The 288,358-nt window shown below is 42.7% G+C and overlaps 5 protein-coding genes across 16 annotated transcripts in view; 3 read left to right on the top strand and 2 right to left on the bottom strand.

Annotated features, from left to right (window-relative positions):
* Positions 1-2,574: 2,574 nt before the first annotated feature.
* RTN1 (reticulon 1) lies at positions 2,575-113,896 on the bottom strand. 2 transcript variants are annotated; one of them, XM_085061088.1, is made up of 9 exons: positions 113,365-113,896; positions 50,762-51,499; positions 46,890-47,672; positions 7,202-7,409; positions 6,177-6,315; positions 5,209-5,278; positions 4,777-4,823; positions 4,628-4,686; positions 2,575-3,403 (listed from the first exon to the last, which is right to left on the bottom strand). In XM_085061088.1, the coding sequence occupies exons 1-9, from the start codon at positions 113,540-113,542 to the stop codon at positions 3,361-3,363; spliced, it is 2,265 nt and encodes a 754-aa protein (XP_084917214.1). In that variant the 5' UTR covers positions 113,543-113,896; the 3' UTR covers positions 2,575-3,360. The 2 variants fall into 2 exon arrangements, with proteins under 2 accessions (XP_084917214.1, XP_084917215.1); XM_085061089.1 differs by lacking the exons at positions 46,890-47,672; positions 50,762-51,499; positions 113,365-113,896 and adding an exon at positions 19,472-19,696.
* Positions 113,897-189,546: 75,650 nt separating this feature from the next.
* Positions 189,547-206,013, top strand: PCNX4 (pecanex 4). Of its 10 annotated transcripts, none has more exons than XM_085061091.1 (13): positions 189,572-189,679; positions 192,105-192,157; positions 192,388-192,508; positions 192,795-193,521; positions 195,147-195,326; positions 195,414-195,928; positions 196,741-196,841; positions 196,989-197,111; positions 197,341-197,704; positions 200,228-200,331; positions 200,780-201,816; positions 202,309-202,495; positions 202,833-206,013. In XM_085061091.1, the coding sequence occupies exons 4-13, from the start codon at positions 192,833-192,835 to the stop codon at positions 203,082-203,084; spliced, it is 3,552 nt and encodes a 1,183-aa protein (XP_084917217.1). In that variant the 5' UTR covers positions 189,572-189,679; positions 192,105-192,157; positions 192,388-192,508; positions 192,795-192,832; the 3' UTR covers positions 203,085-206,013. The 10 variants fall into 10 exon arrangements, with proteins under 10 accessions (XP_084917219.1, XP_084917224.1, XP_084917217.1 ...); XM_085061096.1 differs by having other exon boundaries at positions 192,388-192,475; XM_085061090.1 differs by having other exon boundaries at positions 192,105-192,153.
* DHRS7 (dehydrogenase/reductase 7) lies at positions 205,920-222,934 on the bottom strand. Its single transcript, XM_085061101.1, has 7 exons — positions 222,769-222,934; positions 218,359-218,511; positions 212,671-212,777; positions 212,128-212,367; positions 208,014-208,136; positions 206,500-206,715; positions 205,920-206,125 (listed from the first exon to the last, which is right to left on the bottom strand). Exons 1-7 carry the CDS (start codon positions 222,902-222,904, stop codon positions 206,090-206,092), a joined length of 1,011 nt encoding a protein of 336 aa, XP_084917227.1. The 5' UTR covers positions 222,905-222,934; the 3' UTR covers positions 205,920-206,089.
* A 17,697-nt stretch (positions 222,935-240,631) lies between these two features.
* PPM1A (protein phosphatase, Mg2+/Mn2+ dependent 1A) lies at positions 240,632-275,725 on the top strand. 2 transcript variants are annotated; one of them, XM_085061102.1, is made up of 6 exons: positions 240,632-241,078; positions 255,113-255,964; positions 257,683-257,800; positions 262,815-262,923; positions 265,501-265,558; positions 267,805-275,725. In XM_085061102.1, the coding sequence occupies exons 2-6, from the start codon at positions 255,131-255,133 to the stop codon at positions 267,850-267,852; spliced, it is 1,167 nt and encodes a 388-aa protein (XP_084917228.1). In that variant the 5' UTR covers positions 240,632-241,078; positions 255,113-255,130; the 3' UTR covers positions 267,853-275,725. The 2 variants fall into 2 exon arrangements, with proteins under 2 accessions (XP_084917228.1, XP_084917229.1); XM_085061103.1 differs by having other exon boundaries at positions 240,634-241,078; positions 267,877-275,725.
* A 9,352-nt stretch (positions 275,726-285,077) lies between these two features.
* Positions 285,078-288,358, top strand: part of LOC146435837 (inositol 1,4,5-trisphosphate receptor-interacting protein-like 1) — a 3,400-nt gene continuing 119 nt past the window's right edge. Inside the window, exons 1-2 of the mRNA XM_085061104.1 lie at positions 285,078-285,587; positions 285,896-288,358. The exon at positions 285,896-288,358 is cut by the window's right edge and continues 119 nt beyond it. Coding sequence (XP_084917230.1) covers positions 285,486-285,587; positions 285,896-287,452 — 1,659 coding nt within the window. The 5' untranslated portion in view covers positions 285,078-285,485 and the 3' untranslated portion in view covers positions 287,453-288,358. The remainder of the gene's footprint in view (positions 285,588-285,895) is intronic.

Consider the following 288,358-nt stretch of genomic DNA (forward strand, 5'->3'; position numbering starts at 1 on the left):
TGAAAGGCAGCACCACGTTGAGCTGATCAAAAGTTGTATTTACATTACCCAGCCAGTTCCCAGCCATGGAAAGGCCTGCTCCGTACCTGTCCCTGCATCCAAACAAACCTGTGACATTCACCTCTCAGCTTCCTCTCCAGAAAGGGAACATCAGCATCACAAACTATCCAGAGATGAGGATGAGAGGCACAGCCTGGAACAGGTATTTGGTCCAGGTTCCCCAGGCAAGGGAATTTTGAAGAGAAATGAAGGATTTAACACCTTCCCCTGCATTTTACCCAGGCAGAGTGAGCTCCTTCCCAGGTTACACCTGCCAAGAAACCCCCACAAGTTTGCTTTTACTATTCAAGCTTTTCTATTGCTGCTTTTTACTTTGACTGCAAATGAAGATCAGAAACAAAAGGGCTTTGCATCCTTGTGTACCTCAGAGTAGAGCTCATGAATGTCATTCTGCTGTCTTCAGCCATCTACTGTAATCACACTAAAATATTTTCACATGTAGAGCTCAGTGTTGGTCATTTCCCCCCACACTTGTTTGAAAACCAAAAAAAATGGATGTCCAACCCCTCCCCATGGTGCTGCTCCATGAATGAGACTTAGCAGGGACACTGAGGGTGTTAAAATCCTTCACTCCCTGTACACGCAGGGACTCTGTTATTTCAAGTTTTTAGCAGGACTGGGAATTAGCAGAGTTTGGCTTTCTCCAAGCTTCCACATTCAAAGGTATCATGGGAAGCTCTGCTGTGATCCCAGGAAGGGGATGGTGGCTGTGGGCAGCATCAGCAATCCAAACCCTGCCTCAAACCCTCTGCTTCTCCCACATCCCAGCATGGTCTTCCCAGTTGGTCTCACCCACCAGGCTAACCCACCCCAGCTGCCCAGCAGCACCTGCAGGCTGTTACTCCCAAATGTATGGAAAATCAGGGTGGCTCTGAGGCAGCTGGGGAGCTGGCTTGGCAAGGTGGGATGGGAGGAAAGATAAAAGAACGTGGGTTTGTGAGGTGCTCAGATTGGAGGGATGTGGGGCTTGAGAGAAGGTGGTGCTGGAGGAGACAAGAATGGGAATCTTGGTCTCTGTTGATTTAGGCTCTTGAGAATATTTGGACTCTTCCAGAAGGTTTTATTCTGCTTTATTTCCAAATACACAGGAGATGTAGCCTTTAAATGGTGATTTTGCAGCATTGCAAAAGGCCAGTCTTGGATATTAGTGCACTGGGGGTGTGAGGGAAGAACACATTTATGGGATCAGAGGGATGGGACATTAAATGGGCTCATTTTCAAAATTAACATGTTGGGCCCACACAATCATCTTGTAAGTAATAAGAATTCTGAAGGTCAATCTTTATCCTCAAGGATGTTTTGCGTGGTCTGTACTCTCTTCCTCAGAGACACAGAGAACTCCAAGGCAGTTAAAGCTGGGAGTTCATGTTGAATTTTAACTCCTGGTTGCAAACTGTAGATGCTAAAACAAACATACTCCATTGGATCAAAAGCAATATATATTCCTTTGAGATATACAGTTTTTCATTGAGGAAAAATGTTCCTGTCTAGCTGTGGGTGACATTTAAAACGCAGCCTAGTATTTTTAAATGTGAAAAAGAAGAATATTTAGATATAAAGCTTAAATGAAAGTAAGGGTATTTGAGACTTGTCACGAGAACTAACTATCCCACAGCCATATCAATATTTCTACCAACTCCTCATGTGCATTTGGTTTGTACATTTACACACACAGAGAACGTCAGCCTGACCTAGGACAGGTGTCACCATGGCCATGGGGAACTGAGATAAAGGTGAATTAATGAATGAGTCTAAGGAAAGACTTCAAATTGAAAAACTTGGGATAAGTGTTTAAAGATCTAGTTCTTTGTATAAAAATAAATTCTGCATAAAACCTTTGTGATTGAAAAAACATAAATTTGGCTGAAAATATTTTGATGTTTATGTTTTCATACAAAAAAGAAATCCACAGGTTTGTTCCACAAATGGGCAAATCAAGCCCTTAACCAATTGCTTGTTTTGAAGCACTTTGGATAATGTTCAACAGCTGTTTCTCTCCTCTGATGGCTCTCAAGCACCAATGCCAACTTTTAAAAACCTTCACCTATGAACCAGAGTAAATGTTTGTTTCAGCCCCCAGCCTCTAGATTTGGCATGAATCCTGTTTAAAGCAGATTTCAGAGAACAGCTTCGGGTAAGAGAGTTCCTTGGTGATAAGGAAGCTGAAAAGCCCTTCTTGCTGTGCTGATGTCTCCATGCTGTGCTGCTCATGGTTCACACAGTGTGCAAATGGAGCAAGAGACATTTGTTCATGTGCCTGATATTTGCTACACCACCAGCAAAAATAAACAAACTGTGCGCAGAGGTCCTTCTTTCATTCAAAGAAAGATCATCGAGATATAAAAATATTAGATGAGTTACATACTCTTAGTTGGATACTACTAGTTGGACCTGCACTATTATGTAAGGGCAAAGTGTGTGCAGATGTCCAAGGGAGAGAGAAAATGCTCCTTTTAGAACAGTGTGTGTCCAGTCCCCAAATGTCAAGACAATCCCAGTGGTGACAAGAAGGAGAACTTTTTACATTTAGTAACATTTATTTCTGCATTCGGTATCAAGTACATAAGTGCAAATATTCAGAGTCCATAATTAAGTCCATTAGGAACTACAGAGAATGTAATACAAATCGTAATAAATTGAACATGCTGGAACTTTCCAGTTACCATACATGTAAATCAGCCTGTCAATCCTTTACGACAAAAGTACTGGGTTTTGTTTTCTTTTTTTGGTTTTTTTTTCCTTTTGAGTTATACAAAACTGATTACCATAAGTACCGATTACTGTTTATTTTATTTGTGCTGGAAAACACTAAAACATCAGTCTACAATTCTATATAGTTAATAAAGATGAATCCAACCAGCAACCCAGTGACGTAGAAGCAATTTTAACTATTGCATCAAGTGCGCTAAGCAGGAAAGCCCCTAGCCACATGTAACATTAAAAGTTATAGAAGCAATGCCAATAGAAGAAGGAAAAACACTAAAAAAAAAAAAAATTAAATAAAGAGGTCAATATTATTTAGGCTCTCACCATCATGCACTTTATAAGCAACACAAAAAACCACATCTAGTACACTTTTCTCTTTACTATACTTTAGTGCTTGACACAAGTGATTGCAAATATTCTAAGTGCAGAAGCAGCAGGGGAAAAGCACTGCTTCTGAGTTTTATGTTTCTAAGATTATGGTGTTGAGAAAAAAAAAGAATGATAAATTTGCAGTAAAGTGTAAGAACAGAGCTGTTTTCACTCCAGATTTCCCCATTATGCACTACTGTAGTCGATGAGTTCTTGATGTCTGCTTTACTCTGCCTTTCTCTTAGCACCTGGGATTTTAGCTTGAATCCTAAAAAAGAAAGAAGAAAAAGAAAAAGGATTACATAGTGAGGCAGTTATTCCACTGCAGTGGTTCACCACTTGGACTCTTATCCAGGGATAATCTCTAATCCACATTCAATGTGTTGTCTCAACAGGTGAATTAAAATGCCATAAAAACCAGAAGTGATGCCCTTCTAGGTGTTCTTACAGGCCTGGTTTTTGGTGGTGCATGTAATCTTGGGATATGCTCAGTGATATTCTCCCCCCAGCATTATTTCTCCATGGTCCATTTTCTATAGATAGCCAGGCACGAAGTCTAAAAAATGAATTTGCAATTCAAAATTTCACCCAGGTCTTCTGCCTGTTCCATGGGGGTTTGAAACACTAAAATCCGTGGTGCTTCCAGGTATTTTCTTTCTGTAACAGGGTGGTGTTCTAATTCCCACTTTGTTTATTAAGGCTATTCACTCTCCCAATGCAAAAAACTAGGCTTGGAGTGGTCAGTGGGGAAGAGAATTAACTCATTCTCTCCTGTTTGCTCTGGTCAGTGAAAGTATGGACATCAGTCTATGACTGGGTTCTCTGCCCATGGCTCCCCCTGATGCCTAAAACAGGCTATCTGAAACAGAGGCCAAGATAAATTAGGAGTATAAAAGCATAAAAATTTATTCGAGGTACACTTGGGCAAGCCAAGTCCCCCTCGAGGGACTACATCCAAAGTGGTGTGAACGACCTCTTCACCTTTTATAAATTCTGTCTTATTGGCATATTGGTCCCTAATTCTCCAATCACACCTTCAGGTGATGATATTGATCACCCCAGGCACTTTCCACCTTTCAGCACTGTTTACATATTTTCGGACCCTAGGGTAATGAATATGTCCTTGAATCTCTATGCAGAGAGCTTTGTTTTGGTTAAATGTGTTGGGAACAGAGGTTTTCAGCATTCTGTAAGAGCACAGAACTACACCAAGTAACAGATACATGAAGAGGAAAAAAAACCCCTGAAATTATTAAGGTATCACCCCGAATGGCAGGAGAGGGGAGAGAAGGATGTAGTGCCTTAGGCTGCCTTTATTTGGAAGGGCTGTGTTTCTCCAGGGATCTGCCCTTCCTCAGCCTTTCCCATTCCAGGATCTGTGTGGACACCACTGACAGGGCTCAGTGTCCCCAGGACCTGCCAGGTCCCAGCCACCCCCAGGGCACCACAACCCTACAGCAGGATTGTGATTGCAGTCAGATGTTGAACTCACTTTGCCACGACCGTGTTTATGTGGGTCCTCACCAGCCCCAAGTATTGATCAATCTGTGCCTGCAAAGAGCCAGAGGAGACAAAATCAATGAGGCAACAACCAGGCAGAGCCCCCCAGACACCCCAAATGCACCCTGCAGACAGACCTACCTGGTACTTGTCATATACAACGGGGAGAGTAAACATAGACACCACAGCTGAGGAGAAAAAGAGCACAGAGTTATGCTCCTGCAGATCAGATTCCTCCAGAGGAGAGACCTACTTCAGTGGCAAACACGTATGGTGCCACTTGGTCAGCTGATCCACCAGGGAGATTTGTATTAAAAATGCACTTTGCTCGAGCATCCCAAATATGGAATTCCCCACTGCTCTGGGACTGGGAGCTGCAAAACCGTAAACTGCAAAGTAGCTCTGTCAGGAGGGACAATGTAACAGAATTATGAATATTTACTGGGAAGGGAAATAAATGTTGGTGGTTTAAATGAGGGGAAGGCATGCCAGGGATAGGCTGTTTTGTCTAAGCCGAAATCGAGAGGGTGTTCAAGTTAAAAATAGGCTTTTAAAAGAAATGTTGGTTTTTACCCATTATCAGAAGAGTCAGGCCATTGAAGAGGGCTCCCACATAAGTCAGCAGCCACATTAGTACTGCAAACTAAATTAAAGACAGATCATTACATCACCTCCAATGTCAGCATAAGAAGAAATTCATTTGCTTAACGAGCAAACATAACAGCATATTCGCCTTTTTTAATGTGGAAGGGAGTGGTTAAGCAAGGCACATTAGGAAGTAGGTAGATTTTCTAGGTGTATAAATCCCATTCTCCATTCTGCTTCTTGCCCTCTTAGCTGAGGTTTCACGTCTATTTAGGGCTTAAATTGCATCCATGTAGGACTCTGCATTGAGAATGGCACAGACAGCCCTCTGCATCCAATTTTTACGATGGCAGGAGTTATCCCAAACACCTTAACCACAGCCCCAAAGTGATAATCCCAGGGACTGATAACGCTTGAGGCTGAGAGATGGGTACATTTCCCTAAAAATCTTTACTGATTTAGGAGCCTAACCTATGCCTGCTCCCTTCATGATCTTCCCTTTGTTCTAAAGGACACCTGCTTTGGTGTAAGGCTAAATATCAATAGTTATTTCAGCAGTGAGTAAAAAAAGACCTTCCTCCATAGGAGGAAATGCCACCAATAGAGGAAATCCAGATTAACACAGGGGATCATTGTTTCATAGCAAAGCAAGAGAAAGCAATAATGCAGAGGTGCTTCTAGAAATGAGGTGGAGCTAAGCTGGTTCTGCAAATTTATACCTCCTTTTTTTTTTTTTTTAATTTATATGTATTATGTATCAATACATTCAAATGCAGAGTGCCAAACCTCTAAAGTGCTGGAAACAAGCAGTTTTTAAATCAAAAAGCAGAGCAACTTTCATATTTGGAGCTACACAAAACTAGGTTTCGTGACAACCCTGTCAACATGGGAAGCAGCTCTTTGAAATGTAGATTGATCCTCTAGAGAGGGGTTAAAAATATTTAAAGCAATCCTACTTTTAAAGAATCCACGAGGTCCTGAACGAGAAAGAGTCTCCTCAGCTCTTTGACTGTGCTGTTGACGTATAGCTGGAGACAATCTGTGTATTTCTGGATCTGGTCCTGTGAAAGATTCATCTCCATCTCCAAGTAGGCTCTGCCAGAAACACAGGTCCCATTACAAATCCAGGAAGTTTGGGAAGTTTCCCCTGTTGTTCATGGCTGTACCCATCCACCCCATCATCTCCTCCTTCCCAGACTTCATTTCTTTGTGCTGGAGCAATGTGTTCCCCTCCCTGCAGGCACAGGGACAGCAGCACACCCTCTACACCTTGCAAAATCCACCTCCCTGAGCTGGGGGGATTGCTGAGCTGGGGCTGTTTGCTTCCAGCCTCACCCTCTCCCCATGCAGAGCCTGGTCTTGATGGATTTCTCTTTGCCTCAACCCAAGGGGGACACAAATCCTACCTGGGGTGTTTCCCCACAAATTTCTGTGCTATTCTCCGAGCTATCCCCATGTCATGAGTGGTGTCTCAGAACTGACCCAAGTGAAGCAGAAGGAGCAGCACCCCAGCAAGACTCTTCTTCATTGTGAATGTGTGTGTGTGTTTGTAAACCACACCAATTCCATGGCCTGTTTCACCAACTGGCTGGAACAGTAGAGAAGAAAGGATCAGCGCTCTCTTTGAACAAACCCCCCAGACCCTGTGGAGGGTGGGAAGTGCTTCAGCACTGGCATCATCATTTAGATATTGGGTTGCTGGAGAAAAAATATACGTAGTTTCCTTCTATACCCAATAGATTGTGCCCAGAAACAACACTTTTTTGCTTGCAGGGATGCTGTATTATCACCAGCTCTAATGAAACCCTTTTTCTCTGTTTGCTTAAAATTCCCTGCATCCTTTTGAGAAAAAAATCCCATCTCTCTCCGGTATCTAAGCCAACACAGCCCTACAATTTTTGAGACGCTGCGGAACAGAAAACATTATTATTTCCCGCTTTATGAGCAAGAAGAGAATTTCATCCAGCACAAAAGCACTCACTTGAAGGGGTGGCCCTCGTCCGTCTTCTGCACAGCCTGTAGGACCGATTTGTAGATTCTGAAGCTGATGGTGGCCGAGAGACCTGCCAGGGCCAGGTAGGCGACGACGCTGACGACGCTGAACTGGGTCAGGGAGAAGAGCAGCAACAGGAGGCTGCCGAACACGATCCCTGTCTGCTTGATGTCACGCCAGTACAACAGGTCGATAGCTGCGGGGAGAAGACCAACACATTAAAGGAGGGAGGTGGGAGGGCATCAAGGGTGGCCATTGTGGCCAAAGTGACCCTCAGAGTCCTTGCAGGAGGGCAAGAGGAGCAAGGATGCTCCTGATCGCAGCAGCATCAACAGGAGCTCCTCAGCAGGAGCAGTGAAGGGACTTGAGCGACGTGCTGAGGAAATGACAACCCATGACCTACTTGGAATCCTTGTTTTCCTGGTGCCTGTGCCTGGGTTAGATAAGATGGATGAATATCTCCAACCGCAGCACGGTGGGTGGGTCTCTTGCAGCAGCAAGGCAAGAGCAAGCTGGGGTTTGTGTTGTTGCTAGGGCTGTATGGAAGATTTCAACCTAACTTGCATTTACTCAATCTGAAAATTCAATTTTCAGATTTCAATTTTCCACAAGTTCAACTGCCAAATGCTTGAACAAAGCGTTTTCCAGTTTTGGTTAGTGATAAATGAATGAGAAAGTTTGCAGCTAGCCACAATAAACCCCTTTCCCATTCAAAGTTTTGACAATTTAATTTTGTTATTTCATAAGTTTTGGGGAAGCAAAAGACTCCTGGTTTTACCGCTGCTTAATAGTTCCATGAATAGGAAACCATTTTTCAGAAAAGGCCTTTGAATACAGAATAAATCTCTCTTGCTACTCAAATCCAACTGTCTTAGAAATATTACAAAGGAAAAAAAAAAGCTTTCTGCTTGTTATATAACTTCCCCAGTCCATGGGAGGTGCTGATTAGAACAAAACAAGTGCATATATTTTAAATAGTGGATTTTTGCATTTGTAAAGCAGTTAATTTTTACAGTGTTTTCCACCCACTTTGTATAGTTTATTTCACTGTATCTAGCAAAAAATTTTAGCATTCAAAACAGCAACTAAAAAAGCAAAATTTTATGTAAGGATTGTTGAACATCCAGTCCACAGAGGTGAATTTAATCTGTTTACACCAACAACCTGTTTCTGAGAGGACTCTTCATCCAGCCAGAGAACGTGCTCATGACAATCTAAACAAAACAGCTTTAATTTCACACACTGCACAAGTCCTCAAGAACAGCTTGAACACACCACCAGCCAAACAGATTTGAGAGATGCCACTTGTCAAATCATTCTGAACAAAGAGTAAATTCAGGAAAACTGCAATCTGTCAGAAAAAAAAAAAAAAACCACTGATACTAAAAGAAACAAAATTAATCCAGCCTCCTAGTCCTTATCATCTAATCTCCAAAAATTGTGAGTCACCACGGCATGTTTGCCTTGAGTCAATGAGTTATATTACTCATTACTATTACACATATTAGCCTGGCTTTACAGTGATGGGATTGAATGCAAAAATTGCTGTTGTATTACTGAGCTCTCTTCTCTCCATGCACCATTCACATCCAATTATATCCTCCATCAATATACACTATATAACAACCTTTTACTATTTTTAAGTGCCAGCGTTCAGCACCAGACTGTGACCATGAGCACACAGGACTGGATCCCATGGGCTGCATGGAAGCTGCAGGAAAAGGGACCTTGGTGCCTCTTTTGGGATCCTGGGTGCTGACCCCACAAAATAGGCACCAGTCTTTCACAGATCAATGCTCCATGCTCCTGCAGGAGCCCTGGGCCATGGAGTTGGGAATGCTCCAAACTGCATTGCCAGAGCACCTGTGTGAGTAGGTTCAGCAGCAGACACAGCTGTATTGCAGGATTCAGCTGGAGCTCCACAATTTGCTCGCAGTGCTGAGGTGTTGAAGCATTTGCCATCCTTACAAAATGGCATCCAGAACGCAGATGTGAGTTTGGCCGTTTTTCATATTTATTTTCAGTAAAGGTGCCACAAAATCCTGAATCACAACAACTGGGTGCTGTCACCAGCGAGCATTTGGACAGGAGGTGTTGTATTTTTGGTGAGGGTGGTGAGGCACAGGCACAGGGTGCCCATGGAAGCTGTGGCTGCCCCATCCCTGAAAATGTTCAAGACCTGGCTGGATGGGGCTTGGAACAAGTGGAACTTGTCCCTGCCCATGGCAGGAGGGGTAGAACGAGATGATCTTTAAGGTTCCTTCCAACCCACACCATTTTATGATTCCAGGATTATTCTCAACCCAATATTTTTTGTGCTCAAAAATTCCTCTGTCAGAGGACAGTACTGGAAACGTATGCAAATCTGACTTTGAGACACTTAAATTTTCTATCACACAAAAGCTCCACATTATGAAATTAAATAAGCACAGGTGAGCTGGTGTACATGGCACATCATCTGCTGAAGACAGAAAAAGGACACGTACCAGGGGAAAACACTCCCTGAGACACAGGCACTAGAGAGGCAAACAAATGAGAGCTGAGCCAAAAAATACAAACCCGACTCCAACAGAGCTCCCTGAGTCAATCCCAATTAATTATAAGATCCAAAACGAGCAACTAAGCCTTTTTCTTTCAATGCTCTTCCAACTCATACTCCTGCAGACTGGCAGTGGGCTGCATTCTTATGCAGAGAGATGCCAAAGTGCATTTTCTCATTCCCCTCAAGAAGGAAGATGCTGAGTTACTTCAGGTGGACTTGACCAGGTATGTGTGTATCCTGAAAGTTGCCTGTTCCTGCCATGGAATGAGTGGGATATTTACTAAGCTGTATCAGGTGAGGAAAGGATCAGAGCGAGATGGACAGAGGCCAAGTGACACAGTTCTGGGGACATGTGCAGGCGTAAGGGAGGAGATGAAACAGCATCTGGCCTCTTTCTCCAGCCAAAGGAGAAAGAGGGAGAGAGGGATCCTGTGTCTTTTAGACCTGAGGCAAATATTCCCATGTGCATGGGAAAAAATATGTGCCAACTGCTAGTTGGAAAACCTCATCATAGAAAAGGGAGGTATGAGTTGAATGACTTTTATGTGGCTGTCCCAGTGCCCAGGTCCAGCCTGGGAACACATTCCCCCCATGCACAGCCTGCCAGGTCTGTCAGGATTTTCAAGGGCAGGAAGCACATCTGCCTTCTCCCCATCTCCCTGAAGGGACAGAGAGCTGCAGCTCTGCTGTCCTGTCCAGCTGCTCGGGTGGGATTTGCTGCTCCTGCAGCCATTCCTCCTCCTCTGCCTTAAAGAGAAGGAGGTGAGCCAAACCTTTGTAAAAGAAGACACAGGAGGGAGGTGAACCTCACAGCTTCTTGGGCAGGGAAGGGGGAGAAGGAGAATCCAGAACTAGAAATCAGTGGAGACTTGGGGAGACTTTTGCTGACAGGCCTCAGGGATTTGAGCTGTGTCAGTTCCCCTGGAATTTAGATGCTGCTAAAAACACCTGAGCTACACCAGTCAGAGTTTTCTCCTCCAGTTGCAGCTTCAGTCACTTCAAAAGCTTTTTACATTATTGGCATGGCATGGCATGGCATGGCATGGCATGGCATGGCATGGCATTGCATGGCATAGAATAGAATAGAATAGAATAGAATAGAATAGAATAAAAAACTATTTCATTTGGAGGCACCTACAACCATCACCCACTCTAACAGCCTGGCCAACTCAGGGCTGACCAAAAGCTGAAGCATGTTGTTGAGGGTTATTTCCCACATGCCTCTGAAACACTGACAGGTTTGGGGCATTGACCATCTCTCCAGAAGCTTGTTCCAGAGTTTGACCATCCTCTTGGTAAAGAAATGCTTCCTTGCTGAGACAGTAGTCAAACACATTTTTGTCCTATATTTCCTCACCTAAACAAATCTCCCTTAAAAGCAGGGAGAGATGCACTGGGTGCAGAATGCCCAGCTGGGATCCTTTGCATGGCTTTCTCAGAGTGCCATTTTCTCCTGTAACCATTTACACCAGAGCCAAAGTACCAGACACTGATGTGTCACATCAGTGTGTGGTGCTGTAAATAGAGACCAAGCAGCCTTGCTCCTTGACCATCAGGTGAATCCAGACTTGCATCAACCCTCTCCATACCCTTTTTTAAAAATTCTAAACAGGAATGAAAATAAAATATTATATTGTCCACCACATTTATATGTCTGCTTTGAGTTTCATCTCATCCTATGTTCATGTAAAACTGATTAAGGTACCAAAAATCTCCTCCCAAACACTCTGAGCCCAAGGATTTAATGCCTTTTAACAGGTCACTAAGTATAACTGGTGGCCTGAGCCTTTGCTGAAGGGCAGCTGCCCGTTCCTGCCTGCACCCCTTCCTTGGCATACTGAAGAGACAACCAGCCAGGCTCAGAGCAGCCTCTCCAGCACATGGGGATGCAGTGGGAATGAGGATGACAGGGCCAGGAGCCGAGCTGGAACTGCAGCTTTCACACACACACTCCCCTGCAGAGCCACGCGCCAGCCCCACGCTCGGCCAGGCTGAGACAGCTTCCAGCCCAGCTCTAAGGTGGCTACAGCATCCCCCAGATAAATTAAAGGACAGAGGATCCCTCACAGCATGAATTAACCACATAATAATGAAGTACTTTGGTCAATCAGAAGGGAAAGAATAAAAGGTCCTAGTGTGGTGCAGGGTCCTGCAAGAGCTGGGTGTTTTTCAGGGAGGGTGTGTGTGTGCACGGTGCTGCCCAGACCCCACCACAATGGCACAATTCTGAGCAATGCACGCTGAATATTCATGAAGCAGGAGGCTGGTGCCACGTGAGGCTGTCGATGTGTGATGTGCATGCAATTGGACAGGGGCTCAGTCTGTTTGGCTAAGCAAGAGCCACTTCCGAGAGCCAAAACGCCAACTTCAAACCACCCAGTTTGCAGCAAAAGGGGTTTGGGCACTGAAATCAGCCTTGGCTTCACTTGAGGGTTGGGCTCCTGTTTTGAAAATCACTACTGTAAAATCCTGACCGTGCCCATTAACATGCAGAAGCTGTTCAGCTGTAGTTTTCCATGATCTCCCTTTAGTCTCCTGGACGGAGGGAAGCAACATCACTCACTTTGCACTCTTTATAGCACAACTCACCAGAGGTCTGAGTCATTTGTGGAGGTATAAAAGGACTCCGGGTTTTGCTAGAACTGCCTCAGATTCAAAACTATTTGCATTTATTAAGGAAGACTTACCAGCCATCTTTAAGACAGCAGCACTGCAGGTCACTGCCACTGCCTTTGAAGAATTATTCTGGAGAAGCGTGTCTGATGAGCTGTTTTCCTGCAAGTATCGCCTGCTTGTGCTTTTTAAACCACAGCAGAACTTGCAGAATGTTACTCAAGTAGACTTCTAGTTAGAAGATTTTCCAAAGATGCCAAAACAATGCTATAAAGCCATACTGTATGGCAGGAACTCATCTAACTAAACTAATGGGATTCTGCATTCAGGGTTAACTCCCAGACTAGCAATGCACAAAGGTGAACTCTATGGTACAGGTAACCACCTGTGAATATGAGCAGCTGGGAAATACCCATGTTTGGGGGGCAAGCTAAAATTAACCTCACAAATGTAAGGAACAGCAGCAGCAGGCACTGCTTGTGCCAGCAAGGAATGGCTCCCCAGTGCCTGAAAGCTCTCACAGCTCTCACCATGGCTTGCAGCAGAAAATGTTTCTGCTCCTTGGTATTTGGCATCAAAAAAGCCAGAAGACAGATGTAGGGGCTGGAAAGGGCAGTGCCAAGGTGGACTAATCAATAATGCTCCAGGATCAATTCTTCTTAGGACCTGGAAACATGAGGCTGGGCTTTGGTGGTCTATGTGGTCCCCATAAGCCCTGGGGTGTGGGGCTGCTGCTGCCCCAGACTGCTGAGCAGAGATCCCAGAGGGAGAACAGAGGATCCAAACCAACTTGTAGCTAAAATGTCCTCCTGCATGGTTACTTCCAAAAATACTTTTGTAGGAAAAATGGGAATCTTTCCATTCCATGTCTCAAAGAAAGCATTTTAGGATGAAAATTAATGATCGAGCGAGCAGAGACTGGACAATTCAAATCTTCCATGGCTTCTCCTCTGAAAATATCTGCTCTCTCTTTTCTGGCTTTTCCTCTACTGCAACAACTGTGTGAAAAATAATCATGTATCAAGCAGCATTTCCATGGAAGTTAGTACAAAAAGTGTGAGCAAAGCCTTGGTACCCAGCCTTCAAAGGAGGTCCATGGGCTTTGATGATTACATAACAGGTTGTATGCTCTTTAGCACACTACTAACACCCTTGGAAGTGATCAAGCTGCCCTCCCCACCGTGCAGGTACCACCAGGCCTCCTTAGGAGGCAAAATCAATTCCTTGTACAGCTTCACTCCCTATCTAGTGATAGTTTTTAAGAGAAGTGAGAAAAACCCCTCTGTACACAGCCTTTGCTTCTGTACACAATGTATAACAACAAGTTCATAAATATAAATTACTTCATAAGGCATTTCTCAGACCTTCTGTGAATGAAAAGATCAGGAAACATAATTTAATCAGAACAATTTTGTTTATAGCATTGTCACAAAAATATTTGAAAGCAGCCAATATGACAATGCTGTAGGTTTTGGAGTAGAAATAAATACTGCTCACACTCAAAGCAAGCTCAGTTTGAAGCTTTAACCACAGGCTGCAAGATCCTCTTCTCTCCTGTGAAGGATCCAGTGTTTGCTCCCCTCCCCACAACAGATTTGATTCTAATGTAATACAGATGGATACCTAGTTTAATGAGCAGTCTGGTGCCTTCAGGAGACTGCTGTGATGAACAGCAGAGCCAAAAGAGAGAGTATCTGTGCTGTTTCATGAGCCATATCTCCTGATCCTTCATCTCCTGCCCTGAGGAATCTCTCCATACCTCTACCTCTTGCACACACTCTGACCATTAACTTCCTGTCCTCAGTTCAGCTTTGTATCTTTATCATCCACCTGTTTCAAGACTTGAAAGTTCAGACCTCCTTGGTCCCCAAAGTCTGATGAGAGGAGACCTGTAGCAAGAATAGGATCAGGGAAAAGGAAAACCTTGATACATGTTCTCCACATTCTATCCTACAACATCTGCAAGATCAAGATGTGAGCAAAAATGTATTGATTAATTGCCTCATGTGAGGCACCAGAGTAAGCTTGGACAGATGGAAGAGGATTGGCAGTAGAAAATCAGTTCTACAACCACACCACACACGAGTCTGCTGTAGCATTTTTTATTGTTAGTTATTATGTGATTGTGGCTGCTATTAATGACTATGTTGTTGTTATTTCCATTTTCACGTGAGAGATGCTTTAAGACCAGGATTGAGCACGGCAGCAGGAGAAACACACAACTCCTGCTCATCAAACTGTAGCACTGCCTGCCTTGGCCACTTTCTGTGGAGGATGTTCTGCCTCTCACCTTAGGTGGGCAGAAACCAAGGAGTCCAAGCAAAATCCCTGAATGCTGTCTCTGAGTGCACATAGTGCTATGGAAATATCAAGATTTTCCCAAGATGCTCCTGGACCAAAGGAATAGACCTGGACTTTCTCTTAGGCTCTCTCCAAACATTCAGATTTTCCAAATGAGTGGTTTATACTTACTTATTATTATAAGGACTTAATATCATAATTATATCATAAATATAATTATTTATAATTAAATATTATGTGGAGAAAGTTGCCCTTCTGATATCAAAAAAGCGCCACCAGAACTCATTTCACAGAAGATCGAATGAAAACAAAAGCAGCCCTGCAATACTTCCATCAGCTGTTGCCCCATCATTACCCTCTTCATGGAGTGTAAATGAATCCTCAGGGAATACCTTAAAATACTCTTACTTTGGGGGAATTTTCACCTTGTTCTGCTAATAAAATAATGTTGTCCATCAGTTCTTAAAAGACATGGCTCTGAGGAACCTGTTCTGGTGGAAGGTGTCCCTGGCCATGGAATTAGGGTTGGAACTGGATGATCTTTAAGGTCCCTTCCATTCCATACCATTCTGTGATCCTATGCTGGCACAGCAGGTGTGCAGATCATATTGTCTCACTGATTCTTTTTTGCCATCGGCAGGAATGTGCTGGAAGAAGAACTGATACAATTTCTGCATCAGTGCCGAAAAAAAACCCCAAAAAACCCCCTAATTTGAAAGTGGTAAAAATTCTTGACAATTTTCCTTCAAACTTCACAGGAAATAATCTGTGAAATTAGGAAATAAATACCCCATAAGTTAGTCCAGTTTTATGAAACTGTTAGTCTAGTTTTATGAAACTATTAGCTAAATTGGCTCACCATGGCAGGTGATGACTTGGTTCCAAGATTTTAGCTCTACCAAGATCCAACATAAGAACCAAATACTGGCACAGATCTTTCTCAAGTGGATCCCAGCTGAGAGATCAGCCCACAGTATTTCTGGAAAAGTACTGAAGGCACCAACAGGCTGAAGTTACAGTCTCATTATAAAGCTGTAATTAGACAGACTTCACAACTGTCAATAAGATTATAGACTAAGAGCAAGCAACCATATTATTGCCATCGAAATTCTTTATCAATCTTAAAGTGAGGAACATCACCATGAACAGTTGGTGCAGCTTCCCATCACCCTCTGGAACCCTGTGGATTTATCAATCAATTAAAGAAGCTGGTTCTCTGAAAACAGCTGCCAAAGAAATGATAATCAATAACTGCAGTCCCAGCAGAGTTATGTCAACGAGATGGATCTGATGAAGTCTGCAGTCCCTTTCCACATTCATTTGTAATTATAATGTGGGTAATATTCAGGATAATTTCTATGAACAGTTCATGGGCCTGCATCTCTGGATCTTTGCATTCTTCTTTTTTAATAAGTCTTGCAGAAGGTTGAAGCTGCAGGAGCAAGTAAGTCACTTACGGTCACCCAAGAGCTGGCAGGGAGAAGGAAGAGTGGCAAAGGGAATATCCATTACGACCAGTGTCCTGACATCAAAGAACTCCACCAAGATGGGGTGCAAACTTGGGCATTGATCTCCTGATTTCTTCTCTCTGGTGACCAGAGACAGGACCTGAGGAACAGCTGGAGCTGTGTCAGGGGAGGTTTAGGATGGATATTAGGAAAAGGCTCTTCACCCAGAGGGTGGTTGAGCACTGGAACAGGCTCTCCACGGCAGTGGTCACAGCACCAAAACCTGACAGAGTTCAAGTAGTGTTTGGACAAAGCTCTCAGGCACAGGGTGGGGTCGTTGGGGTGTCCTGTGCAGGACCAAGAATTCGACTTTGATAACTACAAAGGATCCCTTCCAACTCAGGATAACCTATGGTTCTATGATTCTATGTCCTTCCTAATCCAGAGAAACCTCTCCAGCAGGGTGTGAAGCTGTGTCCCTGGGGAAGGCAAAGGCACCTGCCACACCACCTGAGGCTGCAGGCTGCCCTCGCCCAGCCGCTCCCGGCGGGAAGCTGTGCTCTCTGTCACACTCGTGTCACACGTGGCTGGCACTGGCTATAGGCTGCTCCTCCAAGGCCCACAGCCACCAGCACTCCCAGGGGAGGACATTCCTCCTCACACTCATGCATTATGCATGGCTCCATCCCAGCCTGCTTCAAATGCATCACCTTCCAGTGCGGAGATGACTTGGGCGTGGAAGTGGCTGCAATTCCCCAAAGCCACCCATGGCGCTATTCTGAATGAAGCAGAACACCCAGCAGGGGTGAATTACTGTCCTGCTCACCCAAGGGCTGGATCACCATCTACCTTTGCTGTAATCCAGCTGTACCTGCAGCATGGGCAGGTAAAACACAACATTTCTAAATGTGTGCAGCAGCAGCAGTTGATTCACTGCAAGGGAAATAACAATACCTTGATTGAGTGGGGCAAAGTCAAAGCTTCACCAAGTGCCTCTGCAGCTTCTCACAATCCCCACCCAATCTGACACCAGTTATAAGTACTATATGATCAGTTCAATGATACAGCTATTTGCAGGCTTGGCTGTTTAATAATCAAAACTTTTGTTAACCTCACTGTTGTGTCTCCATAATTTCAGTAAAAATATGCTCTGTATTTACTGAGGTTTCTCTCTGCATCTGTCACACTCACAGACACATTCCAGACTTTTCAGGGAGGAACCATAATTCCATTGACAATGAAGCTGGCAAAATTACACAACTCCAGATTTGCACAAAACTGGTATTCCAGGTTGAGACAGAGACAACATGAATAATAGATATTAAAAGAATCAATGTATCATCTTTAGCCTTCATTCTTCTGAATTTTAAATTTCCTCTATTTTATCAGGGACTGATCAAAGAATTTTGATGACAGAAATAATATTCTATGGCTATTTAATGTTTTCTGCAGGATCATTTAGGAATCATAAAGCACCACCCAAGGAAAAGAAAAAATATGCAAATGCTGTGGAAGTGAGGCAAGTGATTTATTTTAGCTGCGTTGATTTTTTTCAGACCTGGGTGTTTTTTTCAAATCAGCATGGGACATAATGTGTCATTAAATTTTCATCAAATCTACCTCACTTTCAAAAAGGAAAGCATTGAAGGAGAGAAACCCCACTATCATTATTAATTATTAATTAAACAATAGCATCATGCCCTTAGTTATTCCTTTTTAATTTATGAAAAAATATAATTTTTTTCTGATAAATAAGGAAAATACTCAGTTTGCCTCTAAATACAGGTGGTTCACCAATCTGACTCAGCAAACCAATTTTTTTATAAGAATCAGCAAAATATCGAGCATTTTTTAAGGAAAAAAAAAACCAAAAAAACAAACCCAAACCCCACCCTAGGAGAAAGTTTTCTGGAAAGCTCAGATGGAAAGACCCTGAAGTTTGGTTGTGACTCTTCCATATAAGCTTAATGAATCCCACAAAGGTTTGGAAAATCCTTGCCCTTCATTCGGTGTGGGAAGCCAGAGCTGCTGGAGCCTGGCATTTAACAGGTGCATGTTTACTTTCCAGCTACTCATCCTCCTTAAAAAACCCTCAGCTCCTACATACAATTAGACGCTGAATTAAGACGGCAAAAATATCAAGCTCCCTAGAGACAAGCGTCTGAAAGGTCTCCCCACGCCCGCCCCTCCCCAAAAATCACTTTAGGAAGGTTTTCCAGCTTCTGTTGCATCGAGCTGCGTTTATGAAACTCTGTCTGCAAGCATCCTGGAGCCTTTCATGAGATGATGCTATGGAGTAATCTCTCTCCCAGGACCCCGTTGTGAGCATCAACATCACGAACTGACTGCTCCGAGTAAACATGCACCTTAAAATGAAAAAATACATCCCAACAAAGCCTGCCCGAAGCAGCCCCAGCCTGCCCGGCAGGATCAGCCGCTCGCTTTTCTCCCTCTAATCTGCCCACCGAGCAGCGTCACAGAGACTGTCTTTTATCAAAACAAAGGCTGGATGCTGGCTGGGAAGTGTGAAGCCGACTAAAAATGGCTGAAAAGCTGCCCAAGGCACCCGGGAAGGTGGCCAGCCCCACCCAGCGCAGACACCGACCCGCTCAAAACACGCCGAAAATCAGCCCGAAAGGGAGATGCCATTGTTCCTTTCACCTACGCGACAGCGAGGCGACATCACCGCAACATTTTACCCCCGCAGCGAGTGCTCGGGAGCATAATGAAAAGATTAATTAAAAAAAAAAAAAAAAAGAAAAAAAGAAAAAAGCAATCCTAGAGCAAAGTAGGAAGCGGGGGGCCATCCCGGCGCTGTCGCCCTCCTTGCCGGAGCTGCGTTTTCTTTGTGTGACACAAGGCTAAGGCTGGCTCTGGGTGTGTCCGTGGGCAGGAGGCACCCAGGAGCCCAACGCCACCACCTCCGACCCCCGGCGGGCACCAAAGCACCGCCACCCGGCCTCCCTAAAGCCCGAAAGGGAGGAAATCATGCCGGCGATATCCCGACGGAGAGAGGCAAAGATGAGGGATGACGCCGCTAACACAAGGGCGGATGCTTTGGGGATGAGCTGGAAGGTGGGAAGGGAGGACCTGTATCCTGGATGCTTTCAGGGTGAGACACCTGGGCATGGGAGGAACGCATTCCAAAAACAGAAATAAGGGCTTTTTTTTTTTTTTTTTTTTTTATCATCTTCCTTTCTTAAATTACCCCCCAAAGAAAAGCTCGGCGGGGAGGGAGAGAAAACAGCATGCAAAGGCCCACAGGTGAACAATGCAAAAAAATGGATGGATCCTGCCTTCGCCTCCTCTGCCATGCAGTCCTCCTAGCATGCAACACCAGAATAGATAGAATACCCTGACATTTCCAGTTGCTCCACAGACAGTCCATCTTGGTGGAATCGGCACTGGCTTGCATCTCGGAGAGCTGCGGGCTTGGCGGTCCTGCTGGTCGGAGGCACTGCGTTAGCAGTCAGGCATTCCCGAGCATGGGTGGGTTGCTGGGGATCGCTGCCGTCTCCCCGCTCGGCTCCGGACTGATGCTGTAAGCAGCACAGGCGGAGGGGGAGGGCATATTGTACGCGCTGCGGTCTCCACTGCAGCAAATCAGCAGTGTGATGTGGTTGCCCTAGGGAGCAGGCTCCTTTGAAAAGGGGGATGCGGTCCCTTTTCAAATCAAAAGCTTGCGCTCGGGCGGCTTAGCCTCCTAAGCCGGGGAAATGGTTAAGGCAACCTGATGGCAAAGAAATAAAAACAAATTGGGTGTGGGTAGCGGCGGCGGGGGGGTTGCTATGTGTCTGTACGGTTGTGAATGTTCGTGTTCCAGAAATTTCTTGACAGTGATGGAATCTGGTGTTTTCTTCTCTCTCTTTTTTTTTTTTTTTTTTTTTTTTTTCTGAAGGCCAAATTTCACACAACCCCTCCAGGTTTTGATGCCTCTGCCTAGCTGGGTGGGGTCAGCAGCAGGCAGCAAACAAATAAACAAGGTCAGTATCAGACCCCAACAGAGCATCCCCTATTTTGCTAGTTTTTTCCCCAAACCCTGCAGGCACAGGGTGACCCGTGTGGCCCCCCATGCCAAGCCCTGCCACGCCAGGATGCTGAGAACTCCCATTTGGAGTGTGCTGGGAACGAGTGCTGCCTCCTCTCGCTGCCCAAAATGCTGCATAAAGCAGGATCAAAGGTGTCTGAGTGCAGGAATACAGGACAATTTGTGAAAGGCCCTCTAACAGCTGAATTTTAACGTGGGCTCAACACTCCTCCTCTAGCAGCACATGGCCTCTGCCTCAGTTTCCCCACCAATAAACTACTATGAATAGCCTTGCAGAGACATCATAACCATGCAGTGGTCATACCTGGCAAACACTGGGAAAGAAAATCCTTTGCCACTCAACCTGTTTGCATTTTCAGATTTTGGGGTTTTTTTTAGTAATATTAAGAAATTCCAAAAAAAGTCACCCCATTTCACTGAGATACAGTATATCAGATTGTGTCCAGTCATTTTTGGCAGAATGACCCCAGCTAGGGACCTCTCAGCTCTGAGGCTGGATTTAAACCTTTGGATCATGACAGTTGATGAAATAATTTTACTTTCGCTGTGTTTTACTGAATTTTGCTCTTTTATGTGGAAACAGACACCAGCACAGACACAGTGGGTCATGTAGCCATCAGGATGGCGAATAGAGTTTGAACCTCTCTGCTCTATTGGCTGCAAAAACAAATGGTCTTTAATGCCTGAGTTAACAGATATCTTCTCCAACTGGCAGTAGTAAGTCACTTATCCTTCCCTCAGGTAACTCATCTTAGAGAAAAAAGCCAAAATTTAAGGATATTCACCATAGTATTATGTTACTCTTTGCCTAGGAAACTCTGCTGGGATTACAGAGGCCAACAGCTATTGTTCATATTTCTAAACCACCTTTGAAATCCCCAAAAACACTTGCTTAGGCTTGAACCCAGCATCTTCATTTCCCTAACAGAGAAATCATTAACTAATTGGTGCAGAACTGGCTTCAGCTGCCATTGCATATAGTAAGATTAAACCATTTACAGTGTTACAAATCTGGATTTTGTGTTCTTTCTGGTTTTGTTTAAAAAAAAAAAAGGAAGAAACAGGTTGGCAAGGGATGATTTCTAAGCAGGCACTGATTGGTTTATACCCTTTGCAAGAGCAGAAAATACCCCTGTTGATACAATTTGCCCTGCAAACTCTTTGCAGCTTTGCAATGGGTTTCCACCACTAAGCCATAATATGAGGTGTTTACAAGCAGTGTATATAAAGCAGAGCCATAATTCACATGAAACTCCTAAATCCTTGAGTCCCTGAAACAAAGCCATGGACACCCCAAACATAGTGCATAGGGGAAATTCATGGCTACTGGGAATGTACCACCAGCAACACAGGAGTGAGAAGGCAAAACATCTTTGGTTGGTCTCACAGTAACCCACGTTTCCCATCAAGTATAAAGGGCAAGTTCCCTTTGGACAGAAGAGTGGTCCATGTACATTTAACATCCCACCAATTTCTCCTTGCCTTCATTGCTGGTAGGAATTTTTCTTGCCTCAGACTTCATGTCTCCATTTCCTCTTCCAGGCTACCAAAACGACCCACACCATCAGGCTTCCTGTTTAAATTCTTACTTCCCTTTGGAAAAGCGTCTCTTCAGATGTGGCCCATGTGATTGGACTCTCCCACACTTCTTCCAGAAATATTTTAATCCACAGGCACCAGAACCCATCATTTTACCAGCAGTAACAAGAACACTGCATTAGTGTCAGAAACAGAACTGAACTGGAGCAGTGAGATGAACACACTTAGAAAATGCACATGGGCTAAGCAGAGCTTCCAGTGTTCACTCACTTGTCCCAGGACCTGAGGCAGGTGGGGGACAGAGGCAGCTCTGTGTGTGACTATAGAGATAGGCACAAAATGATTAGCAAAATCCCAATCAGCGCTGGGTGGATCCAGGACTAAGATGGCCATTGATAAAAAATTCATTTCCACAATGAGAATTTAAATTATGCATTCAGTAAGTAGTGAGCCAGAATTAGGACTAAGCATTTGGCCATTATTACTGAGGTTAAGAACTGCTTCTTTGCCATAGAACTAAACCAAGACACCAACTCAGCCTCTACTGAGCAGGCTGGAAGGCTCAAATAAACATTGCACTGCCTGAATATTAAAAAGGTGAGACATGCACAGAGACCTTTTCATCAGCAGCAGGAAAGTTCAGTGTTGGAGGAGAACATTCCTGTGATTATGAATAGAAGCATGATGAAAAGTAGTAAGTGGAATTTGCATCCCTTCAGAGCACTGTCCATTGGAAGCCTCCTTCTGCTGTGGATGTTATTGAAATTATTACAGACCTTAAGATGTGTTAGTGAGGTCACACGAAGCTCAGTGGTGATGGCACAGCCATGACCCAAGTGGGCTCATCAATATTTGCCTGTTAAGTAGCTCTGCTGGAGATTATGATCTGTGTATGTAGGATGTGTGGTGTAAGAACTCAGTAAAATAAAGTTACCCATGGGATCATTGCAGGAAACCACTGGCCAGGTGAACATGTGAATAGGGTACTGCTGTCTGCCTTGTTTCTTTCCATCCCTCCAACTCCAACAGAGATCACAGAATCATAGAATGATTTGGTCTGGAAGGGACCTTAAAGGTCATCTAGTTCCAAACCCCTTGTCCATGATCATGGATGCCATCCACTAGACAAGATTTCTCAAGTCCCATCCAATCTTGAACAATTCCAGGGATGGGGCAGCCACAACAGGGATGGCTGGATGAGGTGCAGCCTGTAGCTCTGCAGAGCAGAGGGACACCCTGCCACAGTGTGTGGCCACCAGGGTTGTGCTCCTTACAGGGACACAGGAAATCCTGCAGCAGCACTGCTGCTCCAGCCCCACCTTGCTTCCCTCCTAAGTTCCTCCTGCTTCCATGGTCACCCAACCCACCTGTGCACCACTGATGAGCTGTGATGAGGTCAGAGCTACCAACATTTAAGGCTTTTTTGGTAAATACACTTAAATGGACTCAACAGTCCATAAGAGCTCAGAAGCACCCATGTTCTACCACAGGAACTAAACTTCAGGGCTGTCCCTTAACAATCCCACTGGAGGGCAGGGGTGGAAGCCAGCACTGGTTTCAAACACTATTTAATGGTTAAAAATCCAAAGACAGAGCCAAAACCATTGCTAGTTCTGCTAGGAGTGCAGTGACTTTGAAGGCACTTTGGACTGATTGCATTTTCCTGCATCACTCCACGTCAAGGCTCCGTGGGACACATTGAGGGCAGTGCCAGATCTGCAGCGTGGTGCTGAAAGATCCTGACACTTAGCACTTTAGGAGAACAATAGCATTAAGGGAGATCATTGGGGTTTCTTTCTAAGCTAATTTGTTCTTAGCATTAGCAACAAAAATAGAGAAGATGCTATTTTAAAAGTCGCATTAATATGTCTCGAAGCTCTGAAGAGCATCGGGGAATTTTTACCTGAGTACTCCAAGCAAGGGCAGCCAGCAATTACATTTTCGTGAGGAGGCTGTCAATAGCAGAAGGATGGGCCAAACCCTGGCTCTGCTCTCATCCTTTTCACTGTCTTGTGCTCATTCTTGCACATTTTCTGGTCTGCAGAGTCGCCCAGAGGAGGCTCAAATGGCAAGGCCACGAGCTGGGAGGTGCTGATGGCTATTTCAGGTCCATCACTTCTCACAGTACAGGAAGCACATAGACAGCTCTGTCCTTGCTGTCTTTTGCCCCAGGTCTTTGCTACTTTCTTTTAGAAGATGTAATGCAGTGCTGAAATTACCTTCTTTCTCACGTCTTCAGACCACAAAAGGAATCAATAAGCTGGTAAAAAAAGACAATATGGTCTTAAACTGGCACAATTAAAGTCTGAAGCTGAATAATGGCAACAAAAGAAACCCCATGTCCTGGCATGTCACATAATGTTCCAGCCTTCCTGCAATTTCTTTTTAAGTCTTGAAATGCTTGGATTTATAAGTGTTTTTTAAATCATCAGTCAAAATATTTGGGTTGTTCACAAGGACAAGAAGTGTGATTTTGAGATGTGCTAAGCTTCTGCTCTGCTGCCTCTGTTTCACTTTCTGCTCAACAAAACTGTTTTTCATACCCATCTTTGCTTAAAGAATGAGATTATAGATCTACATCTACATATAGATATATATGGATATATCTAATCATAGAACTGTAAATTGGAAGGGACCTTAAAGCTCATCCACTTCCAACCCCCTGCCATGGGCAGGGACACCTTCCACTATCCCAGGGTGCTCCAAGCCCCATCCAGCCTGGCCTTGGACACTTCAGGGATGGAGCAACCACAGCTTTCTGGGCAACCTGTGCCAGTGCCTCATCACCCTCACAGGGAAGATTTTCTTCCTAACATCCCATCTAACCCAAATCTGCCTTCTGTCAGATGAAGCCATTCCCCCTTCTCCTATCACTCCATGCCCTTGTCCAAAGTCCCTCTCCAGGTCTCTTGCCAGACCCCTTTAGGCACTGGAAGGTGCTTTGAGCTCTCCCCAGAGCCTTCTCTTCTCCAGGTTCAAGAGTCCCAGCTGTGTAAGAGGTGTGTGTCATAACCATATACAGCTGTAAAATAACCATCTATAACTGTATAATAAGGCCTTATTACCACAAGATTTTTCAGCAACAAGCCAGTGACACAAGACTAATGAGTGGGTGAAAGATCCAGGTGAGACAAGCTTTGTGCTTGCTTCCTTCCCTGGGAATGAGGGGCCTTTCCTTGAATCCCAGTAAATGAGCCCTTTGGGGGGAGCTCCTTAGATTTGATGTTTTATTGTTAAGAAACAGTTTTGGGTTTTGAGCCTCTGATGTGCCTCAGTGAACATGGCACAGACCTTCTTCAGCAGCCATCCCAGAGATGGCCAGGACTCCTGTGGTGCCATTTGAGCTCCCTGATTACTGCAGGCAGCAGCACAACCAACACATAAGAATCAGTTTTGATTTACTCCTGGTTCTTCAGAGGTGGATAATTTTTCTCTTGGTTCTTTAATGTTATTTTTGAACTGTGAGGTTCATAGAAATAAAGGCTCTATTCCTGCCATTGACCTAGAAAAGTCTTTTGATTCTTTCCAGTGGGACTACTTTTTTTCAATTGCTGGGAACCTTAAAATCATGAGTTTCTCTCCTCTGGGGGAGGCAGTTGCTACATCTTCATTCCTCCTTTAAGATTTGATCAGTAAAGCTGAGGAGACCCTAAAACTCTGACCTCCTGCACTCCCCCATTACAAAGGGAAGTGCTTGCAGCTTATTCCCATTTTCAAGCCTTCTGCTTTTAAGCCTGTGCTGTGAAATTCTTCGGTCTTAGAGCATTGCTGGTGCTGCAGCTGGCATTATTAATTCCATTTCATTAACTGATCTTCTTAATGTACTGGAAGACAAAGGAGAAGACAGTCCTGAGACCACAGAGTGGCTGAGCCTCGGGAGATCTCTGCTCAGTCCTCACATCTGCCTCCCGTTGTGACCTTGGGAATCATCTCTCTGAGGTCTCTGGGTCTGCTTGGTCTATTTAAATTTGGGGCATCGTCTGCTTTTCGAGCTTTGTTTCTGCAGCACCCAGCACAACATCTGCAGCCTGAACAAAGGAGCCTCGCTCGTTTTTGCAACACAACTTGCAAGGCTGGTGCTGCTGGCTGCCATTCTTGGACCAGGGGAGACCAAGCAGGATTGTAAAGATGAATTTGGATTGCACTGCTCTTGGAAATGGTGAAATCCTGCCTGGTGCTCTGTGAGGGGGACAGAGGACTCTCCTCTTTGGCCAAACGTGCTCTGAAGAGATGGCAGTGATGCATTTTTAGCAAATTCTTGAAGCAAAGTCTGGTGTGCAGTGCCTGAGCTGGGGAAATGAGGCCTGAGCTGTGCCATGTGGCAGTGCCACAAGCCACCAGGGACCTGTCCCTGCCTGGGCAAGGTCCTGTGCTCGAAGCCAAGGGGGTGACTCAGCCACACAGCCGCACTGGACAGGTCCTGCCCTGCCCTTTGTTCCTCTGCACATCCAGGTCCTGAGCTCAGGCAGCTCTGGTGCACCCAGGAGAGATGTTCCCACAGAAATGCCCAAGGCTTTGCTTCCAGCTTGCAGGGCTACCCTTTGCTCCTGCTCTGCTGGGATCAGACCCAAATTTTGAAGCTCCAGGTGCTGATTCAGAGGCTGGGATGCTCTGTCCAAGTGCAAAATGCAACTACAAATTTTGCAAATGTGACTGCAGATTAAACCAACAGCCTGCAGGCAGAGGATCAGGAGACTGAAGCTGCATTTGCAGCAGTGCCACAAGCCCTTAATTCAGGTTGGGATGCTCTTAAACAGCCAGTGGTGCTTGAGAAGGAGCTGAATTTGCAGCATTTCTGCTGGCTCCACTGCTCCTGGGCTGGCACTCCTGCTGGCAGCCCAAAGGAGGCCAGGGGAGAGGGTGCAGAATGCCTTAATGTAGATCAAGCCCTTTTCCCTGCTCCAGATGCTCCAAAAATTTTTTTTTCTTTGGGGAAGGGTGCTACCTAGAAGGGTCTGAGCTCCTCACCATGCTGGAGAGCTGCTTCAAGTATCTCACCACGGGCGTCTTTGCATCCCCCATCCCACCCCACAGGAGGATAAAATGCATTAGTGGTGGTGTGTGGATTCTGTGGCCATGCACTGGCTCAGCCAGCACACAATTGTCATGGCAACCCCAGCTTTCCCTGGAAAACAGCAACAGATCACAGCCACACTGCTGGATTCCACAGCCACACCGCCTGCTCCATGGGTGAGACACACCTGGGTACCAAGATGCTCTCTGCAAAGGCACAGCTCTGATTATACTCAGCCTGGGAAGTCTGCTGTTCAAATGGGAAAATCCTGGCTTATGTTGCAGATAAATGGAGGACAGGCTGGACAGGGGGAGGTTAAGAAGCAGCTGCTCCTGTCCTGGGCAAACACAGATCCCAGTGCTTGCAAAAGAGATGGAGGAGACAGAGTGTGGCTGCTTATTGCAGCAATGCCAACGATGCTGCATGGCTCTAAGTGGGGGAAAAGAACCCAAAATGAGCGATGAAGGACATAAAATAGTGGTGTGTAAGGCAGGAGAGCCAGTGCAAGTGTGTGAGAAGTGAAAAGCAAGGAGAAAACAGGGCAGGGCTCTGTTCAGAGTCTGTGTGGGCACTGGCTGGAGAAATGCTTTGGATGGCGAAGCAGCACTCTGAGTTTTAAATGTTATTATGGGCCTCTAGGGCAATTAGAAGAATTAGATCAGGAAATCATGTGCCAGAAGTGCTGGCTGAACAGTGCTCAGAGTTGTGCTTGCTGGGGAAACAAACAGGGGAAATGGTTTTGTGTGGCGTTTTAGGACATGGATTGAAAGTAAAGCGACATAGAAAAGCAGTGATGGTTTGAGTATTGTGAGGAGCTGGCCCTGCCCCAGCACATCCCCTCACATGGGGGAGAGGGAAGAGGAAAGGACAGATCATATGTGTATATCTTATGGAAGATACCATAAGCAAGGCCATGAAAGCTTCCAGCATCCAATCAGCAGAATGTGCCATGAAAATCCACACCCTGGAGCCAAGCTCATTAGGAACTTAAGATCAGTCATCCCTAAAACTAGTTATCTTGGGCAAACAGATGCAAAAAGAGGAAAACAAGAAGAAAAATAATAGCTGTTATCCCAGAGCACTGCACATGAGCAATGTGAGGTGGAAGGATAGCATACTACATTTTCTGCATGAATAGTGAATTCCCTTGCAACAGGTTTGGCTGCTGCAGAAATGGGGGATTTCCATAAAGAACAGTAAAATAGGTCTGGGCAAGCATCGCAGAAACTCTGCTGGGATTTCAGAACTGCTTTCCTACAGTGTTTTCCTCCTTGCAAACATTTAAGTAAGTTGGGCTTTGATGAAACTCCCTGACTGAGACAAGTACCACCAAGTACCTCTTTGTATTACATCAGTTAGTTCATTCCTAATAAATCCACCCAGGGATCCAAAGCACAATATCCCTGTGTCCCATCTGAGGTTCTTGAATTTCAAATGCCAGGTACTTAAAATTAATGTCTTGCAGATGAATCAGAGATAAACCATAATGGCATGACATTAATTTCAAATTATTATAAATCCAAGAAAGCCACAATCTTTTTCGTTTGCAAACCAGCAAAACCCAAACCCCAAAGTCACTTGCCCAATTTTGTTTTGGATGAACCTCCTCTTTCACAGGTGCAGTAGATGTGGTCAGTTCTTGCTGAATGGTGGGCAGGGCTCTGAGTCCTGCTGGTCCTCAGCACCTGTGGGGCTGGGCTTTGGAAACCTCTGAGTACCCCCAGCTTCAAGATTAGGATGATTAGTACTGGGGGCCAGGACAGAAGGACTTACTTCATTTTGGAAGCCGCAGCAGCTCTTACCTTTTCCAAAACAATTTCTTTTTAACTGTGCTTTTTATTTTCCTCGTTCTTTTCCCAGACTGCCTGACATTTAAAGTGATCAAAGCTCCCCATGAACCACAGCTTCTAAATTTCAGATAAATATAGCCACGCTGCTCTGCATTTATTTGTTTTGCTCAGGTTGCAAATCTGCAATAGAGAGACCTACTTATTTTGGAGCAGGGGGGCTGCTGGTTTGTCACTGCATGTCCAGCAGCCAGGAGGGAGCAGAGCCCTCTGTGCAGGATGTGGCTCCACACTGCTCCCCCCACAGGGTCCCATCCTGCTCTGGCAGCTCAGAGCAGCATCCCCTGTGTTGCCTGGAGGAGCCAGAGCAGCCCTGGAGCAGGCAGAAGGCACATGTGATGCAGGGAGACCGCATGAAGGGGAGGGTGGAGATGGCCACAGTGACATGTCCAGCCCACGCTGACACACAGGGGGACAACCCTGTGCCCTTTGAGACACGGGGAGGCTCTGTGGGCTCTGGGGTATGGATGGAATCACATGCAAGGGCAGCAAGGTCCTGCCCTCACCCACCCTCCCACACCTACTCAGCCCAGTGCAATTTATTTTGGCCTCCCTATTAGCTGGGATGTAAACGTGGCAATTAATTTGTACATCTGAAGTGTCAGAACCCTTTGGCACATTTCCCTGAAGCTAAATAATTAATGAAGGGCTCTGATTACTGTGAATCCTGTGGAATCACCAGACAGCATGAAGTGACATTTACCTCTTGATGCCTGAGACAGAGCTTTGTTAAGAGGCCAAGGATGGATGGAGCTTCCATCCTTTTGTGCAGCTGAAAGGGTGAGGCTTGGGGTTTTTTCTGGAAAAAAGGTTTCTGCTCTGCTTTGTGCTTAGCTGTCAAAGACAAGAGCAGCCTTCAAAATATGAATGTTTTGCAAGTGATGGAAGATAAAATACACTTCTTTTCCATGCAGGAAAGACATCCTGAAAAGGTAGCACCCAGCAACTCGTTTCCCTCAGAGCCTCATTAGTGTCACCACACCTAAGAGGGTTTTTTCCCCTTTTACTGACAAACAGGAGTCAACGAGAAGATACCAGGTGTGCATCTGCCAGGGGTGAAGCTCAGACCCTGCAAACTAAGCCACCACAGCCAGACCTGGCCCCCAAAGCAGGATCAGGCTCCCACAGCAGTGGGTTTCCAGCTTGGCACTGGGTGGCAGAGCAGGCTGGTGTCCCAGCAGGGTGAGAGCCCTTCTAATAAGAAGCTGCTGCACGGGAGGTGTAGGAAGAGCTGGTGGCTGTCACTTTAGGTCCATTTTCTCCTATAATTTCTTCCTTTCTGTGTCAATTCCCCACACAAAACACACCAGTCACCCAAATAGCTGTACTGAGCTATGACATCAGGTCTGTGTGAGGTGCTGCCCTTTCCCCAGCCCTCCCTCATTTTGCCATCAAACTGCAAAAAATCTGTTTTTTACCATGACCCAGGGGGGAAGTGTCTGCCCAGAGAACACAAGGAGCTATTACATGTGCAAATTGGGTATCTTTGGGATTCTGAAGTGCAAAGGAAGGTACAATCTTCACCCCTCCAGTGAGGAGATGGAAGTAAAGCAAAGGGTTTACATAAAAGCCGAACACTTCTGATCCCAAATGCCACATCCAGAGTGACTCCAGCTTCAAAACCCACTGTTCCAGCCCTGTGTCATGCATTTCACCTCTGAGCAGCATGTTCACATGCTCAGGGATGATACTTCCAAACCTCTGTATCAACACCAGTCTGACACCTCAGAAAGTTGTCTTTCCCTGAAGGGATTTCCTCCTCACACGGAGTTTTGTAAAAACAGGAGGTAAAGGACTCCTTGCAAGGAAAAGCAAATAGTTTGGAAATCATGTACTTCAAGCCTGTGCCTGGTTCTGCCTCATCCAACATGTGTTTCCATGGAAGCAGAGGAGGGAATGGGCAGCCTGTGGCTGCAAGTCACAGCAATCTCGCTGCCTGCTCCCGAGAATGAAAAGACAAATGGATCATTAAATATAAAAAACCCAGAATTTTTAAACATCCCTTTTGATAGTAGATAGCTGGTATTAAGTGCTGCAACATTCTCTTTAGGGACAGGGGTTCAAGTGCATCACAGCTGAATGAAACCAAACTTGGGCTCATTCTCAGAGGAAACAGTGCACCAAATAAAATGATTTTTGTTCTTTTGTTGGTCACACTTGTGTTGTGATTGTGTGAGCACAGAGAATGGCAGCAGAGCACAAAAAGGCAGTTATAGAAATGGATTAAAAACATGTTTTCAGCACCATTTGGAGGAGTGTGAGAGACCAAACCAAAGGATGATTTAGGAAATTTAGGATTGTTTAGGGAAAGGAAAAGTTTATCTGTTGATCCAAAACTGGTTCTGATCTCAGAAGTGAGTCTCCTCAAGTCAGCCTATCAGTCAGTCAGTTACTTATCTTATCAACCTGTCTTTTGAGCACAAACTCATTTCTGACTATAACCATGAAGTTTTCCTGGCCTTAAACGAGCATCTTGAGGCATCAGCACATCCAAACAAAACACACAGCTCCTAACAGTTTGCAAGCCAGTCGCAAATACATCTTTCCTGCTGAGCCAGGCAGATTTCACTGGGAGTAATTACCATCTATCCCCAGGTAAGAACTGCCTCTTAGCCAAAATGTGGCCCTGGGTGACTTAAACATAGCTGCTCTCAAGTGACTAAGCTGGATCTACCTGGTGGCCTCATGCCAGCTCCCAGCAAGGTACCAGGGCTGATCTGTGTGCAGCCATTACGTGATCAAATGCAAAATGTCCTTCCTGCGTTTACCCCACTCAGCAAAACATATATCTCTTTTATAGCAGATAAACATCTCTTTTTCCTTGTTCCAAAAGGCTGCAGAATCTCTCACCAGTAGGTTTGGGGTTTTTTTCTTCCTTGGCTATCTGGCAAGAAAAATTAGGCACACTTACAAAAACTGCCAATTAGAAAACAGAGTTGCAGACTCCAGTGAGTTAAAAATCCTGAGTTTTTTAATGTTTGGGAGATTTCCTCCCCATAGCTCTGTGTGTAATGGATTTGGAGCTGTTCTCTATAGCTGCCTGAATGCTGAATTTCTGAATACTGTGGTCAATACTGTATTGAATAACGATAGCCATGGTCTAATGATGGCTCTGTGTGCATCTAGGACTTAAGTTCAGTAGATTGTTTTCAGGCAGAGAACAGCAAAATTGAAAGAATGGGTCAAATCTACTTGAGTTTCTTAGAAACTACACCCAAACAGAGAAATAAGAGAGATGAAAATAAATCTGGTGAGGAAAATGAAGAGATTGAGCTTGTACCAGGACTGACCCTATTTCCAGGTCTGCAAAGGTCCCAGACTACTCAATAGCAGCAAATCCCAGTGAGCAGACAGCAGTACCACTCAAGGTATCCTTCTTGCCTTTTGCAGCCTGTGAACACATTGCCCAAAGGGGTGCACTGGGCTGGTTTTCATCTCTGGCTAGTGCTTAATATTCTTGACCTCACCAGTGGAAATTGCCTGGTGATACTAGCTGGAGCCATGAACTGTGATAACCTGGGATTTTTTTCCTTTTTTTTCAAAAATATGGGTGTCAAATCATAATAATGACTTGAGCATTATTATGATCTGCTCAAACTAGAATAGTGATTAGTGGGCTGTTTCTACCTATGCTATTGATGAGTGAGCCATTGAGTGTCCACTGAGCACAAAAGTCTGAAGGTGAAAGGCTCCTGTATCTTATTCCCAACTCTAAACCCACAAGGACACGCCTGTGAGTGTTCAAATCTGAGTTGAATGGGGCTTTGAGCAACCTGGTCTAGTGGAAGATGTCCCTAGCCATGGCAGGGGTTGGAACTGGAAGATCTTTAAGGTCCCTTCCTAATCTAATTATTCTGTAGTTCTAGGATTCTATGACAAGGCTCTGCAAACTTTAAAAACGTGTAACTTAGCAAGGGAAGGATGGTGCAACTAATCTCTCAGACCAAGTAGGAAGGAACTGGAAGGTGAGTAGAAAACTGGTGCAGATGAGCCTGCACTGGGAGGATATCAGAAAAGCATTTGCTTCTAGACAGCCTGAGATATTGATCTGCAGTCACACAGCAGCACACGCTGGACAGGAAGCATCATCAGAAACTGGCCGAGGAAAAGGGAGGAAGATGTCAATAAAATCAAGCTGTGTGTCAAAGGGAGGAGGAGGCCAGCAGGGCAGCCTGGGCTGGAGCCATGGGTGTTTACCTCATGCTGTGTATCAGTGACCTTGAGGGTGATGCCATTATCTAATGATGCCAAATTCTAGGAGGCACAGAACAAATTAATTACAAATGGGAGATTAGGCTTACGGTCTGATAAGCAGCTCACGGAGTTCAATGGAGAGAAGTTTTAATGAGATTAAGTGACAAAGCCATCACTTAGAAGGAAGCATTAAACAGACTACAGACAAGGAGAAAGAACTGGGGGCGAAGGCAGAGAACTATTAAAACCATCTGTGTTATTAAAAGAGGAGTAAACAAGGCCTGTGCCTCTCAGGGAGAAATGGGGATGAGAGTAAGGCGTGCTGGCACCGCTGGTGGGAACTGTTCCCATGAATGTATTGTGTGAAGCAGCTGAGTCAGACTCAGGGGGATATCGATGGGAAACCCAGCACAAACCTGGGATTGACACCAGCAAAGCACTGTCTGCCTTGCTTTGTGTCCTAGGTTGCAGTATAGATGTATTTAGTATTCTATTACCACCAGCTGTGGGGCATTAGCTGTTATCTCCTGCTGTGACTCACCCCTGATAACAGTCAATGAGCCATCAAGGACCCACCATGTGACTAATGGAATTATCTCATCCTATTGTGAGATGCTCCACCCAGGAGGGAGGAGCCAAGCATTCCCACCTGGATATAACCTGGCCTTGGAACTGCCCAAGGCAGCCCTGTCTGCTGGGTTCCCAGAGGACAAGAGACACTGGACCTTCAGCTGGAGAGCAGACCTTCCACAGGATCACTGCTTCAACTGAACTACTTCACTTGGACTGCTACCACCACCCTAACAGGGTGTCAGGTTGTATCTGACTCTGTCAGTACTTTTCCTTGTATTATTGCACTTATTTTTAATTTTCCTATTAAATTTTAATCCTGACTTGTGATCTCCCACTGGGTGTTTTCAAACTAATACAGTATGAATAACTGCAAGCAAGAGCCTGGAGAGGTCTGGGATGAACAGGGATATGGCAAAGGTATGGAGCTGGCTTGGTGGAGAAGAGCTCTGCTTTGGTCCAAGAGCAAATAGAGTAGGACACTGGATGGTAGCAATCAAGGAAAGAAACTGGCCAGCAATTAATATGTCAGGCTCTTAAATAATAATAGCTACTGCTAATGATGAATAATTAAAGCAGACCACTCGGTCCTCAGGCCCTTGTGTGGTTCCGTTCCTCTACTGCACAGCAGAAGCATCATTTATAGTAAGTGGCAGGAGGAATCTTGTGATCACAGGGACTGCTCTGCTCCATCTCCTACCAAACCTGCTGCATCCTTCTCTGTGAACTGTATTTAAAGCAGAGTTCAAGTAAAATGGGAATGGGAGCTTCAAATCAAACTGACCAGAGATCTGGGGTGTGGATATTTCAAATGATGTCCCATTTTTATTTTACCTACAAGCAATAAGTTCCTGGAAAGGAAGAGAGACACATCTCTTCTTTCAAGAGCAGTGGGCAGACTTCTGGATAGCTGTGTTATAAAGCAAATGTTAGGCACATTTCCTCATCTTTCCCCTCTGTGATGGCTTTGGGTACATGGGACTGACTGGTATTGTCAGGCATGAGTTTGCCAATTCTCACCTTTCAAATGCATTGAGTAGGGAAAAGGTTTGGGAACAAAGCAGAGCAGACCCCTCGTTTGTCTCCCCTTTTCCTCACCTTTCACCCACCACTTCACCCAAATGGTAACACCATTGAGAGGGGACTGAAAAAAGGAGCAGGCCCCAGCAAAGCAGGGCTGACCTTCAGACAACACAAAATGGTGGTATTTTCTGCATTTAATAATCCTCCTCACACTGAAATTCATCCTGCAAGCTCTCCAAGGAAAGGACCTTACTGCTTGCTCTTGTCTTGGCTAACAAAAGATCCTGATCTTGACTGGGTCTCCAGGCACTGCATCTAAAATAAGATCTAAAAACAATAATCAGCCCAAAGCTTTCTTTTTCCTGAGAAATCAGGGAGCAATTTGTGCATGTTAAGAAACACATCCAGCACTGCAGCCTTTCAAAGTCATCTGCTATTCCCTTGATTTCTCTTGCAATGCAGATTATCCAAATGCAGATCCCTGGGTGCTCTCTGATACAGAACTCCAGTAAATATTTACATCCTCTCTCTTCCTATTTTGGGTCAAAATATGCTGAAAGGATGCACAGGGGATGCCTCAGCATTTTAGACTCTTCACTTTGGTCAGCAAAACTGAGATCCTGTGGGGGTGACAGCTGAAAGTGTGTTGCAATCTCACCTTTCTAGAAAGATTCAAACCCCTGCACTTAAATCTGATTTTTAAAAACTGCGCAAAACCCAGTGTGTGGCAGAATCTTCTTCAGTGACTTGATTTTTCAAATCTGTTTCCCTTCAGGGGAGATTACCTGAGATGAGCTAAAAGAGCTGAACTCTCACACCTGTCTGGACCTGAATGTGAGATCCCAAGGAAACCCAAACAGGGTGGGTTGTGTGCTGTTCTGGTGGTCCTGGGTGATGGGGAGCACGACCTTGGGGTTCACTATGGCACAACCCAGCAGGGACATCTTCAGAGACAAACCCCAGCATCACAACCATGGTGTTTGCTGGAGGTGGATGGGATGGTCTTACCCTTGGATCCTGCAGATGGCAGAGGGACTTGCTCTCCTGAGAGCAGAAAGGAGCACAAGACTCTGAAGGAGCCCAAAGAAACCAAGAATATGGTATTTGGATGCAGCTGCTGAGCACAGCTGGACATGCTGATGTTGAGTTTGCAAAAGCCCAGGCAGTTCCTGCTGCACAACTGTGCCCTTGCTTTCTCTGCTAAACCTCCACTTAGCAGCACTGGGAACTCTCCTGAGCAGGCAGGAGATGGCTCAGGCAGAGAATTATGCAGACAGGTATGATATCTATGCCTGATCCAAATCCACAAATAGAATCTGCAGCTCTGAACTCCAGCCTTGCCCACAGGGCAAAAGCAAAGCTCTCATCTGAATAAATCCTGAAAATCTCATCTGCCAGCATCTCCAAACCAGTGCAATAACAACAGGAACTGAAGCCAAGTGCTCTGAATATTTCCTCCCAGAATACCCAGGAGAGCAGAGCTATATGTAACAGAGACATTTACACAGTGGTTGAGGCAACATTTCTTCTCTTAGCAGACAGAGAGGGGCCAGGAAATGATTCTACTCCCCAGACAGGCTTCAAACCACAGCACGGGCAGGTCTGTGAGGCCTTGATTATTACATTGATCTTTTCAATCCCCTTCCATGGAGCATCAAACATGAGTTAAGTGACCACTGCTCATCCAGGCACTCCTCTTAGCTACTGCTGTGGGTTGTAGTGCAGTGCAGCACTGATATAACTTGATTTAACAAGGGGGCAGGAACAGAAGAAAGCCAGACTTCTTTCAAAGGGATAACAGATGGCATGTTCCCCCAGACAGATGTATCTGACAAAAGTCAATATTTTGGTCTTTGTGGCTCTACATGCTCAATGTGTTGCCCCATCAATGCCTCTGACCCCAAGCAGCAGCCTGCTGACCATTCCCTCCTCTCTGCAATGCTTCCCCTCATTGAGGGAAGGGCTCACATCCCAAACTAAGTTCATCTTGGCCCACAAACACCACCAAAGTCACCTTTGCATGCACAGCCAAAACATCCACTCTCTCCTTTACAAAAGGCTCACACCTGACAGCTGCTGGCACTTTGGGGTTGGGATCACTGCCCCGATTCTCTGTGAGCTCTGGGACACCAGGACATTTGGCTAACACATCCTTCACCATTTTTCCTCCAGCACTCTCATTTATTTCCTTTTGCAATGTCAGTTTGCCCAGCCAGCTCAATGAATAATTCAGCAACATTAAGCACGTGCCAAAGCTGTTCCAGCACTTAGTAGGATCAGTTCTTTGGTCTATTTCTCCATTTAAACTTCATTCCAACATAATCTCCCCTTCACTGCTGCTGGAGGAGCAAGATCTACAAGTAAAAAGCATGCTGTTATATGGAAATATAACTATATATATGGAAATTCCCTCTTTGATAGGAATGGTGTGCTGCTAATCATTCTGCTGGATTGCTTGCTGCTCCTGCTCACTGCCTCTTTGAATGATGGAAAAACCTCCTTTTTTTTTTGTTTTTTTACAGACATCTATTGGATGCAAAGTTCAATAACCACGGAATAAGCATGATCTCACAAACCAGAATTCAGGAAAAAACCTGAGGTCATTTCCCAGTTTTGTTGTGTGTTCCTGGTGTTACTGCAGCGAAAGCAATTCATCACACCCACCAAATCAATTCCTCATACAATAAATTAGCCAATCTCAGTCCTTTTTCAGCAGCTTTTCCAGACAAAGGGGTGTGCACGTGTAGTGGAGTCAGTGTGTGATATCCAGCTGCAATAATTGTCTGTGCACATGAAGGGTAAGGTGAGTGCTCATTTCAGAAAGCACAATTGCTACTACGGCTTTTATTAAATCCCACTCATTTTATGACTCCCTGGTTGAAGCAATAAGCCTTTCACTTTCAGCTGAGGGTACAGTAGCTCTGTTTTTCCAGCAGCAGCAGCAAAGCTCCATTGCAGGAATCCCAGACAAGCAGGGAAGAGCCTGTTCTCTCACTTTGGGAAGTAGCTTCCAATTCTTTGGAACAACCCTTGCACTTAACCTAAGCAAGTAAGCATAGCTGCTCGTGTTTCAGTATTTCCATGCTTCATTAGCCCAACAAAGTAACCTTCAGAGATCCTGACTGTTAATCTCTGCTGGCTTTTCTGTAGGCTCCCCTACCTTGTTGGTTGCTCAGATACAGACCTTGTTTTGTTGATGCTATCAGCATCTCATGAGGATGTTTGCAAGGACCACCCCACACTGCTCTGTAAGGAACTGCCTCTATTCCTAAAAGAGAGCAGAAAAACCTCTGCCCACAGCACTCTCTGAGTGAGCAGAGATCCTGGGCTGCTTTTATGTGAGTTGCTCAGAAAACAGTATTTTTTTCTGGGATTGTCAGAGGCTGGATTTTGATCTTACCCCACTGTGGATTCTGAATAACACCAAGCAAGGCAGAGAGCTTGTATCAGCCAGGCCATGGTGGTACCAGACCCTGGAAATCTGAATTTGTTTTATCCCTTGATTTTCACAATCTCATTGCACCTTCTAGTCAAAAGATAAGAAGCTATTAAAAAAATTTACATTTTGCTCATTTGTACGAAGTATGCTGCTCTTATCCAGAGGGATGATGAAGCAACACCAAAAGCTGTTTCCCTGGCAAATTATTCTTTAGGATCCAGTTTGAAAAGGGACAGTCTTCACTGAGATTCCTACTTTACCTGGCAATCTGGATAGCCTAATGACCAATCCTAAAGGCAAGCTCAATTTGCTGCCTTGGAAGCCTTATGTCTCTCTCTTTCTAAGACATGGCCTTTTTGCAAAAGTAATACTGATTATCTGTGTCCTTTTAGTGCCTCTCAAGTTACCCCAGCTCAGGGGACTCCAGAGATCACCTCTCACTGTGGTTTGCACACTCATGAACTGATTTGTGAATCATTTTGATATGAACTGGGAGAAATCTTGTACATATTTTCCAGTGATGTTGGAGAGTCACAGGAAAGCATCAGAGGACTGGCAGCACCCAGATGGACTTAATCAGTTCCTGTGTTGGAGGAGAGTCTGCAGACTCAGTTTGCTTTCAGTGATGTGAAGCAAACTCCAACACCAGCTGAAACCTTTGGAAGAGCTCACCAATTCCACAGAAAATCTCGTGGCACCAGCTGGGAAAGCCTTTCTCTGAGCAAGTGATATCAAAGGGCTTTCAGAGCACAGACTCAAACAGTGAGTCAAGTAGAAGCTGCAAGGAAGATAAACCCTGAAAACAAAGATTCTGGCTCCAAAGCAACCCGACTGGCAGGGCTTTTTCCCCACAAAAAATTCACTGCTGTGCAAGGGAGCTGCAAATCCGCCATGTTTTGCATCTTCTGAGCCCTGAACATGCAGGAAACAATCACTCAACCCTCTGGAGTGGAGAAACACCTACTTCAGAAGCACGAGGAGCCCTGTGTGCCAAATGTTTATAAAAGAGGCTCAGCTGGAGCCTCCCAGGCTCAGAGCACTTGTGAAATTGGTCATCACCACCAAGAAGACAAGCCTTCACCTTCATTGCTACAGCTGATTTAAGCAACCTTGACACCCCCAAATATCCCCACCACAGGCAGGCTTGCATCTGCAGACCTGTGGTGGGGGCAGAAGGTTATTGGCATCCAAACCAACCTGCCTGCCCTTGGCATTAAGGTTTTTTTCCCCCCATACTCATTTGTATTCCTCACACACAAATGAAACCCAGCAGATCTAGAACACCAGAATGACCTCTCACTGCTACAGTTCCCATGAAAACACTGAGCTGCTCTCAGAGCCAGAGGGGAAAGAGGATATTTGTGATACCTCTCTGGAAAAATATAGCAGAATAAATTGCCCAGGTTTGGTAAAGGTCAAGAGAGTTAGAAAAAAATATACTGCAGAGGAATAAAACAAAGGAAAGTGGTAACCAAGGTGAGATTAAGAGCTAAAGTGACAAGAACACGAGACTCTTCCTTCAGGGGGGAATTCAAGCCCTCTGGATTTTTGGATCATTGCATGTCCCTTAATTTCTATATTGTTCTGAACTGACATGAACTCAGCAGGTCTCCAAGGAAAACAAAAAAATAAATCTCCTTTCCAGTCAATATAGTTATTATGTCCCAATCAGCAGTGCACTCTTGGAAGCTAAGGAAAAACACCAGTAAAATCCATACCCACCTCCAGGTTTTGTTCCCAATGGAAATCTATCACACGCCCACCCTTTGCTACAGTCAAATACATTAATTTTAACCTCATGGTATCTAGCAGACACAAATAGCAATACCCAGGGAAGTCCTTATTCTGCTGAACATCTGAAGAATTAGACCCAACAGGTTCAGGAATTTGTATTCCACCTCTCATTGAGACCTAGAGGTGTATTTTCTATCACCGGAGCTTAATCTTAAATTTAAATCTGACCTGAAATGAGTCCAAACTCTTCAAATGAATTAATCAATGAAACTGGTGAAAAAACGCAATTCCCAGCTCACAGAGCATTGCAGAGGTTCAGAAGCAGCATTTCTAGATCAGAAAACAAAACTTTCCAGAAGTTCCCTGCAAAACACTAAATTTATGAGAAAAGTACATTATTAAGCAAAATATTCTGTGCTAATAAAATAAAAATGTTTTTATTTTCAGCTCATCTAATGTGTATTCTAGTATATAAACTTTCCTATGCACCTTCTGAGCTAAAACCTTGAATTGTTGTGTCTGCCCCATCCCTGGCAGTGTTCCAGGCCAGCTTGGATGGAGTTTGGAGAAACCTGGGATAGTGGAAGGTGTCCCTGCCCATGGAAAGGGGTTGGAATGAGATGATCTTTAAGATCCTTTCCAACCCAAACCATTCTGTGATTCTATGAAAGATCTTTTAACACAATTTACAAAAAACCCTTGCAGATTTTATAAATTTCCCCTTCATCATTTATGACTTGGGGTTTGGTGTTTTTTCATGTTTCTGTATGCCCAGAGTAAACATCCTCTCTCACTATATGTTGTGTCAGCCACAGAAAAGCAATCATTGCTACCTCATAGGTGTTGGATGTTTCTCTGTCCATAACAAACCTCTGAGATCTGCTGGAATATCCAGGCAAAGCATCCCTACATCAAGGCATCTGCAAAACCTGGCCACCATCAGATTGTCAGCATCACAGCCTTATCTGAAAGCTGAGTCACTGATCCCTGACACCAGGAGACACTGAAAAGGACACCGTGTCAAGGTTTTAGCTTTTAAAATGTGATTAAACTCTGAGTGATTCTGCACTTGGGGTGTGCCTGAGTGAACACAAAATTCCCTCCTTAACAGAGCAGTTTTCTCCTGGCAGCCTTTCCCAGGAGCAGAACTGAGCCAACTTTGGATGCTCAGCTTGGTGGGGCATTGACGTGGATATGGATATGGATATTGATATGGATATGGATATGGGCAGAGCAAGCTGTGGGCTCACAGAGAAAGTTCTTTGCACAAAACACATCTTTCTTCTCCATTGCTCTGTCAGCAGGTTCCTATTTGTACACAGACACCTCCCAGCTCTCTGTGCTTGGCCTGGACTTTGCTATTCCTTGATACTTAAACATTTGACACAACCATCAGGTGCCTCCATGTAGTTAAACAAGGAGTTTTCTGGGCTCTGTTTGTTTGTTTTCTCACTGGTCACTGTGTAAGCTTGATGTGGCAGAAAGGTTTTATAAACACCACCTTGTGCCATATCTGTCAGAAAGGCACACTTCTGCCTGGGTGCTGCAACTGATGACAGCTCTGCTGACGCTGTCCCTTGCTCTGAAAGGGAAGATTTATAAAAACGGAAGGATAAAGCCTGTAATTTTTTATAGCTCAGTACTTAACACTCACAGGCAGTGGAGTAGACAGCAGTCCCAGGAGAAGACATGTGATCCTCCCACATTAGAGCTATGCCCAATTTTAAAAGCCCCTCTGAGCATCCAGTCGCTGTGTTTAAGATGCTCTGACACACATGCATTAAAAGTTTGACCTGATGCAATACATGGGGAGTAATTTTCACCCACAGAGACAAAAATCAGGGGAGGAAAGAGATGCTAGAGGTGAAGCTGGCCAAATCCTCAGGCTGTGGCTGTGAAATGAAGGGATGAGAGCTACTGGGACATTTCTGAAGGTTATCTCAAGGTCATGCTCTGGGGTGTGTACATGGTGCTCGCTGTGAGAGGGATTATGGCAGTAATCACCACTGATCCCAGCCACTGCCCGAGCAAACCATTATCTAGGGAGAAAATCCTCCATTCTTTGCTTTGTTCTGATCCTTTCCAGGCTTCAGACATCTCCTCTAAGTGACCACTCTTCACTTAGGGGACCTTGCTGTGCTCCCACCAAAGCAGGACTCCCGGAAGAACTCCAGAGTCAGCATCTGACTGTGTTTCACTCTCCTTGTCCCCCCTGCAAAGGGGACAGGTGACACTGTAACCACTCCTGAGGCCAGAAGGGGCCAAACTCACTCCCTCCTTCCTGAAAAAAAAAGAATGAAGGAGAAATCCTGCACAGCACAACCCACTGGGGTGCACGCTGCTCATTCCCACCAACACCACCTGCACATCTCCAGCTGAGCTCTGGCTGAGTTATCACAGCCTGACGGGTGTAACCAGCTCTCCTGTGGCAGCTGAACTGCACGAAATGGCCAGAAATTAGCTGGGGAACAGCCTGGGGCAAAGGCAGAAACTGGAGTTGTGAAGTTCCCTCTCCTCCTCCACGGGCAGAGGGAGTCAGTGCTGGGATGGGGAAACTCCTTCAGTCACAGTGGCTGGAGATGATGTCTGGGGCCCAATGGTGGGAAAGAGCAGAGGGAACAAGACAGGTCAGAAAGCTCAAAAACATGACCACAGAATAAAAGAAATAAATAAATTTGAAAAAAAAAAAAAGAAAAAAAAAGAAGAATCTAGAATTGCTTAGCCTGAAGTAAAGAAGGATGGAAGAGGTTCACCAGGCTGCTCCAAGGTTTCATGGCAAGGCCAGGGCTAGATTCACATGTTTACTTCTCTGGACAGGTTTTATCCCACTCCTCCTACAGCATCACAAGGTGCAGATACTCCACCCCCAGGTAGGACATCCCTCTCACCTACACCTTTTCCAAGCTGGGGCTTTCCAAAGGATGTAAAGCTACCGGAGCCCCATAAAAAGCAAACTGAAGCTCAGGAAACAGATGGGCCAGAGTGTGGAGGCACTTACAGCAGATGGCACTAAAATATTAAACTAACATTACCGTATGCTTAAGCCTTGGCCTGGCTTGCTGCTGATTGCAGAGCCAGCCTGGTGAGAGCATGCAGATGAGAAACCAGCCTCAGACTGCTGAAGCACCCAACCAAACATCCCCTTCCCACGGAAAAATGCCTCACTAGCAACTCCTCCAACAGCAGGGATGTGCTAACTCAATGCAGACGATGTTTAGCTGAACAAAAAAGCATTCACAACAACTGCAGGTCTTTCCCAGATCTCTGCTGGAAAACCATCTCCTCAAGAAACTGTGTAAAATCAGTTTGTCTGGGACACCAAACAAGGGAAAAGCCCACACTGCTCAGTGCTTGTCCACTGTGGGGTAGCTCTGGACACCATGGGACAGCAGGAGAGGCACCAGGAAGGAGGGAAAACACCTCTTTCAACCCAGGGCATTCTCCACTGTCACCCCAAAATCAGAGGTGATCCTGACTGCAGCTTGTGACACTGCCTGGGAGACACCAGGACACTGCACAGAGATGGGTGGCCCTGAACCTCAGTGTCCCTCGTGGGTGCTCAGAGCCACAGCAGCCACCAAGGGTGTGTGGTAAGGACACGCATTTGTAGGGGGCTGACCAGAGTACTGCTGTGAAAGCCTTTCAGAAGGCATCAAAATCAAGATGCTTCATGGCAGGTTGGCACAGGACTGTGCAGCAGAATAATGCACTTGAAATGATTAATTTCATTTGACTGTGTTTCCAGCAGGATCCTGCCTGGGGTCTGGGTCCCTCCAGTTGTGTCATCTAACCTGTGAGTGACAGCCAACCCCACAGCCTCAGGCCTGGGCTTTCCTTTTCCTAAGTGAAATTTTACCATTAAAAAAAAAAAAGAAAATTAAAATAAACATTACTACGAATGTCCACATCTCTTTCATTTTTATATCCTGAGCTCAGACATCTGATCTAAAGGTAACAAGCTGCTGCATATTACATTAAATGGATCAAGCAGATGGAATTTCCTAATAGTGCCACTGAAAGAGGGGCTGAGGAGAGACATGATGCTCCAGCACAAGGGAGATCTCCTCCCTAGACAGGTCCTCGGGCTGTGGGACACCAGCACAAGGTAAGCCAGGCCACCCTGGCAGAGAGTGGCCAGAGGGCACCACAAGAGAAAACAGGAAAGGACTCAGCCAAAGAGCTCCTTCTCATCTTGCCTTGATCCAGGCTTCTTTTGGGCTTCTTGCAAAATGCCCCAGGCCAAAGGACTCATGTTTCCAGGACAGCAGGTCTTTTCTGAAATTTTCTGTATGCTCAAGTCACGTGCAAGTCCAGCATACAGTACTACTACTACTACTACTACTAATAATAATAATAAATAATAATTAAAAATAATTTTAAAAAAAGAAACCGAGCTGGCAGCTTTCCTTCCTGCAGTGCCAGGACCAGATATGCTCCAAGCCCTGCTGTGTAAGGGCTGTGCCCACCCCTGGGAGGAGATGCCAGGAGTGGAGTGAGGGCAGCAACAGCCAAACAACAGATGCTTGGCTGCAGCTCTGCCTTCCCCTCTGTGCTCTGCAGGACGAGGAGGAGGAGGAGTTGGCAGCACTAACACAGGTAGCAACAGCACCACTGCAACCAAAGCTAAGCCTGGGGTGCACCAAGCAAAGCAATCATTCCGACCACGAGGAAAAGCAGGAGAGGCTGCTTGGTGATTAACAGCGGGGGAATAGCTCCACTCCACCAAATCCTGACAGCTCCAGTGAGATGGAGGTAGGAAGTCACAGCCCGTTTTTGTTATTGCCACTGGATGGCAATAGACGTTAAGCAGAGAGACACTGCAAACCACACGTGCACTTGCTGTGCTCCACCCTGTGATCCAGGGGGATGGCTGTGGGTTCAGCACGCCCAGCAGACACACCAGAGGGCCAGGAGCCACAGGCTGCCAGCAACACGAGCAGCAAGGCTGTTCCTGGGGTCAGTGGAATGCTGGGCTTTCCCTTTGCACAGCATTTCCATGTCTCTCCCGAGCTCAAAATCAAATTTCATCTTGCCAGCTCAGAGCAAACTCTTCAGAAGAGCCATGTGAAGTATATTTAATGCCATGGATAGAGGTGAAAAAACATTTGGTGGGGTTACAGAATGACGCTGTGAAACAGTTAAGGCTTACATGTGAAACTGATGGGTGACTTTTTAAATTACGTATACCTGGCTGTGAGCTGGCCAAGGACCACAGAGATATCTACAGCTGGGTGCCAAAAACCCAGCCAGGTGTGTTGAACAGCTTCATTTGATCTTGTGTAACAAGTAAGTAATAGGAAACAATCAAAGCTTTTCTGATTTCTGTCTTTAGCCAAGTATAGCCACATCTTGTTTGCATTCTCTTAACGATAGGTAACAATAACTAAGATAATTCTCCTAATTAATGAATGATGACTGTTCCTGCTTTGGGTGACATCATTCTGCTGCGCCTTTGTTGTGTGTCATTGACACTTCTCCCCCTGTTCTCGTCACTTTGGCTGAGTGGAGCCCATGCCAAACGCCTGCCAGGTGCCTCTGAGTTGGCACATGGTACAAATGTGATGCTGTGATGTAGAGCTCTGCCAAGTCCTCAAGCTGATGCCATGAAAACATTCCCTGTCCCAGTGGATGTGCTCTGCCACTTCATTTCCCTGCCAGCCAACATAGCTTGAGAGGACCCATGGGGATGCTCTGGTTCCACCAAGGTTGGTAACAAATCCCTCAGTTCACCTCTGATAACTGATAAAGTGCTGACTTTCATGTGGATTTCTTGTTGGTTTCATGTGATTTTCTTGTTGGTTTCATGGGGATTCTTTCAGTGAGGGACAAGCTCTCCTTTCCCAGGACAGAAGGAGAGTCCCATACACCACCTTTAACATAAAAATGTAAATATTGGCCAGACATAGCAACTCACTCAGCAAATACCTGTGACTGGAAGGCAGTGTAAACTGAACCCTACCATATTCCAAACTTTCTTGAGTTCACCTCCCCATATCTAGAAATCAGCTTTTAAAAAAGATACACAACTTTTAGCAGCAACACTCTCAAGAGGCTCTATGTTTTTGTTTTCCTTGCCTTAGGCACCAGGGTGCCTTAAGGGTAAAAAGCACATACTGAAATAGTCCTCTTTGCAACACTAAGAAGTAATCAACTGACTTGTGAGGAAAAGTTCCTGCCTCTACTGCCCTAGGAGAATAAAGATAGGAAACATGGACACACAGACAAAACCTGCTCATGCATACAGGGATTTTCTCTGACCACCATCTGAGAACAAATCTATGTTAGCATCACTTTAGACAACGACAGAAATTAAGATAGTCGTGAAAGTTAGGCCAAAAAAAAATCTGACTATGACTGAAGGGTATTAAAAATTATAGCAGACCCTGAAATCTCAAAATTGCAGGAGAGACCACTAGCTGAACATGTGATAGAGCCTGGCTACTTTCCCAAATCCAAGACCAAATTGTTATTGCTCTGACCAGTACAACATACAATACACTGTGGTTGCAGAGACCCAGTGCTGGACACTGGATGAGCTGTGTTTAATCAGCCTTACAGCTTCTGTGGTTTGGGCAGGAGTTTGTCTAGTCCTAAAATATGGGAATTTGGGAAGTGGGAAAGAAAGGGTTTGATCCCAGACTATTTGTGAGGGAGATGAGATGCACAGCATGACATTGGGAGCTCTGAGAGTCTGGCAGGAAAACACACTTACAAGCAATAATCACATGTTTCTTATTCAGACTATTCATGTCATTAGTTCATTACCACTAAGAATCACCATTAACATATTTTGTCAGTGCTGCAGACCTTGCAGATTTGAGCTGTTTCCTGACTAGACTTGCATGCTTGGCTTTACAGCCACACTCAGACTTCACAGAAACACACAGACCAAACCCAACTCTGCTCCTCCTCCAAACCTTTCCTTTTTTTTTTTTTTTGCTTCAGAAATGCACCCTGAAAATCTTTATCCTCACACTTCTGAAAGGTGCAGGACCACATCTCTGATTGTACCCCTTCCCTGGGGCAAGGCAAGTAGTATTTAAAAGGAAAGATGATAATTTGCTCCTCTTTGTCCTCAAGACAAAGAAAATACAGGTACCGGAGGTCCTTCACCATCCTGTATCTATATGCTTAAGCCTAAAAATTATTGTTGCTGGCACCTTCTATTTTTTCCCAAGAGGTTGGCAGGTCAGTGATGATACTTTGTTCATTGTCACAGGCATGGCCAGCTTCCCCCTGAGGACATCCTGTGCCAGCAGCTCACCCTGCTCCGTACTACAGACACCTCCCTGCAAGGAACAGGCAATTCTCCCTCCTCCCCTTCTCAACAGCACTGCGCAAACCAACACAACATCTGCATTTACCTTTCTGCTTATTTAAAAACGGCAGTAGGAACGAAGCCAATGGACTTTTTTTGCCAAAGTCCTTGGAAGACACTTTGCTTTGGTTAACAACAGTTTCTTCAATGGGTTTCTTCAGGGTTACTCTTTCCTTCAGCTCCTCGGTGCTGACGGCAGAGGTCGGGGGCTCAGCGCCTATTTTTGGTGCAGCAAAGGAGCTTTTCAGGTAGGACGAGGACTCCGCCAGGTTCTCCCTGTTCATCCTGCTCTCTGTCATTTTACTGGCCTCGTAGTCTGAGGCGTCAGTGCGCGAGTTGTTCTCTTCCTTGATAATGTCCATGACCTTGGGCTTCATCAGAGGGGAGTCCTGCTCCCTCTTGGGGCTCTCCTCGGAGGCCGACGAGGCATCGCAGGACTCGATGATGAGCTCGCTGTCGAGCTCTGCCTCCCGCTCCTCCCGCAGGATGCTGTACTGGATGGAGGGGGAGGCTGGCGACGGAGGAGGACCCCCGATGTGGCTGAAGGTCATGTAGTTGGAGTGCAGCACCTCCTCGGCGGCCAGCGGGTCCTCAGAGACCAGCTCGATCTCGGAATCGCCCGACTCGGCGCTGCTGGCTTCGTGATCCGCGTGTGCGGAGCTGGGAGCGCGGCCGGGCTTGGCTCGCTGCTCCTTCTTGTCCGCCGGAGCGGCTGGAGAGCTCTGCGCCTCCGAGGGCTCGAAGGAAAAGCTCTTTGCTTCCTTGATGGCACTGATGAGCTCGTCCTCCGACAGGCTGCCCTTGCCCTGCGACTCGGAGCCGGACGGTTCTGCCACACGGGAAGGAAAAAATAGAACAGAAACCAATTAAGAATCTTGCTTTCTGGATGCTTAGGGAACAAACACGGTAGATTTCACACCAGCATGTATCCCTCCAGCAGCACAGCACATCTCCCTATCTGGGATGACCAACAGCACTAACAGCTTGTCCTTATAGAGCAGTTCCCATGCTTGTACTCTTTATTAAAGTATCACTAGCATCATTTACTTCTGAGGTACAAGGCAATGCTGGTCACTGCTCGACCAGTGGCTCAACAATGTGGTTTTTGCCAGGAAAATCATCAGTCAAGGGGAACACAGGCTCAGGGCACACATGACAGCATCAAACTGTCATCAGGAGATAGAGGTCTGTCCTGGGGATAAATACACACACAGGGCTGGTGGGTTTCTGACACTGCTGATCCAAACAACCTGTGGGTAGTCACCTGTAGTTTTGCCAAACTGTAACTTTCAGGTGTGGAAAGTTTCAGATCAGAAACATTTCTCAATTGTGGGTTGGTTTGATTTTTTTTTGTTGGTTTGTTTTTTTGTTTGGGTTGGTGTTTTGGGGTTTTTTTGTTTGTTTTTTGTTTTCTTTTGTTGACTAGTTGGGTTTTTTGTTAATTTGGGGTTTGGGTTTTTTTCAGGGTGTGGATGGTGGACAACACTTTCAGGCACATGGTGGGATTGTTGGTGTGTCCTGTGCAGGGCAAAGAGTTGGACTTCATGATCCTTGAGGTTCCCTTCCAACTCAGAATATTCTATGATAACTACTATTCCTGGATATTTTCTGATTTAATTTCTCATGTAACCCAGCCAGCTTCTTCCTGATCATATGCCCTCCTCAAGATGATTCAGGGGGAGGTTTTAACCTGTGCCATCACATCCTGTTGGGAGATGAGCAAGAAAAACAAGCTCCCCACACCCCTCCAAGCAATTCTGGTTTCTGCACGTGCCAATACACATCATCAGTGATACTGAGTGAGTATTGTTGGAATGTCTGCAGCTACTCTGACAAAGCAGCTCCTGTAACACATCCCCCTTGCACAAGAACGTCCTTCTGCACCCCAGATTGTGGCCGCAGACAGGATTAAGGTGCTGGCACTGTTACAATGCACTCCTGTCTGGATGCTGGGAAGTTTCTGCTGCGTTGGGAGCTTGTGCATCCTTCTCCTGTGGCTGCAGGAAGCTGAGTGAGCCACACTGCTCTCCTACAGCACCACATGTGAGCATTTTCTCCCTGAGCCATGGCAGAATTTGTCAAAAATCCAAACAGGCATGTGACTTCCAGTCCTCGTAGCGCAGCAACGCGCTGTCCCTGGGCTTCACCCTGCTCCTCCCTGTGCTGGCAGTTTGTAACTCTCAGCCCTGCCTTTCACCTTGGGAATAAAACCCCTTTGTGGCCAGCAGCAGGGTGTCACATTTACCGCTGGCACTGGGAAGTGGATAAATCCCTGTGGCCTTTCAGCGCCAGAGCAGCACAGAGACAAACCACATCTTCCTTCCCCAGAAAGAGGAGGGACAGTAATTAAAAGCAAAACGTTTTCAAAAGTCTTGATCCAAGCAGGGGGTGACTAGGGGTCTTGCCAGAATGCTTGAGGGGCACCTAGGAGCTGTGACTTTACTGGGTCACTGGGTGGGAACAGCAAGGACAGGTTTTAAATTTCTTCTTTGCTTATGAACAGTCTGGGCATGGAACATCCCTGGCTGTGGGAAAGGGGGAAAATCCAGAGGAAACACCCCTTGGGAGCCAGCCTCTAGAAGAAGATGCCTTCTTTTTTCCTTTATATGATGGATAAGCAGTTTTGATGGGATACAGGCACTGAGTGTCCCCAAGGCAGCCTTGAACAGTTACCAGGACTGAATAAGTAACAATGCCTGTAGTCCTTAGTTACCTTGTAGTGCAAAAAGTGTAGATGGATAAACAGTGGCATTTCTCAGGAGTAGTGTGTGATTTCACTCAGTCCAAAAAACGAATTAAAATGTGGCTGAAAAGTCTATTCATTATCTAAAGTTTCTGGCTGAAGCAGGCAGAATAAACTCGCAGCTGTGGTGGACTCTATCTCCTTCTCTGTGTGGAAGTGTACAAATGTCCCCTCACTTTTCTGTAGGAACCAAATATTTCTCTAAGGGTAGATATTATTGTGCCAGACTGGCATTTTAAGGAAATTCTAGTTGTTTTGGGTATTTTAATGCTTCTAAATGACACTAAAGCAATGGAAGTTTCAGCTTGGGGATGTTCTTCATCAAATGTTCATTGTTGAAGGGTTTTGATCCAGGACATTGAAATTTAATTTTCAGACTAAAAATTCTGTTTCTAGTCATAGAGCTTTATTCACAGTGTTTTATTTCTAAAGCACTATGCTACTTTCATATTTTAGCAGTGTATAGTAGGCAAAACAAGGAATGGATATTATGCACTACTGCAATAATCAGACAGTAAGAAAATGTGTAAACACAGGATTTTGGTGTCCTCCAATAGAAATCAGGAGTCTTTTAAAGAGACTAGCCCTTTGTCCCTCCAGTCCCCTTTGTAAATTTGGTGACAGCATCTTCCTCCTCAGCACTTTATAAAAGCAACACCTTCACACAGAGACAGCACCAATTTTTAACAATTTAACCTTATTTTCTGCAGGGGCAAAGAGGTGTTAAGTCAGCCATTACAATTTTAATAATATGAACCCAGCCACTTGCATTGCCCTGATCCCACACACCTTATTTCCCTTGAGGAATCCAGACAGCCAGGGTGACCAAGAGACCTCCAAACCACCAGGATCCATCTCACAGCATGGCCTAGATAACATATCCTCTAGTGATGCCCACAGGCACACTCCTTCCCCTCGAGGAGAGATCCCTCAGAGATCCTGGATCCCTTTCCATACAGCAAGGGCAGCCCATCCTGAGCAGTGTGTTGTGATGGGGAACACACTTTGCACCCCCCTTCACTTTGGCTACACAAACACCTCCAGCCATGGAGACTTGTCAACTCACACCCAGTTACACTCATCCCAAAAATCCCCAGTAATTCTCCAACCTGCAGGGCTACCATTGCAACCACTTTGTGAACAGCAAAACCCCCAATGCCCTGCACCATCATTACCTGTGCCAGAGGAGGGTGGTGTGACAGAGCCTGGGCTGTCATCCTCTGGCTCTGACACTGTCACGGTTGGCACCACCTCATGGCTCAGCTTCAGGCCGGTGTCCTGCTGGGTTGGGCTTGGCTCTTTGCTAGCAGCTTCCTTGGGGCTTTCTGTCTCGGTGAGAGTGATCTTGACAGGGGCTGTAGTTGCAGAGGGACTGTGCTGACCTCCAGATTTTCTGTCTTCCAGCAGGTCTTGCTCCTTGGCTGCCTTCGTGCTCTCCGAAGGTGTCCGTGGAGGTTCAGCAGCATTGCTGGACCCTGCAGGAGTTCCCCGGTACTTGTCACTAAGGCCTGGGCTCTCATCTTCTGAGTCAGAGTCGTGTTTTTCTTGGTACTTTATTTCTTCTGATCTACTTATGTCCATGTATTTGTAACCTTCTACTTTCATGGGATCTGCTAAGGTTTTGTCGACTTCAGTAGACTCTGCAGGAGTCATCTCTATTCCCGAGTCTGAGCTAAACAAGCCACGGGACTCAAACCCAGTCACATCTTGAACAGGATGCCCCAGAGTGTTAAACCCCTCCGTGCTGCCTGAACAGGGAATGGGGGTGTTTTCCTGCTGATAGATGCCTGTGAAATAGGTGGAGTCCCTCGGGGTGGTGTAGTGGACATCGGAGATCAGGGAGGTGTAGAAGGAGTTGTCCCCTCCGTTGGCAGTGGAGCCATAGTCAAAGAGATGTGATGAGCCTGTGACACCTGGAGCAAACACACAAAAACGAGGCACAGTGAGACACAAATGCCTGCATGCATCAAGCTTTCTGCAGAGCCACACTCACTCCTCGCTCCCTGCTGGTTTTAGATTTGGTTTGTGAACCAGACTTGACTTTGCTTGAAGGCTCTTGGGGACTGTCTCTTTCTATAGCTGTGGGCAATATAGGGGCACATCTGTCACACAAGGCTTCCAGCTGCTGTTTTATCTTAAAATAGCTATAAGGATCCTGATAGTAAGTAAACATTCCTGGCCAATGCTTGCCCAGCCTGTGAATAAAAAGTTCTTGTGACTGCAACCTCATAACCTCCCTCACAATCCACCCCAGGGGTTCAGCATCCATTTCTCTTAAAACAAATCTAATATTCAATACAAAACCAATATTTTTATTTAAAATACATAGAATAGGAGGAGTTTCATACAAAGGAAACTTTTCATTAAGAAAAAGATTCTGCTGGACAGAAATTGAGATGGGAAGATGACAGGCAGATTGAGATTACATTTTCTCTTAAGAGTAGCGACTCTAAACATGTGAAACACCAAGGCAGACACTAAACATCCCCATTTAGTGATTTCTACAGGTTCCTAAAGCTGTATCCCATGTGCATCATCTACAAATCATGCTGGCATGAAGGTGGTTAAACCCATGCATCATTTTCATACTCTGCCTCTAATTCCCTCTGCCACGCTTACAGTTCCTGGGAATGACGCTAATTAAATTAGAAACAGCGACCACTCTCTCTCTCTGCAGCATTAATACAAAGCACAGCGAAATCCCCCACGGGGGAGGTGGGAGAGATGGATTTTTGTAGGGGCCGAGGGAATGGGATGAGGAGGAACAAAGCCAGTGTTGGTAGGAGCTGCCTATGGGAGGGCGTAGCCTGTTAACCCCTCGTGTGCTGAAGCATCACAGGAGCTGGCTGGCTTTCTCTGACGTCTGCTCATCACCTGTGATGGATGTGGGGCTCCCGACCTGCTCCACACGTGCCTGGGCTACCACACAGTGCAGACTTCACTGTAATATTAGAGAGATATTCCTGCAGCTGCAAAGCCAGAAGCTGGGAAATATCAGTATGAAAACTCCTGGGCTATTTGCATTTGAGTATTTCCTTTCTCCTTGCACACGCAGAAAATGATAACATCTCTAAATACCACCACAACTGCTTTTCCCCACAGCCCTCCATGAATCAGGCAGGTGCAGCTCACTCAGTGAGCCCTGAAGCAGTATTTTCCCCCCTGCAGTACTTCAGTGTTGTAGCTGAAGGCTTTATTTCACTGCACAGCCTCACTGGGTTTGACACACACACCCCAAGCCCTGCACAAAGGCAGAGTGATCATTTTCCTCGTCGTATTTCTGCCTTGTTCAGTGTTACGATGTCTTGCAAACAAGTTTTTTTCCCTGGATTGCTTCTAGAGTGGGAACAGCATTTCCCTCCTATTACAAGGGGAAACCTGGTAGCATAGGGGAAAAGCAACCCCAAAGTGCCACATCTTGCTTTTCATCCTACCTGTGCCACCTGCTCCTGTGTCTCCATGCTGCCTGGCTTTGGGTGCTGCTGCTCCCCACCAGCTCTCCCTGCTAATCTGCTCCTGCACACACCATGCTGGCAGCAGCTCCATCCCCACAGCCAGGGATTTGTAGCAGCTTTTGCCACAGGAGAGCACAGAGCAAGGGATGCTGCAGCCAGCAAGTGGAAAATCATCCTTTCCAAGTAATTCCCAGCATTCAGCTGGGTGTTCTCACTGCTGTGTGGCACTGCACAGAACTTTTCACGGAAAGATTTATCATCCAGGCAATATCTTGCCTCTGAGTGATGAGGGTCACTGAGGAGATTTTCCCTACACATGTGAACTTTGCTTCCCCCTCTCTATCTGTGTAACTTTACATTTACCTGCCCTAAATTTCACCTTCTATTTTCCTGTCAGCTCACTCAGGGCTGCAAGATGCTTTTGTAACTTGCTGCAGGCAGCTCCCATCCTCACTGCTCCCAATAACTCAGTCCCAACAGCAGAGCTACATGAGAATGAAGCCTAAGTGGAAAACCACAGCGAAACCAAAGCAGAATAAGGGATAAACTGGGCTGCCCAGCACCCAGGTTCTACCTGAGGTCATCCAGTGCCTTGCAAGGACAGCTCATCCCCAGAACACATTTCTAAATGAGCAGTAAGCAAAAAGGGAAAGGTTTTATTCCTTGCAAGTGCACTTCTTGCTGAACTCGCCTTTTTGAAAATTATCCATAAACAGGCTTGGATTTTCACAAATGTGTTGGTTAGCTGGAATTATCTGATGTATTGTTTACGCCAACATATTTGAGGTTGTGAATTGCTGACTACAGACTATTTATGCCTGTTGCTGCCAGTATCTGCTGTTTGTAATTTACTATTTGTGCTGGGTGAGTGGCTGTCTAAATCACGGGGTTTCAGGGCTGCTCTTTCATTAAATGCTTCCTCAGTGCCTCCTGGACCTGATCCAAAGCCCACTGAATTCACTAGAAAAGTCCCACTGATTCTGAGTGGCTGTGGACCAGCTCAAGATGGCTGTGGAACACTTTCTGCTCACAAGGAATACACTGTCACAACACCATCAGCGGGCAAAAATCCACTTCTACAAACATCCCACTATTGCTAGGAGAGAGGGAGCACAAGCAGAGTCAAAAAGGAGATGGAAGCCGCCGCCAAACCAATATTCACAGATGCTGTTCACAGCTTTCATTTGTGCTTTGTCCACAGTACATGGGAGCCAGATGCACAGGCATTTGCAGCTCTTAGCAATGCTGATCAATAGAGCAGTGAGAGGGTTTCTAATGCATTTGTGTCAGGTGCTTCATAGCAGGAGTTACAGCGAGCCAGGACAGCTCACAGGAGAGCCACACTGATAAAGAGAAGCTGGGAAAATACCATCCTGTTCTTTAGGTTATTCCTCAGCAGAAAGAAAATCTCACCCTGAAATAGCCATCGACACAAACATCACACATTCAAACAGCACAAACCTGGTACTGCAGCAGATGTTAACACAAGAGCTGATTTAAAATGGAATCACCGTCAATCATAAACCTTTTTCTTTTTCCTGCAGCAGTTTTGCAAATAACAACAAAACCAGAAAATGCATTTCCCACTGGAGTTCAGGAGGAGAGGGAGTTGCAGGGTATATGAGCACATTTGAGCAGGGGGAGAATTCACATTAGCAGGACATATGGGGATCCCAACTCTCAAGGCAACAGCAGAGTCAAAAGCACTGAAGACAGCTGAAATTGCCTAATTAATAGGATTTAATGTAACTCCCTGTTTCCACTGGGAATGATTTAAAGCCATTGCTAAAACTGCCTCTCATTTGGGAAGCGTGAATCTATCAGCTATTAAGCTGAGTATTAAGGACATGGAAACTGATAATAGCTGAGCAGATTTTTGCTGAAGAATAGTGCATTCAGAGCCTGGTGATTAAGCAATGCCCTCTCTGACTTTAGGTTTATTTGGTTCAATATCCGTGGGAAGGAGAAGCCTTGAATAGCACTGGTAACAGATGACAGTACCAGGTCTGAATTTACCCTTGTTACAAAGGTTGGGGTTTTTTTAGTCTGGATTTCACTCGAAACTGCCCAAAATCTTGCCTGCCAATTCAGGTGAAGGAAAGCTATTCAGCTCCTGAGAGCTGCAGTTGTGCTCTAGTAACACGAGCCCTCGGGAAATAATTTCACTTCCTGCGACCAGCTAAGAAGTAATGGGTCTGATTAAATCACTCCAGCACAGCTGAGATGCTCAGCAAGTTACATGTGTTTTCATCAACTGCAAAGGGAAAAAAAATATTGGAAAATGACTGTTTTGTTCCCTCAGAATAAGTGAATGATCCAGAAATCCTCGGCTAAGGAACTGGATTTAGAGCTATTTAGCAATTGACACAGGAAATAATTTAGAAATCATCGGTTCCATGCAGAGTAGCTCTTAATTTAAGAAAGGCAGCTGAAGACCAATTTGGATCAAGGCAAGCTGCACTACTCCAGCACACTGGAGAGGGAACAAAAAGTTATCTGAGGATCACAGACAAGAAAAAGAGCTGATTTAAATAAAACTTCTTCTTTTTCTTTTTTTCCCCAGCTAGAGTATTCTTGGCCTTATTAAAATTGATCACTTCAGAATAGTGTGCTCAGCTTTCAATAAAACAACCTTATTTCATATTAACCTGTCAAGCTTCACATGCAGCTCTGGTGATCTTCACTGGCACAGATAGATTGACATTTGAGGGACCTGGTCTAGTGGAAGGAGTCCCTGACCATGGCAGGGGGGTTGGAACAAGATGATCTTTAAGGTCCTTTTCGACTCAAACCATTCTATGATTCCATGACATGAAATTTCAGTTTCCCAGAACAGCTGGCGACCCTGCAATGCAAGGCTCTGTATTTATTGCGTGTCAGTGATTTGGACAAAATTATTAATTTTTCAGAAGAAGAGAGGGGAGAACTAATCTTTAATTAGATGATGCAGTTTTTACAGCCTGGAGCTGTGCAGAGGAAAGAAAATCTCTTTGGTTGCAACTGGAGGAATCAAGGTTTCAGCGACCTTTTCAGACAAAAGCAGAATAGTGGGAGCAAGCTGCTTCCAGCAAATTCCTGTAAGTCTTTTAAATAGTTGGCTCTGACATTTTGCTTTGGATATTGAGCTTCAGGAGTCACTGCTGCCTGCCCCAGGGCTGTGAGCTCCCAGAAGCTCCCCAGCTCTCTCCCATGGCAACAAGATCCAGCTGTCCCTTTTGGACAGTCACTGACCAGTGGGAATTCATCAATTAGAGATAATAACAAGGGGAGTATTCCTCTGACTGGCCTCAAATGATGCTAGAGGGTTTCTCAGGCCACAAGGCACTCCCAGTACCTCAGCCCTTCAGGTGTCACCCAGAGATTTCAGATAACAGAGGCCAAAGTGAAGCAACAAGCATTTTCCAGAACAGCAGCTCTGCTCTGATCCAAGACTCCTGAAGGCACCTCAGAGCTCAGGGATGTGCAGCAACTCACTTTCAGCACTGAGAATAAAGCCTGGATCTTAAAATTATATCCTGTATTCTCTTAAATGCTCAAGGAGGTAATGTGGCACTTTGCCAAGCTTTTTATTGTATAATTACTCTTCCCCTTGAAAGGCTGATTTCACAGCAAGTCTATGGGAGCCACCATGGCATTCCACAGCACCTGGCAGTGGTGCAGAAGAGACCCTTTTTCCAGATGTTGCCATCACCTAAACATCTGTATCTGGAGATCAAACCCCAGCTGGGAGCTCTCTCTGTTTCCCAGTCCCACATCAGCAGTTTACTTTCCAGCCTCTCTTTCATTATTATCACTCAGCCATGACCATTAGGAAAATGTATCTTCCTGCTTCCAAATGCACAACAAAAGCAGTTATTAAGCAGTCCTGCCTTTTCTATACCAAATTTACAATCTTGTCATCAGCCACTAGTAAAAAGCCTTTGCCTGACCTTGAGTTCTTTTTATTCCTGACTTACACTTAAAAAAGGAGGGGGGGGAAAAAAAAGAGAAATAATTTTTCCTATTTTTTGACCCTGATACATGATGTCTCAGGGGCAAAAAATCCCCAACTCAATTACCTTCCTTTTTAAGACTCAAAATGCCTTACTGCATTTTCATCTGTATCCATACAAGTCTTTATTCAGATGTTCAGTGTTACATCACTTTTCCACACCTCTTTACAACATCCAGACAGACCAGCAGCCCCAAGTCTGTCTCCAAATTCAAAGCACACTGTTTTCTTGGATCCAGACCAAGCTGCTTTCTCCTCTCTGCTTGATTTCAAGTTCAACCCAAACCTCAGGAATGCTCCAGATTTCCAAATGTCCTTGACTAGTACCTCCCTGGCAATGACAAGGGCAGCTTGCAAAGGGGCAGAGGTATCTCTCAACCCCAACCCAAATCACAAGATGCTTTGAAATATTCTGGCCACCCTCAGGGATATTTGAGTGTACCCCTTGGGAGTCATGCTCTCAGTTCTGCAAGACCCTTCTGCGTGAATTTTCTAACCCAAAACACTTCAACATTCGCTCAAAACTCAAAAGTACTTCAGCACTTGTGTGTCATCTCAAGTAGTGCTTTAAACCCAAATGGCTGAGCACTCTCATGCCAAGCAGAGGCATCACTGTGCAGTGGATAACCCCAGTGGATCAGCTCCCAGTGTCCCCTGGATTAGCCTTTCTCAATGGCCAGAAACAGCTGTCAGCCCCGAGCTATCCCACCTCCAGATGCTCTGGGTGAGACAGAGAGCAGCAAGCTGCCTGCAGGAGAACTGCAGCCGGGCTGCATCCCTGGAAACCGAGCCAGCTATTCCCAGCTGCCAGGAGATGGTGCTCTTTGTTTTAGCTCAGGGTTTCCGAATCCACTTTACAGGTTAGCAACTTCTTTTCCTCCAGAACTCTCATAATCCTGTCTGAAACAAAGATTTATCTCCAGAAATCACATTGGCAGACATGAATGGCCACACCCCGAGAGTCGTTTGGGGATTCATTTGCAGAAGAGATGTTATGAGAAAACCAGGTTTATCGGGAGGATACATCTCTACTATTAATAGATCCTATTCTATTATTCCTTCCCTCTGGTTCTCTGAATATTTTGGGGAAACACAGAGCAGCAAGAAGGCTGCTCCCTGCTGTCCCCAGCAGCTGACAGTCTGTGCCTCAGCTCCTGGGGACAGGAGTGAGTCAGTGCCTCAGCTGTGCAGGTTATTCATCCTTCCCCTCGAGATCCCACAGCAACCAGAGGGAACATTGCCATGGCAGGTGCTGTCTCCTGCACAGGTAGGAGGGCAAAAGGACAGGGAGGAAAAAACAGGCTTAATGCTATTGATATTCTGATTCCTCCATTGATTTCATTGGAGTGGCTTCTTATTCATCCCCCCCCAGAGGTGGAGGTGAGTCCTAAATTCAAACAAGTTAATGATAAGCTTTGGTGCATGTAAAACCTCTCCTCCAGGTCATTTTGGAGATGATATGAGTTACTACAGCCTTCCAGCTGGAGTTTCATCACTTTTCCACAGCTTTAGCTGTCTATTGTAAACAGGCCTTGCAGCTTCCAGATCCAGGAACACCCAGTTTCATTCCTCCACGTGTTAAATATGTGGGGGAATGGGGGTCAGCTGGGATCCCAGCTCCCAAAAAGCTTGGCTGCTGAGGATGAGCAACTTTTATCAACTCCTTACCTCTTCATAAGCACAGAGGCTGAAAGGGACAAACCCCTTTCAGGATCCAGCCCTTAGAGGTCCTAACACTTTTGGGAGTCTCGGTTTGCCTGGCTGAGAAACTCCCCTCAGCAGCTGGTGGCAAGTCACCATCACATTATGGCTCTCCCCAAGGCCCTGCCAGGGGGATTTTCCTGTTGCCCCAGCCAGCTTTGGGTTTCTTTCAACAACTGGGCAGACATGGATCAGGTCCTGGCTCTGCTGTGGGGTGCTACAGCCCCATTTGTGGGAGGGATGTGTAGGAAACACTGCTGAGATTTCAGTAAGATTAAGACAGGTCCACTCCATCCCAGCAGTACATTAACAGCACTTTTATTTTTTTTTTTTTTGGTTACAGATTCTGCACCACAGCAGCTATTTTCTCCATATCAATGCCTCTCCAAAAAGACATCAGGGTCCACCTTTTTGCTGCTGCTGAGCAGCCACTGTGGTGACATGGTGCACCAAGCCAAGCAGAGGAGCAGAGCTTGGTTTGGTGATGTTGAATATCCTCATTTCCCATGGACATCCGTGGAGCTCTCAGCATCTAGCAGGGCATGCTAAGCAGGTGCCCAAAGCCAACCATCAGTGTGCAAAGTGAGCCCATCGTGAATGATTCAGCACTTCCCACCCCCATGTGCCCTCGGGGCTTTCTGCTTCAATAAATGGTCTCAGAGAGCTCCCATTTGACCTGGCAGTAAAACCCTGCTATAAGGTCTGTGATAGCCCTTCACAGTGCTCTGAACAGCATGAAAAATACAGAGCATTTTAAAAGGAGGCCTGAGAAAGCACGAGAATGGTTTGAAACGTGCAAATGTTGCAAATGCTGCTGGATGTGCAGCATTATTAAAAAAAAAGAAAAAGAAATATAAAGATTTCATTTAGTGAGCTAACAAAAATCTGGTTCAGGTAAAAAAAGGTTTTCACTCCAGTTTTCACTCCATGACTGGCTGATAGCTTTCAATGACACCGAGATACTACCTAAAATACCATCAAATGCAATTTCCTAGGCATAATTAAAGTCCACTTATAAGATTAATTCTTTCTTATTTCACTGTAGTCACATTTTCCCTGGAATGATAAAACTTCACTAAGTCCCACGACAAAAATACTCCAAGCACTAAGTGAATTAGCATCTAAATCATGTTTTTCCATTACCTGAAATGGAGCCCAACTCCCTTTGGAGCAATAGACTCCAAAGTATCTCACAAAATCTGGATGTGTTTGGCTAAGTCTTATTAATCTTTTAACTTCTAAAATACCTAAATCCCATTTCCAACATGACTCAGGAACTTCAGCCACTCACTGTTTTTACCCCTAGAGCAGACCAGGTTGTCCTCCAATCTCCCCTGCAGAACCACCTTCTCTCCTGTCCAGATTCCATCCCTGGAATGCTCTCTCTCTGGCACCTTCAGCCCATCCAGCTCCACCTTTACTGGGTCCCAGTTCCTTATAAATTCAACTTTTCATGGTACACCAAGTCAATCCTCAGCCACAGATTCCAACTCAGCCTGGAAAAGGGAGAAATGCCAGCACCAGCTGCTTTTAATATTGAGATAAACCTGGGACAGAAATCACTGCCCTACAGCTTCAAGCTTTTCCACAGGCAGGGAAAATCCAGCATTGGAGAAGAGCTTTTACTGAAATACAAGTTTTTAGTGAGAATCTGATACACATCTGGAGGGACTGCTGAGTTGTCACTATATCACTCATACCTGACCACACCACCTCATGGAAATCCATGGTTAAAAAATGAGAGAAAAGGCAAAAAGGGTTGTCTTGCACTTGGGCTTGGCTCCCCATCCCCCAGGGCTGAAGCCACTCCAGCAGCATGAATCTTGCAGGGAGACAGAGCGACAATTGCAATGAAGTTGAGCTGAAATCACTGAGGGCTCTCGAGAGGAAAATTAATTTTGTGACAATGCATAACACCTACGGTGATGTGTCAGGCACAGTAATTCAGGGAGAAAACCAGCTGTCAGGCACTGCAGGCTGGGGTAAATCAGGAGTGACTCCACCAAAGGCACAAGAGTTACACCTGCATAAAACTGTCACCAGGCAAGGAAGTACGAGGCCCTGGGAGCCAACAAATAGAGTCTGAAGACAAGGCATTACTGGCCATAAATCAGGATGAAATCTAAAGCCCAGGGGACAGCAGGGAAATCTAGGTCAGAGAGGACATGGCAGTGCCAGGCTGACGCAGGCAGACACAGAGCTCAGAAATCTCTATCAAAACTCTCTTTCCACCCAAGGTTTTCCCACCTCAACATGATCTGCTCCAGAAAGGCCAGAGGACCAGGTGTGCTGACTCCTGGTGTCTATCTTTACTGGCAGCAACAGAAATGTTAGGACAAAAGACCCTGTGGGGCACTGAGTAGGATCCAGAATATACAATATCAGAAAATACTTATAGAAAAAAAGATGAATGGATAGGTTCTGCAGAGGCAGGGGAGGCAGCAGACTCTGATCCAAGCACTAATGGGGTTTCCTTGCACATTAAGTGATTCCTCTCTATTTCTAGAAGGTGGTGCCACCGAGGATGCATCTGAAAGTCAATCAAAAAGTTTTCAGAAGTATATTAAAAGTTGAACCTCTCAAAGTAGTGCAGAATTTGGGGCAGAGCTGCTGCAGTCATAAATCAGCATCAACCTGCTGGCTCCAGCTCCTGCTTGAGGAAGATTGGGCCATGTGTGCTATAACTAATGCTATAAATGTCCTTGCCTTCAAGGTCTCTCCTTGTCCAAGGTGTCTCTTCTCCTGTGACAGATGAGTTCACTCCAAGCAGAGATAGGAAGATCCTCCCCAGACATCTCACCTCCCCAGAGGATGTTTTTCAGATTTATCCCACCCTTCACTCTCTGTTAGTGAAGAATCAATACAACCACAAGCCCTTCCCTCCCTTTACTGTGAACACATGACACCAAAACTATTCACCCACCCAGGAGAGCAGCCAGAAAGTTTGAAGTCTGCAAACTAAGGCATAACTAAGATTTCAAGGAACACAGGTTAGTTTGACTGCCACCCTCCCTGAGAGCCCAGGAGATTCTCCTGCTCCTTCCTTCCTTCCTTGTGGCGGAACCCAGCTCCCCACAGCCAAATCACAGCCTTCTGCAGAGCTAAAGACAGCAGAGCCTGCACTCCTGAAAGCTCCTGAGGTTGTGGCAGAGCAACCTTGATCGAAACCAAGCATTTGCTGGAGCTGCCGTGTGTTATTAAAGCAGGAGGAGGGCAGCAGCTCTGCAGCAGCGCCAGGACCAACCTCCCTGTCAGGAGCTTCTCAGCAGCACAGCTGGGGTTTGGCTCCACCAGGGACAAGCTGGGGATAATTACACAGGTCCTGATGCCTCGTGCAGCTTTCCCAGAGTCTCTGCTGCATGAGAAGGGTCAGGAAGCCTGTGGAAGCTGCAGGGAAAGGCAGGAGCAGAGAGCTCTCCTGTTGCTCTGCCTGTCCTTCCAGCCGTGTGCCGACAGTGCTGCTGCCTCACCCCCGCCTGCTGCAGGATTTCTAGGAAAAGCTGCAATGAAAACTTGGATTTCCAATCACAGTAATGTCTGTTTCCCTCCAAAGGATGTCCCTTCCCCCCCGTGGAACATCCAAGACTCCCAACCTGCTGCCACCTTGGCCTTAGAGGAGGCAGAAGGCACTTAAGGAATTTCCTATTCAGCCCAGGAAGGTTTCAGATCCTGAAAAACTGAAAGTTTTTAAGAGTAGTTACAGAAGCAACTCTCAAATGCAATCAGTAGAGGTGTTCTTGCTTGAGGATAAATACATCACCTCCAGAGCAGCTCTCCTGCTTCAGGCTCAAGCTACTTTTGGATAACACCTACATGACAGCCAGAATGGCAGCTGTGATGACCAACAAGAACCTTTCCATTCCAGCAGATATTTCAGGTACGGCAATTCAGCTGAGGAGAGAGAGAGCAGCTTCTAGAACAAGTTCTGGACAGGACATCTCTGCAGAGATTGCTGATTCACCCACAGGTTTGTGCCACAATGATAAAAATGTCCAGAGAGAATCTGAAAATATGGCAAGGAGTTTTTCTGTGCTGTTTTCAAAGAGATAGGAGATCCAGAAAACTACAGAGCAAGTGAAGCAGTTTGTCTTCTGCCCTTTTTTAGAGTCTGCCACTGTCAGTGAGCCAGAGGGCATTTGGAAGAACATCACTAATAGCTAAGCTTAAAAATTAATATCATAGAATGGGTTGGATTGGAAGAAACCTTATAAATCATCTAGTTCCACTCCCCTGCCAAGGGCAGGGACACCTTCTGCTATCCCAGGTTGCTCCAACCCCATCCAGCTTGGCCTGGAGCACTGCCAGGGATGGGGCAGCCACAGCTTCTGTGGGCAACCTGTGCCAGGGCCTCAGCACCCTCACAGGGAAGAATTTCTCCCTAATGTCCAATCTAACTTCAGCCTCTGTCAGTTAGAAGTCATTTCCTCCAGGTCTTGTCAGTCCATGCCCTTGTAAACAGCCTCTCTCCAGCTCTCTTTAGCCCCTTTAGTTACTAAAGAGCTTCTATGAGGTCACCCCAAAGCCTGCCCCAGGCTGAACATCACCAGCCTCTCAGCCTGTCTCCACAGCAGAGCAGCTCCAGCCCTTGGAGCACCTCAGTGGCCTCCTCTGGACTCACTCCAACAACTCAGTGTCCTTCCTGTGCTGAGGACTCCACAGCTGGATGCAGCTTTCCAGGTGGGATCTCACCAGAGCAGAGGGGCACAATCCCCTCCCTCAGCCTTGTGCCCATGCTGGTTTTGATGCAGCCCAGGACACAGCTGACCTTCTGTGCTGCCAGCACATATTGCTCAGTCCTGCCCAGCCTCTGGCTTGTGCTTTAAAAAAAAATATAAAAAAATTAAACCTAATAGCCTTCTTGGCTATAATATGGGCTTTAGGAAGGAAAGGAAAAATAATGAGTGTGGGAAACTTCCTTTTCTCTTGGAATTCTGACTTTCGGTTCTCTCTGGCAGTCAATGCATAACGAACATAGAGGAAATCAGTCAGATGGGTAAAGTGATAACAGGAGGATTAAGACATACTGATACTGGTAATCATTTATTGCATTAAAAACCTGAGCCAGGGTGGTGTAAATGTATTAGTGGCTGACTGTGCTCAGGGATGCAGGGTGCTCCCCTTGGGCAGAGGCTGGAAATGAGGGGATATGTGCAGTGCTGCAGACTGAGCTGACTGAACACCCAGCAGGGCACTAGAGGAGGTCAGAGCCAGCCCATGGACAGAAATAAAATAAATCAGAACTGATGGATTAACCCCTGCCATGTAAAACAGAAAGTCCCTGATAGGGATGGATGGGACAGGGAGAAGAACCTCCTGTTATTTGTCTGTGCCTTGTCCTTTAGCACAGAAAAACCAGGAGCTGGGTGTTTCTGTGGTTTGTTTTCCCTGTTTAGGATAAGAACAGAAAACTGTAGAGAAGTTACAGAAGATGCTGATGGCTCAGGCACTGGAGTGCAGGACACTTGGGACCAGATTGGAGGAGGGAATAACAGAGATAAATTTATATTGTACAGTAGGGGGAAGGGAGGGGGAGAACAGGATGGCAGTCTATAAATACTCTCAAGGTATAAGTGAAATAAGTGAAGGGAGGGAATTAGTCAGAGTCTTAGAGGATGGGAGAAAAAGTGGCTCAAAGTTAAGATATAAAATTAGGCTGCAGGTCAAGGTGCATTTCTTTATAGAGAGGAGAGGAACAGGGAGCACAGGGATGCCCATATTCCATCTCCCCATTACAGCACATCTGGATGAGGGAATGAATTCCAGTTCTGCCCTTTGTCAGGGTTCCAGATGTCTTTTTCTGGCACCACCATCAACAGCCCAATTTCGCCTCTTGTAAATTAGCTCTGCAGATGAAAACTGGGCAAATAAGAGACTCTTCAGTTTGGCAAGAGAGAAAATTAAGGGGAAGTAATTCTGCTTGGAACTGAGCTGTAACAGATTTTTTTTTCTCTCTTTTAATGATTTTTTTAACGTGAAACAAAAACAAACCAATAAAAATCATTCTAGGTCAAATCAATTTAATTTGACCTGAAGCTAAATGTCAGATCTGGTTTACAGCAAACTTCTGATACCAAAAGGGAGCTGCTGTGCATCAGGGTCCCTCATGGCAACATGTGCAATGTGGTGCATAAGGGGCACTCTGGAGGGTGTCCTTAATTTTCACTATCCCACCCCAGCTGCGCCTAACAGGCTCCAGCTCCTGCCAGAGAAGCATCTTTTATCTTCTACCCTAACTTCTCCCCAAGTCCAATCACTCCAGCACAGCACCCACATGACCAAAATCCTAAATCGTGCTCAGACCCATCTTAGCTCCCAGCATTTTGGATTTAAGCCCACGAAATTATTCACCACATCATATAGTTGCTATAGCAACACCCTATTGAGTATTAATATAAATTGCAGTTCCAAAATCCCATCTTGTTGTGCAGCAGGGGTGAGAGCCATCTTTGTCTGAATGGCTTTCCATTTCCCACTGCTCCCAACAGCAGCTGATCCAAGCAGTGGATTGTCCATGTCCTGTCTTTCCTCAGTGCTATCAGTTGTGGCACTGAGCTGGGGAGGGCAAAAAGCAATGAGAGCCCCAATTCCAATGGGCCAAACTTGTCCAAAGCTGCCTCTTTACAGCAAAGTTTCCAGAAGTGAATAAAATATGCATTAATTTAAATGCAAGCAATGAGTATTTTTGGTAGCCCAAGCAAAAGTGTTAAAACTGAGACCTTTTCCCCTTCTTGTTCACAAAAATTTAGAGTATGACCTTTCAGAAGTTTAATATTTTGGTAGGCCTTTCTGAACACTTCCTTTTCACTAAAAGGAGCAATCAACACTTCTTTTTCCTGATGGTGAATGTTAGAACAGTGCACATTCCTTAGCAAATGATGAAATTAAGTTAGTACAGAGCTGAGGATGGACAGAGAGAACAGGATGGAAGAAGAACCAGGCTACTCATGCCCTACAACACAAGTAACTACATTCAGCCATTAAATTCCTCTTCCAAGAGGAAAACTGGCTTTGGGTGGTTAAATACAACTAATTTATTAGGCAATGGCTTTCCACAATAAATCAGGAATTTTTAAAAGTTTTAAACAGCGTTGGATGCTTTCTTATCCAAATACCACATGGCTCAGGTACTTTTCCTACAGCCCATGAGCCCAGCAGATGCTCACATTAGCCATGGGGTTGTAACACAAAAAAAAAAAAGCTGCTGAGACCCACACAGCTCCCAGGCTGACCCGAAATTTCCCAAAGACAACAACCAACATTCTTCTCCTTTAAAACCTGGGGACAGGAGAGATGAGGGAAGTTGAGGATGGGAGACTGCATGAAGAGCATTTCCAGCTGGCTATTTATAGCCTCTCTGGCTCAAATCCACTTACCCTGAAGCCATTTAACACTGTTTCGTAGTGTGAAAGGGTCTTCATGTGGATAAACATTCAGGTCTGTCACTGTTAGACACTCACAGCATATGGGCAGACTCTCCATTTCTAATGTTTTCATCCATTTAAATACATCAGCTACAGGCTTGAGGATTTTGTCTCTGATTCTGACTAGGATGACAAGTGTAAACAGCCATTTCAGTGAGATATTTCTGTCTGCACATCCAGGATGCAATGAAACACCTCCCTTGGCTGCCATCCCTGCTCCTGAGCCAAAGGCTGTGCTGGCAGCCCAGGTCAGGATTGTCTTTGGGGAGCAAGAGTCCCCAGAGAGAAAAGGATGAGGAGATGGGGAGAACAGGGAGCACTGGCTAAGAACAGAGAGAGGTATTGGGAAAGAAGGAAAAGATGAGGTGTGGAGGAGCAGGATGGAAAGCAAAGGTGGGGAAGGAGACTGATGGGGAGGGAGAGAAAAAAGAAGAGCAAGTAAGAATTAAATGGAAAAAAATTATGCAGAAGAATTAAAACAAAGCCGTGGGAACAAAGGACCAAAGCAGCAGAGAAGAAATCAGTGACTAGAGTATGAAATGGGTGAGAAGAAATAGAAGAAATTTTAGAAGCTCTGTGATAGACACACATACCTGTCCATTTGTAGACTCTGGAGGTTACTACATTTGTTCTTCCCTCATTCATATTTATCCAACATACAGTTCTGGGACGCTATTTTTAACCACGTACAAAAAACACACAAGGAGCTTTTCTCACTTCCATTTTGGAGGAAGGGCCAGGCACTTCCCAGGCACAAAGCAGATCTCTTTTTAGAATAAATTCAGAAAGACTATCAGAGCAAACCCAACGCCTATGAATAAATAAGTCTGTTCCTGCGGAGGAGGCTGTGGCAAGGAGCTATTCTCAGATGAGCACACAGCCCCGAAGAGGAGGATGTTTGGGAGTGAATGAGGAGGTGGTGGCCTCCCTGCATGGAATTTTACCTTCCTCCTCAGGCATTTTACCTGTCTTCCTGCAGGGAAGGAGCTTTTCCAGTCTGGAGCAGCAAAGAGCATGAGGAACAGCATGTGCAGAAAGGCAGAGGAATGTGGTGAACACAGGAGCTGCTGAGCAGCTCCTGCTGCCTGCACCAAGGCAGCAGCTTCTTGCACCACGGCCATACCACCTCTGGGTGACAGCCTGAAACAGGTTCAGCAGCACCAGCCTGATGCTGTTTTTGCTCCACATCAGGTGTGGGGCCCTTGGCTGGAGCAGACGTGCTGCTGGAGGGAGCAGGGAGGCAGGAGGGATGCTCTGTGCATCCTCATCAGCAGGGCTGGGTATTGCTGCAGTGGGAAACACTGGGCAGGGAGGGGATTAGCTTTAGGCAGAAATGTGCTGATTTAAGGCTGAACCTTCCCTCAGTGTCATCTATGTGCTTGGGTCAGTCAAATCAGCTGCTGTGTCCTTTCCCTGCACATTACAGCTGCTCTGTCCCCTCACTGTAAGCATCAGCTGGGGATGATTTAACCATTTACAGGAGGAAGAACCCAGAGTTTTGTATAAACCACCCATCCCTTCTTGGGTAGGACACCAAGGAAGGCAGGATTGAGTCTGAGGAAGCATCACCTCCTGTTCCTTCCCCTCAGGACTGCTGGAGGCTGACACAACTCATCCCTTCATGACTCCACATGAAGTGAGAGCACATGGAGATGTCAAAAAGCCATTTCTACCCACCTTTCCCCCCAGGACCCTTTCCCCCAGCCCCATGCCATTTAACCACAAGGTACATTTCACCTGCTTTGAAAAACATCTGTCCCTCTCCCCAAGAGGTGGCTGGGGACACCCTGAGCAGAGATGCAAGAGCTAAACACTGTTTGACAGCACTTGTGCAACAATCTTCCAGCTATACTTTTTTCTTATTTTATGCCCCTTCTCTTTGGCTGCTATATTTGACTATTTAAATTGTGCAGCCTTATGCACCTGGAAGTTTGTGCAACAGGACATTGGTGAATTTTTTAAGATGGCACTAGAGGCATCACTTTTGTGAGAGGTAAAAACAAAAGACTTTGGTCCATCTGCAATTTGACTTTACTCAGCTGCCTCTTAGAGCAGCTGGGCTGACAGAGATGCATCCTCCTGAGAGTCCAGACACTAAAAATATCAGTAATATGCATCAGAGGCTGAGTGCCTGCACAGTTTTTCCTCATTAAATTGATGTGCAATTTGAAGACACAGATCCTTGCTTAAAAATTGGTATGTTTCCCCATTCTGGTCCATTCCCAAAGTCTCTGGGATTGGAGCTCCAGAAGGCCTGGCTGCAGCAGAGAGGGTTTAATTAGCTTAGTAGGTTGGGCTGTGTCCTGTGGTCAGAGGAAAAAGACAGAGGTGGCAGGAAGGTAAAGCTGGGTGGAAATACAGCAGCAGTGCTGAACTCCTGGCAGGGCTGTGGCTCAGCAGCAGAGGCTGTGGAGATGCAGAAAGGCTGCTTGGTGGTTGGAAGCACATTTTCCTGGTGAATTCCATTGCTAATGCTCGTGCAGAAGGTGGAGAATGCACAAGTGTCCAGATGAGAATCAGTCTCTCCTGTGATCCTCCCATGCAAAGCCATGCAGGAACAAAACCCCAGGAGGGTTGGAGATATGGGGGAGATTGCAGAGCTCCAAACAGCCTGCCTTGATGGCACACTTAAAGAGATGGATATCTCAGATCTGAGGCTGGCTGCCAGCCTTGGAAATGGCTGAAAGCCCCTTTTGCTCATCAGCACTTCAGCCCTCAAATAAACCTATTTCCTATCAGACCTTGGCAGGAGATGCTGCTGGGAGGGAATGGCAGCCTGTTCAAAGGGGCTAAGGGAAGCAGGGAAATGCCCCCAGATGTGCAAGGCAAGAGCTCACACACAAAAGGTGACACACTCCAAGTTCTGCCCTTTCCATCCCCACAATGTCTGGAGTCTCCATGACTTTATTCTGGACTCAAATTTTTGGGGTCTTCAGCTGAGACAAGGCCATCCTGTTCATCTCCAGCCTTTAAACCTCACACCTTTAAACCAAGGAGTCAGATTTCAGAACCAAGCTGCTCACTCACACAGGCCCCTGCTGCTTTCCAACACACTTTAAGGACATTTGATGGGCAAAGGAACCAGTTTTCCACAAAATTCAGGGCTAAAAGTAGGGAATATTGGCATTACTAGGCCAAGCCATCCCCTTGCCCAATAACAACATTGTCACAGGGCCCTTTTCAGGACATCAACCTCTGTCTTAAAAAGCAAATTGACTTTTGATTCCTTACACTCATTAGAAAGTTGTTATATGACCTGTCTGATGTTTAGGAGTCTCCTGAATTTCCAGCCCAAATTTATTCATCACCAACCTACGTCCATTAGTTATTCTGTCAGCATCAGCTCCTGCCCCTTGAAAATATTTATAGGAAGCAATCACTCCCTTGGAGCTCTCATTTTGCTAGACTGAACAAATTGCTGTCACTAGACTCCTAAGGAAAGCTCTCCAGCCTTGGACACTAAATCTCCTGGAGACTCTAGGATGCCTGGTGCTACACTCTAGAAAGTTTCTTTCATTTTTTATCCTAAATTCTCCTTTAATGCTGTGTACTTTAAGCCACTCTTTAATGATGTTTCTACACACGGAAATGTGTTTTAGTGCAGTGCAGGCAGCTCACACCATTATTTCAGTTGGCTGGAGCAGCACGAAAATCCACTGACAGCAGTAGGGTAGTTTCTGAAGCATTATTCTTTCTGGTTCAACCATCATAATTTGTGCTCTGGCAGCATGAGACGAAGAGAAGCACTGATAAGGATCAGAAATGGTGCTGAAATTGGAAGCACAAAGCATTATCAGAGTCAAGAAAGCAATTATCAGAATTTCCCTGGCAAGCACAGCCACACAATAAATACCACAGCAGAGAATCAAAACCTAACCACCCCAAAACACATCCATATTAAGGCACATCCATGTGTGCAAAAACCTACATGCATATCCCCTTCTTCCCCTAGCATAGGGATTAACTCTGAGTCTCTGAAATTTTTGGAATCACATTTCAGGATGACCATTACACTCAGTGCCTTTTCCAGTCCCTGCATCACTGTGCTGGGAGTGGGAAGCTCTGTGCAAGTCAGCAGGCTCACACTGAATGTTAGCCAGAGTGTCCTGGCCCATCTGTTGGAGATTAAGACCACAAAGGAGCAGAGCATTAATAAATGATCTGCAATTCCTGCCCTCCTCCACTTTAAGACATAGGGGAAAAAAAAAATATTCTCAACACCCAAATGCACTTTTCAGCAACAAATAATGATTGGGCTGAACATTAAGCACAGAAGAAAAAAGTTTAATGCAGAACCTGAGCACCATCCTATCTCACGGGGCTTTTGTTTCAGCATGAAGAATTATGTATAGCTGAGTCTTTTTATTAGATTAATTCAATTCTTCGGCTGCTTAGACTGCTCCTGTATACCCTTTCTAAATTAAGTTTGGTTTTCTATACCTGCAGCTACGGTTATCCTGCGCATTTTGCTGTGTATTCCACTGTGAAAACCGTGATTAAGTTCATTTGTCATAAAACAAACATGATGCCATGAATGATAAATAAGCAGAGCATGCTGCAGAGACTGGCAATGCAGCTCTGCTCCCTCTGTGCCTGGGGAGAGGGGAGGATTTCTGTGCTGCTCATGTCTGAGATTAGAAAGCTCCCTAATGAAGAAATCTGCCTAACAAGTGATGTCATTCCTGGCAAAGCCACGAGCTAATTTGCAGGGAAGGGCCCAGCGACCCCAGCATCACCTCCCCAGGCGTGTGGAGGAGAAGTTTTCAGTGCTGGCTCTCAAGAAAGCAGGACAAGGAGGGAAGGCAGCAGCTGGGAGCTGCCTGCCTTGCCCTGCCCCTCACACATCCATCAGCTTCATACCCACCCACACCTCCTCAGGGTTTGGGGGGACATTGACCCCAAGGGGACACAGCCTCCTGTCACCCTCACTGCACTCCTGGAGATGCCATCCATGGCTGTGAACTCCCACACCCCTGGCTCCATTTTATCCTCCTTGCAGAGCACAAAGGGGGTCAGTGCAACATTCACAGCCATATTTTGTTAAATACATCTCAGGATAAATGAACATGTTAGGCAGTATTTCACCAGCACCCACAACAAGTCATTCACCCCAGCTCTGAGCCAGCAGCAGCTGCCTGGGGAGCACAGAACCATGACCAGGAAGTTGTAGGCTGTGTTTCTCACCATCCCTCACATCCCAAAATTCAGGAGGTGCCAAAGCAGCCTGGCCCACATCCAGGAGAGTCACTTCAGCACCCTGATGAGCTCCAGGGCACAGGAGATGTGAAATCAGACCCTCAGCTCTTCTGGGCACCACAAGCTCCCTGTCCCACTACCCTCATCTTCTGGGTGCTATTTTATCACCATCCCTGGATTTCAGCACTTCATGGAATTGAAGCTCATTTTCCCTGCCATGATTATTTAACTTGGGACAGGTTAAATGGTAAGCTCAGATTCCAGGAAGCTTTCAGTGTTTTGTGGCAGGAAGATGAGGTGGATGTGTGCTGCAGTTCTCAGCCTGTGCTGCCCTGCTCTTGTTTCCAATCTTTGTGCTGGAGTTTCCCCCTCTGTTGATTTGATTTGCACCAACTTGCTTCCTTCTGCAGAGCCCACAGCTTCTTACTCAGACCTCTTAATTACATGTTTAACACAAAACACAGGAATAGGCAGAACACAAGCCCATGTTTTGCTCAGTCACAGCAAATACAAAAAGCTGCAACTCACGAACTATAAAGACATCTTCACTGTCTATAATTCAATCCTACTCAGGCTCTTCCTTCTCTAGCTCCCAGCCCACCCAGAGAATTTTCTTGCTCTTAAGTTCTCTCTTCCTCTACTATTTCTTCACCTAGCAAATCTCAACAAAAACTTTATTTTTGCCATTTTCACTGCCCTCTTGCTCCAGAGGTCCCCAGGCTTATTGCCATGTTTTCCACTAACCTCATGCTCCAAGGCATCCATGGGTCCTTGTGTTGGAAACCACCAACTTGTTGGAGCTGACAAATCCAGAACAGAGCCCTAACAAGTCCTGAACAAAAGGCCTGCAGAGGCAGCCAGGCAAACACTGACCTGCTCAATGCAGTAGCTGCAAAACAGCCAAACACAGCAACACAGCCACTGGGATGTGAACCCAGGGGAGTTGCCTTCAGAACAGAGGCAGCTCTCCTTTCTTCACAGGATAATGGGCAAGACTGAGATAGGAATCACCTGCAAAAATTCAGAGCAGATTTGTGACCTCTCCCTGTGGATCTTCAGAGCACTCACTCCATTCAGCTGTAGGCTAATCCTTTTTCATTTACCTTATTTACAAGTACCACCACCATTTGCTTAATTCCCCAGTCCCTTCTGTCTTCTGTGTTCCAGAGTGGATTCAATTTCAGCTTTCCCCATTCCCAAAAATATTTTTGGCCAATTCTCCTCCTAACTCAGTCTAAAAAGCTTCAGTTAGTGGTGGTTCAATACCTTCCCATTAATGCAGCATTTTCTCTTCCATGCTTAATGAAGGCAAGATGCAAATATATCCTGCTTCCCTCTCCAGGAGCCTCATCTCCTTTTTCTAGAGCCCATCAAACATGTACTTTCTCACCTTTCTGACACGTTGATCAACAAGGTTGTCCCCTCTTCCCTTAATTGCTCTCATTACATGCTGTCTGCTGTGCTGTGAGCAGCTGAAAGTAAAAAGCTACTCACAGTTATTACCTCAATCCATACAGTCCTCCAAAGCAGCCCACAAGTCCCCATGGCCTCTGCTCACAGTGCAGACAGGTTTGGGATAGATTTGTGCAAAATTACCTGACCAGCAAGTCTCTAACATGGAAAAGCAAATGCCATAGTCTTGGTCGAGTCTCAGCACAATATTTAGCTGATAATGGAGGATTCCCCATTTAATCAAACTGTTCTCCACATCCAGCTGCATGATTACAGCAAACTGAATCCAGGTCTGCTACAAAGTGTATTTTTACCTGTAGTGTTTTAGGAATGATATCCCAGTTTTCCTGCTCTTCATTTATCTGACACCTAACTGAAAACTCAGTAAAGCCAGACTGAATTATTTCTACTTACATAAAGCTTTCAGTCAGGTCACCTCCATCCCCTATAGGAACAAACCAGGGGAGGAATTAATAAGTTTCTACAGAACTTAGCCCAGAACTGGTAAAAAGACACATTCTAGCTACAAGACCCTTTGGGATGATCTGAACAGCACATGGGCAGACAGGAAGACTGTGCCAAGTGCTGGGAATTTTCCTACAGACATTATTAAACAAGGAGAGGAACTGCTCCTTGAGAGCAGAGGCTCACTGCTTTTTAAATTCACTCTCAGGAAGACCTGCACTGAATTGATGCTGCATCTCTAAGTGCAGAGTGGGAGATCCCCAGTCAGCCAGTAATGGGGTTTGTCAGAACAATTAAATTGGAAAATTCATTTTTAGGTTTCACCAAGTGACTGGCAACACTAGCAAGAAAGTTAAAAAAGAAATAAACCAAACAACCTGCTGCTCAGTGAGGGAGCTACAGACAGCAAAGCTTCCCATCAGGCTGCTCACAAGCAGCTCAGGCACTGCACAGAAGAGAGAGTGGAATTTCACAGCTCTGCAAGGCAGTGCTGCAGGTTTGTATCCCATTTTCCTGAGCCATGGAGCACTGCAGGCATGGCAGAGCAGGGACAATCTCCAACCTGCTTCCTTGCCAGTGCTGCAGTCACTGGGCAGAACATCCCTGCTGGAGAGAGTGACCCTGCACAGGGCCAGGAGAGCAGCCACCCTGCCCATTTCACAGGTGAGAAATCACGAGACTGAAAATCTAAATAACATGCCCAAAACCACAGTGGGAGATGAAGGAAGTGATTGGCCACCTCAGGTCACTGCTCACCCCAAAAATGGGTCTCTGCCATGTGTTCTCTCACTTGGCAGGTGATTCCCTACAGCCACAGCAAGCACCTCTGGGGGCTCACACAGCCCTGCTGCAGCACCATGGTTAGAACAGACACAAAGTGTTCAAAAAAGCACATTTTCAAATCTAAAAACCTCTTTTAGGGCATTACTCTTGCATTCAGACAGAGCAGCAGCAATGGAGAGGCATTTATTGAGCTCGGTCCAAGACTGATCATAATAGTTTTTTGGTCCCAAAAGGAAAGCTGCACCATCAGAGCATAAAAGGGGAGGTAAATGGGTTCATGCAGACATCCAAGGCAGCAAGCTCCTCATTGTAGCACAGACTTTCTAACCCACTAACCTGACATGTGTTGGCAGAATAACATCTTAGAGAGTCCTTTTCATCAACAGATCTAAGAAAACTTTCTAAATGCTGGTTTGTAGGTGCCTGGAGATTAGGGGAAGCACAGTGAGAGGCATTTCTGAGGAGAGCTTTGGAGCCCCAGGTTTGATCAGTGCCACCCTACAACGGGAAAACTGACTCAAAGGCTGCCAGGATTCACTGGAGCCATTATTGCAGACTTCAAGGGGCTTTGAAGCAGAACACCAGGGATTACTGTAACTTTTACTACAATTGCTTTTCCAACAATAAAACCACACGATGACAAAACGTTCTGCCTCCTACATCCTCGTATATCCAAGAGCTTAAAATGATCTGTCATTGTCTGTTCCTAGAGGCACATCCACGGTGCTGCTGTGTGTCATGTGTCCAGCTGTAAGTGATGCTAAGGAGACTAAAGAGACTCTGCAATGCCAATTTACAAAATGCTTTTCCTGAGGTTCAGGGCTTCTCGGTGCTTTGCACAGCATCTTCAAGCTTTAAAACGATGCCATCTGTCATGATGTTGTATTTCTTGAGCTAACACCAAGAAGGATGGGATAGTTGAAAGCACCATCAGTCCAACTCAGGCATCACATCTCAATATCTGTGCAGCAACAGACCTCACAAAGTCACTTGGGTGAATCATGATGTCTGCAATGTGTTTTGAGGGGTTTTTGTTTGGTTTGAAGGTAGCCTTGCTAAAATGTCACACATTTGTGTAAAATAGATTCTTGCCAGAGAAGAAAAAGTACACTCTTCAGATGCAGCAGGGTCTCTTTCTACATTTTCCTTTTAATTGCATTAGCAGGACAATGACAAAGATCTTCATTTTCAGGATGCCATAAAAGCAAGCAGGTTGTAAGAAGCAAAATAATTTTAGAGCAGAGGAACAGATATTAGGAAAAAAATTCTTGACTGTGGGGATGATGTGGAACAGGTTGCTCAGAGAAGCTGGGGGTGCCTCATACCTGAAAGTGTTCCAGACGAGGTTAGATGAAGCAGAAGTGGAAGGTGTCCCTGCCCATGGCAGGGGGGAAGAACTAGAAGTTTTTAATATCCCTTCTAAGCCTTCTATCCTTTTAATATCCCTTCAAACCCTTCTATCAATACACATTAATGCTGAAATTATTGCTGTTTTTCAAAGAAGAGTTGAGCCAAAAGTGCCTTTAAATTAGTGAGTGCCACCTGCCCACAAAACTGGCAAAGATGGAACCACATCTAGTCAGCACAAATACAACACAGAATACCTGCTGATTTACTAGGATGGGTCCACACCCTGCAAAAGTTCAATTTTTATGCCAGTTGAGAAACAGCAGTGTCCAATATGGGAGAATCTAACACCAAAAAAAAGGACATGGGTAAGCAAGCAGCAGTCTGTAACCAGTCAATCAGACCATGCACTTGGAAGCACAGAGGCACAGGCTCCACTGCCTGCTCCAAAAATCACCTTATACATCTTTAATAGCTTATAAATAAACCAGCACAAGAACAGGGACTGAAATTGGGTCCTTTGCCTTGGAGGCCTGCCTGAAGCACTGGTACTTTCCATCTCCAGCTGGCTGCATGGAGGCTCCTGCACTCACCCTGCTGGGGTGCAGGTTGTGTCCATCCCTCCTGGAAACAAGGATAAATCACTAATGTCCTAGGAGAGGGCAGATTCACACCCCATCCCTTTTCCTCAACCCAAACCAGCTGCTTTAGCCACTGTTTGGGCTTCCCAATGGTCTGGGTGGCAAAAATTAGACCTGCAGGTGGTGAGTTCAGCACCTCCAGACTCATCACTGTTTGCAATGGAAGTGACCCCCCAAAAAAGAGGTGCTTGAGGAAAGCAGGGATGGGACCAACAGCTCTGTTCCAAAATGGCTTTGCTCCCCATCACACTTACTACCATCTCACTTGTCCAACTTTAAGGACAGGGCAATGATTTAAGTGCTTTTACTAGCCCAGTGCCAAGAATAAATTAATGATGGATATTAATAATATACAGCATTCTTAATGAAGCTGAGGCCATTTTCTGGTGCATAAAACAGTAAGCTAAAAATGACTAATTTTAAAATCAATACAAAATTCACTCCCGGGTACTACTGCATAAACCGTAACTTTTATGCTGTGTCTTAAATATTAGATGGAAGTGGCTGGAAAACTCTGACTGAGAAAGTTCTGCTCCTCTTCAAGCTCAGAGAAGAGCTGCAGGTTTACAAGTGGTTTTGGACCTCCCTGGAGAAGAAAAACTGGAGAATCACTGAATTCAGTGCAAGATTCTTCAGAGCACAGAATGTTACCTGGTGCTGCATGAACCAACCATCCAGGTCTGTGAAGCAAAGAGCTGTTTTATCAAAAAAGAAGCTTTTTTTAATCAAAAAAGAAAGCTACCCTAATCCATAGAGCAGTTTCTGCCAGGTTTACCAAGCAGCTCCTCACCTATGAGTTAAAGGTTAGCATTTATATACCTTTGTCCCTCTTTCACCTAGGCTTTACTGCTTAAAGGGGGTTTTAGCAAAAAACCCACTGAATAAAACAGACACATGGGAAACAATAAAGCAGTCAGGGTGATAATGATCCAGTGTTTGAGCTGGGTAGTTGTGGACCAAGAGACATCACAAATATAAGCATAAGATGTACAACATTAAGAAAGGCACCTCTAAGTATTCCTGCTCCCAAATAATTTGAATTTCAGCTGTGTAGAAACATCCTTATGCTTTTCTGACAAGTAGTGGTTTCTCTCTGGCTGTTTTAATTTTGGAGGAAATTGCTGTAGCACCCAAATACTTTAATGTGGACAGACCAACAAAAAAAATACATTCCCATAACAAAATTTCTACTGTCCTCCCTAAACCCAAACAAGTCAGAGCATAACTAACACAAAGGAAAAATGCATGCTTCTTAATTTAATACAAATAGTAGAAACAGAATAATTTGCTTTCTGAGTATGTCTTTATCCTCCCTCGTCTGTAAATAGATCTTACTCCATCAAGATAAGTCAGAAAGCCAGTTTTTAAAATACTAAAGCCAGGGGAAATGAGCACTATCAGTAAGAGCATAATATCCTGGGTTATAAACATATTTAGCATCTCAGAGTTATAGCCTCCTAGAAATATCCAGTGTTTCCTCTTACAACATGAAACCACTGCTCCTTCTAGCCATATCCCCAGCTGGTAGCAGGCAATAGAGCAGAGTCTTAAAATAGATATGGATGTAGGACACACTCTATTTCCCAAGGCAAACTACAGGCGAAATACCATGACCACTATAAAAAAAAGAAGGAAAAAGCCCACACAGTAAACTCACAGGCAAGAAACAGGTTGGCTGAGGCAGTGAAAATTTAGTGAGGGATTGTTCAGCTTCTGCACTGACCAACAGCATAACACCAGTCCAAGGACACCCTCACACACCTTCCCAGAGCACAGAGGTGAGGAAACACCACACCAACCCCAAGGAAAATCTCTCCCAATAAATTAGCTCTGGGCTCTTTGCAAGCACAGAGGCTGCTGAGGGAGGCACTCCCATTTGGGTGCTAATTAGCTAAAGCGGAGCTAATTAGGGAACGCTGGTGTTCAAGACAAAGTGGAGACCAGAGGACTGTAGGAGAGGAAATTCTGGCATTTGTGAGGCTGGATGAGCTCTGCTGAACAGCTCTGTCCTCTCTCTGTGTGTTCACAGCACTTGCATTAACCCACTGGAGCGGCTGTGCTGATGCAAGCCCAGAGGTGGAAGAGGACAGGACATGGGATCGAGGAATTCCCTGTGGCTATGGCTGCAGCAGCTCCAGCTCACACAGCTGCACAGACAAACACCAGCCCAGGCAGCCAGCAGAACTCTGGCTCTCCCCACACAGCTCTGGAGGTGTGGGCAGCTCTGCAAAGAGGCTGAGAAGCCAAGCTGGAGGTGTCCCAGTGCTGCAGAGGGGGAGCAAGGAGCCATGCCCAAGAAAAGGCATCTCTGCTTGCAGCACACAAACCCCAGCTTTGGTTCTTGCTGCTTGTAAAACAGCACAGGAAAACATTCATGGTAAAATCTTTTACCAACACAAAGCCTCTCCTGCACTAAAACAAGGCATCTGAAGCTTTTTGTGCTCAAACCAGCTTTGTCTGAGCTCCCTTTATTACATTATTCTGTGCAACAGCTACAAGCAATACATTTTCCAGGGTGGCCTCACTGTCACACACACCTTGCTGGGCACAGAGAGCCACCGTGCCGAGAGCTGTGCCCCCTGCACCATGGATACAGCACTGTCACACCAAACAACCCAGAGAAAAGTTGGATGTCCAGAAAAACAATCAAGCACAGCGTGTTTCATTCCAGTGAAAAAAAAATCATATGCATGATGCACCATGCCCTGTGAGGCAAGAAAAAAAGACCAAGAAATTGTATATGCAAGTTAGTGAAATCCAGGGGTGTTTTTTTTTTTCCTAAAGCAACACATGGGAGCCCCCAGCAGAAATACCCTGCAAACCCCACAGGTGGGACAAACATTTTACAAGCCCTTCTGCACATCTTACCCTGAGATGGTTTTATTCAAGTATCACACTGCCAGCCTGCATTAATGCCAGAATGTTAATATCTAGGGAAGCCAATCTGACTAAATACCATGCTGCTCTAATGAGCAATTTTTCTGTATTCACCAGCAGCAGGGCTCTGTTGTCGAATGTGGTTCTCCATAATTAGCACCCACTCGTCGCACTGCTGGGAGCTGCTGTCTGAAGGCAGAAATAAGAAGGGAAGCCCAGAAAGTTGGAAGCACTCCTTCAGTGGGATCTTTATTAGGGACAAAGATGTTTTACAGCCCTTTTTAGCACAGAGAAAGTAGAGGGGTGGAGGAAGAAGAATGGTGTCTTCCAAAGGATGAGGAGAATCTCAACAAAGCAAACACAGGGCTGAAAAAATCCACAGCTATGCTTTAAAAGCTGTGTCTGTAGATACCTCTAACAGGGCACCTCCTCTGTTTTCAGCTCCCAGGAAAGTTTCCCCTCTGAGCCAAGCAATCCCAGTGACTTTTCCTCTCCTTGTCATAAGGTTTTGGTGGGAGACAGTAGTAAATAAAGGAGTCTCTACATTGCATGATTCACCTGCAGATCTGGAAGCAGTCAAAGGTTTTACAAAGCTCGTTAGGAGCCAGCAGCTCTGAAAGGCTCTGGCTGACCCAGCAGGTTGTTCCATGGCTCAGAAGATGGTGTTAACAACCTGGATGGTTTTGATCTTGGGCACTGAATGAAGCAGATTTCACACTTTTCAGCTCCAGGCAATTTTAGAGCCATGCTGGGGGTTACAGAAGAGTTTTGTCTGAGAGACAAAGTGAGGGAAGAGCAGCTTGAGAAAGAGAATTACCTGAATCACCTTTGGCTGGGTGGAAGAGGCTCTGCATAACCTGTTGGCACTAACACTTTTGTGCTCTCTGCTGTGTGTCAGCTTCCCACACCTTCCCTACCTGTGGTCACTGAATAAAGGTACATAAAATGAAAGCCAAAATATTTTGTCATGGATTTTTCCAATTTATAATTTATTTAGGCTTTTAGAACAGCAGCTACAAAAAAATAGGGCACATTTGTGGACCAGTAAGCAAATATTGAAGCATTTTAGAGATATTTTCCCTCAAATCCCTGCCTAATTAATTGCTAAAAAGCTCAGGCTGAGGGAAATTATTATGTAACCACATGTGGTAATCCTCAATACCACTTAGAAAGGGAAGGGGGGAGTAAAGGATCTAAGATGCTTTTTTAGTTTCCAGATTTTAGCTTTGAAACACCTGTGCTCTGTAACTCTTAGGGGGAAATGGTGAGATTTGTAGTCAGCCATTTCAGGCCTTAAAGAAGCTGCTTCTCCTGCTGAGTGCAGAGGCAGAATGGCTTTGGAGGGCTTGGATCAGCCCAGAGCCCAGTCCCTGCTGTGGGGCATGGAGTTCACCCTCCAAATGCAGCACGAGTGGGAATGCTGATGCTAATTTCAGATTTCAAATGCACTGGCTAAAACTTCCATGTATTAAGACATAAAGGTGTTAGTCCATATTAAAAATCTCACTAAGGTACATTGCCCAGTCAGGGGGAGGTTGTGGAGCAGAAAGGCTTTGCAAAGTGAGGGTCTTGTCACCCCTGTAAAATCCTTGCTCACTTCTGTTACTTTGGCTAACTAGAAAAGCATTCTGGGAATGACTCTGCTAAACCAGAGGTCAAAAACAGGTTACATAATTGTAAAACAATTATTAGAAGCAATCAGTGCTCACACCTTGGGGCTGTGGTTGGTTACATCTGATGTTCCTATCCTGGTCTGTGGTGGTTGGTTAAGCACATTTGTTGTGCCTCACAAGTATGTAAACTCATAACAAACTAACAGTCTAAAAACCCTGGATTTTTACAATAAAGTGTCTTCTCCATATCATCGTGGAGATGATGTGTTTAACACCACAGGGGGGTATGGAGCAGAGAGCCACTCGAGGCAGGTGAACTCACTCTGCTGTGGCTCAGCAAGCAATGAAGTGGATCATTGTATCTGCTAAAGTATTTGGCTGTCAGCAGCTCCATTCACAAATGAGGCACTGAAAACCTCATCTCCCCATTTTTTTAGTGGTTTCAGCATTTGTCCTGTAATAAATCTCACCCAAACCCATGCTGCCTCAACAGCATTCCCCATCTGCAAACCAGCAGTCCAGTGGCAGATCAGTTGTGAATCTCCTGCTCAGTCTCAGGTGCATATTTTGGTAAGTTGTGAGCTTGTGGAAGCCATGTGTACCAGCTGAAACAGCAGGTCATGCTAAATCAAATCCCTTTGGAGCCCCTGATCTTCCACATGTGTGAGACCAGCTGAGTCACTGCCTGTGCAGGCAGGAAAACACTGGCCTCTGGTAGTGACAATAAGCATTTTACAAATGAAATCTCACTGCATTAAAGGTCAAACTAACTCCCCTTGATATAGTCCTCGTACTGGGCATTGTAGTCATCCTGGTTTCCTCTTACAGGAACTCCTCTGCTGCAGATTGAGGTTATAAAGTAGACAACAAGGTGAAAGAGCATCAAAAATCAAATTACTTTCTATTTCCCCTTCTCCACGCACCTCTGAAAAAAAGACAGCACAATGCCAAGCTCCAGTAGATTATTTCCCTCCTACATGAAGTTACAGAGAGAGGAAGAGAGGAGATGGAGGGTCCAACTGAGGCAGGGGGCATGTTTGTGGCATGGCCAACCCCATGGCTAGTGCTGAGCTGTGTGGGGCCAGGGCTGAGAGAAGCAGCACAGGAGGGGTCAGAGATCCCCTCTGACACTGCTGGGATCAGGGTGTGTCATGGAATGTTTCCATCCACAGGGCAGGTTGTCAAAAAGCCTTTTTCCATTCCATGGCTGATCACCCTGAAGGCTCCACAGAGCTTTCTCTGGAGGTTGCCTGTGGTTGTATGCAGCAGAAAATCTGGCAATAATGACATATTTTTTTGTCTCTCTCTCTCTCTCCCTCCCTCTCTGCAGAGGTCTCCTGTATGAAAACCATGTACTTGAGTGCAACCATCCCTTGGCTTGATCTTCTCCTTACTCATGTTTCTCATTTAGCTGACATTATGGTGCTACAACCATAAACATGTATTTATAACCCTCTTCAAGTATACATCAGACTACACATAATGCCACCACTCTGCTGGCTTCTTTTTATAATGCTGCTGTTTTTACTGTTTTGCTAGACCTTCCACTATTCTGTGATAACTTCAGTCCTCCATGATGACACACCAGTGGGGTTAGGGAAATACAGTTCCCACACAGCTTGCCTAGAAGGATTAAGAAAAGCCTACTAATTGCTAAAACCCCCTCTCCTTCCCTTTATTGTAGCAAAACAGGGAAAAGATAGGCAGCTTGTGACTCTGCTCCCAAAAGCCATCTGATCCTGATTAGTGTCCTGATTTGGGAAATCATGTGGAAAAAAAATAAAAAAGAAAAGGTTTCTACCCAGGGATGCAAACAGAATTGTTCACTTATAACAATCATCCTCTGCCTTAGCTGAGCTCAAGGAGATAGTCCTTTATCCTGGTCAGCAGGAACTTTGTGCCCTGGAGATGCAAATCCTCACTCTGAATGTCCACGATGCTGGAGACTGCTGCTGGCAAACAGGAGGAGACATGAGGGAGCACTTGTGCCTGGGAGCTGTCTGTTTTTTCTCCCAGTATTAGCTGGTCCATTAGAAGTTGTTATCTCTCCTTCCCAGCTCTGTGTCCCCAGGCCATGACGGCTGCAGAGTTGCTCTGACTCTGGCAAAGGCTCTGACAGCCAAGTCTGAGGTGTTAGAACAACACAAAGATTGGGCTGAAGGGGAGGGAGAATAAACACATTGAACCAACCCATGCACCCTTTTCCAGATCTCACTGAACTTGGTGATATCCTAATCATTGCTCTAGCTGGAAACTCCACCAGACCAGTGTGACTGGGACTCATTCCTAATTTCTTCACCAACAACAGGAGTTTGACCCCTTCTCCCATCCAGATTGTTCCTTCCTTTGCAAACAAAATAAGCTGAATGTCTTCTCCCAGGTTTGTTGTTGTTTGGGGTTTTTTTTCACTTCGGCTACTGAACAAATAAAATGCTTCTCTTACTCATCTCCCAACAGCCAGCAAATACATTCCGTGTGCAATCAAAGAGCACACAGCTGATGGAGGCAGAGTTGGCTGCATGGGAAAAGTGCTCCCAGCACAGACCTACCCATGAGGACCTGATGGAATCAGGAGAATGAAACTGAAGCTTGTTTTTTGGAAGATAAATATCTTTCACTCCCAATCAGTGTCCTCACCTCAAAATGCAATTTCTGCTATGAGGATCGGGGTTTCTATGCAAAAGCAAAGAACATCCAAAGCATGCAGCAAGGGGCTGAGAAATCTAAAGATAAATGCAGAGAGGAAGACATCTGGATTCTCTGAGCAGTGTTTACTGCAAAGCAATAGTGGCGCTTGCAAATGCAAATGTGTGTGTGAATCCCAAAAAGCAACAGACTGCAGGAGCAACACGAGCGCGTGGGATGCGACACAGCATCAGCTAGAGCTGCCTGGGTGGGATTTTTCTAAGGGCAGGGAAAGAAAAAGAGAGTTTGTAATGCCAAGGGAATTTAGCACACTAAACCTTGTCACTATAGGGATTGATTTCTGGCTTGGGGGTTTAAAAGGATGAAAGAAACCTATCACCCAACTAATTCATTTATCTCCCTACCTGAACTCAGTGGCTGTCATTGCCATCAAGTGTGGCGAATGTCCTTTGATCACTGTGTCGAGGGGTCAATGAAACCTCTGATAATCTAGATTTAACAGACAATTACAATCAGATACCCTTTGAAAAAGCCAGCCTGGAGAGTCTTTTCCTGTCTCTTAAGAAGCACCATGGGAATTTCTTCAAAGGCTGTGTTGTGCTTGCTAAAAGCAGAGGTGGAGCAGTAGCAACTGCTGGTGCTGATCTGTATGAAGAGATACAACTGCTCCCCACTCATGCTCAGTCACTGTGCATTGCAGGTGGGTTTATTGTCTCCCACAGTGTCTCCACATGGCACTGTTCTTAGAATAAATAAGCGCAGAGTGCTCAAAATAGGTTCAAAACAGGTTCAAGCCTGACTTTCAAGCCATACTTCCCAAAGAGAAATGCTCTTAAAAATGTCATCTGCCTCTCTGGTGCACATCTGAATGGATTGGTACCTCAGGTCTGTAAAAACCTGGGCTCTTGCACACAAGCACACAATCCAATACTGTAGGGCACCTACTGTTACTATCAATTATTTGAATTTCAATAAATTGAAATAGGAGCCACAGTAGTGATTAATATTCCTATAGGCTGAAAGCTGAGAAAATATGGTAGTCTTGCCCCAAATGGCTACAGCCTAAAAAGGCAGAGGCAGAAAGTGAAGGAGAAATGGGGAACAGACAGAAGTCATGTTAGTGGAACTGGGACCATTTACTATTTTGGTTCTGTGCACCTCTGAGGGAGAATCTCTCTTATTACATATCCGTAGAGTACCAATCTCAATAGTGCCTTGACCTTGATTGATGTTAGAAGATGGATGTGATAATAAGACAGACATTTTCTGAGTGTGCTCACCTGAAATCCATGGTTTTCTGAGGGCTGGAATTAAGACTCAAGCACTGTATTGCTGAAAACATGTTGGCAAGAAATCTGCTTAGGAGGGAACTGTATCACCAGTGCCAGACAAAAAGGCTGGATTGCTTTTAACCAAACACTGAACAGCCACATCTTTCACAGATGTCCTCCCACTGCTTTCAATAAAATCTGTAAAAGGCTTGAACTTTAAAAAAGCTAGGAATTCCATCTGAGTTCCCAAATGGCATATCTGGGGTTTTAATCTGGATCTCCTTTACTACCATGTTGTTAGTTACAAATAAATTATCCATAAACCTGGGCCCTTTTATTGTCCCTTGGTTCTGCTTTCTATAAATACGTTCATTATTTGCATGTTGTCACTGAACACCTAATACTCTCCCATGGAGCTATGGAAAATTGTTATATTGGAATATATACACTACTCATTAGCTGCTGTGGAACTAAACAATTAACTCGCATTATGTTGTCTCCTTCAGCTGATTATGAGAATAACCATCAGCAGATTATGAATAACAAATATCCACATTATCAAGGAACAGATCTGTAGCAATGAAGAGGAGCATTGCTGGATGAGCCACCTAGCACTTGATCAGAACTTGAGCAAACACTTGTGACTGCTGCTTTATCCCACTGTCATAACCACTTCATTCTTAAACAAAAAAGTTGTCAAAGAAGATTAAAAGAAGCGCTGTGAAATCATTTCCAGCTTTGAGCCACAGAGCAGAAGAGGACTTGATAAAGAGAAGCCTCCATGTGTTTTCACACTCGAGGATGGTACAGAAGAGAGACAGGGGGTCAGGCAGCCTGCACACAACACAGGGCTGTAAACTCTCCTGCTGTGTCTGGTTTGGAGAGAGGTGTGTGCCTTTGGGCACCCTACTTAATTTCCCCATCTGTTTACTCAGCTGGCCTTGATACTTCCACACCCCCTATGGAAAGAGGCAGGATGTGTGAATTAGAATCCATTGAAAGTGTTGAAGAGCCACACAAAACAAGGGGAGTCACTTATTTCAAATATACCAAGAGCTAGGAAGAAATGAAAAGGTTTCTTCTATTTCCCATCCCTTTCAAATATGGACATGCACAGAAACACACTCTGACTTCCTAGGTAATTACTCACTGAGTGAGTTTGACCTTGCCATAGCACTGTAAGATGAAATCTTTAAGCATGACTTCTGCAGGATGTCAGATTAAATGATGCCATTTTTAATTCTGATTTAAATCAAAGGAAGACCATTTCCTTCCACCAGTAACCCTCCATCCATGAAATGCAACTGATCTTTAGCTTTGCTTTCTTTTTTTTTTCTCTCTCTTCACTTTAAACTGTTCCAGTGAATGGAGAAGGCCACGTGCTCCTCCTCCTGCTCTTCCATCTCCACTCTGCTGTATCCCAAGTGCCCACGCTCATGCACCACAATTCCCAGTGTATTTTTAGCCCATATGGATACTTGAACTCTCCAGGAAGGTAAGTACAATTTCAAGTTGTGCAACCTCCCGAGCCAAGGAGCAATGCACTAATGCATTAGGGAGCCAGCACAGCATATTGCTTATTGCCTTTTCAATAATAGATGAATTCAAATCTATCCACTTGGTTTTTAAGAAGGAACATTTTCACTTTGAAATATTACTTTATCATAACATCAGCAGCCATTAAGACTGCAAACCTCAGTGTGTCATTGTCTGTCTGTAGCACAGCTCAGGGTGTCTGATCTTCAGCAGATTATTCCCACTTAAAATGCCAGTCCAAGCCCAGGTAAACTGTGTCCCTGTGGACATCACTTTTGCATCTTTCTGCTCTGTGGGCCCTGGTTGACAGAGAGGTGGCAGTGAAAGAGCAGTGACATAAGTGTCCCAAGAAGGACTCCTGAAAGTGCTCTGGTGAACAGCAGGGTGCTGAGGGCTTGTGTGACTCACAGAGCTCCTGCCAGCAGAACCACAAGCTAAAGATCCATCACAAGTCTCAGGCATCAAATGGCTATTTTTGATTTTCACCTTGAACTTAACTTGTAGAGACGTCAGAGATGTTTATGGTTTACAGAATTTGCCTGTGTTCCTGTGACCCTGCAGGAGGGACAAGTCACTGTCACACTTCATGCCAAGGGCAGAATTCTGATGCCACATTGCAGGAAGATGGACTAGAAGGCACAGTACTAATTCCAATATACATGTGCACAGTGCATCTAGCAAAGGAGATAGCAGCTCTGTGCAGGGCAGTCAGGCGTGTTTTGATAATAAAAGAAAGGAAAATTCCATCCAGGTATCCTATTGAAACTCCCTTTGCAGGTTGAATCTTGTCACATATCCCACTTCAGATTTACAGATAGTCCCAGAGCTGTCCCTTCCTCCCAAAACTCCATCCATTAAAAAAAAAAAAGAAAAATTATAAAAAGTTGGTCTAACTTTATTGGGAAGTAAATCCTGACCCAGCCCTTGAAAATTGTGCTGGGGTACATCCATATGAAAAACAATTCACAAAACAGCCCTGAACTAATTAAGCACGAGCAGTGCAGTGATATTTTGCACATGAGAAGAAGAGTCTTGGGCTGTTTCCATAGCAGGACACTACATTTTGGTCTGTTTAAGAGCTCTCTTACTGTTTGAATGAAATATGTTACTCATCTCATGCGTGCAGGCAGCACCAGCCACATTGTATTGCTCTTCAGGCTCCTAACACTGCACACCATGAGCAATGGCATGAGAGAAATTATGTCTTTTTGGTTTTCCTGTTTGCTTTGGCGTTCCAGCCTGTGCCAGTGGAGGCTCTGGATGGACAGCAGGTGTTTATCTGAATATGCACCATAGACACATCTGGTATTTCTGGATACCCAGGGGCAGAGCTGTTGCTGTAACCTGCTGGGATGCCAGACCTGTACAAGTGTGTCAAATCCCCTGATTCTCTTTGCAAAACATTTCCAGGTGGTAAAGGAGGTTCAGCTCAATATATAGAAGAGCTCTGCCCTCTGTGCAAGCCCTGCTCCAGCAGCCTCGATCCCCTGGGATCTTGCCCTAATTCTGCCCTAATTACTGAAAGCTGAGCAGTGCCTGGGGTCAGGCAGAGAGAAGAGGCTGGGGGGAACCAGCTGGGTTGCTCTGCCCTACATGGCAAAGGGCTCCTGGGAATAAGGAACTCTGGTTTCTATTCCTGGCTCTAGAAAGCAGTGTAGCCTCTGGGTGATGAGCAGCCAGCTCCTGGTGGGGATGGGCAGATGTCCCCTGCTCACTTCACAGGCCAGCTCCCTTGACATTTCATTCAGTGGTTTTTAAACCAGGTACTCTGCTGGAAGAACAACTCAAGCCAGGCTTTTATCCTTCTTTCTCAGGCACAAATCTTACACTTAAAATAATGAGTTAATCTTTAAAAGAGCTACAGTAGGAGGCTTTAAAATGACTCAATGCTGTATTTTGAAAAGAACTCGTGGATCGCCTGTGTCTCAGAGCTATTTATACGCTACCTGCCAGGGAAATTCACAGATGAACGAACTAGCAAGAAACATGCTATTCAAGAGAGACATTCTTAGGATCTGGAGTCAAAAAAACACACATAATTGCATAAGGGTTCTGGTTCAGAGGGCTCTAGTTGCTGGAGAGAAACTCTCCGACATCATTTCTCCATGTGCTGCTAAGCAGGGGCTCTTCCCTCTGACAGGGAAGTCACTACCAAACAGGTTTGGAGTCCAACACATTCCAACAAATTGTTACTGCAGCAACATTATCTGTGCTATAGCTGTCATGTGAAACCAGCCTGCAAAAAATGGGAAAATGCCTATGCACAAGCCTCGTTCATGGCCTGTAGTTCCATGGGTGAACAGTAATAAATACAAGTGAAAATCCAGCATGGTTCCTTGCCTTCCCCTTAAGAAGCCACCATTAAATGTGATGTTTAGAGGGCTATGGTCTCTGTGTGTCACTTTGCTCCCCAGCAAATAACCCCAAGAGTTTCTCCAGGGGTGAGAGCTGGATTTAAATATTCTTGATGCAGCCTGCAAGATGCCAGAGAGGGAAATCTCTGGAGAGGGGGAGAGGCAGCCCTGAGATGCCCAGCTCCAGGATTAGGATGCAGACAGATATCTCCTGTTAGGCAGCAGTACTTACTGGTTTTAACAGCACCAGAATGGCTGCAGGGCATGTCTCCACATCCCTCTTTGGGGTGATCCTGACAGCCTCAGCCTGGGCTCCTAATGAGCAGTTCAGTCCCTGCCCAGTGAGTGCAGGCAGGGCTCTCCCACGTGCACATTTGGCAAGGGGCAAGGATGGATTTCCTGCTGCTGGAGCAGCCTGGGACTGAGTGCTGGGGTGTAACTGGGGTGTCAGTCTGGCACAGCAGAGGAGAAGTGCCAGGGGCACATTGGCAATCTGGGGACATCCCTTTGAGAAGGGTCTCCCCACACCTTCCACTACATTGCAAGGAAGCCCTTGGAGATTTCTTCCTCCTCCTTGTCTTCCTCATCATTCTCCCCACAGGGCTGCAGTGGCCTTGGCTCCCAGGGGACACCCCAGTCCTGCAGCAGATCATGGCTTGGAGGCAAGGTTTTGTCCTGCTAGCCACACTTTCCTCTTTCCTCAGGTATTTTCCAGGCTTTAGGGAAGGCCTGGCACTTTTCACCACAGATCCCTCCTTCCTTGGTGCTCAAACAAACTCACTGCACACTTCCAGCAAACACTCATCTCTTTGCCCCTAGAGGTTTTATCAGGTCTCAGCATTGCTAACCTGTATGTTCCCAAAACTGCACTTACTCATGTGTGAGCTCTCTGCATCCTAATTCATATGCACAAGGCTGTGGAAATGATGCTTCACAACCTCTCTTTAGGCAGCCACTGAACTCTCTGGAGAGCCCATGGTGGCTGGGACAGCTGAGGGGTCACTCAGCCATCTAACAGGGAGTAAAACCCACACCATTTACCAGACCAGCTGCATAAATATTGCACGAGCTGAAGATGCAGAGGCCATCCCTGTGTATCAAAGAGGGATAAAGCTGCTGGGCTGATGTCTCCTGATGGGTAAAGGGAGGCTTCACTTGCCTGCATCACTGCCCATGGAGGATGCTTTCCTGACAGCAGAAAGTCCCTGTGTGGTGCAGTCCAAAAAACCTTTATTCTCAATCCTGCCACTGCCCACTCACCAGCTCTGACCAGTTCAGCAATTCCCCTGTCCCCTCAGACCTGTGCTACAGTGCTGGTGGGTCAGATTTGACCCCCTGAGCCTTCTCTTCCCATCCCACAGGAGAGCAGTTGAGGGTGTTTGCTGCTAGGAAGGTGAATAAAGTGCCTGGCACACTCAGCTGCTGAGAAAAGCTGCCAGTTAGGAATATCAGACATCTCTGGGAACCCCCAGCCCACACAGAGTCAGCAGTCAGGACCTGCCTGCTCACAGACACAGGGTGTGGTGAGGATGAAGGAGGGCAGCAGCACTGGAGACACAAAGCCCAACCCTGCTGGGCAGCCCCTGAGCTGCAGTGGAACTCCCACCTCAACAAGAGTGATGCTCCAAAGGCACCATGAAGGCAAAACCACAACAAAAGCATGTGATGTACTTCCACTGTTCTCTTTTTTATTACATCTGTTCAGCTCCTTGCAGGTTGCAGAGGATCTGGCAGAACTGCTGCTGGAAAAGGCACGTTTCCTATTGAAAAGAGTGTAAAAAACACCACCTCCCTGTGTTTTGTGATCAGCTGTTCTGATTATGTGTTTCAGGGAGCCTTTGTTTGACATAACTCCATGCATTCCTGGCAAACCCCACCATGGGCACATCTTAAAGGCAGCAGGATTACAACCCCACAGGGACAAATCCCCTCTTATTTACACCTCTTTACACTGAACGTCAGGAAATGAGCCCAAAAGACAATGAAAAACAGTTTCTCTAAAACTGACTCCTTTTCAAAAGGTATTTAAAATTTTCCTTTAGAAGTTTCCATTAACCTTAACAGGAGCAGTGCACAGGGAATAAATGTCAGTGGCCAACACTGCAGGTTCATCCATGCTGGCAAATACCAATGTCTGTGCTCTGAGAGAAATCCGTTCTCCCAGAGAGCTGCAGCCCTGGACTGTGTGAGTTCTTCTTGCAAGATTTTCACTATCAACACCAGTCTGAGTGTAACCAGGGGACAACCTGATCTCAGGCTCATCAGCATTTTTGTCCTTTTAAAGGTGAACTGCAAAGCAAAGGCTCCAAATCCAGAGGACTGGGAAAATAGCAGCATCCCAGCAGGGTTTCCTTGTCTGCCTTAAGATACATGGCTATTTATAAAGAGACACAAGCAGAAGACTGAGGGGTTTCTGTAGGCTTCTTGTTCATAGGACTTGTCCTCCAGACTCTTCTCCTGCTCCATTGCCCTTCTCTGGACACACAAATGGAGATAAGAACCTAACACAGAAAATAAAAGAAACTATTCCAGGCTGGACTTTGAGTTTTTCTTGGGTCAAAGCCTTTTGTTTTTCACTCCAAGCATGAAAATGTTGCTATCTGATGACATGGAAATTGTTTCAGAAAGACTGACCCCCTTCCTGACAGAGGTTTCTAACCCCTCTCCTTCTCCCTGTCCTGCACTGTGTCTCTGTTGCTTTGAACAGCCCTAGATCAAAGAATTTAAATTTTTTAGTAGCAACAACTACCTGGAGATTTCGGCTTCTGGTTGCAAACAACATGAAAAATGTTCTGGAAAATGTCAAAACAAAGTTATAGCGAATACACCACGTTCTTCAAACACCTCCAGGAGCTTTCCCTATTATGGACAGGGAAAACATTCCCTTGCTGTATTTACAGGGATGTTTTTTGATGCCTGCAAAGATTACCAGGTCAGTGACCCTGTGCATGTCACAAAGCACTGCTGTGTACCATCCTGGGACTCTCCCTGGTTTCACCTAAGAGCAGGGACAGGGGAGAAGGTCAGGAAAAATGACCCTTCTCCAGGACTTTGGGTCTGCTTGTGGGAATTTCACCCTGCTGGGGTTTCACCCTCAATTTCAGCATCCCAGCGTGAGCCCCACTTGCACAGCTCAGCATCTTCTGCAGGATGCCCCTTTCCACAGTTTATTTCCAAACACACAAACAGCAGCTAATTCCTCTTTTGAACAGATCAAAGAAAGCAGCAGAAATATTCCTGAAATTAGTCATAGCCCTCGAGGGCCATTTACTTTTCCTAGTTTATCCTGAAGATGCATTTAACTGTTTCTTGAGCCCCAGCTGTCTGCCTGGCTGGGCCAGAGAGGCCACACCAACCGTGTCCACAGCTGCAGAGCAAATCCTCACATCCCACCCAGCAGCACATGGATTCAGCTGGAGACACTCCCACAAGGGAAACACCATCGTAGAGAATGATCTGGAGGGGTTTTTATCATTCAGCAGAGACAGCAGTAAATATTATGCATGCAACAATGTCCCTGAGCTCCTGCATGGGAGTTTTAGCAGATTATAAAAAATCAGCAGCCAAAAATCAAGCCTGTGGATGGTGGTTACCTTCCCATGCCTGGCACACGTGTTCTCCCCACCACCTGCCCAGAGCACTGGCTGGTCCAGATTTATTTAGCACATCTCCCTGTCCACTCTCAATTGGCCCCATCTGCTTTCCAGGAGGAGCTCTCCTCTGCACAACCCTGCCTGTCAGAGCAGATAAGGCTGCTCTTTGTGCTTTTCCCCACGAGACAGATGGGAAGGAGGGAAGCAGGAGGCATCTCAGACGTGCTGTCGTGGTGTCAGCAGGGCCTGGCTGGTGGAGAGGGAGCCTGTCTGACACCAGGGCTGTGCCAGCCAGCAGGAACCACAGGGACAACAGCGACCACAGGGACCAAAAGGGACAAAAAGGGACCGACAGGGACCCTGTGACTCGGCTCCTTTGTGGGGAGTTACAAAGGGATGCCCAGCTGGTGCTCAGGAGAGAAAGGGAGGCAAAACAGAGCTGGATGAGGTTACATTCCCCAGCAGGAGCAGAGCTGCTTGGTTGCTTGCAAGTAGGATGAGCTTGGATACTCAGGATGACCTGCAAACATCACATCTCCTTGGAAATGGCCTGGATACCACAGATTAACTCCTGCTGTAACAGAGTGCAGTGCCAAGGGCTTCGTTTTCCTACTCACAACATAAACAAAGGACGTCCTGGCTTTAGGGCAGCATTTAAAAGAGGTGGTGTACACTCCCCACAGTGCACCCAGCTAGTTTTATAGTGGGGGAAATGCATTCCTGCTCCCAGCAAGCAAGGAGCTCAGCTAGAGCAGTTGATGCCTTCAGATTTTATCCACGCTGGAGTAATCCCAGTTTGGTAACGAAGGGATATAGCTGACAAATTTCTCAATTTGCAGATTAGAGAAAGGTCAACCCCCAGCTTAATCGGCTGCTGCAAGGGGTCAGGAGGCAGAGTAACTTGTAAACAGTGTGAAATTAATGGAAGTATTTAGCATATTCTCTACGCAGTTTTCCATTCCTGCAGTCCAAAGAAAACAGAAAGTGGGGTCCAAGAGCCCTCCAAGCAACTGCCAAATATGTTCTTGGAAAAATGAAGATAGGAATGTGGCAGGGAAACTTCAACAGGGTGCAAACTGTGAAGGATTAGCTTCACCCTTCCCAAGGATAGTCCTGGGGCAGAGAGAAGGGATTTGGACGAGGCCTTTGAAAATCCATGGCTCACCTGAACCCTAAGAACCAGAGAAGAGACCTCAGGAGAGCTCTGCTGGCTTGCAGTGACCAAGGGTCTGGGTTTGTCACCTCACATGTCACCCTTGGCACTGACAGCAAGGCACAGCCCATGCAGGGGTGGTATAGATGTTGTGGATGTCAACTGGAGGAATTACAGCAGAGTTTTTTTTAAGAAACAACAGAGAGGCAGAATTCTGCAAAAAGGCAGTAAATATCTGTGATAAATATTTCTTCTTTATTTAGGCCTCCTTTCAAAACACATGTAGGGCTTAACAACAGGCTTCGTATTTTTTCAAGATTCAAATACATGTTTTCATCCACTCCACCCAATTAAGGGTTGCTGGAGTTTCTGCCATTAGAAAATACTCTGTTTTGTGCAGATAAATGGCACAGCAGATTATATTTGGGGCAGACTGTATTTGAGTACTTAGTAATGAAGGCTCAGCAGCACAGTTTGACTTCTGGAAAACTACACTTAGGAAATAAATGGTGTTCAGCAGGGCTGCACACCTCACAGCTTCCACAAACCACCAGCAAAGCACAGCAGAGGTTTCACTGACACCTTCACCCCTCTGTCCTACAAACCTCTGTGTGCCATTCCCATCCTCCACTCGACCTACAATCTCCATGCAATCCTCCATAACTGGACCTCCTGCTGGGTGTCCTCTGGTTTCCCAAGCCTTCTGCAGACCACTGAACACCACAAGCTGGGTCTGACTGCTCTCAAACCCATTCACCTTTTACAGCCTGGATGGGGGCAAATGTCCACCTTGTCCTTGGGCACATCTGCTCTTCCCAAGAGCACACTCCATCCCCAGAGCAGCACTCATACCACAGCATTCAGCAGAGGGGATTCCTCCTGAAAAGTCAAGGCCTGAGGAATGCAAAGTGAGTATCACCTTCAGGTCCAGCATGCCCTCAATTGCCAGCAGCTGAAATAGATAATGGCACTTCTCCTTTCCTGCCTTGCCCAAGGGTTGTAACAACCTCAGAGTGAGCAGGAGAGCAGGAGAAGTGCACATTGCCCGTGGAAATTAAGCCAGAAATTAAACAAGCCAACCCACAGCAGGAGAAATGTGGCCAGAAACTCCTGCTCTGCTCTCTTTGCCTTGGTCCCACCACTGAGCAACTGGAGCAGCAGATTCATGGCCAAACACCTTTTCCCATGAAGAAATCAAGACTTCAAGTGTTAATCAGGTTTTCCACCCGTGAGCTGATAGCCCAGCACATGAGCAAACATCAGGACTTTTATCACTACTTTGCCTTTATTCTGTTATCATCACCCCTCTGCACAAAACGCTGCTGGCAAAGAGTGCCAGCTCCAAGGGGAAACCATTGCTCATCTCTGGGGATGGGGAAAAGAGGGAGAAAGACAGGAAAGGAGATGTGCACAGAAGAGGTGGCTGTCCCCATTCCAGTTGCCCAGTCAAATCACCTCACAGAAAACTCATCCCTACACCTTCACCTTTCTCTTTAGCTTCAGCCCAGCTTTTCACTTCTATAAAACATTAAAAAAAACACTCCACTGCCAGCTTTTCCTCCTTGAAACCAGCAGCAGCTTCATCAGTTCAAATATCTGCTTTACACTGTTAAAAAAAATAGGGTTTGTTATGTAAGTAAGGGACACAGGAATTCCCTGCTGCACTACCAGAATTGAAGATGGGTGAAATTTGGGGACTTGATAGGTCATTGGGTAAAAACTTGATGGATCCCAACATTTGGAAGTTTCTGACAAATTCAGCCAATAGTTTTGGCTAAGAAAAAAATACTTTGTTGCACATTTGTTGTGGCAGACTGTACTGCAATTTATGTGCAGTGTCTTTTGCCAAGCTGACTTTTCATGAAAGTAATAAGTAGTTTCCAAAGCAAAGTGAAGGGAAATGGCAGGGAGAAAATTGAACACCTGGGATTTAATAAAAACAACTTTTTATTTGGTTTGTTTGTTTGTTTGTTTTCCTGAGGAAAGTGAAAATTCCTAGTCTCAGGCAGAATTACATGTATTTTTATATCATTAATTCAGTCTGTAAACCAGAAAGTGAAGAGACTTACACAGCAGAGAAACAAGACCTGCAGCTGCCTTTCAGAAGCAACCCAAGGCCTTTTGTGGTGCAGAAGCTCCTCAAAGTCCCAGCAACCAACTTTTAAAATAGCCTGAATTACCTTTAGATTTATAATGGGAAAACAGGTGGAAGTGGTCAGGAATAGTAGACAGAAGAACAGCAGAGAGAAAGGTGACATAACAGAGTCTTAAAAGGCAGAATCACAGGAAAATTCAGGCTGGAGGGGATTTCTGAAGAGCTCCAGCCCAACTCCTGCTCAAAGCAGAGGCATTTCAAAGCTAGCTCATTTAGCTTGATTTTCCTTCTATCCACCCTTGGTGGAACAGAGGGAATAAGCTCTTCTCTTGAACCCCTGGCTGAGACCACACTGCTCATTCCAGCTCAACTTGCTGACCACCAGAACCTCTGCACATCATTCTGGCAAAACAATGGCACCATGTGTTTGCAACATACCCCAGTATGTTTGCGGGAATAAATGCATTATTCAGATTATGCTAGCACAGTCCTAATGAATTTTAAATTACTGAAATCCAATTAAAGCCTAAGAAAGACCCAAAAAATTCTAATGCTATTCACTGCCTGAGTAGGAAGTGAATTGCTTTCAGATCCCTGTAATGTAGAGTTTTGAGTTTCTTTCAGTGATCCATGTGGCACCAAGGATCCTCAAGAAATCCCCAGGTGGAATACGGCAAAAGTACTCTAAATTCCTCAGAAATCATGTTTTTGCCACATGGGATAATGATGCTAACTATAGCTCCACTCAAATCCCAGCATTTGAATTTCAGGCTGTATGGAAGTTCATCTCAGTATTGCACACAATTAAATGAAAAAATACCCACAGTTCAACACCACTTTAACATCATGTTTTATAAGTTTGAGACCATTGATCTGTGAAGGAAAACACAAACATTTTGTAGAAAACATACTAATTGCTTATTGCAGCTACTCAAGGTTACATAAAACGCATATGTTTCCTTCTAACTGGGGAAAACAATGTTACCTCAAAGCCATATAACAAAAGACTAGGGATCTTAAAAAAATGGATTTTGTCCTTGGCTTTTCATGGTGGTTGACAGGGGAAAGTGTATGTTTGCAGCTGAAAATATCTCTGAGGTTACCAAATCTCTCAAGCAAGAACTTGCACCACCAGCAACAAGCAGAAATTAAGAAAAATTATACTAGTCAATGCCACTCCACTACCAGCTCAACAAGATTTTGCTGTGGTGGGAACATAAGCTAAAATCTTCTAATCATGAAGTGCCCAGACTTTCCCTCTCTAAATAAAATCCTTTCTTTAACAGGGGTGTAGAATTCCCAGACCAGCAACTGGTAGAAGATTTAGGCATTGCCAGCACTTCAAAATCTCAGGCCATTTAGGTTGAGTCAGCAAAGCAGAGAATATCAAGATTATTTTAAGCATGCACAGAGTTCTATTTGAGACCTTATTTTCCTTCTTACATACAGACAGAGATCTGTAAATATTGAAAAACATGAAAATTGGGTCTTCACATTTTAGGAGAAAAATACTGGTCCGATCAGAAGGGAAACAACCATCTGGCACCACTCCTTCCAGATGTTTTCCTAACCATTCTCCATTTTTCTTCCCAAATGTGTGTTTTCTGCATATTCAAAGAACTGCCATGATCCCTTCTTGTTTATCCATGTCCAGCTTCAGATTTCCAAGCCTGTTATTTCTTTTCCCTTTTTTCTTAATCTGTCATTCCTTTGGTCAGTGAGTGGAATCTATTCAACAAACAGTGTTGTGTTTTGGAAAAAATTTGCTTTTTATTACATTTGTGGCTCAAGGGGTTGTGGCTGGCTTGGCAGCTGTGTCTGAAAGGACAGTTTGTTAATAATTTAAACCAACACATAGAACAAGGAATTTTGGAAATAACCATGCCACCAAGATGAATTTACAACATTCACTTGAACTGGGAAATAATCATCGGTGTTTGGAATGGTAGAATCATTGCTGGAACAGAAAATGAGTGTATTTTACCTGTGGAATCACATTCCAAACAGATAATCTCATTTTTGTACCATATTAAAAAAAAACTTTAACAGGTATCATGGGCTGGTGCAGCTGTGCTGACCTTTACAGTGCAGAAAATGAAGATTATTTTTCAATCCAGGCAGTTCATTGACTCTGCCTTACATCAGCATCAGCCTTTGCTACTAGGTAGAGGGAAGATCACATATGTCATGTTTTATACTCATGAAACAAAGCTTTCAATCCAATGAAAAGGCACTTCAGAGAAGGCTCTTCTAAAGTCTGGTGTAGCTGTATGCTTCAGTAGGATCTTCAGGAAAGGTGAAGGTTTTTTTTTCCCCAAACTTAATAAAGAAACTTTTACAAGAAAATTGTTGCACAAGCAGTGTACCACAAATGGTAAAACTACCCATCTCCTCTGGCTGGAACTTGATGACCTTTGAAATCCCTTCCAACCCAAGCCTTTCTATGATCCTGTGGGGATCTTTTGAGGACCTTGTGATTCCCTGGGTGCAGGATGAGACCCAGAGATGGCAGAGGATGTGGCACTGGAGCAGCTATATTGGAGCTGCAACAGCCACTCTTGTCCTGAGGTGAGAATTGCAGCCATCCTCACACCCAGCAGAAATCTAAACATATAAGAAACGCAAAAAAACTCCCCAAGATTCCAACTTACAGCAGAGCTAAGAAAGCAAATGGATCAGCCCTTCCTGGAGAGGATTCTGACTTCACCTAAGAAAATTCCCACAGCTGGACACATGCTGCTGCCACCCAAGTGTATCTCACAAGTGAATCTTAATGTTATTTTTTAAATTTTGTTACAGAGGGGATGATATGGAAGTGATGAAGTCACCATCCATGGAGGGATTGAAAAGAAATGTGGATGTGGCACTTGGGGACAAGGGTTAAAGGTGGCCTTGGCAGTGCTGGGGGACAGTTGGACTCAATGATCTTAAAGGTCTTTTCCAACCTGTATGATTCCATGTTTGCATGACTCTATTGTTCTATTACACATTTTATATTAGCTAAATCCATGTATCATTTTTTGTTGACACTTGAGAAATTATTTTTTTCTGGCAAAGAAATATTTCCAAGGCCAATGACAAACGTCCTGCATCAGCATCAAGAGAAAATGAGCCCTGAAATTGGCACCATCAAGTGTGTCTAAGAGATGTGTTTGCTCATGCCTCCAATCAAGGATCCTCGTTAAATAATCATGTGACTCATACAAGAAGTTACAATTAAGCAGCACAGCTCACACTTCTAATATTCATGAGCAGTCCATGGAGCCCAAGTATAAAGGGAATCATTTCCAAATTTGGCTCACGAAGTTGGTCTGAGGAAATGCTGTTTTCTCACCAATATTAGCACAGTTGGGAAGAGGTGCTACATTTCTCCAAACAATGTTCACTGATTATTTCCTTGCCCTTTGAGAAGCATGGAAAATTTTACTTTAAAGTATTGACTGGAAAAAATAATCTCTATAAAACTGAACTTTTTTTCTTCTTTTTGTTGAATTAAGACTGTTTCAAAACAAACCAAAAACATCAAAACAACTGTCAGATATTTAATATTTCAACTCTTTTTCCTCCTTCCTTGGATGCAGGCACTATGATATTAGTATCCAACTATCTCTGCACACTATATCATCTATCATTTCTCTCCACCAAGACTGCATTTATTAAAAATCCTTGTTATTATTTTATGCCCAAGTTTGCTGTTTGTCCAACTTAAGCCCCTGAATGCTGTGTTGAGGTTTGTCTGCAGGAATCAATTCACCCACTCCCCCTAAGGAAAGCAGGGCTTTCCCTGCAAAATATACATCAAGGCTTTTTTTTTATTTTAAAAAATTAATAATTGCCATCAAAAGACACTGAAACACAAAAATGCTTAGCAACAGCAAAACAGCACAAGATTTGCAGCCTGTGGTGGCTTGGGTTTGGCTTTGACCCTCAGCACTCCAGTATGGGAGTTTTCCCATCATGTTTAGGGAGCTGCCTGTCCCTGCTGAGGTGCTCTGTCCCTGCATAACCTCCTCCTGTTTATTCAGAATGTTTTCACAGGTGGCCAAGATCGTTCTGCTTTTCCATGGCATTCCTTGCACTTTCCCAGTGCTAGCTGTAGGATCTGGGAGAGCTCAGGCAGCAGCCAAGGCTTTGGGGAGGGAAGGCAGCACAGCACTGCTCCAGGTACCTCTCACGTGGTGAAAGGTTCCACAGATCTGCGTCTGCCTTGAAGAATGAGGATTTCGTGCCCTTTCAAATGACTAAAAGAAATAATTGAGAATCACAAATGCATTCAAAAGCCCTTTCTAGAAGCAATTATGCTAATAGCTCCAACTGAACAAAGGGTGGAGGGAGATGGTTTTGCAGGCAAAGTCTACCTCCAGAGCTCGTGAGCACAGGGGATGTGGACCAAAAGGCACCTGCTGAGGTTGTAAGCTCAACCCCCTACCACTGCAAGCATCAAATTACCTAATTCCCTTCATGAACTGATGAGAAATCCATCACTTGAGAAATTAAACTTCTTGAGAGTAGTTGGGATTTCTTTTTCTTGCTGTTAGTTCTCTCCTCCATGCTGATTGCCTCTCCTCCCTGGACTGACACTCCTGTGTAATTTACACAATTCTATCCTTCTGCCTACACTGACTTTTAGTTCATCTCATTCCTCCTGGCAGTTTCTCCAGGCTCCAGGAGCAAACATCCCTTTCCCTCTCAACTTTATGCTGGACAAGGTTAGAAACCACCTCCTCTAATTCATCTTCTCAGAAACTGGCTTCAGCCTGGCACAGCAGAGCAGTTGTAACCAGAAATCTGAGTGAGAAACTCTGCAGATTCTTTGCTCAACATGGTTCTTTGCTCACATCTGGCTTTTCATTCCTAAAATGTACAGTAGCCTGTGTCATCTGGTGCTAGGAGCAGGCAGGAGCAGAAGACTCTGGTAAGCTTTGGATTTTACCTGCTCTGGCACTTGCTGCCATCCAGATGAATGGGTCTGAAATTGGTTGAAAACTTTTGGAGCAGAGCATTTTTTTCCCTGAAAATCTGGCTAGAGCAAGCAGCCCAGCAAATCTGAGGGTGCAGTTGTCATTGCAGCTCCAAGTTCAGGGTCAGGAAAGGGAACCTAAAGGCTTCACTTCCCACTCCTGGGGAGCTGCATTGCTTTCCTGCTCACACAGCATGAGAAGGGGAGGACTTTTTGAAAAGAAGAGTCTTGTGTAGAGACTAAGAGGAAAAAGTCTGACTTACTGTCTTCACTGACTTTCCTTCCTTTGCTTGGCATCAATAGGCAAGTCACATCTTAAGTGAGTAAAGAAGGAGCACTCTATAATGATGTTGACCTGTTGGAATGAGTCCAGCAGAGAGCTGCTGAGTGGATCACAGGTCTGGAATGCATCTTCTATAAAGACAGGCTGAAAGAGTTGGGGCTGCTCAGACTGGAGAAAAGAAGGCTCCAGGGAGACTCCAGAGCCCCTTCCAGTGTCTAAAGGGGCTCAAAGAGAGCTGGAGAGGGATTTTGGACAACGACATGCAGTGATAGGACAAGGGGGAGTGGCCTTAAGCTGAAGGAGGGTAGGTTTAGGTTAAATATTATGAAGAAATTCTTGGCTGTGAGGCTGCTGAGGCCCTGGCACAGGTTGCCCAGAGAAGCCCAGATGGCTGCCCCATCCCTGGAAGTGTCCAAGGCCAGGCTGGATGTGGCTTGAAGCAACCTGGGATTGTGGAAGGTGTCTTTGCGCATGGCAGGGGTGGAACTGGGTGACCTTTAAGACCCCTTCCAACCCAAACCATTCCATGATTTATGATTCTCTGATTATTATTTAAATCCAAGGACTCTGGGCAGCTGCTGGCTTGGGGAACACATCATGCCTTCTTCACCACACTGGTGGCAAAGTTATCTGCCAAAAAGAGAGAATAACCTGCTGGGTGTTAGAGCTCGGCAGCAATTAGATGGGCTGAACCAGGAGGCAATTTCATTTCCAGTGACAAAGAACCAGGGTCACAACCCTGCTGACTGCATTAAATAGGGGCTCACAAACCCTACTTGCTGGTGCAGTAGCTCTCAGTTTTAATGGGTATTTTCAAGCTAACAGGAAAGTGTGTTTATGTCATTATTCTTCAGACAGCAATGTCAAGGAATAAGTCATAAACTCAGAGTTGAAATTAAGCACACTGATTGCAGTGGTTTGTGTTATTCCTGACATTACCTGGAAGCCGAGCTACTGCGAAAGAAATTCTGTCCTGTGGGAAAATTTCATATTATTTTCAATTTTCTTTTCATCTCAAATCAAGGGGAAACAGAAAACCATTCTATGGAAGAGAAAGCTCCACAGGAAAAATGTCTGGAAATGTTAAAACACTTTGCTGCAGCAAATCTACCAATGTCAGTAGAGCTGGCAAATAACACATGGTATTCCCTCTATTTTGTTGAGCTGAAAGGATGAATGCCTTTGTAAAACATAACTAAGGACACTTAATATTAATTTTAAAGCGATAACATGCAGAAAAAAATTCACTATCTCCAGGAACCTAAGTAAAAATAACAGCTCTACGTTTTTTCAGACTTTTTGGAGTCTCAGCCTGGGAGGTCCTGTAAACTGAGTCACTGATGATGAAGCCAAAACCCCTTTGGAGAAGCCTGGCACTGCCTGAGCCTCATCAGTCCCAGATCTAGTTCAAATACAGCTTCTGGGGGCAGTTTGTGAGACCCTTCATTCCCCTGTGGATTAGATGTTCCATCAGGAAAATTGTAATAAAGGTATTGTAAGCCTCCCCAAAAGGCAACCTGAGGAACAACAGCTTTGTCCTGCATTCTTTGCTTTTCACCATCTCTTGGAAAGCAAAGGAAGATGTTGGCAGAGAGCTGGCCAAGGAAAAGCAAATAGCAACACACAGACATTATCCAGCAAGACTCCAAGCACAAGTCATGCCAAACTCCTAGTTCAGTAAATGCCAAAGACCCAAGTGGATTATGGGCAGGGAAGGGGAAAACTGACTGCTAAGAAAGTGCTGGAAGATGTGGCATTTCCATTTCCAAGATGTTGCTGATGTGCTGAAAAATCCCTTTTCTGCTCATTTAGCACAGCTGGGACATTGCAAAAATAAAACCCTCCCTGTGAATTTTTTTTTTTTTTTTTTTTTCAAATCAGCACATTCTGCAGCACCATTTTCTTCCCTTGGTGGGGAGGGAGGTGTCAGGAGTTACCAGCCAGCTGTGGTGACACCTTGCAGGAACAGTCAGAAGAAATTCCTGAAATCTTTATTGCTGAAGCTCAGCCTTTGGCCAGTGTCTCAGAGGGACTGTGCCCACTCTCCAACAGCTGTCTGCAGGCTGAGGTGGGAAAACATGCGCCAGATTTTATGCAGATGTCAGACAAAGGGAAGAAGTAGTAGAAAAAGGAGTGACTGAAGCTGCGCTTCTGGGATCAATCCACAGAACTGTGCAGAAACTGTTCACCCAGTGCAGATCACATCAGAAATTATCTTGATGACAAAGAAAAAAAAAAAAATGAAGCTATTCTGTGTGTCTTCCTGCCCTTTAGGGTGCAATCAGGGCACATCTTCAGCATTGCTATTAGCATTCCTCCACCGAAGAAATCCCAGCAAAGCACTGAGCTCTCATTTTCAAACATGATGCTGGAAAGCTTCCCAGATTATATATTTTCCTCTTTAATTTATACCTCTGAGGATAATGCTAATCAAGGATGCAGTGGAAGTGGTGAGACATCCTTGGACCCAGGCTGATTTATTAACAGTGGTTGCATTATTCTCACTTGGAGAGCGACGCTAGTATCCCAAGCTTCCATAAAAAAAAAAAATATCCTGCTTGCTGGTAGGTTATCAAATACAAGCTGACAATGTACTTGCACAGCAGATATGCATAAGTGCATTGCACAGTATGATTCATCTGCAAGATATCCAGCATGCTAGAAGCTCAATTTAAAGTAGGTTAGAAGAACGATTCATTAAAAAGCAACAGCAAAGAGAGGGGGAAAAAAAAGAAGCCCAAACTCTAAAATCTCCTCCTGGGAATGGTACATTTACTTTTCAATCTTTGTTCAGCCCCCTCTCCTCACTTTGGAATAGAGTTTGGATGGTGCAGGGAGGGACAGGCATGTAGAAATACATGTAGCTAGACAAATATTACAAATGCCATCTTCAAGGCCTGGCAGATCTACCAAATATTCCAGGGATTATCCATGGTCTGCTTAGCACGTTCAAAGTGGAAGGAGATTGCACACATTTCACACAGCATTAATCCCCAGGCCTGTCTCCTTAGCTCTGACCTGAACTTCTACTACACAGCACTGAATTATAAAGGCTAATGTCAAAAGGACTTTGAGAAAAAAAAAAAATCCCAAAATGGCAACTGGCTTTTACTATGATAACTGCTCAGATAATCCTCCATAATCTGCAGTGGTATTTTTTAGGATACGGAAAAAAAAAAACCCCACAACAGAAAAAATGTACATGACATGGCAATTCTAAAATAGAATAAAGAACTTTCAGGCTGGAATTAGTGCTTTTAAAATGGAATTTATGTATATCTGGAATAAACGTCCTACTATAAAAGCAAAGGTACTTTTGTAAACACTGCTGCCAGCCAAATCAGGCTGGCATGAATTGATCTGAGAATAACTGGAAATTATATACACTTAATTTCTAAGATTTCACTATTTTTATTAGTATTATTTTAATCCACATGTCTCTTGTGGAAAGATCTTTTTAATGACAATTTCTAAAAATATTTAAATTTCAGGAAATTCAGTCCTTTCTCCTGGCAGCAGAGGCAGGTAAGTATTTTCGAAGGCAAAGTTCCTATTTCACCCACATAAAAGTAATCCAGGTTTTACTTGATGACTCCACATCTGTCCATGCAATCAATTAATTGCATGTTGACTTTTCAGTCCTGTATACAACATATCCTCATTAAACACTCAAGGAACTTTTCGTGTAGAGAATTAAATACCACCTAAAACACTGAGGAGCTACAAAAATTCTCTCTGATCAGCAACAAAGATGCCACTTACCAGCCAATTTCCTGTAGGGATTTTTTAGTTAAAGTGATAAAACAGAGCTACTGCCCAGAGGTTCCAAACTTTTTATTTTATTTTATTTTATTTTATTTTATTTTATTTTATTTTTTCCCATAAACAATGTGTTCAGAGGAGATGACTCCTCTGGGATTTTAATTCTCACACATCATCTTGGGATGTCACCTTTGGGCACAACACTTTTCCTCCAAACTAATTATGTTTTGAGAATCACAGATTATAAAAGAGACATTCAGGATAACCAGGAAATTCTGAGGAATCAATTCTACATTCAACCCTGTAATAATTTGCTAGAGCAGTAGAGAAATCAGCAACTACATAAATGCTGCATTATGTCTTTTTTTAAAGAACTGCAAAAGCTGCAAAAGAGAGGAATCAGCCTCAGCTTTAGGTTAGCCCTACATCAAAGGCAACTGTCTCAATTAAAATTTAGTGCACAGCAATATTGCAGTTTAGAGCACTTGCTCAATGATGTTTACCAAAGCTATAAACCTTTGTAATGAAAGGAAAAAAAATACCAAAAAAAAACCCCAACCCAGCAAAATGACAAACATCCTACATCCTTAGATAGCAACGAGCACTAAACAGAAGACGAAAAAAATGTGATACACATTTTTATAACTTTTATAAGGAGGGGGAGAAGATGTTTCCCGTTTTTAGTAAAATCAGTCTGCAAATAACAAATGACTGCTGCTCATATCACACAGCTACACCTGCACAGAGCAGCTCAGCTTCCAGTTCAGCTGAAGTGCACATTGAATTTCCAGCGTGTTGCATCGTGCTTCACTGCTGAAGTCAACAGGAACGAAAATACCACGAAATGCAAAACATCTCCTGTGCACACGAGCAGCAAGCACATCTCTTTTGCCTCTGCATTAAGGACATCAAGGGAAAGACCTAATTAGGACTGATTGGAATTCAGACCCCTCCGTGCTCCAGTAGCCAGCAGAGAGCTGGTGGCTGTGAAAGCTCATTCCCCCTCCCACAGAGCACATGGAATGCTGCTCCCCAGACCAGAGCAGGGATGAGACACTGATCCCCAGCTCTGCTGGCCGTGCTTTTCACCTCCCACCCTGGCCATGGCCTCGGTGCCACGGGATGCAGGGATGAGAGGGATGCAGCTGACCTGGATACGGGTGAACACTTGAACAGGGCTGGCAGATTTAGAGCAACCTTCAGGCTGTGCTCAGCCTCCAGCCCTTTGGCCTGCCTGTGAGCTTGGGAGTAAAACAATTCCTGAGCAGAGATGCTCTGCTGGTTACGTGGGGTGAGGGAGTGCCCACCTGCCTGATGAGCAAAATGATGTTTTTGGTGGTTGTAGGTCCCTACCTAGGGGATGGATTAGGCCTGTGAATAGCAGAACTCCCTTGCTGATCACAATGCTTAAATGCAGCCTGTCTGCCCAGCAGCTCTTTCCCAGGGGTTTTTGGGAGTCTTTTTGGGAGCTGGAGGGGCCCAGGCTTGGCAGGAGAACATCAGGGTGAACTCTGATGGCTCAGGCTGTCTGCAGCCCTTCTAGGCACAGCTGTGCTGCAGAGCCTGCCCAGGGTGAGGATTTTTGTTTGATCATGCAGCCAGTGACTAATGCAGTGCAGGGAAAGCTGTGGATGCCATTTGGATCTGGAACTTCTGCATTTGTGGCTTTGCCATGTCCATGGGTGCTCTGACAGGGTCAGGGACAGCACCCAGGGCTCTGTTAGGCTCTGGCCAGACTTGGTGTTTCCTCCTTCTCAGCCACAGGGCTCACCCAGGGATGTCCACATGTGCACCTGAGACATGGACTGACAATTTGGACAGAAAAAGCCCTCAGAGACAAGAGAAGCACAAGATCCTGAGGGACTGGGAGCAGGGAAAATTTCCAGCCTGACAAGGCTGCCCCATGCAATTGCTTTTTACTGGCCACAGTTAACAAGCCACTTCGATGTCTTTAAAGCTCCCAGCAATAAATCAGCTGCAGTTAATAAATTCAGCACTGCTGAAAAATGAGACATAACTCATGTCCTGAAAGGCACAGAAAAGCCTCGAGCTGACACAACTCTGCAGGTCTGCAGAGTCACCCTGGTGCAGAAAGCATCTTCCCTGCTCCATCACCTCCTGCATCCCAGCAAACATCCCCTGCAGCTCTGCATCCAGGATGGGAGTCACTGAGATCTTGGGAATGCTGCAGCTCTTAATGGCAATTGTGTTGAAATCACCTGTGAAAAACCAGCTACCTTTTCTCACATGTGATCTGAGGATAGTTGGAGGCTGTATCAAGGGCAGGCGACCCATAACAGCAGTGAAAGAAATATGCAAATAACTCTTTTATCAGCTGTTATTTAAATAAAGATGGGAAAGCCCGCTCTTAAGGAAAATCAAAGTACAAAGCCAATGCTTATGAGGTAACACCTCAATATTTGAAAGAGACAGGCTTATGAAGGATGTAGTCGTTTCTAAGAATTTTTGTTCTCACCTAGACTCACATGATAGATCAAAATAAACAGCAGCAACATTATTATGATTTTCATTCTAAGTTCTTTATCTCTTTAAAGGTTAATTTTCACAGTGCTGTAATGAGATAAGTAAATGCTGGTGCTTCCATTTTACATACAAGTGTCCTGAAGCAGTCTGGTCTAATGGGTAATAAAGACAATTTATCCATGATGTATCTTCCACTTAATTTATCCCTAAATTAAACAAAACATGCTCACCTTTATGCATATGCTTAAGACCATCCTAGTTTTAATAGCAGTTAACAATGCACTTATGTTCCATAAAATTAGAATATTAAATACTTCACTGAAACAAGGAGGACTGAAATAGGTGATTAAGGTCCTCTCTATTTCAATTCTCATCTTGCAGGTGAGTGCCAAGAATTTATTCTGTGTTGAAGGCATAAGGCTTCTTGGAGGAATAGACTGACCATAAATCAGAAGTGTCTTAATAAATAAGAACACTAAATGTGAGGTGTGTTCCTGAGTGCTGCATCATGCCAAGTCTACAGCTTTTCCTAAATTAGAAAACTAATTACAATTAATGCTTCATCACTTGAAACATGGTTTGCTATGTGGAGACCAAGTTCTCTTTTGAAAAAAACAAACAACCCAAGAAAAAGTAGAACCTCAAGAATTTTGTAAGCAGTCCTGATTTAGAAGCAAGAGAACAGAACATGAAGAATAGATATGAGGACAAAAATGCTACATTAAAAATGAAAAACCTCAGTGCATACTTGGCCCATTTTAGAGGTACCAACTACTAAAGAGGGAGAGCGAAGGAAATTCCTGGGAACTCACCCATTTAAAAAACTCCATTCCCTGTTGCTGATGTGGACCTGCAGCACAACTCCTTGGTCGTTTCAGGAACTTTGAGCTCAAATACTTGTGCACAAATTAATTAGGTCTCGGGGCCAAATAAGGTCTCAGGACTAAAAGCAGAGTCTAACTCTAGTCCTGAGCATCCTGGGCCAGTCCAGGCCAGGTAGCTGGGTCAGGATCACATTTGTGGGACATGTGAGGACATGGTAAACAGATAAACAGTGGCATCTGCCCAAACTTTTCCAGAAGAACTCAAACAGAGGCAACATGCAGGCATTTTCTGAGGTCGCTGTCCCCAGACAGACCAATACCTGCACAATACAGGGTTTTTGGTAAAAATAAGGCATAAGACATGTCACTGAATGGCATTTCCAGAGCTGAAGAAAAAAGGAGGCAGATGTGCCTCCTGGGACCCTTGCACCAGTGAGAGATAATGAACCACCCAGCCCAGGGGAGATTCACAGCCCAGAAAATACTGCAACTCACAAAACCCAATGCTTGCCGTAACTGGGACACCCAAAGCCTCTCCCCTCCACACCATTCTCCTCCTCCCCAGCCTCTCCCCCTCAGTTCCTTCCTATAAATAAAACATTTCATTACCAAGTGATGAAGATTAAAATAAGGCAGGTGAGTCACCCTCCCTGGCACTACTTTGCTCTTTCATCTGCCTCATCCTCTTCCTCAACCCAGTTGCAGCCCTGGAGGCTGAAGAAAATTCATCAGTGAGGCAGCCAAAGCAGAGACATAACTACACTGCATCCCTGTGAGGAACAGGGCAAAACCAGCTGCATTTTGTTCTGTATGGAGTTGAGAACTACATTGCTGAACAGATTTTAAACCAGGAGTTTTTATGCACCTCTGAGAGCACCCCAAATGCAGAGCATTGCTGGAGGAGCCCAGCAGGAGCCACTGCTCCTACTTTTCCCAAGTGAGATTGAAGGATGGTATTTCAACAGGATTTTCTTTTTATTTTTATGGCTAACTGTGGGCTTAGGCTACTTTGTGAAGCTTCATGAGGATTACAAGAACAGAAAGATCCAAGATCCACTTTTTTCCTGTCCCTCTCAGCAAAATCTGCTTGCACTAACAAAGCACCAGGGAATGGGGAGAAACTCCACCAAATGATCCCTGTCCTCCTCACTCACACCAGTAGATCAGAAGTTATGAGTGGCTAATGCAGTCAGCGGAGAAACACTAAATTCAGTTCTCTGAATCAGAAAGGACTAAAATGCTGGTAATTGACTTGGTGTGAATATATATATTCTTCCAAAGTGAGACTAAACCTGGCCTCAATTGGCTCAGTCTGAGCAGGATTGCCTCGCAGTTCAAGACATATTTCCAAACACCTGCTGAGTCTCTCCTGTGTCACGCTTAGGTCAGTGAATCCACCATATCATGACTTTCTACAGCAACTTGAAAAATCAGCGTTTGGATCTTGGCCTTTCCAGGGGCTGTGAGCAGCACATTGCCAAGGATGCCTGGGGATAGGGAGATCTTCCTAGAGCATCACCTGGGAAGGGGTGGAAAGGCCACAAAGAGCCCATTGCCTTGGAGAATCTGCTATATTTGTCCATGATCTGACAGCCCAAAAAGTGCCAGTGCCAAACCCAAGCAGTGCAGACATTCATGTTCATGACTACTTCTCTCCACCCAGCTGAACCACAGGGCTCTCAACCTGCCTGAACACCATCAGAAATCTCTTTCATGCTGAGGTGCAAAGCTGTCAGTAACCCACCCTCACCAGTAACTGGAGAGAAACCATAAACTGAGATTCACTGGTGCAGCACTGTCATGTAGGCAGAGGTTTGAGATGTCAATTCATGGTGAGAACATTGGGGTACACAGTACACATCTTCAAACTCAACCTCTACAAATCATGTGGATTAGAAAGGGCTTCTAAAAATGTCTTTACTTAAAGCACTGGCATTAGAGACTGTCCTCATCATGGAGCACTGGGAGCCAACACCCCTCGTGGTCTTCTGTGTTATATCTACACCTATCAGATCATGAAACACTCTTGGGATTTGGTCTCTCACTTCTCCTCAGCAGCCAAAGGCTGTTCCTCAACTCATCTGCCTCATCCAAGCAGCTCTGAGTCCCTCCTTCCCCCCTCTCCTCACTGCCACACACCAAATGGGTGCTGTTATTCCCATAAAAACAGGACTTTCACACCACTGAGGCATCCCAGGGGATCCCAACCAGCCCCTGGATGGGGTTCCAGAAGGGTTCCCACAGGCCATATTCACCATCCCATTGTGTCCCTGTAGACATGTCCCAGTTATTAATGCCATCCCCTGTGGCACTGGCCTGCTCTCCTTTGGGCAGCTGACTGTATCACCCAACAGATATCCACCCATGCACCAGGCTGCAGGAAATTTCCCAGGTCCTTGCACAGGAATCACCATTTGTATGAGTTCTTGCCCTTTTCCCACTATTTTTCCCTGAAGAAGACATCCAGCATAGAGGTACATTCCTATTGCACATTCTTATATTTTGCCATTTCTCTGGAGGAAACCATATGTATTTATCCTGGGGAATGCCTGGTAGCCTGCATAATATTTTTGGAAATAATTCCTGTCAGGGATTTTAATCACTGTTGACGCATAAAAATAAAATAACAGAATCTGTGACCAGATGGTGTGTTGGGTGACATGGGGCTCTCTTCACCAACATGTAACTGCTCACCAGCCCTTCAGGACTGCTTCACTCACCAGTCCTTAGAAGAGCTGCCTGCAAGGTCCTCTCGCCCTAAACTGAATTTATTTTTGGGAAGGAGGAAAACTCTGCCTTTGAGGAAGAGATACATTTTCAGCAAAATCCAGGGGCAAAGTATAAAAGCAAGAGAAAGAGGCTTGTTCTCTTCTCCTTCCCTGCCCAGAAGCTACTGGAGTTTATCTTCATTGGAGCCCTGCAGGAGAAGCTGATGTGGGATCTGCAGCTCCCTGTTGCCCTGACTTTGCTTGAGAAATCTCTGAGCTTTCCACTCCTCGTGGGAATTTTTTCCTGCAGTCTCAATCACTGCCGATTTTGGTTGATCCAAAGAATGGGGAGTGAAATCCATTGCTTTTCATCATTCAGAAACCACTCACCAGGTTTTGACACAAAGCCAGCTTGGCTCAAAGCCGGGCCCAGGGCTAGCTTGAAAATATTCCTGAACCTTTCAACAATCCCTGGCTGGTTTTCAAACTTAAAACAAAAGCCAAGATCAGGGAAAGTTTACAAATTTTTGGGTTGTACAAGAAAATATCTGCACAACCTGTGATAAGTTCCCACCATTTGTTTTCAGTTATTTTCATGCTGGGAGAATCTCCCAGACTCCAAACCCTGCTCTTGCCTCAGAGAGCATAACCGTGGTTTTCACAAAATAAAAGACTGGTCTGACAGGTGTGGAGGAAGATACAGGATGTGCTGGGAAGCTACCTGAAAATTATTCCGTCCAGCTCACTCCTGTTTGGATGGATTGCTCCTTGTCTAAAGTGTCCCCACATGGCCCATTGTGTCAGGAGTGTTTGAGTTTACAGCAGACTATGGCAGTGTTGTAAAAAAGCTGAAGCTGTGTATCTCCTGCTGGGTCCATTCCTATGGCTCAGGAACAGGCAGGAATCCCTCTCCGAGCAGGAAAAATAAAGAGTTTCATGAAAAACTTGACAGCTTTAGACATTCAACAATATGACAGCCTTCTTATTCAGAAACTTATGAATACTTAGTCACACTGAGAGAACAAGGAAATTATTTACTTCCCCCGGTGAGGGGGGCGGGAGTCGTGGCTCTCTAGGTAGTGTGGAACAGAAAATACAGCTGCTGCAGCCACAAACACAGGGAGGCTGCGTGAGCAGGGCTGCACTGCTTGGGATGCTGCTCTGTCTGCCATGGTCGGCCAGACACGCACTCAGCCACACAACGGCTCTTTATTGAGCAGGGAAAACAAAATGGGAAATGTTTAAAGCACGTTACTGCTCTTATGGTACTGCTGATTTGGCAGCTTGACAGTCCACAGTGAGCAAACACCAAAAAAAGGTCTGTATCACTCACTTTGCCTCCACCTTGCCACAGTTTGACACAAGCAAACAAACACGTCTAAAGCCCCTTTGCAGAGCATTCCAAAAGCTGGAATTTTTCTTCACATCTTTCTTTCTTCTTTCTTCCCTTTTTTTCTTTGCATCTCTTTTCTTTTCTTTCTGTCTGTCTGTCTATTCTGCATTCTCAAAGTGTAAATCTGCAGCTCACATCAAGCCTGAAGAAGGCTTCATTAAATGTAAGCAGTTTCACAGTGATTCCATTTAATGGTGATTTACACAGTTTAAGAGACCACCCCTCTTTGTTCTGTACGCTAAGATTCAGCATGGCCATATTTTCATCCATCAGTGAACAAAAAAAAGCTCACAAGATTCTTTTCCCCCCTTCTTTGTGTCACCACATGGTTGAGGCAACCCTACCTGGAGACCCCAACCCTGCCCCTCTTGGCACACACTCAAGCAGCCTGACATTCCCAGCCATCTGCCTCTGCCTCCAGTAGAAAGTCACGTTTCACAACCCAACACTCAGCTCAGCGAATGAGCAGCACATCAGCAGATTAGCTGCCTGCCCAGAGCTACAAAACAGCAAAACATTTCCCACATCAGCCGAGGGCCGTTAGATCCCATTCTACTCCTGAACTCGGTCACATCAAGCAGACAGAAAGGCACCAGGGAAACATCCATGTTGGGAGCACAGGCAGGCACTGATGCACACTCAGACCCTGCAGAACCACACGAGCAGAAGAGCACACGTAGCCACACAGCCTGTGCTGTTCCTGGCCAGCTACTCTTTGTGCTGATTGACTGGAGGGGATTAGGAGGGACTCAACCCAAAAACGCAGTTCCTAATGCTCCTGCAGCTATTGCATAACAGAGATCGATTCCTGTCCCGAGCCCTGACCCTCAACTTACTCAAGACAACTTTAATGCTTCAGGCTGTGTAATGGAAACATCTACTTCCCAGTGAAGAGGAGTCTAGATGGGATGCATCAGCTCCCCCAGGGCTGGGGTTTCTGGCTGTTTGGGTTCTCTGACAGGCAGCAATTGGGAAAGAAAGCAGGGAAGTGTCAGGAAGAAGGAAAGAGAGTCCTCTTTCCCCAAACATTTCTCCCAGGAGCTACGGGAAGCTGAAGCCTTCTGGGGTTCGTTAACACCTGCTATTTAATACACCTGCTAAAGAGAGCAACCCTAAATCAAGGGAAATTGAACACATACCAAAAATAAGGTGAAAATCAATGAACCTGCAGATCCTAAACTAAATGCACCTGAAGTCAAACACACCTCAAAATGCAAAAGGTGGAAAACACAGCAAGCGAAAAGTCCACAAATAAATGAACAAGTCCCAAAAGCATGCACAAAATGTACAAACACTTCAGAATAGGCACTCCATTAAAAGCTGCATGTTGAAATAACACAAGGGGCCCTGCAGGAATTCCAGGTGCACAGGGAATAGCTGAAGTATCTCCGCAGAGATCTGTCACTCCAGATGTGAACAGGTGTATGACAAATGAGGACAGACCCACATCAAGTCAGGCGAAATCAAATGCCCTCCAACATTTGCCTGAAATCTGGGTGTCTTGTGCCTAACAAACTGCAAAAAGCTTTAGGGAACTTGGCTGGCTCCTGAGTCCCCCCTCCCCCACATCAGCAAAAAATAACTATTTGCAAAGGCCGCAATTCCTCGTTATTTTCTGTTTCCCTACATGCGCTCACTAACTCGCTAGCGATGTTTCCAAGCAGCCAGGCTGGGAGGAAAACACAGCAAGGTTCAGGACCGAGACAACCGGGAGATGCTGCTGCCAGGGCCCCTTTGTCGAGCATCCCCGGGTACCCCTCGCCTTCCCTTTTACCTGGGGATGCAGTCGCCATGGTAACGGGCGGGTGTTCCCTGGCGGAGCCGAAACCCAGCTGCTCCCCATCTCCATCCCGCAGCGGAGCCCCAGCGGCGAACTGGCTCGCCCCGTCCGCAGCCCAGTGCACCCCAGAGCCCGCCAGCAGCAGGTCCTGGGGGTCCGGCGGGGCTGACATGCTGCCTGCGAGGCGGCCGCTGATCTCCGGCTCTCGGGACGCAGCGGTGGCCACCGGAAGGGCTGCGGTGGCCGCCGGGCTGGCTGGTGCTGCGGCCGCGCTGGGGTCTGGCCGGCTGCGGGCACGGGGAGCCTCCTCCGCCGCCGCTGCTGTATCTCCACTAGCGCTTATTACGCAGGTGAAAATGGCTTGTTAGTTGGAGCCTTCCAGCCCTTGCGTCACCCTGTGGCTGGCATATCACAGGGCAGGAATCTGCCAGCCGGGCTGCCGCTCTCCGCCGTTTAACTGCTTCAGCAGGCTAGGCATCGGCTTGCGCGGCCGAGGGAAGAAATGCCCCCTTCCAGGCAGGCACACTCCTCCCCGTCCCCTCCCGCATTCCCCCTCCTCCGCATCCCTGCGCTCCCCAGCATCCCGCAGGCGCCGCAGCCCGCCGGGAGAGCCGCCGGCTCCTCCCGCAGCGCCGGGCTCGGCCGAGAGGGCACGGAGCTCAGCCAGCCCACCCGAAAGCCGCCCCGATCCTCCCCCGCTCCGCCAGCCCCCAGCCCAGCGAGAGAAGCTGCACTCTGCCCCGGGTTTGTTTACCCAGTTGGCTCTTCTCTGTTGCAGACATGATCGCAGCTTATTGCATCTAAATGGCACTTGTCAAAATAAACTCACAGCAGGTGTCTGTGTGCCTTTTTTTTTTCTTTTCTTTTTTTTTTTTTTTGGTGTGCCATTATATTTGTTTGCTTACTGCCTCACGAAAGTCGTGTGTGTGTACCGAGGCGATGAGAAATGTCAGGGATTTTTGCTGTCGGTGAGAGCAGCAGCAGCAGCAGGAGATACAGCAAAGGTGAAAGCACAGGGCAGGATCTGTGCTTTCACAGAATCTGTGCCACTTCTGGGGTGAGCTAGGAGCAAGTTTCCTTGCTGTCCTTTTACAGATGAGGAAAGGGACTCAGGTAAAGAGGATGAGATCATTCCTGTGTTGCACAGAACTTCAACACTGGCAGATCAAGGAAACAAATTCCCTTCCTTGTAGAAAGGGCCTCTCTCCTGTCATGTGACAGGTCAAGCTACAAAGTGGAGAGTAATTGCCCCAGCCAGAAGATTTTGTTCCCACCTGTCTCTTTGCCTGTTGCAGCAGTGGATTTCCAGCTGTGATGTGTATGTCACAGCACCCCAGGCAGGCTTCAGACCCTCTCCAGCTTATGCTTGGGCTTGAAAACTGAAGGTGTTTCCACTTTTTCCAGGCAAGGGGGGAGGAGAATCCAGGGTAAGCCATAATATAAAATGAAATCCTCAAAAGTAGCCTTGAGGATTTCCATTTGTGTTATCTTCACAGGGATATCTTGTGTTATCTTCACCCTTTTCCTCACTCCATCCTGCTGCTGCCTGAGAATCATAAAATGGTTTGAGATGAAAGGAACTGAAGAGATCATCTTGTTCCAACACCCCTGCCATGGAACACCTTCCACTATCCCAGGTTGCTCCAAGTCCAATCCAACCTGGCCTGGAACACTGCCAGGGATGGAGCATCTACAGATTCTCTGGGCAATCTGTGCTAAGACCCCACCACCCTCACAGACCAGGTTCATCAGACTTTCTTTATTTCTTTATTTCAAGGTGGGACATATGTGCTGCAGATCAGTAGCAATGATTTTAGTCATCACATTTGTAATGCTGAATCCCACACCATACCATGAGGGCTTACCTCATGAGCAAAGGAGATTAATTTTCCAATTTCATGGTTCGCCCTTGGACACATACAATGTCTGATTATGAATCCAGCAAGATTCTGGTTACTTCAATATTGAATTAATTAATGATGTTGATAATACACAGTATGTTTTTAAAAATATGTCTTCCCATAGATCTAAATGGACATCCTTGTTCGGATTTCCCAGTTTTCTTTTGCATCCACTCTCTGGGATGCCCCATGAGCCTCTTTGAGTGAGTGTGCAATGGACTGAAGCACTCAGGAGAAGGACTGTAAAGCACTGAACCCCTGGCAGCTTTGCTGTGTGAGCAATGTGCCATCACAAAGGTCTTCTGATAACACAGCATCATCAGAATGTGTGCACACAGCAGCTAGGAATGATTCATTTCCACAGGCCAAAGAGGTTATCATGGTCTGAGGGCTGCTGCTGTGAGCACAGGCAGTTTTACTACAGTAAAAGACTGAGAAGAAAGAGTGTGGACTGTGTGCTCTTTTTTTTTAATTGAAATGGGGACAAGCAGGAGTCAGCAGTGTGCTCAGGTGATCAGGAAGGCCAGAGGCATCTTGGCCTGTATCAAAAATAGTGTGGCAGCAGGAGCAGGGAAATGATTGTCCCTCTGTGCTGAGCACTGTTGAGGCTGCATCTCAAATCCTGTGCTCAGTTTTGGACTCCTCATGACAAGAAAGACATTGAGGGGCTGGAGAGTGTGCAGAGAAGGGATGGGAGCTGGGGAAGGGTCTGGAGAACAAGTCTGATGAGGAGCAGCTGAGGGAGGAGACCAGGAGGAGCTGAGATTGGAGACCAGGATCAGAGAGGAACCTTCTCACTCTGCAACTCCCTGACAGGAAGGTGGAGCTGTTGTTGGTCAGCCTCTGCTCCCAGGTGACAAGGGACAGGACAAGAGGAAACCACTGCAAATTGTGCCACAGGAGGTTCAGGTTGGACATCAGGAGCAATTTCTTCACTGAAAGGGTTGTCAAGCACTAGAGCAGGCAGCCCAGGGAGGTGGTGGACTCACCCTCCCTGGAGATGTTCAAGAAATGTCTGGACGTGGCACTCAGTGCCATGGTTTAGTTGACAGGGCATTGATTGGTCAGAGGTTGAACTTGAAGATCTTCGAGGTTTTTTCCAACCCTAATGATTCTGTGATTAACATAAACAAATAAAGCAAAAAAAAAAAAAAAAGGCTTGGTTTTATTTTTGCTTCAGGGATCCCAATTGTAGTGCAACCCAGGACTTCATTTCCCCATTTCCTGGACAGTCCTCAGGTGACCTGGAACAGTCTCATGCAATACAATCAGCTCTGCTCATCACCACGTAATATTGCAAGGGAAAACCAGAGGTCTGATTTCAAACCTTGGACACAAACCCTGAGCTCCTACTGACCATCACAGATGTGGTACATAGATTTCTGATAGCAAAGCTTTGCTTTGCCAGGATGAGTGGGAAAAAAGTCAACAGGGCCAACAAGACAAATACTCAAAAAGCTTGATTGGTCAATTTTTTATAGTGTAGAGAAAACTTTGAAATTGGCACAATCTGGACTGCCATGTATGAAGTTAATTCACAGGGGGTTTTTAAGGTCCCCACAGGAAGATCAGGCTGGATGAAGATTTAATCAAATACCTGTTTAAGAGAGGTGGGAGTTTAAGTAATCCTTGGCACAAAGGAACAAAAATGAATTCTTTCTATTTTCAACGCATTTACGAAAGCTCCTGGTGGTTTGTATTGTATTGTGTAGCAAACTGACCTGCACAGGGCTCATCTATCTCTGCTTATTGGTATTTAATTATCTTGATCTACCCTTTGGACATTATAAACCTCCGGATGTATGAAGTCTGAAAACACAGACACACAAATTGCTTCTCTTTCCATTATATCCCTTTGTGTTCTGGGGATGCTGCAGATGCTGGGCCAAAGTGACTTTGAACCTCGAGGGGATTTGTGGTCTCAGATGTAACATTACCAGCAAAGAGCACAGGAGCTGGCAGGGTATATCAAAGGGGATTCAGCAATGGAAAAAATCATCTCCTCTTCCTTGAGGATTTATTCTCAAGGTTTTAGAATAAATGAATTGCAATAGGAAAAAGGGGGAATAAAAAAAGGCTTAAGACATAAATAAGAAAATGAAGATAAGGAAAATAACCTCCCCTACCCCACAGAGAAGACTTCAGCACTGAAGCAGCTGCAGTTGCATTTTCAGTTCAGCACATCTGCCCTGCAGCCCACCTGCTGTCCATGTGTCTCACATCTTCACCCTCACACAGGCAAACCTCTGGCACTGTGTGACAGCACTGGGCTGGTCAGCATGCAGGAATTCCCTTCCTCAGCCTGCAATCAGATCTCAATTGGACACAGCCAGCTAGGATCCCCAGGAGCCTTGGTGCTGTAGGGTAAATCACACACACCTGCCCTACAATGCACAGGGAGGTATTGGAACACCCAAAGAAAGGCTGGAAACTTGGTGAGAAGAGCAACTCCTCCTGGGCAAGCCAAAACACTCAAAACTGTCACCACAGAGAGAGAAAAGGTGACCTGTGGTGCTGCTGGTGGCTCTCCCCACAGCAAAGGACATTCATCATCATTCAGTGCACAATACTTCTGAGGGAGCCCTTTGGGTCTCACACCTCCTTCCTCTCCATCTCCATGAGGTCTGGCAATGAAGCAGGGCCAGGCAGCCTCTCCAAGGTGCTTTTCATCTTTTCCTCCCTCTGCAACAACTGCCAAGGTCAGTGCTTCAGGTTTGCCTGGACACAGAGACCCCAACCTCCTGAGCTCCAGGGCACCATCCACTGCCCACCTTCCCCACAGCCCTCCTGGGACTCACCACAGGCTCCTGTTCCAGACTGCTTTGGAGTCTGGAGTAAGTTTCTGTGCCAGCCAGACGGTCTCAGACCCAGCTTTGCTGCTGAAGGCTGAAGCATCTCAGTGCCAGGAAAATGGGCTGAGCCCAGGACAGACAGAAGTTTGGGTGCAGGTGTGATCACACCTTTCCAGCTTTCCTGGGCACGTAGCTGTGTAGGGAGTGCTCTCCTTTGCAAGGAAGGGCTGCAGAGATGAGGTGCTCAGCCCAAAATTGCAGCTCTCTAAAACGATCTCCTGGATAGTTCCATCTTCTACCACATGCAGTAAAATGGCTTCAACTTGGATCTTTAGAAAGTGCAATTTCAAAAACACCAGAGTCTAAATAGCAGCATTTTTACTGCGTGTTGTGGAGTTTAAACTCCCTTCACTTTCAAAGCTCACAGAATTCTGTTCAGCAGAGAATTCACTGCTCTGGGGTTTGCTGGGTGTACCACACCACAGCAGTGCACAAAGTCCCTGCCTGCCCCTTTAATTCCCACATCATGCCAGAGCTTTCAGCATCTCCAGCCCTCCAGTTGTAATGCAATGTGATTAAAGGTGGTGCTTTCCCTGGGTAAGCCTGACTGACTGCTCTGTCCTTCATCCCCTGCACATCAACAGCCACTCTGGGAGTGCTGAGGATTACCCCTGTTTCTCTGAAAAGAGAGTTCCACAAGGAAATCCAGTGACATGAGCTTTAGCAGCCAAACTGCTGAACATGAGACCTGGCACAGCACAGCCTTGGGGTGAGTGTTTGTCAGGTGTCAGAGAGGAGAAAACCCATGGGCCTCTGATGAGCATGGCCAGTTCCCCCTTCTTCCCAGCTTCAGCCTCCTTGTAGAGACAGAGCTGAGCAGAGCAGACAGGTGAGTAGGTGGGATATACAAGACATCCAGTAGTGGCCTAGATTCAGCAGTGCTTGGCAGCTGCATTTGCCACCCAAGTGCCTGAAAGGCTCTGCACTCCCCTCTGGAACAAATGACTCCTTGTCCTGGAGGATGCTGGCCCAGGAGTCTGAATCCAAATCCATGGTCTTATCTGAGGATATTATTTGCAATACATCCTCCATGTGGCAGCAGGATCTCTGAATGCCATTGCAAGTGCTGCTCAGGAGCATCTTCAGAACAGTAATCTTCTCTTTTTGCAGTGCTCATCCTGGGAGCCCAGCCCAGGGATATTAAAAGAAGAAGCATTAGAATTTGTCCTGTAAAGACTCCCAGCTGCATGGAGCAGGACTTCCCTCTCTGAGCCCTGGCAGAGCAGTTTCAGAAGCCAATCATCACGGACGAAAATGTTCAGACTGACACCAATGGGTCTGGTGCTCTTTATTTTCACTGTCAATGATCCAGCTGAAAAGAAAGTATGAGACAAGACAGACCACGTGAGTGCTGAGCACACCATGGAATGGCCAGAAGTTTACATGGGCAGTGGTTTGATACTGGTAAAGCAGTGAAAACAAACAAACAAACAAACAAATAATAATTATAGTAAAAATATTCATAAATTTGCTTTAGGGAGAACCTGAAGAAAGTGAGACAAAGGTCTGGCCAGAATTGTGTCAATCATAGGACAGTCAGGCTGGTACTCGAAAAGGTACAGCCAGAGATGCAGGAACAGATTTTTTAATGAATTCTCATTCCCTTGCAGTACATCAGAAGGTATTTTTGCAGAGTGCTCTGTACACTTACACAGCTCCTTAGCAAGTCCATTAGGGCTTGGCTTCCAAGTCCTGATTTATGCTGATCCATGCTTTATCAGGCTCTGAGTGTTGATTATGCACCATTTGCACATCTCAGGAAACTCATGGATACTAAACATTACAGCTTGTGAGCTGGAGGAAACTCAAATGGTTTTCATTTATAATTGTCATGGCACAGAGGGTACCAGAGACTCAGCCTGTGGAGATAAAACCTAAAATCACTTCCAAAACCCGCAAAAGATTGCTCCTTTTAGTGTAACTGAGAGGCACATCCACCATTCCTAGGACCCAGAACTGCTGCAATATGAAAATATTGACAAAACTGCAGCAAGAGGGAACATATGCTTGACAAAAACAGTGGTTTGTGCCTGGAGATACCTCTAAGCAATTGTCACCTGAGGATAATCAGCAGTGCTTCCAAGAGTTGCTAGGAGGATATCGACATGCAGGACATTGGTTCCTCTAAAGATATGATGCTAATGGGCAACCTGAAAGACTAAATTTAATCTAAGTGGTCTGAGGACAGATAGGTCTGAATAGGATAAAACTGAACGTGGCAATTGCTGCCTCAGTGTAACCTTGACAGCTGGGAATCATATTCCCCCAGTGAGCTACATATCTGTCTTTTCTTTCATTTTTATAGCACAGGCCTAATTTTCTTGCTTTGTATACAAATGAGAGCCAAGAACAGCTTCACAGCAGCCACTGGGGCCAATCCACAAATCAAAACCCAGCCCAGAACTCCCCATTCCTCATTTTTAATTTAAACATTGCTCATGGGAAGCAGTTACATGAGCAAGAGGCTGATGCCCATTGCCCAGTCAACCCTGAGCACAAAACTCTGTCTCAAAACAGACAGGAAAATGCTGGATGAGTCCAGCTGCCCTCTGGAGCTGCCTGAAGGTTGGGTGTGGTAGCAGTGAGGAGCTGGGAATGCTGAACAACCCTTTGCCAGTCAGTGCCCACTCACTGCATCTCTGATTTGGGAACTGTGACACTCTGAAATGCAATGTCAGACACTGTCCTGCAGGATTGGGGTGCCAGAGACCCACAGAGATGGGCAGGAATTGCACTTTGCCAGCGTGGAGAGAACTTGAATCTATTTTTTATTAAATTCGTGGAATAAAACTCCAGTTAACAGAAGTGCTCTACAACCAGTCTCTATTTTACACTTGTAATTAGTCCCATTGACTTCAAAGAAGCTGTTTTTGTACAATATTTGCAGGGTTGGGATTTGTTTTCCATTTAATTGATTTATCATTTGGCACTTGATATCAGCCCTTCAAAGGGAACATTAATGTTTTACATTTCAAAATCACTTTGTAGTGCATTATGTATATCACATTATTCAAAGTGGGGAGAACAACCTGCAAATTCTCACCAGCTCTACTCTCTGCGGCTTTATTTTGTGAATTAAATGCCTGCAATGAACACAAGCCTACATTCCCCAAATTCTAGTTGATGTCAGTGCTGAAAAAGCAAAACCAGGCAGGATTAATCCCTGATATAAATAACCTCTAAAATCATCATTTTTTTATTCTCTGTGTTTTGCAGTAGAGCAGGTAGATAAGTAAATTAGTCTGATTACTTGTTTCTGTAACTTGTGGCATGTTCTTTTCTTATTGTAACTTAAATTTTACCAAAAAAAAAAAAAAAAAAAAAAAATCAAAACCTGAACTGAAAGCAAGGCTCAGCTGGTTTGCTGTGAACAGCTCCATTGTATAAGTAAAGTCATTTTTTTTCTGCCACGAAAAATTTAAAAAAAAAAAAAAAAGGTGAAATCAGATCCAGGGCCCTCTGCTGGATTGTGAGGAAATTCTTATTTTCCTCAAAATGCTGAGATGAATCACTAGCCCTGGAAAGTTCAGAGTTCACATCAACATAAAACCTTTGGCCTTTATCTTTATGAAAACAGAGCTGCAGGTTACAGCTCATCTCTGTGACAGCTCACAAGCAATGCCACAGGTAAGGATTCCCAGAGTAAGGCATAAAGAATCTGCCCTTTTTGTGTCCAAGAAGAAAGAATAAAACCAGCACCCCATTCACTGTAATTTCCTTATCTGAATTCTTATCGACTCATTACAGCTGAACATGGTAGAGAAACAGATAAGAGAACAGAGGCAGAGCAGAGCCAGTGAAAGATGCTGTAAGAGGAAATGAGCTTTTGACCTTTACACAGCTTGGGGAGTTGGTGAGAAAAATTCAAGCAAGTGGAATGAGTTGTGTATTTTCTGCATTTTGTACTGGGAAGTGTTATCAACTCTTCCCCAAGGATTGCTCTATCTTCAGGGCATGGAAAGACCACATGTCCTCATAATCCTGCCACCTGCCCCAGGCAGCAGGAGCTTTGTGAGGTCCAGGACCTCAATCAGTGAAGAAAAATGGAGATGGGCTCTGGGGGGAGAAAACAGTGAGAGAAATGGGCTTCCAGGAAGGAAAGGCTAAATCCAAATGGAAGGAGGGTTGTGATGCTAAAAGCAAACATTTCAGGTCAGCAGTGTCTCTGCTCAGCTGTTGGTAGAACAGGTTTCACAGGCCTTTTCTGGACAAAATTAGCCTGGAAGCCACAATTGAGTCTTTCTCCCATGTCATGACACAAAATTCCTGCAACATTCCCAAAGAGGCTCCTGAAAAAGGGCAGAATCTTGGCAAGCCTGACTCTCCAACCAGGGATGATGAATCAAAACGAGATGAACACATAATAAGTGACTACACGATTCAATATAGAGTTGAAAACTTAGAAGCTGTGAAGAGGCTGCTGGAGGCTTGACTTGTGGAAACAGGGAGGAATCATTTGTCATTCCATTTTTATCTGACTTGCAGAGCTTTCTTAGCATTTCCTACTTGCAGCTGTATTAAACTACCAGGTTGGTTACCTTTGTGCTCATTAATGGAGGATACATGGGGCTTTTCCCTGCATTTTTAAATGTTCACTATTTTATATACAATAAGTTTTGAAATATTTTCAGTTAATATGATCATTTCTGTGAAATGACACTATCTCAAAGCAGTGGTTTGGATTCTGGATTTGCATTTCCATCTCCCAGCTGAAGCAGTGTAGCAGAATCAGTACAAAATAATTTATTATTCTGAACCCATATTTTTGGTAGTGAAAGTACTGCTGTCAGAGTTTTGTCCAGCTCTGGTATTCTCAGTATTGAAAGTTACATCAAGTGAGATCATGAAAAGAAAATGTGAGAACTTGAAGTCTTTTTTTACTTTAATTATTCATCTCCCAGTGTTGGACAGAGCCCAGAATTTCCATGCTTTTATCAATTTGATTGCATATTAGGAATAAAGGGTAACTGCCTGACATCTGCTGTGTAAGTGGGCACGGTCAGATAATAAATGCTCCCAGAGCATATTTATTTAATCAGGGAATGCAAGTCTCAAAGGAGTAGATTAAAAGATATCTCTGAGAACAATGAAATGACCTTGTACTGATATGCATGGAAATGAGTCTTAAAATGCAAAGAATCAAAACTTCACTTTTAATTAAAATCAGAAAACTCATTGGGAGAGCTTAATTTCCCAAGCATGTCTACTTTAACTTTGGCTTATTTTCCATTAAAACAGACAATCAATGAAGTTAGAATTTGCATCTTCATCCTGTTAAAGATCTGTTGTAGCTCACTAAAAACACCACTGTGAAGTCATTATCTTATGACTATTTACTTAAAACATGCCTTGTCCCTAGTGCCACAGTGATATGCTACAAAGAGTTCAGGTTATTATCTCAAAAATGCACTAAATCTAAGCACTAGTAACTGTTCCTGTAAGAGAAAAACATTTTTACCTGCTCTTCCATCCTGTTTTCCACATATTCAAGTCTCCATGTCATCATTTTCATCAGTGGTCTGAAAAGCCCAGTTCCAGCAGCTCTGAAGAGAAACCCTCTGCTAATTTTGTCATTCAGATGACAGAAGACCCTCCTATGTGCCTGAGAAAGAGGAGAGAGGATCACTGAGCATTTCCAACACCATATTTTCTCAAAGTGAAACAGAAAGTTAAATGGCAGCTTAATATTAAAAAAAAGAACACAAGTCATCTTCAGGGAGTGGTAAGCTGTTTGGATATAAAACTACAATTAGAAGCTAATTTTGCAGTCTGCACTGGCGAATCATTATGCCTGAGGTCTGATCTTTTAGGTACTAACTTTCATGGCTATTGCCTTAGTTTTGAGAATTTTTGAAGCCACTTGGGCTCAGAATCTGAGGTTCTGCCATGACATTTTGAACTACGTGGCTGGAATTGGTGGTCCTGAACCTCTTTTTGAAATCACAGAATCAGAGAATGGTTAGGATTGGAAAGGATCTTGCAGATCACCTAGTTCCAATCTTCTGCCATGGGCAGTGCCACCTTCCTCTAGACCAGGCTGCTCAGGGTCCCTGAGCATCCTCAGCATGAAATGTTTCCTCCTGAATCATCCTCTCTGGGATGCAGATCCTGTTCATGCCAATAAAAAGGAAACCTAACATCTCTTGGGGTGAGCAATTAGGGACCCCAAGCCCAACATTCATGACTTTTGGCCACTTGTCTCCTCCTTTTCAGCAGCTTTCAGTGAATCCACCTCCCTGTGTTTTGTACCTTTGCCATTGAGCTCCAGAGTTTGAATCTTCACAACTCTGAAGAGTGACAATCAAGACTGACTTGTTCATTACACTGGCACATCTTGAAATTACCTGGATTGCTGCTTTATTCAGGCTTATTTTAGACAACCCAAATGATGAGTCATCCATGAGTCCCTCTGAGAAAATATTGTATAACCACCCTCAGAAGGTTCTCAAGAAAGTAATTCTCTCCCTGCCCTTCAAATGTTTATGTTCTCAAATCTACTTTCATCTTATAATACAGAATTGCTTAAAATATAAAGATATAAGGGACTTCCTGGCTTGCTAGACACAGTCCTTTTCTATTCCAGGCAACAATATCATATGAGCTGCTCACTGTCATTTTAAAATAAGGTAAATTGTTCTGTGCCTCTTGCTTCCCCTAAAAAGCAGTTCCAAAAACTCACTCCTCTCAGGGCTAGACAAATTCTTCTAATCTCCATCCTAAATTTATTCATGGCCAGTTTACAGTCATTTGTTCTTGTGCCAAGACTGTACTTCAGCTTAAACAACTTTTCCCCCCTCCCAGTGTTTTCTTTGCTGATGCATTCACGGCTTTCACAAAAGTCATTCCCTATTTTCATTTTGCTGCAGGTTTTAAATTTTGTGCAATTTGTTCTGGTTTTGCTACTGACAGTTTTCCAAGCCTGGCTGCAGTGCCACAGATGTGCTTTCGCCGTGGTGAAATCAAGAGGCTTCATGACACTGTGCCCCTGTATATGCAGATCAAATCGACCATCCCCATTTCCATTTCAATATATCACTGTCATTTCACTTCCCTGCTCCTGTTCACTCAACCTCTGCTTTTCTATGTACCTACTTACATTCCTGCCTCCCATGAGAGAGGTAAATTTTTTTAAAACTAATTTCCAGATTCCATTTCCTAGTTGCTCGGTTTTTTTTATTTCCCCAGTTGGTGTTTGCATCCTGTTCCAGAGCTGCATCATTCACACTTTTTTTTTTTTCATTGTGCCTTTAAGTGCTCTTTTTAGATAATGGAAATTCATTAGATTTTTTTCAGCCCAGCTCAGCTCACAGTCATCCCCAGCAGTTAGAACAGTGCCTTCAGTTCATGGTGTGCCTCAGACATCTGCCCAGTCTTGCCTAGCAGAGTCTTCAAAAACACTTCCAGCATGCATCAAAGAAAATTAATTCTATGGCTCATGTACCCAGGAGTTAATTGAAAATCCTCCCTGCTTTTTCCAGGTGCTGAGCACTAAGACAAGGCAAAGGTAAACTGTCCAACAATCCCAAAAGTCAAAAAGGGTTGTGAAGTCTGGTCAGACAGCAGCTGTGTTAGTGAGTGACTTAGTTCATCCATGACTTGGTTATAAAAACAGAAGGCAGGTAAAGGGAAAAGAGAAATGAAAGAAAGTAAGAATTACCAAGTCAAAATTAGTCAAGTCAAAGGATTGTTCAGGATTCTGTGTCTGAGACAATCCAGTTTCAGCTGTTTAGAGAAAGTGCACAGGGGAAAATCAGGAGTGAAAATACTCAGTTTCACAAGGAGTGAAAATCCTCTGCCCTCCTTGCTCAATATATCCTTGCAGATTCCCTGCAATCTTTGCTGAAAGATTTCCCGAGTCAGACATTGAAACCACATCCTTCTGTTTAACAGCCTTTGATGGAGGCAAATCCATAAATTTGTCTAATCACATTTTTAATTCATTTATGCTTTCAGCTTCCATGGCATCCTGTAGCAATGAGTTCCACAATTTAATTATAGATTGCTTGAAAAAATACTTCCTTCTGTTTGTTCTGGACCTGCTGACGATTTCATGATGTGCTTGTACAGTAAGAAATAATGGCTATAGGTCCCCATTTACATCTTCATGCCACTTGTGGAGCATATTTTCTATATTTTATATACCTCTGTGATTTAGTCATCTGCTTTCCAAGGGGAGCACTTCTATTTAGCCTCTCCTCATATGGAAATTATTTCATACTGCTGGTCATGTTCAGTACTCTTCCCTGAGCATTTTCTAGGTATATTTAAAAAAAAAACAACTGTCAATGAGGAACTGGGAAGAGGTCAAACTGCTTGTACAATGTAAGGTGTGGGGATTTGCTGCTGCAGTGTGATGGTTTTTTTGTCTCACCCTTCAGTGGTTATTAACTTTTTCTCTGTTTGGGGCTTTTTTTCATTGCTCCCAAATACAAGACCTGATATTTTCATTGAATTATCCACAATGACTCAGATCACTTTTCTTGAGATGTGATAGCTAATTTGGAGCTCATTGGTGCATATCTACTCATGCCTGTTCCTCCTCCAGTTATCAGCCTGGAGTTTGATATCAGCTGTTCTGTGAGTTACTCAGATTTTATAAGGTGTCTCTGCAGACAGCTTCAGTTTTTCCTAACCTAATTCCACATAATCACTGTCACATCACTGTTCTCTGTTTTCCACACCATTTATGAGTACGAGGAGCAGGACAAAGCCAGCATGTCCCCTCTGATCATTGCTGGGAGGATCCATCCTTTGAACACTCTGCCCTCTCTTCCTCCTCTTCTCAGCCATCATTTCCCACAATTTTGCCTCCAGAAGTGAGCCTCCCCCCACTTCCCTCCCTCATACCCAGCTTGCTGATTCTTCTTACAGCACTGACTGTGTGCTCCAGCTCTCTGCTGTGACTGAGATGTTTTCAGCCACTCGTGTGCTCTGGTTTTGGAGACCCTGCTCTTCAGGGAGCATGGAGGCTGCCTGGATTTGTCACAGGAGCTTGGGTCATCTCCTCCAATCCTGGTGAAACACCAGGCAAAACAATCCCAAAACACAGGCAACAGGATGTAACCCACATAACCAGATTCTGAATCCAACTGCAACCCCAAAACTCTAGAGAATAAAACGGTGTGTAAACTGATGCTAAAAGAAGTTGTTGCTTTCTGCCTGGCTTCTACCCAGCTTGGACCTCTGATATCTCCTGTGGTGACTGAGAGTCTAGAGGCATTAACAACACACAGAAAGATAAAATTGGTTTTCCAAGAGTCCTGTCAATGCCAAACCTCACAGCAGTCAGTGAGAAGGGAGTGTTTTGACCATTGAAAAAGAATTTAAAAGCATGCTGCACAGTTTGCTGCTTCCCATCCACACATCCCCAGTTTCTGATCTGTCTCTTATGCCATAACCCCATAAATAGTTCTCAGGGATACATGTTGTGCAGACAGGTTAATTTGGCCATAACTTTGAGTGGAAGGGATCAGGAGAGTGTGGGTTGTGTTTGATATATCTGGGTAGGGAAATCAGTGTGGCCATTCCTTCCCCTGCAGCAGCAGCAGCAGCATTTTTCTGAGCCCTCCTGTGCTCTCTGTCACTGATCTGATTGAGGCAGCACCACTTTATACTTCCAGTAACATCTGTAAAAACAGCTGAGATGTCTTTGTTTTATTGGAAAGCTGAAAACTTCACTTGATCATGGCTGGTTTCTTTATAGAATCTCACACAGGTATTACCAGTCTGCCAGTGACAGTCCCCCCCTCCCATAAATCCCCTTGAATTAAGTTTTGAGATGTTTCAAATACACATTCCATCAAATACAAGGGAGATTTTGGATTCCCTCTTTCCATTACATTTTATAATTGTATTAAAAAAGCAATCAAATTTTCCTGGCGAGAGAGAATCAGTCTAACTTGATCCTAGTTCAATATGCAGAGTTTCATTATCAACGCCAAATTTAACATCTCTCTCATTCTTTCTCCTCTGTCTTTTTTTTTTTTTTTTCAGCATGTCCCTAGAAATGTGAGCTAGTTTTGGAAGGGAAAAGCTGCCTCCTGAGCCTGTCTTTATTACCTCAGTGGCAGCACAGTCCTAGATCTGTCACACTGCAAGAAGCTGCTGGGGTGCTGGGTGGTCTTTTTAAAGCATCCTTTGTGGTTGACCAGTACCAACACCAAGTAGCAAAATAATTCACCTCAGTCCTCGAATTTTGCAGTTTTGAGGCTCAGAACTTACCTTCCAGACATGCTAAGACAGTTCTTAAGGCTTTCTTCACTGCAAGCCACCACTATTGCAGCTCAGTACCATGAACTTCCTCTGTGCATTTATTCCTGGATGTTATAAATCAGGGAATATTTTGGCATCCCATTATTTTGAAATACCTGAGTTTTTCTGAAATCAGACTTAATGCAAAATTTGGTTCAAGTTTGGCCCTGGCCTAGCATGTCAGCCTCTTTCATGGCTGTCCTAGTTGTTTTCAAACATTGATTTAAAATTGCAGGCTAGAAGTTGGGAAGCAATTACTCACCAGTATGGCTTCGAATTTTTAAAATTACATATTTCATGATAGCAAATCCAGTGTGCTGGGCTGAAAACAGCAGTATTATGTCTCTGTTTCTTCCAGCACAACAATTTACCATACTTATTTTTTTCCACCCAAATGTGCAGAGCATTTGTCAGGAGATTACCTTATCCTCACAGACAATTGAACCTAACCAGCTATGTTCTTTTTTTGTATTTTTCTCTAGATTTCACATTTGCTTCTATCCTTGTTTTCAATTTTATATTGTCTGGTTTCTTCCTTCAAAATATAAACTGTAGGAAAAGCAAATAGGTCTTGGGTATTTCTTTTGGCTTTTCTCCACTCTGGTAAAATGGTTTTATCCACAATTTGTGTTCTCTGTCTTGGAGGAATCTATTGTGCTGTGTAATGAGAGAGGGCCCTTATCATTTAGGGGGTGTATAAAAATTTATATATAATTCATAAATAAAAAAGTAAGGACTATACAAGTAAATATCCATCAATCTGAATAATTTCTCCTCAAACACTGGAAAAACAGAAACATAACCCTTGCACTGGAGAAACAAACTCCAGCCTAAGCCTTATCTAGAAAGCTAATTAGATTCTGAAGTAGAGAACTGGTTCATAAAAAAAGCTGCTAATTAGCATGTCTTTCCATCTTTTACTCATCTGTTGGAATTAATTTGGTCTGTGGGAAGCACAACCAAGAAAAAAGTCTCATCAGCTGAATTCATTAAGTCTGCTCTCCCTCGTGACCCTAGAAGGCACTTTCTCTGCTCACACTTGTGTGTTGCTGTTGATAGCAAACCAGCCTTGTTCCTGTTGCTCCACTGGGTTTTATAAGGAGTTTATTTAGTGAAATAAGCAATTTGAATCACAGCTGGCCCGAGATGTGGTCAAAAATATGATGCTGTACTGCAATCAGCATTCTGGGGAGCAAAATTTCCTCTTTTCTGCAGGAAGCCAAGCACCTGATGCTGTCAGTGTTTGTGTTTCTTCTGAAAGAGAAATTCTCCTCTTCATTTTACAGGCTGGAAATTCCCTGCTGAGACACACACCCACGACTTACCCCAGGCTGGGAATAAATAGTGACTGGCATTAGGCCATGTGGACCTTCTGTGTGGGGTTTGCTTTTTCTGAAAGGTTTTCTTGCTTTGTTTTGCTCTTTTCTGGGGGGGTGAAGGTGATGCTTGGTTTCTGCTCTTTTTCCAGTTGCATCTAAAAGAGCAAAAGAGATCCAAATTCAGCTGTCATTCTTGATAGGACAAGGGGAAATGGCCTCAAGCTGCACCAGGGGAGGTTCAGGTTGGATATCAGGAAAAATTTCTTCACTGAAAGAATGCTCAAGCATTGGAACAGGTTCTCCTGGAAGTGGTGGAGTCTCCATCCCTGGAATTGTCCCCAAAGTGAGTGTATGTGGTCATGATGTGGTTTAGTGGGAGTTCAAGGCTGGACTCGATGGTCTTGGAGGTGTTTCCCAACCTTAGCAATTCTATTTTATCATTCTCTTCTACTCCATTCTCTTCCAAATGATGACAGAAGTGGTAAGATGAAGGTCTGGAAAAAGTGTGTACATGAACTTTTCAACATCAGGTGTCCCACAAACAATAGAAGCATCAGAGAAAGACATTTTCTTCACTCCAAAAATGAAACAATGCAGACCTGAGCTCTAGTATCCAGTTCCTATATCATGCTCAGAAAGACTGGTGTATTATATGGCTAAAATAATTTCCCAGAAATGTGAGTGCAGCCTTTCAGCCACACTTTTGAAATTATAATGCCTCACCCAGAACAACTGCAGGTGGTTGTCAGGACTCTTGATATCCAGAGTTCCACAGGCTGACACCTCTCTTGATGGAATCATTCCACATTTCAGATGGCCTCAGTCACTTGGGCTTCTCACTCTCCTTTGCCTCGGCAGTATCAGTACATCAAGTTGTCAGAGCACAGTCACTTCACAACAGAAACTCATACATAATCCTTTTGTCTTAGAACGTTTTTACCTATGGCCATGCAAGAGGAATCAAAGACACATTTTTGCTTTTTCTTTTCAACAGAAATACATCAGTTGTGGTCCTCAGAACTGGGCTGGAATTCTTCACTTTCTTTCTTCTTTTTTTTTTTTTTTTTTTTCCAAATTAGCTATAACACAAAGAGAGAGCCTTAATTTCTTCTTTTAAAATAGAATTATTTTATAGTAATACAAGTTGATCATCTCTCAGTCTTCCTTTGCCCAAAGTATATAATTGTTTAGCAGCCTTCAGGATGTTTCATTAACTTATTCATTCACAATATTAACTTAGATTACTAATTCTATATTTCTAGAAATTTTGAATTCTTTAGACTGAGCTATAACTATTTTACAGTGGAAACCTAGTGACAGCTAAATATGATTTCCTGCTAGATTATTTTAAAAATGGCCTTATGTTTTGGAGGTTTTCAATATTTATGTTTTGAAGGGTTTTGATATATGAAGCTGTTCAAAACTCTAAACTGGGGGTTTTCTCCTTTATCACCATTATAAGTCAAAAAACACTCTCATTCCTGTTCCTGCTATCAATCTTCAGCTCATGACTTTGAACAAGAAATGTATTCCTTGGGCAACATAAAGGAAAACAAACTTGCACAATTAATTCAGAGAGTTGATGGAAGCTCCTGGCACAGTCAGATGAGACTTTGAAACTTCCAGGTTCTTCCTCTACTGCAGAAAATCTACAAGTTAATGTCATATCAAAGGGTCATTGAGAATAATGATATTTTCTCTTGTATTCACTAACTTACTCTGCTCATTGGGATTAAAATTCACTGTTTGTGTTTGGTTTTGAAATTTCCACTACCAGAGGCTTTTAACAACAGGTTACAGAAACAGGACAGAGGGAAGGTTTGGAAAAAGTCCCTTCTGCCTTGGAGAAAAGGGGAATCTTCCCAAGGTGCTTGCTAGTCTTGTTTATGTGATGCAGGGCAAAAATATTAATTACAAGAAGAAATGCAAGAAAAATAAAAATATTCTTTTAAAGATTTCCTCAAGATGATTCTGTAGGAGTCCATTATGTACTCAAAACAATGACTTAAAGTATTCTTCTTCTGCAAATCACATTAGCAGTTCTCTTCATTAAAAATATAAATAACTCAAGGGAGATTTGCAGATATCAGATCTCAGGTGCTTTTCTCATTGCATCTGTCAGACTGAGATGATAGAACTTGGACAGTTTTCTTCCACACACACAGACAGACCAATAAAGGTATTATTTCATCCTGTAAAGCTGAGGGCACTTGTTCCAGTCCTGCAGATTTTCAATTTCCTTTGTGCCTCAGAGATGCAGAGATGTGCTGCTCACCATGGAGGAATGCAAGAAAAGAAAAGAAAAGCAAAGCAGGTGAGAATCCCTCACTGGGTTTCTTTGTTGTTCTCAAGTGCCATTCTTTTGCCATAAATGGTAGACAAAATATTCAGTGCTGCTTTTTTGAGGTTCACATTTCCTAGAGACCTCTGCTAGCTGCCATTGCAGTGTGACTGCAGCATTTGCTCAAGAACTCCCTTGAGTACTTTTGGTTTTGCTTTTTGCTGCCACCCTGTAGCAGGGGCTCTTGATCCCAGAGAATCCAGACTCTGGGAAAGGATTATTCATAAGGATGCCTCATTAGACTGAAATGATCCTTCCACACCTACTCTGACAGTTGGGTTTCATGCCCTGTGTGTAGGTAAAGCCAAAACCAGGGGGAAATAAGACTATAAACCAATTCTGGCCCTCAGCAGGGACAAAATTGGCATCATTCCATGGGATTCAGTAGAGCTCTGGGAGTGCACATGGACGGCCAAAATTAAAGCTCTTGTGACTTCATTGGGGCTGCCCCTGGATCCCTGGAAGTGTCCAAGGCCAGGTTGGACAGGGCTTGGAGCAACCTGGGATAGTGGAAGGTGTCCCTGCCCATGGCAGGGGGATTGGAACAAGATGTTTTAGGGTGACTTCCAATCCAAACCATTCCATGATTCCATGATTCACAAGCCTTTGATGACACCACGTCCCGTGGAAGATTTGCTTTTGTTCCAATGAAGCTTGTTCTGGCCTTGGATGAAAAGAAAGACAAAAAGGATGGAGACAGAAGACAGTAATGTTTTCCTGTACTGGTTCCAGCGCAGTTTGTTCTTTTACAAAAATTGGAAATATTCTTCACCATTAAGATGAAAAGCACATTCAGATTCTCATATATGCAGATCCTCTTTAGAAAGCTTGGAGAGTTTTGATCACTCCCTCTCAGAAAAATTATTTACTTTGCCATTCATAAGCTTTGAAAAATACAGATTGTAATCTTTAAAAGGTTTAGTGGATATTGTTGATAGTTTACAAGGAAGGATAAAGTTGAAATTAATGAAAAGCAATACATTGCAACTCCTTTTTCAAGACTGTCCATGAAAATATCAGGATAAAGTTTCACAGGTGATGTTTTCTAAGCTGATCCCACTGAGGTTAATGGCACAGAAGGATTCAGCACTGACACAGCACAACCCCACTGCTGCTGACAATATTTCACGTGCATTTTACAGTACTTTGGCCAACTTAAAACTGCAGTGGCTGGACATTGCTGCAGCTTTCCCTGTCATACTCAAAAGGCCTCTGCCACCAGCTGTAATTTTCTGTACCTTTCTTTATGCTCCTCTTCAGCTCAGTCTCAGCCTCCATCAGTGAGGGACTGTTAGCAGGTTTGGTTTCTAGTTTACAGCTAAGTTTGTGACCCTCTTTTCTGGATCTCAGGCACATTAAATGAACACACCATCACAGGAGCTGTTTTTACAAGTGCTGCACACCAAAGAAAGATCCCTTCTTTGGCCTTTTCTCTGTCTCCATCTCCTCCACAAACCCACAGATCACGCTGGTAAATTGAAGCAGAGCATTACAGGAGGAGCTCAGGCTGAAGCAGTTTGCTGTGGATGACTCTTCATCCCTTTTCTGAGCCAAAGCATTCCAAAAAGAGAATACCCACTGTGTGGCTGTAGCCTATTTACCCCTGGTGTGTCAGAGCTTTTAGCTGTGTTGAAGTGCACATTGCTGGACCATCAGCTTTTAATTAGGTAACTCAAATAATTTTGTGGGCTTAACTTCATTACTACTCAACAAGTCTGTGCTTTTTGCAGATTTAATTGGCAGGGACCCATGGTCCCATTTGGATGGTCAATAAGATGATTAGATAGCTTGATTAAATTGATCAATAATCATTGAAATTATTTTTTCCCATTTTGAGATCTGCTTTCAAGCCAATTTCTAATAAAATTAATACATGCCCTGCAAATTCTATTTTATTTTACAGTGGTTATTTTAATATATTTGGGTTCATAATTTGTGTGTGCTTTTTACCCCTTGCAGCATGTCCATAAAAACATTCCTCTGTAGGTACCCAGCTGATGATTTCTGAACAATTCCCTGCTTGAATTGACATTTTCCATTTTCAAGCTACTCTCCCTGTCAAAATTTATGCCAAAAATTGCTGCGAGCTCTGGGACAGTGACCCTAACAAAAAACTGGCATGCATCCATTACTGCATAGTGATATTTTCTGTTTGCATAGAGTGACTCTGCCAAGACATGAGTCACTAGGCAACTGCTAATTTATAGATCAATGCTGAGCTCGTTTCTGTCTGTGAGCACAACACCCAGTCCAGAGCTGGCTGAAGAAGTTACTGCAATAATAAAACATTCTATAAGTGATGCCTTACCTGTTGTTTTTAGAAGCACTAGTGAGGCTTTATTGCTTTGTTTATGGTGGTTTTTTTAATCTCCTTCTAGACTTCTAACAGCTATGCCTGAAGTAATCTGAGATAGCTCAGCCTCCCAATGTGCTTTTGACAGATAGATGAGAAGCAGCTCCATTCCACATGGGCAAGTGGCAGAGTTGACACAAATCTCTTTGATCCCACTGAATCCTGAAGATTAGGCTGTAACTAGGTTGGGGTACTGCCACAGTGCTCCCTAAATAATATCTATTTTTGGCAGTGCCAAAACCCAGCAAGTGCTCTCCTCCTCTGACCACATCCATGCCCTTGGCTCATGGGATTCTTGTGAACACACTCAATGCATCACCACTCCTGTCTCAAATCCTCAAAACCTTCCTCAAGCTCTTCTTTCAGTGATATTTTCCTCAACCTCCGTGGGAATAAGGACTCTGCCTTGTTAGCTGGTGACATCAATGCAAGTAATAATTTTTCCAACTGCTGCCCATGTTTATCCTGCTCACCTAACTGCTTCCAATCACAGCTGGAGGGATGACATTGCCCAGGTAGTGTCTGCAAATCTATTATTTTAAACACTCATAAGGCATAGCTGCATTTCACATCAAAATATTTCTGCTGTTAAAATTATTAAGAAAAGGCCACCCAACCCCAAAATTGTCTCCTATATCTTACCTGATAGTAAAAGCTAAACGATAACAGTTCTATTAAGGCTAAAGCACAGAGAGCCCATTTTCAGAAATGTAATCTCTCTTAAACATTTACATGAGCTCTATCATGTCTGCTTCTTGCCATTTCATCTGACATCTCATCTAAACACACACTGGTTTGCAGAGATGATTCCAGAGGCACTTGTATTAATAAATGGCACAGTCAGAAATACCCCAGTGATACAATGCAGAAGCAGACAAAAAGCTGCACAAACACTGTTTTTTATAAGGATGGGGACACTTCTACAAAGAAATGCAATGATGGCAGTTTAGCAATGCCAGTGACACCATCAAGTATCAGTAGAAAGCAGAAACACATCTGTGACACACAGTGATCCATGAGAATCTGGAGAACATCAGTTTCAAAAGTTTCCATGGCAGTCAGCAAAAGCACAAGGACAATTCCAAAAGTAAATATATAGCAGCAAAGCACCAGCAGCACTTAAAGAGTTGCTTTCGCTGCTATGAGATGATTTCAAATTATAATAAAAGGCATTAGCAGAATTAGAACAGAATGTGCCACAGCAGAAGGTGAAAGATAACACTCAAAGTGATTAATTCAGTCCAAGTTAGGTTTGAAAATCCTTTGCATTGAAAGAGAAACCTAGCAACTGCTGCCAGACATTTTTAAAATACTGTACATGGAAATATACATTTTAATGGCTTTATAAACCACCACAAGATTATCTAGCAGTAACATTAGCGAGCTTTTAATGAGCTGAGTTAATAATTAATACTGCAGTGCTGCATGTTTGCTGCAGCTAAAGAGATTAGGAATATTACACACACAGACTGGAGGCTGCCAGGGCAGGTCACTCTGAGATGATTCAGTTACCTAGAAAGGGCCAAAGTGTTGATTTGTGCAATAGTTCCCTTCTGGTAAGACAGAAGTCCTTTCCAGTCAAGCAGAAATCCCTTTACCCAAATTAGATCATTTGGCTCTCCTCGCTGCCAATACTGAGTCATCCCCTCAGACACCCAGGAACAAAAGCAGCTCCAATTTGCTACTGATAGTACCAATGAATCTCTGAATTTGGATGCCACATCCAGTTTTGATGCTTGCTCATTCAATTACTGTTTAAAAATATCCAACAGATCACAAAATGGTAGCAGTTGGCCTTGTTGCATAAACTAATTTACTGAGAAGGTTGTTCTTAAGGTTCTTTTGTCAATCAGAAAGGAAAGGAAAAAAAAGGAATAATTTGCTGTCAAGGAGAAAGGAAAGAAAATAATTTGCTAGACAGGACCCTCTTTCTTGCAGGATGTGGTGTAAAGGGAACAGAACACTTAAGCAAAATTATATAAATGTATCTCTAAAGAAGGCTCAGAGTAGACAATTGTTTTGGGGCTTTTTCCTTGAGTTAGAAAAAGTGCACAATCTTCAGATGATTAACTTTTTTTTTTTTTTTTTTAAATTTCAAATTGTTCCAGTATGTACTTGTTATGATATGTTAATTCAGGAAAACATATTCGAACTGGTGGACTTAACTTGTTACACACTTCTGCTAAAAGATGCAGCAAATGTAAAGGTAAATGTAAATGAATATGAATATGAATATAACCATAAATATAACTATAACTAACTATAACTATAACTATAACAACTATAACTATAACTAACTGTAACTATAACTATAACTATAACTAACTATAACTAAAACGAAACCTATAAATATAAATATAAATGTAAATGTAAATGTAAATGTAAATGTAAATGTAAATGTAAATGTAAATGTAAATGTAAATGTAAATGTAAATCTTTGTCTTTGGGTAACTGAAATGCAGCTACAGATGGGGAAGTCTAAGACCAAGCCAAAACATCTTTTGCAAGGTAGAAATAAGCTGAAGTTTCTGCTTTCTGTGAGCTTGGAGGGACATCTCGTGTCCTGAAAAAGTACTGCAAGTAAAGAGCCGCAGACAGAGGGATTTGCCTTGGCTGAACGGCAGAAGCTGCTTGAGCAATTTTCTCCCTCTCCACTAAAAATGTTAGAAACCATTAATGAAAAGACTTCACCAAAGATCTTTCCAGTTTGCAATAAAATTAACCTCCATGCTCACAAGTCAGACATCTCTGATGACATTTGTCTCAGTGGGGATCTGATTTTCTGCTGAAAATGTTCACTCACTGAAAAAAAAAGAGGGGAAAAAAACCAACAAAACGTAGTGATTTAATTATAATTGATTTTAAACTGATAAAATTAATCCAGTGGCAATGGCTCAGTGAGCACTTTTTTTCTGCTTTGACAACAGCCTATTTTGGCTGAGGCTCACATGTTTCATTGATTTCAGCTTCAGTAAACTCCTGCAGTTTGGCACAGTTAATCTCCATTTCCCCCCAAAGGAAAACTACCCCAAAACCAGGACACCATCCCATGGCACAAGCCATAAAAAAAACTCCCTAACCCTCTTTTTTGGCACTTCATAATCCAGTTTACCAGCCCCAATCCAGCACCCTACACACAACCAGAGCCAGAGGAAATGTCATTGCAGCTCAAATTTGCACCCCAGCAAACGGATGGGGAAAGTCTCCAGTGTGTTGCTGTCAGACTGTCTGCCAAGCAGGGCTGAGAAGCACAAAAAAATTCAGTTTTCACTGTCCCATTAGGGCTGCAGCATTGCTGAAGTGGAGGGGAGGGAGGAGGGAGGGAGGGAGGGGGAGGGAGGGAGGGGAGGGGGAGGGGAGAGGAGGGGAGGGGAGGGGAGAGGAGAGGAGAGAAGAGAAGAGAAGAGAAGAGAAGAGAAGAGAAGAGAAGAGAAGAGAAGAGAAGAGAAGAGAAGAGAAGAGAAGAGAAGAGAAGAGAAGAGAAGAGAAGAGAAGAGAAGAGAAGAGAAGAGAAGAGAAGAGAAGAGAAGAGAAGAGGAAGAGAAGAGAAGAGAAGAGAAGAGAAGAGAAGAGAAGAGAAGAGAAGAGAAGAGAAGAGAAGAGAAGAGAAGAGAAGAGAAGAGAAGAGAAGAAGAGAAGAGAGAAGAGAGAGAAGAGAAGAGAAGAGAAGAGAAGAGAAGAGAAGAGAAGAGAAGAGAAGAGAAGAGAAGAGAAGAGAAGAGAAGAGAAGAGAAGAGAAGAGAAGAGAAGAGAAGAGAAGAGAAGAGGAGAGAAGAGGAGAGGAGAGGAGAGGAGAAGAGAAGAGAAGAGAAGAGAAGAGAAGAGAAAGAAGAGAAGAGAAGAGAAGAGAAGAGAAGAGAAGAGAAGAGAAGAGAAGAGAAGAGAAGAGAAGAGAAGAGAAGAGAGAGAAGAGAAGAGAAGAGAAGAGAAGAGAAGAGAAGAGAAGAGAAGAGAAGAGAAGAGAAGAGAAGAGAAGAGAAGAGAAGAGAGAAGAGAAGAGAAAGAAGAGAAAGAAGAGAAAGAAGGAAGAGAGAAGGCTCCAGCGAGAGCAACATCAATTGGCCAATCTGCAAAAGTTGGGTGAAACATGAGGAGGAAGAATCTGGAAACTGAAAATTCAGTTCAGGAGGATGAAGATACAGAAAAGAACTGTCTAGAAATGCTAGACAGGCTTTGAGTCCTGTCATCTCTGCATTATTTACTCTGTTATCAGCTGAGTCTGAAGTGAATGCAATTCGTCATCCTTCCTTATGGAAGTCAGAATACCTTTTATATATATATATATTACTATCCAACTTTCTGGATATTTATAACCTACCAGCCACCATCACACCCAACTCCAGGGAAAGCTTAGAGAACATTCCAGAGTCTCAAGGGGCTACAAGAGACCTGAAGAGGGACTTTTGACAAGGGCTTGGAGTGGCAGGACAAGAGGGAAAGGCTTCAAACTGACAGAGGACAGGGTTAGATCAGATTTAAGGAAGAAATTCTTTAATGTGAGGGTGCTGAGGCTCTGGCACAGGTTGCCCAGAGAAGCTGTGGATCTCCATCCCTGGAAGTGTTCAAGGCCAGGCTGGATAGTTTTGGAACAACCTGATCTAGTGGAAGGTTTATTCAGGTTGTAGTTTACATATAGGATTGTTAATACACCACATAAGTGCCACCAAAGGGAAGAAAAACTTGCTGCAAAAATCCTACTCATTACTAGTGAGTGTTAATTATAAAGATTAATTGTAGCAGCCATGTGATTACTTCAAAACCTTCTGGCAGAGGTTTTTATACTCTCAATTATGTTCTGATTGGTTTTTTCACACATGCAGGGGGGCTTTTATTGAGGCTTTTGGTGGATTCTGAGCTCTTTCTGGTTTGTTTTTACTGCATCTTTCTGCTTTGTGTAAATACAACTTACTGAGTCCAAGGATGAGTTCAATTTCCCAAGAATAAATGAGTCCAATTCCTCACCTTTCCTTATGAAGGTGAACAGAAGGGCTTGTAATATCCTCTTTCCTGAACCTTTGGAATCTAAAAAAGAAAACAAAGTCTATTAAAAAGGCAATGGAGTATTCCAAGCAATTTCAAATTTTTTTTATTGCAATCCCCATTGTAATTGCACTAGAAATATGGATTCTGGAAAGCAATAACTGAAAATTATTTTGGAAAAAATTGAAATTTACTATTTGAAAAAAATGCTTCAAAATAACTGACAGATATTTTATTTTAAATTGAAGGTGTATTTTGAGGAGTGGTACAAAGTACTCAAGTAACACTTTGCAAATGTGTTTTGGGAGCAGAAAAAGAGCTGCTTAATTGCTATATATTGAACTAAACATGGCCAAAATTGCAAACGTTGCACATTTTACTGCAGAGGAAGTTTTAAAAGACACATCTGATGTTAATCAGCTCCCTTTGATTGGCTGTAATGGCACTAAGACATTCTACTGCATTATGCATTTTTTAACAGCATGGACGTAAATAGAATAATATTTGCATTTCCAGTACAGATGTAATGGATCTTCTTATGAGGATGTTGATCAAGAGGGACTAAAAAGAGAATTGGTTTTCTCAGATTATCCCAAATTTGCATGCAGGAAATACTCCTCAAATAAAATTATTCTCATTTTCATTGGATAAAGTATTCAAAAGGTTTCAGACCCTCCTGTTGCTCAAGGAGCTGTGGATGGATTCCTGAATGCTGCTTGATGGGAAGCTAAAAATGAGTTTCCTTTCCAGCCAATTTCATACAATTTCCAGCACCTTACAACAATAATCACATTCTTTCACAAACACTCCTTTCTTCTGTTCAAGGAGGAAGGCACTGTTCAAGGGAGTCAGGATCTGGCACTTCTTCATTTAAGTATAAAAAATCCCATTTTATACATGTATCTCAAATATTACTTGTTATAGGGTTTTATAATTTAGAACCTCTTTTTGGATTTTTTTCTCTCTCATTGGAAACAATTCTTTTAAAAATTAATTGCATTGAAACCTTCTTCAGGAAACTCTTTAGAAACAAGACATTTAAATGAAAATACTTTATTTAAAAACATATAGTTATCTTGGATTGTTTTAGCTGCTGCTACTTTTTCTTTGTTGTCTGATTGCAAAGCTTTCTCAGAATTCTGCACAGAGGATGGGATCTCAAATGACTTGGAACTACCTAACAATTTTCTGTGCAAGTTATTAACACCTTAACAAAAATGTTGCATTTTGTTGTTCAGAGCTGCAAAATAACCCTTCTGAGAAAAGAGAAAATAGATGAGCTTCAAAAATGTGTTGATTTGTGAGAGCTTTGTCTTTATTGCAATGACATTTCCAGGATTGAAAATCTGGAAGTCCTAACAAAGTTTAAACTACTTTGGTTGACAAATAACCTGATGAAGAATTTAGAGGTGAATTTGGTGTCCCTCTTCTTTTATGATTTCTTTTCTTCCAGTTGGTCTAATGCATAGTATTTTAATAGTAGGGTGTATAACTGTGTCTAATGCACAGGAAAAGGGAAAAAAGGGAAAAATTGTAATAACCACTGTGAACTTTCAAACCTGTTAAAAAAAAATAGAGGTGGAAAAAATTTAAGCGTGACAATAGGTAAGGAAAAGGGAGACTGAGAAATCACAGGTGACAAAGCATTTCCAGACATTTTATCAGCAAGGACACTACAAACACCAGTGTGAAGAACTGCAGTGTCATGGTGGAGAGACATGATTGACATCAGAGAGTTGGTTCTCATGGTTTCCCCCAGGCCAAGGCATGGGCTGCAGCCAAAGCTAATGAGCACTCCTGACACCAGGCATGATCTCTCAGGTTCCTCATGCACAGCTGTGAAACTGTTTATTTCCATCCCAGGATCATTTACAGAGGCTTTCCAAGCTAATCCCCTCTTGGCAAAATGCATTCTCTCTTTCCATGTCAAAAGGAAGCTCTAGTTCACAGCAGAGGCCAACATTGTTTAGACTCCAGTCAAATTTGTTTTTACATGTGAATGACCTGCCTGTTAGCCTACAGGCTCTTCAGCATTTGCAGTGCTATATTAGATTAAAACTGTGTTGTTTAGAACATTCACAGGGTTTACATCCTCTGCGGAATTTGCAAGAGGTGAACCTTACTGGGAACTTGGGGAAAATGGGAAGGTGAAACCAGTCTGGCATTTTTAGCATGATCATTCTCATACCTACCAAGGATTTATGTAAATGGTTTCATTTTTGTCTCATTCTAATACAAATTTCCTGCCAAATGGCATGGTTCAGAGTCATACCCAACATGCACAGCCCTGAACATCCCAAAATCTGTATCAAAACTCCCTAGGTCTCATCTTTGGGTTCCCCAAACTCCTTTCCATCAATGTCATGTCAAAGAGGACAGAAAATATGTATCAGTGGGATTTGTGCATATATTTGTTTTTAATTTTCACTTCCTTTAGTATAAAGGGTACTTAATTTAAATGTAAATCAAGACTGTTCTGTTGTAAATGGAAATGTAAATAATGACTGCATTTCTAAGCAGACTTTAGAGAATTTAATATTTTTTCTTGGTTTATCTTCATCTGTAATAAAAAAAAATCTTCCAAATGCTATCCCCTCATTTTGAGTGGAAATAAAAAATAATAATTGTTGCATTTATGGTGTCATTGTTCATTATTCTTTAGCAGAACCAACAAACAAGTTTCTAGAACATTTCATGTGTTGAAGGGGATCCATTTCCAGTTTCACTTCTGCCAGGTTCTTATTTATTTGATTCCAATGCCTCAAGCCTCAGGTAGGAGCTTTGACCAAAGATCATTTTTCTGCTGTGTTTTAATGTAAATTCTTGCTTCTGCATCCTAATGAATTTTTTATCAGCTGGAACATGAATTGGCCAAGATGCAAATGTTGGATAAAACATCAAATAATAACTCTCTAAGGAGTAATAATCTGGAAACTGAAAATTCAGTTCATGGTAATGAAGACAAAGAAGATGCATTGTTAAAAAGGCAGTCTTACCAAAAAAAAAAAAAAAAAATAATAAAAGCACTAGAGGAAAGAATAACATTCTGGAACAGAAAACTGAAGTAGCATGTTTAGTGAAAAGTGGGTCTTCAAACAATAGAGATCCAGCAAAGTGCTGTGGGTTTGTGGAGATTTTTAAAACATTTTGGAAGGGGGAGAGTTGCCTGTAATTCCAATGTGATCTCAGTGACTTCTTTTTCTTGTCATTCTCAATTCTGGCTTAGGACTTTGCAAGTCAAATCCATCTAAAATCAGTGGGCAGCATGAAATCTACTGACAGAGAATCCTTCGTTGCCGGGGCATTTGCAGGGTGTCAGTGATGCCACAGATCCAGGGCTGGATGCCAGAATGGCTCCAAAGCTCATGCATCAGGATGAAACTCAGTGTTATGGATCAGTGTGGGATCAGTATATCCACATTTTAGGATCACTATAACCACATTTGCAATGGCATCATCTGTCACTTTCAGACTTACAAAAAATTTAAAGCAAACAAACAAACAAAATCCAGACAACAAGCAAGCCTTTGTGTAATCACTCATTTCTCTAAATTTGTTGTCACCAAAAAAAAAAAAAATAAAAATTAAATCAATTTGTCCCTTTTTTTCAGTTGTTACAGGCAGAATTTTCAAATATTTCAAAGTGGAAATGAAGAAAAGCTTTATTTTGGTAGTACAATTCTTGTTAACATAATTCGAAACAGTTGGAAATGCTCACCTTGAAGAAGATTTATTAAATAATCCACAGTAAACTTTTACAGATGGTAATCCATGGTAAACTTTGAAACTTTTGCTTTTTCAAACTAGAAGCTGTTTCTTGTGATTCCAGGTTAATAACTTTTACCAAGACAAATTTACTGCAAGGATCTGGAGTATTTTGAAGCATCAGTGTTCCACAGGCTCCATTTAGAGACTGCAGAAAAGAAGGAAACACCCTCTCCTCTCCTCTCCTCTCCTCTCCTCTCCTCTCCTCTCCTCTCCTCTCCTCTCCTCTCCTCTCTTTCTCTTGGTGGAAGCTGAAGTTTTGAGCTCACAACAACTGATTTATTTCTTTCTATACATGAAGCACTTTTCTTTCTCTATGTGCAGGTCTTGATTTTAAAAAAAGAAATATAAAACAACAAGCAAGCTATCCAACTGCTTCATACCAACAGCAATTTGATTTTCCCAAGTTCCTACACATCTTTTCTTGCAGAGAAGCATTGGAAGTCACTTACATAACCTTTGTATGAACAACCTTGGCGCTCGGCTGAGGGGAGATTCAAATTTAGACTGGCAGTATTTCAAGGACTGTTTTCTGCTTGAGTTCTCCAAGCTTGTCCACCTCAGGTGTGCCTTCCTTCCCTGCTCAGGGATGTTTGTTGGAGCTGCAGGTACTCCTGTACTTACAGCTTGCATTTGAGGTTGTTTATAAATAGAATTCTGCCTGCTTTTAATGCCACCCTCTGGAGCCAAGGATCTTTTTGTTCTGGCAAGGAGAAATTAATAAATCAGTCTTGTAGGGATGAAAGCCAAACCAAAGGGGTTTGGATGAGTAATCTTAGCACGTAGTCGTTTTTGAGAAAGAATATTTTTAATGGTTGCAGTAATGATCTTGGCTTTTATAGCTCATTCTTTTTTAAGAAAACTTTCCATTGATTGGAAAACTGGGGATCCTGCTGCATTTCCAGGATAGTTCTCTTTTAAAGGTGACTGATTACCACCTAATCTCTAAGGAATCTTAGAGTACCAGATGGAAGTATGGGAGTTTTTTTCTGAAGTTTGACTGTAGAAACTATTGTAGGTATTTGCAAGCTAAGATTGGTTTAGAAGGATTTAAACAGATTGAAAATATGACAGTGCAAAAAGAGAAAAGGAATGGAATGATTCATATGTGGTTAGAAATTAATAATTGGTGCTTAACTTGGAATGCAGCCCTTGAATAAAATAAAGTAAATTTATCTGGCTTCACTTGAGAGAGCAAAGTTATAATGAAATTAAACAGGCTTGAGGTACTGCTTGTGATTCTTCCTTCTGAAAAGGAAAAAGAAGAAAACCATGCAGCAAGAGCTGAAGGAATTCAGTGTAAAACAATAAACAATACTATTAACTTCTCCTCTGTTTGCATTTCTGCACATGGGTTGAGTTCATGTTGTATAATTCAAACACAGCTCTCTGCCTGGGACTTCAGAGCAAATGGTATCATGAGAATAAAAATAGAATGCATATTTAGAGTGCCCAACAAAATTCTGAGGCTGAAATTTAAGGAGAAGTTTCGAGTACTTCTGTAAAAAGAAGTTTTCAGCTTAACAGAGTAAGTGCCTAAGCTCTAAAAGATATTCAATGTAGCTTTGGCCTGCTTAACTTCATGATTATAAAAACAAACATTTTGCAAAGCAGCAGATAATTTAAGATTATTAAGAAGCTTTACTCAGACAGAGGTGGCTGGACCCTCCCTAAAGTCCCTGTGGTTGGTGTTTCTATGGCTCTTGGACTTCAGAAATAAATCAAATCCCACCCAGACATTGTATTTCTCTGTACCACAGGACAGCCTGTGCATGGCAGGACAGTCACAGGGTGGATTTGTATCCATGCAGGTAAGTCCCGAGATTTTCTGGGTAAGTCTCAACTTTGAAATGTTCATAATTGCTCTCATTAATTTCACTGCCTTGCAAGAATCACTTTGAGACTGTGATGGAGCCAAGACCTTTGTCATGAGCACTGCCCTGAGCTCACAGAGCTGTGTCACCAATGCTCTGGGGACACCCAGTGTCCCACTTGTACCTCTGAGACAGAACTGGTGAATCCATCCCTTTCTTTGCATACTTGATATTTGTGATTGTATTGTTCCAGTTTTAGTACAGTGCTTTTCATCTTTTTTTTAGTGCATTTACCATAAGCAAGTGAAAGTTTATTTTATACGTAAGCTGAGAGCTGGAGGGGAGCAAAAAGACCTTTTCAATCTTGAAAGCAAAATCGTATCTCCCTGAGGGACAGCAGGTTCTGAGCTCAGAACATTTCAGCTGCCAAGATCAAAACGAATTCCCTGGGATTCACAGCATTCCCACTCTGAGATGCAGTCTTTCAGCTAATGGCATAATTATGTTACAGGATTTTTTAAGGGTTTTCCTTTTGTTTGGCTGGGGATTTGGGGTGGGGAGGCTCTGGCACAGGTTACCCAGAGAAGCTGTGGCTGCTCCATCCCTGGAAGTGTTCCAGGCCAGGCTGGACAAGGCTTGGAGCAACCTGGGATGGTGGAAGGTGTCCCTGCCCATGGCTGCAGTCTTGGAACAAGATGATTTTTAATGTCCCTTCCAAACCAAATCACTCCAGGATTCTATGACTCTGCTGTTAGTCCCCATTCCAGATGGTGACAATTTATGCATCTTCCCCGAGAAGCAATTATCAGCCCAACACTGTTAGGTTTAAAACTCATAGTCTGATCTTTATTTTGTCAGAGAAGTTCAGCAGTGATTAACCAAATCCTCACACTAAGATGCAGATGCTCAAACTGCAGTGATGAAAATCACCAGAAATAACATCCTTATGACAAAGAATTTCAAGGAGAAACGAAGCTATCAAGGTTTTGCAGTCATTGTATGGGGTTTGAGATCTGTTGTCAACACTTATTGTGCTACTCTCTTTTTTTTCATACTATTGCTGCCTTCCTCAAAGGGAGCTTGAGGAAAGGCAAGACTTGTGGCTACAGTGGCAAACAAGTTGGCTGGGTTTTGTTTTGGGGATGTTTTTTGGTAGTATCAAACATGGAGACTCCTCCTACTGACTATAAAGAGGCAAGAAACAAAAAAAGGTCTTACAAGTCATCTGATGATAATAGTGAAAAACAGCATTATGGAATTTGTGTTAATCACAGCCTGATATCCTTAGTAAAAACTCTGTGCTATATGTAAACTTTAAATAGTTAGAATGTCTATTATCTCATTATCTCCTTTTCCCTTCTTTTCTCATATTTTCATGCTTCTTAAATTTGCTTAATTGTTTCAGATGTGATCTCAGTCAAATAAAGATACCTGGCCCTTGTTTTAATCTTTACAGGAATCTGACAGAAAAAAAAAAAACAGAAAAGTTTTCTTCTCCATAGCAATCTAAGCTCATGTGAGTGCCCCAAAACAGAGTTTCTGAAACACTAAGCTAAGGCAGGAGGCAAAACCTGCAGGGATCCTGTGAAGTCATGCAAGTATGGTAATTCAAAGTTTGGAAAGATCCTATAAAAGATGTGGTGTGTTGCTGGAATGATTGCTGCTGCAGAAAGGACAGTTTGCAGATACTGTCGATGGCCATAAGGTGGCAGAGGCAGCCTTGAAAGAAGCTCTGAAATACTGCTGAATTCTTTCCCAGTGGCATTTTGGCATATTTGGAAGCTCTACAAAGGGCTTTGGCTGCTAAGAATAATTCCCAGACAGGAGTTTGAAGAGTGAGAAATAACTAGATATGTCTGATCTTTTCGTGACACAATTAGCTGTGTGACTCTGTCTCTGCAGTGGCTTAGGATTGATCAGATTTCAACCAAATCTGAAAAAAAAGTAAGGAAGTATTAAAGGTAATAAAGTATTTCTGACACAAATCCAAAGGATACCTGGCTTCACGGGTTCCACTCTCTATGAAATTACTTGTATTTCAGATTTCACAAGTTTTAAATATTAGCCAGCAATAAATGTCAGATTTCACAGTGCAATCACTTTTTCTTTTTTGTCAAAGCACATTTGTTTTATTAATAAAACAATAAACCTAGAATCATAATATAGATAAAACATCTCTTTCTATTAATATACACTACATATATATTAGAATATTGATTTGCCAGACCAAGATGCAGCCTGTCTGTTACTATCAGTCTGCACTCCCAAGCTAGAATTAGAACCATTAAGTGTCTTTTCTCCCTCACTTAGGGAAAGTGATAATTGCAAAAGTTTCCCTTGGCCACAGTTCTACAGCTTGTGCAATGAATCCCATTTATCATACCAACTACCCAGGAGCTGATTCAGTATTCAGGCCATGGAAATGCCAAGAAAGTGATGCATCTACTTCTGGCAATGTTGAGTATTTGCAGGCACTCGTTAGCATAAAGTGAAGGTTAAATTAACATTTGTATTCTAAACTCATCTTTGGCTCTGGGCTGTGTCAGAGGTCTCTGCTCAGCTGAAGTGCATTTTTTCCAAGACAATCACAGGCAAGGAGATTCCCCCTTGAATCTTCTCTGCAAGGTTTGTGCTTGTTTAGTTGACAGGATGGATGAGAGAGGGGCCAAGCTGTTCTTTAGCCATGAATCCACAATAAAATCAGGTTCACACCTACTCCTCATACTCTGGGTGTATGCAAGTGTCACTGAGAAAATCTTCATCCTTAAAACCCACAGCCTTTGAGCAAAGAATGAGAAATAGAGTTATAAGTAACCAGATTAAAGCACTGTGCCATGTGTACCCTCTGAGGGATAGGTTCTGCTTTACCCTGTTTTTTGCAAGAGAACAGAGTGGAGACTTCAGTAATAATTTTAACCTGTTCAGTCTGATACACCCTCCAAGCTTGGAATTGCTAACAGGGAGAAACATCTCTCTCTCTAAGGGAACTGGGGTTGTTTCTGGTTTCTCAGAAGGGAGGAAATGAAAGCTAATTTAGAAGGTGATCACACCACAGTAAGGAGTTTTGGGCAGTGCAGGAAGGGAAGCACTGCAGGAGAGCTGTCCATGCTCTTGGGATTTAAAGTAAACTTTGACAGGCTGAGATCTCCATGCTGGAGTCTGACAGCTGTTTATTCTGCACAGGGTACCAGACAGCCAAGTTAAACTTCTTGTCAGCCACTGTGAGTCTGTATGGCAAGGAATTCTAATGGTGAAAGGAATTAAACAGATGGATCCTCATGGGAAAAGATACCTTTGCCTCAAAACTCTGAAATGGTCAAACTTAATGTAAAAACAGCAATATGTTTACCCTGTTTCATCCACTTTGGAAATGTGGACTTCCTTGGGATAGAGGAATTGTGACTGCAGCCTCTGGTGTTGTGAGAGGCTTGTGTTTGACCAGGAGCTGGACTGGTCAAAATACATTGCTGGATTTTAGTGTCAGACATTGGTATTTGGAATACTTTGATTATGAGAAATTAAACCAGATTTCCAGAAGATCAGTGTTGTAGAAAGATGATTTTCTGCCTTGACTGCAATTCATTTGCTAATCGAACTCCTCTAATCTTACACTCAGAATTACATTTATAATTTAATTAAAAATCAAAAAGTTCACAGATTTCAAATGCCTTTTATTTTACATAGCTCAAAAAACAATGTCTGTCTTCTATGTTCAAAATAATTCTGGAAGAAGAAAAGAAAAACACAGAAAGATTCATTCTGTCTCCTGATTTGTAACGTGATGATGATGTTCTGAACATGGAACTGACAGTAAAGGTCAGACCTCAGACTACTGAAATGAAAAAAGCCCACAATATTTACAGTGTTTAAGGCCAATATTTAGTCAGGTACAAGTGAGGTATTTTTTGTCAAATTTCCAGTACAACGAATGCATTATTTAATTGTTACATTGTTATTCAGGTTGGTCCATGACCTAAACCAAACACAAAAGTTAAAAATTAATGTTTCCATTTGCTGCTTACATTTGTTCATCATAACTGGAACCGGTATTTTCCCTGCCTATTAGTTATTATGCAAAGTGAATTATAATTTTTGGACTGAATCTTACTTGTGTTTTCTATTGTGGAAAGGACGTGAAACTGCAAAGAAAAATAGTTTCAAAAGAATGTATCATCTGAGAATAGGACACAACCTAAACTACCCACAGGACAGGACTGAGCCAGGATGCACCCAGGGAACAGAATTTGGATCATGAATACTGGGGTGTTAGTAGTAGCCAAAAGCTGTGGTGCCTCTTTATTTATATTATCTCCAGTTTGAATCACAGCATCACTGTGGCATCGCTTTATCATCCATCTGACTTTTATGATGGTTTTGATTTCATTTGAACAAATAAAGAAACATTTCTGGAGCACACTGGGATTCCCTCAACAAGCCCAATATTGAGCAAGGGGAGCCCCAGGCTCCAGATGAGTCAAGTCTATTTAAAGATTAAATGTGTCTGATTACTTTACCAAATATTTTGATGTGAATCATAACCATGTGATCACTTTTGAGGGCATTAGAGACTTAAACAAGTTCACTTCTTAGACCTGAGATGAAATCAGGTCAAAAAGCCCAGAGAAGACATAAACATTTTACAAAAACACACTCCCAGCACAGTCAGTCTTGACAATACACACAACCCATGGCACAGCAGCAGCTGGAATTCCTGGGAAATTCTGACAATTATAAAGGCTTAAAATCTGGTCCTCCACTTTATTAATTCTGAGTCTCTTGCAATATAAGAGGCCTCCTGGTTGTGTTATGACATTTTGTTCTCACAGAGCCTTCACTTCTTGTATTCCTAACCTAACCAAGTGAATACACTGCAGCATTTTTGCCCAGAGGCATCTCTCAGGCACAATCCCTTTCTTTTTTTGCTTCCCTTAGGATTTAAACATATAAACATATCTGTGCCAGATACCAGAACCAAGCCCTGGCATTAATTTTGCTGTCTCAGCTGCCCTGAAGAAGGGGTGGGAGCAGAGGCACTCCCAGCCCTGGGAGGAGACATTCCCAACCCTGGGGAGTTGTGCAGTGTCAGTCCCTGTTCCTGCCTGGATGTGCCTGCAGCAGCACAGCTGTGCTGGCTGGAGCCTTGGGGACAGAGCCAACACTCAGCATTTTACTGACTCTCATTCATCCCTGCTGCCCAAACAGCTTCCGGAACAAATCTTTCTCTCTGTGCTTTATTCCCCTTGAATCAGTAGATTTTAGTGTTATTTAAAGGGCTCAGTCAGGACTGGCAGATTTAAACATCAAAAATTTGAGGCATTGAGAGACTCTTTAAAAAGTTGGGGTTTTTTAAAAAATGATCATTTAACATTAAATTTAGTATTTTGGATTAGTAAAAGTCAGGCCAACAGAGTACAATTTGAACAGAATAACTCTCAAAGAATTTGAACAACAAGCCAAAAGAAGAAACAGAATTCCATTGGGGCACCCAGGAAGCATCCAAAAAGATGTTGCCTTGTCTACTTGGCTTGTCAATTAAGCTCCAGTGAATCTCTTCAGTCCATGTTAAGATAAAAAGAAAATAATAAGAGCTACCAGTTCCAGTGTCTGTTTTTTTGTTTTTATTCCTGAGGTATTTATCATAATAAACTTCTGATTTTGCTGTGTTCTTTGTCACCAGCTCCATGTGTCAACAACTCTTGAGTATTACAGATCACTAAAGCTCATAAGTGACTGGGGGATTGGAACTGGATGATCTTTAAGGTCCCTTCCAATTTATACCAGGTGTTGTTGAAAAGGAAAGCTTCAGGAAAAGTTCTGCACCTCTTTTTTTCTGGGTTTTGTGAATACAGAAGCTTTGTCCTTGCCTCTGCCAGTAGGTCAGAGATTAATTATTAAATACTGATCCTACAAAGATCTTGGCTGGTACCATAACTTTTATTCTAGCATGATCTTGAAAACAGTCATGTTCAAATTCTGCTGAATTCAGAATGCAAGGGTAACTATGTCTGACAAATAGAAACAATGAAGAGGAAAATCATAGAATCATAGAATCATAGAATCATAGAATATTTTGGGTTGGGAGGAACCCTAAAGATAATCTTGTCCAATCCCCTGCCATGGGCAGGGACACCTTCCACTATCCCAGGTTGCTCCAAGCCCTGTCCAATCTGGTCTTGAACACTCCCAGGGATGGAGCAGCCACAGCTTCTCTGGGCAACCTGAGCCAGGGCTTTGCCACCCTCACAGCCAAGAGTTTTTTCCTGATTTCTAACTAAACCTACTATATTTCAGTTTACAGACATTTATCCTCAATATTATTAAGAATTCATATTGTTCACAACCTTCTAGAACATCCCAAGCTTACTACAATTTCTGTAAAAGGAACTGAAAGTCCTTCAACTGACTCATTAATATCCTTGATTGAAAAATGCCTGCTTTAAAATGCTAGCATGAGTAGTTCCAGGTTTAGATTCTTTATAGTTGAGAATAAAATACAAAGTATTTTTTTATCCATGCAAATTATGAGGATCTCATCATGGTTCTTTCTAAAGGTGTAGAAAAACATTAATTGGAGCTATGTTTCCCTTCTGTATTCTCATTGACTATTTTTAAATCCTTAGACAGGATCAAGCCTATAGCATTGCTTGAATTTCCTTAGATCCTGACTGTGATTTCTCTGAGCAATCAAATTTTCATTGACATTTTTAGCTTCCATTTTCAGCAGTCTGCATTTTTAACAACTGTTTAATTCTCACTGCTATCATTTTTTCTATTTTCCATTCATTTTTGCTCTAGTAGAATAACAGGACCTTGGCCTGACCCAGCAGGGCTTGTGAATATTGGCTTTAATCTGTGAATTTAAGAGGGTGAAGATTTTTTTTTTTAAATGAGTGTGTATTGATGAAGTGTTTTGTGTTTATCTTTCTGCGTGCCCAAATATCTCCTAAATGGCTTTCACATTACTTAGATCAAGTTTTCATGTCACTCATTTTGCTCGTGTCTGCTTTCAGCATATGAAAAATTTCCTTTTTAGAACATGAAGGCTGTCCAGTGGATCTGCTTCTGAGACACACTTGCTTGTTCTTTGAAAGCCAAGATCAAGTGCTTAATCTACTTGCTTCATTTAAGGATTCCAGGAATCCTAAAAGCTCTGGAAGTATTTCAAAGGAGAGTGTCAGTGAAGCCTCAAGAATATATTGAACAATTTTTTAAAGAGCAAGGACTCCGGTGGCAAAGGTAATGACAGAACCAGAATGACTCAGGAAATTGCAGCCAATTGCAGTCCTTTGCATTCTCCCTGATCTGTACAAATTGGCCCTGAGAATTATCCATTAGAATATTCAGTAGCTATGCTTAGTTTATTTATTCTGCCAATTCTGAACCAAACTTTTTTCCTGATGTCACAAAAATATAATATTAAAACATGTTGAAACATTAATTCCCCTAGCAAATACTATAAACATAAATTCTCTACCACATATATAGCAGCAGAGTTTCCTAATACTGACCCTTCATATATACCCTGCCTGAAAATGTAGAGGTTTAGGCATATTTCATGTCTAAAGCCAAATGAGCTTTGCCATGTGTATATTGAACCCTCCACACTAATCCATTCCTTGTGATCAGGCAGGATTAAAATTTCAGAGTTGCACTGAATACCAGTATGAAAAGCAGATTGCAAGGAGAGAGCCAGCACATCTAATTTCAAATAACCCTCTGAGCATCACCTCTCACCTTGAAAGGCCAAATAAAATTATAAACTAATTAAGTAGTCAGTGATGAGCAGCAGGACTGTAGGAAATTGGTTTGCTTAGGAGAGAGCCTTGTCTTTGGGTTATTCAGGGCTTAATCAGGTGTGAATTCCCAGAGTTCCTCATATCAATCCCAACAGGACTCTCCTGGATCCTCCACTGCCAGGCATTGCAGCAGAGCCAATATTGCAGCTCTTCCTTCACTGGGATCATCAGTTCATAACTCTCATTCAGCTGCTCATTTTCACACAATTTGTAGGAAGTCAAGGAATGCTGGGTGGGAAAAATTTGCCCAAAACTCATCAGTAGGTTTAAAAATTAGGAGTAAGGCCAGCAGATGGATATACAGATAGCATAATCCCATTAGCTTGTTTCCTCAGGAAAGTGACCTAGCAGAAAGCCACAAGACTCAGTGGAGGAAGATCCAAGGTCATCCTAACCTGTTCTGATCCATCAGCTGAAATCATGTTAATCTGCCCAGTATGAAAGGTTAAAAGCTCCTCTGTCAGTTCAATTTGTTATTAGAATATGGAATAGCTGGAGGAAAACACATTTCTGCTGATAACTGTAGCATTTCATTTCTGTGTGCATTAGGGAATCCATGTTTAGAAAAAAATTGCCAGGAAAATTAATGCTCTAGCATATGTCATGTATGTTTTGTGACATCAGAGAAAAGGGATTCATAAAGGGTACAATAAATATTCAGGAAAATAAAATAATACAGGGAAAAAATGTTCTTTAATCATCACCAACCTAATGGTACTGATTATTTAAGTTATTGTCTTACAGACAGGCTAGATACAATCCTGGATAATTTGGGCCCTGACAATACAACCTGAATGTTTTGATTGTGACTCTGTGATCTTTTCTCTGTTGAACAATAATTACTAACATACCACAGTAGTATGGGGAAATGGGGAGTCCCAGTCATACAAACTGATTATAGACAGGATCTCTGGCTGCCTTTTCTTTGCAGCAAGCTCGCTGCTAGGTGTCCAAATTCAGATCCAGGATAGCTAAATACATGTTTGGTATCAATATTCATTTGTTTCTGCTCTTATTTGTCTTTTTTTTTGCTTAATTCAGAGCTTTGGAGATGGTGTTTGTAGGCCAGTTTAGAAATGTCTGCAGTGTGAATTTACAGAACAACAATCTCATGTCTTTCAGTGGTTTAATCTTCCTCCCTGATGCCAAGGGGGATCCATAACACAGTCTTCTGGTTTTTTTAATAATACTAATGATAAACTAATTTCCTTTCGTTGAAAATAGTCTTTAATCTCCCTTAATATCCTGTTGTCTGTGGGCCTTGTAACAACAGCAATCACTCAGCACCAAGCTGATTGCAGCCACTCTTTCTATTTTACTGTATTATTGCACTAATCTGATCCAAAATCAGTGAATTGCACCAAACTTTCTTAAACTGACCAATCATGTCTCTAAAGACAATCATGTCTCAAATTCCTGAATCAGGAAAGTGTAACTGCCAGTTTTGCTAATGGGTTAGCAGAGGAACATTCTGTTTGATTAACTGTGTTTCCTTTTTACATGGATTATGGCTGAGCTACAGTCAGAGTGAATCAATCCTGCCTGGACAAAAGCTCCCAAATCAGGTAAAAATGATGGGGCAGCTGCACTCAGAGGTGGCCTTGTGGCTAAGGACAGCAAGGAGGTGCCAAAGGAAGAAAATGCCATCAGCTTTCAAAATATTCTTTTATCTCTCCTGTATCCACTGAGGAGGAAGGAGGTGCCTTCAGTGTCAGCACCTTTGGATCTCCCTTTTTTTACCTCTTCTGAGCTAGAAGAAACCCACTGCTGGTTTGGTTTTTTTGTTGTTGTTGGTTTTGCACACATATGGCATGTAGGGCATCATCTTGTATTTTCTTAGCTAAGTTCTTTGTGAACAACCTGTTAGGCCACTTCTTCATCCAACCAACTATACCAGGCTGACATCATCCGTATTTTGGACCTTTCTTTGTGTAGGGGCCCAGGCATACATTGAATTTTTTTTCACATTTTTTACAAGGGATTTCATTCTGAGCAAGGGAAGCACCTGCCTCTCTCTGTTGGTTTGATCTGGGAGATTTGTGTCCAGGTATCTCCAATCAGATTGATCACTGATACTTTGTTTTCCTTCTTAGATTTGTACCACATCACAGAACAGAATTTTAGAAATATATATTCAGATGGCGAGAAATATACTGAGGTAGTATTTCAGTCCCTTGAGCCTGACCTGTGAAAATCCAGCTGTCTTACACTGTATAATGTTCTGCTGGCAGTCACAACCCCTTGTTAGAATCAATGAGTTCAGTCAGGTCAGATTACTGCACCTTTTATGAGCATAAAGAAGGGTTTTTTTTATATTCATCCAAAGTTCTTCTGCAGCACTGTGTGTAGTCTGAGCAATCCTTCCTCCTGCCATTAAACCTCCTTCCCTCTGCTCATTCCATCAGTGATATTCTTCTCGTCATCCTCTGAAGGAGACAACAGCTCTCCCTTCATCTCCTTTTTGCCATCAACGTTGGATCTGCCTGTGTCCTAAAAAGCATTTTCAAATCACCTTTCAGTTTGCATTTCTCATCTGTGCACTTTTTCAGGGCTGAAACTTCTGGGATATGTCAGGATTCATTTACTCATTTCTGCATCTATAAGGCAACATCCATCATCAAATTCAGCCTCATCAACTCAGACAAGTCTCCCAAAGTCACCATGCAGAATTCCCTCTATACATTGAATTCCCTCCATATTTTGGCCAAGTTTTAGAGAAGTAAGAGAGGCAGAGCATCAGAGAACCCTGCAGAAGACAGTTGTTTTGTGGATCTTTCTCAAGACTTCACCCAGCTCTTCTTGGCTTCATTCCTTTTATAAGCTCAGCATCTGGAAGGTGGGAAAACATGAATTTGTTTTCAGATTTTCTGGAGAAAAGGGGCAGTGACAGAAGCACACATGGATATGGGCTGTCTGGGCATTCACCACAAAATCACAAATTTCTGTGCTCATTTTTTGTATCTGTTTCCTCATGGGAGATGAATGTTCCTTACACAGACTGGTGTTGAAATAATTGTTCAGTAACTGTAGGAATGCCCCTCTTGTTGAAGGGAAGGATTTTCTTTTTCACTCTAATACCTTCCAGCTTCCTCTCCTTTCCTTTCTTAAATAATGAGAAAATATACCTTTCTTAAATGTCCCTGAAACTTGGCTGATTTTCCCAAATTTAGTGTAAGTCAACATAAATATTTCATGATGTTTCTCAGCCAAATTCTCCAAATGTGACTTACACAGAGCCATTGATTAAAACAACTTTTAGCTCAGTAGCTTCTACTTAACAGCATTTAAGTCAATACTAAAATGGAAATTATTTCATTATTACTGTATGACATTGACATTTTTCCCCCCACAAAGGCAGCACAAAAATATTTAGTAGACACCTACACTTCATTTCAAATTTATTGATGCTTCTACCATCTTCAATTAGTAATAGTACAGTAATATTGTCAAAATTACTTTTGTTATAGATACACACTCAAATTGTTTTTCCCTCTCCCCTTTTCTTCATTTGCTCTTTCCATCAGCTTTTTTGGAAATTTTTACTTCTTACTGTTCATTTCTTTATTTTTCCACTTACTCTATCTGCTTTCAATTTCCCACTAAGTGGATACTTTTCTCTTAACAACTTTTATCTTTTTTCTCACTTCTGAGATATTCTAGGGACAAAAATGTGTTAAACACTCCCCAGAGCCTCTTGACACTTTCTCCAGAAATTGAATTAGCCCTTAATTTTTGCAGCCTTGTTGAGATAAGCCTGTATACTAAAGTATGCATTGCACACATTTACACATCTTAGCACAAATTAATATTTCTTATTAACCTAGAGTTTGGATATTGGTTTTGCTTGTGATGTATGAATGTAATCATCTCATGACCACTACCAATCCCCAATATCTAGTGGTTTTGTGGAAATTTGAGTTACCAAGCCCATTGTTTCATTAGCTGGGTCATGAGGAAGCAGCAAAGGTAAAATGAGAACTCCTGTTTTTCCTTCTCTTTCTTATTAATCTATTAGCTCGTGCTGCCTAATTACAGATCAGACAGAACAGAAAGGAAGCTTTCACAAGCAGATGAGTGCAACAGTGCATGTTGATTTATTTTGCCCTATTGTCATCCAACTGTTGTGAGAATACACACAGAAGTCACCATATAGGTCCCTTCCAACACAAACTATTTTATTATTGTATGAGTATTTTACTAATTTAAGTAGTAGTTTACAGCAGTTTTCTTTTCATGTCCTCAGACTTCCATGGTCAGAGGAGTGGGTTTATTATTTGTTTGATTTTCATGGTCTGGATCCATAAAATTTAACCTAACTCCCACAGACTGGGAGTGCATATGTGCAGTATTTACACCTCCAAGTAATAGATTTGTTTCATTTTTCAACTCATCTCTTTTATAACATACACATACAATTCCTAAGAAATCTGTTTCAGTGATTATTCAAACTGCAGTCATCCCTATGTACTCTTCATAAACACATATATAGGCAATACCAACCATAATGATTAACCTAAGTCTTGTTTCTCAAGATGTCCAGGTTTTATTTAGGAAGATATTTTGCTTTAAGTAGAGATGGCAGATAGATGAAATCAAACACATTGTCTTCCACTGTCACTGAAGTGGTCCAGAACAGCATACAAGCAATTCAGAAAGCTTATGAGTGGTTTTTGCTTAAGTAGAACTACTGATCATTGCTTGTGTTTTGACAGCCAGCAAATGCAGGAGAAAGGATGGGAGCTGCCTACCAACCTCTTGAACAAGGAAAATAAATGTTATTCAGATACCAAGGACAACATTAATGCAATCTGTAATGGGTGCCTAATGAAGTTATCAGAGCATTCAAATAGATTTTTTCCCCTTCTAGATAGACTTTCTATAGCAAACCTCAAGGTTTGTAAACTCAGAAAAAATTAAAGATAGATAGAATATTAAAGATAGAATATCTGCTCCCTTTCTTCACCACAGACTTTAATGACTTGTTTTTGTTGTCACTAAATGGTGTTTACCCTGAGTCCAGGCCTTTCCAATCTCCCATGCTCTGCCAGTGAGGAGATGCACAAGAGCCAGGAGGGGACACAGCCAGGACAGCTGACCTGAACCAACCAAAGGGATATTCCAAACCACCAAACATCATGCCCAGTGTGTAAACTGGGGGAATTGGCCAGGAGAGTGATAGAAATTCACATGGAACAAGACCACAGAAGAAGCAGAAGTACCCGTACTTTCACAGGGTATCTGTATCTGATATTTCTTTCATAAAAGTTTCAGAGAAAACTTACTCTCTTGCCTCATGATATTACTACATAAAGCAATTTCACAGATATGCTGTGTCAGCGTTTGAAACTGTAATTTCAAGGTGCAATACTCACCCTTAAAACTTCCCAGGCCATCTTTTCTCATTAAATGGGACTTCAGTTTATCTTCTTGATGACAGTCACCTACATAATTATTTCCAATTTTAATTTGATAATGCAAGGACATATTGCCTTGTCTTGAAAGATGCTATCTTGTCCCATCTGTATGCACTGGAAATATTTTAACACAGATAATACCCTTCATTTATTGCTTTGACACAAGCCTGTTGGTTTGTGTCAGCTCTCACTGTTACTCCTCATCAGAGTACTTGGCTCTAAAGTCCTGCCTTCCCCCATCCTTCTTGCTGAGAGTGAGGTTGTGTCCTGACTCATGGCTTGAGATGTCCCACAAGATGACCACTGCTACTGGTCATCAGCACCCCTTTTTGCCATATTTGCTGCTCCTTTTGGTGAGAAGGGGCTGCCTGGACCTTGTTGCTCTCCTCCAGACCTTGCCCTGAAATTCTCACTGGCTGTGCACCCAAAAGAAAGCTCCACAACAGTTGGGCATCTGCTGTGATCTCTGTCTGTCCCACTGACCAATTTCATCGCTCATTATCTTCTTGTGCTCACCCATCTGTCAGTCTGTCTGCATGCATTGGCTGTGCCTCATCTCATTTTACAGTATGAACTCACTGGAACAGAGATTTGGGGTAGGATTCACTGCTAGGTTTCCTAAACACAAATTTAACAGCAAGGAGTCCAGCCCAGCACGTGTCTCCTGTGAACAGAAGGGTCATTGTCTCTGCAGTCCTGTTTATCACTAAGACCCCACTCACTGAAAGAGTTTATTGTCCCACAGCAGACCTGTATTTTTTTTGTATCACAGCATGAAACTTCTCTGGAGATTTGTTTGATGAACAGAATTCCTTCCTTCCAGCTCAAAAGCCTGCGATAATCATTTTAATATGGGTTTACCCAGAAGGATCCACAGAGTAACAAGAAGATGTGGAGTCTGTTCCTACTCTGTTCCACAAGCCAGTTCTCTCCTTTTGTCTCAGTTTTGTGTTTATGAAGCACAGAGACAGTTCTTTTACACATCTGAAACACAAGTATTAAGGATGATAAGAAGCATAAGTATAATCAGTTTTATTTTCCCATCAACCCTTGTCAATGTGTTTTCTCACACCTGTTTGCTTTATTGATGAAGCTGATATATCTGTAAGATATATCTGTATCTAGATTTAAATACAAGCTGGAAAAGGGCAGGTTTAGGATGGGTGTGAGGAAGGAATTCTTGGCTGTGAGGGTGGTGAGGCCCTGGTATCCAGGGTATCCAGGGAAGCTATGGCTGCCCCATCCCTGGAGTGTCCAAGGCCAGGCTGGATGGGGCTTGGAGCAACCTGGGGTAGTGGAAGGTGTCCCTGCCCGTGGGAGGGCATTGGAACTTGGTGGGTTTTATGGTTCCTTCCAGCCCAAACCATTCTTGGATTCCATGATTTTGTGATGAGAAGCTCTACAAGTAGACACCTACAGCACAAGGATATTCTACTCCAATTGTCTCCTTAAATCTTTTGCTGCCACCATGCTGTCACCATGCTCAACCACCTTAAACCATTGCTGAGCTGCAAATGCCACTTGATGCACTAAATCTCACTCCCTTGCTTTCCCCACCTATGTCTTTATTGTATCCTTTTACAAATATCTTGCCATAAATATTTTACTGTATAAATAAAGCCCTTTAGAAGGATATTACCTTCTAGGTCCTACCAAAACAAACACTGTGATTTGATAATATTTCACTGTTTTGCCAGACCTCAACCTTCCCATTGACAGAAGGTCACTGCTGAAACCAGGTAGGTCAAAATCCATGTACACTGAGGTTCTGTCTCAGAACTTCATCTGTCAAAAATGTGCTAGCACAGATCTCTGTCTGGCTGCATCAATATCTCTGTTTGCAGACTCAGGGCCTTCAGAAGTTAGTGAAACACATTTTCCCACTTGAAGCCACAATGCTTGTATACAGAGTTCAAAGCACTTTTAAAATGAGTCATTTCACGTGGAAATGTTCTCTTTCAAAACTGACCCGTGCTTTTATTCATTGGACATCACTTAAATAAAAACATGGCAGAATGAATGAGTCAAGCAACAGAAGCGTGTTCAGACCATATCTTCAGAGAAATATCTGGTTTATATTCAGGTTCAGTGAAGATGTTATACCTCATTAGCTACAACAGAACTGAGCCATTTTCTCATTAGGTCATCCAAGTGGAACAACACAAAAGATTTTTCGAGTTTGTCAGTTGCATTTTCGTTGTGCTTTTTAAAGTGCTTGTTGGAAAGCAAGAATTGAAACCGTATGGTGTTGCTTAAGCTTAAAAAGTGCTTTTGATCTTAAGCTTCAAAAGAGATTTTCCCAGCAGAAAGTAGGCTGGCATTTTATTTAGTGCTGGTTTAGGTAGACACCAGAACACTCTGTACATAATAATACTTGCTCGTTTCATGCTATTGATTAAATCTCTTTTAATGTTGTCACTGCTGAATTTGAGTTGTTTTACAGTTCTTTACTCACAAGAAGTTGATCTTTACTGTTTATATTACTGCAAAACCAAAAAGACATTTCTATCATGAAGATTATGACACAGAATCTTTATTGTTTGGGGTTTTTTTCTTTTCTCAAGAAGCATTTTCCAGTTGCAAACTCGCCAGGGGTCTCTGGATTTCCTGGAATGCCAGAAAACTTTACAAGGCATAATCCTTCCAGGAGAACAAATGGGAACCTGAATGAAAACATTTACCATTTATTTGGCTCTGATCTTAAATTTGGTGATGAATATCAAGACCACCTTTTCAATAAGTCAAATGAAAGCAAACATAAATAAACAGCATTACAGATTCCTGAATACTTAACACAGCTACACTCCTTCATGTTATACCTCTTTATTACCTATTCTCTTCCCTGGTAGTGTCCAAGGCCAGGCTGCACAGGGCTTGGAGCAACCTGGGATAGTGGAAGAGGTTTGGAACAAGATAATCCTTAAGATCCCTTCCAACTCAAACCATTTGAGGGTTCTGTGATATTCCTGAATATCAAACATAGTTCTCCTCCTTCATGCTACATACTATATAGAGCATTTTTAATATGGACATTTTTATCTTTTCTGGGTATTTTGCAAATCTGTAGCTTTTACTCAACCTTCCCTGAGCTGGAAAATGTGTTTTCTGGAGAAATATATATCTTTCTCAGTTCTTCACCCTTGGATGGATCTTTAGATCCAGTCTGAACCATTAATAGAAGAATTAGCCTTTCAGTGCTTTCTAAAGCTTTGCCATTTTGGTTTTTTTTTAAAATATATTAACTGATTTCAGACTGTAAATTAAAGTTTTAACTGTGCTAGGAACTGAAAAGAAATGATGTAACAGTGTTCTGGTGAGGAAAATTAAGAAGAAAAGAAGAATGAGTGCAGTACTTGGTGACTGGCAGCTGGGGAGGCCATGCAGGGATAATATCCATGTGCATTTTGTGTTACAGATAAGTCTAAGAACCCAGGAATTACAACAAATAATCTTTGAAGCATCCACGTGGAAAGAGCTCTTGGGCAAGCCAAAGGAGCAGCAACTAATCTTCTAAACCATTTGGTGCATCACAGTGCTGCAACTCAAACCAGCCAACTGCACCAGAGCCACACAGAGAATCCAGGCAGGTGAGGCTCTTACAGACCCCAAACTCTCTGGTTTCCTTACTTTTGGGTATTTTTTTGGGGTGGGGGTGCAGCAAAAAGACTTCTCTTCAAACATTGCTTTCCATTCTCTATTCTCTTTATCTCAGTTTCCAGATCCACCAAGAATTTACTCTCTTTCTTGTGATGAAACTTGCAATGCATCTAAGGAAGCATTTAGACAAGAATTTAAAATTTTGTGATTAGAACAATGACTGCATTATAAAATGGAGCCAGCTGTTTACCTGAAATAAGCTGGTATCTCCCAAATCCATGCTTAATCCTTTTCTATCCTTAACTCGAGACTTTGCTTTTTTGTTTGTTTGTTTTCTGTTGCATGAAGTCTAGTTTTGCTTAGTAATTAAAAATATTAAGTATGGCAGCAGAAGTGCAAGGGTAACGCTGTCACTGTGGTTAAATATTTATAGTTAACATTTTAATATTATAAATATTATAATAAATAATATAATGAATAATAATTGTGATATAAACAGCAGTATCTTGTTATTACTGACTGCCAGCAGCTGGATCAGACACAAAATATTACACCAACATTTCTCATCATATCAAATGTTTCTCCACAAAAGGGATGTGAACTAACCTGGAACTCGGACTTTTACATTTCCATCTTGATTATCAATATTTATTCCCAAAAGAGATTTCCTCAAAATCAGATGTGCAATCCAGTGAGGTGATTCCTTCTGCACTCAGTCTGCATATTTGCTTTGCATGTAAAATTAGTCTCAAACAAACATTTTCCTTAGATATAATTAAAATATTATTATTTTTATACACCACAGCATAAGCTGTGATTTTTCTTTGCTAGAAAAACGTTAAAAAATTGTATGTCATGTTTGCCAATGAAAAGGGGATAATTAAGGGTTTACCAAAGGTGTTTCTCCACAACTATCTTCTGCTGGTATTTACATAGCACAGTGGTGATGGGAGCAGTTTCCACAGGAACATGACTGATGCCACCAAACCTCTGGAGGGGAAACACTCTAAATAAACCTCATTTAAACAAAGGAGGGCCTTGCTGACTCAGATGTGGCCGATGAGAAAGCAGTGGTCAGAGGAAGTGACATTACTCAGCATGACAGATTTATACAGAGCTAAATTCCCCCCAGCCTTGACCTCAGCTGGCCTCTTCCCAGGGTTGGATTTGATTTCCACTGCACAGAATCCTCTCACAGGTACTTCTCTCAGGTATTTAAAACATGGGCTTTTGTGGCTTAAAGCAGTGTATATGAATTTTCCCCTATGTTCTAAATTGATCCTCACACATTAAAAGAAATCCAACACATGGAGACATGTATTTCTCAGTCAGGTAGATGAGCTGCTGCAGCAAGCATCCTCCATCAGTCGTTTTCTTTGCATTTCCCCACATGCCACATGTGCTCTTTGATGTTTTCCTGTATCTCTCAGCCTGTTGTAGCTTTACAACTCCATGCTTAGTTTCTGGGTGTTTCCAACTTAACAGTGTTTTTTATTAAATTCAACATGCTGAAATTAGAAGAACACCACAAAGGTACCTAGACAGTAAAAAAAAAACCCAAATCAACCAACCAAACAAACAAACAAAAAAACCCTGAAATATTTGCCTTTGATTAAGCAACACTAGTCACATCATCCCAGATCAGAGGAAGTGATTTTTCAGGACAATTAAGACCTTTTCTTAAATCTTTCCCCTCATAGCATCTCTTTAGGCAAAGATAAAGCTATTCAGGTGTCTTGACACTTAAATCTTGCCTTACAGTGGTTATATCTGTTTGAAGTATTATCTCCCCTAAATTTATTGACTGCCATGGTATTTGTAGCATCTTTCAGTGTTTTGCAGTTGTTACTGATATTTACTTATTAATTCCTATTTAAAATTTATTTTATTAAAAGTGAGAAAGCCTACACACAACCCTTGAATAAAAATGAAAAAGAACAACACTTAGGCAGCACTTTTCATTCTTTCTGCTTACAGTATCTGTCCTCAATCCACACCTATTTTCTTGACCTTCAAGGAAGAGTCACTGATGCAACAAAGCAGGAAGACAGAGTAATCATTTGAGCTAAATTTATAGTTGCATTCTATCCCCAGAAACCCTATGAACCCATGCATTACTCCCTTGTTCTTTGGTGTAGTTTACTGAATTTTTGTCCTCCATTTGAGTGTCACCTAATTACTCATAACATTTGCACATTATTTTTAATTAGTGACTTAAATTTAATGCAAGCTAATTTATGCAAGTGCATTCTATGTAAAATATATAGATTTCCCTTGAAAGTTTAAAGTGTCTGTGTGTTTTCCTTTGCTGTGATCAAAAGAAACAACCCACACAGGAAGGCTCTTAAAAGACAGTGTTTCATCTCATTGTACTTCAAAAGGTAAAAAATTGATTTGCTCGAATTTTCCCATCCTGTTAGAGAGATGCTAATGAGCTCTTTAACATACAAGGGCATGCAGTGTTTAATGTACAAAAAAAAGGAGTCTGCCTCTTTGCTTAATAAGCAAAACAACTTTGTTTTGCCACTGGAGTCTCCACTACAGTCCCCAAATTAAAAGGGAACATCACAATTTGGCTGCATTTCTATATATTAAAAACTTCCAGGCTTCATTTCATTCAGTTTTAAATATTTTAGTTTATTGTTTCAGTAGAGGGGATATTCTAGCAAAAAGAGATGATTTTTAAAAGGATAATTTGGACTTGAATGGAAACACCTGTGCTTTAAGAGTGTTGGGATTTTATCCTTTGATGGCACCAAGCAGTAGGTTTGGAGTGAGTCACTCCTGTAGATGAGAGGGATAATGAGACAATGTGTTATTATTTTATGGGTTCATAGGATAATGAACCATTTCAGGTCCCCTTCTGGGACACAACTGCCCCAGTGCAGTGCTGGTTTCATGATATCACAGAGTTAAAAGCTTTCTTGTTAACCAGAGAAATCAACAAGTTAGGTTACTGCTAAAAGATGCAACAGCATGAACCACTAATGGCTGAACCACTAATGTTCCTCTGCTTTTCATTCCTGAATCACCTGTTTTAGGGAAGCAAATCCAGTATTCCATTTTCTTTGTAAATAATCTCTTCTTAAACAAATAAAGTTCTAAAGATGCTTCTGAAGTAGATGGGGAACCCTTGGCTTGTCTGTATTAGCAGTAGAACTGCAAATTAATTTAAAAATTCCTGCTTTCATCCATGAAGGGAACATAATGCAGCTATTGTCATGGAGGTACATGATAGGACTAGATGTCATGTTACTAATGTATTAAATATGTATTATTGTAATTATTACTTCTCTAAATTAATAGATACTTTTAAAAAACCAAGCCTCTCTGGTTTGATGTGGGCTTGTTACTAGTCTCCCCACCTAAATCAAAGTTAAGGGTCAAAAGAACTGCAAAAATGAGAGAAATTCTGGGAAAAAAATTTATTCTGAGCATTGCTCCGCAGACTTAAGTGGTGTTACCAAAGGGAGAGTTTGGGCATTTGTACTTTCATTTTAACACAGTGATTGTAAATGTATAATGAATATGAAATATCAATTATGTAACGAAATTATTTAATTCAGTGAAGCAACCATTTACACATATGCAGAGTACCTGTGGGACTCAGAGATGCCTTTGGTTTGTTCTGTTTTCACTCACAATGGTAGAAATCAGTGGTAAAATCTCAGAATCTAGTTTTAAATAAGTCTGATTTAATATGATTTCTTCAGATTTGCACTGGGAAAAAATGGAGAACAGAGTCTGATCTCTCCAGCTTTACCACATGGTGGGTTGGTCAATTTTCCAAGAGCTTCATGATCTTTTTAATTGCTCTTCATTTTTACTGAAGTGTTTATAATACAATGAGTTTTCATGCAAAGGTGAGGAAGGAAATAAAACATTTGTACATATCAGCTCAAGATTTTCTGCTGGTACATTCACTGTGCAAGATTTTGTTTTGCTGTTCAGAAATAGTTTAATCACAAAAATTGCCCCTTTGCTAAAATAAATGGGCTTACTGTATCAACTGATGCCAGGGATAACAATGAAACTACATCTGAATGTAATTATGGACTTCATTATTCCACCTATTTTTAAAAAATACAATTCACATTTCATATTATATTTTTTAAAATACAGCGTTTGGGGTACCATGTACAGGATTATATAGGGGTTTAAAATACATACTGGTATACAAAACTATAAACATGTATCCTCTGATTTATAATGGAATTGTAAGTAGTTCAAAAGCAAATGTTGATAACATTTATGTAATTAACATGTTGCCATGTTACTATGAAAGTTCTTAAAATATTTTAGAGAACTATAATGTAAGAGCTTACTTCTAGATTGGATACATTTTTCACAGCATTCACTTCACTTATCAGATCAAATTAGATTATTGAATAGAATTTTAAGGGTTTTTTAATCTGATAATTTGAGTTCCTATGCTTAATTAAGAAGCCAACATCACATTTCTATTAAGTGCATTATTTATTCTTTACAATTAATATAATCTATTCGATTTATACCTATCATTTCATGTTTCTAGGCGGTGATTGGAAAGAGGGGTTAGTATTAATTATACTTTTCAGTAGCTGTCAGGGAGTAAGTGTGCAGATTGCCACCGGAGCAGTCACTGCCCTCCTGGCTGGGGAGTTCTTTGTCTGTGTGTGGTTTGCAGGGCAGCCACGAGGTGTCTTTGTTGTACCACTGAATTCCTCATCAGGGATACCAACATGCTCCGAGTGCGCTGGGAAACAAGGACTGACCCACTTCAGCCGGGCTGTGGCAGATTTGCACCAGGATAAAGCAAAGATTTAGGTCCCATTCTTGAAATTTTGGGTTGGTTTGGGAACAGATGATTTGAATCACACTGGGCACTGCCTGGCTGTCACTGGGAGCAGTTTGAGGTCTGTTCTGAGCCAGAAGGGTGGAAACAGAGTTTGTGCCTCTAAAGGGAGCCGGAAGGAGAGAGAAGCACGAATGTAGCTGAAGTAAGCAGAGAAACAAAACAAAACAGCAGCAGACAGTTCCTAAAGAGCGAGCTGGTTGTGAAAAGTACTATGTGGAGGAAAAAGCAGAGTAGAACTGCTTGTGCAGCATTTGGTACCCACAGCTTTGTGCTACTGATTGATCTCTGTACAAGGGGAATTCCAGCCCCACACAAGGAACAACTGGGTTGTAAGGCAAGACTTAAGAATTTCCCTTCAGTGGGATAAGGGGAGAGGAAAGGGCTGAGTGAGCTCAGATAGCTCTCTGCAGAGATTGCTCAGAGCAGCCTTTTGCCCCTGTGCTCTCCATGTAATTCTGAACCCTATAGAAAACCTCTTGTATCACCCTGAGTTGAGCTATCCTAAGCCTTAAAGCAGCCAAAGTTTCCCAAGGTCTTGAAGTTCCAATGGCCTGCTGCCTCCTCCTGAGAGGGAGAGCAGTGCCTGTTCCTGGGGAAGAGCTTCCATTTCCTTGTGCTACAAAAGCACAATGTGGTAAATGTGAAATCAGAAATACGCCTGTACCTCCTGTAGCTTGGCTTCTTTTTGATTCTCTGAATTTATCTATGTATTAATTCTCTTGAACTTATCTATTGTGCATAATGCTCTTTCAATTTTCCATCTTTGCCTATAGCCAGGGCTCCTTTAAGTACAGAATTTTATAATGGAAGCCTATTTCGCTTTTGGAGGCTAACTGCACTCCATTTAAACACATTTTCTCTCCTGGTTTAGCAAAAAATTTTCTTTTTGAATAACAGTGTCATTAAAGATAGTGAAATGCTGAAGCACCATAAATATACAGGGCACTTGCATTACAAAGCTTTTAAAAGAGATGTCTTTATGTCTAGAAGACACAGTTACAACACTGGATCTTGGATGTGAGTTCTAGGAAATACACATTCAAGATGTGAGGAGTTTCTTAGCACTTGGCTGTTGTCTCCCAAATTAAGGTGAAAGACTGAAGGCTTGGCAGCGCTGAGTTATTGGTTGAATTCAATGATCTTAAAGGTATTTTCAAGCTAAATGGTTCTGTGATTCTGTTTTAATAACATTTTGTTTGCTTTTGATTCACACTCCCTGCACACCAAGAGTAGCAGTGAGGCAAAGGGGGCTGCAATATGACACAGACAGAAACCTTGAGGCTGTGGTCCTATTTCTGTGCTTCTGCCTTACTAAACACTGGTTTTCTGGTATAAAATTCAACACTTTTATAAGATTCTGTAATCAATGTTGGAGCACACAGGATAATGGATGTCTTCTCACCACCTCTGATCTGTTTGTGTTCAGGACAGGCAACTCCACCTTCACCACCACTTTCAAACAAGACAGAAGTGGCCAAACAGCCCACAGAGAGTTCAGCAGGAAAACCACCATTAGCTGACTGACAAGAAAAGGGATAAACCTTCAAGTAAAATCCCAGACAAGGATTTAAAGGCTTGCAACAGAGGCATGATCAGTTCTTTGGCTGGATGCACCCAGGATTGTCTGCATTTACTCTCCAATCTCTTCTGTGGGAAGAATCTCAGAAGGAAGCAGGACTGAATTTGGCCCTGTGACCTGTAATGGGGCTACAGCAGAGTTTTGGTCCAATATGTGCACTGAAACCAATATTTTTCCTGATAAAAGAATGCAGAAATGGCCCTTGGTTTTTGTGACTCCTGATTCTGAAGAGCAGTGAAGCCTCTCTATAGTACAGACACACTGGAATCCAAGCTTGCTGCACAGATCCCCTGTAAGACACAAAATGAGAGCTTAGAGCCTGCAGAGCACAGATCTGCTATGGAGGCCTCACTTCTCTGTCCCCTGGGCAGAACCAGCAATGCTGCAGTCTGTGTCTGTTCCCGCCTTATTTAATCTTGTCTAGAGTTGATTGTCAAAAAAAAAGCAAAAAAACTTTGCCTCTCCCTGCCTGTGCATGCACACAGACATTTACAGAGTCCTGGTACTGCACCCTTTCAACAGCTTTTGCCTGCAAAGTGTCACGCTTTTCATCTACCATTTAATTCTCCTAAATGGATGTTACTCTTCTCCCCATTATGAATCTCTATTGCTTCCATGAAACATTATTTGCATAAAAGGAACTGAATAATTGATAGAGGATGTGAGCAAGAGCCAGCAGACAGCTTGGGAGGGGTTTGCTGGTAATCCCAGCGAGTCCAACACATAGCTCCTGGCTCGTTTAATGGGATGGAAGCTGACAGGGTTTCCTTGTAGCTCTGCAGCAGAACTCAGCGCTGCTGCATGACCTCCTTGTACTCAGCTACTCTGCTTGTTGATCTCGCTGCTCTCCTCCTCCATTAAGGGGAGAATTCTTGAAGCACAGGATGCAGTCTGCAGGTTGTGCTCACATACATCTTCAAGCACCGCCACAGCCGAGTTGATTCCACTGCCTTTATAAGATAAAAAGGAATAAAAGTCTTAAATTCATCATACTGTTAAAGGCAAAGTCTGGGAACAGCTGTAATTTACAACTTTGTTTGATCCTGAATTCAAACCTGAGTTTGATTTTGGGGCTCAAAAGGTGTGGGGTTTTTTTCCACGTTAAGATTTTTCTAAAAAAGAAGTCTATTAAAACTGTAAAACTCACCCTGTGCAGATTTTTTGCTCCTATTCTGGAACACAAGTCTTATACTGAATGTCTTCTGCATTTTATATGTCTTCACTTAGTGAGATGACTGTCAGAATGAATATCTGTATTTCTGAAAAAGAGAAAAAGCCATAGAAGCAATACATCTTGTAAATAAAATATGTTTGGCAGCTGTCTGAAAAAAAGAAATCTAAAAATGAACTAAAATAAAATTATTTTTCTTTTAGAGATTTCCACATTTATATAAAGTACATATTTTTTAATGATAAGCAGCAGCATTAGGAGAGTCTGAAACAGCTGGAACGATTAGTATTTTGTTTGGTGAGGAGCTGCCTCAGCTGCTCTGACAAGCAAGCTGCCATTTTCAATGTAATCACTTTTGATTCTAAAGCACTTGCTTTGCTTTTAACTTTGTGCAAATCCCTCTTGATATTTCTCTTTTTAAAGCAGATGCATTTCCATATGTCCATAGAAGTTTCCTTGACAATTCAGCAGGCTGCTCAGAATGACTTCCCTGATTCCTGGTGGGGGATTTGTGAAATGAGGCTGCTTTGTTCATCAAGGATAAGTGTACATAATGTAAAACATACTTAATATCCTCAACCTCTGCACAGATGTTTCTGTTCTGAAAGGCACTCAAAGTTTCACTGATTTAATTAAACTTTTTACCTGACTTGTAAAGCAATTTCTTAATAAACTCCTCCTATTCCTGATAAATATGTTATTCCATGGTTCAAATGTTACTCTTAAAGAGTTTTCAGTACTCTCTGAAGAGAAATACTTAAGAATAAAAAATATTTTTTAAAACAGAAAATCATGAAAATAACTGATCCGGATACTTCTGTTCATTCTATTTGCTGTCTTCAGAACTGCTTCTGGAACAAGCTGCTGCATTGCACATTTTGTTAAAGTCTCAATATTTTATTCCTCAAAATGTTTTACACACTTAAAATTCTTATAAAAATAACCAGCAACCAAATACGTATCAGTAGCATTTTAAAATTTCAGTTCTTATTCCTTCCCACCAATCTGGCAGAAAACAGGTATTTGCAAACACTGGTAGCCTAATTTCTTGTGGCCTTTCATTTTTTATGAAGTGTTTTCAAAAGACTTCAATCAACCTTAATGGCGCATTTTTAGTTAAGGAAACAGAATGGAGAGAAGTCAATTTAAGCTCCCCAATGAACAAGTGTGTACAGAAAAAAAAAAAACAAACCATAAATGGGTTTAGAAAACAGAGCCAGTACAAGCAAAATGCAGTGAGCAGAGTGCTCAGGGAAGCCAAGATATAATGGAAAGAGTAAAATACTGCAGAGCTTTTTAAACTATATACAATTGGAACAATGGGCTGGACCCAGACATCCATGTTAAACTGTTAGGAGATAGGTGAAAAGCAAGCTGCAATTCTATAACCAGGGCTAGAGAATACGAGAATGGAAGGGCTTAAAGCTGAAGCAAATGAATGTGGGGTAGTTTAGCAGCATAGAAATCAAGTCAAAATTGGCATATTTCACAGTTTAATTTACCATGTAAAGAATCATCTCCTGGCTTTCTGTATTAAAGGACTATTAGCACCAAGCTCCTTAATGAAGCTGCTTTTATGCCACATGTGAAATAATGATACTTTTATTTGCACACCTATTTTTACCAAAATACTGTAAAAGCACAGGGTAATTAAGAAATGTAGCTTCTGTGAGAACACAGTATAGATCTACAAAATACATAAAACAGGAATACACCTGGGAAACTATCACCCAGCGATCGTTTAATTGTCTCTCATTATTTAAACATGCCGTTAATAATGCATAAAACACATTTTTCCAAAGCATCACAACCTCCCTGGTAAAAGGGTAGCCGCATCAATATTAACAAGGCAAAGACTAAAATAATTCAGCCCTGCTAAAGCAGAGCCAGGCACTCCCTGGCTGCCTGGGCCCCAGCACTGCTTTCAAACAAACTCCTGTACAGAGTCCCGGCGATTATCGCCGCTTGTATCAGTTTATATGTGGCTTTTATGCGTGCTCACAGCTGAGTGCAGTTGTTGTCAGTGTCTGCCTCACGGTATGATTCAATCCATTTGGGTGGCTTAATGCAAAGATTTCGTAATGTACACAGGGATGAGCAGCGCTAAGGCAACGAACATCGTGCTCATTATTCTTTTAACGGGAATGTCAACAAGGAGAGGAATTAGAGAGGAAATCGTTGTAACTCCAAAAGAACATCTGACTAACCACTACAGATGACATGTTTTTTCCCTTTTTATCCTCTTCATGATCCATAAAGCGGGATTTTTCCAAAACAATTAATTTGGTTGCCAAACCCTTCTTAATTCTAAGGAGATTTAAAACTCATCTACTTGGAGTCTGTCTCATGGAGTTAGACCCACAACCGGATTACAAGCTATTCCATCATATGGCTGCTGTTAGCCCAGTTGCTGCTACGTGGTACATAATTGGACTGTTTAAAAAAAAAAAAGGGAAAGAAATATAAACCTCCAAGTCTTCTTTGCACTAAGCCCGCTGGAACCTCTGTGTTTTATTATTTGTGTTACTTTCTCCGCAAAATAAAAGCTCAGCAGCCTGAGAGAAAGAGTTCCCAAAAACTTCTTCTAAGTAACCTTTGTATCCTTGACATACAGACCCCACAACAAACATTAATTCTCTTTAAATGAGCCAATCGACAGCACTGGGCATTCCAATTCTACAGCAAAACAGAGATTTAAGTGGTAAAATGGTTCTTCTTTGTGTCTAGTGTTGGAGAGCATATGGCAAATTTCCACTTAACAACAGTCTCTTGGTTTGCAACACAAACTAATTCCCGTGTTAATTCTTTTAATTATTAAGTGTGTGTGTTTGTGTGCACACAAGTCTGCGTGTTGTTTTGTTTCTTTAAAGAGAATCAGTGACCTTAAAAAAACCGAGGTGGACTTAAATCCTGGTTCACTCCTTTGTAACATCGACTTAGAGCTGGGGTCATGGTGGTGGCTTTGTCCTCTCTGCTGGTGGAGCACAATGGTCTGTGCTTGATCTTTGCAGCAAGATGGGGCCAACAGTTAAATAATTTCTCTACTGATAGCTGTGGTCTTGGGCCTCTGGTGATCCAAAAATCCTGAATGCAACATGACCACCACCCAGCCTTTGTGGATGCTATGTGGGAGCTATAGTGGCCAGGGAATATGGAGGAATGTCCTAACATGGCACTAGAAGTTTTGCCCCACAGAGATGAACCCTGCAATAAATCAGTACTCTTTCTTTGTAAGAGTTTTCTAATTTATCAAACCTTTTATGTCTGTTATTCCCAGGGTTAAATGTAAACTGAGTTCACAAGAGTAACACAAACAAGAGCAACCTGGAATGGTCTGATTACCCAATATGCATGACACAGGCAAAAAGACATGAGGAAACCCAGGAATTTGAAAGAAATAATGTTATTTTGAAAGAAATAATGAGTCAATTACAGAAAATGGAGTAGAAGAGCTGTTTGACGTGCAGCTCAGACTGATTATTCAAAGGCATAATATGGTGCAGTCCAGGTGAAGTATCTGCCTGGGAAAACTCTTCCCCTTTTGCAAACAGAAGGGATGAAATATTGTGAGACAAAGGGATGCTCATGCAGGGGTGACCATCCATTCAAATTCCAATAGTGCAGCCCAATTTTCAGTTACACTTGAATCATTTAATTTAACTGTTTAAAGTTTGTTGCACGAGGACATAAGCTTCTTAAAACTAGATATTCAGATGAACTCCTTTAAACTATTTTATTTAGAAATAAGAAATGCACTGGCATCAGTTTTTTACCTTTGGGTTTCAGTTTGTAATAAAAATCCAAGTTATTCTGTGTCTACCCTTGCCCCAGGAAAGGAGTTGTCCCATTGGGCCTCCACCCTAATGCTGATCCTCTTGGAAGAGGAATGCTGAAATGTGAGTTTAGGATAAATTCCAGCTTCTGAATCCAGGGTGAGATTTCTCCTCCCTATTTCCAACGCACAGTTTTGACACTCCCTCCGCTGTTCTGCGCAGAATTGTGTGCTATGTGTTTTGCCCTGCCACAGAAAAACACAGGGAAATTCTATTCTCATTTCTCATCCTCACTCTCTCCAGGGCTCAGAGGGAATGCCCCTTCCTCACTTCCTTCTCTTTGTGCAGCTCAAGCCATATTTACCAACATTACCTCTCCCAATCACGGGTTTGTTCGGTGTGTAAAGCCATCCAGCACCAAACAAACAGCGGCATTTCCTAAAACATGAATTGTTTTTAAAAAATTCAGGCTGGCCAGCTGTTTGGAGTCTCCCAGCTAGGAATGCTGCCTCCAGAACCCCCACTTGATGCTCCAGCACGGTCTCTGCTGCTCACCACTGTGTCCATCTGTCTGCATGGCGTGTCGCCAGCTCTTAAGTTGGCCCGATCTTTATCCAGGGTACCAAAGCAACACGGATTTGGACTGACAGCCTCAGTAACTGCAAGTGTCACTTCTTCTGCTCCGAGTCCCTCTGCAGTGACAGCACTGCCTTCCTTGCTAGACTGCTATCTCAGGTTGGTATCTCACTCCCGTTGGCCTTTCAGCTCTGTTTCAGAGAATGACAGAGGGATATTGATGCAGAGCCACAAAAGATACTTGTGAACATAAAATTATGAATATTGGATTTTTACAGACATCATTTTTATGTACATAAATGTGTTTCTTCTACTTAGGTGTTACATACTTGAGGTACGTGAATGTGTAAGAAAATGTAATTGCTGTATAGTATGAAAACTCAATCCCAACCCCCCCTCAGTCTTTTTGTGACAAGAACTTGCCCTAAATGTAATTTTGTTAAAGCTGGTTTAAAACAAGCAGGTTACGACCCAAATTTACAAACATCATTTGAGCAGTACTGTGCTCCAAGGAAGTCCCACCAAAATAAATTCATGTATGCTAGAGACATAATCCATTATGGTTCTGGGGACTGGGATAAAGTTCTGAGCACAGAGAACCTGGTTTTGCAGTATTTTTCTTTCTTTTGCACAGTTCCATATGTGAATGATCTTGCTGGAGGTGTTTCTGACCCCACACTGTGAAAAGCCTCCTCTTGGGGCCATCACAATTTATAATTACTTCTAAAATCCCTGGCTCAGAAGCAGGCTATTTCATTTACAAATGAAATTAAGTCCTCCTAATTTCACTGGGCATATTTGCTCTGCAACCATTACAAGGCAACAAGGCCCTGCTTTTTTTTCAGATATCTGAGTAGTTTATGTTCTGCATTGAGGAGTGCAACAGCAGACTGTCACTGCAGCTGTAATTCATCTTTCAGATAATTTTTTATAAAGTGAAACATAAAAGTTTGAATCTTTAATCTGGAAATAATTGATTTACATTCTTGTTTTCAATGATGACCTCATTTATGTCGAGTTGATTTTATCCAAGTGATCTTAGACTAACTTTCTATTAATTAGCATTATAAATGAGCATTTACATTTAGAGCTGTCCTAGTTTTCTGGCAGGTGATGAGAAGGGGGCAGAGCCTAGAGCTCCAAATCCAACTGAATTCATCCTGCAACCAGCAAAAGCAAAGACTTCAGTCTGCTGGCTCAGCCCTGGGTGAAAGAGCAAGAGTCCTGCTGAATACAACAATTAAGTCAAACATTTTGCTAACTTTGAAGCAATGCTCAGTTTCTGGTTCACCCCATCACATGGAGGTGTATTTTTATGCACAGATCTGTGGCCTTGACAGTTTAGCATTCCTGCAATGAGTCTGATGGATTACTCTGATGTGTGTGATGCCATGTGTCTGCAGTGCACAGGGCTGAAAAAAGCTCCCTGTGTTGAAGGAACTGCCAGGCTGTGGAAACATCTGCCATTTTGTCTTTGTCTCAGAGGCCACACAGAATTGCATCGAAGTAATGGAGCACCCTTTGTGTGTAAATCACCTTGTTGTACACTGGTTTTTTGGGGTTTTTTATGTTGTTGCTGTTGTTGTTTGTTTCTCATCCCAATTGCTTTTTGTTGTCAGTAAATTATTTCAACCCAGAGTCTCTGCCTTTGTCCCTCTCTCATCAGAGGGAAACCGGGGAAGGGGAAGAACTTATTTGGAGTTTAAATAAAAATCTCTAAAATAAAAAAGTGCTCTGTGCAAAGAAAAGAGTAAGATGAGATTGACACAGATACTTCCATAGGAAAACTGCTTTAAGGCAAAGCTTGCATCACTCCTATGGATGCACCACAGCTCCTCCATTTCACAGCTTCCATGGCAGTGAGCAGAGGCATCAGGACTGGTTAAGGGAAGGTTTTTTGGGCACCACAGGGGCAGTCAGATGGATGCAGGATCCTCCTGCTTCTCTCTGCACTCCAACCTGTGCTGGAGCAGCAACAGTGGCTGGGCCAGAGCTTGCTCCCCCAGAGCCAGGGACGAGGGCAGGGCTCATTCCCAGCCACCAAACACTTACTGTGGCAAACCAAAACAGCTGCAACAGCTCTGCAAGCTCATTGTGCTCCCATGTGTGGGGAGAAGGCTGCAAAGGTGGGATCACTTCAGCACTTGAGGAAATTTCTGAATCATGTACTTGGAACACTTCCCATGCTTAACAGAAAGTTCTTTAAAAAGTATCACTGGTGGGTTGTGCTTTCTCTATAAGGACAGGGTTACAACTAGACATGGATAACTATTTTCCAATTTCCCTATTTTAATTCTTTCCATTTTTACGAGGGTTTTTTTGAGCCTGCTTGTATATTCTGTTCTATTGTTAACATAGGGTCTGGCTGAGATTCTTCATCAGACTAGCCTTAAGAGAAAACACATGCACAGCACAGAGCTGTTTCTCTGCTGTTTCTGCAGAAAAACAAGAAATCTGCAGAAGCACAGAGACATCTTCAACCACCCTCATACTCACACGGGCATTCAGCCTCTGTCAGCCTTCTGCAGGGGCAGTAATAACATTATAATGGGACCAGGAGACAAAACTGCCAAATTCCTTCCAATATAATCTTCCAGGCTCATCAGCATAGACAATCATTCCTTTCACTTCTGGAGTAATAGGAAGATTTTAAGCAATATCTTTTGATTTGAGTTGGACTTGAAAAATGACATAGCTGGGGGCCTTATTTGAAAATGCAATGAGACTGAAATGTAAAGTGCAATTTCCCATGCGGTCTGCAGGGAGAATGAGGCACTTGTCCCAGTTCTCTTAATTGTCTGTGATTGCTGTTTGTGTAGCACAGTCACTTCCTCGTCTTCAAAATCACCTTCAAGGGCTCCAACATTTTTCACTTCACTGTTTTAAATCAAGAAGGGCTAAACACACACCCATTCAACCATTACAGCTCTTTTATGTTATTTATGTGGTTTATGCTATTAGGCTTTAAATTTTTGTTTATTTAATTGGCCATACAAGTACTTAAGTAACAGGTTTGAGGACACATCAGTGGGACTTGGCACATGTTGATTAAGGTGTGCTTAACCTGACAGTTAATATTCTGTACCATTTTCCCAGCAGCCGTGACTGTTATGGAAGAAGTGCTAATTTTCCAGAAATGGTTTGAGCTTGATTATTATGTTGGTTCTTTATTCACATGGCTTCATTATTTTGTTGGCTCTGCTCTGTGAGAGATGAAGCAGTGCTATTATTTCTACTCCCAGCTCCTTTCAGTCTCTTGCAATCATTTAAGCACACGTGTGACATTACTCAGATAAGCAATTCTGCTTGCCTTCAGTGAGACTGGGCAGGAAAATACCCTCCATAAAATGAGCTGTTCAACTTCAGGAGTGGCCACAGGATTTTCTGGCATATACCTGGGGAGGCAAACAAGAAACAGTAAAAATCATGGTTGTAAGTCTCACTAAATCTTTGTCTAAGCAAAGAGCTTTCATTGACAAGGGATGTTCTGTCAGCTGGAAGCCCCTAGAGCCTCTCTCATTTTTTGGGGGCCCAAAGGAGCCCAGTTATAGGAGGGAAGGAGAGAAAGGTTAGGTATTTGAAATCAGTGGAATCCAGAGAGGCCACTTTGTCCTCTAAAACTAGAAAATCTGTCTGTGGCTTAAATATTAGAAGCTGGTACTCCCAAGTTATCCGACACAGCAGAAGTCCAACTTAGCTTTTTACATCAAATTATTCATGAAAGTCAGCAGGAGGTGGAGATAAACTATTCATTCTGTGCATATCTATGTGAAAGGAGCTCTCAGGAGAGATCCTTAAGGTCCTGCCAAGAAAACAAGTGAAAACATTTTAAGAATGGGAGGGAACATTTATAATTGAAATCACCAACAGTGTAGTTTGATTAGTTAATTCTACCAGAATAAAGATGCCACCTTTCCTTAGAGGAGGGAGTGGCACAGAGGAGAGCAGAAGAGAGTATGAGGGTGGGAAGGAATGTGATTGTCACCCCAACATATTCTGCCAGCCTGATTTTAAACACCATGGGACCTGTGTGACCCTGATGCTTCAGACATCCTGACCTGACTAGAGTACCCAGGTACACCTGACACCTCTCACCTCCACTTCTTCCCTGTTCTCCAGATAATGCTATGTCATCACACCACTATCAGCTTCTCACGGAGATGTCCCCAAACCAACACCTCCTACCAACTCATACTCATCCAAAGGGTTTCCAAAACCATGTATTGAGTGGCCTCTGATTCCCTAACAGCACAGCTGCAAATGAAAGGCAGAACTGCAGAGGGAAGCCAGCTCCTCTTTGCCCTTCTTTGCCTGAGAAAAAAGAAGTGGAAATAATTATTTAATGTTGTCTTATTTTTCCATGGCTTTTTGTTGTTATCATTCCAATTGCCACAGCAATTCTGCCCAGTCCTGGGTCTGCATGTTCTGTTCACAGTTCCTGCCCCAAGGAGCTGACAACAACAGGGGGAGAAACCACAGATGGACAGAGCACAGCGGACCACAGGGAAGGAAATAACCAAACACGCCAGGTTAGCATGTGTTTGGGTGACTCAGAACACCTGAACTTTCACCTTAGAGAAAATAAAACTCCATTAATATTAAAGATGGTGCCAGTTTTAGACCATTTAAGATAAGTTTTTTTCACACAAAAAGAAAGTAAATGCCACATAAAATGTGAATTTTCCTCAAAGCCTCTAGTTTAGCAACAGGGAATGGAAATAAATGATGTTTTAAAAAAGAAAGCATTTGCTTTAAATTCAGTATTTAAAATGAAGAGTATTAACTGGTTTTTGTTCTTTAATAGCATGCTAAGGGGTTTCTTAGTGGTATTTGTGGCAATGGGAATAAGTCAGGGTTAATTTGGCAGAAACCCCAAACCACATTTAGCTGTTCCCTATTGTAATAGAGAACAAAGGTTTTATTAACATCTTACCCCTTGTTGGGCCCAAAAATCCCTTTTCAACACAACCACAGCCTTGGGTCTTCAATTTGCAGCTCTGTGGAGGGGATTTATGCCTTCAGATCCAGCATGTTGTTCAGCATTTGTTTACATTTATCCCCATCAAAAGTTATCTCTGAGCAGCAGAGATGTTTAGAAAAAGAGCCTTTTAAATAAATCAACACCCATAGTGTGCTCATCTTTCAAACTGGATGTCCTTGCCCCAAACACTCAGCATCAACTCTATCCCAAACCAAACCAAACTTGATTAATTCACTGCCTCTTGAGGACCCTCTGTACTGCCAGTCCTTGCTCCTTGATGAATTTAAGATGAGGCATTTTTGGAAGGACAATCTGCTGTCACCTGGAAAGAGATATTTCAAGACCACACATCTAATAGCCACATTTAAAGAGAAACCAACAGCTTGCTGTCCTTCACAGTGAGGTGATGATGACAATCCAAGGCATTTGGCTTCCTCCAGCCAGGAGGGACCAGCACCTCACTCACAGACCTCCCTCACAAGCACAATTCCCTCTGTTTGACTTGAGCCTTAAGGTCAGCCTTCCTCATGTGTCAAGTTTCCTAATCCACTTTAATATCCAAACACGTCAACACTTCCTGATGCATTTTGTGCTTTGCCTCAAGGGCACAAGAGCTCGTTGTGGGAAATATGTTCCCTTCCTTCATGGAAATAGCCTTTACCCATGTATGATCTGCTGGTTCACACTCCAGGGAAATGCACCTTCATGGCCTCAGGGCACCACAAAGAAGCATCCCCCTGTGCTTTTTTGTGTCCTTTTGAGTGCTTGGTCACACGGAAAAGATGGAAACAAAAAGATGGTGTGCTTTTATTAATGGGAATACAAAAACCCCACTGATTTTGCATGGATTTATAGCACCTTTAATTATTTTTTTCACAGCAAACAGCAATTTCTCAGCTTCTTCACCAGGGTCTGTGTTTCCAGCTCGTGTTGCATCTGTAAAAAAACGGAATAAAAGGAGCTGCTCTCCTACCTCGAGAGGGCACCACGAGACAGCTGAAAACGGAATGGAAGCAAACAAGCTTTACCTCAGGCACCAAATATTCCTGTCATGAGGATGTTCAATTACAGTAATTAGCAATAATCACATAAGCAACAGGAGCTGCCCTTACCTCCCTTCACCCCTTGGAAGAATGGAGTCTGCTTCATTAAAACCTCCGCTTCCTGCCTAATCCCAGGGACCTTTCAGGGGTGTTTCCTTTGGAGACCAGGGGACCTGGATTCACCAGCGTGGCTTCCCAGCACTGCTGCCAAGATGCCAGGACAATGTGTGAACGGCAAAAAGAAAAAAAAAAAATTGTTTTTCTGACTCGTCTGACTCCAAAATGGAAATTTTAAAAGGGGGAAAAGTGTTAAACATTAACAGGGCCTATTAAACACCGTGTGACTGCAGCTATGTTTTCTGAAATGACTTTGACCTACTTACGAGAGATGAGCTCTGTCTGTGGAGCAGGATTTGGGGTTTTTTACAAACAATTATGTTTTTCCCTGCTACGACCCCATATCCAACCAACTTAGCTGGACAGTACCTGATTTGCAGGGGGAAAGCTGAAGTCAGCAGGTTTACTGAAGGTCACAAGAAATCACATTTGTTTAAAGGAATTTTTTCTTTTCACTTTTTTAGCCTGAATGCATCTCAGTCCAGTATCTGAAACTCAAGGCCATTCTTCCGCCCTCCAAATGGAAGCATTCTGAAGGGGAGGCATGGGGAACTGCACTTGCAGGGAATGCAGAAAGCCAGTCCCAGGCAAGGCACTTGGCCATATCCAGCCACACAAAGAATGGATCTGAGGGGTTAAAATCTGCTGCCCTGCTCTCCATGAACCCAAAGTGATTCATACAACCATACCATGAAGACTCTCTACCCTGACCTGAGCCAACAGTCAAGTTAGGAGTGAGCAGATAAATTGTAAATATCATAAATTAATTTTAGCAGCATTTCCACTTCCTTTCTCTGCTACACCCCCTCTATAATGTTGTTACTCTAGTTGCACACCTTCTTGTCAAATCTAATTTTTGGTGCTGATAAATTTGCAGCATAAAACCTGAAAGAAAACAAAGACATTTCAAACCAGAGATGCAAAATAAAAAAGTTAACTAATGTTAATGTTAAAATTTATTAATGTTAAAAATTATTCCATGAATTTGGGTAAAGAAAGGTAGGTAGAGGATTATGAATGTGCTTAAATTTCTCAGTGTGGATGAAGGAACAGGCCTGGATTTTCCTGATCCCCGAACGCTTGAAAATTCAGGATGCCTCCAGCACAAAAGCATCTTCCTTAGCTGTGGCTAGCGCAGGTCTTTCCCATGAGAATTCTTTTGTGTTTTATAAATAAAGATAAAGTTTGGATGTTATTAAAAACAGTGTCCCAAGATCTGGACGGTGCAGGCCTGGCCAATCAAGCCTAGGGGGAGGTTTCTGACTGACCAATCTGGGTGACTTTTGAAAACGCTATATATATGATGAAATCAAAACAATAAAGGTCTTTCCTTCTTGCCACTGAGAACTGAGTTCTTTACTCTGCTAGCTGCTCAACAGCGACACTTATTGACTTTCCAGAGACCAGGACTGTGCTCTCAGTGTCTTTAGTGCATCTTCTGAGCCATCCAAAATAGGCAGGAAAGTCTGGATTTGTAAAGCACAAAGTAACAAATTTCACAGATGGGTGTAAATCCATGTCAGGAATCAATGATTGTCCCATGTAAATGGAAAAAGCAAAGCTAAAAAACAGGAATTCTCAAACAGCTCAATTAGGCTTTAGGTCCTTCTACCCCAGAATAACATGCAACCTGATAAAGACAAAGAACAGATTGGACATATTCAGGAGATTTGGCAATCTAATGGCAATTCCAGTCAGTGACATTTCACAACCAACATTTTGCTGTATCCTCTGTACTCAGGAAACCAGATGGACACTCTACATTCTCACCATTGGTAATCTGAGGGCAGAGACAGCGAGGTTTTGTTGTTGGAAAGAACAACCATGCAGAAAAGAAACAGTATACAACCTGTGAATTTCAGCCTGAATTTCAGTCATATAAATGTACAGAAAATAAGTGCTTCATCCATAACCAAGAGGATTCCATTTACACGTGTTTATTTTAGAGCAGCATTGTCGTCATTTAAACAGAAATGCTACAAACACAACATTTTAGGACTCAAATTACAGCACAGAGAATTAAATGCTTGCAGTTTCTTGTTTCTCTATAGATTTACACAGGTAGTCCTTGTATGGATTGGTTTTGTCTTCTTTTCAGAGTTCTGACAGCCTCCAGAGCTCGGGATGATGACGTGGTCTTACAGATGTGAGAACCATGAAGTAAAAAATGATGTGTGGGTTTTGCAGGAACCTCAGATACTTCAATCGCCATCCCTCCAGCTCTGCCCAGGTTCTTTACAAATACTTCTAAACAGCAAACTGTAATCCCATCAAGGTCAACTCAGAGAATTGGAAAGTCACTGAAGGAGCTAGGACTGTTCAGTCTGGAGAAGGACAGAGAATCCTATCAATGTATATAAACCCATGATGTGAAAGTGTAAGAAGACACAGACAAATTCTTCTCTGTGGTACCCAATGAGAGGACAAGAGGCAATGCAATGGATATCCATTGCAACAAAGGAAACTCCATTTGAACATGAGAAATTTATACTGGGAAGGAAGTCAAACACTGGAAGAAGCTGCCCAGAGTTGTTGTGGAGTCTCCATTCTTGGAGATACTCAAAATCTGAGAGGACACAGCCCTGAGAAACCTGCTTTAAGTTGACTCCGCTCTGAGCAGGGCTTAACTAGACAACCTCAAAAGGTCCCTTCCAACCTCAACACTTCTGTGATTCTGTGACCACTGAGCCAGTTTTTTTTTCCAAGTTACTGATGTGTTTGGAAACAGGAAGAGCCACAAGCTGTATCAACAAACTTTTGTGACTGGAAAAGCTGAATTAATTGCTAGAATCACACCAGTCAGCTGGAGAGGACGCAAGTTTCTGTTCGATGGCCTGCCAATGTAAACATTATTGTTGCAGAATCTGAGCTCTAGCCAAGGGCTGGGTGCCAGATTTCTCGATGTGCCTCAAGAACACTGACTTTGTTAGCCACAGTCCTAGCACCCTGATAAGAGCTGCATGTGATAGCAGTGGGAGGGACTGGCTGAAATGGGGATTGAGCCTTTGCCACTGGATCTGCTGCACCAAAAGGGGCATGGATGCCTTAGCCCAGCCAGAAAATCACCCTGCGGCAAACAAGGGCCAGGTATAGGAGAAAACTATGGAGAGGGTCTCAGACCACCCAACAGTGATGCCTGGCAGAGCTGGCCTTCTCATACTCTGGAGGAAACTGTCAGCAGCCCCCAGATCCTCCTGTTCATTTCTAGTCTTCCACTCAGCCCCCGGAGGAGAAGCATTTCACGATCACTCATCTCAGCAGAAATATTGTCCTATTCCATGGCCATAGGTGGAGTGGGAGTAATGGCCCGACACCAGCACAGGAAGAGGTAAGCAATAAGCAAGACTGAGCACTGCTGAAGGGGTGGGCTGGCAGCTGAGCCTCTTGGTGGAACCATCCAAGCCTCTTCACAGATGGAAAACAGGAATGGAGAAAGAATGGTCCTTCCCTTCCATTTCCTGGTTAAATGATGAGCTGTTTGACTGTGATAAGGGAGATTTCGTTGCCAGCTTTGCCTGTCGGGCAGAGGGCTCTTTTAAGCTCCTGTTCCTGGAATACATTTAAGCTTCCATTTTTTTTCAGGCCTGATGATTTCAGAAAAAGCAATGGAAATATAATTCCTAAAGACACAAACTGAGAAGCAACACTCCTCACATCTCAAAATCATTCAGCCTAGTTTTTAAGTCCATTGTGTAAATTAGAGGATAAGGTCTACCTAATTATTTCATCTTCAAAGACAGATGAAAATACTATTTTAAAGTACATCAAGTATATTCCAAAGCCCATTTTTAGATCTAATAGTGTGGTCTGTTCCATCAATCATCATATGGTTGTAGATTTCATAGATTCAATTGCAATGCTTGTCTGCCCCCTTCCATATAGATGACATGAAATGAAACAAACTGGAGCTGGATGCTAAGAAATTATTTATTTTGAAAAATAATTGCACATTTTTAATCATGTTCTCCATGGTTAATTAAGTAGACCTGCCCAGGAACAAAATTAATCTTTAGGAACAAAATTCATCTTTATTTTTCATTTTGTAATACACTATGTCTCTAAATGTTGAACTATAATTTATTCCTAACCACGCTGGTGTTTTTGTAGCACGCTCAATAAACATCCAACAAAAGACGTCCTCTGCATTTTGTTACTGCTCAAGCAATTTTCACTTCAAACCATGTTATTCTTTACTCTTTGCTTTCTTGTGCAGTTCTGCACATCAGATGTCTGTAATTGCCATCCTCCAAATTGCATATACAGCCTGTTTATTTCTCACATCCAAAACAGGAGCACAAGAATAAAGGCTAACTAAGACAAGTATAATTGCTGTTCATTGGAACAATCCTCGAAGATCTGAATCTAGTGAAGTTTGTAAGCATATATTTAATTTAAAACATGTTTGTATTTCCATTGCCTTTGAAAGAATACGTTTTATGTTAAGACTTCTGTAGAAATTCTCACACTTGAATTATGCACAAGACCTTCACTGGACCAAGGTCAGAGCACCTCACAAACTGAGCAGACCTACTACACTAAATTCAACCTTCTTTGTCTTTCAGAAACTAAATTCCTTTATTGTCTTTACACTGCAATAGACTCACACTTCAATTTAAGATCTAAAATGGAGACTAGAAATATGACATACATGTTAAGTGAAATTTCAGATATGAGAGTTTTTAATCTGCAAAAAAGCTTCACTGAAAGCAGTTCGTTCTTAGCAAATTACCTGTGACAAGTCAGAATTTCACTGATCAGCCTCTCAAATACTCAGTGTCTGTTCACAGGAGTATCTAAAAACTCATCATGCCCAGTCCTTGACGAGGAACAAGAATTCAATTCAAACTGAAAAGAGGCAGTGCTGGGAGAGGTTCTGACATTCAGAAAGGGTAGCAGGATAAAAGAGAGAGAAAAATGACAGACACAGTCTGCGCCATTACTAAAATTAGATCACTTCTTTTGTTCTCCTGAACCTTCTGCTCTATTTGCCAGGAATCATATTAGCAACAGAAACTGTGAGAATCTGTCCAACCTTATTAGAAAAGCTGGACACAAAGAAATTATGAAAATCTCTTCTAAATGTACTTGCACATAAAAAGAAAAAAAGGCAGAGTTTTAGAATTCTGCAAGGTTAGATCAAAACCCACGTCAGAGAAACTGGACATCAAACTAACGAAGCTTAATTAACAGTATTGCAGTGTGCTGAGCATCAGCACAGTACAGGACTTTACCATTTCTGTCTTTTAATATATTGTTTTACTACTTAGAACAGACCTAGACAGGCTAAAACTGAGGCGTGCTCATGGCTCTTCTCAATAGCAACCAGTTCAACCAAAATGTTGCTCTGAGCATACAGTCAATATCGCCACCCAAAAGAGCTATGAAAGACCAGCTCTGCTCCTGGGGAGAATCTGGATGGTTGGCAGTGAATTCCTTCTCTGTGTGGAGCTTAATTCCTTCTCTGTGTGGAACTTAATAGTCTGTAATGCTGTAGGGGCAAGAGATGATTCTGGTGTATACCAAGGAATCATGGCTGAACTCCTCAATATAGTGGCAATTTCACAGGAGAGTCTTCACACTGAGACCTTCCCTCATTTAAGCATCCATTTTTTGTTCAGGCCTGATGATTTCAGAAAAAGCAATGGAAATATAATTCCTAAAGACACCAACTGAGAAGCAATACCCCTCACATCTCAAAATTGTTCAGCCTAGTTTTTAAGTCCATTGTGTCTTCTTTTTTGAAGACACAATTAGAAACAATAGGTAAGAACTAACTAATACTTTAAGTCAGGCACACAAGGGAAATGTGATTGAGTGATGAGATCAGGCTTCCTTCTCCAGTCTGATTTGACTGGAATAGCTGGTAGTGGCTCTTCCATGGCCTTGTCCACAGCCTCATGGTTATGACATCCTTTAGGAGTGGCACAGTGAGCCAAGAAGGTCCTTGGCCTCCTTCCTCCTGGTGTGGGCAATTAGCCCCCCAGAACAGGGCTGTTCCTGACACCAGACCACTGCTTTTTACTCCTCCTTCAGCCTGGCCAGAGGCGTCCTTGCTCTGAGTGGATCAAAGCACTTTTTTGCACCACCACAACCCAGCAGCTCAGACCTGCTTCTGGAGAGACATTTCCTCATGACCAACGTGGCAGCTCTCCCCTTAATGAGCATCCAACTCCCTCCAGAGACACCTATTTCATTCCCAATATTGCACAAAACCCAAGTGTTGCGCTGAGATCTCGCAATTTTGGTCAAGAACATTTTTTTAAGTCTTTGCAAAGTTGGGTACCAGACAGCAGTGACCTAAACCAAGACTTTAACAAGTAGCAAGTGTGCTTATGACCATTTTTAATTAGGTGAAGTGCTCAAGGACACAGGACACACTGCCCAGTAGGTGATACAAATATTCCTACTCCACTGGAAGCTACAAACTGTCCTGGAGCTCCAGCTGTGAGTCTCACAGAGAGGCTGTCTCTGTTTATATCCACAACATCCATGTGGACAAGGACTGGGGTATAAATGACAACTGTGAAGGCTGTATGGCCACAGGACTGTTGCACCCTGTCAAACTAAAGATGTAGAATATCCCATAGTCAATCCTGGGTTGTCACTTATGATTCTAGTAGCACACGAATTTGCAATTTGTAATTCTCTCTCTGTCCCTTTCTCCTCAGATCAGTGACAGATTCTTGAAACACAGCAATTGAAAGAGACTTCCAAGAGAAGTGAGTTCTTTCCCAAAACATAAAATATTTAACTAGATTGCTTCCATAATCAAGATGTTTTCAGCATGAAATGCAAAGAGGGAAAAGAAGGAAAACCTTACTGTGTTAAACAACAGAAAGAATTCAGCTCAAAGCTCCTGATTTGAAGAATATCCTACACAAACTTAAAGGAAATCTGCAAACTCAATGTTTTATCCTTCATCTGAACACAGTTCTCATAAAATCCAAACCATATTATACACAAAATTAAATTGATGAGACATACCTTCACGTTATAATGTTGTAAAAAACAGCTAGGCAGGAATACTGAAATTGCTTGAAGCACATGTTTAGCTGTCACAGGAAGGGCACCTGAATGGGAGCTGATACTTCAGTTGCTAAAACTCATTACATGGATCTTACCCTTGAACTCTTAATGGTTGCCCAGGAATGTCACTAAAAGCCTTTCTCTTTGGGAAAACATGGGTGTCTTCCACATGTAGGAATGGAGTCCCTTTTCTTAAAGTTTATTTTGGAAAGGGATAAAGTCACCCAGAAAGAAGTGAGCTCCTCTGCATATTTTTCCACCAGCCTAAGGCCATGTTGTCGAAAGGCATTACTGCCAAAGGAGCCATAGGAAAGTAGTCATGGATAACACACATCAAGCACACACAGATTTCCAGAAACCTACACAGACAGACACAGGATTGATTCCCTGTAGGATGCAGGACAAATAGATTGAGTAAAACAAGGAGTCAGATTTCACTCTGACATCTTCCCTTTGGGAATGCCAGTTTATGGATTACAATGGAACAATAATTAACTTTGGGCATCACAAAAAAGAGAATTAAACAATTCCATTGTCTAGTTTGAAAGTAAACTTTTTTTTTTATCTAGCACTAAATCTCTTAAAAAATTGATTTCCTACCACCTCTCTCTTCCTTAATAATCAATAACTGCAAGAAAGCATCTGTTTCTCCTACCCTAATAGCTGCCCACAAAGATGTATTTTCAAGCAGAAATCACTTTTTTGGTTAATCTTTAAAGAGAAAAAAAGTCAGTAAGAAAAATATTTGCACCTGCATTACTCTAAACAAGGTAAATATTAAAAATATGGAAATGTTCATATTAATTTTCAGGCAGTTGGTACAAATAGACTTTTCACAAACTAAAAATAAGCAAGCCAAAAACCAAGGTTCAAATGTGGAAATAGTTTATGTGTATTGCAATTTTAAGAGAATCAGGAGTCCTGTTAAATTTAGTGAGACAGTTCATGCTTCCAGCTACATATCGTGTAACAATCAGAAAAAGACAGCTAGAGATCGGTGGAATTTACCTGGAACAATTTAGTCTGTTAGCAGGTTTTATCTTATTTTGTATGACCAAGAAAATTCTTAGAACTCTTTAGAGAAATAAATTACTATGTTCCCTTCACCAGGAGCTTGGAGTTTGCACTGACTGAAATTCTGATTTATTCTTTTGAGCAAGAATGAAAATATAGGAAATTATTTCTCAGAGATTTGAAGACGCTTTGAGTTTTGAAACACAAGTGGCAGAGCTTGCAAAGAAATAAATCCAATATCTGCTTCGCCCACCCCACTATTGTTATGTAGGATTTAAATATTCCAAAAGAGAATCATCATCTTTACAAAGTTGTAACTGAATTGGGAAACTGGGACTGGATGAAATTTGACAACCAAAAAGTAAATACCTGCTTACCAACCTTTAGGGAATTGCACAGAGATGGTATTTACCTTGGAATACCTGTGAGACATATAAATAATTTTAATAGGATTGCAACAGATATATTTGAAAGACAGGGTGAAAAAAAAATTATATCAAGGATAGTGAAAAAACCATATTTTTTAAAATTTATTATCCAAGAGGTTGGAATCATTTGTTCATTTGAACTACATTGAAAAGAAATTCAGTAAATATAAATGAGTTTTTCTTTGGTGGTGTGTCCAAGGTTTTACACTGGATTCCCCAATTTAATTCCCTTTTCATATCTGAAGAATAAAGATTAACAGACCTACAAAAAGGTTATGATGCTTCTGATAAGAACTGCTTATAGCTAATCCTTTGTCTGTCTAAAACTCCAAGCACATGCTTGTGTGTTAAATTAGGGATTCAGAATTAAAATGGATATAACTTTCTAACAATTTACATGGTGATTGTTCTAACAGATATTAAGGTAGACATGCATACCATGGTGTTAATACAGTGAATTATGCATTTTAGTATTATTATATATCAATTATATTATGTACACCGACTGACTCTATTAAATATTTTCAATGGCCAATGGGTGTAATTTGAAGTGGTAAGTAGGACTGCAGTATTTGATTTTATATTTCAATTTCCCACTGAACGCCCAACTTTATTTAACCTATAAGAAAACAGAATGCATTTGGTTCTACCTGAGGCTAAACCCAGTGTTCTTGTACTGAATTAATTAATACATAAAAGCCATTATTATTCAAGATTAAGGGATCTTTTAGGGGTGTTTTGGTGTCATGTCAGAACGCAGTGGAACTTCTTGCTCTGTTCAACTCCCTGACAGGAGGGTGAAGCCAGTACGGCTCGGGCTGTGCTTCCAGGAACACGGGACAGCACGAGTGGATATAGTCTTAAGATGTGCCAGGAGAGGTAAACTGGACATGAAGAGGAAATTCTTCCAGGCAGGGTGATTAGACATTGGAATGGCTGCGCAGGGAAGCGGTGGAGTCACCGTCCCTGAGCCGTTTAGGGCAAGCCTGGCCGCGGCACTCAGCGCGGTGCTAGGCGGGGATGGTGGCGTTCGGGCACGGGTTGGACTCGATGATCCCAGAGCTCTTTTCCACCCGAGCTGATTCTGTGCTACTGCCGGGCGGCCGTGAGGGAGCGGAGCGCCATCTCCCCTCAGCGCTCCAACACCGGGCACACCGAGCAGCCCCAACCCACAGCCTGCCGGAGCCATTTCCCGCCGCCAGCGCATCCCTCCGCCTGCCTCAGGCGGGCAAAATGGCGGCGGCGGCTGAGGGCGGGAGAAAGGGGCGGGCAGAGGCCGGCAGAGCTCCTCCATCCATCCTCCTCCTGCTCCTCCTCCTCACGCCGCCGGCTGGGCCCGCTGTCTCGCCGGCCCCTGCCCCGCTCCGAGCCCGGGCCACAGGTAGGTGCCTTCTTTGCCCCTCCGGAGACCGCAGAGGTGTTTTTATTTATGCGCCTGCAGAATAGATGAGGGGAGGTGGGCGGGAAGCGCCGTGGCTCCGGGGAGCCCTTGTGGGGTCAGGGGCAGAGGTGCCTCGGGAGGAGGTGCCCTGCGACGCTTCCCAAAGGCGATCCCGGGATGCTCATTCCCAAATGTGGATGGGGAATGTTGTCCTGAAATGCTGTGTTCCCGGTCCCTCTGGGGAATGGCATCAGCGCTGTTTGAGCAGTGCCCCCCAGCCTGCTCTGCTGGCCCTGGCTGGAATCTGGCCTGCAGCACTGTGGGGTCTTTAGCCATGGATGTTCATGAAGGGAATCCTTAAGGTGCACCCCAAACACCCCAAATCCAGGGTGCATCTGGCTTTGGTGGGACAGAGGATGCCACAGCCTCCCCTTCACCTCCCACCTGTTCCTCCAGCCTGTGCTAGCAGGTGGTTTGTAACCCTTATTTACTCTCACTTACTGTAACCCTTTCTTACTCTCACGGGAAAGCACCCGGAAGACCACCGAGAGGTATTTTTAAGCCTTGTATGTTTCAGCTTCTTAGGGGGCAGACAGCTGTACGTGTTCTGTAATCTGCCAAAAATAAAAGTAAACCAAACGGAGCTGATCCAGCATCAACCCACGTGAAGGATTATGTTAACTTAGAGAAAAATTCGTGCCCTCTGTAAATTTTTACCCAAATTTGTGGCAAGGTTTGCTTTGTTTCCCTTTGTAATACGGGCATAAAGAGGTTGTTGCAGGCTGTTAAGTGCCTTTATGGTGTTAAAGCCCTTTTTCCATCCTTGTGATAGCATCCCAGTGGCATGGATCCCCTCTGGTGATGACAGACTGTTGTGCTGGGGGTTGTCTGGGTATCCAGGCAAGTTGTCCAAGTGGGGCCAAGCCTGTATGTCAGGAATGTGTATTGAAGCCAGGTCCTGTAAACACTCACTAATGTGTGGAGCCTTGTTGCTAGGGCTTTGCACAGGAATAAGACATGTAGGAGTCCCTCTTTGAAGTCCCTGTGTGCTACCTTGCTATTTGGAAGCCAGCAGCATAGTAGAGGGAAGAGTTTCCTCAGTTAGCAAGCTTCGGCCTCGGGATTTTAATTTATAAATAAATTCACCTCTTTTTATGGCTCATTTTGGAGTGGAGCCAAGTGGAACTATATTGTTTATGTGCGTAGATTCTTGTGTCTCACACAAAGATGCCTATTGTTTACACAGAAACTGTAAAAAGAATGTTTTGTTAACATTTGGTTAGCAATATAAACTGACAAACACAAATGCAGACTGGAACTTGGAACAAAAATAGCCCTTCTCAGAGCACAAAAACACTGCTGCCCAAAAACTGTTTTTCAAGCAAAACTCTGCACCTATTGGTTCTATGTTTTCTATTTAAACTCGGCTTCTATCATTTAAATGCCTGTAAATCTTCTACTGCATGTAACTATCCCAGCAACTTAAGTTCCATGCCCATGTACCCTCCAAATAGTGCTTATTTTTCTAAAGAAGATTGACTGAATTGTGGTATTCTGGTAATTTCATTTGAAATTTGTTTTTAGTTGGGTGTGTCGGTTATATTTTCAAATTCCTGAGCTGACTGGGATGAATTCCCCTCTCCATTGTCAACATGTGTCTTTTCCATTAGTTCCAGTAGGACTGACTGCTGTCTAACCTTACTTTTGAGACACTTTCAGTGGCTTGAATTAATAGGACCAAAAACGCTTTGTTTTCAATATTTTATTTTTAAAAAGAGTTAAAATCCACAGCCTACATGGAGAGTAGTTACAGAACCTGTGGGGTCCTGCTTTCCATGGTGGTGTGTGTTGACTTAGTGGATCCAAAATGGAAATATTCAGTTGTGATAATGCATAAAATCTCATTTGCACTGTTTGTAACTTCACTCCCTGATGACCAATCTAGTGACTGATACCTGTTTAAATAAAAGGGGTGAGTTGTTCTCAGAAGGGCCCAGAAGCATTTGGTGTTGTGGAAAAATGGATCACAGTGGTTTGAGGACTCTGTGGCAGCCAAGTGTTTAATTTTTGATGTCTCAGCAGCGATGGCAATAGGTGCTCATCAGATAGTACAAGTCCAGTGGAAGGAAGTCCAGAATTTCAGTACTCCTAAGCACATCATCTCTTTTTGGTATTATTATTAATGGCATAGCTTGGCACTGCTTCTTTTGTCCTATTTTTTTCGTAGCTTGAGTATTTCTACCTGTTACTCATAAATTCTTGCTTTCATGATTAGTAGCATAGAATTATATTTTAATATCATAATTACCACCTTACATTCATTGTTTCTATATTGACTGATCCTTTCTAAATGAGTGTTCACACCTATTTCTATTTGATGGGTCATTGTAAATGTTTACAGGTATTTTTTTCCCTTTTTTTTCAGCTTCCTCCATTGGCATAAAGCAGAATATATGCTGATACTGCTATAAATTGCAAGTATTGTGTTTATTTTCTATTATTTTATATGTTTTAGGAAGTATAAAGTGAACTGTCTGTTTTATTGCAGTGGTAATTACAGTGAGATCCTATCCTGCAGCTGAGCTGTGTAGGGAGCATAGTAACAATGCTGACGTGGAAAACAATTTGTAACACTTCTATTTACATTTTTAACATATTTATGTAGAAAAAGCTTTATTCCATAAAGCTTTGATTTTTTTTTTTTACAGGTACCTCTGTGTGCCAGCACTTGTGTGGCTGTTCACTGAAATCACTGACCCTTCCGTTTGTATACGGAGATCCTAACAGGATTATTTGGTCTGTAGCAAGATGTGATTGGAATCAGATCAGGTGGGGAAAATGTCAGTTTTAGGGAGGTATTGTGGTGTAGAGATGAGTTGGTTTTATCATTTCCCAAGAGCAGATTATGCATTTTGCTGCCTAAACCTTCAGATGAACGAATGTGTTCATGTTTAAAAATACAAGTTGCTTAGTAGTTGTATTCTAGGAACTTCTAACAGTAACATGTCAGAATTCCACTGTAACTTGGCAAACAAAAACAAAACACAAGAATTCCCTGGGTTTGGAGTTCCAGAATCAGTAATATGTCCTTATATTTCTTTCTATTCTCTCACAGGAAAGATGATCCCCAGGCAGCATTCCTGAGCCACAAGGATGGGGCCAGATGTACCCCTGCTCAATGATTACAAACAGGAGTTCTTCTTGAAGCGCTTCCCTCAGACTGTGCTGGGAGGTCCTCGGTTCAAATTAGGCTACTGTGCCCCTCCCTACATCTATGTGAACCAGATCATCCTTTTCCTGACACCATGGGTTTGGGGAGGAGTGGGAACACTCTTGTTCCAGTTGGGAGTCATGAAGGACTATTGCGCCGCAGCGCTGTCGGGAGGACTCATGTTTGTTACTGCCCTTGCTCTTCAGATGACAAACCTCTATGCAAAGCAGAAAACAGTGACAGTAGAGAGAATGCAAATTCAGAATACCCTGACAGATGAAGATGAGTTTGAATTTTCCAGCTGTGTAGGTTCAGAGACAGTAAAATTTATTATTCCTGGCAAGAAGTATATAATCAACACTGTATTCCATTCCCTTCTGGCAGGGGTATTGTGTGGGCTGGGAACTTGGTATTTGCTGCCAAACAGAATAACCTTGTTATATAGCAACATTGGAGGAACTGTTGTGATCTTTGTGTTTGGATGGGTGACCATATGTATAGGAGAGTATTCGTTAATCATAAACACAGCTACCGAAACAGCTACCTTCCAAGCACTGGATACTTATGAAATCACTGCTCTGATGAGACCTTTCTACATTTTTGTCTTTATTGCAGTGGATCTTGCACACAGGTAAACCTAATAATATGTTTACCTAGTTGAAGTGATGGGTTATTCTGTGTATTTTTTATAAGAAAGGTTAAATTATTCTTCTGAAGAAAATTTATTTTGAGATTTTAAACTGTAGGAACTTCAAAGAAAGAAGATTGATGCATATATGATAAAAATTGAGGTCCTATGCAGTGTATAAAAGGTTCTTAAATTGTTATAGCATTCCATGTTAACTAGAAAGAGCAGTTAGAGCAGTTTGTAACTAAGAGACAGGTAAAATTATCTTCTACTGTGTAAATTTTAGTGGTTTTGTATCAGAGCATTTGCATCTATATCCTTTTAAAGGATATGTTTTGAAAACCTACATTCCTGACCAACAATCATAGATCTAAACACTGCAAGCTTCAGGATTACTGGATTTATGTTCAGATTTCATTCAAGAACAGTTTCTAATTTAAGCTCTGTAAAGTGATAGCAAAGGGTTTTATACAATAGGGAAAAAAGGCCTTGAATTTGGTTTTAATGAATGGATAAGCAAATTTAAATATTGCTATGGCTTTGTTATATGGATTTTGAACTTGGATTTTTAGATGCTTTTGCAATACAAAAAACCTGTGTCAGTCTACAAATAGGAGACTCATATTTCTGTTTTTCAGTTGAGTGTCTTAACTAAAGTATTTGCAGTATCAGGCTCTTAAAACAAGCTGCTTTTAGGTTTACTCTATGCATTCTTTCTCCCTGTCAAGGAATATTTATATCACATGTACATATTTTATGGTTGGGGTACTTCAGATACATTAAAAAAAGCACATTTGATTTTACTAGTTTGGCACTTGGAGATGTCTTTGTTAATGATTTACCCTAATTGCCACTTCAGGTAAGATAGGAGAATTATACATGTGGCCTTAGACTACAAATTCTTCTACTTAATTTCCTGAGGAGTAAATTTAGACATTGTCTAAATTCCTGATAAAATTCCTCTGAGACTTGCTTACTTGTTTATTAAAAAGCAGAGAGAAACCAAATATCTTGGCAGTCTACCTTTAACTGAATTAACTACCTGGTGAACTACATATGGCTTAGAATTTATGCAGATTTCTAATAGTGATCTTTGTATTTTTACTGGAAGATTTTGACAATTTTATGTAGAAAATAAACTCTTTAGAATTATAAAATATTATCTCTAGGTGTACAGGCAACATGCCAGTTCTTCCAGTGTTAAGGCTTAGATCTTGGACCTTGAACTTGGATAAAATCTTGCTTTTGTGTTTCTGAAAAAAATACTTTGCAGTGTTTTATTGAACAGTTGAGTCCTTGGAGCTTTTTTGCACAAGTATTTCTTCAGTGTCTTATCACAACAGTAACAAAAATAATTGGGCTAATTGCATCACTCTATTTATCTGAAGGCTTCACATTTTTAAAGTGAAAAGTTAGTCTGTGTTCTGGTGTTCTAATTAATGTGTTACTTGCCCAAGCATAAATATATGTGCTTATTTTTCCTTTTAAAAAGTACTCACTAGGTTTTATAGATTGAATGTGTAATGTTTTTACATTAGGATTTGCTGTAGTAATTAAACAGAAACTCTTCCCACATGTAAGTTGGTTTTCCCTTCACAGAGGTCAAATCCATTTCTTCTTTTATCCAGGTTTGCTGCCAACGCACCCATTCTAGAACAGACAAACCAGATTTTGCACATCCTGTTTCTTTTTCTGCCCTTGCTGTGGGCAATGGGAATTCTGCCCCCGCTTGATGCACTTTTTCTCTGGGGAATGGAACAACTGTTGGAGTTTGGACTGGGAGGTTCACCTATGTCAAGTAACACAAAGTAAATGTTTATGTAATTGTAAAATATATCAATGTGTTTATAACCTTTTTCTTTTCAAGCAAATCTTTTTTATTTTCTTCTTCACAGGTTGTTAGTAATGTTTCTCATTTCTGCTGGAACAGCACTAGCATCGTATTTCATTCCCAGCCCCCTCGGTGTGATCCTCTTCATGACTGGATTTGGGTTCATACTGAGTCTTAACCTAAGCGAGATTGGCTTTGCCTTCAAACACACCATGATCAGCCATTTAGCCTTCAGCAAATCTAAAAATGTGCACAGAGGTCTTAGAATCCAATTTGGGTGGAGGGAATTTATTTTCTATGTGACTGTGTTGACATTTGCTCTCACAGAAGCCAGCCTGCTGCATCAATTTGCAGGCTCTTCATCATTTTCCCAAGCTACTCCCCAGGCCATAGCAAGTTACATTCTGATCCTATTACTTGTAATTATGTGGATTCTTAGAGAGATTCAGAGAGTGTACTTGTTTGGAGTCTTCAGAAACCCCTTTTACCCAAAGGATGTCAGGACTGTGGCTGTGTTCATGGAGAAGCAAAGAAGGCTAATGAAAGTTGGTGTTGTCAGGAGGATTTTACTAACACTAGGTAGGAATACACCACTGTCTGTTGTTTGTTAGATGATGCTTGTAGGGAGATTGAAACAACTCTAGAATTACTGTATGTGCAAGATTCTGTGAATGAACCAAGGGAAACCAAGTGGCTGGAAATACTTGTTGATGTCTTGTTAAATTGTTAATTGAGGGCAAAGTTACTGGTCCAGAATAATTGAAAGTGATTTTATTTATTTCTTTTTTAGGGGTGAACCTAAAAAATTGAGCCTTTTAAAAGCCCCAGCTGGGAAAGCAGGGCCTTTTAAAGGATTTTAGTTACAACTGCAGTACCCACTTTTGAAAAGATGGCTCTTGTAGATGTTTTTAAAGGTACTTGGAAACAAAATGAGTTGAGAGTCTTCTAGCTGACTAAATATTTGGTTCTTACAGCTTGCTAGGAGAGGGAACAGCCTCCTTTCTGATAGGTTAGAGACAAATGCATCTACTTTGAGGGAATAAAAAATTGATTTAAATTATTTCATTTCATGAAGAAGCATCAGTTTGAGAAAGTAGATTGATGACTGCTATTCCGTGTTTATTTTTACTTATTTGAGTATTCCTATTCTCTTGGAGAAACAAGTGAAGAACAACAAAACTAATAGCAAGTAAGAACTAAGCATTGATGTGTTTGTTGTCCTGGGCCATTAGTACAAATAAATTGTTTGATAAAAAGAGGAGTTTGTGATGATGAAGGGAAAGGTTCTCTTTTTACACTAAGATTTCCATCCTGCAACAAGACTGCTTACCTCTGTAGACTTTTGTTATGTTTTTGTAAGGAGGTTAATGATTCTTTTGTTTCAATTGCAGTGTCTCCATTTGCTATGATAGCATTCCTGTCACTTGACCATTCACTACAAAACCTGCATTCTGTGTCTGTTTCCATTGGATTCACAAGGATGTTTAGGATGGTAATTTGAATTTTAATATGTTACCCTTAGAAATGCTCTTCTGCATGATTTAAGTGTTAAGGTAACCTGGAAGAAATATTTCAGCTCATGAAAGCAGAGATAAATGAATACATTTTAAAATGTATTTCTAACATATCTCTATTTTAGGTCTGGCAGAATACAGAAAATGCCTTACTAGACATGGTGATTGTATCAGCAACACAAATGCTGGTGATTAATCCAGACCTCTGGTGGAACAGGAACCTTGATACAGGAATCAAACTCTTGCTGGTAATGATCATAATGTAAAATTCAGCAGTTAATTGTTACCTAAAGCCTCTGTTTCCTTGCCCTCTCCTATTGGAGAATTACAGAGCCCAGGACCCGGCAGACACAAGCTAAAAACTGTTTACTAGGATATATTCTAACACCAATCAGTGATAATCATGCTTAATTTTCTTAAAGTTACTGTGCTGAATATGCCACAGGCTGCCAACAACCTTCTTCCTTCCTGTCTCAGGTGGGTCTCCTGCGGGATCGGCTGTTGCAGTTCATCTCCAAGCTGCACTTCGCCGTCGCCATCCTGCTGACCTCGTGGACGGAGAAGAAGCAGCGCCGCAAATCCACCTCCACCCTCATCGCGCTCAACGTCGCCTTCTTCCCCGTGCTGCTGGCCCTGGTTGCTGTCTCTGCGCTGCTCTCCTCTCCCCTGCTGCCTCTCTTCACCCTGCCCGTGTTCCTGGTGGGGTTCCCCAGGCCGCTGCGGAGCTGGCCAGGCCCCGTGGGTGGCACTGCCTGCGTGTGCTCCGACACTGTGTACTACCGGCAGCTCGTCCCCAGCCTGGCCGGGGCGCTGCAGGCGGCGCTGGCGGCAGGAGGACTGGGTAGGTACAGGCAGCACCCTGAAATTATGTAGCTGGATATTTCTGGAAACATGGTTTAGCTGGAGGATGGGAGGAATCTGGCGGAAAACTGTTTCACAGCATTGGTTAAATCTAATAATCAGAGATTACGCAGTGGAGGAAGTGGTTACTTTTATCCTTCTCATGCAGACAACCAATGATAGGACAAGGGGGAACAGCCACAAGTTATACTGGGAACACTCAGGGTGGATATTAGGAAAAATTTCTTCACTGGACAAGTCGTTAAGCACTGGAGCAGGCTTCCCAGGGAAGTGGTGGAGTCACCATCCCTGGCAGCATTCAAAAAAGAAGTAGGTGTAGCAGTTTGTGATAGTTTCCTGGACACAGTGGTATTCACTCAAAGGCTGGGCTTGATGATCTGGGAGGGCTTTTCCAACCCTAATGGTTCTGCAATCTCTCCTTGTTACAATCCTGTAAAAAAGTAACTCTGGTTGGTTACCTTCCGAAAGAAACTAAATGGTGATGAAACAGTATTAATCCTAATCTTTCTATACTGAACAAAAAGGATGGAATACATTCATCCCACCCAACTAGAAGCACTAAATTGAGTTTTTTTGCCAGAGAGCATAGAGAAGGATGAGTGTCAGACCACTCTCTGTGGCTGTGTAGGTCTGTCTGTCTCTGCATCAATCCCATTACTCAGCATCCCGAAGGTGACTTTGCTAATTTGGCTTTTTTAATTGCGAATAATGACTAGATGTTTATGAAATACAAAATGTAGACTAACTAGCAGTAAACAGGTGAGAACAGAGCCAGTTGATAGGACTTATGTCATCTCTTGTGCAGGCATTTGGGGTAGGATTGTAGCAGCACTTGTGTGCTTACAGCCTGTGAAAGGCATCGTGATGGGGATTTCACAGAATTACACAGACAGAGGTGAAGAAATGCTCAGGCTTTTTCCCAGCTGGAGACAGGATAACTGTTTTAAAATTGCAAGGTCATTTTCTTGAGAAACAGCCTTTGTGTAACCCAAATAATCAAAAGATTGTAGCCCTTAGACAAGAAGCAAATATTTACATAAACCTCTTAGAAAATGGCTTGTGGCTAGAAAAAGTGGCCTAATATTTGAAAGCAGTGGAAGTTAACCTTATTCATGCTTTTCTGAAGAATATATCCAGGTGCTTTACTAGAAAATATTTGCTGCACTTAAATCACTGGTTAGAGAGAGGTATTAAATAAAACTAGGAAGTGTTATTTCTCTAAAGGAGGATACTTCAGTTTGTCTACTGCATTAGTCCATCTCTGTTTTATATGTACAATAGATACATTTATTATATTATTATTATATATATCTATCTTTCATATATATCTGTTATATATCTTTTTTATCTATTTTATATCTATACATATTTTAATAGGTTTTCCCCCATTGCCATCACAACTGTGGTGGCATGTATGCCTCAGAATAAATAATTCAGAACACTAGTCTTTAGGGGTAAAAAGTCTCTTCTTTAATGGGAAAATCTGTGAATGAATGTCTTCAAGCAAGAAAAACTGTGGTGTTCTCAGATGAGTTCAAAAGGAAGCAGTACCACTTTGTGTGTCACTAATTTAAACCCATTTTTTTTCTGTGTAAAGGAGTTACAGTAGCTTTAACAGCTAGCAAGAAAGGAATTAAAATCTTTGCAAAATGTTAGCAAGAAAATGCACTTCATTAGCTCAGTGGGATAGAAAAGGTTACTTAAAATTTAACTACCGCTTAATGGTTGGTTTCACTGATTTCATCTTACAACATTCTAAAACTGAAATTCTCTGCAAGTGACTGGTCACCAGACATGAGTGACAGCAGAAGCAGGTCATAAACTGGCAGCAAATGTCATGCTTAAGAATAGAACCATTGTGTTAGGAGGATTGACATTAGGCTGTAGTTCAAATACAGTATAACCATCAGTTCTTAGGAAATTTGGCATTGCTCTATTTATGGAATAGGTAAAAAAGAGAAAAAGTATCTTTTTTTTTTTTTTGAGTACTAATTTGATGTTGTTCAGGACCTGATTTTGAAATTCCAGTTCAGTTTCATTTTTATTTTTTTGATAACAAGCTGCACAGCAAATTGGGTCATTAAAAAACTTTTGTGCTAAATCATGACGCTTTAATGTACTCGCAGTCAGAAGATTCTCCAGAGAACATTAGTGGGGATGGTGTGGTTGGAAATGCAGCCAAAAAATATCTTTAATCATGAAAGTCATCTCTGCAAGGGGAATTGAGGGTGGACTTGTTTAACCCTGGTCGAGTGTGAATATTGTAATCCTGCAGTTTTGTGAGGTTTCCCAATTTTCCACAGGTTCTTCAAAGCTAACACTGCAATTTGAAGATCCAGCTTAGCAGCCAGTTTCTTCAAGATTACAACCTAGTGGTTAGCCAGTGTTAACTGATTGTGATGTTGATACAGAAATATTTTCTGTTTGCAGCTGAATCCTTTTGTTGGCATGTAGAAAAGTTGACAGGTAGTTTTTGTTTGTTGTTTTTTTTTTTCTTGCCTAGGTCTCTCTCTGCCTGGGTCACATTATTTGTGCCGCTGTCAGGACAGGCTGATGTGGATATTGGTGCTGGAAAAAGGTTTCACATACTGTGGCGTTAACATTAAGGTAACTGCATGCTGAGCACTGAGATGCTGATGTTTGGAAATCATGCAAAAGTTTGCTGTGTAATGTTTCAGCAGTGTAACTGATTTAGCTGATGTTACAGTTAATTTTTTAAGATTGGTGTTACACTAATCAGTCTTGCAATTGACATGAGTAGTAAATGTGAAATTCTCATTTCACTTGTGACACAATATCTTTAATAAGCTGGCTAATAAGATCTGCATCAGGCAAAGATTTATTGAAGACATTGATATGTGTTATTACATTAATTACATTAATATTGCAGTGAGTGCTTTGTTATTGCTGTTATCTCCAGGTAGATTTGTAGGTTCAGTTGTGAAAATACTGACAGTCATTTTGTTCAGAATAATTCCACTGCAAGCAGTTTGCTAGCATTTAAAGATCTGTCCTGGTGACGACTAACAGGAAGTTGTTTTCATGTGTGCTTTAGGGACTAGAACTGCAGGAAACATCCTGCCACGCTGCTGAAGCTCACAGAGTGGATGAAATTTTTGAAATGGCCTTTGAACATCAGGAGCACACAAGGATTCTCTCCCCCAATCCTCATTTTGGACACATCCTGACTCCCTGCACCGTTGTTCCTGTGCGGCTCTATTCCGATGCCAGGAATGTGTTATCAGGAATAATTGATTCCCATGAGAATTTAAAGCACCTGAAAGATGATTTTGTTAAAGTGCTTGTATGGATGCTTGTCCAGTATTGTTATAAAAAATCAAAGACATGGGAAAGCCCAGGCAGTGCCAACAAGAACCAACAAGGATCATTTCCAGAAAATCAGCATAGTGGTGCAGTAAAAGATTCCAGGACTCTGAGGGAAGAAGACAGCTTTAGTGTTGATACAGTGGAGGACTGGACTGATGATAGTGACCTTTTTGATTTTGAGCCCAGTAGCAGGACAAGAGACAGAAGAGAACCTGGGCAGTTGGGACTGACACAAAAAGTGCACCTGTCTATTCCAGGGTCTGTAGAAACACAGAGCCAAGACTTCGTGCAAGAAATGTCATCAGAAGATAAATTAAACAGGGCTGTGGTGCTTGGGCTGCCTGCTGTGGACAAAGGGAAACAGACAGAAGTTTTACCTCGTGTGGAATTTAGTTGCTCTTACTCAGAGCTGCTGAGCATCCCTGAAGAATGGAGAACAGCACCAGTGCCTTCTTCCAAAGTCAGTGAAATGAGGCAGAGGTTTCCAGAGGAATGGTACCACTTTGTTTTGAGCCAACTGGACTTTTTTCATCTGCAAGAGAAGCCTTCCAGTTTGCACACAGACCTTATGAAAGATAAAGCCTTGAAAGACCTGTACATCCACGGGGTGCTGTCGTGTTGTTTTGGTCTGTTTGGCCTGGATAACGCTGTGCCTGCCCCCAGCCACGTGTTCAGGGCGTACACTGGGGGCATTCCCTGGTCTGCTGGCTTGGACTGGCTGACAGGCAAGCCAGAGCTCTTCCAGCTGGCATTAAAAGCATTCAGGTAAAAGAAAAACATTTCCTGAGATTAGAAAAATTGTGTAGAGAAATAATTGTCACTTCAATAATGTTAAACCCATATAGTTTAAATATATTTGTAGGTTTTTCGTACATAAATATTGCCCGTGAAGCTTGTGGTACAGAGTTTTCTTCTTCCTTCTCTTCCCTACAGCAGCTGCCTCCAATCTGCTGTGCTAAGTGAGGAAAAACAACCTATTTTCATTGTCCCCATATCTAGACAATTGTGTTGGACTTATGATGTTTGGCACTATCCACTATCAGGCAGTGGGAAAGTGTTGGAGATGAATGAGAGATGCTTAAGCTGATGTGTTTTACTTGTGGGTGAGCTAGAAACACCCTCAGACCAATTGGCAGTGACTCAGTCACAGACAGTGACTGACAGAGTCTGGTGGAGCCTCTCCACCCTCTGTGACCTGAAGAGCCTTTCTCCCTGCTGTCTTTGCTGCACACCTGTGTGATGTTCTGCACCTTTCAGATACACCTTTAAGCTTATGGTGGACAAAGCCAGCCTGGGCCCAGTAGAGAACTTCAGAGAGCTGGTGAATTACCTGCAGGAATACGAAAGCGATTGGTACATCGGGCTGGTGTCAGACCTGGAGTGGCAGCAAGCAGTTCTGCAGGAAAAGCCATACCTGTTCTCCCTGGGGCATGACCCGAGCATGGTAAGGGAGAAAAATTGCTAGGTCAAAGTTTGGGTTTCTTTTTTCTGCCTTTGTAATTGTGTTCTAAAACATGAAGGCTGTGCAAGGTTGGTTTGTACTAAAGGGGAACTGGCACCACGGTTGTTGAAAATCCCACTGCACTGTTCTTCAGATGCAGCAATACTTCCTGATTATATTCCAGTGGAAGAATTGAATTGAGGAGATTGATTTATACACTTGGCTTTTTTTTAGGTGTTCATAGAGCACAGCCCCAAAGCTTCATTCAGTGCTTTGTAACCAAAATGCTCGTCTCCTCTCAGGCAATGCTCTGGACATCCTGATCTGTTTGTTCTTGCAGGGAATTTACACGGGGCGAGTCCTCACTCTGCAGGAGTTGTTAGTCCAAGTGGGAAAGCTCAATGCCGAAGCCGTCCGAGGCCAGTGGGCCAACCTGTCCTGGGAGCTGCTCTATGCCACCAACGATGACGAGGAGCGCTACAGTATCCAGGCACACCCAGCCCTGCTGCGCAACCTCACCGTGCAAGCAGCCGACCCGCCCCTGGGCTACCCCGTGTACTCCTCACAGCTCCTGCAGCTGCCTCTCTTCTAGGCTGCCCTTTTTGGAGTTGTGTCTGTTGCTGTTGTGTCTTTTTCAGGTTGGGAATTGAATATCCATGCTCCATTCATGCACTGTGGATCAGGTGTTACTCTCAGGGTGGCAATGCCAGGCCAGAGCACGTCCTTGGCACAGAGGTGGTGCTGAACCTTCAGCAGGCAGCAAGTTGGGAATTGGTTTCTTGCTGCTGGAACTTGAGACACCATTGTCTGTGTGGCTGATGAACCAGATGCTCTTCTCCAGTTTAGAGAAGAGCAACATAATTCTGATCATTACCATAATTCTGATCACTAACATAACTGATCATGAACTATTTTTGGTGCATTTTGATTTGTTTCTACTATTTTTTTTCTCAGACAGGTGACTTGCACTGCCAGTCAGGTTACAACCCCTTGTAGTATTGTCAACCCCAGAGTTGGCAACTAAAGTGTATATAGGACTATTTATATGAATTTTTTTATTCTGGCCATTTTGTATTGGACTGAGTTCAGTTCTAGCATTTGTTATATGACTTTCACTGATCTTCCTTACTTGGTGTAAGTTATCAGCCATGCTTTAACTAAAGTAAATGCTAAGGGACAATTTTTACCAAAGTACCTGTTATGGTAAAAAGAATCTGTATAAACCAGTGTGCTCTGACACACTGATAACCTGGGTGACTTTACTGAAGAAAGAAATAAACATGTATAATTAGGGGACAGAAGAAATTTTAAGAACAAATTATATGATTTCATCTTCTTTTTCTTCCAGTATCCATATATATGATATTTATAATATATATATATATGTTGTTACTTGCAGCCTCTGTCCACCTCACTAACCAGTCTTCCACAAATACAGTGAGAGCTTGATGATGGGGGGTGGTAGAAATCCAGCTGTCTGTGCCAGAAGTAATTTATATTTTGGAATTATAAGGTTGGAACAGACTTGGCCAGCTGGTTTGTAATGTTACAGGTCACCTTGAAAGCAAGTCTGGATCCAGTTTCCAGTGGCTGATTGATTCTGTTCACTACCACCAGTCTTAGCACATAAATGTGTTTGTAGGTCAGTGGTTACAGTGTATGCACTGCTGGGAAATGCTGAGCAGGGAGTAGGTAATTGTATTTCCCAAACCTATAGAATCAATTTAAATCAGACCTGCTCCATAACTGAAGTAGTACTGGCTTAGAACACCCAGCCTTATCTATTTCAGAGCATGTTTATTACTTTTATTCCTCACCTTTAAGACCTTTTGTCTCAGATGTAATTTGTCACAGAATCATGTACCTGGCTGCTGGCTGTTCCTTTTGATAGTGGCCAGAAATGATTTTTAAAAACTATGCAAGTGGTGTAGTGGAATTCCAAAGCAGGTTGGTGCCATGCTGGGCCCTGAGCTGCAGCTGGAGCTACAGAGCCATGGAACTGATGTGGAAGGGGTTTATGGAGAGCACCTATTTCAGAAGGAACTACCCTGAGTTCAGAAGGAGCTCTCAGAAGGAACTCCCCTGGCAAATGTTTACTCTGATGTAAAGCTTCCAATACCAGGATTGTCATGAACTCCTCAAGCAGTTCATTCCAGTTCTTTGCTGCTCCTGCAGCAGCTGGAAAGTTGGAGTTACTTCCTAAATCTAATTAACCCACCCTTGCATCATTGTAAACCTCTTACTACTCGTCTTCCGTATGGTCACAGAAAATTTAATTATCTTCTTTTTGCAGCAGACCTTATTCAAAGATGGCTGTAATTTCTGCCCTCATCCTTTGTCTTTTGTAAACTGAATAAACAAGTTGAAAAAAAAAACTGAAGAGAGCTGTGATCCTTTTCCCTTCCTTTTTTCCAGGTTGCCTCCATCTGGTCCCTGGCCTTGAGGAGAGCTGCTGCTAACTGGGCCCAGTGTTCCAGCAGAGATCGTGATTGGGACCAGATGGAGGAGCACAATTAGCAATGGGCACAGTTCCTGCCTGAGCACAGGAATGTGGCACTGGGCTGTGCTGCCCTGACACATCCTGTCCCCTGCTGTCACAGGCAGCATGTCCCACACCCCCACTCACTGCTAGCAGAGCCCCTTGGCACATCCCAGGATGCTCACAGCCCTGAGACCCTGATTCATTTACCCTCTGTAAACCTCTCTGGATTCTGTTTTTGGCACAAGCAGGAGTTAAAGCTTCCTGTTGTGTCCCACAAATCTGTACAGCCAAGTGCCCCTGTTGTTGGTTTGTTTGTGTGCTCTTGAACTGTGTCCCATTCAGGTTGGAACACTTGATTTATCTGGAATTCAGGAATTGGAACACTTTCAACCCTGGCCTTGTCTGTGTTTACAGGCTGCTGTTTGGATTACTGATGGCATCCTGGGACTGAGCTTGGGACAGGCCACCCCACAGGTATCCCATGTGACCCCAGAACTGCTGTTTTCTAGCCAGGTGTGTGCAGAGCTTTTTATTTCATTCTTCCCAGCCTCTCCTTGCTTTAGATTGCAATGTTCATCACACACAGGGAAGCATAAGGAAAAGGTGGAAAAGGTCCAGAGGGTGAGTCCTGATGATGTGTCAGAAACTAAGGGATTTAGCCCTAAACACACTTTTTGCTCAAGGGACACATCACAAGCACAGGCTAGACATCCTTACCCTCTATACTACAACCTACCTATGGGGATTTTTTTTCCTCCACGTGAATTAGGACTGAAAATGAGGGAAAGAGGATCTTGGGGTCTCTAATTTTAGGCTGTTCTGTTTAGGTATTTGCCAGTGTCAGAGCAGCAGACAAACAAGCACCATAGCAGCCCAGCCTCCCCTGTGTCTCTGTTCTTGTAAGCCTAAAAATTCAGCCTGTGGGAGTTTGACATGAAACAGGTGTGTTTAGAAAGAGATTTTTATTTAGTCAAGTGTGTCATCAGCTTCGTAGATCTGTCAAGTTACAGGATTACAAAGACATAACAAAAAAAGAAAAGCTGTTTGCAGTCACGCAATATGAAAAGTTTCTCAGCCTTAGCACGAGAACAGCAGGATTTTGTACACACTCATCCTTACTTCTTCTTCCTTGAATAAGAGGCATCAGCATCCTGGAGGGAGAGGACATTAAATCAGTATTTCCCTACCCAGCTTTCTGCTGTGTTAATTCCTTTACTCACAATGTTGTTTTTATTTTGAAACAGCTTGTTACACTATGAAAGCACCAAGTTTTAGCTGTATGTGCCATCCTTATTTTCTATTTCCTGCTCTTGCAGTACTTTAACATGGGGGTTTCTTGTACCAAATTCAACAGAAACACAGTAAGAATAAACAGGATCTCCCAAGCAGCCCTGCAGGAACAGAACACTGCACTGCCCAAAGTGTGATCGAGAAGCAATGCAATCCCAACATTCCCAAGGCAGAACAGGCCGTGAGGACAGAGAAGCAAACAAGCAGAGGAGAGAGGAACACACTGCACACTCACAATTCCACTCTTGAAGTTCTGTATCCTCTGCTTGCCCATCCTGTTCATGAGCCACCAGGCCAAGGTGGGAGCATACTGCCACAGGTAGCACACAGCCAGGTAGGGGTGGTCGCTGATCCAAGCCTCCTTCACGTCGTTGGCCATGCTCACCAGGGTGAGCCGCGCACAGCGATCCGTCGGCATCTTGTGGGACTGATCCCCGCTGTTCTCGAGGGACTGAGGGGGGACACAGTGGGGAGGGGTTAGAAATGGATCCCTGGCAGTGACAGAGGGGGGAAAAGGGCCAAGCTCCATGTGACAGATGCTCCTCCCAGTTTCCCCACAAGCAGAACTGACCCAGAGACTGGGGCAGGGCAACTAATCCCTCACTGTGCTCTGGTTTTCAGTGTGGGAACACTGCCCACCTTCCTTTGGCTCAAATAAAGCACCCTTTTAATGAATTCCTCTATTGATGGGTCAAAGGTTAAAAAAACTGGATCTCCAAGCTCTGTCCTGCTTCAGCAGGTGATTATTGAACTTGGTGATTATTGAACAATAATCTGCATTTGCAGCTCTGAGGAATGGGAACTACCCAGTTCCCAGCTGTGCCTGCCCCATTCTACACTACAAGTTACTCAAGCACCCAAGTTACTAGATGAGGCCACATTCCCCATTAATTTAAATATTCCTGACAGTTCTCTCCATCTCAACCAAGAGAAAAGCAGTTAGCTACAGCAGAGACATCAACCTGAGCTCTTGCCCCCATCCCACTTAATGAACGTAACCCACAGCCCTGTGAACTTGGACACATTTCACTCCAGCAGTAACAGGCTTCTCTGTCTGTCCTTCTGTTTCACAGGGCAAAAGCAGTTGCTCTAGTCTAGATTTGCTCCTCCTCCTGGTCTTCTGCCACACCGAAATCTGAGGAATGTGTTTTGCAAGCTTTCACCATTGTTCAAAAAAGTACATCTTTCCTTGCACGCAAGTTAGAAGTTTTGAAACACAAAAATCATTCTAGAACGCGATTCAGCAACGAGAGATCCCCTCCCCCTCACTGGTGGGTTATCCTGAGCTTCAAATCGATTGAATTTAGGGCAGATTACACTTTGATGTATCACAGTAGCAATTTTTGCCAGCTGCTTTGTCAGACAGCCTTTACTAAAAGCCATTGTGCAGTTGGAAGGTTTTGCTTCTCCTCCTGGAACAATCCCTAACAGGAAAGGAATGCACAGCTCGTGTCAGCTGAGCCAGGGCTGTGCCAGCAGCAGCGTCACCCAGCAGGGCACAGCGTGACCAGGGCAAACAAAACCCTACCTGTGCAGCAAGGACAGCACTCCCCAGGCAGAGATGCATCCAGAAAATCCTGGCTTTCCCCCCCAAACTGCAGCAGGGTGGCTGCACAGTGCATTTTACTAGGCTTGGGTGGTATGGGGTGGAAGAGAGAAGGCATAACAACTATCAAACTCAGTTTTCATTTGATACAGACTTGATACCACAAAGAATTAGAAGACTACAAAATAAAAATGAGTCCTTACCTTTGCAAGATTCTCAGTAAAGACATTCTGGATGATCTGGGACTGCACAGGCCCTGGGCAGATTTGGATAATGCTTATCTCAGGGTAGTCAGTCAGCTCAGTCCGCAGAGAATTAAAGAATCCCTAGAAGACAAGAATATAGTGAAATCTTTCCTTCCCATGTTTTTGCAAGGTTTAGCTGATGACATCTTTTCATACTAATTTATGCTGCAAAGATAACAGTATTCCACTAAAAGCAATTCCTACTACTTTCTTTGACTTTTCTCAGTGAATGCCTAATTTAATGTTTTATCTGCAATTACAGACATTGATATATAAACCAATGAGGAATCTATTCTTATCTTCCCAAATACACAATAATTTCTCTAAATTACAGCCAGATTCTTCTGTCCCTGCACTGAGAGCAAGCCTTGCTGTGGAATGCCACCAATCATAAGACCTGCAATATGGAAATTACCCTTTTGCAGGTGAATTGCTGTTTGGGGTGAGAATAAAGAGTTTACACAGTTTCTATGAAGTAAGTGGCACTGGTTTATGTAAGAAAAGGAGGAAAATTTTCAGCATAGCAAAGTCAAAAAACGCACCCTGAAGCTTCAAGGGGTTAATTTGCAGCACTGAATTTCCTGCAGAGTTTGAAATTGACATCCACATAGGTATAAATATTATTTCAGCCCAGGAATATGCTACCACCAAATTAAATTAAAATAACGAAAATTGCAAGTACTTCTTTTCTTTAAGCTAATAGGATGCAAGGTTTTCTGAATCTTTGTAGCAATTCACATTTAGACAGCAACTATTATGGGAAACATGGCCAATTCAGAAGGGTGCATTCCACCAAAGCTGCTGGTCAAGCTCTGTGGAGGATAATTTAGCCGACACCCCAGCATGTCTTATCTCTGGCCTGGTTAGCAACAGCTCCCTGCATCTATTCCCACATGTGATTTTGTGTCACAACACAGACAAACAGTGAGCACAGGCTGATAAACTTCTCCCACTGTAGTAAAATTTTATCACTTTGCTCCCATCCAGCTTGGGAGGAGGGCTGGCTGACCCAGAGCTCTTCCCCGAGCTGCAAAGCAGGCTAAGGACAGCCAGATGTGGGTCTGTGGTGACACAGGAACATCAGCTGGGACAAGAAACCAAAGCTCAGCAAGGAGCAGCACACTGACCAAGAAGAGAGGCTCCAATTTCCCAGTTGCTGGTGGCTGATTCCAATTCATGGATTACATAGAGCCTTTGCAGTTCAGTTCCCTAAAAACACTGATTGTGAATTTAAAGTCGTGAGTCCCTGCAGACCCCAGATCTGGGGCTGCATCTTCCCAGCATGTGAGCAAAGCCTGAAGAATACTACATATATATAGTCCCCTGTGGAGGCTCTGTGAACAATATGCACATATTTTATAATTCCAGCACTTATCCTTGATATCCAAAGATAGCTGGTAGGAAATTCCTCCACTTCCTCCCAAAAGGGAAGCTTTAAATTCCTAAAGAAGGAAAAAAAGGTGCTCTCTTCTTGAAATTCAGGCAGGGACAAACCCAGATTTGGAAGCAGTAAAGGAACTCCAGTGCAAGAGGAAGAACCCAAATGTTTCTATCAAATCCAGACTGAAGCCAGCTCTGACATTCACACACAGAGTGGGGGACAGGAACTGCTATTCAGCCACCTCTGGACCCTCCCAGCTTAGTGACCAAATCCTAGAAGATGCTGAAGAAGGCAAGGATGAAACAACTGCTACCCTGACAGAAACTTTTAGAAATTCCACCAACGACCAGACACTGAACAAAGAGAGGAGCTGTTGCTGCTCAGTGCAGTCCATGTTCTTATCAGATATGTTCCTGATGAAGGAGCATTTTGAAGGCCACCATTTCTGATCCACTCCCCTTGCCTCCAATGAGAGGAATTACAACTGGATGAATGGCAAATGATCCCCATGAGCATCATCTCTCCAGGAGAGAAACTGCACCAGTCAGATGTGACTCCCATGGACCTGACTCATGCTCTTACAGCACTGAAATAAAGGGTAATTTCATCAGTAGAACATTGTTATGAAGAATTCCAGTTGGCACGAATCAAAGCACGATTGTTTCAAGAACAGATTCTAATTCTAAGCAGAATTCCTTCCTTCCTCCTACAACTGCCATTTCAAGGAATGAAAAAAAAACCAAACCAAAACCACAAGCAAAAGGAAGGACTTTTCCAAAAAAGGTGTAATTAAGATTGCAGCATTAAGCATGTCAGCTGTGATAAACTCCAAGACATTACTTTAAAAAAAAAAAAAAAAGCCAAAAACCACAACAGATGAATCCATGTCAGATGGGCTCACACATTTAATAACTGGTGGGTAAAACACAACCTTCAAGAACATCTTAGATACATGCTGGGAAAACTGCAGGAAAAACATCACTTCATGCTTTATTTTTCCCCTCCCCTCTTCCAGTCTCCATTTCTTCTTGGTCACTATGAGAAATGGACTACAGGGCTATCTGAGGAGGGCTGCCATTCCTACAGAATTCCCTTATCTGAACTGCACTGGTGAAGTTTGTTGTTTCAAAAAAGCTTTTCCTAGTTTTGGGGAGTTTCATGCCAACATCTAGCCATAACTCCAGACTGATAAACTCTCAGGCAGGGTATTTCCAAAATCTATATTGCAAGTCATGTTTCAACACCTGCAATTAGTCTTTGTAGAATTACTGTAAAATAAATAAGAAATGAGGTTTGTAGTTCAGCCTGGTTTTTGAGCAGAGGTAGAAGCTAATAAAGATATAAGCAGTTCAGTCAGCTTATTTTAATTAACTTTAGTAAACTATCCCTTTAAAGCTTTGTCTATGCTCTCAACCTTAACATGGCATTCAGAATTCTGAGAATTTTTAAAGCAACACGTGAATTCCTTGTGCTCTGCAATTAATTAGCCATGCTTAGCCCAACTGCACCACACCCAAAGATAATTCAACCGAAAGAACATTTAATAAATAAAGGAGCATGAAGGGAAGTCAGGCTTCTGCTCATTGCATTCCTCTAATTTAAATCTGCCAGACTTAACCCACAAGCTGGCCTGTAAAGGGCAATTCCAGCAATGCCACTGCAATGAAGAGCACACATCTCTCCCCATCACTGAAAAATGTTGTTAGCAGAGACCTGTCACCATCTTTTATATCTTCATTCTTCCAACAGGCTTTGCAGTGTCAGCCACTGGTTACATTTTTGTTGTTGCTGGTGAAATTGTGAAAAATGTATTGATCCCTTGGCTCAAGCAGCTGTTTGCTTTGTTCACATGCTGAAATGCAGCAGGGAGGAAGAAGGTGCCAGTTTTTAAACCATCACTGAGCACAGCTGAAGTTTGTTTTACTGAGATCAAAATGTACATTATCAGGAGGCCAAACAGTGGTGAAAGACAAATATGTGTCAACAAATTTACTAGTTAAACAAGTGATTCCTCAATGATACAGGCAGAAACTTTTCTGAGCTCTTCTTTTACGTTTTTCTACTCAAGTGGCACTGCTTTCAAAAACTTTTTCCAAGCAACATTGAATGCCAAGTGTTAGGCAGAAGATAACTTCCTGTGGCACTGTGAGCTGCCAGCTCTTCACACCACAGAAAGACACAATTATTGGAAGAGTCATTCAGCTGCTCCCAGACAGATCAGGGATTCTCATTTCTCTGAGTTGTCTGCTTTACCACCCACTGTTCTCACTCCACTGCCCTAAAGATAGTAGTAGTAGTAGTCTTAAAACTCTCACCAGTGACTCTTTCTCCCTGAATGAATTAAGAACACTAGAGCTCTACATGCAACAGAATCATCCTCTCACCTAGGTATTCCCTCATGTGAAGGTCAGAGGCTGAGGTTTTGTGTTTCACACTGGAATTTAACCATGCAGTTAGAATCAACTAAGCTGGCACTTGAACTCCAGTCAGGAAAATAAATCTACAGTGGGAGCTATTTCACATTTCAGAGCAAATTAATTCTGAAAGGCTTTCAATACCTGAGGATGTCACATATGCTGTGTAAAATTTTTGGTAAGACTTGTGTTTTCTGTACAGAACAAAGCCCTCTGCTACAGCACTGGTGCTGATCCACTTAATTACCTTAATTTTACCTTGCAGAGTGTCACTCACCTGCAGAGCATGCTTGCTGGCACAGTAGCCAGTGGCAAGGGGAGCTCCCATGATGCCCATCACACTGCTCACAGTGACAACCTTGCCTTTCTTCCTCTGGATCATGTGGTTCAGGACATATTTTGTCAGAGAGATGGTACCCAGGTAGTTGAGCTCGATGATGGCATTGTAGACATCCAGGTTTGTATCCACGAACAAGGAGCGTTGGGAGCGCCCGCCATTGTTGACCAAAATATCAATCTTGGGGAAGATACAAAGATAAATTAATATGAGAAATTTCCCTTAATATTTGTGCTTCCTCAGGCATTCAGTGACATCGAGGGAGTGTTTAGTCCTTGGTAATGACAGTGATTATTTGTTTGTTGCTGTAAACCATAAGCAACAGACGGGATAAAAATTCAGATACTTTTTGGCAACTTTAATACCAAAACTTAAGAAACATGTAGACACTGGTGAATTTATCATACATTAAAAATGAAATATGAACATAAATTCAGGCTTAGAAGGTAGAGAATAAAATGTTTAACCCCAGAAACACATTACCTTGCCAAAATGTTTGAGCACACTGTTGGTTGCAGCTTCATGAGAGGATCTGTCAGTCAAGTCGAGACGCAGAACAAGGATACCACTTTCAGTCAGGCTGCTAATCTCTGAAAAACAAACAAAAAGGGAATGGCAGCTGATAGATTCCTGACACCACAACTGTGGGAAATGTAACATGCTTTTAAACACCACATTTTCACAAGGAAGACACCAGGAATCCATAACATCAAGTTGGAAATAAAATGCTTGCTTTGTTTCCATTCTGATCCCCACACAGAATCCATTTTTCATCTCTTCCTACCGAGTCTCTTTTCTCATCATTATGTTTTTGTATGTGAAAAGCTTGACTTCATTAAACAGGCTTTGTGGCACAAAACAGAAATTTCAATTCTCCAAATAAATTGCAATATTTGGGAGTAAAATACAACTGGAACTTTTCACAGAGGGATTCAGAAGCACAGCACATCAGGAGCCCTACTTTGTTGGATGTCAGCAGGTCAAGCACGTTTATTCCTCACAACAGGACTTGTACAATTCACACCCAAAACACAACACACATCCTTGAGTAGCTACAAGGCAAAGTCTATAAAAGTTGAATTATTGGGGGCTTTTTTAGAGGCAAAAAGCTTTTGTTTAACTGACAGCTTTTAAAATATCCATCCCCTGAAATAAAAGTCAGCTGCTGTCAAGTTCCAGCCTTTTTGTTGCATATTTCTCCCACTGCCTCTTCAGAACAACTGACCTTTTCCATAGAAGGCATTTCTTGAGCAGTGATTTGTTACCCTGGGGTTTTGGGGCAGATGACTCACAAAAACAAAATCTGCATCATTTCAGCTTTTTTTAACTACATCTAACAATGGTTTTTACATTATTTATATTAGTTTGATAGTGCTATGTTTTTTCCTAAATCCATTCCTAGCCACATCTAAGCATACCTGCTCCCCTTTAAGCAGCTGCCCTCTTCAGAGAGCCTCAGGCTTTCATTTTTTAATTACTACTTCTTGCATATACAGGAAGAGTTGAACTTTGTTTTAACAGTGATGTAGAAATAAAGAGGTTACTTTGAACAGAGTTGCCTCTGTTCAAAGGTCATTAGTACTTAAGCCACTGGTTAAAATAAACCCATCTGTCTTGTTTAATGCTAGTAGTATTTCCATTTATTGCTCCCTCCAACCCCTCCATGTGTATTTTCTCCTCCATTTCTTCCAGAAATACAGCAGTAAAATGTCATTTAAGCTTCCCTCCAGGGACACAGCTCTGCCTCATGCTGCCTGGAGCAGATTTGCACAGTTGAAACCTGTTGGGGTGTGGATGTTTCTGCCATGGATTAACAAGACCACATGGTCACCCAGCCACTAAAGCTGCACAGGAGAGAAAGACAAGAGCAGGAGAAGAGATACAGGCTGCTGGTAAGGAAGAAAGTGCTCTTTTATAAGATACAAGAAACTTCTGGTGTGAAATTTCCTGATGTCAGAAACTTTGTTCTGGAGCAGTCTGTTGTCCAGTTTGATTTCCACCCCACAAAATACTCAAACTATACAAGGCTAGCAGCTTCCTTAGTTCTTTTCTAGGGTAAGGAATCCTAACCTTAGGTACTTCTCACAGACAGCTTTTACAAAAATCAAACATTCCTGTTACCCTTTCTTTCTAAACCCCTTCTCCCATTCACTATCCCCCTGTTTGTCTGGCTGATTACCAGCACTATGCCTGGTGTAAAAGGCACATATATATCCCAATTTATATTGTCAGAATGGTGGTCCTCCTTGCTTTTACTAATAAACCCTAATATTCCACTTCCCCTTTTGCCTGCTACCAAAGTGACATTTTTAAGGGAACAATTATGATATCCAGAAAAAACACTTTGTCCCGAGTGGGAGACTTTAGTTTAAAGTTCGTTGCTCAGGTTTCAGATCAACAACTCTTTTCAATACATGTTAATCCAAGGTAGCAGTTTCTTACAAAATTAAACACTATTGCTCAGAGTATTTTCCAGCTCTTCAGCATTTCCTCTTCTGTCTTTTATGTCTCCCTTGTATAAATGCCCTTTGACAGAAGCTGAACTCTCAGCAAAGGCTGATCAGCATGACCTCCTGGGGTCCATTTCAACCCCAATTACTGTATAATTCTTGGACTTACATATTGCCTGTCACTCATCTGACCTATCCATAATTAAATCATATTTGACCTTTGCCAAACTGAGAAACATCCCCTCCTGCTTTTTTTCTTTTTAGGGCTTTTGAGAGAAAACAGCCTCTGACATTTCTGATGAAAGAAAGTGAAAGAGTTATTGGGGGAAATAAAGGAGCTTCTTGCAAGAGCCATGTGAGTTATACAAGGTGTTTTCTCTCCCTCCTGCCCAGGTGCAGTTAGGTGTTCAGCTGGCATATGCATGACCCAACAGGTATTACCATAGCTCTTACAGTCCCTTCCCTCTCTCTCCCTCCTGCCCCTCAGGATTTTAGCAGTGCAGAATGCATAAACCTGTACCACAGGGTGGTGTCACTAAACTTTGGACAAGATATATGTGCTTGTTTCAGACACCCAGCTCAGTTGCTGCCATTTCCAGCCTCTACAGCTGGCATGTTGCAGCCCATGAGCTCCAATTATGCCCCATAAATCAGCCAAATTCACACTGATGTTACATTTTGCAGCTCAGATTTCATCTACCTCGTGCTACTCAAACCTTACAGGGCAGTGCTGAACTCAGCTGCAAAGAGAAAGCATGAGGGTGGAAGCAGGGACAGGACAGCCAGAAAGCACAGGGACCCACTGGACAAGCATGCAGGGATGGAATCAGGAAGATCAACACCCAGGAGGAGTTGAAACTGAAATTTCCAGTGGGGCTGAGAAATGTGAAAGGCAGCAAAGGCTTCACAGGCACAGTGGCAACAAAAGGGAAACCAGACAGAGTGAGCTCACTGCTGGACAGGGATGGTGAGAGGAACTGATGAAAGGCACAGAAAAACATGAGGTACTTATTGACTTCTTTGCCTCAGTCTTCTCTGGCAAGATCTCCTCTCCAGTCTCCCACACTCCTGAGGCTACTCTCTGGGGAAAGAAACACTACCAAAGTTAGATAAATTAATGACAAACTGCATGTACAAGCAGGGCAATAGATACATCCAGGATCTGCAAGAGCTGACCAATGTCACTCCTCTTTGGCAGGTAACTGGAATAGCTCCCCAGTGAGAAAACCAAATGTCACACAGTCTAACCTCAGTCCTTGGGAAAACTACATGGCAATTCCTCCTGGAAGGAATTTCCAAGTAAGTGAAGGACAAGAAGGTGTGTGGGGAAAAGCCAGCATGGATTTAGCAGAACCATATACTGCCTGGCCAACTTGATTTCTTTTTGTGATCAGCTGTGGTATCCCTCCATGATCAATGTTTTAATATCTTCATTAATGATCCAGATTATGGGAAAAAACCACAGGTTTTCAGAAAATTTTGATTTAACATCAAGTTCAGAGGGCAGGAGTGCCACAGAGAGGCACCTTAAGAACCTTTAAGAACTGTCTTAGATAACCTCATTAACTTCAATAAAGCCAAATGCAAGTTTTCACACCTGGGACAGGATAATGCTCTGCAGTACTGCAGGCCAACACCCAAAGGGTCAGGGATCACCACTCCAAATAGGTCCTGGAGTCATGATGGAAGGACACCAGCAAGCTGAGTGTAAGGCAGCAATTGGCTCTGACAATGATAAATGCTAATGGGCTGCACTAATAAAAGCAGACTGAAGGAAAGTGAGTTTTAAGAGCTTCTACACAGCATTCTAAGACTGCATCCAAAGCACTGTGTCCAGTTTTGGACCCCCTGGCTCAAAACAAGTACTGATGAACTGGAGATAATGTAGCATAAGGTCATTAAGTTGGTTGGGTGGGCTGGCACAGTCAGAGGAAAAGGGTGGAAGGTTTAACACAGCCTTGAGAAGCAAAGGATGTGAGTGGAATTGGGTCCAATTATGACCTTCTACTACTAAAAAGCTGGCTGTAGAAAACATGAAGTAACTATAATAGAATCACAGAATGTTCTAGCTTGGAAAGGACCTGAAATATCACCTTATTCCAAGCCTGCTGCCATGGGCAGGAACACCTTCCACTATCCCAGGTTGCTCCAAGCTCCATCCAACCTGGCCTTGGACACTTCAGGGATCCAGGGATAACCACAGCTTCTCAGGCAACCTGTGCCAGGGCCTCAGCAGCCTCAAAAGCAAGAATTTCTTCCAAATATCTAATCTAAACCTGATTTCTGTCACTTTAAAGCCACTCATCCTTTGTCCTGTCACTCCATGCCCTTGTTATGTTTCTGTGTTACTGAAGAGTTTCCAATATTCCTACTAATCACACCTTCAGTTAAAGTAAAGCTCAGTTATGAATATTTGCAAAGCACAGGGCTGTGTAAGACTTTCAAGCTTGTGTATGGCACAGCTCAGACATTCACAGGCTCACTGAACATTGGCAGGGGCAGAAATCCTCTCAAATAAATCCAAGCTCTTGGTCCACACCAATTGAAACAGTATTTCTGAATGTTCCTTAGCCCATCACACAAGTATTTCCTAAAAATGCCTATCCAGGATTGCAGCTCCTGCCAGCCTATCTCGTGTTATCAGTTTTGCAATCACAACAAACAGCCACAGACGCAAATGCAGTTACAGAATTCTACTGACCACTGACCATTGCATCACACAGCACTGGGATTTTGTCATGACTGCCACTTAACCACGCTGTCATCACATGTCTCTCATTTCTTTCACATATAAAACTGTTTAAGTGACTGCTTTTTGGAGCCTTCAGAAAATAAAACCAAGGAGTTGTGCATTTTTGAAAGTTCCTCGAAAGACTTTCCTGAGTTGGCTGCTGCAACTTTCAGCTTTCTAGAAATGTTTATGTCTTCAAATCCAAGAAAAACAGATGATTATTCCCTAGCACACATTCCAAGTAGACTGTGGACATTCTGTCAACATTACCAAGACTGAACTGCCACTATGCCAATATGTTCCACATAAAATACTCCATCCTGAGCTATAGAGGATAAATCATCTGAAAAAATGCATAACATTAATCATGTTCAAACCCTCTATTTATCAGTGTGAATTAACTGCCTATTCCTCTTGCTGAAAAGACAGAAAACAGGACAGAAAAAGAGAAACAGGAGGAATGAAGCCAGACTACTGACTCATGAGGCATTTGAAAGATAACTGGAATGGTTAAACATTTTGCTCCACACTGGTTCCTCTTGATTACAGGAGATCCTCTTTCTTTCACATGCTTAGAACAATTTTTCTGAACATTTCTGTTAGTCCATTTTCCAAAGAGCAAAGTCAGTTGTCTCTCTGCCTGTAAGGTGCACAAACCTGAAGAAAGAAGATTCCTTAGTAGCAGCTTCATGGTTTGGTTCTTTGAAGGATGATACCACTGAGATTGTTTCCTCCATGCCACACAGTATTTACTCATTTCTTAATCTAGCACCTTACAAGAACACTTGCAACTGATAATGAGATCTTTAGGTAACAGTGGCATGAGTAGGAAGTTGAAATGCACATCTATACAAAGGCTTCTCATTCACGAAAACAAGATACCAGCTCTGTGTGAAGCTGAAATTTATTCTTGTGATATGTGGGTTAGTGTTTCTGTGGCAATCCCAGCAAGGGGGGAACTGCTTGCATGAAGTGCTAAGCTGTACTTACGAAGGCATTTCCTTTTCACTCTCTGCAGCTCATCCTCCCTTCTGGCAGAGATGGCAAGCAAGGCTCCCAGCTTTGCCAGCTGGTAAGTCAACTCTTCTCCGATCCCACTTGAGGCTCCTGTCACCCAGACAACCTTGCCACGCAGTTCACGTTCTATCAAAAGAATCAAGACAGCAGTTCACACATTGCCAATGCTAGGATAAGCATCTAACTCACTGCAGGGGTATAATCTGATACTGTTTTTAAGAAATATGCTCATTTTGGGGGGGGTATTACAAAATCCTGCCATCTTTATTTTTTAAGTCACATGCAGTTGTGAAACTGTTCCTAGTTGTTCTGTTGCCATTTGAACTTTGTTCCAAGGCTAATCTGAATAAACATGGATTATTTACCTGATGGAAGAAATCAGAGTGCATTTCTGCAAGTGATCCACACATAATTCCACTAACCTCATAAAAAACAGCTTCAGGGGAAAAGGGAGAATTCTTGGAATTGACAGGAAACAGTTACTGTATTGCAAACACAAACAAAAGCCTAAGCAAATCTTTCCAAATAATGTTTCATCCCAAAAAATGTTCCAAGTAATTGCTGACAGAGTAAAATTCTCTGAACACAGACAGCTAATCACAAAAATCCAAATGGGTGTTCATCCACTTTGTTTTGTATCTGATGCAGGTTAATTCCTGCACTGGCCAAGGCACAGTACACAGAGTTCCCAAGGTGTAAATTCACACGTGAATTCCCCATGTGCTCACAGCTCCTGCCCTGACACGCCTCTTTCAACCTGTAGTAAAAGAAGAGCATCTTGCTCCTTTTAGTCTGCTGATTTGCCTGTTCCCACTTGCCTGCAATCATTCCCACTCCATGGGACAGCAGGGCACTGGGAAAAGCTTTAGCTTTCCACACAGACATCCAAAATAACATCATACACCACAGATGGCTGAAAAATCACTCCGTTAATTCCAGAACACAGTTTGGGGATGAAGGATCACAAGTATCAGAGCGCTTTTCCAGTAGGAATCATTGCCTGACATGTCTGTGTTCTTCGGGATCAGCCATAGTGAATATCAGTCTTGGGGAAAATCTGACTCACTCAGAGCACTGCTGACAGGAGCTCTTCCCTCTGTTTCTCAACCTTGTGCATTCCAACATCCAGCCAACCACAAAAGATTTCATGGCATAATTCAAATAGCAAGGTTAAAGGCAGTTCCTGAGACTTAAAGCCAGTTCCACTCTGAATAGGGTCAGAACAGCATTTTTCAGCACACTGAAACATAACCATTTATTTAGCAAAAGTACTTTTTTTTCACTGTGGCTGGGACTGCTTTTACTTCCTGCTCTGTCCAGTGATCAGTTCCTGGTTCTCTCTACACCACATTGTGTTTCAAATTTCTGCTTTTGGAGTCTTCATGACACAAATCCCACAGAGACCAGCACCAAAACCCTTTACCCTTCAGAAAGGAGAGAGAGCACTTAAGACTGACTATCAGAGCTCAGTTTGAGTTTGTGGGGTTGGCAGTGAGTATTATTTGTCTTTTTTAAGCTGACTGTATTTCAGCCAAAAAAAAATCCCTCGTGAACCCAGGCTTTTGTGGCTTGGGGCTGTTTGGAGTTTTTTGTTTGCTTCTAAAAACACAAACACCAACAGGAGTCACTTTCCAAAGGAGAGAAGGTTCTGAACCAGGGAGGTGGAACCTGCTATGTTCATCATTATACCAAAAGGCTGCTGTCTGTAAAGCTTATTTCACACCCTTTTCCTACAGTTTTATCCCAATATATTCCCAATTTATTGAATTAATAAACATGGGAGTTTACCTCTCCTATTACATTTTTTTTTCTGCAGGAAACCCGAGTAGACAAACACTACATGAACAAAACAACACATGGACACACTTTCAACCCTGCTTACCACACTCATTCCTCTTGCTACTGAAAACAAATCCGCTTCCTCCTACCACTTAGTTTCCCTGTGCCCAACCTGTCTTGGGCAGCTTCACAGCAGTTATTCAGGATCTTGTTCTGTGAACAGAATAATTGACTGAGATAAGGAGAGTTTTCCCAGCAATTCCCCAGAGCTGATTGTTACCAAGCACTGAGCTACTGAGGGTTAACATAATTGGGAAACTTCAAATGATGGTGCAGAGCAAGTACCAAACCATCAGCTTCCTCCAGAATAAATGTCCTGTTGTTATTGGGAATAAGTTTAGAAATTAACCATGCCAAATTAAAAAATAAAAGCAGATTATGCTATTACTAACCATTAACTACTGTGCTACAAGGCATAACAAATGAGAGGCTGAACTGAGTAGGACTGCAAGTAATCCATAAAGTTGTTTTGTAGCTCTCCTTAGAGTTTTTTTCTAACATTATATAGCTCTTCTAGCACAAGGTTGCCATGTCATTTCTTTCAGGAAAAATATTTGAAGTGGGGAAGTTTAAAACAGAACATCCTCTCCAGAGCCCTAAAGAATCATAGCATTATTCCTAAATTTAAGAGTAGGGTTTTCATCTGTGGAAGGTTCCTCCTTGGATTGATAATATTAAGCTGCCTGTGACAAGCACAGAGTTTAGGATGACTTCTGCCCACTTAATGTAACACAACACAGAAGGAAAGGCATCCAGCCCCCCAAAACCCTTCTCTCCTGGCCACACACATATTCAGATGATGGAAAGCAATCCAACACAACTTTTCTAATGTTCATCACTCCTGTTTTGCTACCTGATTTGCTAAATGGTTTCATTTTATCCACATCTTTTACTTAACTGCAAGCACAGAGGCTGGGAGCAAAGGAGAGGTGACCAAAACACAGCTCACCTCTTCTGCTGACAAATTTCTGCCTGATTCTTCTTGTATTACATGTTAAAACAACTCCATCACAAAATTACTACATTGCTCTTTACATGGGAATTTTTAGAGACTACTTCAAGGGTTTCCAGGCCTTCAATAATTCTGAAGGCTACATTCAAATAACACTGTGTCCACCCAAGAGAGCTCCTACATCTTGATCCCTCAGGACACAGCTTCAATTCTGTTTGTATTAATAAAGATTTATCCCATTTCTCTGCCCCGAGTCTTTCCATGACCTTTACAAAGTCCACACACCAAGACTTTTTGCAGTTGTCTTACAGCAAGGGAACACTTTGATGGAGTTTGTACAAAACTTTGGGCTGCATACCCAAAGAGCTACAGGAGATTGTTCACAGTGATTTAGATTTAGTATTCTTTAGAGGTTTATTACTTGTGCCAATCCACCTAATGGAGAACAGAAAAGCATGCAGGTTTGCAGGAAGCTTCTAGTGAAAGCAAGACACAAGGGTGTCTCAAGTTTGTCCTACTCTTCTCTCAAGCCATTCCTAAAGCTGAACTTCACCTGTGCCACCATCCCCTACAGAATCATGGTCCCAAGCTCAAACCTGAGTTCCACCATTCCTCATCCACCTTCATTTGATGCAGTCCTATCTCAACCCAACACCCCATTTCAATTCCCACATGGGATGTCTTATAGTGTCTCTCATTCCAATTTCTTTCTGATCAATTTCTGTTCCCACTCTCCACTTCCACCTCAAGCACCCACAGCCAGCAGCTCACAAATCACCACAGCTGGCTAAGCTAAGGGGGAATATTCACAAATTTATGCGTTTTCTGACCAAAAGCTTCTATCAAGCAAACAACACCTATGATTTCCAAAGACCTTTGTCCAGAAATAGGGAGAACTGCAGTCAGAATAGAAAGCTCATCACGAGCAAGAACTGAAAGCGCCTGACTGACAATATTTTATTGAACTTTTGTCCCGCAGGTGACAAAGGCAGCACCTTACAGAGATGCAGAGCACAGCATCGCCTGCCAGGGCTGCTCAGAGCACAATTCACGGAAGAGGAAAGCCAGTTAGCCCCAACATTAGCATTCATGTTTACTTCCCGGCAAACACTTTCAACACCCCTGCGAACGCAAGAGCTGCTCAAAGCTGTCAGAACAGGCTGGAGCAGAAGCTACACAGCCTATAAAGCCACTGGCCACACCGGCCAGGCACCCTCGTCCTTTCCCGAGCCTTCCTGCCACACTGTCCCTGCGCCCAGCGCTCCTCGGGGCGCTGCCAGCCGCGGGAACCTGCCCAGAAACTGTGCAAAACAAGCGGTTTGGGGCCAAACGAGGCAGCGCTCGGCACGGACCCGCGGGAGCTCGCTGGTGCCGCGAAGTGGCTTTTCGGGAGCTGCTCTGCCGGCACGAGGGGCACCTCAGGCAGGTAAAGGGCAGGTAAATCACACTTTTGGAGTGTTTTTACGGATAAACCCACGGGACAGCTGGTTCCAACAGGCCCCCCCCGTGCTCCCGGCAAGCCGCCACCCCCTCTGCAGAGCGCCCCGCGCTCTCCCCCGGCGCCACCGCGGTGTCCTGCTGGGCGGCATTACCTGGCTTCTTCCCCCACCTCTCGGCCCAGAGCAGCGTGAGGTCCCCGTCGGCCCTGAGCCAGCGCAGCAGCTGCACCAGCAGCGCCAGGAGGGCTCCTCCCGCCAGCGCCAGGCACAGCGCGCACCCCCACGCCATCGCCGCCGCACCGCTGCCCACCCGCACGGCGCCCCTTTATCGGGAGCCGCCCCCGCCGCCGGCCTCCTCCCCGCCTCCCGCCTGCCTTCCACCCCCGGCCCGGCCCTCCCTCCCCTTCCCTTCCTTTCCCCGGCAGCTCCTCTCCGCCCGGCCGCGCTCCCCCCGCGGCGGGAGGCTCTCCCCGCCCGGCCAAGGCTGCGGCGATAAGCGCGGGGTCAGTGGGGCACAGGCCGGGGGTGCGGCCGGGGGTGAAGGTCGGCTTCTGGGAGCGGAACCCTTTGTTTCCCCTTCCCTCCGTGCCCCCAGGGCTGCCCGGCCTTTGCCCGCTGCGCACCGCTCGTCCCGGGCAGCGGGAACGCATCCAGGGCTTGGCTGCGGAGCGCGGAGATCAAACACTGCCCGGAGAACAAAACCCACTGCCCGTTTTCCTGGAGAGCCTCCTGGCTGTCCCTTGCAGACACAGGGGATTCCTTTCCCCTCGGGAGCTCTCCGAGGGCACCCAGCCCAGCTGCAGCCCGTGTGACAGGTCACATCCTTGCCCGGCCAGGTTCCTGCAGGAATGCTGCCCTTGGACAAGTCTTCTGCTTCACCAGCTGTGAATGTGAACCCAGCTCTCACATGCACCCACTCCTGCCGATGTTTCAGACCCTGGGCTCCAAAATTCGTGGTGATGTGTACTCACAAATGCTGAAAACACCATGGACCACAGCATTGCTGGTCATCACATCACTCATCTACAGCTCTTCACAGATTTATTAGTGCTTATGTGCAGAGGTGAAAAACTCTGTTCCTAATGCTTTGATGTATGAAAGTCTTTCCCAAGATGAGGTACAGATGCAAAAAGTAGGCTGAACAGGGACTTTTGACAAGGACATGCAGTGAGAGGACAAGAGAGAATGGTCTTAAGCTCAAAGAGGGTAGGTTTAGATTAGGTGTTAGGAAGAAATTCTTGGCTGTGAGGGTGGTGAGGCCCTGGCACAGATAGCCCAGAGAAGCTGTGGCTGCTCCATCCCTCGCAGTGCTCCAGGCCAGGTTGTGTTCCAGGGCTTGGAGTAACCTGGGAGTAACCTGGGATAGTGGAAGGTGTCCCTGCCCATGGCAGCAGGCTTGGAACAAGATGATCCTTAAGGTCCCTTCCACCCTAAACCGTTCTATGGAAAGGGTAATCCACAGTAATTCCTGGCTCCTCACCAGACATGACACAAATGCATGCAGAGCTTATGTGGGACAGGACATACATCCTGTTCCCAAAATCTCACAGGCTAAGGCCCCTGATCTGTCAGAAGACTAGCACAGGATGGCTCTTTACCACATGCAGCTGCTCGGTCTGTTACAGTTCCACCAGTGAGTGAAGAATGCATGAATCACCTCCTGAATTACCATAAAATTTGCATTACAGCTTTTTGAGGCAAAACACAGCCATGGCCTACCTTTGAATCTTTAGGTTCTTACTGATTTTTTAGCAAATCAGTCCAAACCTAATCCATACGAAAATGGAAAGGTGACAGAAAACAATAATACACCATAAACATATTTAGTTTTTGTAAATAGACCAAATCATCAACCATGCCTAAACCAATAATTGTAAACTAAATTATTGTGGTGGCTTAGAATAAAAACAAGCCTTTGGAGATTAGGAAAGAAGTCACAGAACTATGACTGTTCACAATTACAGAGCTCTAGGTAGCAGCTATTCTCCTGGTTTACAGAGTTAAGAACTATTTATCTTGTGTTAGTGCAATACACAGTGTAATGGAACCTTATTGTCATAGAAAATACAAATAATATAAATAAATGGCAAGTAATTTAAACTGTTTCCTGGGTCTTATTTCCTCCCTGTGCTCAATGCAGGTGGTACACACACAGTCGTGGATCTTGGCACCACAACACACCCAAACAGGCAGCATGAAGTTGGAAAAGGATGTACACTGCAGCTGCAAAGTATATTCCCAGTGGGGGTTTTCCCAGCAATCCCCAAAGACACAGGAATGTAGCAGCTCAGGCTGAGCACAGAAAAGATAAGAAGGAGAAGCTCACGAGGTTCCAGCATCTTGTGATTGGTTAGTGGTGAGAATTTATCCTGTTAACTCTGTGCTTCAACTTTTACAACAAAGCTGAATAAAACATATTTCTCCCATTATAAAAATAAGGTGAAGTTTTAGAGGTTGTGTGCATTTGTACACTTGCACAGTTGCTATTGGTGGGGATTTATGGCCTGTCCCTGAGACAGGCATGAAGTTCCTGCTTGGTGTTAACCTGAGCTTGGGAAGGAGAACACTGGAAAAACTTCCAATGTCCTTTACAAGATAATGTCCATTCTTGCTGCTTTACAACTCATAAAAAATAAACGCACTCACCTCATTAGTATTATCTTAATGATAGATAAGGATATCTTATTGGTGATCTTGGAGGTCTTTTCCAACCTTAATGATTCTATTTCTGAATATATCACATCATAACACAGCCCTTGGATTTGAGCAACATTTTAGTTTCCAATTAAGACTAAAAAAAATTTGACCTTATAATGCCTTAGTTTCCACATGAGAAGCTAATTTTTGCTGTCTGAAGAGGCCATCACTGCTTTTAAAAGTCAACCAAAGTCAACCTGAACATCAAGAGCATGAATGACAGCTCTGCTGCACTTTGCCCTGTGGCTGATGCAGGCAGAGCTTTGGAGTTCAGCAAACACAATCTGGTATCTGCACAAAGTGCTTAACTGCAGCTGAGAAGTGCAAGAGCCAATGTGAAGCTGGAGTACAAGGCTCTGAAAACAAACTCACAGAGAGCTACCAATGTGGGAGGTCACAGACCTGCTCCACACCCTCTGTGATCCTTGCTGATGTTCCCATGCTGTCTCAGTGGCAGCAGATAACAGGTCAGTTAAACTCAGCACATAATATAATAATGAGCCTTTTTCTCAAGGGTTACACAGATTATATTGACACACTTAGTGTAAATAAAAGCAACATAAGATGCCTTCTGTCTCTAAAGCAATATGGCAGAAATTTGACTGGATTGCTTTTTCTATATATTTTTATTTTTATTTGTCTGTGCAGTATTGAGAACACTTTGTGCAGAAGAGGAACTGGGGGATGGAAGGACTGAGAGCTGTCCTGTGGAAAAAGACTTGGGGATAATGGTGGATGGAAAACTGGACTTGAGCCAGCAGTGAGAGCTTGCAGCCCACATTTTCCCCCTCTGCTCTGCACTGGTGAGACCTCAACTGAAGGACTGTGTCCAGCTGTGGAATTTTGGGACAAGAAAGGGTGTGGACCAGTTGGAGCAGCTCAGAATAGAGCCATGAAAATGGCCAGAGGGCTTGGGAACCTCTCCTATGGCAAAAGGCTGAGAGAGAAGAGAAGGCTCCATGGAGACCTTATTGTGATTTTTAACATACAAAGGGGCTTATAAGAAACGCAAAGCCAGACAAGTTACAAGGCATGTAGTGACAAGAGCAAGGGGCAACAGTTTTAAACTGAAAAAAAGGCAGAGTTAGATGAGATATTAAGAAGAAATTCTTCCATGTGAGGATGATGAGGTTGCCCAGAGAAGCTGTGGCTGCCCCAGACTTGGAAGTGTTCCAGGCCAGCGTGGATGGGGCTTGGAGCAGCCTGGTCTAGTGGAAGGTGTCCTTGCCCATGGCAGGGGGTTAGAACTGGACGGTCTCTCAAGTTCCTTCCAACCCAAACCATTCTGTGATTCTGTAAAATGAGTAAATTTTCACAGATTTATGGGTGAAGTGCTTCCTCTTGGAATGTTCACAAGGTGGCCCTCACATGACTTGCTGCCAGCCCTGCTAATAATACTGTGAGAGCATGGGTGTGAGTGTTTTCCACAGTGCTGTGATGCAATTTCTTTGATCCACATTAGAGTGAATAAAGCTCCAGTGCAATTATCTGAGATTATTTCAGTGTCTGTGTAAAACATAGATTTGGAAAACGCTCTTACTTGACTAAATTATTTATGGGATTACAATAACACTAAAATGAACAGCAGTAGGTAGAGCACCCTTTTCCTATATTTTCTCTTTCACCATGAGCAAAACAGAATACTTTATAAGGAGAAAAGCTCTTTGCTTTGCTTAGGAAAACAAAACTTTGGGGAGAATCTGTCATAAAATGAATGCAAGTGAAGTAAGGCCATTTTTCCATTCCATCTGCTTCGGGATGTAACCTGTGCCATATGGTTTAGTGTTGCTTAAACATCCAGGTAAAGACAGTCCCTTGTAAATGTAACAGAGTGCCAAAAATACTTCTTATATACACCTGTCCAATCAGACAATGGATATGTACTTTCCTTCTATTGGTTTTATTTTCTACCTCATTTAACTGCAAATTGCTGTTTCAGAAAGTGTCATCTCTTTTGTAGTAGCCTTTACTGAAAACCCAAGACTGTATCCTAGGTAAGAAACATCCATTTGAACCTTTTAAATGTGGCAATGATTGTGATCTGCTCAGCTTTCTGTATTAAAGTTACCTTCTTGAGTTCAAGTCGCTGAGGTTTTCAGCACTTAAGCTTCTGCATTCATAGCTTCCCTAATTGCTTCTCATTTCAGCTTTTAGCATGCTGTTCTAACTTCATGTTTTTTCACACATGGCCCCTTCTGCCCACTGCCTTTGTCAGGCAATTTAGAGACTTGAAGAAAATAACTCCCATCTTTTATTCCTTCAAATAATTCCTTAATTTTCATTTCACTTAGTTTAGTTAAACTTTTGTGTGTGAGCGCCCATTAATTTTAAACTTGAAGTCTAGTTCAAATTGTCATAGAATCATAGAATGGTTTGGGTTGGAAGGGACCTTAAAGATCCTCACATTCCAACCTCTCTGCCAAGGGCAGGGACACCTTCCATTAGACCAAGTTTCTCAGAGCCCCACTCAGTCTGGCCAGGAACACTTCCAGGGATGGAGCAGCCACAGCTTCTCTGGGTAACCTGCACTAGGGCCTCACCACCCCCAAAAGGGAAGAATTTCTTCTTAAAACCTAATCTAACCTGTAAGTTTAAAGCCATTCCCCCTTATCCTCACTCTGGGCCCTTGTCCAAAGTCCCTCTCCAGCTCTCTTGGAGCCCCTTTAGGCACTGGAAGGTGCCCTAAGGACTCCCTGAAGCCTTCCCTTCTCCAGGCTGAAAAATTAGAACAAGTTCAAATACTGTGTCTTGTATCCATTTGTAAAACAATAAATACAGTCACCCACTGTTTTATAGTTTATTACAACCTGTTCCCAAGCAAGAGGGAGCAGAGAAGTTCCCTAACAATAGGTTACTGAGGTTCCTGGCATGGCTTTGCACACAAACCCTGTCCCAAGGAATGTGGGAAATGTCTGAGGAACATCAGCTACACACACAAGCCAGGTCAGTCCAGCTGGTCTCAGCACTAGAAAGCTCAAAGATTGCTTTACTTACTAGCAAAGATGGAGCAAAGGGGGTTGCACAAGTTTTTGCAACTGTTTAGTTAAGTAAGTGTAACTGTGAGTAAATAATTCTCTCCTCCTCTCCCCTCCCTCCATCTCACAGTTTGCTCCCTCAGGAAAAAAGAAATAGAAAAATATATAGAACAAGAGAGCATCACAGAAAAATACAAAATAGCAATACAAAATACACAGGGGTAAGACAACGTTTATTCAGACAGCCAGGACAAAAATAGGAGCAGCTTCAGACCCAGAAGTAGATGGTTCCTGGTTGTTGGTCAGTGACATTTGTAGCATCTCCTGGGCAGGATTTCCTCAACGTAAGAAGCAAGAGCTATTTTCCATCTTGTACCTGGTCTGACACTTGTGTTTGAAGCAGTAAAACTCTGCAGTGATCCCAGCCACCTGCAGCTGCACTTGGTCCTGCCCTTCTTCCCGATTTCATATCCATGGCTTTTCAATTTGATTATAAACTGTTTGGCATTGGGTTTTGTTTGGAAAGTGTTCCCTGAGCATTCACTGACACCTGCATTAACTATATTTGTTTAGAAGTGGCACATTACGTTTAAAGGACAATGTTTGCCTCCAGACAAGGAGCTCCTGCACATCAAGTCTCCCTCACCGACCTAACCAGATATTTTATTGTGAGTTAAGTGATCCAGATGTGTCCTTCACATAAGAGTGAGCTCTAGTCAGGTCTGCCTGAGATCTGTGCATTCCTCCCGACCACTCTAATTTGACTTCCCTTCCTGTTTATTGACATTAAAAGCACTTTTACTCAGAATAAAAATAAAAAGAGAAATCCAGAAAAACTCCAACCTTTTCTGCAGGAGATGAGCTATCTCTATGAAGATAAAATTTGTTTATTATGATGGGACAATGATGGAACCCAGAGACCTTGAGTCATATTATCCATTTCCTTTTCATAACATACTTTTTTTTAGTTTACATTAGGTGTGTGACTAAATCACCTGTGTTTATTTAAGCAACAGAAATGCAGAACACTGTCAGGTGAATTGAAGAAAATCCCATATGATGATAATGGCATTTTGTTTGAGTGACATAACTTCTACATAATTCTTTGTGATTATTCAACTGAAACATTAGAAGAAGATAGAAATTCTTGATTCTGGATTCTGTTTTGCTTTATAGGAACAACTTTCTTGCTTTCTTGCTACAGAACAAACTATGTTCTCATGGTGATGAGGCAGACATTATCATTGTTATTTACATTCTTAGATCTCTGTTTTATGTCTGTCATCTTGAGGTGGTTTCCAAGGTCACCAAATTCAATGGAAAGATTTGCATTCCCTTTCCGTGTCTGGAATTTTATATATATATACATATATTCCTCTTTATATATGTGCATATATATAATATTTATTCCATTTACATCTGCTGTGATGAATCTAGAAGTGTTTCCTTCTGTTTGGGCTCTCTCAGTGCACTAGAACTGAAAGGACTACTCACAGGAAACAGGGAAAACTCTCTCTTGCAACACTGAATATTGTGAGGGGCAGGAGGAGGAAAAGGAATATTTCCAAAAGGCTGATTCTGCAGAGTTTTGCCTCCCTGAGCACCTGCTATAGTCAGCAGAAACAAACTCCACCGTGGGGGTGGACAGGGAACATAAATTAGGAGCCTGTTCTGAATCCTGCACTGAAAGAATTTTTCTTCCTCCATCTCCTGACACAAAGGTAACTTAAGGAGTAGCTTGAAGAGGGAATGTCTTCCAAAACCCATGAAAAGATACTTCAAGGATGCAGTCCTTTAGCAGCTGTTAGCCAATGACAGAGTCTTATAATTAAAATTTATTTCCTAATTGCCGATTTTTTTACCCTTATTAATTTGTACTACTTTCTGGACAGTCTTTAATAGTGCAGTTTTCCTAAGACAGATACCTTTCCTTCCTTTTCATCAGGGTATTCTTCTTTGGTTTTAATAGAGAACTAAAAGTGGTTCTGTTTTGGGTTTTTACACTGACATTGTTCACAATTCCAGCACAAATCTGGGATGGGGTTTGCTCTCTGGCTTAGGCCCCCTCTGCTGGTCTTCCCAAAGCAAAACACAAAATACCAGAGATTTTTCATTACCAAGGAAACTTTTTAGAGAAAAATCCAGATATCTCTTCCTTAATCTTTTACTATCAGAATATAAATCATAAGGAAGATCAGCGTTGGGGCTCTGAACTCAGCATGGGGGCAGTTTTTTAAATTAATTCAAGAAAAATAATTGCATAATCAAGCATGTGAACCTGCGGAATTTCTCAGGCAAAAAGTCCAAAAGTGAACATAGCCTAAAAAGCTGATCCCAGTCTGATCTGGCTCTTAGCAGCACCCTGTGATTGGCATTTTAATGAAGATATTATGTAAGGAGCTCTAGAAGCACAGGCTGCTGGGGATGGGGTTTTTCTGTGTATCTCAGCTAACAAAAGCTAGACAGCATGGACAGCACATATTCAAAGGAGATTAACAGGTAAGGAGCTACAGTGGCTAAATATGAGCACCCATTCCAGCAACACTGTAAAACAAGGAGGTGATTTAATTACATGGGAAAGTCCCTGAGTGTCAGAGAAGTGAATTAAAGCACAGTCTTTTCTTGATCAGATGAAGGACAGAACATGCTGGCATTGGGAGAAGGGAAGTTCAGTGCACCTGGTACTCCAGCAGTGCCTTTATGGTATCCAAAACCAAGAAAAACAAGCTCAAAGACTGCTCTAGTACCAACACCTAAAAATGTTTCCTGTACTGCCCAGGATCAGGCAGAAAAGTGGTAGCACAGGTGTCAACCCAGAGAGGTTCAGGAGAGTCACAAAAAACAATAATGGTTTATTTTGCACAGGTGGAATTTTTAATGATTTTTACAAGCATTTTACATATCAGCAACAGGCAAGATCCTGACCACAGGTATTTCAAAGCTCTGTAAGCTGCCTCTTGTTACCTGCCCTGGGCAAGTAAATTCTTGAATGTACTGGAGAAAGTGGACAACCAAGGTGGAGAGAGACTTGGAGAACTGTCTTTGCTCAGCTGTAAGGAGAGAAGGAAGATTTTATTGCTGCCTTTAATCACAGACTCTTTTCAGAGATGCCTAGTGATAACAGAAAACACAAATTGTAACACAGAAAATTCTGATGGGAAACACAAAATCCCAGTCAGGTGGGATTTCCATTCTCAAAGACACTTAGGTTGGATATTAGGAAAAGTTTCTTCACCCAGAGGGTGAAGCCTGACAGAGCTCAGGGAGTGTTTGGGAATGCTCTTGAGCCATGGTGGAACTCCTGGGGCTGTTCTGTGCAGGACCAGGAGCAGGACTCAATGATCCTATCCTCAGGATACTCCATGGTCCTATGGCTCAGCTGGACAAAAACCTAAGCAACTCCTCTTTGGACCTGCTTTGAGCCAGGAATTCAACTAGGTGACCTCCAGAAGTTCTTTCCAACCACATTTATTCCATGATTTTATGGTAAGTGACTATCGTATCATTAATCCAGCTTAACCTGATGGAAGTTACTTTGACAGTTCTAATGCTTCCCTGAGCAAATAAGAAATTTAAACACAATCCAGACTCACTGAAGTCAGTAGAAATCTTGAGCTTAACTTCAAAGGCACTAGATCAACTTCAATGTTTTTAGGATTCATGTTCAGAAATGAAACAAAACTTTATTCTTGTAGGCAACACTAAAAATTGCTTTTTTTTTTGACTGTGAGTTTCTCAACAGGTCATCTCTGCAGTTAGGTGAGAACTGCTCTCTTTTGAGTATTCAGAAATCCTGCCCAGAGAGTCATCAGCAGATCAGGGTTTTGCTCAGTGCTCTGGGGCAGTGTAAATCCACTTTTCAGTTTGCACTTGCAGGAAAATTCCCACTTGCCAAGTGTTATTGGTAATGAGCCTCTTGTCTAATGTGGGTTCAGCTCAAGTCAACTGCTGCTTTCATGTTGAGACACTGTCTATAATAATTGAAATTTATGTCATACAATGGCAATCTTGTGACTTCTGTAGAGTGAGATGATGGTTCCAATCCTGTTTTCAGCAGGATTGTGAATTCAAGATTCAGACAGATGTGAATTCACATGGCCACTGCTTTCCCTTTTTCACCTCATCATTTTTCTTTGTAAGACAAGCTTTTTCCCTCTTCCTTATCTTGTCTCTTACAAGGGATCATATTATTTATCTTGAACATGAAAGAGAGTAAAACAACACAAGGGAGTAATTACAACACAATAAATGTCAGGTACTAGCCAATTATTTTGATTATTTCTAGGAAGGTTAAAAATGAAAAAAAACCCCATGACTTTGTAAAAATATAGTGAATGCCATTACACACACAAAGAGAATGGAAACATAGATTTATCTTAATAAATACATTATATACTACAAAGAAAGAAAACAAGCAAGGAAACAGACGTTTAAAATCCTTAAAAGAAATCACATTCACAATCCCTCAAGAAGTAGCTGTCCTCCTAATCCACTGGATTAACTGAAATTTCCTGAGAAGGAAAGATACCTTTCTGGTTAGGGTGGAGACTTGGATAATCTCCAGGTAGCATCCATGTTTTGAGTCATCCTCTGATATGAAGCTGCACCACGTTACTTGCACTGAAATGTTCTCCAAAAGAACATATGCTAATGTGACCTACTATACGAGATTCTGCTTTCCTGATAGGTTCCTTCTCCTCAAACGCTGGGCTTGAACTGCACAACAAGCAGTTTCTTTTCATAATAGTCCCTGTTGCTTTGTTAATATTTTGTTCTGCACCATCCCCAGAGAAACAGAACACCGTCATTGCAGGGTGAGGGTTGTCATAAAAATGCTTGAAATCCAAATTACTGCTTGTTTCTCTTTCCTAAGAAAGCCAACACATGGAACTTGTGATCTCATAGCCTTTTTTACCACGTCCCTTATGCCAGTGAACATGAAACAATGTCTTTACTTCTTAGTCATAACCCATCAGCACCTATGTAATGAAACGAAATTTAAACTTTGATTATACTGTCAAATAAAAAAAGGCATAGGTGGCAAAATCCAGCCCCAGACCAGGATTATCCTTTAAATCTGGGACTCTCCAGAATCCTTGGTACTGTGGAAAACCTATTTTGCAAAATATTGAGTAACGTTTAGTTTTCAAATATCTCCATGCCTTGGCGATTTGTTTTGGACATGTTGCTTTTAGCCTAATTTTACTGTTTAATTGACACAAAAAAAAAAAATCAGCTCCTCAGCTCTGTCCCAGCTAACAGCTTGTTAAAAGAGACAACTGATTAAACAGATTTATGTGAATGAATGTAGCAAAACATAAGTTGTGTTTGGTTGCACAAAGAAGATGACTAGAAGGGGCTATTGAAAGAAGAAAAGGACTGGTAAAACAAATTTTTTTAAAAAGTGAGTTAACAGAATATAAATCTTATCCTCTCATCAGAACTAATCCCCCTCACGTCTGGAAATTCCAGCCTTTATCAAATTTCAGAATTTCTGCCTGGATGTTAATAATTATAAACCCCTTAAGAGTATCATAAGACTCTTGATGACTCAGGATGAAGTATTCTTATGCATCGACAGTCTGACATGTAATTTCAGCTGTGATTGCTAAGCTAATTTTTAGGTTAAACAACCGACAATTGTGGGCAGGCCCATTACAGTTGGCTGTGTAAGAGTGGTTTTTACAACGTGCTAATGACTGAGGGATTGATCCTGAGACGCTGAGGTCATGGCAGCTTTGTCACTGACTCCAGTGAGGACATAGTGAGGCTTTCCTGCACGGAATAAGGGCAAACAAAACCAGCAACTTGAAAAGACACGAATGTTTAATGGACAGAATAGGCGAAAGCCTGGCTGACAAAATATTCAGGGTATTCTTTACTTCACAGCTTGTCTTGTAGCAAAAGATCTTGTCAAGAAAATCAGACTTTGAGAAATTGAATACCATAGACAATGGCAGTGATGAAGATTAAATGAAAAGTATCCCTCCACATGGGAAACAACTGTGGAAGGTATCTCTGCTGGAGTCCTGTTGTGTATTAATCTGAGCCAGCCTTTAGAACACTTCAAATCAACTTATGTTGTCTCCTAATGTGGCTTTAAGCTGATTGATGGTTTCTGTGCTGCAGAGAAGCACAGATGGTCCCAAAGAGACCATATGCATTGTACTGCCGCAGAGCTGGTGGAGAGCTCAGGGACAGAGGCCAAGATGAATTGGCATAGCCAGGCAAGCCACGCCAGCGCTGCTTCAGACATCAAACATGGGTATTTTGTCCCTTTTTCCATAACAAGTTCAGGAGGCACAAGGTTTTCTAGCAAGACTTTTCCGTTTCAACTACAGAGACAGCAGAGATTCTAAATGGAGGGGGGGAAAAAAAATCACAATTTAAATGTTTTTCTTTTTCCCCCTTATTTTTCATTTTCTCTAAAATGCCTGTGGACTATATTGACATTCTGTTTTCATTTCCCCATTTCACATGAAAAGTAAATTTTCCTGGCCACCAGGTCTTCGGTGAAATTTTGCTACAGATAGAAGGAACCATGTGAAATGCAGGTGCTTTGCAGATGAGCTCGGAAAACCTCAACAAACTGCATTTCTCTTCCTGAGCTGCCTGAATTTTTGTCATCTTACTTTGGGCTTTTGAAGAAATTGGGAGATGCCATGCTTTTTCCACATTTCAAATACAGAAAAGGGACATAATGAAGGGACAACCTCTCCCCAGTATTCTAGAATATTAATAATATTTTATATACTAATTTATATTAATGGTAAATATAGTACCTTTATTCTCAATTTTATTTCACATTAGTGTATATTAATATATTTTATATGCTTGCAGTTTACATGCTTTATTTTGAATTACACTTACATTTATTATGCTTTGTATTTTTATTGTGCTGATTTTTACATGCTTCATATTTTTATTATATTTCTATTTTTAATATGGTTTAAATTAATTTTCAGCATGAAAGGATTTTGCTTCTATTGATATTTTGGTCTTTACTGTGCTTTGCTTTTGCTGATTTTCTTGAATTATAGGTTACTTCCATCAGCAAATTCTCCCTGGAAAAATAAAACTCATGACTGAGCATCACTTGCTTTCTCTTCCAGCTAAAATAAGAAAACCACATTGTGATGCCCTAATGTTTTTGTACCTAATTTTGTAGTTTGAAATTACCAGCATTTGGTTTTTAAATGAGATCATAACAGTTGGTTTTTAAAGTGATCAGGAGAGCATGGATCTGGTCTCAGAGGCAGCAATGTCTGGCAGTTTGGGAAGCACTTTTCAAGAGTCCAGCAGAAAGGGAATTATACAAAAACTGCTGCATTTCAAGAATGCAGGACGTTTGCATGTGATGTTCTTCAAAAGACCAAAATCTTTGCGACATCCTTCAGGTAAATTCAGTTTGGATGCAGGTTACACCCTAGGTGTGTGCTTTGGATGATTTAAACATCATGTGATTATTAATAATTTTCTGGAGTTCCCAATGGCACAGCTGCCTGAGCAGATCCCTACAGGTGTCATCACAGCAGGGTGTTGCAGGAATAGCACCAGGAAGACATAAAGCCTGCAGTGTAATCATCCATCTGGCTTTGAGGTTCCAAAAATAGGTGTATTCCCCTGGAGAAGGGATGGAGCAGGGCATCAGTACTTCCCAAACCAAACATAATGTTATTGCAAGATCACACTATTACAGGTCACACACATCATTAATATGATTTCTGTTAGATTACATCTAAGCATCTCTAATGTGTAAGGTAATTAATTAATTTTAGCTATCTAAAAATTAAGGATCTAGTCTAAGCAGTCATCTCAGCTTCTTCTGAACTCACAGAAACTACAGAAGAGAAAAAAGTCACCTTGAAAGAACTCACCCAACCTGCTCCAGACACCAGTGAAAACATGGGAATAATGATCACCAGTGTCCTTCCACCAAACCAAGGCAGCCCAGACAACAGCTTGATAATACATTTAATATTTAGATGAGTATTACCAGGTTATACAACTGCTCTTCAAAACAAAACAAAACAAAACAAAACAAAACAAAACAAAACAAAACAAAACTCCACAGTCTCTCAGCTCTTTAGTCTGCACAGCAACTTCAAATGTATTATTTCCCACCTACATCAGGGAACCACGGCAGACCATATAAGAGAGGAGAAACAGGGACAGTAAGTAAGAAGCTGAAACCAAGATTTCAGGTGAGAAAAGTTCAGGGTTTTTCTCTAGAAGTCAAGAAATCTAAATGGTGTAATACAACAGTTCACAGTTACAACAGTGATCTTCCATCTCTACTCTCCCCTAGTGAGGCTACATCTGGAGCCCTGTGTTCAGTTCTAGTCTCCACAGTTGGAGAAAGGCCAAGAGCTACTGGAGAGTGTCCAGCAGAGGCCACAAAGATGATCAGGAGTCTGGAGCATCCCTCTTCTGAGGAGAGATGAGGGAGCTGGGCCTGCTTAGCCTGGAGAAGACTGAGAGGGGATCACATCAATGCATAGAAATATCTCACAGGTGGATGTGAAGGGGACAGTACCAGACTTCTTTGGTGGTTCCCAGCAACAGGACAAGGAGAAAAGGCCATGAACTTAAACACAACAAAGGTTCACCTCAACGTGAGGAAGAACTTCTTATGTTGAGGGTGGCAGAGCACTGGAACAGCTGCTCAGGGAAATCACAGAGTGTCCCCCTCTGGAGACATTCCCAACACACCTGGACACATTCCTGTGTCACCTGCTCCAGGTGACCCTGCCTTGGCAGGGGGTTGGACTGGGTGATCTCCAGAGGTTCTTTCCAACCTGGCTATTTTGTGATCCTGTGATCCTGTGATCCTGTGATCCTGTGATCCTGTGATATTACTAAAAATCCCCTGTCTGAGGAACATACAGACAAAATTCCGATACTTCATTCTATACCTCATAATAAAAGAAGTTTAAGCACTCGTATTAAACCAGAAAGAGTTAAAAGGAGTGTTGGGCAATTCAGCGTGCAGAGATTACAGCAGGCTCCTACAGAGTATGGCCATTACGATGGAAGCTGATTCCAAAGTGCTGTTAAATTGCCATGTGATCCCAGTAGCAACTGCAGTCCCATTTTCTCTTTTTATGGGAAATGATGTCATTGGGAACAGCTTCATCGGGCTAAGTGTGGAATTTTCTAAATTGAGTTTTAATGAATAGACTGGACAAAGTCATCCTCCTGCCTGCAATACAACTGAGTGTGCATAGGTAGCAAAAAGCTGTTTATTTAGATACATAGATTTTTATCTCTTTCAGAAATACTCTTGGCAATTACCATCCATCTAGAGAGTTTTTAAAGCTGTAACAGGAAACAGAATTAAAATAGCCCAAAAATAATATTCTCTAAAAATAGGTCGAGTAGAAGCACATCATTTCAAATATGACTATAACGCTAAAAGAATTTTCTTGTTCCAAACAGTGAAATATAATCCTTCTCAGTAACTCATTAATGATTTATGACACAGTGTTGATTTTCACAATGGTTCTTGTTACTGTGGTGTTAATGAGTGTGGGGACTACTGGTCCCAACTATCTGTATCACAGCTTGAAGTGCAGCTAAAGAGAAAATAAGGAGTTGTACACTGGGAGATGTAGTCTCATCAGCTACAAATACATTTAGTAGAGGGATGTTATACATAGCTGTTTTATCCTAATTAAAAGTGATGCTTGAATTTCTTGTAAATATTTATTACCATTGTCAATGCAACAGGCAAAGCAAATCCAGGGAACTAAATAAAAGTTATGCTTTAAGAAAATATTGTGGTAATTTGACTTAGTCCAATTTCCCCTGAAAAATGTATAAATAGCAAATGAGAGCAACAAACTCTCTGCTGTCATTATATTCTTGCAGCTTAAAATGAGGGCATCACCAAAAAGATGCAGGGTCATGTTTTCATTCACTTTTATTTAAAAAAAATTCAAAACACAGACATAGGCAACATGGAATTTAAATGAAATACATGACTATAAATGATTCAAAATGCTAGGAAAGATTGATTAAAGTGGAAAATGAGGGTGAAAAAATTAAATTTATTTTTAAGTGTAGAAGTTAAAGAAACATGGCTCATGCCTGCAGGAACGACCCTGTGTAATCTTGGAGGGAAGGGAACGAGAAATGCAGTTTTAAAAATATGGATTGCATTAAAAGTATAATCTATTATCTTTGGATAACAAAAGGAAATTGAAAATTGCATTGATGAAGATTAAGGGAATTATTCTATGACCTTCCAAAATCTCCCTTTCATTGTGGAATATGCTGCATATTTTCAGTACATTTTGAATTTAAATCTCTCTAGGGGTCTGTTTCCACTAACAAATATTACTGCGTGTAGCTACAAAGGCCCGAAATTTCTAAAATAAAAGCCTGTAACAGTTAACAGAATATTAAGCAAGACTGAGCCGGTGCTCAGCATCATGATAATGATCACAATTAGGGTGAATACCGGGAGATCGGGTCCAAACATTCCATCCAGCCACAGACAGCAACGGGAAATGGAGATTTTGCAATCCGACTGAAACATGGTTGGTTTATCTATCACAGAAAAGCCATACGATGAGGTTTCCTTGTATTTTTCACAGCTCTTTTAGCTCCCTCCGGGCAGGGTTTTGCAGTTGTTGTAGGTCTGATCTGCCCAAGAGCCCTCAATAAACTTCCCTCAGTTGCTGATGAACTGCACTGGTGGTTGTCAACAGTGGGAATATAACCAGCAATTGGAGGGCTCTCCAAACATTCCGTTTAGGGAATGATTTGGGTTGGAAAGGACCTTAAAGACCATTTGTTCAAGCCTCCTGTCATAGGCAGGGACACCTTCCACTATCCCAGGTTGCTCCAAGCCCCATCCAACCTGGTCTGGAACAATTCCAGGGATGGAGCAGCCACAGCTTCTCTAGGAAACCTGTGCCAGGGCCTCACCACCCCTGCAATAAAGAATTTCTTCATCATTTCTAATTTAAAACTACTCTCAGTTCAAAGCCATTAACATATGGCTGTTTGCTGTGATTGCTGTTAAGGACACAAACGATCTAGACAACCTTGCTAAGCACCCACATCACCTCTCCCAGTCCTCCTCAGCATCTCTCCCTCTGTATTCAATTCCTCATTCACATCCTCATTTCCTAATCCTCCCCTGGAAGCACTCCTCCTGGCACACACTTCGCCTCAGAAATCCCCAGCCACGAGGTTTAGCCCTGCCTTGCTGGAATTAGCCATTCCTCCCAGAATCACCCCTCTCCCATCTCTTGAGCATCCTCCCCTCCTCGAGAGAAAAAAAGAGAGGTTTGTCTAAACGCTTTTCCTCTCAATTTGCTCCCCGCAGAGTGGTGGGGGAGTTGATCCATGAACACACTCCCATGTCTTTTGTCCACAGGCCAGCCTTCATCAAAGGGGGCTGAAACCCGTGGGATTATTAAACCTATTATGCGTTCATTACTGGTAATCCGCTGCTGATTTTGCCAGCGGTTGTGCTTCCAACGGGAAATCCTGCGGGGCTCTGATGGAGGTGAGTAGGAGTCCCTGAGGACTAGAGGACATAGTCGTGAGCTGTGCCAGGGGACGTTCAGGTTGGACATCAGGGGGGATTTCTTCACAGAAAGGGTGATTAATGGGCTGCTCAGGAAGGTGATGGAGTCACCGTCCCTGGAGGTGTTTAGGGAATGACTGGACGTAGCACTCAGTGCCATGATCTAGTGGACACGGTAGTGTTGGGTCATAAGTTGGACTCGACGATCCCAGAGATCTTTTCCAGCCTAAATGATTCTGTGATTCCGGGAGACGAGGCTGATCCCGCCAGAGCCTCCGGACCCACTGCCCGCTCCATCGCCCTCGGGTGAGCTGAGCTGCTGCCGCCACCGCACCGGGACCGGGATCCGGATGGGGATCGGAACAGGAGTGGGATCGGTATTTGGCTGGAGATCGGGATGGGGACAGGAGCGGGATCGGTATTTGGCTGGAGATGGGGATGAGGACAGGGACCGGGATCGGTATTTGGCTGGAGATGGGGATGGGGACAGGGACCGGGATGAGCAGCACCCGCCCCCAGCCCTCGCGCCAGCCTCTCCCCTCAGGGGCAGGGGCGGGGCCGATGACGTCACCGCCCCGCGCGCCGCTCCCTCGCGCCAGGCGCAGGCGCGGCGCGGCGCGGGACCCGGGGCGGAGGGTGATGTAATACCCGTAACGGCCCCGCTCCGTCCGACATCCGGGTATCCCGCCGGGGTGCTGCTGCTTTTTTTTTTTTTCCGCTTTTTTTTTTTTTTAAACGCCTTCTTTTTTTCCCCTGAAAAGCTCAATTCGTCCCCCTTTTTTGGGTGTTTTAATTAATTCTTTTTTTAACGGGCAAGGGAAACGGCGAGGAGGGAAAGGGCGCGGGGGCGCGCGCGCGCTCCCGCCTCCCCTCCCCTGCGGCGTGCGCGCCTGCGCAGAGGGGCGGCGGCGGCAGCAGCGCAGTGCGAGTGTGTCCGTGTGTCCGCCCGTCCGTCCGTCCGTCCGTCCGCGGCCGGCGCTCCGCGCGGCGCTGCGCGGGTGGGCGCGGAGCAGCTCGGGCGGGGGACGGAGACGGGGGGGGGGCCGGCGGCGGCGGGGGCGAGATGAGCGCTGGGCTCCCCCTGGGCACAGAGCCGCCCTGTGAATGAGCTGAGGCGAGGCCGCCAGCCGGGTGCCCCCCTCCTTCTCCTCCTCCTCCTCCTCCTCGTCCTCCCCTCCTTCCCCTTCTCCCCCGCGCACCGCCGGGAGCGCGGCCCTGCCCGCACAGCCGGCGCCGAACCGCGGCCGGGGGGGTAAGTGGCGCTGCGCAGTGCGGGGCCGGGGCGGGGTGAGGGGGCGGCGAGGCCGGGGCGCTGCGGGGCCCCGGGGCCTGTAAACAACCGGGGGCGGCGGGGAGCGCGGGAGCGCGGCGCCATCCCCGGCGGCACAGCCGGGAGCGGCTCGGGCGGCCCCGGGGAGGGAGATGGATGGGGAAGGGGGGTGCGATCCCGCCGGGATGCCGCTGCCGGCAGCCCCCCGCGCTGCCCCTGCATTGCAGGCGCCTGCTGAGGGTGGGGGTTTCCCCGCAGCCCCCCGGGCACGGCGGGAGGAGGGCGAGCAGCGGGGTCTGGGCCTGGCTCAGGTAGGAGCAGCAGCTTTCCCTTTCTCCCAGCCCCCTCCTTTCCTCGCCCGGAGTTCATTTAATAAAGGCTATAAACAGCCTCCTCTCCCATCGCCACCCAAACGCTCGGGGCACGGCACTGACCGGGAAAGAAAAAAAAAACAACAAACCCGCATCTATTTATAAAGCACCCCACCCTAGCGAGGGTCGGAGCATCAAGCGCTCCCCAAATAGTGACATTGTGATGCAGCGGGCGGCTTTCCCTCGCCAACGCCTTTCGGGCGTTCAAAGTTTGTGAGAGATTTCGGTGCCTTTGAAAACAATGTCGTGAGCAAAGGTTGCGCGGACGGTCTGGGATCTGTCACAGCGCGCGTGGTTAAAGTCCCTGGAAGAAAATGCTGTCCTCGGTGAGAAAGTTGTGCGGTGATGTGCTGGGCAATTGGGCTTGCGTGTGAAATGCCAGAGGTTCTGAGCATACATCTAACCTTTTTGTTACATTGGATTGTGTTCTGGTAGCTGTGATACAGTGTTAAGACTGGCTGGAGGTTAACTGTTTCAGGAGAATTGATTTGCAGACCTCTGTTCGATATGTATTTGTATTTATGTCGTACGATTAAAACATTTCTTAGTGTTGCCATGTGGCTGGCAAAATTTTGTGGTTACAGAGCTAATGTTTAAGTTTACGGTAGCACTTGGGAAGAAATAAATTTTTTTGAACTGTACCTTCTGTCAAGTGGGAAAGTGCTGTTCCTTGGGGTGGCCTCTGTGGTAACCCTAAGGTTTAAGGTCCTTAAGGTATGACATCCAAAGGAATTTTCTATTTTAATTTTTTTTAAAGCAGAAGACAGTTTTAGATCCCAAGAGCAGTAGCTGGAAAGAAGGTAGGTGATATGTTTTCCTTAGGTTGTGATGTTTAGCAGTAGAGTGAGTAGAATCAATTTATAAAGTAGAAGTTCTAACTCTTGTGATTCTAGGAAATTAATTTCTGAACATGATCCCTTGCAGCACTTTCCTGAGCTGTTTCAGTGATTAGGTGGCTGAAGCAGGTTTTGTGAAGTACTGGTGGAATTAAGGCTGGATGGTTACTGTTACTCAGTACCCTCAGTGCATTGCCAAATGACCAAGAACTGTGCAATTTCTACCCACATTTTTTCTCTGATAGCTTCCCTTCTGTTACTATTCATAGTTTCTTCTATGAATAACATCAGAGAAAAACGTGGGTCAGGGAAGTTTTACACTTTACCTATCCAATCACAGAGGCATTCAGAGGGAAAGTGTTAAAGGACAGCAGCTTGGATCCGTGCACCAGCATTAGCTATTCCTAAAGTTTTCACTCCCAGGCTTTTCTGGGTCTCCCTGTTGTATGTGAGACTGGGCTAAAAGACATGCTGATGCATCATGCCAATTATTAATGTTTTCCTCTCAGACATCTCTGATAAAATCCTTGGATAAATGTGGAGAGTTTGTCTTTCCTCTCACGCTCTTCTGGCATAGCCATGTTTTTCTCATATACAGGCAAGGCCTAGCTCTGGTTTAGAGGTTTAGTCCTCTGCTAAGTCCTTGTAAATCTCTCCCCTTGAGGTACAGGAGAAAACTATACCTGTTTTCCAAGTATTTCCATAACTGTCTATAGGTAAGCTCGAGATACTTTTGTCGAAACCAGAGAGATGGAAATGCCAAATGACTGGCGAAGCTTGCAGGTCCAAACAAGCAGAACTCAGAGCAATTTGAATCAAAGCAGAATACTGAAAAGTTTTAGTTTTTTTTTTTTTTTTGTCTATAAAATCAAGCTGGTTGCTTCTTATCTGGAGTGCAGCTTATGTGGTGGAGTTGAGTCATTCTTGCTGAGATAGCATTTTGAGAACTATCGTTAAAATGCTTAGATATTTAACTCTGGCACGGTATAATTTGCAAACTTATGTAACTGGTATGTTTTTGAATGCAGCTGTCAATAAGAGATCTTATTGCACTTTTCCTTTTTAGTGGAACAAGGGAATATAAAGCAGCTGCTTTCACAAGATGAACTAAATATAAGTAATTTAAGAATAGTATATTTCTTACCAAAATATTGATGTTGCTGTTGGTTTAATTTTTATGTGTTCAGGTCTATTCTGATGTACAAAATACTTATGTAATTGGCTAAGCAGAACGGCCTTGCAATTAGGTGATGGAATGATGCAGGTTTTGCTAATAAATAAGCAAATTTTTGAACAGAAAGTACTGTAAAACAGTTGTTTTCATTTTGCCTCTGCAAGCCAGGGACCTTCTAAAGACTTGAATAGTACTAATGTTTGAAGTCAGGACAATAGTGGTTTATCACAGCTAAACCTGAGCCAAACAGCATTTATTCTTACTATGGCATGTGGACCTTTGTAATTTTTGCTCCTCTTTTCTCATAAATCATACTTGACTTTTACTTTAAAAAAAAAAAGTATCATCTGTTTCTTTCTAAATGACGCAACTTTTAGTCTCATTTGTTCTTTTGGAAATTAATCTCTTTTTGGATAATACTTGGTTGCTGAACTCTTACTGATGTCTGTAGTTTTAATCATATGATCCAAATTTCAGTTTAAAATACTAGGATAAGAAATAAAGTTCTCTAACATTTACACATGCTCAACTACAATCCTCTTCGTTGAATGAATGGCAAATGCAAAGTATCAAGTCTGTATATACAATATGTAATCCCTGAAAAAATGACAGTGTTCTTAGGATATTTAAAAGATCCAGGGAATGTGCATAAATGTACATTTTATGGCATTTTATGTACATTCCATTCATCAGAGCTGAAAAATATTGTTTAAGGAGGATTCATGTACTTGAGCCATGATGGGATGCAGATCACAGTGGAGATAACATTTTCTACTTGTGGCTTTTTTTATGTTGCTCTCTGCCTGTGAAGGAACAATTTGGCTTTTATTAAGATTTAATATTTCTAGAGTAAATCACTTGACTCTTAAGACTGGGAAGAATGTTTAGACCAAGGGAATTGTAATCAGGGCAGGAGGAGAAAGCAAGTGTGATACCATGGGAGTGAATAGGCTGGTTTTTGTTCCTGGGTAGAGGCAGTAACCACTGGGAGTTACTGGTGTTAAACCACTACTGCAAGGTCTCCTTTTCTCTGTTTGTCTGCTAAACTCTGCTCTGTGTTAAACCACATACTGAGTTACAGATTTCTGTCAAGTTGCTATCTTTTTTCTTATTTGTTTTGTTTGTGTTTAAACACAAATACCAGTACAATTCACTAATGGATATTTCAGCTGCCTGTTGGAGTCTACAGAACAGAGTGTGTTTATAAATACATGAAACAGTTGCTCAGATTTTTTTAACAGCTCTTCTCAAAAGGTGTTTATTTGTGACTAAAACAGCAGAATAAAAACTTCTTTCACCAACAGATACTTCCAGTGAAGTACTCTTCTACTGTTTGGAGTGTAAACTTCATAACAGTATATATCTATATGTTTCAAAAAAGCATCTGAGAGTGCTACAAAGGAAAAAGCTAAACTGTCTAACCATGTTTCAATATTGAAATGCAGTTTACACAGAGAGGAAAAAGTACATTAGCCTCTTTATTGCTAACAGGTTAGTTCTCACTTGAAGTAAGTATATTTTAGCAGATAAAAAGGTCTCTGAAGTCTTCTAAGATAATAATTTACAAACCCAATAAACTCAAGTGTAACATGACTTGTATTTTGATAGCTGCAGTTTAAATAAAGCAAAGCACTTCAATGTGCTTATGGTGATACACCACGTGCAGTTGAATTATGTGGGACTTCTCAGATGGGTGATGTTGCTCTCATGCTTAAATGCCTTGCTGGATTGTGACCTAGAGGATGAAATGTGCTCTCATGTTGGGGTCTCAGCTGTAACTTGAAGGATTTCCTGTATCTATGTGTGCAGTTCATTTTTACTGCCATTTTTACTGTCCTTGTGATCTGAAATTCTAATGGTAGCCTGTATTCTTCTTGATCATATATCATAGCTATTTGTCCATTGAGTTCTGTGGTATTTTTTACTTAGAAATGCTCTAAAATGCAGTAGCAATGAGAACTGTGTAAACTGTGCCTGAGCTCTTTGTGTTTGGAGATGAGTTTAAGGAATTCTCCAGCTGTTAAGTAAAACCCAGTCTTTGGAAAGGAGTGCAGAATGTGGAAAAATGTGGGCGGTTAAGCAGCTAGCATTAAACTGTAGGAAAATTTAATGAAGAAAGAATCAGTTGCTGTCAGTAAATAATTTTCTGGTTCCCTCAGTCAATTGCAGTAAGTATTTGGACAGACCCTTGTTAAAAATCAAGTGCTGCTGCTCTCTCTAAAGAGCCGTTCTGAGGCTGCAGAGCAAGGCCCTGTAAGCTTAGGAAATGCTGGCATTAGCACTGCTTTCATTTTGAAGAACATGTGAATTCGACAGTGTCCTTATTAAGTGACCAGAATGTTTAGAGCTTTGATGAACTCTGGTTTGGACTGAGGGGAACACCTTTACTGCCTTGTTTGTCTTGGGCAAATCACCTCTCTGCTGGTAGGGGTAGAAGTGAACCTGGCAATCAGTGTGTCCCTCAGAGGAATGTCTTCTGTCCTGAAAGCTTATGTCTGCATAAATGGCTAAAAACAACAGGGTTGGTTTTTTCATTGGTTTCTTTTTTATATTTTTGTGTAGTCTTGGGCAAAAAATCCATTGCAGCAGTCATCTCCTAAACTTGTTCTTTTAATGAGATAGGAATGCTGGGGACGTTAGGGCAAAATAGCTTTGTAAATAAAAGCTCTGTGTGTGTGTACAAATGAACAAACTCCAGCTTTTCCTAAGCTTTGAGGATTTGACTTCCAGGTCTTAATGTGCTTCTGGCATAGTTTTGATGTCATTTCCTTGCAAGCAAAGCCAGGTTACAGCTGTAACTTTGGAACATTTCCTATTTTATTGCCATTTTATTCCCATGTGTAGTCATCAGATTTTAAGTCTCTCCTGTTCACTGCTTTTCCTATATCCTCACCAGAATAGTGTTAATGTTGCTGAGAATAGAACCCCACAAATGTTGTCATGTAAAGTGAAGGGTCTGGGTGATTGCTTATGTATTATTTCATAATATTAAGTGCTTGACTAAACAGGAAGTTTTGGGACCTTCATGCAAACATCATCTTCTAATTACTGGGCACACGCATACTGGTTGTGTTTTGTCTAAATAGTTTATTTTTATTTTACTCCCAAGCTGTATCTGTATAAACTGTATTTTCACTTGGGTTTCATTCTTCCATATTGATAAAATAAATTACTCATAAGACAAATCATAAACAGCTGGCTGATGCTTCTTGTAGAAGTTAGGAAGATCTGAAGTTTGAAAGCTTTAAATAATTAGTTTTTTAAAGGAGCAGTGACATTGGTGACCAACTGGTAACAAAAAGAGGAGAAATTAAAGAGCAGGTAGAGGGATGATTCCAGGTGTTCAGTTTTCTTGGAATAGATAAGACTGTATTAACTTGATTTTTACAACGTTTGTGGTGAGGTTATCAGTGAAACAGTACAACAGACGGATGGTGAGGTTCTGTAAGAATTAATCCACATTACCACAGGCAACAAACAATATCAGCTGTAAAAAAAAAAGTGGCAGTTTCCTGGACGGAGAGTGACTGTGTGAGTGTAATTTTTTTTTCCATATTTCAGAGACAGTTCAGTTAATGCATTTGCTGTTTTGTTTTGGTTTTTTTTTTTAATTATTGTTATTCAAGCCTCCCTTTGTTGTTGGAGTCTCAGCAAATAATCCCACAGGACCTTTTTCCATGAAGCATCTTTTTCCTGGTTTATTTTAACACTTAGCTAAAACACTGACAAAGACAAATTGGCAGTGGCTTGACTTCACTCCAGTTGCATTAGAACAACCAGAACAGTCCTGGACAAAAGCCATTCTGGTCTAGAGGCTCTGAACCCAATATTTTCACCCTTTTGGAAAGGGGCAGGATAGGCTAGAACTCCAGTTCTGTCTTGATTTTTCTGACTAGGTTTAGCTGAACTTGATAAAAAAAGTAAATGCTTTTTGTTTGGTTAGGCTTTTTTTTCCTTTGGCACAGAAATGGCGGTGGAATGATGTGAGCCTTCCTCTAAAGAAAACATTCCTCTGTGAATCTTTAACTTCTTTTTTTTTTTTGTGGCAGGTATTGTTTGATTGGTAAAACTGACAGTGAACCAAAGATATTGAGGCTTCAAGCTGTAAAGGAGAGATCAGAAAAAAGACACCTAGAGAAAAGGGGGGGTTTAGCTATTATTTGAAGTATTTGATACGTTCAGATTTGTTAAATTCTTGCCCTGTAAGTGGCTTATACTCAAGTAGGGATTTTCAGTTAGGCCAACAATGTCTAGGAGTGGGGTGATGATCTGTTATGATGAGAAATGACAGTGGTAGAGCACTCGTGGTATTACAAATACTGGAAAAAATTGTAATTAGACTTTTATGGGTTACTATAGCTCCATTCTTCTGGGTTGTCTCTTTCTGTTTCCTTTTCACCCATGTTTTCTTTGTGATGAAATTGTTGCTGTGTGTTGGAATGGCTGCGTAGCACTGTGTACTCCTTCTGTCATGAGCAGCTTGGTTGGAATCCTTAAATTCACTTGTTTGCCTTGTTCTTTCAAAAAATTTGAATCTTATTACATCTCATTGATATATAAAATGAAGCAAGGTCTTTCTTTCTCCCAAATTCTGTCTACACAGCCTGCAGCTTCTTTGGATCTTCCAGTTCTTTTTTGCTGTTTCTTCAGTGGGGCTCTGAATTTTGGCTGGAGCCTGCAGGAATTTCTGCACTGCTAACAAAGCAGTTGTCTAGGCTTTGTGTCTAAAATGGGTGTATTTTGTTTATCTTCCAACACTTCTAAGTAAGAAATCTTTGGAAAATGAAGTATAACCAGAGAGGTGCTGAACTCAGCACCAGCATGGACATGTTTTCTGCTTATTAATGCTTTCAAGCAAGGACCTTGGTGTTTTCATTCTCATGCTGTTCAGACAGCAGCACATGAATATATGCAGAGCTACCTCATCGATTTTCATAGTCCTTGTTAGTGCCATTTTGGTTGTCTACATAGTTTTTTACAGTGATTGGGCTGCTCATACTTTGATGCTGCTGTGTTTTTTTTCTCTTATGCCTTCCCCCTTCTAATTTGTAATACAGATGTTTAGAAAGAAGTAAGAATTCTGTCTGGACCAAGAAATACTCACTTAATTGTGTTCTGAGGGTGCCAGTCATGTTGGGATCCTGATGAGTGATTGGCACTTGTGGATGCGAGTTGTATCTCTTCTCAGAATCAGTGTAGTGATTTTTCATTCCCAGCAGCAGTCTTGGTGATTCTGGAAAGAACTTAATTTCTTCCATAACTGGCCATATTTCAAAATTAACTCCATAAAGAATTCTTAAAACTACATCACCATCTTTCAAACTTCTGAAGGAACAATTTGTTAGAGGTGAATTATCTTTTTCAATGTCCAGGGCTTCCTTTTTCAAAAATCAGATTACACATGTCTCTGCTGGAGAGAGTTTGAACCTCAGCCAAAATACACTCATATTGAGAAGCTTCTCGTTTAACCTTGGAACAGGTTTAGTTGTCTGCAGGAAAGGTAGGTAGGAGCAGAAAATAATGTTTTAAGAAGAAGCTGAAACATGTTGTTGGAGGGAGGGTGTTAACTTAGAAATGGTTACCTTCTGTGTTCCAGAAGGCTTTAATAATCCTCTCCTAAATCCTACCTGCCCTGCCATACACACCACGTGAGATAAAATATTTTGCTGCTTAGTACAGAGAGGCATTTGGAAAGGCTGTCAGCTCCTAGCAAGGAGAAGGGATTTTAAGCAGAAGTTAGTTTAAAAAAAAAAAACAACTCTCCAAATAACTTAGCTCAGTGAAATGGCAGTGCCTGTGGACCAACTATTAAGAGGTCTGAGCTTGAAGGTGTTTGCATGAGAGCTGCAGTGATTTAGTATTTTCTGCTGTGCTGTGACATTGTAATAGCCATCACTGTTGCATATTAATTACTGGGAGAGAGGGAGGGTAAGTTGAGAAAGTTTGGAACAGTTCATACTTTGCCTCATGCACACAGAGTTATTGCTTCCTCTGGGTTTTTTTTTGTCTGCCACAAGCCATACCTCCTACATCTGTCCTAAACCAAAAGTTTGTAAAGTAATTAGAAATTTCCTTACCCGTATGTGTAGTTTCCTATGTTCTTCCCTTTGCAGATGTCTTGCTGAAATGTAGCACAGACTACAGTTGCATCCCCACGAAGCAAATGTTCTGGTGGAGAAATGGTGGGTTAGTCTGTGCTTATTAAAATAGCCCCACTTCTGTATTTTATTTCTTTGACCTCTTTTTCATACATAGTTCACGTCTCCTAGCTGGCCATGTATTCCTGTGTCTGAAAGTATACATTCAGAAACATCAACTGTAATTTTTTAGTGTTTTATTGATGTTTCAAACTGTGAGTGCCAGAACTCAGTCATATAGCCTCCAATAGGTTTTAAATAGTTTCATTGGCAAGAAGCTTTTTCATGACTTCATTCAGCCCATGACTGTGGTGTAATTATGTCTCCTCATCTGCGTGTTCTGTTTTATTTTAGTCATTCTTCCGATCCCTGGGATGTTCTCTGACATGTTATTTGTTAAAATTAATTGATTTGGGGCATCCAGTATGTACTGTCAGTTTTTCATTCAACAGGCTGTAACTTCTGAAAATGTTTCCACGTTTGCACAATTACATGCTGTCTGGCTACTGCATGCAGCCTCCTGAAGGCAGAGGGAAAAGTACTGTGGATCAGGCTGGAGGTGAACAAATGCCCTTTTTCTAGTCAGCAGCCATCTGTATAATTTGGTGACGTGCTCTGTGTCCTGTAGTTCAAGTAAAGGTTGTAATCTTTCTCTTTGGTCCTCATTACAACACCCAGGGTGTAATGTCACAGAGAGAATTGTTCCAGGAAATTGGAGTGTGGGGATATTTCTCAGCTTAGTTAGAACAAGTGCCTGTGACTTCAGTGCAGTTCATATAAGCAGCTTATCCTAGTGGAAGGAGTACAACTTGAACATTGTTTAAAAAGGATTATTAATTTGCATATTGTTCAAGTGGAAGGTTCAGATGGGGGTGGTTAGTTTTCTTGGACAAAACGATCAAATCTTTGTCCAAATTCCTTGGGAAAATAAATTTGTATTTCTGTAGGGGTATGCGGAGTTGCATGAACTGTCTTTTGTGAGCAATTTAGGGCTTATCTTCATTTGAACCTTCAGGCAAATGAACGAGCAAATAGCAAACCAGTAAAATTTATCTTCCTGTGTAGCAGAAAGCATTACAGTTGTGCTGCCTGGATAGCACAATTTGAGGAACAAATGAAGGGGCAAAGAGATTTCATGCATTCCAGTGATGTATCTCTGGTTGTCCATGGTTGTCCATGGCCTGGTATACTAATTACCCTCCTTTTCTTTGCCACTCTGTTCTCCAGTTGCATCTACTTTCAAGGAGTTTAGCTACTGACTCTTTGGCATGCTCCATTCATTATTTCGGTTTTGTTTCTAATGCTGCAGTCCTTTGAATTTTGGCACTCTTGTGTTTTATCCAAGATCTTGTTATTTGTGTTGATTTTTCTAGGCCCTGTACAGTATTCTTACTTTTCCTTCTGCAAACTGCAACTTGAGTTTTCCGTGTGCCTGCTGGAGAGGCTGTCCTTCAGTTTGACCTCCACAAAATCATTGCTCCAGAAATTGTGGTTAAAATGCACTTACACACACACATAGATGCATCCCCTTCCCATTTATTTCTGTTCACAGGGGTCCATTTTCACATCTAGTTTTGTTCAGATGCTTCTCTGTTCTTCAGAACCAAAATCCAGAAACTTTGGCTGCAGAAAGCTCTTCTCTTTTAGGACCTAAAACTAATGGAAGTCACTAGTACAAAAAGGGTGATCCAAAAATCATCGTAGATTAAACTTGAAGTTTGGCTCATCACTGTGCAGTTGCAGCACCAGATGATGTGTTAGTCACCATTAAGGAAGAAAATGTTGCACCTCTTACCTTTTTACAAGGCACCACCTTGTGAAACCACTTTGTGTTCAGAAGTCTGAACACACTTCTGTTCAGAATGGTCCTTCTCTAAGAAAGATAACCCAATGGGTGGTGTATGTTTGCCACTAAACTTCATGATTAAAGTGCCTTTTCTCTTACTTTGCCTTTAATACGTATAAGAAGAATGTCTGTCTCCTTTAGCACATATGTGCATCATTCAGACATCCCAAAAGTAGAGGCTTCCAGAGTGGAGGACTGGTTCTGTCTCCTGCCATGAGACTGCAGTTTTCTAACATGATTGTACAAATGCGTGACTGGGTTAAGAAGGGGAAGGGTAGTAAAATTTATTTGAAGAATAAAGGTCATAAAAGGAGGACTCCTCTTAAGAAAGATGACTAAAGACATAAAGAGATGCCGAGTTAAGCCATGTTCAGGGGTTTTTTTATATATTGCAGGCATTGCATGCAGTCTGTTCTGGGTCTGTGTTTTTACATAACAAAGTCATGCTGTAACTTGGGCACTTGCTCTGCTATAGGTTAATCAGGTTTGTGTACAGAGTTTTATGCTTAACCAAAGGTGTCATTCCAACTCAATCACTGTAGTGCACAAAGCACCTCATCAAAGAATGACAAATGTGCTCATAATTCAGGTAGACACCAGCATGTGAAAGATGTTTCCGTAGATTTGGACTCAAAAACAGGTCTGAAAGGTATTTTTAGTAGAAAGGAGGCATGGCTTTCATACCTCAGCCTTTCTCGGTGTGTGTCTGTCCCTTCTTTTAAAAGTAAGATTCTTTGTTTTTCATAGCTAAGACTCTTGAAATTCTTCAGGTTTTAACTACGCATTGAGGGTATGGTTGGAGAAGTTGCAGAAAGCCTCCAATTCATCAGAATTCACTGATTGGTCATATTAAATGGAAATTTTTCTCAATGAGAATTGAAATTCTGGAAAAACTCTGAAGTTCTGGCATGTTTATCCTATCCACAAGTAAACAATGCTTTTTCTGCAGATACAGTGAGGATTTTGAAAACCTGGGCTATTCTCCTGCAGGTTTAGACTGCTGTTATGGTGGAAGTCTGATTAGCTCAAGTGTGGCAGGGAAGACAACTGCAGTCTGTTGTTGCAGTTTTCAGAAGGTGATCACTTCATGCTATGGGCTGTTGATAATTTCCACGTTGTGGTTTTCCTTCTGCCTGGCTGTATTCACATCCATGGTGGGCCACTCTCTCCCCTAAAGAATCCTGGCTCAACCTCTCACCTCCAAAGCTTAGCTTAAAAGAGCACCAGCTTTCAGGTCGCCTTCTGGGGAGGTATATGGCAATTCGGTATTTAAATGGAGAGTGAACTGTTAACTTTGCAGTTCTGTAGTTGTTAGAACTTCACATAGACTGTGTGTATGCATGTATTTTTAATTGGGATTGACATGAAAAACTGCTGAGCAGGACAAACAGTTTACAAAGCACAACTCTGAATGTTGTATACATAGCAAGGTGAGATATTAGAAGAAAAATGGCCCTTTTTAGTCCAGATTTTGACAGTGTTTGTGGTCAGTGTAACTATATCCTGTTCTTAATGTTTTTGTGTTTCAGTTTAAACACAGCAATAATGTCAAATACCTCACAAAAATATATTTGCCAGGGTAGTTTCTGCTTTTTGAGCTCTAAATTAAGGTGAAAAAGTTGGATATCTGCATTCTGTTTAATGATCTCCTCAATAAGAGAAATTCAGTGTTAAACTCTGCTGCTGTCATAGAATGAATAAAAAGTATTATTCAGCAAAATAATTCCCCATGTGATTTATAGCAGCATTCTGTAATTATTTTGATCACTCTGACTTCACTGGAGTTGCATGCGAAGATAAAAAAGTCTTAAGTCGTATTTTTTTCCTAGCAACTGCAGTAATGTGAACCTCCTGCATGTGGTTGGGACACAAGACACACACCGTGCCCACTGTTTTGTTGGTTAGTTACAGCTTGCTTGGGCATCAATATTTTGTGTTCACTTGAGAAGAGACAGAGCTGCAGAGCTGGGTTTGGGGTGAGAGGAAGCAGAGGTGAATTGCTGCTGCCATCCCTGTACAGCAGAAGTATATGTTTTGTTTTTCTTAACAAATCATGTGAGCCAAAGAGTGCATAACCAGGCCCCGTGCCTCACATTTGAATCACTGTTGTGGTGAGATCAAATATAAACATTTCTTGACTGTTTATTTTAACACATATGTTTTAGAAAAGGTTGATCGTGGCTGGAAGAGATAGTGTGAAGAGCTTTGTTGGATACATGGTGCCACTAATGGCTGGTGCTATATTGCAATAAAAATGTACTGTCAAAATGTGGTGTTGTCACTTAAAAAACTGGTCAAATATATTCCATGGTCAAGTTAAACATTTCTAAAACCCCTGGTGTACTGATTTTTCTGCCAGCGCAGCTGCTTAGTTGAGGCCTCAGGTAAAATCTGTTTCTGAGGTTCTTTTCACAGCTAGTTTTTGGCAACAATCTTCAAATAGAAAAGCTCATAGTTTTGTTCCATTGCCTTGTATTGTATAACAGTGATTTGGAGACTCTTTGATGCTTCCCAAGGGAGAATTTGCAAGTATGTAAAATGTGTGACCTATTTTGTATGATTTTTTAATAATGAATGCACAAATAAACCGATGTGGATTAGAAGGGTGGGTTGGATGGTTAGGGTGTGAAAGCCATGAAGATAAACCAGTCAGTTTACACTGTCTGCAAATATAACTCTTATTCTCTTAAGCATGAATATTTGCTGCATCACATCCCAAGGAGGAGAGGGCGTGCAGTGTATGGGTCTGGCTTGAATCTTGATTCACACAGGAATTTACAATACGTGTGATTTTATTTTCAAACAGATTTCCTCAGACTTGTCAGGGGCAGTTGCCTTTCAGTGAAGCATGAATACATGAGGGTTTTAAGTAAATCTGCAGCACAGGCATCTGAGAAGCTGCTGTGTAATTTAACTGAAAATCTAAGGATGAGCTTTCACAAGATGGCTGAGCCAAACTAATGGCTTGCTGCTGCCTAAAGGGACAGCTGCTCTGTTCCTTCCCAGTCCTGCTCCTAGTTTATCCAGTGTTGTTTTTCCCTTATGCAGACTGTGGCATCTTCTTGGTCATTCAGATAATTTATCTGTTTTAAAAACACAAAAACAACAAAACAACAATAAAAAACCAAACACCCTGAAACACCCTTCCTAGAAGAAAACCTAATCAGTTTCCTTTCATTTCCTCATCATTACCAGAAAAGTGGTGTTAGCAGGAATTTGTGGCCAGCAGGTAGAGAGCTAGGGAATGCCACTGTCCTGGAAACATTGAACTCTTTCATGGCTCATTGGTTACAGGGAACACTATTCAGATGCATGCCAGTTAACAAGTCCTCATTGAAACTGATTTCCTACATAGTTCTATTAGAGGCTTTTGTCAGAACTTTGAATGACAGTGAATATAAATTTTTCAAGTAAAATAGCTGAAAATACAAAAATTTGAAAAGTGCAGTTCAGCTAGTAGTAGCGTCCTTGTTTAAATTGGATGAAAGCAATGCAAATTCGACTGGAGACACAGAAAAATCAGGTTTATAGCTGTATATTTTGGTCACCTTGACATTATCTGTGCCATTATTCTAAAGCTTTCCAATTGGATTTTTAAATGAGACATTTAAGAAATATCTTAATAATCCTTTTTTTTTTTTTTCCTTTGTAGAACTGAAGGAAGGTCACCATGGGAGCATTTTTAGACAAGCCAAAGATGGAGAAGCATAATGCCCAGGGGCAGGGGAACGGGCTGCGTTACGGTCTGAGCAGTATGCAAGGCTGGCGCGTGGAAATGGAGGATGCACACACGGCTGTGATTGGTTTGCCAAATGGACTTGATGGATGGTCGTTTTTTGCTGTCTATGATGGGCACGCTGGATCACAGGTTGCCAAGTACTGCTGTGAGCATTTATTAGATCACATCACGAGCAACCAGGATTTTAAAGGGCCAGATGGGCCACCATCTGTGGAAAGTGTAAAGAGCGGCATCAGAACAGGTTTTCTGCAAATTGACGAACACATGAGAGTCATCTCCGAGAAGAAGCATGGCGCAGACAGAAGTGGGTCAACAGCTGTGGGTGTCATGATTTCTCCCCAACACACGTACTTCATCAACTGTGGAGACTCGAGAGGTTTGCTCTGTCGGAACAGGAAGGTTCATTTCTTCACACAGGATCACAAACCAAGTAACCCGCTGGAGAAGGAGCGTATACAGAATGCAGGTGGCTCCGTAATGATTCAGCGTGTGAATGGCTCCCTTGCTGTTTCAAGGGCACTTGGGGACTTTGATTACAAATGTGTCCATGGGAAAGGTCCTACAGAACAGCTAGTCTCACCCGAGCCTGAAGTTTATGAAATTGAGAGATCGGAAGAAGATGATCAGTTCATCATCCTGGCTTGCGACGGTATCTGGGATGTTATGGGAAATGAAGAGCTGTGTGACTTTGTAAGATCCAGACTTGAAGTCACTGATGACCTTGAGAAAGTTTGCAATGAGATAGTTGACACCTGCTTGTACAAGGTAGCCAGACTCGAGAGAAGGAGTTTACTGTGTTTTCACTATTAGAAGTTTATGAACAAGTTAATAATAAGTTTGATTCCAGTCTCTAAGTATCCAGTGGTTTATGTTAACATGACTTTGACAGTGGCGACCATGCTTCCCACAAAAATGGTGATAGAGGGGGAATGAACACACAACAGAAACAATGTTTTTCTGGGTGGTTATGTTTAATTAAAAGTTCTAACCGTGTACAGATACATTGTGATCAATGGAAAACTAGAAGCTGATGGGATTTGCAGGCAAGCCAAAGACAATGACTGCCCTCTTCTGTTTCATAATACACTTTACAGAACCTTAACTCTTAAGACTTAATCAGGCTAGAGAGTATTTTTCCCCTTCCTAATCTCCCCCTGCTTTCTTGGGCACATAGTAGTAACATGACTGTCGTATTTACGCCAAGATAAATGCAGAATCAGTGAACCTTGACTTCATATTTTGAAGACCTGGCTTCCTAAGTTAGTTTTTGTTTTGGTTTAATTACTGTATTTCTTATTCACTATTATGTGGTACAGCTCTGAAACCAGCTCAAGTAGAAGATAAGATGTGGTTTAACAAAACTATGTAACTTTGTCTGCATTAACTTCTACTTTGTATTATTAAGTTGCAGTGTGATGCAGTTACTGAGTTTCATAGCTTGATACTTATTTTGCAAAGGCAAACTGCAAGTCATAGTGTAAAAAAGCCAACTTTTTTCTAAAGAAACAAGACAACATCTCTGCTCTTCCCACATGGTTAACAGGATCATTGTTTCCCATCTGGAAAATTGTAATTGCTTTCCAAGACCGTGGCAGGTTGATAATTGTTATATTTTTGTTTACTGTTTTTGTTTGGTGATCCTAAAAACAAATACAGGAAAGGAACAGTGGCTTGTGGATGCTGTAATCTTTGCAGGAGCCAACTGTCAGCACCTCCCCATACCCATATACTCTTGTTCTGCACACTGACTTGTTTTTGATCTTGCTGACATCAGTGGGTTTAATTAGTGTTAAAAATTCAGCCTGTGGATGCATGTTTGTAGGCCAAAGCACAGGGGTATTGAAAGCAAACCAAGCAGTTATTTTGCATAAGCAGAATGTCTTTGTATTTTAACATATTCAGGTATTGGGGTTCTCTTTAGTTGGAGTTTTAAATACTAACATTTTTTGCAAAGGCCTGGGTACCTTCCAGCTGGTCTTCTAACAAATCCTCTCACTTGTAACTTCTCTTGTTTTAAACAAAAAGGAGAAGGAAAAACCTAATACCTGTGATTTTAGGTAGAAGCACTGTCTGAATTCAGCACCTTTCTGCTTAGTGCTTTTAAGCAGTGATGGTTTTGTTCACTCATTCAGCTGTTTCCCCAAAATGATTGGATGGTACTTAAAACAAGACAGAACACAACTTTGTAATTACATATCACTAATTACTCGTGAGATTTTAGAAGACAATGGGCTGTCTGTAACTGGCTCCATGTAGTCTTCAGACCATAAAAGAGTTAAAAACAGTGACTTAAGAGTTGTGCCAAATGAATGGGCCTGGAATTCTGTAAGGGGTACAGGGAGATTAATGATAATATTAGTCTGTAACAGTGAATGTTGGATTCTGATACCATATGACTTGTGAGTTTCTGTGTTTAAAATGCTTTGATGTGTATTTAGCCTGGTGTGTATACATTTCTCAAATCATTTTTTCTTTTCCACCAGGGAAGTCGAGACAACATGAGTGTGATATTGATCTGTTTTCCGAATGCACCAAAGGTATCGCCAGAGGCGGTGAAAAGAGAGGCAGAGTTGGACAAGTACCTGGAAAGCAGAGTAGAAGGTGGATCATTTAAAAAAAAATAAGTAACTTTGTTTCTAAACAGACCCCTGGCCCCCTTCCCCTTCCGACAACTAAACCCTTAACACACACAGGCTTTTTAATAGACCTTCAAGTGCCATTGGCCATCCTGTGTACCTCTGAAAAAGGCACTCATATATGTCCTGAAAAAGTTCTGCTATGAAAGTGCAGCAGCCTGTAGCCCTGAAATTATTCAGGATGGCAGAGAATTCATTTGTGCTCAGTGTTCTCCCTGAGTCTGTTGGCAGCACTAACTCCAGACCAGTGAATCCTGGTTCCTGTTACATTGAGTTAAATAAAATAGTCAGAATATCTTGCAAAGTGTCTGTGAAGATGGTAATTCGAGTGCCATTTTTCCACATCGTTAAGTACAAAAAAGTTAGCTGTAATATTTTATTATCCAGTTTATAGTAGGGTTACAACTTGATTACTGTAATCTTTAAGCATCTGCTTACATATTTACTTATTTGAAAGTACGTCAGAAATTTGTCAAATCTAATCTTTAAGCATTCATGATGAACAAAAGCTGGGAACTCATCTTACTCTGATAGTAACTTCAAAATGTTTCTTTAAATTTGTATTTCAGGAGTTCTTAAACTTTAAATTGAAACTGCAAATTTGGGGCTTTTTGGATCACATAAAAATGATATTTGAAATCAACTTGGTTTAAATTATTTCTGATTAAAACTGCATTTACAGTGCCTTTTGATATTTAAAACCAACTACAGCTTGGAGTTTGTTTCTGAAATATAAGACATGCTGTATGCATTATTTGCATAGGTTAAGTCTATTTTTGAAGTGGACTCCTCTATATGTTACAAGTCTAGTTATGTGTGTGTGTATACTCCCAAGAATCCTTAATAGCACACAGGGCACGATAGGCAGAGTTCTCCACAGCTATGGTAGCAGTGATTAGTAAGTTAGAGGAGTACATTATGCACTTTTTTCCTCCTTAACTTGCATGAAGGTAACACACTGCAGCTCAGAAATTTCACAGAGGAGTTGCCTGCATGGGAATTGTGGGCTCAGACAAATTCATGTGCAATTTTTAAATCTCTTACAACCTGTGTAGGTGCTCCTTCAGAAAATACCACAGTTTTCAAAAGCCTCGCTTGTGAGGTCTTGGCAAACTACATCTGTTCTGCCCCTGAACAAATGTCCAGGCAGACATTTCTGTGTTTTAATCTCACCACTTGCCTGAGAGGAGAGGTTGGTGCACAGTCAGCGCTGGTGTGAATCTCCCTGACAGCGTAGCAGGAATATCCCAGAGCAGTCCCACTGCAGCAGGGAAGTGTCAGATGGCTTTCTCCTTGCAGAGCAGGGAGCAGCTTTGCATCAGGCGTGCGAGGAGCTTGCTGTGTTTGCCCACCCACAGACTGGGTGAGGAACAAGTGTGCTGTGCATTCACACATTGATTCACAGCGTGGTAACTCTCCTTATCTGGGCAAGTACTGCCTTCTTATCTTAGATATTTTGTCTGAGTTCAGACAAGCCCATGACCTAGAATATGAAAATACGATGAAGCCAAGGCTGCATCTTCAGCTGGCCTCGTTGTACTCCAGCAATATTACAGTGAGGAAAGCTGGCATTTTTGTACAGTTGCTTCATTTTATAAAGGAAGAGCATAAACACTGGACCTGCATGTGATTATGGTACATACAAGGAATTTGGCTGCTGGTACTTTGCATTTATACGTATAGGAAATTACAGGAATGAGCAAAGTGTGATAATTGCATAGAGGCAGAAGGATTCTGTTTGTAGTTATGAAGCACTTTAATACTAATTTAATGGGATGATGTCTGAACAACTTGAGGAAATATATTGTACTTCTCCTCAAGGGTCTTTGCTTAATTTTTAGAGTTATCCTCAATCTTTTGTCTATTGTTGCACAAAAATATTATTTAAATTAATGAATATGTAGTAAACACTACTCAACCCAGCAGTGATTTGTATCAGCTATTTGCAGAATTTTGCCTTTTAGGACATATGCATGAGGAAAGTTAAAAGGCCTGAACTGAAGCAGAGTTTCAAGAACAGGAGTTAATAACTTTGTTACATTTAACTTAATTCCTGTGCCATTGCATTGTTTCTGAAGTAAATGGATAATGCCTTATTGACTAGTAAGGTAGGACTGCTGCAGCTTCTGAAACTTTATACACTACAGTGAATAATCTTGCTCTTACCTTAGGATACTGTAAGAGTGGCGGTGCTTAACTTTAAAAATCTGATTTTTTGGCTGAAGGAACTAAAAAAATATAAAGAGTACTTTTAGAATGATCTTACTAATCTGTGATATGAATTTAAATTTAAAATTCATTAAAATGGAAACTTGGTCAAAGTGCATATTCTGTATTTTTATGCACTTCAGTACTCAGTGAAGTCCAACAAGTAATGAGAGTCAATGCTGACTAATGTGCATTTTTTTTTTCTGGTTGTATTTTTATCCCCTTGGCCCAGAATAAATCTTTATACTGTTAAAAAGTAGTGCAAATTTTAAGACTGAACAGGTTTTCATACCGATGGTCATCTTAAATAAGGAGAGATGATTCAGATTTTAAAAAAATGTAGAAACTTCTCTACTTACTATGTCACTTAAGACTCTCCTAGTGGGTTTGTGGTCCAGATTCGTAGCTGCAACAAATAATGGAAGAAGCAGCAAGTGTGGAGAAGCATCCTTGTGCCATTACTTGCAATAAATCAATGTTACTCCTAAAGTATCATGTGAACTTCATGGTAGAAGTAATCAGTCATTCCAAAATGTGTTGCTATTATTTGCACTAATATGTGTTATTGATGTGTTGACTCGAAAAAGAAACTTGTCTAAGCTTTTTTATTTTTCTGTTCTTTTTTTTCTTTTTTTTTTACATAAAACCATTCCGTAATAGATAATCCCTGCAATATTTATATCTATGTAGAGATAAATAATTTCAAGTTAGCTGTTACATGTTCCTTCCCTAATTTTCACAAAAACAAAGTTCTGGCTTTTTCTTAAACTTTGTACGGCATTCCCATTTTTGAATCCTTTATTTTAGGGTTGTAAGTACATTTTTCCAGTACTTGATGCCATGAAAATGTGTAGAAGGTTTAAAAGTAAATTAAAGATTGGGGGGAGGGTTGAAGGTGTATTGAAACAAGATAATTCCAATAAATTAAACACAGCTAGCAGACCGACTCCATTTGTTGTGTCTTCAGTGTTCATTCAGTCTGTATCTATAGTTTTATCAAAACATTAATGTATTCATTTAGTGGAGACTGTATGTTAAATGTACTGCAGTTACAGGTTGTGAAACTGTGTAGTATAGGTCAACTATAAATTCCTTATTTTTGTACAGCAGAACTTTAGCACTAGCACAATGTAGCATATACTAGATGTTCAAAATTGCACAATAAAGGAACTTGGCAAACCAAATCTGAGATCTTGGCTTCTTATTCAGATTTAAGATTCATAGATTATTTATTTGCTAAATGTCAGATGGCAAAATGAACTTTGGATGTAGATTTTGAGGAAATGGCAAGTTTTTGAGGTGTCTCTGGTGTGTGGTGTCACATATTTGGAATCTAGGTTTTGAAGTAAACAGCTTAAAGCTTTGTGCTTAGAGTTCCATGCTGGTTGAGGACTAGGCAGTGTTTCCACTATACCTTGCAAATAATTTACACAGCCTGACTGCAAAACAGAGCTGATGGTTTTTGTAAACACACACAGCCCTGAAAAACCATTACATACACAAAAAATAATTCACAATCGTTGTTTATTAGGGGTTTTTTTTAACTAAAAATGACTGGATACATGTTGGTTTTAAAAACTTTCAATGTGCCTTTTCTCTCAAATTATAAAATAGAAACTTGGTGTGCTCTTCCAGAATTTAGGGCAAAATCTGAATGCTTGAGTATTTTTCAAAAGTGGTACTGATGAATTCCAACTACTTTCAAACTGTGTAAATGCTTTATTACATGAAGAGTAGTGTGCATGTACATACATGCATGTATAGATGTGCGCATATGTACACATTATTGTATGCATGTTCCAGTATTCACTCGAAGATGAACAGCACCAGGTCTTAATAATTCATGTGTTTCGCAGTTTCTGAGAGCTCATGTTTATAGAGAAATGAATGCATTTTTAAAAATGTTCTTTGAGCTTCATAAAATCCCTATTTAAAGAGCAACTCTTCAGGGGTGGTATGGTCTCAAATGTCTTGAATTCAAGTGAAATTGTGTGCTTTTGACTTGAGGAGAAAAGTGAAAAAAGCAAACACAAAAAAACCCAAAACCAAAAAACCCAAGCCAACCAGGCCTGACAATAAAGTTAAAGAATGAATGGCTTGACAAACATGGCTGTGGCTACAATACAGACTCTCTTCACCCAGAAGCTGGAGTGGATCAGCTTTAAGTTTCTGCCCTGTATTTAAATATCTCCTGAGCTGAGGATGAAACTGTCAATTAGATGTGATGTCCCTGGCTTTTAATTTATGTGTAATAGTTCTTAAAATTTGCATGTTGCTGTAATGCAGAGAGGAACAGGTATTGGTTAATACACATACAGCCATGGGAATTACTTTTGATGTGTCTAACCTTTTATTTCTTGAAAATACTATGTTTTCTGTGATGGCAATAATTTTTATCTTGTGTTGCACCAGTAAAGCTGGTGTTAATATCTGCCCCATGCCTTGGGCATGTTTTGGGAAGATATTACATCTTCTGTCTCATGTAAAGCAGGAAAGCCATTAAAGATTATTTTTTTTCCCACTGTTACTAGGTAGCTGTGTATTTCTAAAACCAAGTAAGCATGTCAACAGCAGTAAATTGTCAAATCTGTTACAGGTTTTTCCTTATGGAACCAAAGTTAACAATTACCATGTTGAGTACGGTTTGTCACTTTAATTTTTTAATTTTTTTTTTTTTCAATGTTAAGCTGCCTTTTTATAAAACTGAGTGTTTCAATCTTTTGAAGTTAAATTTGGACTGCACTTACAAAAAAAGTACTTCTGATTCCCAGAGATCATAAAGAAGCAGGGTGAAGGAGTGCCAGACTTAGTCCACGTGATGCGTACGTTAGCAACTGAGAGCATCCCAAACCTCCCGCCGGGGGGGGAGTTGGCAAGCAAGTGAGTTCACATCAGTGTACATGTGGGGTTTGATTTAAATCTGATCTTAACTGCAAGGCCACTCTTAAAAGTGGGAGGGCAGGGAGGGGAGGAAGGGCACAGGACAAAAGGTGATGATCTGTTCTCTGATTTTTCTTACTCAGTTGTTCTGGATGAAAAGGACAAGCCTAAGAATGGAGTTAACTATGAATCACTGGGAAAATTAAATGTCAAACTGTAGTTTTGGGGAAGGAATGAGAGGTTTTTAAGGGTGGCCTGAATGTCTGTTTTCTGCAATTAACTGGGGTTTTTGTGGGGATGTTACATTTGAACGTGTGAAAATAATACACTGACTTTAATTACTTGGATATGTTATACACTTCAACAAGAAGTGATATGCATAAGATGTTTTGCTTGGCAGCTTTCTTTTCTTGTCTGTAGCCATGTTGTAATTGCTTAAAAATTTGCTTTTGTTTCTCTCTGCTTGTGACAAATCTGAAAACGACATAGAAGTCAATCAAAAAAGAAAAGTGGAAAGTTAAATTTGTGGCTTTATATAGCTGGCTGTCTCCTTGAAGAGTGCAGGGGTGATGCTTTGTGGTTTCTTAAATGTTCAGTCTTTAGGTGCTTAGCTTGTTTGCACCCCAAACCTAGTGCTTTTTGCTTCAAAAGATCCTTCATGAGCCTGTGCTGTGTTAAAATGGATTGGGCACATATGTTACAGAGTATTTTTAACCTTTCAGAGTATGATTTTTGCATTGTTACACCAAAACATCAAGACTTTAGGCATGTAATTGAATAACTTATAAATTAATAAATTAAATAAATTACAAAGTGATAACTGTAAAGATGGCTTCTGCAAAACAATATTGTTCCTATAGGAACTGTCTGGCTAGGAAAAGAAGAGATGGCAATTTTATGTACAATAGCATCTATTTAGGATGGGTTGTTGTAGTGTTGAAGTGTGAGTGAATCAGTTACTCATGAATCAGCATACAAATTGATTTTTCTTAATCTCCTTTGACTAACAGTAGCATTATGGTTGTGAAGAAATGCTGAAGTGACTGACTTCCCTGGGATTTTGTGTCTTAGTGATGCTAGTTTGAATAGGGACTGATAGAAATACTGATTTAATTGGATGTTAATGTAACTTAAAGTACTATTGCCACTTTGGAAGGAAATTAATGCTGTCCAAGAAACCTGCATGTATTTACAATCAAAGATACCTATTTCTTGAAAGATTTGGGAAACTTTCCAATCCATATATGCAATGTACTTTGTGTGTAATTGCTTGATTTTATTGCTTTAAATCCAGCCTCTTCTTTCATTCCCTACAATCATTCACTAGAGTCACTATGATGTTTATACATAGTAGTTCCTGACGTTTTTCAGTGTTGCAGGATGATTACAAAGCTTGTCATGTGCTTTTTTTCTTCTCTTGCACTCCTTTGTGATTGCTCTGCATGCCTTCATCAGCAGTTTAAGGGTTGTTCTTTGAAGTTTGTTTTGTATCACAGTCTGCTACTTCGTCATACTTGATTCTGCACAGGGGGATCTGGAAGAAATTTGCATTTAAAGTCCAATCTGTAATTCCTGTTTTTTACTCCCCTCTTTCCTTTCTGCTCTCCCTCCAAAGTTGTTTCCTTTTGTACTGGGAAAGGCAAAGGTGGCTTCTTCCTTCAGCCTCACATTGGTTGTTTTTGGGGTTTTTTTTAATCAGTTTTCAAATTTTTTTTACTCAGTTTTTCACCCTGTGTTAAAATAAATCAGTGAAAATCATGTTGCTCATTTGCATGTTGATTGCAAATTTTATATTAATATTTTATCACTCTATTTCTTATAAATTTTCTATCCGTATTAGAAAAGACAAGAATCCCAGAGATGGAAGTTAATTTCAAGCTATCTTAAATGTACTAAGCATGTTTTGGTTTTTTAAGGGAAATAGCTGTCAAGATGCTTGAATTAATTTTTTTTACTAGACAGAAGTTGTCTCAATCTGAAAGTACAATACACAAAACTGCAGCTTACATTTTAATCTTTTTATTTGTGAAAAATTGTAGGGGAGAGCGTTGGGCATGTCATTGTAGAAGAGTACTGTTCTAGAACTAATTTTTTCATGTTTGCACGTGGAAAGTACATTTCAGGATGTAACACAAACAAAAATGTGCTTCAGAATGTGATTTTTATGTGCCCAGAAAATAACACAACACTCTTCCCCTATGGAAGTGCCATAATAGAGGCACTACTGCAGTGGTTTTTGGGCACACAAATGACCAGGACATTCAATGTCCACCAAGTTTTCTGCTGCCCTTTTTCAAAGCCAAGAGCTGCAGCACCTCAGCCTCACCTGACTGTCAGGTTGTGCTCCTCTCCTGCTGAACTCTGAGGGATATTCAGCCTTGTTTGTCTTGAGCCTGAAGGTTTTAAAGGACATGGAATGTTTAAGGACACTTAGTGCTAACTTGCAGTAAATAGGGTTCTGTGAATTTGGAATCTCCTAAAGTTTTGCATTTTAAATTAGGAATTTGAATTTGACCTGGGGAAAAATAGGAGGACACAGCCTTAAAATCTTGTGGGTTTTTTTCTTTTTTGCTCTAGACGGAGTGTGATTGAAGCCGTGTACAACAAACTGAACCCCTACAGGAATGATGATGCTGTAAGTATCCTTTCTCTTACATTATCTTTCCCCCCATCCCAGTTAATTTAGCTGTTTTGTAAAGAAAGATATTGTTAATTCCTGTTAAAGACCCCTTCTCCCAAGAAAGGAATAACACCGTTGTGCTCTTTGGACTGTGGTTTGTAATTGTTTTCTGCTGCTTTCTGCTGATCCTAATCTCAAAACTCCTGTAGGGTTGATTCATTTGTCCTCTGGAATTTCATTATTTCAATCCTGCTTGGATTTCCAAGTACTACCAAATGGTGGAAAGAGTCGTGGGGGGGTTTTTTCCCCCTTCTTTATAGGAGACATTTTCCCCCAAATATCAAGAAGAAAAATGCTATATCTAAAGGTTAAACAGATGTATTAAGAATATATTAGTTTACCAAATGGACTCAAATGGACCATGTAAATACTTTTATTCTTAAGCACAAAGCATCGTACAGCAGGCACTTTGGCTTCTTACATGTCAGTGATGAGAGTGACATAAATCCTCTGTCAGTATGGGGGGGAAAACAAGCAAGCAGTAAACATGAACATGATTCCAGTTGCAGTTTGATCACCAGAAACAACATTCTGTCACCAAAAGTGCTGTACATTATAAAGCAGTTAAACTGATCCTTTAACTACCAGCAGAAATTACTTACATGCTTGGATGTGACAGAAGTGAAATGCAGCCAGACATAAAGACTGTGCGTTGGCTTTACAACTGTGCACTAGTTATTTGGCAGTCCTCATTCTATTTTTAGTGTAAAAATTCCTAAATAGTGTCTGAAAGAGGATTCTTTACCTTCAGAATACATTCTGTAGTATGTTGCTGTTCTACAAATGTGCAGTACACAAACTTTGTGATCATGTTGGCAACTGGAATACAGAAATTTGCATATGGAATAGTTGGCAAGCAGCTCCTGCATTTTTACTCATGCTGCTTTTATTCTTCATTCTCAGAACAACCATTTTGCTTTTTCATATAATTGCTCTGCTTTGCTACTTCTGGTCTTGGAGGAAAAGCTGGAGGTGGTACTTTTGCAAAGGGCAATTTCAGTTTGTGTTTTTTTTACTACACCTCCGTGCCAACTGTTCCTCTCTGGTTTGTTATGGATTCTGTGTGCAAGTTTGAATGAAGGGTGCAGAACTTCAGTGCTAAGAAATTATCATGTGTGCCATTGCTAGAGACTTAATTAGCCTCTTTCCTCTCGAAGGAGTCACTAAGGCAGCGCTTTTGAAGAGGAGTAATATTTCTACCTCCTGCAGTCTCACTAATGATGGGGAGGTTTAGCAGTGGAAGCACCAGGATGTGCTGTTGTAAAAGCCCATTGTGGCCCTTAATTGCTATGGGAAAGGGAACAGGTAATGCTGAAACAACCAAAGGTGGCTGCACAGGAGCAGTTTGATTCCTGTGCTGCTGATTTAGCTGTTGCTGCAGCTGCAGAGCTGTGTGCCCTCCTGGTGGGGCTGGTAGAGAAAGCTGAATATGGAGCAGTCTAAGCAAGGGAAAGGGAAACAGTCTTGACATGAAGGTGAATGGATTAAAAAACGCTTGGTAAAATTAAATACTGGTTAAACCAGGAACTGGTTAAACATTTTTTAGGCTTGTGGTAGTTATACAAAATCCACTCTTGCCTGTGGGCCTAAATGGGCCAAATTTTAAGGACACTCAGATATTGGATACGTTGTAATGCCAAGTAGTGTGTCCATGCAATTATGATTTGGAGCACAGCGTGCCTCTGCTTTCAATATATTTTTAATTATGTACATTTATTTTCTTCCCCTTGTGGTTTTATTACCATCCAAAACTACGATTTCTTTCAGTTGCCTAAACTACACTTTTGTAACCTTAAATTAAAAGTGTTAAAATAGCTCTGAGTTATAACAGCGTGTCAGTTGATGTCTGCATCTTCCCATGCAGCGAGGGAGGGCTGAGAACACAAAAGATGATAATGGTGATAACACGTGGCATGAGGCACATCCTGCTCTTTTCTCACACCTGTGAGCTGAGTGTATCCATTTTGTATTACTTCTAACTACTCAGGAAATAGCTAAAAGGGTTCTGGAAATGCTTTTGAGTAACATTTCTAGGATATGATTTTCAGGACTGATAAAACACATGGTCATATTTTGAAATTTCTTGGTTCTAATGTTTCATTAATTAAGAATATGTGGGGTTTAGATTCTTCTTAAAAGCTGTTTCTGAACGGGGAAAGAAAACAGACTCCTGAAATTATTTAAGTCTTTACCCTTTTCAGTCTGGATTATCCAGAAACTGCCGCAAGGATGGGCACTCCAGACTTTAAAGGGTTCCTTCTTTTTTCTTTAAGGATTCTGCCTCAACTGATGATATGTGGTAAAACTGCTCATCTAGCTGTGGAGTTCTCGTTTCATCCTGCAAATGAAAGTGCAGCCCAACCTCAGTGACCCTTCTTAACATCCATCCTCAACCTTAATTAAAGAAGGGAATATGATGTGTTGGTGAGAGTGACTACAGCAGTACGACATCTAGCCCAGGAACTGATCTTTTTTGTAAAACAGACTTCTGTAAACGTGATTTCAAACCATAAATTCATGTTGTAAATCAGACTCCAGCAATTTATGTTGTATGATTTTGTTTTTGTAAAGTGCAATTGTCTTTGTACAAAATGCTCATATTTAATTATGAACCGCTTTAAATCACTATAAAGGTTAGAAGAAATGTTTTGGCTTGTGTGATGCAACAATATATATCCCTTTTAAAATCATGTTGTGGTTTTGGATTGCAAGGAGCAGCAGCCTAGCCAGCTAGGTGCTCAAGAGGTGCACAAAACTGTTAAAGATAACTTTTTGGTTTATATGAAAGCTGAACTCGTGGGCAACTTACCAGAAATTACAGTGTGTGAATCTTGCTTGGCAGTGGAAAAATAACTTAGGAGTAGTGCACATTCTTCAACAAACGTATATCATTTTCTTGGATGCACTCCTGCTCTCACGTTGAGTTGAAGGGATTTGTGATTTTGAGTTCAGTGGGAGTTAAATCATGCCCTATTAATAGTATCCTGTTCATACATGTACCAATCTTGGGATTAGAATGCCTTGGTTCCTTGCACCTCTTTTTTCATTAACCCTTACCTGAAACTACTAATCACTGAGCACGAAGGCAACTTTCTACATAAAGTAGGAGTCTGCAGCATTTTTACAATCCTGATTGGCTGGGTCTGCTGCTGTTCCAAGAAAAATACTCTGAATTCCATTTTATCAATAAAGCTTGATTTAACAAACAAGACATTTACCCATAAATGTGTAATTCCTTTTTTTCCTGCCTTTTAAAATGTCAGTGCCATTGTAAATGATATTTTACTTGTGGAAGAATATTTTTATTAATTGCTAGCCCATTTTTAAAATGGGAAGGATTTTGATTATTGCCCAAGACATAGCCATATGCTAGAGGATGATGTGGGATTAATCAGTTACCCTCTTTTTTACAAGTGTGGGTTTTTTCAGGCTTTTTGGTGTTGTTTTTTTTTTCCCCCCCTCCCTACTGAAGATGTGCATTGGTTTGAATTTGCCTACTGTTTGATAAAAATACATTTGTCAAAGCCTGACAATCTTTAACATTATGTGGTGTGTGTTTTTAATTGACCCACTTACTTAGAATGAGAGACTAGTGGTTAAACAGTACTTGTGATTTGAGGTATAGCATGTTGACAATATTTAACTGTTCGTTGTTTAAAATTCTAATTTAAAATTTTATAAGATAATAAACTAATTTGATTTAAGCTTAGCTTTCTCCCATTGAGCATACGAAAATTAAGTTTTCAAGTCAGTCGTGTTTGCAAAACTGCTGTTTTGTGCACCTTGTGTTGTCTTTTTGGTTGAGAATATTGTATTTAATATGTAGTTTACTCATTTAGTAGGCAGATTCCCCAAAAGGAAAATCAGTAAAACAAGTGGATTGTAACATTTACTGCAGTTAAACAGAATCAGAACTTGGTGTATAATTACTTTTTGATAGGAAAACGTAGTACAATGCATTTTGCTATATTTGTCTTTTCCCTAACTTTGGCATATACATATTTGTATATATAGCCTTAAAACTAATGCAGAGTTAGGGAACACTGAACAGTGAAAAAGTAACTTATAGTGTCTTGGAACTAAGTATAGTATATACCAGCAAACTTTTCTTTTATCCCTCTTGTCTATGTGGGGTGCTTAAACGTAACTTCATTGTATTCAGTTTGTAATCTGTTCAAGCATGAATGAAGAAAACATAAGCACTATTTGTATTTATAAATTTATAGCAATTTTTGCTTAAACAACCAGTTCCTTACCTACCTATGAATAAATGCTTAAAATGTCTAATTTTGTTGTAGAGTGCAAAACTATAATGATGTTAAGTTATAGCTTCACAGGCACCTAATTAATGAGCATATTTAATAATACATGGCGTATTAGTGCAAAAAGCTAAACTTAATTTAGGACTGGGCAGATAAAGTTCTGTCCTTTTTTTCATAGAGACTAAAGTTTAGTTTTGGAAACTGCAAAACCTTGAACTGGACTGTGGAACCTTTGAGTTTTAAACTTTAAAAATCGGAAGCAAAACTGTGGTGTGAAAAGCCATACTTCAAACCATAATCACTTAAACTGTCTCAGTGACAAAGGAGATTTTTGAAGCCTCTACTGACGAGGTCTCCTGAAGGTTAGAAAGAAAATAATTCTGCTATTGCTACAGGTGATGTGAGTAGGTTTGAGGGTAGTGGCAGAAAGCCCGTTTCAGGCCTTTCTCTCTCCCGCCTACCTTCAGCGTTTCCATGAGCTCAGAGCACTGAATTACGATGTATGCATAAACACTGCCATTTTAGATACAGATTTTGATTACAGAATAAACCAGTTAAGTGTATAAAGCATCCTAGAAAAGAGGCAAGCTGTACTTTTTTCACTGCTCTGAAAAGAAAAAGGCACTTTTGCACCTTTGTGCATCTCCTTCTTGCACCAGAAACTTTTTTTTTTTTTAAATGCTAAAAACATTAGCACCTCAGGGGCAAGGCAGCAATTTTTATTTTGAAGTATTGTGTGCTATTTATTTCCCTCTTGGAAAAAAGATTCCTGTGTGACAAAAATGAAAATTGTGTGATGTTAAAAGATGTATTTTTAAATACATGTTCAAATAGGATGGTCCCGATTTGCTTGTTTTTAAAAGGAAATGACATTTGTAAAGCTACTTTGCTTCGTATGCCATGCAACTTTGTTTTCCTTCTACATTTGACAGCTTCACTGGCTACAGTTTCTGTGAGTTGTGTTATAGTCAGATTAAATGTTTTGCTGACCGTTCTGGGAGAATACCTGTAACTGCTTTGTAGACAACTGTTCCAAATACTTCTCGCTAATTCAGCATTGAAATATGTTCAAGACAGAGGCTTCTAAAATGTGCTTTAAACCAATGTTGGATGAACTAAATGCAGTGATGTTAAGTAGGATCCTAGGTTTGCAAGGCTTTGTAAATCCTTTGTATCCATAGATTCCCTGGTACTCGTGCTGGGGCAGAAACAGAGCCAAGTTTCTGATCTCACCTGGCCCAGGAGCAGCACCACCACGACCTTGAGGCATGGCCATCATTCATTTAGACTTTGAGCTGGAGTCAGAATTGGAGAGAGGGATTTCATCTGCTTGCTGTTACACTGCTCTGAGCTGCCGCAGTCGTAGGTTGTGTCAGCGAGGTGCCTGGTGAATACTGAGCAGCAGATGAGTCACAGGAGCACTTACCTTGAGAGTTCATGCAGGTGCCAAAGCTCATCTTTGCAGCATTTACTTGTAGTGAAATGACTTCAATGTCCATTGCATTATTTATTGCAAAGCTGGTGCTGTCACTGTATAGGTTAATGTCGGAGCCATTTTGCTCAGTTCAAGAGGTGGAAGCTTAAGGTGATTTAACAAAATTAGGGGTCAGTTTTCACTTTGGTTAATTCCCTGATAAGAATCCCACCTTAATTTTATACACTGGGATAGGAGAGACTTCCTATTGCATTCCATTCTTAGTAGTTTATGAACTAAGGATATGGTTTCATGATCAACTTATGCCCAAGCTTGCCCCTACTGCCTATTTTTGTGCCAGTGCTTGTCCTTACGTGGGTGTGCAGTTAGGAGAAAGAGAAAACCTGTCCTCCTCAGCTGGGTAAGCTGATAATCCATCTGTGGGGTGCTGGTGCTAGGGAAAGATGGAGAGTGGGGAGACAGGACAGAGAGCAAAGGAATGTTTGCCCCACCCCTCCTGCCGCAGTTTGGGAAACCACACCCAAATAAATGATGGCCTGTGTAGGGAGTATCGAAGCCTTGGCAGATCTTTCCCCACTCTGTACTTAAGACAAACATTTTGCTTTGGTAAATGTTCTTTTTCTTCAAAGTGGAATCATCAAACTTTGGTCTTAATGTCTTGTGTGTGTTCCGTGCTGACAAATTTTCTCTGTGTTGCATTCTTGAGGTTTGTAGCTCTGTCCTGGGGGAGAGACAGCACGGCTGCCACAATTAGGTTAATGATATGGTTGTTACAGTTTGCCTTAGTTCAATGTACATCAGGATTTCATCACGCCAAGATGTTCATCTTCATCTCTACCTGCACCTTCTTGAACTGCTTTTATGCACAAATGACTTGGTGTATTTCAGTTCCTTGGTATTTAAACTTGGCCATGTCTGAAAGGGGCTAACCTTAAGGAAAGCAGTGCCCTTTTCCTCATCCTTTGGCAAATACAGTATTTGATACAAACCTGATGTACCTTGCATGGGTTCAGAAACAGCAAAACTGTAGAGCTACAGGCCTTTACCTGATGTTCTTGTGTAGAAAATGAATGGTTACTCTGTGCCAAGCTTCACCAGATGTGAAAATAATGACTTCTAGATAATGAGTGGGGCTTCTTGTTCCCACCACTGCCTGTGTCTGAGGTGATCATACCTGAGCATTTACAGACCAGGGCATAAACTCTCCATCTGGCTGGAGAGGTTTTAAACTCTTTGGTGAAAAGATGCTCCAGATGTGGATTTCCAGGATGCTGTGGCACATAAAATGAATGTGATTCCTGCTATAAGCTATAAAAAAGGAGCAGAATTTAAAAGTACCACTCTGTGGCTAAATAATTTTGACTGACCTGTCTGAAATACTGATCAGAGAATCCAATCTTTTGTGAGCTTTTTCTGTGGAGTGCTTGCACAGTCTGCAGGTCTCTGCAGACCCAGGTGTGCACATCTGAGGCACTCTGTGGCCTTATTTTGCCTAATAATGTTGCTCTGTAAATGAGGTAGCATCCACCTGGGCTGTGGCACATGTTCACAGGAGGTCAGGAAGCCGTAGGAAAACTTGAAGCTTCTCTTTAGTATCATGGACCACTAAATGCATTCAAGTAGAAAAAAAAAATGGACATGTTAAAAGTTGAGTTTACATTGTCTCCCACTGACAGTTTGTTTCCAGAAAAATGACAGATATTTCTGCTATTCACTTAGTATGTAAAAAACAATGTCTGGAGCTTTAATCTCCCAATTGTGTCAGAGTTGTTGACCTGTAGTTAGGCTTTGTGCATATTCCTCATTTTATCTGTTTTTGTTTGATGTTCCTTTTGAGTAGCAGTAAAACAGCTCTCTCTTTTCCCCATCTCTTGTATGCATTCTTCTAAAGTCTTTGCTCCCAGGCTAAGGGAACAGGAATGATAATGATGTCTTAGGAAAGCATTTTGGGAGGGTCTTGCTTTAAATGCAACGACCACAAAACCCCCTAACCTTTGCACCAAAATAGTTGGGAAAGTGGGCTTAACTTTAAAAATGCCTTTTATAGAATTAAGAAAATCTGAAAGTGAAGAAACTTCAGTAGAAGTGGGAAGACAGGTCAGATTTCTAGAGTAGTTTATGCATAGCCAGATTTTTACACGTAACTTGTACTGATTCCTGCCCAAATGCTTTTTAAAATATCACAAGGCACCTGCTTCTTTCTTTTTCCTTTTTTTTTTTCCCAGAATGAGAAGAATGAAACCAAGGGTCCTTACTACTGTGTAACCAGCCATTTATCTGAAGGGTGGGCGCTGTGTCAGGCAGTACCATTTTCCTTTAGGAGCACCACATCTGTACTTCTCATCTTGCTCAATAACGTTGAGGCAAAGCTGAAATTCCTTTTTGCTTCCTCGAAGTGTTGACTCTGAAGAGCTTGGTGGGAGTGTAGGGTTTTTATGTGGACAGGACTCTGTGTGTATTGTGAGGAGGCCTCTGGAGTTGAAGGAGGAGTTTCCACTGTTATTTATTTTGAGAAATATCTTTAAGAAGAATGAGAAAACACTGGAAGGTCATAAAACATTAAATACTTTCATTCTCACAATGCCTGTAGACTAAGGTCCAGAGTTTCATTTCAGCTGTGTTACTGAATTCCAGCCAGTCTGAGCAGTGCAAATACTGGGTAGCTGATTCCATTTTCACTGTTGGGATTTCAGATTGGAGCAGAATATTTTTGTTCACACTACAGGGGAAAATTAGAGTAAGATAGGCTTGGGAAAATCAGGCACAAAATTTATGTCCTGCTGACATTTATGGAGCTTTTGCTCACAACATACAAATTTTGCACATATGTTGTTGGAGCCTTAACTGTCCCACTTCTCTTGGAATGAAAAACATATGTAATCTCTATTCAGTTTAGGTTTTAAAAAAGCTTTTCAAAACCAAAGGGAAGAAGATGGTAATGTTAAAGCAAACTATTGGATTAATCTGAGATAATTTCTTAATTCTTTAAATGTCTAAGAATTTTTTTTTGCTTTTAAAACCTCGGGAGAGCACAGTTTAGGAAGTTTGATGCAGTGCTTTTAGCTATAAATAAAGGAAATCCAGGATGGACAAACAATGAGACCCTGAAAATGTAGGAAGAAAATGTGCAGAATTTACATAGAATTATATCCATGTCCAGTGATGGCCTCCTGAAAGGTTGGAACTAGATGGTCTTCAAGGCTCTTCCAACCCAGACTGTTCTATGAACCATTCTATGAAAGGATCTTTGACAGTGTTTATAGGGGAACTTTTTATTCTTGCTGAGTGATGCCAGACTGAGAAGTCTGCTGCAATTTGGAATTTCCAGCCTCTTAAATTGGAAACTGGGCATTGCACACCAGAGTCCCCAGTGCTGGGATGCTGTTCCCCCACGTTCTGTGGGTTAATGCCCTGCAGCCCTGGGAGTTGGGAGTTGGAGTTTCCCAGCCTGTTCTTGCTGATGACCTTGGGCACCAAGAGTTAATTGTATTTATTAAAGATCTAACTCTTTGGTGCCAGGACTCCATTTTTTGGAGTAAGTGCAGCATTATGCAAATGTGCTTGGCAAGTGGTGTCAGGTATTTCACTGCTCGGAAAACTCAATTACTCCTGACCAAGAGTTGATATGAGACAAAAACTGAGGTTCTCCCAGCCAGGGAGTGCTGGATATCTGAAAAGGATGAGGTTTGACTTCCAGGACCGATTTTATAAATCTTTATAAGCAGAGATTTTGGGGTTTAGCATCTGTCTTGTTACTAAGACCATGTACAAACATGCTGAATTAGAGAGTTTTCACCTGTCTTCTCACAGAATTGACTCCACACCGTACCATAAGCGTCTCGTTTGTAGTGACATGCTGTGCCTGTCTTTTTAGAAAATTCATGACCTCTTTATATCTATTTTGTGGAAAGTGTAACTTTTTTCATTGATGACGTGTATAAATGTGTGTTACGAATGGAGAGATTTAAGCTTGAAAAGCATGTTTGCAGATTACACAGCTTCATTATGGAATTTATAAATTTAACAGAGTAATATACAAGAGCATAACTATTTTCCTTAAGTAGAATGTATAACAATATATAATAAATTATTCTCCACGTAGTTCACCCACTATTTACAGTTTTACACAATTCAAACTGTGTGTTTACAGAAAGTTCAATAAATGTATATTTTGTACTATGTACAGATTCCTGGTCCCAAAGAAAATGTGTGAACTTAGTTTCTAACTTGACTTTTGAGATTGTACTTCTTTTTTTCTTTTTCTTTTTTTTCTTTTCTTTTTTTTTTTTTTTTGGTTTGGAATCAGTTGAACAAACTGCGTTACGCCTGTTGATGGTGGAGGCTTGCATTGGAGTAAACGGGAATTGGAAATATTTCTAATCTACAAAAGTGATTCCACTAAATAAAACAGGCAATTACATCGTGTGTGTGTATTTGAGTGCAATGCTACACAAACAGTCCTCACATCTCTTTTATTGTCCCTCATGTACAAACTTTCCAGGCCTCCTTCAGTTGTCTGGCTCAAGGGAGTTAGATTAAAATGAAATACTGAGGGCTTATCGTGATCATTTTTAGTCACAATTATAAAACTCGCCCCTTTTTGCTGTTTTTTCCCTTTCATGTTGGAATTCCAAGATAAAGCTGCATGTGCTTGGCTCCAGCCCCAGCATTCCCTAGAGGCCTCCTGGTCTGGGATTCTCAAGAGGATGAGGGATGGATTAGGATGCCCAACTTCTGGAATACCACATCACACAGGAGCAAAATACATTTGTATCTCTTGCCCTGATTCAGATTCAGTACTGTGAAATAAAAGCTAGACCTTTGTAATGTGATTTTGAAGAATTTAAGGATGCTAAAGGCTAAAATAAATATGGTTTTAGCCTTTATGGTTTGACGCAAAAATGAGCCTGTGTGTAACCAGCTCACATTTATCTTCCATGGAAAGCTTTATAGACAGAGCTGGAAGGATTCTGACACGGGCTAAATAAATTAAACCTGGGGAGGGGGCAGGAGGGGGTTCTGCTATCACCTGAGACCTGGAGCAAACTTGTCTTTTAAATGGTCTTAAAGATTGAGCCCCATCCCTTTAAGGATGAAAACTCAGAACCACTGAATTGTCTAGCAAAATAAAAGAACATTTTATATGGATTAAAAAAATGGAATTGCTATGATAAGGTTGACTATTAGCCTTGGTTCACATTAATGGAGCAGACATGGTAGCCAAAATATATCCCTTTGTTTTCCACCTCAGACTGTTTTATCCCATCTAACTGAAAATTTGCATTTTGGTGTATTTTCCTCAAAGCCAAAGAATAATATACCTCTGAATATCATTGTTCATCTAAATGGTTTTTTTTTTTAATCCTGACATGTAATAATAAATTTGAATGCTATCTGAGCTGTGTAGATAGAAATATTAAGCCAACTGCAGATGTTCATTGTGGCTAAATTTCATGAGGGTGTGTTTATCTGAGCTAATTTAAAAGAGGGTGAGCTCTGAAGCCTGGTTAAATCACTTAACTCCTTCCAATTTTAGTTCTCAGCAATTTTTAAGGTTATAGGAGATTATTCCAATATGAAGTTCTGAAAGAACAGAAGTGAATTTAGCAAAGAATAGAAAGAAGAATTTACATTTACTGTAGGTCTGACTCGATGATCTCAGAGGTCTTTTCCAACATTCATGATTCTGTGATAGAAATAACTAAGACAATTATCCCTGCAAATACACATGCACAGGAGAGACTTGGATGAACATGGTGCTTGTCTCTCATTTGCAGGGCTGGAAGTTCATCAATATAATGAGAATGCCTACATTGATGAATTTAATTTGTATGTACCAATTTTGATGCAAACTTTACAGTGTTTTTACTGAAAGTGGGAGAGCTTAAAATTATCTGCAGCCTTTCAAAGGTCCTACGTAGCCACAGCTGTGGGAGAGATTTATTCTCTTATCCCAATGAGCAGCTTTTTTTGGGGTACATGCTCTACTTGAAGAAAATGCTTGCTAGAAGTTTTTAATCCTATTAAACAGGACTAAAAACTTGGTGACCTACAACTTAGACTTGTCTGGAATTAGGGGTTTGCTGAACAGACATTTGAAACAGAGAGTTTATTTGTACAGTAGAGCAGATGCAAAGAAAATACAATTAGCTCTGTGTTTTCTTGTCTTTACCTCTGCTCCTTCGCAGTAGAATTGTTTGTGACACTGTCCAGTGTCCTGCTGATTCTCTTTAGGAAGAATCATCTTGCTGAAGCTGCATCGTGGCTCTTCCCTCTAACTCTGAACAGAACATCAGAGCTTGTGTGGCTCTTGAACACCAAGTGTGACTCTGTGAGAACACTGGCCTTCCTCTGAAATTTGAATTCTGACCCATGCACTGTAAGAAGGTAACAAAATAATTCAGGGTATGTTACAGGCATGCAGTAAAGCACTTTTTAAAAGGTTTTTAAGGAAACAAAACATTTTCTGGTCTGTTTTTCAAATAACCTGTGGACTCTTTAGGCCAAGATCCAGACGTGAGGAATAAGATACTTGGACAAGCCTGTCCTCCAAGTCTTTTGAGCTGTGCTTTTTTTTCCCCCTGCATTTCCTGCTTATCCAAATTGCCTTTTCCAAAATGCCAGAAGCCTTTTGAAGTATTCTTTTAGAAGAGTAATTTATTCTTCTGGTGCTCATGGATACAGTAGGAGTCTAACCTGAAGAATACAAAGTGACACAATCAACTTAAATGAGTCTTAAACCTGGGAATGTTTTACTTCATGTTGTGAGTATCTTGAAGTGTGCACTTCAGAGTGGTGTTGGATCTTTGTATTTGCTGTTGTTGCAATGTTTTGTTTATTTGGGGGATTTTAATTCTCACCTACAGCTGTCTGAGAAGACTGTGTATATACAATTGGAATAGGAAAGTACGTGAAGTCACCCCCACAGCTGGTTGTTGTTAACTCCCAGTAAAGAACTGGAGACTGGTGGGATGTCAAGAATCAGTTTCAGGGAGAAAAAAAACAAAGCAGAAGGCTGATTTAGAAGGCTTTTAGTGAAAATAATATCAGAAAATAATAACATGTTTCAGATGTTAAGCTGAGCATCTCAGTTTTTACCTCCATCCAAAAACCTCAGCATGGGCATGAGTTCAGTGCCAGAATGAACCTGCCCCAGGCCACAGCCCAGCTTTTATTATCTGATAGCTGATAACAGAGCTTTCATATTAGCACTTTAGAAGGGGCTGTGCTCACCTTATCACCTGGTTTCTAGATAGACCGTAGCCTTTAGCCTGATTTTATATTCCCTATGCCCAGGGATCAGTTGGGTCTCATCCTGTAGCTGCCTCTTGCTCTGCAATGAAGCACATTCCTTCTGCCACCTCTCCCATGCACCTGATCCCTTTGATTTTTCTTCCTTGTCCATCTCTTTTTAGCCTGAAGCTGCCAGACTATTCTGAAAAAGTCAGAAAATCCCCTCAGTGTTGGGAATTTTGTTCCCTCTTGCATCTTCTCCGCATTTCCTACGTATTCTCATACTAGGAATAATGTGTTTCATTCTACACAACCCCACCTGGCTGCACCCTCCCTCAGGCAGCTGTGGAGAGTGATAAGATCCCCCCTGAGCCTGTTTTGCTCCAGGCTGAACCCTCTAGAAGGGTTTGAAGTGCTGCCAAAAAGCCAAACTCTTCCTACAAGCAGGTAACTCATGCCATGCTGTGAACACCTTGTCTCAGCCCATCTGGCCACATGTGGATTTTGCGTCTATTCCCACTGGGTGGATCCTGCCCTGGCAGAGCCCAGCAGCATGTGCTGAACATCCACTCCCAGCTGAAGCCAGGCAGCTCCTTGCGTGCTCAGGAGTAAGCCTCTTCATATGTTTTTGTGGCACAGAACTCACAATTCATTTCCTCTGCTGCTGCTGCTATGGGGGTTTTTCTGAGACAAGAAACAGAAACAAGGCACAGTTGCACAGTCTGCATTAGCTGAGGCAAAGAAAATTAATGGAGCTACTTCTGACCCTCTTTTTTTTTTAGTAGTGCATGACTTCAAAAATTTTTTGCACCATTTCCTGGAAAATGTGCTTAGTCTGGTGAGCTGGTGCTGCTGTATCATGTTCTCAGTATTTGAAAAGTGTATGTTTTTAAGTCATGTAATCCCTGCGCTCCAGTTTACAAGGTTTGTGGAAGTAATGCTCTCCAACCTGATTCCCAATTTATTGGATCATAGAATTGTTTATCCTGGAAAAGACTTCTAAGATCATCAAGTCCAACTATTAACCCAGCACTGCCAAGGCCACCACTAACCCATGTCCCCAAGTGCCACATTCACACATCTTTTGAACACCCCTGGTGTTGGTGTCTCCACCTCTTCCCTGGGCAGCCTGTGCCAGTGCTAGACAAACCTTCAGTGAAATTTTTCCCTAATACCCATTTTAAACCAGTCCTGGCACAAGTTGAGGCCATTTCCTCTTCTCCTGTCCCTTGCTCCCTGGGAGCAGAGGCTGAGCCTCACTTGGCTGCACCCTCCTGTGAGTTCTGGAGTTCTGGAGAGCGAGAAAGTCCCCCCTGAGCCTCCTCTTCCCCAATATCAGCTCCTCCAGCTCCCTCAGCTGCTCCTCAGCAGACTTGTTCTCCAGACCCTTCCCCAGCTCTGTGGCCCTTCCCCAGACAAACTCCAGCCCCTCAATGTCTTTCTTGTCATGAGGAGCCCAAAACTGACCCCAGGATTCGAGGTGCAGCACTCATGGAGAGAGCAGATGCAATGTATGTCACTGAACCAAAAACTTTACCAGTTCTGCTCTAATGAGGATGATGGGAACAATTATCAGCAGCAGAATCTCTGCCCACCAGCAACACAATCAAACTCATTTTTCTATGTCTGTTGGGGGCATCAAGAGTCTTGGAGTTGCCACTTCTTTGCTACTCAAATCACCATTCTGTTCTCTCCAGTGGTTCTCTCCTGTGTCTCAATGTTTTTCTCACTGAGACCAAACCTCATCACTCCTGTTGCTCACGACTTTCCCTGTCTGAGCAGAGCAGCTTAGCTGAGCAGGAGTTACAACTCCTGTAAGTGCTAAAAAGGAGACACTGGCAATTGGACATACCAGCTAAAACTCAGCCCATTTCACCAGTCCCAATTCTCCTGTGCTTGCAGCCACAGAAAACACTAAGACAAAGGCACAGGGCAGCCCAAGCCTCCAGGCCAGCTGTCTCTTTTGACATATATTTCATTAGGCAGTTGTAGTTCCTGAATTACACACGTTCTTTGTCTATTACATCCTGACCCCCAGCACAGCTGGTGATGCTTTTCCGAAGGGGAGGAGGAAAACTGGGGTTCATCTGTTTTGATCTCATGGCAATCAGATCTTTATGAAGAGAAAGCCCATGTTATCCTCTCCTGGTCTGAGGAAGAGTAGCTGGGAGGGGCTGTTTCCATTGCTGTCCCCTTTTCCTTGCCACCATGACAATTTTGGGCTAGGAACCCTCATCCCTGTGAGCTCAGAGAAGATGTGGCTGTTTTCTGTTTCCGTGCAGGGAGAGGGTCATTGACTCCATTCAGCTGAAGGCCTTCTGTAATCGATTTTCAAAACAGTCTGAGGTCGTTGCATGCTGTGCCCTACGGCATCCCAAGGATTTGTATATTGTGTGCTTTGACCTGATTTTTTTTCCCCTCTCTCCCAGCATCCTGAGGTAGATCTGCCATGCTTTGTTGTCCCTAGCACGTGTCTGGAGGGGGTGGGGTGGCAGTGATTTGATTTGATTTTTTAATTAATGCCTAGAAATATACATGCAGCATCAGCTTTTGGCTTTCCACCACCCAGCCTTTGGTGTCATTGCCCTGAAGTGCAGCCCTGGTGGGGCCCTTTGCTTGATGTTTGGACCTGTTCTGGAACACATTCACAAAAAATATTTATGAAGCCACAAGGCATGAGTTTCTAAGATGTAAAAAAAATATAAATTTTGAGTCATGCTCCTTAGTTCATTGCAAGATATAGAGATACAGCATCGCTTTGCATAGATCCTTGGTCTCAGCCAATTAACTGAGCCTCCAGGAGAGCTTTCTTCTTCACTGCAGGCAGCTCAGAATATTTTAATTTGATACCTGGATGAGTTAAAATGTTTATGTGGATCTGCCCATACATGTGGCCGGTGTTGTACAGTCAGACACAGACAGGAGATACCAGCCCAGTACTTCTCAAGGCAGAAATTTAGAAACAAAAGAACTTCACTCAGTATTAAGTGTAGGGAAAAATTTGCAGTGAAAAGAACCTTAGAACAGCAAAATATGTGTTATTTGTCTAGATTAAATGTTAATTAGTTAGATTAATATTTACACATGTTGCATACTTATGGCTAATATTTGATCAAAGTATGAAAGCAGGATAAATACTTCTCTTAATAAAGTTTGGCAAACAAGCTCAGCTCTGTATAAATGTCAAATACAGTCTGTGTTTAAATGGAGTCACTGCTGTCAAAAACAGACATGAAAAGTCTCAAGACATTACCCAAGTAAATCCATGCCTACGTTCCAGTCTCATTTAGGAGCACCATCTCTAATTGCAAAAGTGCTTTTGAAAACTGTATTAGGAATTTTGTCCACTGGCAAATCAGCAATTTTCTTTGCAGAAGCGAACAATGGAGAAGTGACCTAAATACACACAATTATGCAGGAAATTTTGCTTTGGGGCACAAAATGGAATTGTAGGCTGGGTATGAAAGTTAATTTGAATTTCAGACTGAGTCCCAACTGTTGCAAAAGGGAAAGTCAAAGGAAACTATATTTGAGGGATTTTTCCAGCCAGCTGTGAACTTTCCTGCAGTAATTGCCTGTTTAAAAACAAGACTTATTAATGCTTGTGAAACAGGCTGTCACTAGTGAAGTTTTCTCACCCCTTTTCCTCCTGTGCTTCAAATAATTGTCTGCCTGTTCTCAGAATAGGATGGCCTCGTTCTCCTGGTTGGTGGGGAATGCTGGATCTGGGATGTTGCCACAAAGTCTGGCTGCTGCAGAGCTGAGCAGTAGGAAAAGCAGCTGGTGTGAAGACAAGGTCCAGACATCTCAGCAGTGGAAAACTGGACAGAAATTTGAGGGTCAAAATGCTGTACTTGCCTTCTCTTCCTCTTTGCAGACAGGGTATGGTTTCCAGAACAAAAAGAGAGAAACAAGTTAATGAAAAGCAAAACAATCCCGTGTAAGGAATGGGAAGAGGCCAGAACTGTCTGTTCATCTAAACTGATTATCATGCAGGATGATGAAGAAATAGCAGAGGAAATGAAACAGAAAATCCAAACAGAAAAACTAGTAGAAGTTTACGGAAAAACAAATATAAAAAAACTAATAGAAAGTTAATAGAAAAAAATGTAATAAATGGAAGATTAATAGACAATCCTAAGCTGGTGGTCTCTTATTTATCTACAACTGAAATCTGTAGCCTCTGATTTAAAAAAAAAACAAAAACAAAACCTTGCATTTTCAGCATGCTCCAGAAGTCAGGGTGTTGCAATATGGCAAACCCACACCTGTGGTCTGCAATGCTTCTTACTGAGCAAATTCCTCCACGTAGAGATGTCAAAGCCTTTCCATGGGATGAATGTCTCCAATTCTGCTCCTGGGCTTAAAGATCCTCTTCTGGGAGAGTCAGGCAGTGGGGTGGGACAGGCAGACAGGCTGGTGTCTTGTCTGGGATCCAGGTGAACCTGAACACTCCAAGAATGCTGCAGTGCAGCCTCTTACCCATTTCTGTGCTCCTCTTTTCAGCAGCCGAGGAAAACCTCTAAGGGTAATTGTGGGGTGACCTGGGCAAACCACAAAGAAACAGGCAAAAACCTGGTGAGGGCTTCATATGGAACAGGATCCTCATCCCACTGGTGATCCCATTTCCTACAGTGCTTGGGATCAAGTCCAATTTGAAGATAGACAGGTTTTATTACCTTTTTATGCTGTTCCTTTCCAGTTTAGAATAACTTGTTCACAGGAGAAATATCTACTTCATCAAATGGTAAGGCTGAGGCTGCTGTTTCAGATGCCCAAGAAAAGGAGTGTCCCTCAAGGAGATCTATTTCCCAGTGCTGCTGGTTTTAAGTCACACCAATCTCAGTGAGTGCACACATGCTCCTGGGCATGGCCAGGTGTCCTGAGAGCTTTACAGGTAGCTGCAGGTTTATAGGGAGGAGGTGGAGGTGGTAGGAAGGAGGGACAGATCTTCATTTGGCCCAGAGAGAAGCCAAATTGGGAAGATTCCTGTATTGGAATCTCCACTTTGATGCTGTGCATGTGCTCATGCCTTAATTTCTTCAGGAATAATTACACTTGGCTCCACTTCGTCTTACAGTTCATACAGATGGCGAAGACAAAAAAAATGGTGATGTAATGTCTCTGTTAAGAATATCTGCCCACTTCCTCCTCCAGCCCATGGGTCAGAGGGAGCCATGGAAAAAAAGGACATTCCTCCTGCCTCTGTCTGATTTCTGTCTTGATAGGGCTCGGACCAATCTTGCTTGAATTAATTTATTTTCTTTTATAACACATGTTTCAGAGCACTTCAAAAGCTGGAATCCCTAATCTTTGGGAGATCAGCATGAGTCAGAAGCATCTGCAGGAAGAGCAGGAAGGTGCCTGAGTTGATATTCCAGAGCAAGCAGCAGGAACATTCCAGCCAGGGAGAGCAGAGCTCTGGCAGGGAGGGGCAGGCAGCAGCAGGGGCTGATGGTGAAGGCTGTGCTGAGCAGCAGAGCTCCTGGTTATTCTGCTCTCCTCATCTGCTGTGAGCTGCTGCTCTAGCAATGATCACAGGAAGTGACTTCAGCACTGCTGCCCTCCCCTGGATCACAGAACCGTGGAATTGTCAGATGGGTTAGGTTGGAATGGACCTTAAAAATCACCTTGTTCCAAGCCTGCTGCCAAGGGCAGGGACACCTTCCACTCTCCCAGGTTGCTCCAAGGCCCAAGCAGCCTGGCCTGGAGCACTGCAAGGGATCCAGGGGCAGCCACAGCTTCTGTGGGCAGCGTGGGCCAGGGCCTCAGCAGCCTCAGAGCCCACAGCTTCTGCCACACCTGCGGCCTCAGCTCGCCCTGCGGCAGTGGGAGGCCACTGGCCCTGGTGCTGTCCCCGCAGGCCCTTGCAAACAGCCCCTCGGCAGGTCTGCCGTGGCGCAGGGACTGAGAGGCCGCAGGAAGGTGCCCCAGAGAGGCCCCTGGAGAGCACTGGGGGCCAGCAGTGCCACCAGCAGGGCAGCAAGCAGGACCTGGCGCGGCCATTGGGGCGGGAGGGCACAGGGCGGGCGCTGAGGCCCTGCCGGCTGGAGCAGGGAGCTCTGCTGTGCGGCCAGCAGAGAGCCGTGCCAGATGCTGCAGCAGCAAGGACACGGGGGTCTGGAGATGTTAGAAACCAGAGAAGAGCTTGAGAGTGGCCACACAAGGATTAGGGGGTCTCCCTGTGCGGGAAAACAATCAGCACTCTGGAGATTTACGTGTGGAAAAGACACAGAGGAGTCCTGAACCTTTACTGGAAAACAGGGGAGAGGCATTGGGGCATTTCCTATGGGGTCTCTCAAATTGTTGGAGGATGTAGCCTCCTTTTTGTCCTAATTTCCCAGGTGCATCACTTTCTTTCTTCCCCCATTGGCTGAAGTACATGGAAGGTGCGGACTTCCCGAATCACCTTTCTGTGGCCCCTTCTAACATTCACCCTCTTGTTTTTTCTTATTTTTCTTTTTCTTTAATGTATCTAACCAAACACTGTTAATAATTCTGCTAAGCCTTCATTTTTTCAGGAATTTGACATGGCCTTGGCTGAGGAACAGTCCGTGCCCAGGGAAATGGCAGAGTCAGCACCCTCAGAAAGATTTAAAAGTCCTGTGGATTTGGCATTTGGGGGCCTCGCTGATTGGTAGAGTAGGCAGTGTTAGGTTTGGGTTGGACTGTGTGATCTTCAGGGTCTTTGCCAACCTTGACCACTCCGAGATTTAAGTGTAGCTCTACCAGTGTGGAGTCAAGGCTTGAACTCAATGATCCTCCAGGGTGCCTTCCACCATGGATATCTGTGAGATTGCCAATGCAGGGCAGCTGATAAGAAAGACAAAAGAAGGACCAAAGGAAGTTCTTTGAAGAAGATTTACTCAAAGGCAGCCTTAAGCAGTACACCAGGGCCACTCGGAGTGGCTGAGCTGGGCTGGGGACAAAGAGTGGGGCTGGCCTGGCTGTGATGCGCTGTGGCACCTGTGACATCACGGGGGACATGTCACAATGGGGGCAGCTAAAAAAGGCCCCAGCAGGCAACGCTGCCCCGGCAGAGCCCGGGCAAGCGGTAAGTGCACACGTGGCAGGGAGGCTGGGCTGGACAAGGGCTGGGGCAGAAATGCTGCACCCGGGGGTGGGTTCTCCCCATGCATGCAGGGACAGCCCCTCACAGGGGAGCCTTGGGCAGGGCACGCTGCTGCTGCTGCTGCTGCTGCTGCTGCTCCTGGTGCAGCAGGACAGGCCTTGCTTCCTGCCAGCTCTCTGGGGCCCTTTCCTTCCTGCCCCCACATCCCTGTGATTTCTGCCACTGCTGTCCCCACTGCCACCTGCCTCCCTCCCAGCCCCACTCAAGGCCTTCTCTCCATCTTCCTGCAGACCATGGAGTCCTGGATATTCCTGGTCCTTGCTTTGGACACCCTCATTCGGTACCCGCAGCCTGTGGGAGACGGTTTGGATGACGAGACACTGCGTCTGCACGTGGAGTTGCGTGCAAAGCGCATAGAAGAGGAGAGGATTCGGCTGGAGCGGGAGTTGGAGCAGCTGAGACTCCTGAATCAGAGCGGCTGGGCCTGGGGAGACCTGCTGGTGTCTGCCTTGCAGCACTGGCAGCTCTGGGCATTTGCTGGGCTCCTGGTCCTCTTGGCAGTATGGTTTATCTGGAGGGAAAGGAGCCTGAGGAGAGAGGAGAATGAAGGACAAAACCATGGAGCAAATGAAGAAGACGATGTTGGAAATCAAGTCATGAATATTGTTGCAAATGCGCTGAACAATGATGATGCCAATGAAGTCGAAGACCAGGAATTTGATGATAACATTGGAAGGATTGTAATGGAGCGCATACAGTGGCCTGCACAGGACCTGCAGGCAGGCTGCGAGTGGACAAGTAACCTGATGGACGATTTCATAAATTACGCTGGACGTGTCTTATCTAACAGATTCTACCCGATGCTGGAACGAGCCATTGGGGTTGGCAGTGCCTTCGAGGGTTGGAGTCCCCGTGAGGACGATGTTGTTTATCGTTTTCTTTTACCCATGACTCCTCCCCAAGGGCATTCCTTCCACCTGGAGATGTCCACTGCAAGGCGGAGACAGGTGAGGAACTTCCGTGTCCGCGTGGAGCTGGAGTGCACCTGCACGAGGGAGCAGCAGGCTGAGAACATGCAGTGCTTCCTCCACCGCCCCGAGGAGGAGCTGAGGAGGAATCAGGATCCCAGCCTCCTTCACACCCTCTGCACCGGCTCCTACCTCGATGTGGAGAAAACAACCCGCTGGTTCTACGTACTGCTGAGAGCAATCTGGCCAGCTTTGCCTCAGTCACACAACTGGCATTTAGTGCTGCTGCCCTACACACGCTCCTGCCGATTCAAGGTGACCAATGGCACAGAAAGCTTCCGGATTGAGATGCTGTTTGGGGTGCAGCGAGGCGACTCAGACATCTTTGTAAGCAGCCTGTCTAGAGAGCCCCTCACCCCAAGCACATGGTGGCCTGAGACATACGATGTAGCAGAGATCAAGTTCTTCAGGCACATCGCCAGGCAGGCTCCCCCGGACAGCTTACACCTCAGGTGCCTGCAGTTCTTCACCCGTCTTCAGCTGGGTCTTGGCTTTTCCACCTATACCACAAAGACAATTGTCATGCACATGCTGAACACATTACCTGTGTCACAGTGGCGCAGGAGAGATTTTGTGAGGCGCCTTTTGGATATCAGCAGCACCCTGCGCTCATGTTTGATAGAGAGACACCTCAACCACTTCATTGTGGCCAACCAGAGGCTTCCTGAGGTGATCACTGTGCCCCAGGATGTCCAAATGGCTAACTCACTCAATCTCTATCATCACCTGCGGATGAATCCACTTGCCCACTCCTACATAATGAGTAATTACCTCGATCTGCAACGCTCACTTCGAAGAATCCTTTACAGGAACAATTGAACGAAGACATCTGGTCCTTAAAGGACAAGAGGGCATGTGCAAAGACTCTGACAAAAGCCCCACAGCCTCTCCTGCTGCCTCAGCAGCTGGAGGGCCACCAGAGGGTTTTTTCCACCTCCTTCTATCATTTCATTTCCAAAACCAGTCACCCAAATCCACATGAAGCCCTACTTGCATACGACCTATCCCACTCCTAAGAATGGAAATGAGGAGAGCACATGCCTTACATGCATGGCCAAAGTCACCAAACCCCACCTGTAACATGCAGTTGTTCCAGCCCTTTGGGAAGGGCCAAAAATGACAGTATGAAGGAGGTGGGAATGTGGGGCAGAAAAAGACAAAAAAACAGGGAAAAAAGACTGAGAGGACAAACTAGCTCTGCTAGCCCTGGATTAGACAATGGACTGCGTCTCTCCTTGTCTCCAGAAGGGACATCTTTAGGTCAGCATTGTCCCAGCTGTGTTGGAGCTGACCTGCAATCTTTTATATATAACTATCTAGATTTTTATTTATTTGATAATTACATGTAACGTTTACATATTTTATAGTTCATTAGTTATCATATAAAATACTAAAACACAAAACCCAAAAGTAGACATCATAGACTAAAATAATATTAAAAGTAAGTAATATGTAATTAGTATAGCATTACAATAATAATTAAAAATATTTGAAGACTTTAACTTATGATTATGGATCAGTTATGCAGTACTATGAATATTTTTACTTATAATCAAACAATAACAATATAGCACATATTTAGTGTTGTCACTATCTATTGTGACACTTAGTAAGGCTCAGTGCATTTATGTCTGGAACGAATTTCATAAAATAGATATATTTAATACATAGACAACATATATAGAATATATTACATCTATAGTATTATTTTTATATACAATTAAA

This window comes from Lichenostomus cassidix, chromosome 5 (genome assembly GCF_008360975.1).
Source record: "Lichenostomus cassidix isolate B80296 chromosome 5, HeHo_3.0, whole genome shotgun sequence".
In the NCBI taxonomy this organism is placed as follows: domain Eukaryota; kingdom Metazoa; phylum Chordata; class Aves; order Passeriformes; family Meliphagidae; genus Lichenostomus; species Lichenostomus cassidix.

Coding starts and splice junctions, on each gene's coding strand:
- PCNX4 (XM_085061093.1), top strand. CDS start 192,833: ATGGGGCCAGATGTACCCCTGCTCAATGATTACAAACAGGAGTTCTTC. Junction 201,817..202,308: donor CTGGCATTAAAAGCATTCAG/GTAAAAGAAAAA, acceptor TGCACCTTTCAG/ATACACCTTTAAGCTTATGG. Junction 202,496..202,832: donor TGGGGCATGACCCGAGCATG/GTAAGGGAGAAA, acceptor TTGTTCTTGCAG/GGAATTTACACGGGGCGAGT.
- PPM1A (XM_085061102.1), top strand. CDS start 255,131: ATGGGAGCATTTTTAGACAAGCCAAAGATGGAGAAGCATAATGCCCAG. Junction 255,965..257,682: donor TTGACACCTGCTTGTACAAG/GTAGCCAGACTC, acceptor CTTTTCCACCAG/GGAAGTCGAGACAACATGAG. Junction 265,559..267,804: donor CCTACAGGAATGATGATGCT/GTAAGTATCCTT, acceptor TACCCTTTTCAG/TCTGGATTATCCAGAAACTG.
- RTN1 (XM_085061088.1), bottom strand. CDS start 113,542: ATGTCAGCCCCGCCGGACCCCCAGGACCTGCTGCTGGCGGGCTCTGGG. Junction 7,410..46,889: donor GTTTTTAAATAAGCAGAAAG/GTAAATGCAGAT, acceptor TTCTCCCCGCAG/CTATCGACCTGTTGTACTGG. Junction 4,824..5,208: donor CCTGACTCTTCTGATAATGG/GTAAAAACCAAC, acceptor TTTTCTCCTCAG/CTGTGGTGTCTATGTTTACT.
- DHRS7 (XM_085061101.1), bottom strand. CDS start 222,904: ATGGCGTGGGGGTGCGCGCTGTGCCTGGCGCTGGCGGGAGGAGCCCTC. Junction 212,778..218,358: donor AGTGAAAAGGAAATGCCTTC/GTAAGTACAGCT, acceptor TTTGTTTTTCAG/AGATTAGCAGCCTGACTGAA. Junction 206,716..208,013: donor TTACTGAGAATCTTGCAAAG/GTAAGGACTCAT, acceptor GTCCCCCCTCAG/TCCCTCGAGAACAGCGGGGA.